The 288,358-nt window shown below is 38.4% G+C and overlaps 1 protein-coding gene across 5 annotated transcripts; it reads right to left on the reverse strand.

Annotated features, from left to right (window-relative positions):
* Positions 1-24,317: 24,317 nt before the first annotated feature.
* EPHA7 (EPH receptor A7) lies at positions 24,318-194,477 on the reverse strand. Of its 5 annotated transcripts, none has more exons than XM_054162591.1 (17): positions 194,171-194,477; positions 189,659-189,723; positions 184,604-185,273; positions 136,044-136,199; positions 134,831-135,166; positions 68,622-68,746; positions 65,053-65,221; positions 58,911-59,019; positions 58,163-58,218; positions 54,191-54,304; positions 50,151-50,336; positions 49,523-49,584; positions 47,883-48,092; positions 46,647-46,796; positions 41,998-42,191; positions 40,768-40,923; positions 24,318-27,096 (listed from the first exon to the last, which is right to left on the reverse strand). In XM_054162591.1, exons 1-17 carry the CDS (start codon positions 194,265-194,267, stop codon positions 26,901-26,903), a joined length of 3,051 nt encoding a protein of 1,016 aa, XP_054018566.1. In that variant the 5' UTR covers positions 194,268-194,477; the 3' UTR covers positions 24,318-26,900. The 5 variants fall into 5 exon arrangements, with proteins under 5 accessions (XP_054018566.1, XP_054018565.1, XP_009908157.1 ...); XM_054162590.1 differs by having other exon boundaries at positions 54,191-54,316; XM_054162592.1 differs by lacking the exon at positions 24,318-27,096 and adding an exon at positions 38,734-39,603.
* Positions 194,478-288,358: the final 93,881 nt, after the last annotated feature.

Here is a 288,358-nt window from a genome sequence, read left to right on the forward strand (position 1 = left end):
TGATGATGAAAAGTATTTTGATTTTTAAACAGGACTTGTTTATTTTTGTCTTATATATCTTGACTGTTTTTACTGGTGCTGGTGTAAACACAGTTGTGATGTCAGACATTCTTATTCAACAATCCTCCCACAGGAACTTTTAAATGTAATTCAAATTAACCAAATAGGATCAAGCATTGTCCTCTGAATATAATAATCTCTGCCTTGTAGAATTATGGAAAAGTAATTAAAAAGCTGGGTATAAGGATCCCACATCATGTTTCCTAGTTCGTTCTTGCATGTAACACTTCATGCAAATCAGATTATGTTGTCTGACTTAAAAATTAATGGGACAGATTCTCAGCTGAACTAAAATCAATGGAGTGGAGCTGATTTTCACAAGCTGTGGGTCTGATCCATGACATTTATTTAACTTACTGAGATTTAAAAGAAAAAAAAGAAAAGCAAAAGAAAGAAGGAAAAAAAAAAAAAAAGAAAGCAAAAATGAAAGGTTTCTTTTTTCCCCTTCGAAGATTATCGCTGTGGTTCATGGTAAACAACACTGAACTCATAAGATCCATGCAAAGAGCTCCAAAGAGCTGGAGTTTGACTTCAGGTGCAGCTCTGAGTGAAGTGTGCCCACTCCCATTACATCCACAGGAGACATTGTATCTCATAGACTTAATTCTTTCTTTTCCATCTTAGGGCTTAATAACTTATTACTGCTTGAGTTGAGTCAGTTATTTTGGCTAGGGAAAAGAGGAAGCAAAACATTGCAGTGGTTGTTCTTCCATTACACATAAAGCAACCTGGCCTCATACGAGGCCTATCAGGTCCAGCGGGAAAGAGTAATGATGCAATCTATATGGTTTGGAATTGAAGTAGCAGTAAATGAATAAGTAATGCATGGTAGTTTTCTCAACTTTGCTGTGTTATCATCACATATCACTAGAACCAGTGCCAGGAATGGTAAATAAAAATCAGTGGGAGAAAGAATGTCATTCTGACTGCACCTCAGTTTCTCTGGGTTTTCATCTTGACTTAGATACTAAAACTGAGGGATTGATATCACATAGAGATTTTGGAGGGAAATAGCAAATTAGTGTCAAATATCCTATGTGTTCCTAGAATTTTCATTCTTTTTCCACAATTTCTTTTATAACTACTTTAATTATCATAATTTAATGGAAGACACAAGGAGATACATGTTACAGTATCACAGTGTTACAGTATCACAGTATCACAGTATCACCAAGGTTGGAAGAGACCTCAAAGATCGAGTCCAACCTGTCACCACTGACCTCATGACTAGACCATGGCACCAAGTGCCACGTCCAATCCCCTCTTGAACACCTCCAGGGATGGTTACAAATGACTCTCTCAGGGAAGAACTTTCTCCTCACCTTGAGTGTAAACTTCCCCTGGTGCAGCTTGAGACTGTGTCCTCTTGTTCTGGTGCTGGTTGCTAGAGAGAAGAGACTGACCCCTTCCTGGCTACAATCACCTTTCAGGTAGTTGTAGAGGGCAATGAGGTCTCCCCTGAACCTCCTCTTCTCCAGGCTAAACAATCCCAGCTCCCTCAGCCTCTCCTCACAGGGCTGTGCCCAAGGCCTCTCACCAGCCTTGTTGCTCTTCTCTGGACACGTTCAAGTGTCTCGATGTCCTTCCTAAACTGAGGGGCCCAGAACTGGACACAGTACTCAAGGTGTCACCTAACCAATGCAGATAGACTACAAAAATAGCAAAAAAATTTAAAAAATCATAATTCAATTTCTGGGAAATTAATAAATGCTTCATTGGATACAGGCATTCTTATTTCATGCGCCTAACCCACCTCCAGAGGGATATCTTCATTATAAAAAGTAACTTCTTATAAAATGTTTGTCATTCAAACATTTCCTGGGTTTACTTTTTCTCTTACTTCATTTTCTTCTCTTTCAGACATCCCTGTGTTTGTGCTAGTCCATGTTGGAGTCAACAGATAGGGACAAGCTCAACAGCTGCTGTGAGCAAATTTTATTTTGTGGGACCTCATGTAGTATTGTTCTTGCTTTACTTCTACATTAGAGTTAGATGCAAATAATTATTGTATTAGAGCACCATGAGGAGCATGTACATTTGTTCATCAGATGGCAGTGAAAAGCAAGAGGGACCTCAAACCCATTAACCAAAGAACTGAATGAATAATATTTACTTATTTCACTGGGGTTCAATATTTACTTATTTCACTGGGGTTTTTGATCAGTTTGAAGGAACATTTTACAGAAGTAGATGCTTTAGCTCAAGGCTAGTGAAATCTAATGAAGCAAAAGTAAGACACAGAGATAGGAGTTAATAAATTCTAATTCATGTTTCCTTGAAAGAAATTGAAGAAAATTAGACAGGTGTCTGATCAGATCTCATTTTGGAAATACATTTTTGAAGATTGTGGGGTTACTTGTGTGTTCCACTTACTCTGTGGTATCTGAATTAAGACATCTAGAAAACCTGTTGCTCCAAATTAATCAGTGTGTCCACATGATTGCTCTACAAAATCTTAGCATTTATTCACTTTATTTTTGTGAGGAAACCCTGCTCATTGTTTTTACCCTGAAAAGAGGGATTGAACTGGACTAGTAAATCTATTGGAACAGAGAATAATTTGCATAGATATTTTCACTCTGAGAGCTATGGTTTAGTTGATTAGGTGGTGTTGGATGATAGGTTGGACACGATGATCTTGAAGGTCTCTTCCAACCTGGTCTATTCTATTCTATTCTATTCTATTCTATTCTATTCTATTCTATTCTATTCTATTCTATTCTATTCTATTCTATGGAGCTGAATGAAATGCTCTTGGAATATATTTGTAAACAAAACTAATATTCTTCTCACCTGCATGTCCAGCAGTACTTTGAATGTAGTTACACTGATTGATACTTCTGGAGTTTCATTTCCTTAAAATGGTATTTAATTTCTCTTATTCTGCTATACTGTAAATAAAACAGATGCAGCACCTGGCAAGCATGATATCTGGACCACCTCTGAACTGAAGGAGCCACAAATGCATCTGAGCTCATGATCTGGCCATGTCACACACTCACTTTCTATATCCTATCAGTTTCAAGAAAAAAATCTGGATAGAGAAGGCCTTCTATGTTCTAAGCAGGTCCTCCTGGAGACAGCTAGCCTGATCCATCAAGAAAGTTTCCATGATTGTTCCTGTAATTTGGAGATTAATACAAATCTCAAATCCAACAGACAGGAACACCAATTAAGAAATTGTAACTTCTTCACGTCTTACTCCTGAAGTTACTCCTGAAATAGGAGTAACAGTAAATACTTTATTTCAGTTTTGCATTTCTCCGTATTTAATGTTACCTTAGGGTTTTTGCATCTAGAGGACTCCGTGTGTGTGTGTGTCTCTGTCTCTCTGTGTGTGTGCACATCTGTGCATGCACAAGGCTAGGACAATAGTGCCAGGGCACAGATTTTTAGAAACAGAGATAGATGGAACTTTATATTAGTATAAGCAATAAATTATTTTTTTCCAGTTGTTAAAAGTGTTTAAATACTGACAGTTGCTACTCTGGTCATATTAGATAGATTCACGTTAGCAAGCTGAACATGGTACAGATGTACGGTGGTGCCCAATCATGCATATTGAAAGGCCTTGGAAAGACTCATTCCTGCACATTCGTGGTATCATATACTCTTCTAATGACACTATCTGTCTGGTTTAAGTATTTTTATTTTGTTTTTGAAAACAATTTTCTCTACAACAACCACACTTACAAAAATAGTAAATAACTGCATGACACCTAGAAGTGTCAAAAGTAATAGATACTATTGCATCCCAAGCCAAACTAAGAATGAGAATTTTGATCCATCTTGTCTAATATTTGCATACCTGCCCAGATATAATGTCAATGAAAAGACAAACATTAAGAAATCTACATTCAGCAAACAGTAAACAACTTATTTAACTTAAACATCGCTCTTGTTCTCCCCATTGACTCTAACAGGAGTAGGTTAGCCAAGCTGAAATACTTTTTCCCCAGAAATTTGTCATTATGATTCTTAACTGAAACACTACTGGAAAACTAAACATCAGCTATGACACCTTTGCTTCCTCTGTGAGGTGTTTTGTTTTTTAGTTTTGTTTGAACTTACTTCTCAATAATCTCCTTATGGCATGACTCCTATTAGCTGGCACACTGGCAAATACTCAGTTGGTGAGATGTAATCTTCCCAGGCAAATCACTGGTATGCACAAGAAGTAACAGTACATTAAAAAAAAAAATTTTAGTAAAGCAAAAACTTTATTCAATAGGGAATGACACAAGACCAAGTGCAGGGTCCTGCATCTGGGTCGAGGCAATCCCAGGCACAAATACAGGCTGGGCAGTGGCTGGCTGGAAAGCAGCTCTGAGGAGAGAGACTTGGGGGTGCTGGTGGATGAGAAGCTCAATGTGAGCTCTCAGTGTGCACTTGCAGCCCGGAAAGCCAATCAGATCCTGGGCTGCATCAAGAGAAGTGTGGCCAGAAGGTCAAGGGAGGTGATTCTCGCCCTCTACTCAGCTCTGGCGAGACCCCGCCTGGAGTACGGCATCCAGTTCTGGAGCCCCTATTACAAGAGGGATATGGACATGCTGGAAGGTGTCCAGAGAAGGGCCATGAGGATGATCAGAGGGTAGGAGCACCTCTCCTGTGAGGACAGACTGAAAGAGTTGGGGCTGTTCAGGCTGGAGAAAAGAAGGCTCTGAGGTGACCTAATTATGGCCTTCCAGTATCTGAAGGGGGCCTACAAGAAGGCTGGGGAGGGACTTGTCAGGATATCAGGTAGTGAAAGGACTCGGGGGAATGGAATGAAGCTGGAGGTGGGTAGATTCAGGCTGGATGTGAGGAGGAAGTTCTTCACCATGAGAGTGGTGAAGCCCTGGAATGGGTTGTCCAGGGAGGTGGTCGAGGCCCCATCCCTGGAGGTGTTTAAGACCAGGCTGGATGAGGCTCTGGCCAGCTTGATGTAGTGTGAGGTATCCCTGCTCATGGCAGGGGGGTTGGAACTAGATGATCCTTGTGGTCCCTTCCAATCCTGACTGATACTATGATTCTATGATTTACATTTAACTAAAAATGTTTTAAATGTGTAAATGCTACTGCCACCTCTCTTCTTAATTTTGATACTAAAATCCCGTCTTCAGGAGAATCATCGAGCTCTTTTGTCCCTGCTTTTGCAGAGTGCACAATATTGTTTGCTACTAAAAAAGAAAAGCTGGATTGTTGATCTGGCTGTTAAATCATGTCTACAACGTATCATAAACAGCCAAAAGATATAAAGCAAGAATCTAATTGACCAATGCTTGAGTAGTGTGTGACATTATGTAGCTGTTTTAGCTGGCTTTGTAACATCACAGAAATCTATAACTTCATACTTCATGAGTCAGAATCAATAAACTTGTCGTTACAGACTCCAAAATCAATCTTGCCTTACATGCTCCCCCTGCTTTGCTTCTTTCTATTTTCCTGCTACTTCCTAGCAAACCAAAACAAACTGCTGTGAGAATATATAATCTTTCGAGCTAAGTAAATCAGATGAATTAGGAACATGAACTATACAGGCAAAATCACTTACCATCGTTTTCAGGGCTGAATGTTGAAACAAGCCCTTCAGAGTTGGCATCTGCACCCAAGCTGGTATTCCACTATAGCCATAGTCTCTCATTTCTCCCTCACATATTTTTAGGTTATTGTGACTTAAATGTAACATTATCAGCCTTTGGCAAATGAAGACTCCAAACTAAATTGAGAAGCCAAACCTTAATTTCTCTTGTGATGTCTGCAATTCTTTTGTCTTTCATTCTGAGAACAATCCTGATCTCCAGTATTGTGATTATATCTTTACCATCCTACCTTTACCTGCTCACTTAAGGCACTCCAGCCTTGTAGGTGCCACACTTCATCTACTTACCTTCTTAAACATATATCCAGATGTCTTAATGCCTCTGCCATACAAATGTCATTGATCACCCCAAGGAATTTCATAAGCTCAGTCATTGAAAAGCCAATGTAGGGCACTACTGTCATTCTAAAAATGTTACTACAGCAATTGTGTCATGGGAATTATATGTGTAATATCTCTTTAACCTTGTAGCACATAATAAATTACTTGAAATCCTTACCCTTTCAGGAATGAGTAGTAAGGTCCTTCAGATATCCTACAGAGAAAGAGGACATTCATGGGAGGAGCATCCCCAGATCTTTGGAAGTCCAAGAAATCACTTACCTCCATATTCTTAAGGTTTGTCCTAGTTATTGAGGGGGAGAGGGAAGAAGAAGAAAAAAAAAAAGGTCAATAGCACTATTTAAATGACCAAAATTGTGGTAAAAACAGTCCCTATATTCCTTTCATAGGGGATTTTGTTGTTTGCTCAGGGCAAATCTAGTAATTTTGGTGCAGATGACATGTCCTGCCATTCTGCCATTTAAGCATCTGAAGGACTCATCTCCAAAGTATTCAAACCATATATGAAAACTGTTTTAACAAACAATGACCTGAGGCCAAAAATCTCAAAAGCAAACAAGAAAATTACTATTGTCTTTGATATAGTTTATTTATAAAGTATATCATTTCAGTATTCTCTGCCAACAGATCTCTGCTAATAGATCTGAGATTTTATCTCCAAAAGGATTGTACAAATAGTATGTTTTGTGCATCACATAGGTCCTGGCACTAACTGAACCCCAACAATCTGAATACTAATCTCCTCTGAGCACAGATTTCCTGTATTTCCCTCATTATTTATTTATATTTCCAAATAGCCCAGACACCGCTTAGGATGTGGTTTAATAATCTTGGCTCACAGCATTGAGCTATTAGTGCTTTTGTAAAGAGCATTTGTGGGTGTTTATTTTGCTATGTCAACCCACTGGAGCACTTAACAAAGGTTGGTAAATGAGAAGTTTGAGCAGAGAAGGAGAACAGTTAGCAGGTGCCATGCATTTGCAGAGATGCATTTGCTACACTGAACGTGTAATCTCAGAAAGATTTGGCTTAAAATGGCAGGGAAGAATGAAAAGATTATGATGTATGGCATAATTATTTTTTCTTCACTTTTTTATTTTTTTCACAGGTTCTGGCATCATTTTTGCCCATTTATAAGGAGGGCAGAGCAGTTCCTCCACACAAGATGCCATGTCATCCTTAATTGGCTTCTCTGATCCTTCTGAAAAGGGGATGTGGATTCTTTCCAAGATTAATAACTGTGCATCTGTTAGTATGACAGATTTGTGATCAATAGACCTCCACACGTGTCTGAAGATATCAGTGGCACTGAATGAGTCTAATCAAGTAATTATTAAAAAAATCAGCCATTCTCCAATCATCTGTGCCTCTTTATTTTGGTGATATTTAATTCTGCTATGATACTTTAAATGGTCAAAGTATCACTACCTGCTAACCCTCTCCTCTCCTCTCCTCTCCTCTCCTCTCCTCTCCTCTCCTCTCCTTGAGTCTCCTCTCCTTGAGTCTCCTCTCCTTGAGTCTCCTCTCCTTGAGTCTCCTCTCCTTGAGTCTCCTTGAGTCTCCTCTCCTCGAGTCTCCTCTCCTTGAGTCTCCTCTCCTCGAGTCTCCTCTCCTCTCCTCGACTCTCCCCTCCTCTCCTCTCCTCTCCTCTCCTCTCCTCTCCTCTCCTCTCCTCTCCTCTCCTCTCCTCTCCTCTCCTCTCCTTGAGTCTCCTCTCCTTGAGTCTCCTCTCCTTGAGTCTCCTCTCCTTGAGTCTCCTTGAGTCTCCTCTCCTCGAGTCTCCTCTCCTTGAGTCTCCTCTCCTCGAGTCTCCTCTCCTCTCCTCGACTCTCCCCTCCTCTCCTCTCCTCGAGTCTCCCCTCCCCTCCCCTCCCCTCCCCTCCCCTCCCCTCCCCTCCCCTCCCCTCCCCTCCTCTCCCCTCCCTTCCCCTTCTGTCTTCCCTCCTCATAATAAATATTTTGTTTCTTTCAGGAGACCTATAGGTTTAGGAGAAATTCATCACCTCACATTATAGTGACGGCAGAGGTAATTACGCTTTTCAGTCAATGAATGCAAGAGGGACTGCATATATGTATGAAAAGGGTAAACTTAGATCCAAGTGAACATGCTATACCACCACAGCAACTTACCTCCTTGCAAGGAACAATAATAATTCAAAGGAGGTGAAGAAAAGGTCTAGTTGAGCATTCCAAAGCTGTGCTCACTAATTAAATAACAGCATTAAGCTAGACATAGTTGTTAAATTAGAAAAAGGTAAACACGCTAACATAACACCTAGAAAAGGGTCAATGAGATAAGCAAAGCTGAATTATAAGGGAGTTGTTTGGGTTATTTTTAAACAGTGTTACACAGGGAGGCTTCTCAGTAAAGGCTAATCTTTATCATCTTTTCCCAACACAAGGAATCTTTTGTTTTTATGCCAGTTCTACTGTCACCTTGTACCAAGGTTTTATGAAGCCCTAACTACTTTCAAGAGCAGCAAGTATTTGACCTCTGTGCATTGGTTTTTTGACCCTTCGTGGTGGCCTGCTTTCAACTTATAACCACGGATCTTCAGAGCAGTGTCTCAGTTTTCTTGCTTTTTGGGAGAGAATCTTCATAAGAGTGAAGTTTCATCACTTCTCCCCGAGGATCTGGCTTTTTTTCAACATGTAAGTTATGATGCTTCACACGTTGTCCCTGGCAAGACATTTTCCAAGCAAAATGTCAAGATTTGCAATATGAAAACAGTTTCCCATGTATTGAAATTGTAGTGAAGACATGAAAAATATTTCAGTTGTCACAGAAATCATACAGAGAGATTCTTTTTGCAAGTGGTAGGTTCAGATTTACAACCACATGAGTTACTGTTGCTGCCCTTCCCCTAGTCTGGTCAGGAACTTAAAGGTCAGCATGGGTTTATGTGCTACACAGACTAGCTGACACCTATCAAGGCAGCTATAATGACTTATTTTTTCCTTAATACCTAAACTTGCACTTTCCTCCTCCTTTTTTTTTTTTTTCCTTCTCTTTTTTTTCAGAATGGGATCCCTGTACAACTTTATGAAAAGAGGAATAGTTTCTCTGATTCTCATCTGGGAGGAGTTAATATTTCTGTTCCCCTCCCTGCACCATTTTGTCAAATGAGCCATTAAAATGACATGCAAGAGCTTCAAGTTAGAATTACTCTAAATTATGTATTTCCTTTGATGCTACCCTGCTCAGCTGCCTGGGAGATATGAGCTTGATATCACGTCCCAATCTCATATTCCTTCCCATTTAAACAGAAAACCCATGAATAGTAACTAGTAATTAATAACCTTCTCCAACTTGTCATTTCCCTCAGTCCCTGAGAGAGATACTGCTTCCCCCATCAACACAATAGAAATTGTGGGGAAATGACAATACAGTTGTTGATGGTATTATCTTTTCTGTGGTGTTCCTTAATAGCAAGTTATTGCTTGAAGTCTAAGAAAAACCTCTGCCCACAAAGTGAGTTAATGTGTCCTCCCCACTGCCTTGTTAGGAACCCCACTGGGTCTGAAGACCTATTATAGGAGAATACTACCTATTTCTCCCAAAGGAAGCAGGTTTTGTGGGCCATTTATAAGAATGAGAGATGAGGTTTTGATCTGCTTCATTCTTAAGTTCCAATATTAGATATCGATCCTCAGTACCAATGACTGTGGTATCCTACAACTATGCAACTAGGTCATCATGGGAGAAACTGTATTTCAGAATATAAAACAGACCAGAATAGACCAAACACTTCCTGTCCCTCTGGAATGGTATCATAACTGCAAATATGCTACTGCCTGCCCTTCTTTTCTGTAGACCACCAAATCCAAAGGAAAGTTTGAATTTGTATTGCTACCTCACTGCCAAATACCTTGTGACATTGAATGACTATTCTCCACAAATGGATGCAAGCATATTTGAATGCTGAAAAACGATTATGGCTTTTTTAAAAGGAAAAAAAAAAAAAACCACTCTGTTCTACATATTTACAGAGATTGTTAAATAAATTAGATATATATGCAAATATTTATTGATGTGTATACAGATCATACAATGTTGATTTATGTTACCATCAAGCTCATTATTTTTGCATTGCCTGCCCCACAACTGATTTTTCAACAAATTTCTATGCTGATTGTTTTGAGCCATATACTACTGGGATTCCATATGTGTACAGCAGTCTGCCAATGCACAATCAATTGCAGATTTGGGAATTTAATAAGTGCATTGTGAAATTACAGGAAATATTTAGAGGAAAAAGAGCCACACGTTGATCTGAGTATGAAAATACATCACCTTGTGTCACACGTTTTGAACCGTTGTCTATGAATAGAGCATGAGATGAACAGTTAAGCTCAAATTTAGCAATTATGTATAGATCTTTGGCAAAAGAATGGGGCAAAGAAGACTGCACCTTTAAGACTTTTTATCACTTCTGTCTTATTTTTCATTGCAAAGTCTCAAAATGATCTATAAACATCAATTAAGTCACACTTTTCTCCTCACCTACTTCAAATGAGTAAACTGAAGTTCAGTGAGATTAAAGGGTTTCTCTACAATAAACCAGTAAATCACTGGAAAAGCTGAAACCAGAATTCAACAGTTTTGGGTGAGAGGACCACATTATGCAAAAATTTAATTATAAAATTAAAAATTCCTTAAGTATCAAAGACAGTGTCCACTATTAGATATACAACTGGATCCAATCTAGTGAAAACAACATTTGCATGCTAGAGGGAACAGAATTTATCTTTGTGATGGAAGTATTCAAAGTATTCAAATCACATTTGAGGCTGTTTTCCAGTAATAACATGCCTGTTTGTGAAAACAGACTCCTGAAAATTGTTTGTACATCAAAGAACAAGCAAGAATATATGAATTTATGTACCCATAGCTATGTGTGTGTATACCAATATATTTATATTTTTACATGTACACATAACCAATAAAATCAGGTTATTAAAGCTACAAATACAGGAAGAACAATGAGGCTGAAAAGGTTACCAGACAATGACATTTTTAATTCAAAACTGCACAAAATCAACAGGGCAAATTTAATCCATCTGTAATCCTGACCGTGAACCAGAGACAGAAAACAATAAATTGCATTATTTCATCTGAAAACTTATTTCAGTTTTCAGACATATGAGCAGTTGTTTTGTAATATCTGTAATTCCTTTTTAGAAAGAGAATTAGTTCTGCAAGTGAGGGCAAGTAATGGGATATATTTAAGATGTTTATTTGTTTTTGTACTGACAACAGCAAGATCCACTGGAACCTTTGATGAACTTCAAACTAAGATTTCAGCATTTCACAAAGCTCGTGATGTTTTTGTTCTTGGAGATTTATTTGGCTATATTGTATCTGGCACTAGCTGGCAAACAACTAACAACATAGCACAGTGCTGACTGCATGATGCTGTCTCTGTTCTCACTGTGAGCCGATCAAAGATTCCTATTTTAAGTATCGTTAACAAATTGCTCTACTGGTGGAAAAATCTACTAAACTTGTCACACACTGACAACAATGGAAATAATATTCATCAAGAAATGTTTCAGTCTATTTGTTTTGGAATGTTATCTGAGAAGATGTGTAAAGCAGACGTCTTGGTAATTGTATGGACTTATCTCATCAAGGCCTCCGAGTCAGCTCAGCACCCAATTGTCGACGGACTTAGCTACAGATACTGAGTAAGGATTTCAATGTGTGTTATACCGCAATTTCCCTTACACCTTGTCATTTCTGTCTTTCACACATTTTGCTTGTTTCATATCTCAGTAAAATTTTAGCTTCCCAGGCAACTGCCAGCAACTGCTGCAATATGGCTGGCACCTTCGCCCTGATCACAGCACAGTCAATGAAAAGTGTCTCACTGATTTCATCAAGACCTGGATCAGGGGTTTTTCTGTGGAACAAAGTGCATTCAAGACTGTCTTCTGTAACACTCCCAGTAAATTCCTCTGTCATATTCTTGGTCACATCGGAAGCTTAAGATTCAATTCCTTCTTGCTGGACCCAAACAGCTGAACATGAGCCATTTATGATCCGCCTTCAAAACTCACCAAAAGTCAGTAATCTTACATTATCAGATAGGAGAATGAACAGCTATGTTGGGGCTTTTTTTAGTTTTGCTTTACTTTGCTGCTGCCTGCAAGAATTTGTCTATTTAATAACCTACTTAGTAGTTCTTAGCATTATTAGTTATCCAGAGAGAAAGGTTGGTATGTTCAGGGGTCTCCAGTGACCCTTTTACTACATGAAGCAGGAAATATATTTATATATACACACAAATAAATGATATTTCTGTGACAGCCCTTCCATTTGCAAAGAACAGGGTGGTAACATTCTTTATAAAAAAGTATTGTGAATTCTCATGCCAAAATTTACTGTTTCTTTTGTTCATGCAGGCAGAATTCAACTCATCGAACCTTCAGTCATCTACAGCTTAGTCACATCACCTAGGTTTTATCTATGGCCATGAAAAGAAAAGCAATGCATTCAATTCTAAAACAAGCAATTCAAGTAAATGGAATGACTCACCCTCTAATGAACCTTGTCTTTCTGCATTAATTATAGTACCTAAATAATTAATTTGGGCTAGACACATAGTTTCTCTGTCCCACTATTAATTTTTAATTCAAAAGATAAATAAGACAGACTTCAGTAAATGTGTGAATGCATTAATTTATGTCTATGAATAAAATATACACAAACATAAAATACATAATGCATACACACATGCATAGATGTGAAAGTACACATAAATGCACACACATATATATAAAGATGTGCCCTCATCTTTACTTTCAAATCTATATTAGTTCTGTACCAGAAAATTATTTCATGCAGAGATGTTTTGATTTTCGGATTTGTATGTGAGATGGATTTGAAGCCAATAAACCAAACAGTTGCTGAGACACTGCAGTTAAAATCTCTCCCAAATATATTTAAATTCAAAGAGCCTTGCATCTTTTTTCTTTTTTTTTTTGGGCTTGTATTTTTCCTCTAGATAAATGCTAACCTTTTACAAGATTATTATCATTACCAGTAATTGTTAACAATAATATTGTTAATACTAATTAGCAAGAATGCTCCTACACCCAGAGTAAAAATAAGCACAGCTGAAAAATACAAGCAAGGTGCTTGTTAGGAAACTGATCAAACAAGCTTAATTATGACCCCCAGATAAAGGGACTGCCATTAAGCCATTAAATTATCACAGATAAGACAGACTCTTAGTCACTGTCTGAGGATAAATCACAGCTAACAACAGCAAGGAAATCAGATTTCAACTGCTAATCCTTTTGAGGTTAGTGACAAGCACCATTTCCCCTACTGTTTTGCATCTATTTATATTGCACTCCGAACCCCCCAAATGGCCTCTGCTTATCTGCAGCTCTAGATAATTTATGCCTATTGGTGTGTCACCTCACAGCAAAGGCTGTTATCGGCAAAGACGACTTTTAGGAAATCTGATTCCTTGAAATGCTAATCCTCTGGAGATTACTGCACATAAACAGGTTTTCAGCCATGATTTACTTTTGTTTATTGGTATCAGAGATTAGCACTTTACAACTGCCATTTCAGACATCTGCTCAGTTTGAGAAAAAGGTGATCATTTTAACATATGAAGCTGTCCTGAGTCTAGCAGTCAAAAGGCAAGATAATTTTTTATTTATATACCATCTCTTAAAAAGATTTGTAAATATTTTTACTACATGAAAGCCTGATCTTAAATGCCTCATTTCTTAAAGTCTGATCCAGAGAAGCACGTACATTTCCATGTAATTTGAATCCTGTGGGTGATCATAGTAACTTTGATGGGATATTCTTGTACTAAGATTCCAGGTGTGCCTAAGAGCTTTGCTGGATCAGGCCTCAGCAGTGTGATGCTCTGTGGTTTCATTCAGCTGTAATTGGTACTTTCTGTGCTGAAATGGTCACTGATGAGAACGAACATATGATCAGGAATTTTATTAAAAAGCTTTTTTCCTATCTTAATGCCTGTGAACTGCTAAGAAGTCTTTTAGCATTTGGCTGGCAGTTAGATGTCGTGCTTCTTAGTGGTACAGACTATTCCTAAATGAAAACCTACAAAAAACCAAATCCAAACATGCCTATTAGTAGCATAATGAAATCTTGAACAGTAGGCACATAATGCTGCTGAAAATAAGTGGACTAAACACATAGTTCAGTATCCAATTTCTTTTTTTCTTGTACTCAGGTTCAATAGTCACACTGGATGAGATCACACCGAGTGACATGACTGATTGCTAATTATCCAAACATTCTGATGGTAGCTGTTGGTGGCAGCTACTGAGATACAGTACTATGTGTCAGAGAGATAAGGAGAGGAAAGAAATTAAGTTGACCTTGAGATTTCATTACATTTAATGTCATCTAATAGCACCTGATATTTTTAATCCTGGTTAGATTGTCCTTACCAAATCCATTCCCACTGGCAATCATGATGAAAAAAAGAGAAAGAAAAACAGAAACAAAAAAGGAGAAATTAAAAAGAAGAAAAAGAGAAAGAGAACAAAACAACAAGGGGGGGGGGGGGGGGGGAAAAAAAATAAAAAGGAAAAAAAAGAAAAAGACAAAGAAAAAAAAGGAAAAAGAAAGAAGGGGGAAAAAAACAAAGAATAGCAAAAGATGAGTTTTGTAACTTCTGTACTGCTGTCTCTCTCTCTTACATATAAGAATGTATATGAAGGCAGCCTGGAGGGAAGGAAATGGGGAAAGTAATGCTCCCTGTTTTTAAAGGGATACTTCCATTACTTTAAAGTACACATTATATAATTTTGAGGCTTTTTCCTGGATCCCTTGGGGGAATGCTGTTAGCCAGCAATTCTGTTAATCTTCTCCAAAAGCACAGGAGTGAGTGAGTGGAAAATAAATATGTTCTCTAAATAAAAGCAAAAGATGGACATCACCATCTGAACATGAGGAGGAACTTCCTCACTTTGAGAGTGTTGGAGCACTGCCCAGAAAGGTGGTGGAGTCTTCATCTTTGATGTCCCACCTGGATGCTGTTCTGTGCAGTCTGCTCTAGGTAAACCTACTCTGGCAAGTGGGTTAGACTAGATGATCTCCAGAGGTCCCTTCCAACCTCTATCATTCTATGATTCTGTAACACACAGATAGGCAAGCAAGAAGACAGATTACACCTCTGAGTGAGTTTCTTTGTGTTGGATTTCAGAAAGTTACATCTTTAGACACATGAAGGTTTCTGTGCAATTTCAATTCAGCTATCATGTAGAGGCAACAATAAATCATGCCCTAAGAGACAGGTCCACACACCGCTTGAACACCTCCAAGGATGGTGACTCCACCACTGCACTGGGCAGACCATTCCAGCGTTTGATAACTCTTTCTGTGAAGAAATATTTCCTAATATCCAGCCTAAAACTCTCCTGGTGCAGCTTGTAACCATTTCTTCTAGTCATGTCACTTGTCACTAAAGAGAAAAGGCTGCGCACTCCTTGCTCCAACCTCCCTTCAGGTAGTTGTAGAGAGTAATAAGGTCTCCCTTCAGCCTCCTCTTCTCTAGGCTGAGCAACTCCAGCTCCCTCAGACACTCCTTGTAGGTCATATGGTTCAGGACTTTCACAAGCCTTGTTGCCCTTCTCTGGACATGCTGCAGCACCTCAATATCCTTCCTATAGTGAGGCACCCAGAACTGAACACAATACTCAAGATGTGGCCTCAGCAGGGCTGAGTACAGTGGGATCGTCACCTCCCTGTTCATGCTGGCCACAGTGTTTCTAATACAAGCCAGGACACCACTGGCTTTCTTGGCCACCTGGGCGCACTGCTGACTCATACTCAGTCAACTGTCAACCAATACCCCCAGGTCCCTCTCTAAGTCACAGATTTCCAACCACACATCCCCCAGTCTGTAGCTTACCATGGAGGTGGTGTGACCCAGATTCAGGACCTGGCACTTTGCCTTGTTGAACTTTACACAATTAGCCTTGGCTAACCTGTCCAGATCCCACTGCAAAGATTCCCTGCCCTCTAGCAGATTGACTTAGCCACCCAGTTTGGCATTGTCTGCAGCCTTACTGAGGGCACACTCAATCTCCTCATCCATATCATCAATAAAGATATTCAAGAAGACAGGCCCCGGTATCGAACCCTGGGGGACATCACTAGTGACAGGGCACCAACCAGGCTTAACTCCATTCACCACCACTCTTTGGGCCTGGCCATTCAGCCAGGTTTTATCCAGTGCAGAGTGCTTTTCATTGACCCATGCTGACTGGGCTTGATGGTATAGTCATCTTGTAAATGCCCTGTGATGACACTCAGGATGACCTACTCCATCCCTCTCACGGAGGTCAGGCTGGTAGGCTTGTAGTTCCCTGGATCATCCTTTTGGCCCTTCTTGTAGATGGGCATGACATTTTGTAGCCTCCAGTCATCTAGGACCTCCCCAGTTAGCCAGGACTGTTGACAAATAATGGTGAGTAGCTTGGTGAAGAATAGCAAATGGTTTGAGTGAATATTAGTGTACTGTACTAGCTTTTGACTTAAACTGATTCATCTACAAAAGTATGTTCTTTCCATTTGCTGTGAGCTTTGCATATTGTTTCTATGTTATGCTTCAACTGTTTTCAACAGATGTTGGAGAAAACTGCAGCATGAAGATTTAGGAAGGCATGTGTTTCACATATTTTTACAAATTGGCAAATTCTTGATATTATAAATACCAGTAACACATTGTGGATCTTAAATTACATTTAAAAAAAAATTCTGCTGGTTCTAGTTACTGAGATATAATCTTGAATTGGTGTTATTGTTCTGGATTGTCAAGTATTAGGGTGTAGAAAGGGTTTGAAATAATGTGTTACAGTGAGGTTTGAAGTACTCTTGTCCAAACTAGTATCAGTTATTGCTGACAACAGTGAATTTCCTTTTAGGTTTCACTTAGCTGAAATATTTAATGAAGCATATAACCAACTACTTGAATTTATTAGAAAACCTGCCTTCAGACTGACCATCTCAATTTGCTTTACTTGATACTTCAACTTCAATAAGAATTTCTGTCCACTGGTTAAAATTTCATTTACAATATTAGAGTGGAGAGACTTCCTATTGGCATCTACACCAATTCACACATCATGGATATCAGACAGGAAGAGCTGGAAGCTGTTGTGCAGCAGGAAAATGATGATATAGTCACCATCATGGAAACATGGTGGAATGCCTCACACAACTGTGTGCTGCAATGGTTGGCTATAAACTCTCTAGAAGGGATAAACAAGGAAGTTGAGGTGGTGGGGTGGCCCTGTATGTCAAGGAGTGGGTTTGACTGTCTAGAGCTTAAAGATTGTGACAAAAGGGTTGAGTGTTTATGGGTAAGAATCAGGAAGGCATAGAAGGCAGATATCACAGTATCACAATATCACAGTATAACTAAGGTTGGAAGAGACCTCGAGGATCATCAAGTCCAACCTGTCACCACAGACCTCATGACTAGACCGTGGCATCAAGTGCCATGTCCAATCTCCTCTTGGACACCTCCAGGCACGGTGACTCCACCACCTACCTGGGCAGCCCATTCCAATGACGAATGACTCACGCGGTGAAGAACTTTCTCCTCACCTCGAGTCTAAACCTCCCCTGGCACAGAGGGACTCTGGTAAGAGTCCATTATAGACCACCTAACCAGGAATAAGAGGCAGAGGAATTATTCTATAAGCAGCTAATCCCTACCATCACTACTCCCTGGTCTCATGGCAGATTTCAACTTGTGTCTGCTGGAAATACAATGTTGTGCAGCAGGAAAACAAAGTAGAGAAAAAAGAGCCTAAGATGTTCCTGGAATGTGTGGAAGATAACTTTGTGGCACAGCTGTTGAGTGAGTGGGAGTGAGCTGATGAGGTGAGCCACTGGACCTGTTGTTTGTGAATAGAGGAGGAATTGTGGGTGGTGTAACAGCTGGAGGCCATCTTGGGCATAATAATCATTAAATGATAGAGTCTTCAATTATCAGAGAAGACTTCTGGAAGGCAGCCTTTGACCTGTTTAAGATACTGTTGACAGAGTGCATTGGGAAGCAGTTCTGAAGTACAAAGGAGCCCAGGAAGGCAGAGCATTTTTCAATAAAAAAATCTTAACGGTGCAGGCTGTCACCACAAGCTGAAAGTTGAGCAGTAGGGAAGAAGACAGACCTGACTGAACAGAGAGCTTTGGCTGGAACTCAGGATAAAAAACCAAGTCTATGGCCTATGGAAGGTGAGGCAGGCTAAACAGGGAGAAAATTAGGAGGGCCAAAGCCCAAGTAGAACTTAATCTGGATACTGCTGCAAGAAAACAATAAAGAAGTGTTTCTATAAATACATTTGCATCAGAAGGGGGGCTAAGGTGAATCTCCATCCTTTATCGGGTAACACAGTGACAAAAGATGAGGAAACAGCTGATGCTTAATGCCATCTCTACTCAGTCTTTAACAGTAAAACCAGTTGTTCTCTGAGTATCTAGCCCCCTGAGCTGAAAGACAGGGACAGGAAGAATAATGAAGCTCTCATAATCCAAGAGGGAAGGGTCAGTGAACTTCCGCATCACGTAGATAAACACAAGTCTATGGGGCCAAATGAAATCTACCTGAGGATACTGAGGAAGCTGGCAGAAGTGCTCACCACACCACTTGCAATTGTTTATCAGCAGTCTTACCTAAATAGATTGGTCCCAGATGAATGGAGATTGACATACTTGATATCCATCTACCAGGAGAGGATCTGGGGAGCTACAGACATGGCAGTCTGACCTTAATGCCAGGAAAGGTCATGGAGCAGACCATCTTGAGTGACATCCTGTAGCATGTTGAGAATAACCAAGTGATCAGGCCCAGTCAGCCTGGGGGATCGCCTTTTAAGACAAGATGACCTGCTTAGTAGACAAGGGAAAGGCTGTGCATGTTATCTGCTTGAACTTAGGTACAGTATTTGACACCATTTTACCCAGCATTCTCCTGGAGAAACTGGCTGCTCAGGGTTTGGATTGGCATACTCTCACTGGGTGAAAAACTGGCTGGCCAGACTCAGAGTTGTGCTAAACAGAGCTGTATGCAGTTGGTGGCTGGGCCCAAGTAGTATTCCCCAGGGCTCAATATTGGGACCTATTCTGTTTAGCATCTTTATCAGTGATCTGGACAAGGGGATTAAGTATGCCCTCAGTAAGTTTGGAGCAGATGACATTAAGTTGGGAAGGAGAGCTGGTCTGCTGGAGGGTTAGGAGGCTCTACAGAGGGTTCTGGACAGGCTGGATTGATGAGGTTCAGCAACTACAAGTGTCAAGTCCTGCATTTGAAACATAACAATCCCATGCAATGGTACAAGCTTCAAGAAGAGTGGCTGGAAAGCTACCAGCCAGAGAAAGACCTGAGGGTGTTGATTGACAGCTGGCTGAACTTGAGCCAGCAGTGTACTCAGGTGGTCGAGAAAGCCAGTAGTATCCTGGTTTGTACCAGAAATAATGTGGCCAGCAGGAACAGAGAAGTGATTGTCCCCCTGTACCTGGCACTGATGAGATTGTGTCTCTAATATCATGTGCAGTTTTGAGCCCCTCACTACAAGACATTGAGGTGCTGGAGTGTGTCCAAAGAAGGGCAATGAAGCTGGCAAAGCATCTGGAGAACAGGCCTTATGAGGAGCAGCTAAGGGAACTGGGATTGTTTAACTTGGAGAAAAGGATGCTCAAGGAAGACCTTATCACTCACTACAACTACTTGAAAGGAGGTTGTATCAAGGTGGGTGTTGATCTGTCTTTTCAGGTGAAAAATACATAGAATACATAGAATAAATCAGGTTGGAAGAGACCTTCAAGATCATCATATCCAACCCATCAACCAATCTAACCCACCTAAACAACTAACCCATGGCACCAAGCACCCCATCAAGTCTTCTCCTGAACACCTTCAATGATGGCAACTCCACCACCTCCCCTGGCAGCCCATTCCAATGGGCAATCTCTCTCTCTGTATAGAACTTCTTCCTAACATCCAACCTAAACCTCCCCTGGTGCAGCCTGAGACTGGGTCCTCTTGTTCTGGTACTGGCTGCCTGGGAGAAGAGACCAACATCCGTCTGTCTACAACCTCCCTTCAAGTAGTTGTAGAGAGTAATGAGGTCACCTGTGAGTCTCCTCTTCTCCAGGCTAAGCAACCCCAGCTCCCTCAGCCTCTCCTCATAGGGCTTGTGTTCCAAACTCCTCACCAACTTCATTGCTGTTCTCTGGACTCATTCCAGCAAGTCAACCTCCTTCCTAAACTGAGGGGCCCAGAACTGGACACAGTACTCAAGGTGCAGCCTAACTAGTGCAGTGTACAGGGGAAGAATGACCTCCCTGCTCCTGCTGGCCACACTGTTCCTGATGCAGGCCAGGATGCCATTGGCCCTCTTGGCTGCCTGGGCACACTGCAGGCTCATGTTTGGACATGATTGGACGAGAGGGAATAGTCTCAGCTTGCTCTTGAGTAGGTTTAGATTGGACATTAGGAAAAATTTCTTCACTGAAAGGGTTATCAAGCATTGGAGCAGGCTACCCAGGGAACTCATTGAGTCACCATCCCTGGAATTATTTAAAAGATGTAGATGTGGTGCTGAGACACATGGCTGAGTGGTGGATTTGGCAGTGTGAGGTCAATGGTTGGATGTGATGATCTGAGACACCTCTTCCAACCTAAACAATTCTGTGATTCTATAATTGTATTCTGTGAAAGTGCAGACATCTGTGTGTACATTTATAAGAGCGAGCTTGAGCATAAAATAAATCAAGGCTCTATATAAAAGTCACCAACTTAGGCAGTTCCTCTTATTTTAAAACATGTTTTTATATTTCTGAGGATTGTAATAAACTGAGAATTCCTGTGATTTAGAGATTTGGACATCATTACTTAAAAAGTCAGATACCCCAAAGTGGTTTCAAGTTGAGTTTCCAAACTTTTATGAACCTTAATGCAAAGTTATGTTACAGAAAAAAAATTGCTTTTATATAACTTGAAAAGATGATTTTATTTATTTTATATTTTTATTCCCCCTAAAGAATCAATAAATTTTCACATCCTAAATTCTGAGGGTTTGGATAAGAACAAAAGATTGAACCACATCCATCTTTCAAGAATATTAAATATAGTTTACATTCAAAACACAACTAAAAAAACCCCATAAAAGTCTTGAATAAACTTGAGGCAAACAAATTAAATGATGCAAGAACAAGTCCAAGTGAATGTAAAAGAAGAATGCACTGAATAAAAAGAGTGTGTACACCCAGACTTTGATCCCAGAGAAAGAAAATACCTAGAAAGGTCTAGTAAAATGGGCTGTGAACAAGGAGTGAGACTTTTTAAAGGACCTGGTGTGAATAGACAGCTGCAGAACCGGCAAAAAAGTTCATCAACTTAAAGTTATTACTTTGTATTTTTTAAGCAGGTTTAAAGCCTTTTTACCAGTTCCTTTCTTTGTGTCCCTAAGTATACTACATCTCCTAGAAAGAGCTTTACTGTTATTTGGCATTGGTGTGTAAAAATTCACCTTCTTTGCCATTTTGGCATTGTGTATAGAAAGAGCCCGTTACATACCAGAAAATACCACCTGACCTGGGATTTGTTTTGAATTTTCCTCTAATCCCAGATTTCTGTTCAGACTTCTTTATTTTATTGCTGCCTGCCATTGTTGCTCAATAAATATCTGTCAATTAAATAATAGAACCCATCAAAGTTAAGACCAGCGATACCAAGAAAATACTGTAGCAGGGGAGAGACTGGTCCAGCATATATGTTGAATAAACTGAGAAAGTAAGAATTTAATTATAAATGTGGGAAATAGCCTATATCAGTATAGCTATTTAGATACAGAAATAGAGAAAAAAAGTCATTCAGGGCTTACTCATTTTTAAAACATTGCATAGTGCTTTGATTTGGTAGTTTGTGGAGTCTTAATTTTTTGCTTATTAGCTCCCAAGGTTCAGAGAAAGATTTACAAGCATCTGCACTGTAATGAAACATATGGAAATTCATAACACTTTCTCTAGGAACATCACAAATCTCCTCTGACAGCTACTTCTCTTTTGTGGCTGGCCAGCCCAGTATAGCTATAGTTTTTGAAAGAATTACTTTAATGACTATAGAAAAATAACCACAGCACAATGTATTTCTGAGTGTTTGATTATTTTGGGTGGGTTTTTTGTGTTGGTGTTGGTTTTGGTTGGTTGTTTTTTTATATAGGCAATTAGAGATTGTTAAAAAAACCAAACAAATAAAATAGCCTTTCATTCCTCCTCTCAAACATCCAAGACGTAACTCAAATTGAAAAACTCTAAATGTCAGTCATCACCCACTTATATCCCCCACTTAGTAAAATTTCCTAATATCTAAGGGTATCCTAATAACTCATCTACTGTCTACAACTGCGTACTCTCAGCATACACATAAAGTAACATGGGTCATGGCATAATCCTAATGTAGACAGAGAACAGGTTTTGGAGTATTACTAAAATGCCATTTCAATGAAGTGAAGATATGGGACAAACAGAAGTGAGTCCTTTTCACAAAAGCAAGTTTAACAGATTTGCTAAAGCAGAGTTTGAATTATTCTCACTGCTTTCACTGATACTGTAACAGATCCCAGCTTAGACCTGCAATGAAACATAAGTGGCTCTATGAAGCTCTGGGTTATCACACTGATGGGATAGTTCCCCAAAGTCCACTTAGTTATTGCCTAACCCTGGGAATTCAATATTTACTGGGACTGAAAGAAAGATTTTGTTTGGCACCTCAGTATTGTAGTTTAAGGCTAGAACTCACTGTGGGAAATAGTTGGATAAACAAGAGGTCCAGCTACTGTGGGAGAGATGCTGCAAGTCTCACCTCTCAACACCCTGTAGTCCCGTGTGTAGGGCAGTGTTGAAAAATATACCAATATCGGTACACCATTCACTTGCTTTATTTCCCCCATCTGGCTCTTTCTACAGTTCACTCAGACTGTTCCCTGCTCAGTATGCTGCAGTCGGTGGAGGCTGCTGTTAAATACCCAGCTGTCCTCTTTCAGTGTAGAGGGATGTGTCTAATCTGGATTTATAGCTTCTGCAAGGAGGCAGGATATCTAAGGGGCTAAAGGCTATTCCTAAATGCACTTTATGGATCTAGCCCTTAGCAATTTTTCACTCTGAAGATTGTATAACCACTCTGTCAGAACGAGTAGGCAATAAGAAGGCCTAAATTCTACTTTTAAGGTTTCCAATTAATAAAACACAAATGACAATAGCTTGAAGCCTCCCTCCCCCATCCTGAAAAAACACAGAAGTGAATTATAGCATCTAGGCATTTAAGTGTGTGCAAAGATTCCTGGACTGAGGCATGAACTAAAACAAAGGATTTAAGCAAAAGTACTTTTATTTTTAATAAAGGGAAACGTGATATCTAAGAACTGTCAGATGAGAAAGTTTGGTACAAAATGATTTTTAAAAGTTAAACCAGAAGCTGCCTGTAAGGAGCTGCAAAATAACTTCACAATTTTGAATGCCATTGGCCATAAAGTGGTGATAAAATTTGATAAAGCAAAAAGAAATGCACAAGGGAAAAATAAGCCCAACTGTACATACACAGGCAGGTACTACAAATTAACTATTACTTGAGAAGAAAATAATAGTGTCTTAATATCAGACAGCTCTCTGAATACATCAAGTCAAGCACTCAGTATCAAGTGAAAACGTGAAACAGGGTATTTAGATGATTAAGAAGGAAACTGTAAACAAAAAAGAAAACATATATATATATATCACTGTATAAATACACTGTATCGCTATATCACTGTATAAATACATCGTACACTCTTATGTTGAATAATTCATGCAGCCCTGGTCATTCTACTTCAGAAGAAAGAAGGACAAGACAGAAAGAGAAAGAGAGACAGAAGGAGGAAGTAAATTCACAGGATCTAGGACAAATTCAGACTATTAAACATAGTGCACCCTCTGATTTAGGAAGCATTTGAACTGTACATATTGGACACAGAGCCCTGAAGATGTCTGGCTATCAGTCAGGTGTCTCTAATCTGCAGGGTACAGTGGAGGCCCCATGACAAGACTGTACCCCTCCCAAAGCAGGACACCTGCCAGGTACACAGGGCTACATGGACTTGTGTTAGTGCAGCTCTTATAATTTTGTGCACAACCAAGTGTCTTCTTGGAAAAGCCGATAGATAACAATAGGAAAGGATTGGAGGACAAATGTAGGCAAGGTTAAAAAAAAAAAAAAAAAGATAAAAAGTAAAACCATGCTGTCCTTTAATCTCAGAACACATTATAATACTCATTTCCCCCCCACCCCCAGCTTTTTAACTTTAGCATCACAAGGCTACTGAGGTAGCTGGTATTAAATCCTTTCCAAAATCATACATCCAGTTCGGTGTCTGAACTCAGAAGGTAGGTCAGACTGTAGCATTCAGAGGTTATGCCACCTTTTCCAATAGAATTTGTCTGGGTTTTTTGGTAGCAGAGGATATGAAGGTAGGACCTTCCTCAGGGCCAAAAGATAGTTACACACATCTTCCATATCTGCTACCACATCAGAAGCAGAGGCAAAATTTTGCAAGATCAGTTTTGATATTGCTTTATACTGACTTATTGCAAAAAGTTTTACTCAACTGAGTTAATGAGCTTCTTTCAAATATGTAAGAATGTTATGCAAAAAAAATCTGCATGATGTTGACATACTATGACATTTCTTTGCAATCTCTTTTTTTTAATAAGATGTGTACTATTATAAAACTTTGAGCTACATTTGATTGTAAGAGGAATTTAAGCAGCGTAGAGTTTATAAGGGTGATACCATGGCTCCATGATTTAAATGCACTGTTATTTCAATAATAGTGGAGAAAAGTTCCTAAAGTGGGCCTGATTCTTCAGTTGCTGCTGAGCATTGGGTTAAGTCTCCATACTAGGTATGTTCTTTAGTAACTACGTTTCTACATTGACAGATTTGGTCCTGTAAACCTCATTGCTAAAATGGTACCCTGAGGTGACATTCATTAACTTAAGTAAAGTTCAAATTGAATAGTAACAAAATATAACAACAACAAAAAAACCCAGCTTGACCATTGCTGCCAATTGAGAATCCATTAAGCCACCATTCACTAAAATCTTAAAGCAAATGACAGACAAACCCAACCAGTTAAGGATTTCTGGTAATACTTCGGCTACGACTTTCAATTGTCTCCTTCTCACCTAGACGAATTATTTGAACCCTATCCAGAGTCATCAAGATATTCTTAGACGAGGTCATTGTCTCCACCAGACAACACAAATCATTCCACTCCTAGAAGAGACTAAAAATGGGCATCATATTGATAAGGTGTCACAACAACCAACTTGATATCACTCTGGTGTACATTCAAGATGAATGACTCATGCAAAGCTGTGTTATCCTGAAGGAGAAGAAAAAAAATTATCCATCGCTTTCCTCTACAACTTAGAAGAAAAAAGTACAACAGGTAAGCACCTATAGTACCCTAAACATCAATACTTTGCAGTCAGAAGTATCAAGCAAAAAGTGTCTATATAAGCCAGAATAATAGAATGCTCCATAACCACCAGCAGTCTCTCAACTGTCATACCAGTACATCTGCCAAGCTACAACTACATCTAAAAACAGTTTCACTGAAGACAGAAAGATTTGAGCCTTTCCAGTGTGCTTTCTGATAAACTTTCCCAGGCAAAATGGAAGAGCTGAGAGGAAGATTTAAATGGACACATAGTCTGCAGCAAAAAAGTGGCTTCCTGTAAGCAGATCTAGTTAATAATTCTTCAAGAAGTTGGCAAAATGCCTTTTCTCAGGGAGACACAGAAACTTGTTTTGCTCTTTGTGGCCTAATCATTAGACATGGTTGATCACCAAAGCAGAGGAGAAGGAAGTGAGGAAGAGATTAGACTGGCCACTTTGCAGCTTTCTTAGTCCTGAAGAATTCTTACCTTGGAAATCAGGAGATTTTAAAATGTCTGACATTGAAAATGGCAATTTTTCAGTTTTATTCTTAAAACACCACCGATTTCTAGGACACCACCCCCCACAACAAAAGAAAACAAAATGCCAATCCAACAGAACTAAAATACCTCTCAATTTTATCAGAAAATTTAATGAAACATTTTTTTTCCAATGAGCAAAATTTGACTTGTATTTCTCTTTAATATCAAAATTATTACTTTCAGCTTTAAAAGAAATTGATCAACTATTTTTCTTTCCTATTCATTCACTGTAAATGTCATAATTTCTGCTTCTTTCTGATCTAGAATAAAAGGACATTTTAAAATGTCCTGGATTGGCTGGAGTATTATAATTTTGCTGAGTAATTCTCAGCAAGACCTATTTGTAAATAGTGGCAAAGACTCCCATTGATTGGTCTGCATGAAAAAGGCTAACAGGATGCTTTCTGCCATTTGCTACCAGCAGCAGCATCAGTAGGAGTAAATCTGTATTATCCCAATTTAAACTTCTTCCCCAGCAGGTTCTTTGGAAATATTTGATTTAGGTGCTTCTCCTTCTCCTTTGCTCTTCTGTATACATATTTTGTGTTTAAGAGGAGAGCTAGAAAGAAGATGGGGAAGCAGGGTTATATTAGTGTGAGGAGCTTCCAGGGCAGGCTTCCAGGGCAGCTTTGCTGGCTCTTCTCTCCCTAGCAGCATCACCATGTCCTGCTTCGCCATCCTCCTGAAATCATCATGCTCTTCAGATGTGGTCTTTCACTCTTGGCATTAGTTATAATCCTCAGTTTGTCAGGTGTGTGTTCTGGCCTCTCCCATACACCTCTGTTTACTCTTCCTCCTGTTGCCAGTCTGTTCCTCCCTTCTTCTCCATTCCTTTCCACGCTTCTTTTCTACATTTCCATTCTCTAATCCCAACTACAGTCCTTATGAGCGTTAAAAAAATGCCTCATAGCGTTCACTGTGCCTCCAAACCAATCTCATGATCTTATGGTTATAACTCTTGTTTTGCTTCCCCTTTCTGCTTCCTTTTTCTCCTGCCATTATGCCATTTTTATTCAGGCTGTCATCTCTTCTGGAAAGGGATTTTTCTTGTTCTCTGTTTTGCAAAGCACCTGGCATGTTTTTGATTCTGTCAAACAAATAATAACAACAGATATGAAATTTGCAGTGCAGCAGAATCCTGATATCAGGAAGTAATAGAGGCAAATTACACTATCATTGTCATTGCCATGTATACACCACTACTTTAAAAAAATTCTCATTGACTAGCTAGTTAAACATCAATAAGCCCAAAGATACCCAGGTAAACACCTCTAACATGAAGGCAACGTTGTGTCTCACACTGGATCTCAATGAGCCACAGGGTTGTATTTAACAATTTCAGTACTGGAAATAAAGGAAATTAATGAACGAGGTGCAGTTTTCCAGCTGGGTGTTTGGGTGCAAAATTGAGGGCTAGGAGAAGATATAGGTAACTTTAAAACAGAAAAGCAGGGAAAAGGGTGGAATGGGTGTGTTCAGTTTAAACTATGCTTAATTAAAGAAGCATACACATGGCAGTTATATTCTAGGATGTAAACTAATGTAGTAAACTCTCCTTTATCCTAACTGATATTACCAGAAGCTGTCAGTATTTCTAAAGAATCTTATAAAACATTTTAACTGACTTGTCTCAGTCATTATGTTAAGCACCCCAAGACAGTCTTTATTTTACTCATGTTGCCAAAAAAGCTCCAGAAAGAAAAGGAAATAAAAAGATGTGGATTTTGCTGTGCATTTAGTGACAGGCTAGTCACATGAAATCACTAAAATAATATAACTTTAGGACTAATGGATCCAGGCCAGGAGTGAATAGAAATTGTTTCACATGTGATTAGCAATATCTTAACTAAATTTTTTGAAAATCATGAGAGAAATGCAATTTATTACAGACATTGAGACAAGTCAATGTAACACTAGCACTAAAGAAAAATAAACCAGCAGAGGAATACCCCCCTGCCATACCAACCAATATTCTTGCAGCTGATTCCAAAGTAGTATCTGTCATTCCAGCACATGGATTAGATTATTTAACAGTGTGAATCAAAGGGAAGATAGCAATTCAAGAGAAGAGCATTATTAATACATTGTAACATGCCATACATCTCTGTCACCGAACTGGACAAAATGGGAGCAGATGTTTTATGATAAAGTAGAGAAGAGGATCTGACAATATTAATAGCCATAAAATCAGAGGCTTATTAAAAAAAAACAAACAAAAACAAAAACAAAGCACTAAAAACCTGGAAAGCTAAAGGAAGCAATCTGGAGGGACAGAATGATATTTTCCTGTCTCTTGTGTAGTGTCTTAGGGACTTATTTTACATTAAGAGAAGGTATTAATTAAGCTAAATCTTGCTTCTATTAGTGGTTGGGGTTTTTTTATATATATCTGCTCTTTGGAACCCTAGTAATGCAAGGAATGCATGAGAAAAAAAATGCAGCAAAAACTACCTTTGAGGAGAAACCCTTTCCAAAAGGAAGACTTTTATTGACCCTGATAGTGTCTTCTTGCTGTTTTGAAGACAAGTAAGTCTTTGAATTAGTAAAAATGATTGACATGGATTTATTCAGAGCTAAAGGTAAATGGTAGTTCACAAACAGCACTTAGATGCATAGGTATTGAGAACATCAGGTTACATTTATATTGGTTCTGTCTCTACTAAGATTTTTGGTCAGCACCAGGACAAAAGGTCTCCAGATCAAGAGATTCACGAGATAGTGTACATATACTCTGGACTGTGGCATGGCTTGACTCTGAACTGCACCTGGTTCTCACGGCCGAGTACTGGTTTCACCAGAGCAAAGATTAAGTGCAGGCTAAAAAGTATGAAACATCAATAAATGGGAGATGAAGATCTCTGTGTGACATATAGCAAACTGACTTAATAATTTCCTTGCATCTGTATGACCTAGCTATTGATTATCATAAGATTCATTACTAGCAGCCCTGCTATCCAATGCCATTCCAGGCCTGAATTAGGTACTCTGTCTCTCTGGAATAAGATTGAAAAAATAAAATCATTTGGAGAAACTGAAGACCAGTTCAAGAGAGTGGATAAATTAGATGACAAGCCCTGCTGAGTTGAGGATAGGGCTTCAGTTCTCAAGGGATCCTGGGTATGCCATCATGCATCCCAGAAGTATATCTGGAGGTGTCCTGAGTAAATTACATTCAGGAATTCACAGCCCAAAATATTCTCTGAAAGTAGATGCCTAAATTCATCTTATCAACAGGAAATGTAAAAGAAGGATCAGAGGGATCATGACCATTTTATCTAACAGCTGAGTAATGACAGAATGATGTCGCAAAGTGTGGTGCCTGCAGACCAAGATACTAGCTCTTCTGGGTTGTGACAGGCCAGTCAACCCTTTCCATGAAAGAAACTCCATTTCATTCAGAGCAGCAGTCTCTTCATTCCTAGAGAAGTGGCTAAACAGGAATATCAGAGTAAGAGGGTGGGGATTTATTGAAGGGAAAGGTATTTCATGAAGGGAAGACATTGCACTGTGTAGGAAGGAATTTTAAAGGAAATTTGGGATTAGGTTTAGCCTGAGCAACTTTTTTTCCTGGAAAGCAGCTGCAGCTCAGTGTGTGGCAATATATGAATACCTAGAGAGTCTCTCTTTTCCAGCACAGAGGCTGAAAGTATCATGTTGGTTTTGATATAATACCTTCCTGCCACCCAAAATTTTAGAGTCACTCTTGCTCTTTCTACCCATTTCTAACCCATGAGAATAAGTAGGCCACCCATCAGAACACAAAAAAATAAGGTAAGCCTTCCTGGAACTAGAGTTAAAAGGATGCCAGACAGGTGTTACATTCTTGTCAGCTGTGTATCCTGAACTCTGAGTCTCCATGATTCAGCTGTCAATATGCATGACGGGAGTCAGTCTGTGGGCTTGTTCTGGCCTTTACAATAAACAAGGAGAGAGTCAGCTCAGTACCAGCTGGACATCACCTCTGTAGGGTATCCCCATAATTTCAGCAAACAACCTCTACTAATTTACTTCATATTCATGTACTTAAAATGGTTACTGACTTTAGATAATGTAAGTTTTGATCACCAAAAGGCCTTAAACCCAAACCAAATAATGATGACACAATAGCACTGCCAACAATGATATTCTGTTTTGCAGAAGTGTGCTATGACATCTCAGGGACAGACATGTATACCAAGCTATGTAGTTTCTGTTTCTCTGGTATCTAAAGTGAAATTAATTTAAACCTTAAAATTTAAACCTTAAACCATTAATTTAAACCTTAAAATTTAATCTTAAATATCAGGCAACCACTTCTAAAATCATTATGGAATATATAATATCCATTCCTCTAAGATTTTAAATTTAATTCATGTTAAAAAAGAAAAAAAAAAAAAAAAGGAGGAAAAAATAAATTCAACTTCACACAATCCTGTTTCAAAGTACAAGCCTAAAAATGGTATGAGCTGCTTTCAAGACATAATTTACATTGATTTTTTTTTTGTTTGTTTATTTTCTGTATTAGATACTTTGCTATACTGACAGCAGGTAGTATTTCAGGGAATACCCTCCCTCTTTTTCAGCAAATAATTCAGAAACAGATAACACAGGTAAAGCATTTGTTTCCATATGATTTTTATTAATCCAGGTAAATTAATTTCATAGTGTCCTTGAGAAATGGTTTAATTTTGATTATGGAAAGTATAAAAATCACAGAAGGTAGCTCTTTCTTCTTGCTGCCCTAAGATTGTCCCCTTAACCAGGTCTTTTGATTTCTGCCATTCAGGTACCTCTTAGATTGCACTGCCAATAGATATTATTTAAACCGTACTCCTATCAGGCTGTACCATTGGAGCTATCAGGCAGTTCAGATGTTAAGCCTGACTTAATCAGTCTTCCATATTCAATGCCTCAACAACCCCAATATATACAGTTGTAGGTTGTTGGGTTTTTGGTTTGTTTGTTTATTTTGACCATCACTAATGATCTCTGCGCTTCAATATTTGGAGTGATCTCTCTGACCCATAGTTTGTTGGCCCTAGATAGACATTGCATTTGTTGATGCCGCTAGGAAGGATGTTCCCTCCCTGCCATCATTTTACACCCTGCCCCTAGTGAAGCATGGGCAATGCCAGCTGTGAAGAAACAGAAAAGTAGAGCACAGTGCAAAAATTATTTTCTCTTCTTATGGCTGGCAACATATGTTTCAAACACCAATGGCACTTTTGCATAAGGAAATAAAGATAGACACCTGCAGAGGGTCTTTGGTGTTGTGATACTCAGTTAACTGTAGCAAGGAAGGTACCGTTTGGGAGACCACCCAGTCTCAGCCAAGAAGTTTCATGGGACGGGAGGCAGCTTGTAGATGAGATTTGCAGCAGACAGCACACAATCTATTTGGGATGCTTTTGCCAGCATCAAAAAGGATTTGTTCTTGCACAAGTTCAGGTAATGTAGGCACTGAAACTATTTTTTGTCTTGAAAAAAGTACTACAAAGAAATGCCTGAAAGTGTTGGGTTATTTTTCCCTCTTCCTTGTCCCACTTCCTCCTCCTGGCAGTGGATGAACTGGTGATGTGTAGGGAAGCTACGTAGCAAGGTGAAACCTTTCTCTCCACAACAGTAATTCATCACTTGTTCATAGTACTGACACCCAGTAATAACCAAAAAATCCTCATTAACAATCCTTCTCAGTGTCTTGCTGGCCCAATTCTTCCTATAGGCACACTGGCATGGATTTCAACCTAACCCTGCCTTGTTATCCAGCAGCCTATGAGGGTACAAATGTTGGCTACTGGGAAAGGAGACACCACTATTTTGTATAGAGTAGTATAAAGGAAGACTTAAGGGCCTAATGAAGTAGAAGAACCATGAGAAAGACTTGGGGTGAAATGGACAGAGAGTAAGGGCTCTGCAGTGCAAAAAGCCTGCAAGAGAAACACAAAGGCTGCTCAAAGTGACCCACAGATCCAGCATATCTTCTCAGCCCCTCTTTTCCTCCAGAAAGTCCCCTCACTCCACCTTATCTCATTCTTCTGTTATCTTAACCCACCTTACTCTTCCACTGATTCCATATGGAAGTACCAGTGCTGCCAAGACTAAGCAATAAATGGTGAAGACTTGGTCTAATTCTGTTACAATTTTTTTTCTTTCTTTGTTCTTATGGACTCATAGATTTTCCATTTGTAGCCTAGCTTAAACAACAATGGCAGAGGATATTGTTTACCCAGAAAGCTTCATACTTCGGGAGGCGGAGCGATTAACACTGTGAAAGCTGTACACACAGACTTCCCATAAACCCAGCTCTTTCACTTTATGAACACAATCCTAACCACCACTTAAAATCTGTCATTTCTGAGTGGCCTTCTAGAGATATCTGGATGATTTTACTTAGTTTATTTTGGGCAAATCAGATTTCTCATTCTGTTCGCTATATGCAGCCTCAGTGGGAGAAGATATTTAATTTACGATTATGACTGAAAAGAACACCCTAGAGAGAACTAATCCGAGATTCTTGCACCTGCTTGCTCTTAAACCACACATTCATTCTTGGCATAGGCTAGTTGGTCCCTGAGGAAAGGAAATTGAAACATATTTTCCAGCAGAAATCTTAAAAATGGGCATTCAGCCCTTCAGGAAGGCAGTGGAAGCTGGCATAGTTAAACAGCTTGAATGATAGTCAAGAAATTGCCTGAGTAATGTTTCAACACATATGAAACATGAGGGATCAACATGGATACATTCTACCTATCATTCTTGAGTCTTGCCTCTTCAAGCCAGATTTGGTTGTTCTAGTAAAACTAACGGATAACTTTTATTCTCACGGCATCTTTGGAACAGGAAGTATGTTTCCTAATATAAAAGGTAAACTCATGTTTTCCTGGTAAGTCTGAGGAAATAATCAGAAAATATTTCCATTGCACTTGGTAGACCTTACAGACTTCTCAGCATTCCTTCTTGTTACAGATAAGGGGTTATAATGTCTCCAGTTTATAAATGATTTGAAATACCCAGAGTCATAGAACTCTTAATACCAGTAGCACACGTAAGTCTTTGGGTATAGCTATGAGCTTAAGCACTGAGTGTGCTTTTTGGTGTCGGCCATATGATTCATCAGGTGATCTCCAAGTTGTAGTTTTTTATTAGTAGTATTAATTATTATTAGCAGCACAGTTCTACAATTGGTTATCTGGTTCAATTAAATACAGAAGCTTTGGTCCGTGGCTGAATAGATGTTCTGTTCCTGATTTAGCTCTTCTGGCACTAGTCATTATATCTTGTTTTGTCCAAGATTCATTTGGCTGGCTACACAAGCTTTGCATGGCTGTACCACATCTTTTCTTTTTTTTTTCACAGGCTATCAAGACATCAACTATTTATTGACTTGTGGATCTTTTTTTCTGTGTCTAATTAGACTTTAATTTCACTCAATTTGTATAGTACCAGTGCTAAAACCTGCAATCATTACCCTAGACTTAAAGAAAACTACTCCAAAACCTTCTGAGAGTAAATATCATCAGAGTTCATGATTTATTTTCAGGCTTTTAATGTAAAATTCTCCTTTCATGTCTCTTTCAAGTCTGCTTGAATGAGCTGTGTATTACCAGTTGCTTTCCCATCTGTCTCAATTTAGTCTCTTTGACAAATTCCAATCTGGCCTGAGGAAAAATCAGAGTACTGAAACAACTCCACATTAGATTATTAGGTATAGTTTGTTAATAGCGTCTCTTTACTTAAACAAAAAAAACTCTTGACACTTAAGTCCCCTGCCAGCAATGTCTTGCAGAGCCCTATGACTTAGAGCCCTATATTCTAAATGGCTTCACACCCCTTTCTTTCCAATTCCCTCCCATCTTCTGCCTTTTCACCGAGTACAAAAGTCAGTGGTTTCCTCTTTTAACATTTAACCTTTCATGATCTCACTGGACATAACCTGTGTTTGTACAACATATAAACTCCACATGACTCCTTTCACTTTCTAACTGCCAAACCCTTATCCACCCTGAAAGGGCACGAAGAACTGCATGGAAATTACAGACACACTAATTTTGTCCCTTAGCTTGTTTCAAGAGATTTTACTCCAAACGCATGTCTTCGTCATCCTAAGCTACGAAAACCTCACAAAACTAAATTCAGAGAAGATAAAGTCCCATAAATGTAGCTTGCATTCTGCCACTACTCGTTTGTCAGGATATTTTAGATTTTATGCCTATGACTTAATCACTTGCATTTTTCAAATTCCTGTGTGGAATGTCTTACCAAAATGGTCAACCCAGTCACACATTGGGGTTCACAGGTAATTTACTGGTCTGGGTTTTCCTTTCTTTGCTTTCATGTGGGTTTTTTCCCAAGTTATTGCGTCCCCTTCTCCCTCCCCCATAATTTCTTTGCAAGAAAATTAAATTACAGAATTGCTTATTCACAACTAAATAGAAGGCTACACTATGCAAACTAAGAAGACTTCTGTTCAACTATAACTGTTGTCTACATTTGACAACCCTCAAGGGAACAGGAGAGAAAAATAAAGGTTGCTGCCCAGAATTTCTTATTTTCCTGGAAATTTGTTGGAGGTTAAGATTTTGAGTAGTCTTTCAAATCCCAAATCTATTGTCTGCAAGTTCTTTCCAAGTTAGTGGAGGAAAAAATTTACCTGCTCCTACACATAAGTGAATTCATCAGAAGTACAATCCTAACAGGTCCTGAACACGAAGAAATCCTGCTGTGCTAGTTGCTCAGCAAATCATTGCACCAACTGCCTGAATACCCCTGCAGCACATGCTGTCAGAATTAGTTAGGCAAGAATTTGTATTGCAATCTCTTAAACTGTTTCCTTCCACAAGCACCCCAAATGTCACTTGTTTAAAATGAAACAAAGAAACCAACAAACAAAGCCCACCAAACCCCAAATGCATATCATGAGCATATCAGTTTGTAACTGCACGCCGGGAAGTAACGCACTAAGGATGTCTTAGCTCTAACACGGCACATACATATTTTTAAAAGGTATAATGACCCTCTATTGGCTGAGCTGGCTGTGACTCCTCTCACAAAACCAGTGGACAGCTTCATGCCTTTACTGGGCAAGAGTGCCAGCTGAATCTGCCCTTGTGGCAGGATGTCTCAGCATCATTTGCTATTATGGCTGTAGTGACATGATCACTGTCCCAGTAATAACTTGAAGGTTGTGGGATTTAAATTGCTCTCAAAATGGTTATATGTGAATTATTTAGGAAGTTAAGGACAAATTATTATTAATATTTTTTTTTTTTATTTCAACTACTAACCAATAAATGTAAAAAAATACCAACAACAAAATAAAAATAAACCCCTTTATCCCCCACATTAAAGCAATAGTTTTCGTAACATTCAAAACAGTGGAAACTATTTACCGTATATTACTATTACTGGAGAAAAGCAAATTGAATTTAAAATCTTATTTTTTTTTCAACCTCCCTCAGTGGATGCCAGATAACCCCAGCTTAAACAAATATAAAAACCTCATTTTAAATGGAGAATAATACAGACAGAGCTCAATTATTGAGATATTAAGGGCAACATTCAATTTGAGATACATTTAAGCATCTTTGCCTCCTGGAGATTTTTTACATGACAAGGCTTTAGATAAACATGGTTCTGCAAACAGCAACTATCATATCTGATCACATAACCTCTGGACTGAAGCAGTATGTCAGCAAATACTTCTGATTATTTAAAATATTAAAGAACTGTAATTTACTAGGCAGGTCTTCCTCAGAACAATCATAATTTCCCCCCCTCCCACCCCCCAAGAATTAATACCCATATACAAATAGCATTTAGATGAGCTGTTACAAACCTCTGAGTAAAAATAATAATAAAAAAAACCCCAAAACACACCTCTCTGTGATACAGCCCAATTTAAACACATCCTGGAAAACACTAGTAAGGAAGGAGCTGCCTTTCTATAACACTCAGTTTGTGGGGGAAACTGTAGCAGCCAGGGACCTACAGGGTAGGAATCACCTCCCCTAACTTTAACTGTCTAGATATTAGATGCCTAATTTAAGCTAATCATCTGGGTTCCCTCTACAGGCAATGGAGATAAGCATTCCCAGAGGGAGATTCATCCTGCTTGTCTTAGGCATCTCTCTTTTAGATGCATATAGATGGATAAAGTCAAGAAAGATCAGTGTCACTAACAGCCTGACAATCTGTCTTTAATGGTGCACAATTTCCAAATTCAATGAAATCAATCCAGAACTGAGATAATTTCTTTGTTTCATCATTTAGTCTTTAATTCTCCCTCTGACCCAGCTTTTTCTTCAGTTCCTCCCATCGGCTTTTTCTGGCACTTTATTTTTCTTACACTAGACTATGTTTTCCTGGAACCTGGGGAATGGCACCAACATCAATATGTTGCTGCTCTACCAGTTACAAATCCATTTACATGCATGTGCTCTAAATTGCAGTAATGTTCTGAACAGATAGATAAGATAGGGTATTGATAGCGATTGTGCTTTCTGGGTCTACTCTACCACTTTCAAACGTGTAAAAATCTGTGGCAACATTAAGGCAATCAAGGTATATAGATGAATGCTAAAATATATTTGCTATTCAAAAAAGATGGCTTAAATCAAACAAGGAAAATAAGGAAGAAATATTATTAGGGCTCTCACTTTTACACGTGTGAGCCCAGGTCAACACACATGCTTTGAGGCCTCTGTGCTTCAGAGTACTGAGCAAGTCCTAAAAGTGAAGTCTGGCCTCAGCTCTCTTGCATTTTGGGTTTGTGGGTTCTCAGCAATACCAGCATTGGTGCATCGCACCTTTAATCGCCAAGCCCTTAGAAACAATAGCCGAGATTTATAAGGAAGAAGGTGTCTGAACTTAAGACTCCTAAATTCATAGCTGGGTGCCTAAGCAGCAGCGAAACTGACAAGCACCCTGTGCAATTGTCCACAGATGCTCACTCCAGCAGTGAGGCACTTAGCGTTTGTTATAACACAAAATGGATGTTTATTAAGAGTGTTCCAATGGCTACTCGAAGTGCCTTGGCTAAGTACTCGTGTGCACAAATTTCAATGTTGGGCACCCACCCAGTCTACTCTGCACCTTACTTCTGCACCACTACTAGAAAATTAATTTTAATAGTTAAAAAGCCATCTCGAGCTGCATACATGAAAATAACTCCATTTCTATTGAATGACAATCTAGTATGAAACAAGAATATTCACCTTTTTTTTTTTTCTTACTCTGCCCAAATCCAGGCAATAAATTAGGCTTCTCAGCATGACTGTAAAGTGCTGTGAATTGTATAAACAATCATATATGGACACTGAAAAATAACCCTTATGCACATTGCATTATAGTTCCAAAAATATATTTACAGTCTATTACAAAGATTACAAATGGAAGTGTCTACGTAACGGGATTATGCTAGTTAAAAGCTTTTTACAGATTTTTTTTTCTTCAACAAAGGCAGGGAGGACAAAAAAAAAAAAAATTAGCATAACCAAACTTGATTTTTCTAACGAAACAAATAAATAAAATGACAAATATAATACTGTACAGTGATCTAAAAAGAGGGAGGAGAAAAAAAAAAAAAAAGGCGGGGAGAAATGATGCATTTAAGTTTTTGATAACTATCTTTGGTCCTAAATGTGGGAAAACACATTATGTAGCACTGAATATACATGTTTGTTTGTGATGCTCTGCAAGTAAAATAGAAAAATATAGTGCATTTTCAATGTCTTCAGAGCTCACTACACATAAATGTGTGTACAAAACAAGAGAGTATAAATAAAATTTACAAGGTTTACAAAGGAACATTTACAGGGTTTTGCTTTTTCTTTTTATTTTTTTTGTGTGGATGCCCACATTATCAAACAAGACCAATTTATGACTGATCCCTGGGATCTTTCGCTATCAAAATCAATAGAAGCAGCCCAAGACTCTTTGGAAGTACAGCATTTCATTTCTGGGGTAGTTCATGATTTTCAGATTTTGTTTTGCTTTGTTTTGTTCTGGTTTCGTTAAAGCATTTCTCTGGTTCACATACATTCCTGCAATATCTGTAAAGACACTGTTCATTATTGCTTATGATAGTTAAATATTTTAATTCTTTAAAAAAAATTGTCATCTGAGGAAACGATGTAAAAAGATACTCCATTGAGCAGCTCCTCTTTTAGCTGTGTTCCTGATGAATGGCTGTTGTGTCTCTTTAAGCACGCAAACGCATGTCTGTTCAGAGCAGCAAAAGCTTGCACTGAAAAGAAAAAAAACCTGAAAATTTTGAACTGCCCCTTGCCTCTTGCTCTACAGCTCTCATATAAAAGCTCTGTCCCTATTCCGACAGCTGGACTGCATACAGCTTTAACTCATATAAAATATATGCCAGCTACGTCTCTCAGATTTGCTGATGCAGAGTACTGGACAAAAAAAAAAAAAAAAGAAAAGAAAAGAAAAGAAAAAAAAAGAAAGGAAAAAAAAAGTGATGTGCTCAGATTAAATGGTTTACATAACACTGGAGCACTGCACCCACGTTCTGAGACACTCCTACAATCACTTAGCCATTCAACGCAGTGTCTCAGCAGGTTTACAGCTGCAGATCTACATCTTCGAATATATCTCACTTTAACTCTAGTCCATTAAAATCATCTTGCAAACAATTTGCTAAAAGTGCCTAGAACTACTTAGGGGTCATTATTGCTTTTCTTTTTTTTTTTTTCTTTTTCTTTTATTTTCTTATTTTTTTTCCTTATATTTTTTTTCTCCTTTTTTTTTTTCTTTGAAAAGATAGTATATGTCTAACCTTAAAAAATTCTTTAAAAAATATCAGAGCTCTTGGCAACTTGCATTTTCCTGACTCTCTGCCAATTAGCTAGCCATGTCAATATGCTGCTGATTTAACAAAAGTAAATGGCACAAAAGGATACCAAAGCTTGGACAGATATACATTGCTTGGTCATGCTTCTCAAATCTCTAGGAACTCAAATAATCCTTCAGAGGTACCCAGTGTAGTAATGTGTCATAGAATTAGCACTAAAAAGGTCCAAATATATAAACATCATACTAAAAGAAAGTCTTTATGAAGAATAAACACAAATGATTAAAAAAAGATTCAGAAATCACAGATTTAAGGAAAATATTTTGTTGAATTCAACAATAATATCATGATTTTATCTGACAAATATATTCTTTCTTTTAAATTTTTATGTACATTTAAAAAGTCTATTAGATAAAAAGGAGGTTAGAGAGCTCAAGGTGTTTGTATGTTTATTCAGGTAGTACTTTGTTTATTGTCACTGCTGTTTTCCTTGCCACCACTGGTGGATCCTAATTCCCTTTTCATAAATTCTGGTGGCACTTAGGAGTTCAAGTCTGTAGGTGCTTCTTGTAGCTCTTCTATTCACTGCAGGAAGGACCCAGGAAATCAAGTGTCTTCTAGCAGCACTTCATATATACTGAAGGCCAGTGCTGTTCTCTCAGTCTGTCACCTCCCTCATAAGGGAGAAATGTCTATCACACTTGGATGCCAGTGCCGTGTAAATGTAGCATTTGTGCTCTCATAGTCTGAATGCTGCTCATGATTTTCTTTTGATGACCAACCAACGTGATCCCTAAACTCATCACATCCCTGGGGAAGATAAATGCGTACATTGTTAATTTTTCAGGTTAGACCGCTACTGTGAGTCAAAGCTACATAGTGGTCTGGGATACAGGTTTCTAACACAGAAGCTACACTGGAACCTCAGCTCAGTCCTGTGAAGGTCATACAGGCACTGTTCAGCTTCTCAGTGAAGAGTGCAATTACATGGCAAGCACCATGCAATTGCACTGCATGTATCTCCACATCTGAGAATAACATCGGCATGTTTTGCACTAGGATAATACTTCATTGTGGCGTTTAAGGACACCCAAAGAAAAAGATGCCTCTTGTAAAATACTTCGGGTGGTTTTCAGGACAAAGTTATGTATAAATACAAGATTTGTGGATCATATTTGGCTTCCTAAAGAGATGCCTAAAGAAACTCTTTGTATATTAACCCATATCCATCATGCAAATCGAAGACAAGGAGCTGTTTCAGTTCCACCATTAGTAGTGCTTCTGACCTAGTAGAAGTGGGTGCTGATGACAATTCCCAAGCTATAGGCTGAGATCCCTAGTGATAACAGGCAGATAAGAGTAGGGTTTCAAACTCCAGAATATTGTTTAGAAACTTATTTAGAAAACCACAGCTCTCTGAAAGAGGAATTACATGTGTTTGACAACCACCATAACAAGAACATTGATTGCAGGGTGCCAAGAAGACCTGTTTAAGATGGCAGTACCATTACAGGCCATGCTAGCCTTTGGAAAATTGTATTGCCTCTCTAGACTTTTACCCTGATGCAAAGTCTTTTCCTGCAGGACACAGACAGCCCTTGGCCAATTAGAAGGAAATTCCACATCTTCCTAGAACATGTCTGAAAAAAGGTACCAATTAAGTAGTGGAGGCAAACTGACTATTTTCCTATACATACATACTCTGAAATGGCCACATTCTTGCTCACATTCTATCCCCTTGGTGTTATTTCAGTTGGTCTAAAAAGCAGGGGAAAAAGCGATGCCACACATAGGTAGCAGGGAATTTGTCCTTTCGTGAGATACTGTAATATAACATCATCAGCTGCTAAACCAGCTCATTTAACCCCAAGTGCCATGTTTGTACTCAGGGTAAAGTTTTGAGGTTGAACATTGTGTATTATTTTACCTATAAATTCCCTAAATGCAAGTTAAACATGCCCAGTGCTAACTTACTCAATAGTCATCCTGGCAACTGATTCAAGAGAGTTGTAGCCTGCTGCTGTGAAATTATCCTTATATCTTTCCATCTTAATAGCTTGTAACCATTCGCCTACGGAGCAGAAAGTGGTAAAATCGGGAGTGTTCTGGTCCAGAAGAGGGCTAATTGGTCTACGAAGAAGGAAAAAGGAAAGTAAGTTGTTTCCAAAGAGAGTAAAACATCAGGATGTATTCAGCAAGGTGAGAGTCAAGTAAGTTTGGGGTATTAAAAATGTTCAGAGTAGAAGCATTCTGGGTATAGCTCTTGACTACTCTGTAGCTCACAATATGCACTTCCTAAGTTTATTCACGTAAAAGATGAAAGGTCAGAGCAAGCAAAATCAGCCTAATGGACTATCGTTACCAACAGAAAATCAACATTATAACCTAGTGTCACAGCAGCTGCAACTAAAGTTGCTGAGTAACGTAAAGATGCTATTCTTTCAAGCATCTCAGAAAATATAGTTGTAGCTATTCCTGTTATTCAATTGGATGGGACAAAACAAAGACAAAGAAAGAGCAGAGACACAAAGTAAGTTGCTCAAGGTCACAGCAAATCAGTCAATAGAAGAACCAGGAGTGGAACATAGCCCAGTAGATACCCTAGTGCATTGATCTAGCTAGCAGATCAAAAGATCACCATAATTATATAATCCACCTGAAATTTATGAAGAAGCCATTAAAAGCTACACCATAAATAAAATGAGATGCAATCACTGAAAGTAGGTAAAGCCAGAAAATGAAAGGTAAAAAACTAGAGTGTAGCATGTCAAAGTACATTGGACAAGTATGAGCATTATTAATTACTATTTCTACTGCATTAGTTCCTAGGGCAAGGGATGCATCATACAAAGCTACAATAGATGATCCTTGCTCACCAGACTTGATTTTAAGAAGCAAGGAATATAAAGACTGCTAAAGGCAAGAGTGCTGAAAGAGTGATGAGCAGGCAGAAGTTTGACTGAGAAATGTGTTAATTTTGTGATATTTACTTTTGTTATTTTGATTATATTGTTAAGACAGTCCTTTTTGGCTTTGTTCAGCATGATGAAAAGAGAAAGGTAAATGAGGGAAGGGAAGAACAGGGAACAGTAGGAAGGAGGAACCGAGACACATGAATTGTGAACTGGAACCAGCCACCAAGGAGAAAATCCAGAACCCAGCCACATTCAGCATCATAAGAACACAGACTAAAGCTTTTCTTACCTGCTACAGGTTCCCAGTGGTGTTTTCAAGCTGTTTGGGTTTCGAATCATTTTGTCCAGAATACCAACTATCTGCTCAAACTTTGGCCTTTCACCACGTTCCTTCTGCCAGCAATCTAGCATCAGCTGGTGCAGTCCTGCTGGGCAATCCATGGGTGCTGGCAAACGATAGCCTTCTTCAATTGCTTTTATAACCTAGTAGCCAACATAGTTAATCATTTTTCATCAAGGAACATCTAAGGCATATATATTACTACCCAGTTCAAGAAATAAAAGGGGGAAAAAAATAGAAAAAAAACCCACAACAAATCTTAATTTATCATCAGTGCTTTGAAAATATGAGTCTGTTGTTTTGACACTAGTATTCATGTTTTCAAACAATTCCCCTGACTTTATCTGTGGGCTTATTAAGCATATTGTTCTGTGTGTGCAGAACATAGCTATATTACCTAGTCAAGTGAGCAGTGGGGAAACAACAATTAAATTCACCAAGACAGCAACAGATAGATTGATAAATGGAGTCATTTCAAAAAGCATTATGAGTTGCCCCCAGGCTTTTATGGAAGAGTGTGTGGTAGAAGTAACTGATTTGTAAATGGATAGGGATCTGTGCATGCACATATGAAATACAGAAAGCCTGAAGACACTATAAAAGGGTCCAAGAAAAATGTTTAACAGACATAAAATGTTAAGAAATAAAGTTATATTCTATGTCTAACCATGTTATATTAATGATAAAGCAGCAGAAATGCGCCATGTGAGAGAGGAAGCCCTGGCTGAATGTATTTGAATATATCACCTAAACAGAAAGCTAGATTTAATAAAAGATGCTGCTAGATTATGATATGATTGTAGGAGAGCATAAATGTCTGAACCAAGAATTACACCCACCTGTTGACTTCCTTAGCCAAATCCATTTGGATTGAAGTAAAAAATAAAAACGGGTAAAGTAAAATCACAGGAAACTGTTGTAAACCTTGAGGGCAGGATAAGAAAGCACATCAGGAAGCAAGGCAGATAAGAAAGGCTTGTGAGAAAGGGCTAAAACACCATTCATGGGGGATTTCAAGTATACTGACATTGACTGACATAGCAGTATTAGAATTGCTAAGGAAGGGTGCTTGTTCCTGAAAGGTAGAGCATAGGACCGTCTTCTCCCTTGGTTTGCACAGAAAGCAAGATCAGAAGCTATTCTGGATGTAGCCCTAGGAAGTAGATATGATATGATAAATAAAGTTGGTGAATATCCAGGGTTTAGTGAAAATAATAACCTCAGATAGAAAATATTGCATAGGTTGTGTGAGGGAATGTAAAAGCAATGGACTGCAAAGCAGTCAGACCTGCAAAGAATACAAAATGATCTTCAAAAAGCTGGCTGAAATCCATGATTGTAGCAAAACCTTTTGCAGGAAAGTTTTGTGAAAAGAGGAGGCATAGCCCAGTGGTAGGGCACTTACTGCAGGTTTGTGTGACAGAATGTCCTTCTGACCTCAGGGAAGCTGCCTCATCTCCCTGGTTCTCAGCTTTCTGTCTGAATATTTAGAATGACAGTACTGCCCTATAACTCAAAAAAAGACTGAGAAAATATTCAATTCCTGCAGTAATACCCACACCTTGAAGAATGCGTGTGGTGACCTTTTACAGACAGTGAAGTTATCTGTCAGGCAGGGTGGGGAGAGAGGATTTCTGCAGAACAGAAAAATTGGGAGAACAGAATTATACAGGAAAGAAAATGAACATGTAAGATCTTTTAAAGCATTATTAAGAGGAAAAACAAAAGAACAGCTCCTTATGCTTAGAAGTAGGAGTGGAATGAAAGTGAAAAATAATCTGCAGTTGTGTAGGACAATTGGTGTGCCATGAAAAGTAATGCATAAATTTCTGGCTTCTAAAAGGTGAAAGGTATGCTTTATGCATACTACATATGATTCACTACAAAGCAGTTGCAGAGAAAACCAACGAAGAATGAAAACGCAGGTAACAGTAACACAACCACCAAAGTTGTCCAAGTCCCTTAGAACTGGTAAGCTATTTAGAGAAGACTGTATCCAAGAAGGTAAGTGATACTGCAGAATCAGTTTCTTTGATGTGTATTCTGAGCAACAAGAATGAAACTAGGAAATATAAAATAATGACTTAGCTAGGGATGGATGGAATTGCTGACAATACACAAAGCACTGGGGAAAAAACCAAAACCAAACAAATAATTCTAAAATACTAATAAGTCAAGTTTATTATTTGGAGAGAAAAAAAAGAAAGAGTTGATACAAAATTGATGCACTACTAGCATCTACTCTACTAAGAAAGGTGGGATTACAAAAGTCACTGTCTGGAGATAATGGAATAGAGGTAGGAAATTATTTTTTTCTTCACATAAGCAAAGCTACAAAGAGAACACAGCTGGAGTGTTTACTGAGTTTCTATTTCCTTTTTTTCTATTGTAAAATTGATTTGAGTTGTTTTAGTTTGTTTTTCAAATTCTGCAAATAGTTTTGTCTTTCAAATTCAAAGACAAAAAGAGAAAACTGTGAAGAGTCAAGTATGTTTCCATCAAAATCAGGCTATCTTACGATGCAAAGCAGATTAGAAGGCGGCCAGGTCTGTTCACTGCACACACTGGTTGCCAACAAAATAATAAATATGGGTAACTGGACAAAGTAATGTTATCATTCTGCTTCTGGGTATATAATAATAACAATATTAATTAATAATCACAATAAAGGTAATAAATTCGGGAACACAGCAAAAGAAAAAAAAATGTAAGGCTAAGCTGATAGTGTACCCTAAGTTCTTTCACAAAGATCTAATCTCCACTAGGCTCAATAATCAAATGAGAGCAAAAACTAGCAAGCACCAGCAGTCTACAAAGGGAATATAGTGCAGCAGTTTGACGGCTACTGTCAAGGATTAAACTGAGGGGAACCCACTGCTCAGAGAAGCTGTGAATCATCTGTGCTGAGCCTGCTGTGCCTCTGTGGGGAGCTTGCAGAATAAGTGTTCTTCTGGTGCACCCTAGCTCCAGGTCACTGCTAAAAAGAGGATTTTTGCTTAAAAAGAGATTACAACACAAAATTGTATCCTCCGTCAGGTTAAAACAATGACTTAAAGGAAGAGGAGTAGAATTAAAGCAACACAGGCTAAAGATCCAAAATCAGGAAAATTTATTTTTTAAGGAAATCTGGTCTGGTATCCATCTGGGACCATACCCACATCTACTTTTAGGCAAAATTAAACATTTGAGAGAGATAAACTGCCTGAGTATATATGCAAATTTAGAAGAGACTTATTAGCACTTTTATTCGAGCTAAATACTCCCATTGGTATATGTGAAGGAAAATAAATAACTAATCATAAGATGATTCAAAATTGTTGCATCGTAGGTTTATCTATGGTTTGGCAGGGTATGTAAATTTTTTGGGAGGATACAAAGACCACACAATGACTTGGGAAGATCACAGCATCCAAGTATATTTGACATTATTTTACCGAGCAATCGATGCATCTTTTAACTATGTGCTATTGAAGATTATTATGTAAGATGCTAAAAAGAGATGAAACAGCAAGAAGTGGTAATTAGTTGTTTTATGCAAGAGGTTCATTCATGCACTTTACTTTCAGGTTTCAATAGAGGGAATACTTTTCAAAATCTGACAAGAAGCATGAAGATACCAAAATTTCTCCCCTATTTAAAAGTTTTCCTTGAAAGATAGGTAAGGTTTGCCTTTGAGGCATCTTATATTCCTGTCAGACTTTTTTTATGTTTGAATCTACTACAGAAGGAAGGTGTCAAAAGAAATGAAACTCTACTGGGTGTCTAGGGAATGTAAATATTTCTCTTTCTCTGCCCCAAGGACTTGTTTGCCCATATTTTGACAGTCCATGAAATCTTTGACACTGAGACCTGTCAAGTATTAACAACTTTTCACTGTGCCAAACGGACTCATCATTTACACTTTTATCTTTTTTTCCAGCTTTGATGTCGATCATTCAATCAAAAAAATAAAATAACAATAAAAAAAAGACCCAAACACTCAAGATCTTTATCTGAAGAACTTTAAATGGGACTCTTTCTGACATCTTTCTTACTTGCATGGTTTTTCTTCGGTGTTCATTCCGTATTAATAAATTTGTCAGCAATCAAGATTAACACCCATCTGTTCTATTACTGCATACCTGTTGCTCTGGGTCACATATTATGCAAACAAGGGTATTGTTAAATCAGCATAATTAACTTGAAAATGCCAAAGTAGGTCATTAACTGCTGCTCAGATTTTTAGCAACTTTTTTTCAGTTATTGCTCTGAAGTCAGAAACCTCTGAATTTTTTTTTTTTACAGGAAATAAAACCCAATTCTTTCTATGCTTAAGTGTAATACAGTGAGGAGCACTTTGTTACTATTTTTGATCTTCCAATTTTACTTGAAACTTGAGACAGAAACCTACAGTATCCACATGACAGAAGAACAATTTAGAGATTTAGGTGAAGAGTGAGAGCTCTGTAACTTTTGTGAGACATCTACAGCATTTTGATAAATCTGATTTATAACCCAACACTTTATGCATATATAGTGAAACAACATTTATGTTTCTGTGATATATAGCAGGTTTTTTCCTAACACACACACATGCTCCTAGACAAAGTATAACCTACATCTTGATTTGACATGTCCCAGTAAGGTCGTTCGCCGTAAGACATTACTTCCCACATAACTATTCCATAACTCCACACATCACTGGCTGATGTAAATTTGCGGTACTGGATGGCCTCTGGAGCTGTCCATCTCACTGGAATTTTCCCACCCTATTAAAAACAACAAAACAAAACAAACCAACCAAACAAAAAAATTTAAAATCGGGTTTTTTTCTCCACAAAATTAACACATCATCCTCTGTAGACTACATTTATATCTACTTTCTTCAGGATCAGAACCAGCATTTATATCATCTACTATAGCGGACTGTAGACTTTTCAAAGGAGTCTAAGGAAGTTTAGGCTTTTAAAACACTTGGACCACAGAAACATAGATACCTATGTAAGCTAAGCTGGGTGCATTTCACTGGTAGTGCTTCTCTCCTTATTGATCTTAAGGGGCTGCTTAGATATCCGATTTACACTACTCATTAAACTCCTGGATGGCTGACAATAGATGAAGGGAATCATCCTGTTCATATAAACCCACTGACTTGTCATATGGCTCTTCTGAAATCTTGGACTGATGTTTTTAAAATAGGATACCACTTAGAGCCCAGCAGCAGGAGTGACAGCCATGAACACCGATGTGGTTTCCTGGATCCCTGCGCCTGTTGGAGCAGATTCCAGGGGCCTCTCCTTCCCTCAGCATGAGAAAATAGGTACAAGGAGGCCCCATGGGTGGGAAAGTGGAGCTGGCTCAGCAAAAGAATAAAGAGCATAGTGTGCTTGATGAATGCTTATTTAAGGAAAGTGTCCCACCCAAAAGCAAGGGAAAGTACAGGAGTCGAGCTTTGTCGCTGTCTAGCCTCAAGCCAGTCAGCCTTTTGGAGAGATACAATCTAGTCTGAAAAAAACAAAGTAATAGCTTACAAATATTTTAATTGACTCCGCGTAAATGCGACGATTAAAATATTTATGGGTAAAACTTTCCCATTTGTTAAAACACAAAATCAGGAGGAAAGGAATAACAAAAATACTGTGCAAAATTTTTAGAACTTCACCGAATAAAAAGATATGTTTTCAGAAAAATATCAGTCCCTAATTAGAGCCAGATTTCTGCATACATTTCTTTCCTTTTTAGTGGTTAACATTTCCCGAGCCAAGTAACGTATTCTCTTATCCATATTATCTGGAAGATACATTTTTCTTAGCAAACACATCTCAAAACTACTAAACACCACAGATTTCTCTTACGGTAGTAGTGTAGACAGCCTCTGGATCATCTTCTATAACTCTGGAAAGGCCAAAGTCTGACACTTTACAAACAAGGTTGCTGTTGACAAGGATATTGCGTGCTGCAAGATCCCTGTGTACATATCCCATATCAGCCAAATATCTCATTCCAGCAGCAATTCCTCTCAACATTCCCACTAGCTGAATGACTGTAAATTGCCCATCATGTTTCTGGAGGGGAAAAAAGGAGCAGCAATTCCTGTTAGTATAGCTGAGGAGAGAAATAAGAATTAGTTCTATAACTTAAGTACTCTGCATATTTACTACTTCTGTGGCAATGCATCCTGAGGCAAAGAAACTTGCTTCAAACACAAGTTTTATTTTCTTCAAAGAGAAATGTGTGCGTAGTTAATGTACTAGAAGTAACAAAACTTGCCAATCACTATAAATTTCTGGCTAAGACATGGAAAGTCTCTTCTAAGAGAGATTACCTGGTGCACAGCTTTTTATAGTTTGCCTCTATGTTTTTCATCTCTCAGCATTAATTATACAAGAAAACAAGAACTACCTCCTTTTGGAGCCCTAGCTACTGATAATTTTATTCATAGCTTGTAGTTCATCAAACAAACAATCTTTCTGTTCTCTATAAAGTGTTTATACACCATCACATACTATCTTGTACACCTAGTAAAGAGTCAGCTCTAAGCACACTCAGAAACTGAAATTGTGGTGAACTTGCACTTCTTTTTACCTTCGTTCTTCTCCTAAACACTACCATGGTTCATTTAGGGATTCTTGCATGCTGATTTCTACCATGCTGACACAATAAAATTCCCCTCCCAAAAGGCAGAAAATTGGCTTCAGGTATCAGTGGTTTTAACTTCAGCTGATGGCAATAATCAAACACACCATGTCTATGTCACATTAAATCACTTAAATTCCTGGAATGTTCCCATGTGATCCTGTCTGATCCTCTCATTTCTGGTCTGGTTTTGCGGATGTAACGTAGGGGACTGGTAGTATTTGTCAAGTTCCATTTAAGCCTAAAAATAATTTTAATTATATGCATATCATGCAAGTATACATTTTACAAGAAAGACATGGATGTGCTGGAAGGGACACAAGCATAATCAAAGGGCTGGAGCACCTCTCTTAAAAGGACAGGCTGAGACAGTTAGGGTTGTTCAGTTTGGAGAAGAGACGGCTCCAAGCAGACCTTATTGTGTCCTTCCAGTATCTGAAGGGGACCAACCAGAAAGCTGGTGAGGGACTTTCTAGGATGTTGGGTAGTGATAGGACTAGGGGGAATGGATCCAAGCTAGAGGAGGGAAGATTTACATGAGACTTTAGGAAGAAGTTCTTCACCATAAGGTTGGTGAGACACTGGAACAGGTTGCCCAAAGAGTTGGTGGAAGTCCCATCCCTGGAAATTTTTAAGCCCAGGTTAGATGTAGCTCTGAGCAACCTGATCTGGTGGAAAGTGTCCCTGACCATGGCAGGGGGGTTGGAACTTTATGATCTTTGAGGTCCTTTCCAACCCTGACAATTCTATAATTCTATATGCACATATATAAACCCCTGTTTTTTTAAAGTGACAATATATAATATTATATATCTGTCACTTAAAATATGTTTCTATATATTTTCATTTTGGTACTCACTCTAAGAAATGCATCTAAGGCCCCATTCTCCATGTATTCTATTACAATCATGACTGGCTTCCCTGAAAGAAAAGAAGACAGATTTTGTTTGAGAAACTATAACACAAACGGAGTGCCTTTTTTTGATAAAACACATGTTACTCCTTTGGAAGACTGAACTGTTGAGACAATGAACATTTCTGAAGGCCTCCAGCACTGTTACTGAGCTCTAATAAGTTCTTAAATGTCTGCATGGAATGTGGTCATGATTCACAAAATTAAACCATACAAATCAAAATGTCAGTGTGTTCTCCTAACTCCTGCTGTGTGAACAGGACTCTGGAATAATGACACTTTAGATAATATGAAAGGACACAAGAAACCTTATCTCTCTTCATGGTCTTTGAAGCTAAATGAAACTAGAAAAATAATATATTTCAAAGTATTTCATCCTTTAATCATGCATGCATCTTATTTTTTTTCCTTAGGTTGTAGCATAAAGTAAGTATTGTTTTAGTTAGTTACGCATCAGGAGAAAATCCATTAAGAGTGTGCAGCCTGTTTATAATTTGAATCTTTGACCACAAATAAGCTAATGTAATTTCTGCCACTTTGTTGTTATTGACTGACAGATCAGGTTGCTGCTTACCTCTGGTAACGACCCCTTCTAAGTGAACAACATTGGGGTGGTCAAACTGTCCCATAATGCTTGCTTCACACAAGAAATCTCTCCTTTGCTTCTCGGTGTAACCAACTTTGAGAGTTTTTATGGCTACTGCAACATCTCTCTTGCCAGGAAGCTTTAAACGTCCACTGCACACTTCACCAAACTCTCCTAAAATGAAGGAGATCAACACTGATTTACTCTGACTACAATATCAATATTCTTTTTAGGCCTTGATACAACTGGCTCTTAAACCAAGCATGTGGAATGTTCATATTTTAAAGGCATTACCTAAGAACACAAAGATAGGCAGATGCTTTACGAATTGCTACCTAAGTACCTCATGGAGTAAACACTTCACATTAAGTCAATCTACAGGAATCTAATCTTTTTAAAACACTTGTTAGTAACTTGTAGCATGTTTTTTGACGAATAGGAAATAAATATGAAGTAACTATTTTCATAGGAAAATATTTTCTCATAAATAGTAATACCATTTCTAGGTGAAAATGTGATTTTGTTCTACATGGTTTCCTTGCTTTAGATCCAGTAGATTTTAAATTATATTTTGCTTTTTCAAAAGGCAACTCTTTCAGAGCTGCTTTTAATTTAACATTGTTATGGTGTTAAATGAAGCACTACATTATTACCTTCAAGCAGGATAATTTACTTTGCAGATTATAAAATTAAAGGTGTGACTTATAATGATTTTGTTACATTAAACAAAACCAAACAAATAACACAAGTTTGAAAAGGCTTCTAAGCTAACAGAAAATTGGATCTTGAAGAAGTATGTGAAAAAAAAAATAAAAGGTGCATCAACCAGCAAGCACATATATATAAAAAAAAATATATTTTAAAAGCCTCAGCAAGCATTATTTGGGAGAGAAGTAATTTGACTTCATCAGACAGGAGAGAAAATGGAAGCATGTATGTGAGATGTGGAGCTGAATGGTAAGACATCTACCTCACTACTACTTCACAGCCATGTCAGCAGGGAGAGAGAGAGAGAGACTCCCTAACCTGCAGCCAGGATGAAAAATTTCTTGGGCTAAACAGGAGAAAAGGCTAGGAGCAAAGGGAAATACCTCTCAAAAAAAAAAAAATCACAAAAATATTTAATAATCTGGTACTCTGCAGATTTCTCTGGAGTTTGAAGGATATAAACCCAAGTCCCTCCTCCAAATCACACCAAGTTTAAAATTCATCTTCTGCTTACTTGTGGAGCGCCTTAACTTTAAGCAACTAAGTATACACAGGTATGCAGACACATGTATTTCCATGGTTTAGGCTGAGGGCTGGAAAAATGATTGATCTATGAAAGACTAAAACAGAGACTAGGAAAGCCTAAAACAGAGACTTTGTATTAGAGAATCCATGTGGGACATAGACCAGGGTCCTGAGAAACTTACATGTGATCAGAACTTAAGTGCATATACATACTAGCAAGGTGTCTGGCTGGCAGTGAACAGAGGACTGCTTGGAAATGAATGCCTGAAGAGATAGATGTTGAGGTCTATTTTGGACACCATCACTGATCCAACAATATCTCCAATAAACTCCATATACCTCTGTTAACACCATGCTGTACTTGAGCTAACTGGACAGACAGTGCAACTGTTCTTGAAGCACAGGTAAGGCATTAGCCTCAGCTGTCCTTGTATACTGCAGTCATGGTTTGAATATCTGTTGTCATAGCTATGAATACCATGAAGAATGACTGTAACATGCACAACAACTAGCTTCTCACACACTTAGTTTGTTGCCTTAACATCCCTTCTGCACTTCATTAGCAATACGGATGACTATTAATGAGTTCACCACTCACCTCATTCACAGTTCCTACCTGCAAGAGTTTCCTAAAGGATAACAATTTTCTCTAGCCGTACCTTCCAAAATTTGTTTCCACAACAAAAACAAGACACAAGTGCATATGTGTGTGTGTGATATTTCAGAGCCAGGTAATTAGGGTACTTGGCAAAGAAGACATTAAGGATTAACTCCTTTCCAGCTGTCTGTGATCTGATTTTGATTGATTTCCAAAAGCAGATCACTCACACTCTGTCAAACCAGAAACTTGAACTTCGATATTATCCATTTCAGGCCAGGATGCTAGCCAATGAACTACTTTTATTCCCAAGAAAATAGTATATTCATCTGAAATTATGCCCAAAAATGATCCAGAAAATATGACAAGGGTGGGAATACTAAACAGCCACACGGCCACTAGCTCAGCATGTCAACAAGGAAGAGGCTAAAACCAAAAAATGTGTGGTATGAACAAGGACTCCATATAGTGGACACCATATTCTGTATCTGACAGGTGGCCTCAGCAGGATGGTAATGAAAATGTTGGCAAGAAAAGCACATATCCCTCATGCAAATTGAGCACAAAGCATACTTGCACCCTGTTTCTCTGAGAGACATGGCACTACGCAACAGTTGATGTGGCCAGCACTGAAGATGGATAGTGAGACTGCTAAATTGCTCTTCTGGTAGTGTCTATAGTAGAAACTGTATTCTTCTTTGATGTATGAGTTTCAGCTGCTTCTTTTGGTCTTTACTATTCTGTTGTTCCTGGACTGCATCACATTTGCCTCTGATTTTTATCTACATCAATAGGTTACTGCCATAGCTAAACTCCATACACATTGTGCTTTCACCATATCACTTCTAATTAACTTTCTTCACAAAAACTACTGACACACATGAAGGTTTTTTTTGCTATCAGTTACACTCATTAAAGTCAAATGAAAATTTGTATTTGCAACCGAAGCATTTTCAGCATTTTGCTCAGAAGGCATTGCTGAAGTCCAACTGAATTCATCTTTGTGCTGTGAACTGTTGCTGTGCTGATAGGTTTTTCACTCAAAACACAAGATAAATCTCAATAATTTTTTTTCCCTAGATTCTACCATTCTAGATTCACAAAAATGACTAGTTAGCAAGGTAGGATTCTTATGCTCTTACTCATCTGAAGGAATAATTTTCTCAAGCAGTGTTGTTAATTTCAATGTTACTAATCCCTGTTTAAGACATGATACAACATGCGTGAGTTTACTTTAAAGAAGTATTGTGAATTCTAAGTGCAAAGATTTTCTTAGAGGTAAACCAGCTGCAAAACAGAGGTATTTCTTTTTCTCATTTTAAATAATACCACAGTATATAATTTACAGTGCTAAACTATAAGGTGATTTTAACAGTATTCTACTAATACTTTTATAAAACAGCAAGAAAGCGAGAGAACATTTCCTTCAGGAATCCAAAGTATTTGATATTTTTCTTACCCATGGAAACTTAATTTCACTGCATGGAGTAGTGCAATAAAAATGACACATATCTTATTAATGCAAACAAATGAAACTGCTTTTTTAGAGCATGAACACCATGGCTTAAGTAGGTGGTAGACAGTTCAAGAGGAAGAAAAGCAATGTAATGCCGGTGTAATTACAATCAATCATGAGAAGTTAAACAATAACTTTTTGTATTCATAAAATAGCAAAAAGAAAAATGGTAGAACAAAAAAAAAACCAACAGCCTTAGGGAAGATTTTGTTATACAGAAACAAGACCTTCATAGTCTCTATTTAAGATTTTGTGCTGCAGCCAGTTTTTCTTACTCACAAGAACAAAATTCACAGGTCAAAAAGCCCTTTTTCACAAAGGAAAGGGAGTAGAATTTCCACTCATGCTTAACGCCTTTGCTCTGACAGGAAATAATAGGTAGCAAAACTGACCCCTTTCCCAATTACATTTTTAACAGCAGATACAGAATTATAAACCCACCAGCTTTCAATGTCAAGCAAAACTCTTCATTTACTTATTTATATGTTGGTTCTTACTTTTCCCCCTGTTGTTTGTTTTTACATTTTAGAAGCGAGTGCAGCTTCATTGCTCTTAACCACTCCAGCAAATGAAAAAAGTTCTTCTGTACTTGAGGAATAATTATTTGCCTGTCATTATGATGTATGAGTTTCGATCCCAGCTAAATGGAACAGTTGAATCAGGAAGCCATGGCAGCCTTACCTGCACCAATCACACGCTCAATTTTAATACAAGAGGCATCTAGCTCCTTGGCGAATTGATGGACAGCTCTATTTGGGTCCTCGTAGGTTTCAGGGTCAATGTAGGTTTTGGTGCCTGGAAATTTAACTGTAATGATGTAAGAAAGCATGACTGTGATGAAGCAAAGGCACTTATTGTGCAGTCAGCCCCGGAATTTCATTATTCAGAGTGCTCCTCGGAAGAGTGAAGCTACTTCCACACTCCCTGAGTCAGAGCTGCTCTAAGAAGCGACATTAGTTTTAGGCATCATCTACAAGCACATCAACAGAAATAAACAATCCCATCTCTAAAAATGACTAACAGTAGCATCTGCATATCCTCCTTAAAGTGAAAGAAGTTATAAATATTAAATATAGCTCAATGGAATGAAACACAAGGCTTTAGTGGGAGCAAAAATTAATTGGGAGAAGGAGTATAAGAGCAGCAGAGGATGTGAAACTTTCTTTTCTTCTCTATGTAAGGATGGGTTATCCTGTTGTGCAAACAGCATCTCTTTGTTATCTTTATCTTCTAGTGGAATTTGAAAGGCTCCTCCACCTACTTCAATTTGGTTAAATTATTGGATGTAATAGTATTTGCAGACTGTGGAAACAGCCAAGCTAAACTACTCCCAGCACACAGAATTTATACCCTTAAGTATGTTTCTTTCACTAGAATATAAATATGTGTAACACTTGTAGTCAGCTTGTGAAGGTATACGAAGGGGAAGTGGGCTTTGTGGCACAATTACTCCCTTTCTCAAGAACCTAAGGGAATAATTTGCCACAACTTAGTCTTTGCTTCCTCTTTTTCCAGCATAGCATGTGGTGCAACTCAGGCAGCAATAGCACTCTGGACATGTAGTTTTATCCCCCAGTTTGCTGCTGATTCAGGAATATTATTCTTTGCTCTTCTAGTGAAAGTAGAAACTTCTGGTGAAAGTAGAGCAACTCAGGAATCTATTAATCAAGCAATTATTATGAAACAGATTTGGCTCACAAGGATTAAAATCTTGAACTTTAATTAAATCAGTGAATTAAAACTCAATATGAAAATGAAGGAATGTTCCTCTGATACACTGATGTACAAGAATGGGACCAAAAGTTAATACAAAACAAATAATTTATGGTTGCTTTGTAACCTTTTAATTGAAGAGAAAATATTTAAAATTCAAAAATATATTGGGGAAAAAAATCTTAGCAATTATGTAGTTGTGTTTCAGGTGATATTAGTGGAAAAAACAATCCAAACCATACCTAAAAAAAACCCCACAATCTCTAACAAGAAGAAAAAAACTTAGGTAAATTGTTTGACTAATCTAACAAATTTCCAGCTGGAGAATTTATTCTGCATGCTGCCCAGACACTGTTATCTGCCATATTATGTATTTAAACAGATGTTCGTCTTCCAATTGCATTGATGGTGAAAAAAAAAAATTAAAAATTAGAAATCTTCATTTCTGAAAATCAAAATAGACTAAAGAAAGTGAGAAAAAAATCAGTAGGGTAACTTCCTACATAATAGTGCTTTCAGGAAGGGAAATGGAGAAAGAAGCATCCTTTTCTATTTGTGGTAATGGGCCTGGATTGGAAGTAAACTTGTAAATCTCATGTAGGCCTCTAATGGTTCTTTATTCAAGCTATCATAAAACGTTTTGACTTGTCCAGGTTATCCTGGCATACCATTGTGAAATAATACTGGCCTGTATTTGAAGACATTGTTAGAAGAATACTGTAGGAGGAAAGCAAATATAAATCTGAACTGCTTGACTAAACTCTTCCATTGTACTTGTATCTTCAAGTGTATCACTTCAGGTCATAGAGAGCTGAGGGGGACCGAAAGGAACCATGTGATATTCTACTGAATACAGCGCTTTAGAATTTGCTTTAAAGAAAAGGTTATTTGTAAGTTTTTGTGTGAAATCATTGTCTGTTGTAAGCTATGTTTTTGATAATCCAATCTAGCCCCTCAGCACAGCAGAAAGTTAGTTGTCTACATGCTGTGGAACAAACATACACCAAACTGGTTTTCACAGCTCTGTGTCCAAGCTCATGACCACAGACAACACTGGGTTCCATCTCCTTCTGTACATAGGTATCAAATAAAATGAAATACTACACTTTCAATTGACAGATGATTTAAAATAGCTTAGCAAAAGGTGACTTGTATTCGGTGCTATAATTTTTAAAAGACTGTATTCTATCTGAGCTGACCAATTTGCTGGATAACCAGATTTCATGAGAGTAAATTGGGAGAACTGAATACTTAAAAAGTATCACTATGTCTGGACCAACTATTAGTATTTTCTTATTAATTTTCACATTAATTTATTTACACCTTAACTGAAACAAAAAAGCGCCACCAATAATGGCAATTATTTAGGCAGCATATTCCTTTTGTACATGTATTGACTACATAGATGATCTTTTCTTTCAAGGGCAGAAAGAGGATTTCAAAAATGAAAGCAGTAGCTCTTCTGAAGATGTGAAAAGCTTCTGCATCCATGAGAGGTAAATTTGAAATTCATCACTCCCAGAATAGCAGTATTTAAGTAACATAAGACTTTTTGATGAATTCTTTAAAATCAGCTGCACTGCAAAGTGATGGTAAAAAAATTCTTAGCCAATTACTATTTTCCACCTTTTTTATTTCCCCACAAATTATGAATTGATTGACTGAAGTTCAATACTTATTGCATTTAAGCGATTTTAGGTAGCAACACAACCAAACTCAGGAAGCATGAACAAATTCCAGCTGATTTCATTTTCAGGGCAGAAAGGTGAAACAGAAACCTTGATCTGATTTTGAGGAATTTTGGCTAGAAATGCTCATTTAAATGAGGCGTGCATGGAGAAGCTGCTATGATTTGGTGACTAATGGCTACTTTATTCTCCACGTGACTTTACATTCTGAAAACAGCTCATGCTTTTAACAGATGTAAAATCAGATAAACCATATTGCTTCCATTAGAAAAAATGAAACAAACCAAAACAAAACTCATGTATTTAAGATACAGCTGCAATTACTGGCATACAGCAAAGGCTACATACAGCACAGCATGATTAAATGGCAAGTTCTACTGATATGAGAGTTATGAGAAAAGAGAGAAGACTGGAAACCCAGGCATTGTTCTGTGTCAAATTACATATTTGGTATAATTCTACTCTGTTGTTTTGCAATTTCAGAAACTCAAAATAATTTTCAACTTAGTTTTACCATACTTCATGCGTTTGTGACTGATTCTAAATGATATATTTTTTTTTCTCAAAATTATATTACAGCTGAAAGGGCTAAAATAAGAAAATTTTAAACCACTATTTTGATAAAACTTAAACTATTCTTGTGTAAGCCTTCCTCTCCTTTTCCATTTTCAATTGAATTTTCCCAGGGTTCTAGCGTTAGTTCAGATGGTAGCCGTGATTTAAATTCTTAGCTAGGCAGCTGATTTTAGAATAGGGAACAGTAATGAAGTAGCTAACCTTTATTTTAATATTCAATATTATGGTTTTTAAGGGCATTATATTTTGTAACTATTGAGGCTACCATATTCATAGTAGCAGAAAACAACTTTTGAATAGAACAGCTTCATTGTGACCCACATTTTCTTAATCTGAGGTAAAACTTAGCCAAAGGTCTCTCAGATACTGCACCTTAGAGAGATCATTAGGACAGTGTGAAACACATATTCAAAGGAACCCAAAGAAAAAAAAAAGGCAAAATGAAAACAGCAGTATATCATACACATGCACGGAAATAAAACTGTCTGTGTGAGCAATGTTGACTTTAATCTACATTCTTTTTGTGTTTTTACAATGTTGAACTTCCCACTTGCTATTTACACAGCATTTTTGAATTTTTTATGGCTTTGTCTTTTCTAACAGTGTTGTTTTAGTGTTGTCTACATTATTGCAGCTGGGAACTTTTGAAAGAAGGGAAATAAAACAAAACACTTACAATGAAAGTAAAGTTCTTCGTCCCCTTCTTGATCAGCTTTGCTATAGCCACAATGCCTGAAAAGAAAGAGACCAGTTTGACTGGTAAATAATGATTTACTTTACATTTAAAGTCCTGACAATATCAGTTCTGCAGGCTGGGATTTTCAGGCACTGGACACCTAACTCCTGTAGGCCCTTTGAAAGTTTCAGCTATAATTCTCTTGACAGTAAAGTTTTAAATAAATCATGAACACTTGCAATCAAAAGGCTTTTGTATCAAATACCAGTTGGGACAGGTTCTAAAGAGAAAATTCTAGTTCTAATGAAAAGCTTCTATGGATAAAACAGAGGATTAAAGAACTTGAAAGCAGAACACTGTTTTACATGAGGATATTCTTAAACCTACTGCTGTGCCTCTTTTTCTTGAATGTAAAGTCATTTCAAGGCTGATCAGATAAAGTGTCAGACTTCTCCACATGAAAAAAAAATGAACAGAAAAAGGGACTTTGAGGAGTATAGGTAAAGAACCTGCTAGGGGTTCCTTTACAGCACATTTACATAGGACAAAAAAAGAACATCTTGATTTAAGCGTGTCTTGCTAAAGTAAGGAGACAAACTGTATAATTGATAATGGGATTTAAATTAAAATAGCCCCTACTAAAAACGACTTCCATTTCAGTTTGGCAAATTACTATCACAGATTAGACTACGTCTGAAGAGTTCACAAGACAGGTCAGATATGGTTATGCCTTTGTAAGTTGCAATACCTTCGCCCAATGATGAATCCAAACACCATGAATACCAGAATGATGGTTCCTGCCACAGCAACCACAGCTATGATAATAACAGGATTCTGTTCACTGGAAACAGCTGTGGCTACAAACAAAGCACAGAGCAGAGATTAATGAAAAATTATTCCCTAAAAAAGAATTGCAAAAAAAATGAAGTCAACCATCATGAATTGCAGACTGTTCACCTTTGCCTGAAACAATTACATTGATAAAGTTAATCTGAATAAGGGCTTCAACTGGAAATTCATCCAAATGTTGGAAGAGTTAGTAATGGTCTGCAGGGAATAAAAAGGAGGTACACTGGAATTGACTTGGCTATGTGGTATAGCTATTAACCAAAAGCCAGCGACACCGCCAGACACTTCCAATCCCTCTGACTGCTGTGCTGCCTTCTGTTTTGCTCTGGAGTTGACTCCTATGTAAAAGGGAAGGCCTGGATATCCCTCCAGAACTGGTTGACAGGACTTTGATGGTTCCCATGAAATAGTGTCTAACTGTAAGAAAAATGTTTGAGATGAAACACTGCCTATTAACACAGATCTCCTAGTTACTGTATTTCTATCTCTAACTGCTATTAATCATTGCAAATTGTTATTATTATCACTTGTTTCTGCTAGCAACTAAAAGGTGCTTCTGCATGTACAAAGTGGAATTATCCATGCTTCAGAGAATTTACATGCTAAAATATCCACACATTATTGCACTTTTTTATTCAGATATGCCAATGCTATTAATATATGCAAATGTATGCATGTCACATTAATGTAAACTGAGGATGTAAATACTTAGCCTGAGAAACCTCAAGGTTTGTTAAATGTCTAATGAGGGTGGCCATGTACTCAGTCACATTAAATGAGTACAGCTGTACTGAACTCTATAGAGCTCTGCTGGTTTATAACAGTGAGGACTGAGCCCAAGAGACTGAGAATAAAGGAGGAAATATCAGGCAGTGATGATTAGCAAGGGACTACGAAAATGTGACTCCTCTGTAAGCAGCAGAGAGATAGAAAAGGAAAAGGAAACCCAAACAATAGCTGCTAAACTAAATTGTAGATGGTATGCCAATATGGTGAACTGGTGGTAGTAGTAACAGAACAGGAATGTCTACATGAAGATTGTATGAATTCCATAGGATCAGGTTCCTGTTGCAGACTTAAGAAATTCCCACAGAAACAAATAGAAGAGTCTTCTCTTTGCTCTCTCTGGGGAGAAGTGAGCCAATCAACATGAATTTTTTCACTGACATTGGCCTATACCAACTGCTTCCCCTCCAAAATAACAAACCTCCTGATTCCCCACCACTTCCTCGCATCAATTTTATTTTCTAAATAAACTTTGTAACTTTTCTATGTTCTAACCAGTGCAAGTGAGGATGATCTCGTTATTCGTATGGGGTTTTTAACTGAAAAGAAAAAATACTTATTTTTGAGTAACTCAATAGTAGGATGTTACTGCAGGCCTGCACATACATACATGCCACTACTGGAACTTGAATAGAATAGAATAGAATAGAATAGAATTAACCAGGTTGGAAGAGACCTTTGAGATCATTGAGTCCAACCTATCACCCAACACTATCTAATCAACTAGACCATACCACCAAGTGCCCCATCCAGTCTCTTCTTAAACACCTCCAGTGATGGTGACTCCACCACCTCCCTGGGCAGCCCATTCCAATGGCCAATCACTCTTTCTGTGAATAACTTCTTCCTAACATCCAGCCTAAACCTCCCCTGGTGCAGCTTGAGACTGTGTCCTCTTGTTCTGTCGCTGGTTGCCTCGGAGAAGAGACCAACCTCCATCTGCCTACAAGCTCCCTTCAGGTAGTCGCAGACGGCAATAAGGTCTGCCCTGAGCCTCCTCTTCTCCAGGCTAAGCAACCCCAGCTCCCTCAGCCTCTCCTCATAGGGTTTGTGCTCCAAACCCTGCACAAATTACTGGTCACTTCTCATGAGAGAGTATAGGGGCATAAGTTATTACGACTCAGTTCCTGTAACATCACCAGGACATCCAAGCAGACAACCCCAAACAATACCAAATTTATGTGAAATAGAACATTTCCTAAAACTCTTCCCTCCTCTCTTTGAACTTCAGCGCAAACCTCACTTGAAAGTAAAAAAGTCATCCTGTCGCAATGATAGAGGTGGAAAACTGCATCCATCCAACAGGGTTTGGAAAAATACCCAGCACAGCATGACACTTAATCTGGGAGACAAGTTCAGTGCATAGAGGTTGACATATGTGTGTGGGTTGAACTGTATAACTGTCTTACAGACTTTGGGTACTGGTACACCCTGGAAGTAAGCTGAGGATGTTATTTGGGCTATGGAACACTTTGGGGACATGGCAGACAGGCCAACTGGGGGTAGGTGGGATGCAATGTCTGATATACTTTTATGTCAAAATAAAGTAACTCCGATTGTGGGCATGATCTGATGTGAATTCAGTGACAGCAGTCTGAGACATCTGCTTCTGTTCAGGTACAATGTGTTGATTCCCAATTCTGTGTGATCAACTCAGCCTGTTACTGTAAGGGTGAATTAGAACCCAGCCTCTGGGATGATCAGTGTGGTTTGTCAGAAATGTTAGATGCTAGTGTGTTCTTAAAGGAATGCTTTTGGGGTACAGGTGATTCTTTCAGGAGGTGCATGGCACGGTTACTTGCCCCTGATGATGCCAGAATGGTGATGTCAGGGAAGTATGTCTTTACCTCTGCTTAAACTGTGCTCAGACTTAGGGGATGACACCTGTATGTGTCAATGTAAAAGAGTTAAACACATCTTTTAAATATGTGAGTGTAACAATGGGGAATATTCAAACACTCAGGAGGATTAAGAAAAAACCAACCAACCAGGATTAAAACAAACAAACACCCCCCAATCCCTTGCAAAAAAACCCAACAGGATGAAGAAAAAACAGAAGCACAGCTGTAAAAGCTGTGCTGCTCCTCCAGCGACATTTTCACTTGCAGGCAACCTGAAAAGTATTATTTGCAGAAAGGAATTCTTGATGAATTCCACCATGAAAGCTTTAATGATAATCTGGATTCATTTCAGGCCAAATACTACTTTCTTAAATATTATGCCCTATGTCTTCTATAAAAATTTGTAGTAGTGTTATTTCAGACATTAGGAATAAATTTTATGTCTGCATATTACTTCAGTCTTGCTTGATTTGATTTGATTCATAGCAAGAGGAAAAAGCAAAGTTTTATTCATGCTAGGTTGTGCTGAGTCTTTCTACCATGATGCTGATTGCTGTAACAAGTGGCAAAATCCCCTTTGGTTACAAAAAGCACAGGCTCATCTTCATATCCACTGTCGAAAAGTCATTTAACATAACTCTTAAAGACTGCAGTGAATCAAAAGCCAAAATTACCACTTGAGTGATACCAATGATCCCTGGTGAGATGGGAAGGACAGTTGGGAGAAAAAGATAAAACCCCATGGGCTGAGATAAGAAGAGTTTAACAGAACAACACAAAGAGAGAAGAAACAACGGCCATAACAATAATACTAATGAAATAGTACATAAAACAAGGGGTGTATAAGGCAACTGTTCACCACCCAGAACTCACTGCCTCTGCCCGACCTGACCTGACCTTCAACTCCAATATCACATGCTATTCCCAACCAGTTCCCTACTTTTATAATGGGCATATCATCATGGTATCAAATATCCCATAGGCTGGTTGGGTTTGGCTACCCTGGCTGCAGCTCTTCTCAGCTTCTTGTGAAAATTAACTGCAACAATTACCCCAGGAGAAATTCAGGTGGGGAATGTGACTATGTGATGGTCACTATATATATTCTTGCATATATATGTGTGTGTGTGTGTATACTTTCACTGAATACATTTTTTGACATATTTAAAAGGCGCAATCAGAAGTCCACTGAAATAATGAGAAGCCAAGACCATTAAACTGCAGCATAGCAGGGGATTACTGCTCAACTGCACAGTACTTCACTTGTGTTGCATTTGCCAAAAATGATCCAATAAAGTTGTTCCTTAAACGTTAACAAAGACTAATTTGATTAGCCTGCAAGTTCTGATAAAGCTTTAAATAAAATATGAGAAACAAACATTGTTGTGTAAAGCAATTCCAGTAGAATGTAATGGAATTCACTATCTTTTTACCAACATTTTAGGCATTTCTGAAAGCTGTTTGTGGAAAACTGCAGATGATTATCCTTAGGAATTACATTCCATAACGTCACAGAATTACAGAATTGCAGAATGATAGGGGTTGGAAGGAAATTCCAGAGATCATCTAGTCCAACCTCCCTGTGTACACCCAGATCAGGTTTCAAAGGGACACGTCCAGGTGGGTTTTTAAATCCTCCAGTGAAGGAGATTCCACAACCTCTCTGGGCAGTTTGTTCCAGTGTTTCATCAACTTCACAGTAAAGAAGTTTCTCCTTCTGTTTAAGTGAAACCTTCTGTGTTCTAGTTTATACCCATTGCCCCTCTTGTTTGGTGAAAGCACAGGACATTTTAATTGGCATGTGCACATTGGCTGAGTACATCAACAGATTATAAGCAGTTTTTCATCCCCTGAGTTATAAAAAGAATACATGAGTGTTGTGATACATTAATTCTTGGCTTTCCTTATCTTCCACATATTGATCAAACTCAGTCAAGACTGTTTACCCTTTAAATTATTTTTGTTAATTTTAATGGCTACCAGTAAGCTTACAGTATGCTTCAGTGTACAAAATTGCTCAAGTAATTAAGGAAGTGTTGGGAAAATATTTTGGTCTAATAAGTTTAAACCACTATGGACAATAAATTAGCTAATTAGAAGAAATTTATGACAGATTATGGAAAGACTTTTAATTTGTTTTCCAGAAATCTACTGAAAATAAGAAACTGATTCTGCTTGTGCCTCAGGTTCTCATTCTGCAAAATGGAGATTCTGCTACTGAATCTTTGAAAAGCAGAGCTCTACAGATGGAAGGCATGCTACAAAACACAGAGCTAATAGTATTTGGATTAACAGTTTATTGCTGCTATTATGACAATTACTATTTCATTTTTTTTCCTGTTAGATAGGTGGCACTAATTATTATTGATAATTTTCATATTCTATGTGGAATCAAGACCTAACTGCTGTGGTTTAACAATACCTATAAATTGTTCAACCTACACCTGGCTGCAGTTAAGAAGCTGCAATAGTGTGCATCCACACTTGAAGTACGCTGCATGGAGTGCAGAAAGCAGAGTTGGCATCCATACTGTGTGAACATGTAGGCTATGTACTCTCAATTCCAAATACGACCTGCTGTCAGGCAGGTCAGCTTGAATCTAACAACCCAAACACTGTAACTTTGCACAGGTCTACAAGAGAGCGGTGAAGCTGCCAGAGACACAGGCAGTTCCCATGAATGGGCTCATGGCTGCCAGGTCTGAGTGATGGAAGTGTTTCCTTCAGAAGGCCCAAAATATGGAAAATTTTCTCTAAGCATGCATGTACATATCTGCACTGCTTATGAAAAAAGGTGTCTGTGTGATTTTTAGACTTGTTTCATTATCATAGAAAGAACAAGCTCACCCAAAACTTTATCCCTCTGCTGAGATGCCATAGTCAGAATCTCTGGTATCTTGTAGTGAGAAAGTTTGTACTTCAGCTTCACACTTCCTATTATGAGGGTTTCTGAGAAGTTGATTTTTCTTTACATAGATAACAACATATTACATGAGCTTTAAAGAAGCCTAGTATCTTTATGTCTTTACTAAAACAAGTTGAAATTAGCCAATGAACTCAAAAAAACACTAAGGGTGGACATACATAAATAAAAGTATAGAGAGCTTTTCATGAAATCAAACAGGGGAAAAGTGACTTGGAGAAGCTTCTGTGGGATGAAATCTCCTCTCCTCAGTTAGAGAAGAATCTATCAGACTTATCCAGCTCACCACTGCTAACTTCTTTGTGGGGGGAAAGAGTCGTGTATTTGAATGAAAAAAAAAAAAAAAAATTCTGTTAGAAGGACATCAGACAAGAAGAACCTAATTACAAAACCCAATTCTTTTCAGTTTTGATAAAATTGCCTATGAGTCTTTCCTTTCTTGCTCTATTTTCTACTTCGACTTTGACCAGCCTATAAATCTAATAGTTTACCTGTAGCTTCTTCTAGTGTGGCAACATCAAGTCTGGGGCTATAATTTCCATAACCAGCAGCAGTAAAAGCACGAATCTGGAAAACATACACTGTTCCTGGCTTTAGGTTATTAATAGAAGCTGAGGTGGACTTGGTCTTCACTGTTGAGTAGGTCCTCTCCCTTTGATCCTGGAAACAATAAGACAAAAGATTAAATGACATTTACAGGTCAGATTTTTATCATGGCTGTACATCAGCAACTGACAGCAAGTCTGGGTAGTTTATTTCAATTTGTTGAATGCTTTTTTTCCCCAACATTAAAAATAAAGTATACTCTGTGGAGTATTACAGAACACTGTCAGTACAATGAGGAGTTCTAAGTGTAACATAAAATTCAAATGGGATGCTCATGTTGTTACCCATAAAGCAGCCAGACATAAAATGATTGCTTCTTTGGCTCTGATTACATTTTCTGAAATTCAATGTAAAATAATTTGACCACTGCTTTCCAGGGGTCAAAACAGTTCAAAGACAGAGAAATCTGTTATTTCATGGTCAGAACACCTTCCCTCTTACCTTCTAATACCTTTAAAACATACTATACTGCCAATGTGTAACTGGCTGGATTTTGCAACAAATTCTGAGGTCTTTAACTCAGTTTTCACTTACTTCTGTTTCTCTGACTTTTAGTCTTTTCTCAGGTTTTTGCTCTATGAACTCAAGAAAACCCCTGTGTAAGATTACAAACCCTGAGAGTAATAACTCAGTTTCAAACACTACAAAAGCTGTATCACAGATCATTACAGTATTCAGAAAGCTCTATTTATTCATCACATTTACTGATCCAGATTATCTTTCAGCATAGATATTTGCAGCTCTGTTGATTTTTGGCGGCAGATGCAACCCTGATTTGAAGGGCAGAAGAGATGAATTAACCAACCATATGAATGCACCACATGACCAGAGAAGCATGAGCCGTACGAGGCAGTGCTAATGAGAAAGACACAAAGGGAAGGAATAAATCTGTAACTCATTTCAGTAGCACTTTGCTAGCTAAAAATTATGGAGAACCTTTCCCTTTGCAGTCAGTAAAGCAGCAAAGACTTTTGCTGAAATACAGGGTTAAACACAACATACAAGATCTCTTCTCTGGGATGCAGTAATGGCTTCCTTCTCCTGGGTCTTGCCCAGTCTGTCATTTGAGCAAACTCAACAGCTCAGCTATCAACAATTTTTCATACCTTCTCCAAGAGGGTTTAAATCATCTGCAAGTGAGGACCATGGTGGAATGTGTGTTGGTATGTGAGAAAAAATAAGAATGTTTGAGAGATGAGAAACAAGTGTAAGCAAACCATAAGCAGTCAGATTTGGGACTATAAGCCACAGTGGAATTTCAGATTTTGGGGTTTGATGCATAAATGAGGCTTATTTGAATTGCCAACAGTTCTTGCATTCAAAATAAATAAGTAACAACAAAATCAAAATAACCTGAATGAGAAATCTCATAGGACAGGCTTACTTGGGAGATTTCATGCAGCTTTCATTTCAGCCTGAGCCAGAAGTGAGAGGGGAAAGCAACACTTATCAGAATATTTCAGAACCACAGAAATGTTTGCTTTAATTGGGATCTAAAAGGAGCTGAAAGTTCAGATAGTGGGTTTTGCTGGCTTTTTTTTAATTCTTCTTTTCTTTTAAACTAATGGAACAAAACTTAAACTGGTGCTTTTGCTGTGAGCGAGAACCTTATGAAGTACTTTTCAAGCCAAACTGCAGTATATTGGAAGGAAAACGATTATTTAAGTATTTGTGTTGAAATTGTATCACCAAATTTAATGTATATAGTTATAGTTTATCTCTTACTGTTCATAGGATGAGCTGCTTATTATATTAATTTCACTGTAGTAAGTATAACATTGGTAGCTTTCCTTCCATTACAAAAGAACTTTAACATCAGTTCTTGTCTTTGTAAACATAGGAAACTGGCAAGGAAATTCTGCTTATTTAAAGTAAGATGAATATGTAAGGAAAATAACAAAAGCCACATTCTAAAAGCTGTCATAAGAAAAGTCTAGTATCTTTCTTTTTCCACTACCTACTTAAATTATTTATTTTATTTTAACAGACTAGGAACTACTTTGCATATCAGAAACTCTACATATTTTGGTTTGTAGGGTGTTGTTTTTTTTAATCATTTATTTTTGTGTATGTGTGCAGCCAACAGTTTTACCTTTGGTAAATACACAGACATTTTTTGCTGTTTACATGTATGGACTTTATTTCTGTGTATGCCCACATACATGCTTGAGGAACCAAAATTATCTCCTAAAATTGGTAAAATTTCTCTTAAAAAATTGTTTCACTATCTATACATATCTGCTACATTTTGTTATAAGAGTGATTAAAGCAAACAAATCCAACTAGGAATTAGCATCAACAAATAAACACTTTATTCCCTTACCAGATCATATAAAGACCTTTCGATAAGTATATTTGTGTAATTCAGCACTGGAAATTGGATGTGACACCTGATGTTAGATCCAATCTGGTCTGAATTTACTTAATTCTATGATACCTCATAAACTGACAGGTTCTTTTTGATACAGATACTATTACATTGTTTGCAGAGATGAAATGTTTTCACTAGTGATCACAAAAGAGCTCCTTTGTTTGTTTCTCTGCATTCCAACTCTTTCATTTTTCTCCCAGAGTGTTTTATAAATAATAGGTATATGTCATGTGCTGCAGTAAATTTTCCAGGGAATCTGGAGGAGCTACACTTAGTCTGGGTCCCATGACAAACATATTGCTTCACAGCCTGCCTTCACTCGGCTTTCATCCAGCTTATGGGTGCATGTGGCCCAACTTACATGCTTGTCAGAATTTTTTTTATTCTGGAGTACTTCACAGTTATCATGAATGAAGACCTAGACACACTGAAATGGATGGTAAAACTCTGACTGACATAAAAATGATTGCAATTTCACCCTACTGGAAACAGAGATCACTGAATCTAATATTGAAAAGCAGCTCTCAGTTCATTATTGTGTTGAGACATAAATTTTCTAATGCTGGGACTTTTAAAAAAGGGCAAATAAGGAATATTTATCATCTGAAACTGTAGGAAGTGCTTTGGAAATTTTCAGACACCAGCTCAAAGCTGTCCAGCTCATAAGGAAATACCAAATGCAGCCGAGAGTTGTATTTGATAGATCATCTCAAGAATGGAATTACGATGACACAGAAGGAAATGAAGCAAACTTTACACAGAATGTAGAAGAGGCAGGAAAATTGCATGTATCATTGTAAAATATCCAAGTCAAATTCATTAAAAAAAAGAAAAAGAAAAAGAAAAAGGGGCAGATTTCAGGTGTATATTTCATTTTCAGGGTATCAAAACACAACACAGAAGACACATGACAGCAAGGATAATTACAGAAATTTGCCAGTTATGAAAAACAAGCAAAATCACCAAGACTTTAAAGAGACAGGATAGTTGATAGCTGATGGCTTTAACATTGCTCCACACACAGCAAGCCAACACGAAGCAAATAGCACATGGTGGTATATTACAGATAATCTTAGTACTTACTTTCTCATAATACTTGATTTCATATTCAGTAATGACTCCATTGGGATGTTCTGGTTCCTGCCAGGAAAGCTCCACGCTCCTCTGCAGCACTCTCTCTTTCATTACTCCACTAACTTGTGAGGGAGCTGTTTGGACAAGATGTGTCAATAAATAAAAAGCAAATTTGTTGGATGCCTAAAATCAAATGTCATTACTGATCTGCCCCATGCTGAGCCACTTTCATTACAGTAAAAAATAAAGCACCTTTTCATAGCTCACAATTCAAAGCTAATGAATATTCAAGAAGAACCATATTACTGTTCATAAACTTAGAAAAGAAATAGAATTAAAGTCCAAACAGCAAAAGGTGTCATTGCTCAAGTTAGTGCAAAACTGATGATGGGATAAGAACAACAATTAAGAAAATTAATTCTGATTCAGACAGCAAAGCAGATTTTTAGACTGATGTGTAGTAAATTAAAAATCTATATATTTATTCAGTATGTTTCTGAAAAGTGCATACAAAGAAAACTACTATTTTAGAAATAAAATCACATTTTTAGGCTGATTTCATATAGCTGAGTCCAATTCTGCATAATAGTCTGTTACGCTATCTGAATACAACATAAATATGACATGGAAACAACTTTGTTAAGAAGCTAAACCTCTTCTTTCACACTAGTTCAAGCTTTTCCAGGCAGTTTCTCTCTTGGCATTTTTTGAAAGTGTGAGGAAATTTTAAAAGCAGATCTTTTGACATAAAGTGGATACTGTCTTCCTCTACCTGACTCTACAGAGTCATATATGCACATTTGCACGCATACACATGCACGCAGCTTCCTAATAAACATCATCCATGAACAAGTGCCTTTTGAAAATACCCAAGCAACTCACAACGTACAAGCATTATAGATCCACTGATTCTCATCTAAACATATGTGAGAGATAAAGTAATAAAATGTGAAGGACTGAAGATTTATCAGCTTATCCCATGCTTAACAAAAGGAAAAAGACAGATTTTCAGCTGATGTGCAATTCCAAAGGTACAACATCACATCTCTTCAAACATACATAATGGCTGTATTAATGTAGCACAGAAGTCCTTTTAAACCATAGCTCTTAAAAAAAAAAACCAAACCAAAACAGAACACAAACCCCCAAAATAAAAAACAAAACCAAAACAACTGTAGCATTGGTACAGGACTTCATCTTGTTCTCTTTCAATTCAATGGAAATAATTCAAGGGGGTGACACTGCTCATGCAAAGGACAAATAGGGTGGAGGATCTCAGCCTCCGCAGTTAAAAGCGAAAAAACACTTATGTGCAAAGGAACTGGGTCATATGTAGAAAGCAAATACAGACACAGGAAAGGCAATTTAAATGAGAGATCAATTTATTAATAAATTTTTCAGGTATAGAATCTAATACTGATTCTATACTAGAATGTGGGGGGTTTTTAAACAAAAATTCGGAAAATTCTAAATATTTTTCTAGGCAAAAAAAAAATAAATAAAAGAAGAAGCATATTTCAGAAGTGTAGATAAAACTTTCACTATCCAAAATAATGCCACCTTCAGATGAAAGAAAACCATTCTTATGCCATGCAACAAGCAGGTGAATTTCACTTCTATTTAACTTAAAGAACATAGAATAAAACCACCCAGAATGCACACTTCTGTACCATTAAGATAAATATGTAATGGTAAAAAAAATCTAGAGTACAATCAGGACAATAATCTTCTCAAAAAATTTAAAATTTGATTGCTGATTCTTATTTTAATTGTAAAGATTCTAGTTATTATTATTATTATTATTATTATTATTATTATTATTATTATTACATGTATATTCATGTAGGTTTTAAAAAATCAGTTCATTTACAGTCCATGAAAATGAAGGACTGAAGCCAGGCATGATAATTTTCATTATGCATTATTATGTTGTATATAATCAATATAATCAAAGTTGAAGACCCTTTAAGGCAGGCTGCCTAATTGATAAAATCATTAAATTGTATCAAGCAAACACCATGGGTTGATACATCATCCCAAAGCCAGGATCGCTTTCCTTGGCTTGTCATGCATTCTCTTTCTAAAAGCTTAGAGTATTTTCACTCTCCAATTAGTGAAATCTATTCCTTTTTGTAGCTATGAGTCTGGAATGTAGCAAACTAATTTATTCTGTCTAGTTTTCTTTGCCATGATTAACTAGTTGTCTTCTTTGTCTAAATGCGTACCACAGCATCCCGGCTGAATTTCAGAGAGGTCATTATGCTTCATGTAGAATGTTCTGTCTTACCCACACAAATGTTTTCAAATTGCTAACTTTATATTTTCAGATGTCCAAAATTGTTACTATTCCTACTTATTAGGAAACAGTTTTATATTACCTAGGTCACTGGAGTTAATTCTCAACATTTGCTGCCTTTTGTTTTAGCTTATCAAATTTTTTCGATCTGTGGGTTGTAGCATTCATTTTTTTCAAGCAGTGAAGCAAAATGAACTCGTTTCCTCTGGTACTAGTTAACTCTGTGTTTGTTGGGAAGGAACCACAATACACAGAAGGAGGAACAGAACTGGTGGCAGATTTTAATCAGGGAAATTAAATAGATTGCATAAGATTCCTACTTAAGATCTGTACAAAATACACCACAAATAGGCATATTCCATTCTTAGGGTACTTCCACTCAAAACAAAATTTCAGCGACTTAACAGCATTGCAAGACAGCATTCAGGACTCTAAAATAAACACACTCCTAAATATATTTCCTGCCTGTTAGTATTCTTTTCTTTCAGGAACACTCGGCTGGTTTGGGGTTTTTAGCTAAAAACATTGTGATAGTTTTCATTGGTAGAAGAACTACATGAGGAAGAAGAGGAACTTCAACCCTCCAGACTGTATATCCTGATAGCTCTGAAGACAATTGTATTATATATAATTCCCATAGCACATAATATTCCTGAAATGCAGTAAGTTATGCTTTTGCCAGGAAAAGAAGAGGATCATCAAATCAGTTGAAGCCAGAGCATCCTCCTCTGGCAAGGTACACCAGGCTGTTGTTACTGCAATGAAATCTCTGTAAAATAGAGCACCATATAAACCAATCTATGGATGCAAGAGTTTAGCTATATATGCTATCTTCATCCCACTTCTTTAGTTGCATTTCTTGATCTGTGCTTAATGAGAGTGTACAGGTCAGAAGCATTTTGTCCTTCAGTATAATAATTTCTTCTGTATTCTCCGTTCCTTTCTCACAGACTGATTTACATTCATGTTTCAGTTCTTTTGGTTTCCTGACACTTCTTTTTAAATCTTTAGCTCACTTCTCATTGCCTATCCATGTTAATTAATTAACAACCTAGTTATAGTTTTGAAGAAAAACACCCTGTTTGAACAAGCTTGAATATAAGCTGAAGTATAAACCTTACCTCTGAATACAAGATAAAATATAGCATTAGCATGTAAAAAAAACAAACCAAACAAAAATCTCCAAACAAAAAGTCCTCTATAATAACAGAATTTAAAGTAACACTCTTTTCCCATTGCTAAAGTATATAATGATGCTGATGATGACAACAACAATAATAATGATAACAACTATTTCAGGTTTGTTTTCCTTGTTTCTTTCAGTAATCTAGTTCTTGACACTGCACCTATAACAAAGTTGTTTGTGATAAAGACACTTCTTACAGAATTTTTTAGACAAGTACCCAGTCCTGAATGACTTGAGCATGCATAATCCCTACTGTATCACTTCAGGTTACAAAGAAGTATCACTTGTCAGAATCATTATTTCCATAATATATTACACTGGGGGATACAGGCTGTTCACCATTTGCTATCAACTTTCTTTCTGATATACCTCATCTCTTCTTTTTCTCCTTCCTGCTGACACAATATCTAATGCATCAAACACACACAGCCTCTCAGGGCTAACAGGCAGATGTACCTACACATGCTGCATAAGAAAGTACTTAGAGAATGACAGGCCTTCAGCACACTCATTCACCTTTTTAAAATGCTTCAAATATACCATTCAGCAAAAGGAAAATTGATTTTCACCAGGTTTCAACATCACAGCCACAGAGAAATATAAGTCTGCTGGGCTTTACTGATAAAGCCTTCAAGTTATATAGATTTCAAGCTGGTCATCATTTTCAGATCAAGTCATAGAAAAAAAGTTAAAACTGAGGTGTCAAAAAGAGCAGAATATTCCAAGGAAATATGCTGTTCCAGAGAGAATATTGCATCTGGTAGACTGATGTGTTACATCCATGTTGCTAAGCCAAGCATATGGTGTATTATTAATATGTGCAAATATATAGAGAATATATATATAGAACTGTGGTAATTGTTTTGGAAGGCACTGCTTTTAGTCCAGAGTCCCCTGAAAATCTTATACTGTATTTCTGCTCAGGCCTTTAATCTCCATCCTTAGCTCTTCTCTGGTTTTCATGCCTAATCATTTCCCCTGATCCACAATGTACTTTCCAAAAGACAAAAGGAGCTGCAAAATTAAATCTTTTGCAGTTTGTATCAGAAAACAATGAAATAACCCCAAACCAACAGCCACAAAACAAACCCCAAACCAGGAAAAAGTACAGAATACTTAAACAAAACAATAAAACCTGAATAATTAAAACATCCAAAGCTGAAGTTTCACATAAAAGAGGAACTAGGCATAATGCACTAATTGCTAGCACAAAATCATCTGTAATACCTTTTTATTGAAAAAAGGTAACTCAGCAAAAGATGCATAGCCATTTCTCTGAGATTTCCTGAAGAACTACATCTTGAATGCATCTCACTTCCATAAACAGCATCAGTCATGGAGACTTTTAATTTGACACTTAAAGTATCTCCAGAATCAGCATCCCTTGTGTATAGTAGTTCATGTGTATAAAAAAAAAAAGTCCAAAAACTATTAAAAATTCTCAGAAATAAGAGTTTCAGTCCTGCAGTCCCACTTCATGCAGAAAGTTTCACAAAATGTACAAGAGTAAATGCTGCTGGTGCAGGACCAAACCCTGTACTAATGAATGGTATGAAACCTACCTTTGCAACTCCAGCTTCATGATTTGTGAGTAATGAATAAATGGCTATCACCCTTCCCTAGCCACATTTCTATATTTCTCTATCCTACAATAGCAACAGAGTATTTAAGTCAATCCAAGCTTTGTCAAGTACTTGCTGAAACCAATAGTAACACTCTCACTTTCACAGCATGGGATCCTTACAGAACTTCCCTAAGGAGGAAAGAATCTTGGCTTTTGGCCTCTTTGCTTTTCATGTCATGGAGATATGAGGCAATCACTCAAAAACACCAGCTTTTCACACAAAAGCAAAAAGATCAATTTTTACATCCCTGCAAAACTGTATCTTAGGGCCCAATGTAAGTTTTACATTATATGAAGCATTAAAACCATTTTTCTGCAACAGTGCTCTGCAGCAGTTGGGGGGTATTTTGAGCACTCAGCCTGAAAAGTACATTGCTAACAAAGGCAAATCATGGAAAACTAGAGATAGCATCATCCCAATGGTTATAACCTACTCTGTTATTTCTCTTTTAAATGTCTTCGCTGTCTCCTTTCTTGGCAGAAAACTTTAGATAAAAAAGTTGTTTTGACTCTACATCTATTTTAAGTGTGACTGGAATCTGGCATGTTTCCAACAAGAAATGAGAAATGAACCCACTTTTATATATATATATGAAAATAGTAACAGAAAATTATACTGTTGTTAGCTCCTAAATGGTTGTTCAGTAAGAGAATACAGAACTCCCTATACTCTGTTAATAGTCCCGCACCAAGATTACCCAAAAGGCACCCTTCTGCTCTGGCTTGTGTGCTAATTTGCTCCCAAGAGAAAGTGTGTAAATGAAGTCATAACCTGGCCTCTCACCATGCTCCAACTTGCTCTGAAGGGAAACAGGCATCAGAATTGCTGAAATTACTAAATATGAGTGGTAGGCAAACAGATTATACACCTTGAGGAATTGCAGCTACCACTGTCAGGGGCCTGGGGTCAGTATGTGGCACCACAGCAGTTTTTACACCGGTCTGAAGCAGTATGCCTCTTGCTCTTGCACTTGTCACCTAAAACAAAACCTTGACAAGGGTTTGCAGGTACTGGGTAAATTTTAAAACTTTATTGTGTAGAGATCTTCCTTGTTTATTCTGTTTCTTATAAAGATACAAAGGCTTTGTGTGGAAAAAAAACCCAAGCAAACAAACAAAACAGCAACAACACCCTTCGCCCCTACCCCCACTATATCTATAGAATTTGTTTTTCATATTTATCATAGTATTAAAATCAGTAAAGCTTTCAGAGCACCATAATATGCCAGTGCTACTCAAGCCGTGACGGAGAGCTGCCACAGCTTGTCCTTTCAATGCTTGGGGGAAAAAAAATTCCCTTCATGTTTATATTAATATTTACAATAGTTTTCATTTTATAGCATATCATAGTTCAGGAAAAAAAAGGCAGAAAACAATACAATAGCTATTAAAATGTACATTATTAAATGGATAGCTGGAAACTAGTAAGATTTTCTTTTTTACACTGTATTTCTCTCCCCTCAGTTAAATCTCCACATGACAAAGCAGCCCATGATAAAGGGTTATTGAGTACCACTGTATTATGCCATTAGTACCCATTGCTTTGGATCAATGACAGAGAAATTCCCTACTGTGTTTACAAGCTGTAGCATTCAAAAAGAGACTTAAATAAATCAGATATTTTACACTAACAATATCCTACAGAGAAGCCATTTTAACTTCCTCTCTGACACACTTTACTTTCCAGCTCATAAATATAGTACAGGGTACATACAATGCTCTTTAAGCCATGAGCAGAGGCACACACAGCTCTCTGGGCCACTTGGGAATGTCCTATACACGGTAACAGGAAATGTCGTCTTGACTGCATTACTTCTTTACATTTTTTGCCATTGTTTTTGTGGTTGAGAAACTCTCCAATTGCCTGCTAATCTACAGAAGCAGTAGTTACCTGAATACTCTTGCAAATCAAAGCATAAATGTAAGTTTAAAAATGAGATAAAATAATACAATTTGACCACCCCTAGTATTATTAGCATAAAGTTCTAAGAAAACTTATGCTCAAATGGCATTCTTACCAAGTATGTAGTAATTTACTAATTGTCCATATATTTTATTTGTCAGATGAATTTGAAATAATTAAAGCTTTGCTAATTACTCCATCAAAAAACAAATCACCACTTGGATAGTTATATATGCTGTGTACTCTGGCAAAACTCTGGGGAGGGAAACCAGTAAAAAGAATGAAAAAGAACTTACCACAAAGAAAATGAGACAGTTTAGAAAGATCAGGGCTGACAGTTTGTCTATCATGTTCTGGTGTGGGTTTTTGGTGTGGTTTTTTTTCTGGTTAGAGTCTATATCTAGATCCATTCTATGAACTCCCTTGTTTCTCCTGCCTGACATTTGGTACAGATATTATTGTCATATCTGTATTCCATTTCTTCCAAAACTGGAGACCTGGGCATCAATCAGCGCTGAACGGATGCTGAGATGCGTAGCAAGTGACAACATCGACTCCCAAGGTATCCACAGCTCTTGCTTTGTGAATAAGTTTTGACATGTCAGGCACAAAGTTGATTCTTACAAATGCGTTAGAGCAACAAACACCAGCCTTACAAATAACAGAAAAGGGCTTTTGTTCTACTGCAGCATTTGTTTTCTTTTGCAGAAGAAGCATTTCTATATTAATTAGAGCTATTTTTTTTTGTCCTGTCTTCTTTTGGAATTCATATTTCACAACTCTCTTTTTTTACTTTTTTTATATATATATATATATATTTAGCAGAAACATCTGCCACCATCCTTGCAGTAAATCCTTGGCACACAGGTATTATTCTTCATCAAAGAAAACAAAACACCACAAAGACTCCTCAAAGATGAGGATACTCTTTTCCCTGGTGGGCTACTCAGACACATTATGTTCTCTTTCTGTCTCCAGTCATCTCTGCTGGCAAGTGTCAATTACAGGCACAAGCATTCGGGAGCGGAAGGATAAAGCACAATTTACAAATTCTTTCCTCTGGAAGTAGACAGGTGTAATGACTGAGACTGTTTGCTGTAATTGAATTTCATGCTGTCATCTATTCAGTCACAAAAAGATGTCAACTTCAAGGATGCTACTCATGGGAAAACAAAACAAAACAAAACAAAACAAAAACCAAAAACAAAACCACAACAAAATAACAACCAAACCTCCCTTAATACATTTTCATTGCTAGTCTATAAATCATATTACCACCCGAGTTTGACTTCCCTAAAAGTAAAAGTTGCTTTTACTGGAGAGTATGAGGTGATTAGAACTGCAGCATAGGAAGCCTACAGACTAGCAAGATTATGTTTATTTAGTGGAGTATATCCAAGAGACAATTGAATGAATTTCAGCCCCGTAATGAAATACTTTGTTTTGGAGATAGCCAACCAAAACAGAAAGGGACCTGGGGGTACTGATTGACAGCTGGCTGAACATGAGCCAGCAGTGTGCCCAGGTGGCAAAGAAGGCCAGTGGCATTCTGGCCTGTATCAGGAATAGTGTGGCCAGCAGGAGCAGGGAAGTCATTGTGCCCCTGTACTCAGCACTGGTTAGGCCACACCTTGAGTACTGTGTCCAGTTCTGGGCCCCTCGGTTTAAGAAGGACATTGAAACATTTGATCGTGTCCAGAGAAGGGCAACGAGGCTGCGGAGGGGTCTGGAGCACAGTCCTGTGAGGAGAGGCTGAGGGAGCTGGGGTTGCTTAGACTGGAGATGAGGAGGCTGAGGGGAGACCTTATTGCTGTCTACAACTACCTGAAGAGAGGTTGTAGTCAGGAGGGGGTTGGTCTCTTCTCCCAGGCAACCAGCACCAGAACAAGAGGACACAGCCTCTTGCTGTGCCTCAAGCTGTGCCAGGGGAAGTTTAGACTTGAGGTGAAGAGAAAGTTCTTCACAGAGAGAGTTGTTAGCCATTGGAATGGGCTGCCCAGGGAGGTGGTGTGAGACACCGTCCCTGGAGGTGTTCAAGAGGGGATTGGACATGGCACTTGGTGCCATGGTCTAGTAGTCATGAGGTCTTGGGTGACAGGTTGGACTTGATGATCTTTGAGGTCTTTTCCAATCTTACTGATTCTATAAAAACCTTGTAATGAAGTGCCATGCCAAGAAAATAAAAACAATTAACAGGAAAACATGTAAACATTCTAAAAAAGATGTCAGCACAAAACAGGAATTATCACTGTGTCAAAGGTTTGGTAAAACTTGTGTTTTAAAAGATATAATTGTTCAGTAGGGGAAAAAAAAAATTACTCTACTAATGTTCCCAAAATGCATGTAACTTCTGTTTCAGCCTTGCAAATCCCTGTGAAGTGCATTATAACAGTACTGCTAATGACATCTCTGAAAGCAGCATGGGTGGCATTTGTGGGGAACTTAGGAAGAATTCCTTGCAAAAATGACTTTTTTTCCCCCAGGTTATAAGCCTGTCCTTATTCTCCCAAAGAGCATTAAATCTCTAGAATTTAAGGAGAGAGAGAATTATCCATCCAGGAATCTCTGTTAGAGAGGTAAATAGCAGAAGTAAGAAGCCTGGAGTTAGTGACTATGCACAGGAGAGAAAGCCCAAGAGCAGAAGTGGAGGCACAGCAGCTCTCAGACTACAACTCTCTCAGTCAGGGCTCACAGAAGCAGTTTTGCTGATCAGAGTGAGGTCACCACTGTGGACAACTGTCACTGACATAAATACAACATTCAGCATTTCCTTGAAGTACAACAATTTGTGTATATGCCAACAGCTAAGAAAAAAATCCATTTGATACAATATTGTTTGTCTCAAATGAAATTATTTTGGAAGTATGGACAAGCTGTTGAAAAAAATATTGTCATGCATAAGCAGAAGGAAAATACGTTCTTAGGGGAATGTCTCTTAGGGGGATATATTTTAAATCTTAAATTTTAAATCTTAGGGGGAAACATGTTTTGTGAAGTGAGGCTGGCTGACTGATATGAATATGCAACATAAACTAATACCTATTAAACAACAGTAAATTACTTTAGAGATAGAATACCTAGAATACATAGAATAAACCAGGTTGGAAGAGACCTTCAAGATCATCACGTCCAACCCATCAACCAATCCAACCCACCTAAAGAACTAACCCACGGCACCAAGCACCCCATCAAGTCTTCTCCTGAAAACCTCCAATGACGGCGACAATAATAAAGATAATACACATACTTAATAAAATAAACAAAATGTGTATGAAAATATCTTCAGTTTGCTTATATTTTCTCTCTTTTTTTTTTTTGCAAATAGTAATGCTACGACTTGCAACAAGAATAACACATTTCTAGGAGTTATGTAACTAAAAATTGGCATGTTTTTTGGAAAAGGTATCCCTGAAATAATTCATCACTCTAAACATAACTTCCAAAAGTTCTTAAATATTTTTGATGTTGGTTCCTCAGCCTCCTTATTGCTTAAAATAATCTTTTATTTGGGGGGGGAGTTTGCTTATTCTATGAGAACAGGCTATGGTTCAGTGTTTCTCCAGCTTCTGCTTGCTGGCAAACTTTGCACAAAGACTTGTCTGATGCAGAAACTTATTAAACTGGAAAGACATCAATCATTTAATGAAAGCGTTTACTATGTGGTTTTAAAAGCCATACAGAATCATCATCTTTTCACAGACTTTCTAGTGGCTTCACCTCCCTTAACGTTATGAGGCTCTAAGGGAAACCCAAGTTCTGTACTGAAAGGTTAACTTCTTGGAGATTTAGATTACGAAAATGTCAATTGCACAAATTATAAACCCATTTAGCTTTCTGATTAGTTCCACTTTTAGCATACCATTTAGGGCGCAGCTCTGACCTCTCATCAATTATATTTTAGTTTAGTTGCATTGATTTTATCTACATTATCCTTGCGTTATACCAATGGAAATAAGATCAGAATCAGGTCCTAAGGGTAAAGTAATTAAAAATGTAATTACCACAACTGATCATGCAACGTAGCTACATCATTAGTTGGTTACAACTTTTTTTTCTTTTTTTTTTTCCTTTTTTTTTTTTTTTAGCAAAAAAAAAGATTGCAAAATTTCTTTGCCAGTTTCACAGCAATAGGTTTTTACTCTTTTACTTCAGAAATAGCTCTGGATGGGATCCAGATTATTTAACTCAGGTAGCTGGATGCACCCAACTTTTAGATGACTTCAGTTCTCCTTTTGTTTTCTGTGACAGAGAGGTTAAGTTCATTGGAAATACCCAGAAAGAGATCCTGCCTGTTTAAACTGAGACTCATAAAACTGGAAACATCTTCATTTTAAGGCCTTTGTAAAAAAAAAAAAAAAAAAAAAAAAAAAAAAAAAAGGAACAAAAAAACCCACAATAAAACAAACAACAAAGCACACACAAAAAACCCAACCAAAAAACCCCAACCAAACCAACAAAATCAGAACAGCCTCTGGGTCTTATTCTGTTTCAGGTTTTAATGGTGTGAATAAGTAGCAACTACTCTGACTCCATTCATCCTGGATGTTGAACTTTAATCAATATCCAGGATGAAGGAGATGAAAATGGAGCTCTTTGCAGTAACAGAAAATGATGCAACATTTAGTCAGAAAGGTTAAGCTTTAAAAACAACAAAAAAATGTTGTTCTATTTTATTGCAGAATTATTCAATACATTGGAAAAGTGAGGAACACTGAACAGGGATCCTTGAGTGGCCTATTGTATATTTTTTTTTTATCCTAAATAATAAACTTCAGATCTGATTCTCCATTTCCTCACTCATAATGAAGGTATTGGGAGCGTGTAGTGTTGGTCTCTCTTTCAGATTGCATACAACATAGACTGCCTTGTTAAATGAAAGTATGGAAAAATGGTGTTTGCACAAGTCTTTCTAGGTTGCAAAGGATACAGCAAAAAGGCAGAAAAATTGGGATATGAGACAAAAAAAAACCCAAAACTTGAGTCATAACCACAGCATCATCCTGTATTTTAAAGAAAAGCAGTACTTTCTTGCACAGACTGTGCAGATCATTTTTCCATTACTAATTTCCTGAATCAACAAGGTTGGAAAAGACCTCAAAGATCATCAAGTCCAACCTGTCACCCAAGACCTCATGACTACTACAGCAGATATTATTGCTACGTACATATATATGTCTATAGCACTAAAGTTTTCATCACCAACATTGGAAGACTTAAATTTAGTGTTTAGTGGAACCTTAGACCTAGGATTCCAAGGTACACCACCAGAAGAGCAACTCAGTTTACATGAGTTAGCACAGTATACAATGTGCTTCATAATTAGATTAGGCAAACAATTGGGACATAATTTTGACCAAGAGTCCATTAAATATGAGAATGTTCAACATTGTGCAGTTTAGAAACAGAAAGAGAAATAGGATTATATCCTGAGTAACAGTTTATTACCTTATTCATTTGAAACAAAAGCTCCAGCATAACTATTTATACTCATGAATGTATTCTAATACACACATTAAGATGGACATACATCAGAATCATGAATACCTATAGCTTCATTCCTTAATGAATGTGGTCTCACCAATGCTTAGTATGTGAAATGAAAAAAAAATATTATTGCTACTGGAATTTCCCATGATAATAAATCTACTGGATGGTCATTATTCTTCCTTAAATGTGTATGTAAAAGCCCTCTCCTGGAAAATAGCTATGCTAATACATTTAGAAACTCCTCTTGTAATCATTCAATGATAAAAACACTCCTTCTACTCATTACCTAGATATGAGTTTCTGTAGCTCTTTGTATGACCCCTACTGAAGGAGGTGGAGCAGTGGAGGGGTTACTCAACTAATTAAAGCTGTACTGAACAAATGCTCAGGGATAATTAAAAAGAATGGGGGGCAGGGGGAGGAATCCCCTTTGTTCTGATTAGCCAACGGTGGTTGAATTAGTCATAAAATAAAGCTGACAATGATAAGGGCATGTCTTATTTTAAATCTCTACTTGAAGGGGTATTCTTTTTTAAACCTTGTAATTTCTCTAATCCAAACTAAATTAAAGGTTTATGAAATACTCATGCAAAGTCAGAGAATATAAAGACTCATGGCACTTTTATAATAACATCTGCATCCCATGGGAACCAATCAGAGCTTCATAGATGCAGTATGTGTGCAGATAAAATAGGACAGATACCTTTAAGCAGACAGGACTGTGAACTGATTTTGGAAGTGAAGCACCCAATAGGTTTATCTTTGTTAAAAGAGCATTTACTATACACAGGCTGCATACGGTTGCAATGTTTAAAGTGGATTGGACTGGTTCCATCTAAATTTGAACCTGAGATATTAAACTAAGATTGCAGCCTCCTTAAAGTCCTTTCAGTTATTGGAGAAAAGCATTCTGCAGGTCATTTAGACCTTATGGTAAGCAGTCTTACGTGGGCCTTTAAAATGGATTTTGTTGCTTCAGATATGTCCACAGACAGAACCTACAACTTTACTGCTAGGTCTGTTGTTCCATCATACTTTTTTTTTGGTAGGGTTTGAGTTTTTAAAATAATTTTATTGTTATTATTAAGTTTTAAATGGTTAGTCTGTTTTCAGTGATAAAAATACAGAGATGCTAATTTATTTGTATGAATTTACTATCCATAGCTTGGAACTAGCATCCCTAATTTAAACTCTTAAATCTATGCAGTAGATGCCTAATGAAAGACTCTTCCAAAAAGAAATCTAATCAATGAAAAGACCTTCACTAAAAGGGCTTGAAAGAGATATTCTATCTGGTACACCTTAGGCACCCATGTAAGGAGGTAGGACTTCCCTCTGAGAGAAACTGGAAGCATCTGCTAGTCTACAAGAAGTAAAGAAGGCATGTCCTTTTAGGAGTCTGATTTACTCAGAGCTCAAAATTTGTATCAGCACAAGACACAAAGCAAAGTTTTACAGATGGAGTCTACCATCTTCCCACCTTTTTGCTGCAGTCATTAGCTTTTCTTCCAGGATGCCTAGAAACCACTCACATCTCCTAGATACAGACATCTGAGTTTCTCCAATTAATTCACAAGACTGCATTTGCCAAAACACACCAATGTAGATATAAATGAAAAATTGGGATGGTGACTAATGGGGCTTTGTGAGGTGCAAAATGCAAACAGCTAACCGGCTGACCTGTAGCAGCCTGGTACAACAGCCATACAGAATCATAGAATTGTTAGGGTTGGAAGGGACCTCAACATCATCTAGTTCAAATCCCCCTGCCATGGGTAGGGACACCTCATACTAGATCAGGTTGTTCAGAGCCACATCCAGCCTGGCCTTAAAAACATCCAGGGATGAGGCTTCTACCACCTCCCTGGGCAACCTGTTCCAGGGTCTCACCACCCTCATGGTGATGAACTTCTTCCTAACATCCAATCTGAATCTACCCATTTCTATTTTTTCTCATTCCCCCTAGTCCTATCATTACCTGACATCCTAAAAAGTCCCTCCCCAGCTTTCCTGCAGGCCCCCTTAAGATACTGGAAGGCCACAATAAGGTCTCCTCAGAGCCTTCTCTTCTCTAGACTGAACAGCCCCAACTCCCTCAGCCTATCTTCATAGGAGCCCTCTGCTCATCCTTGTGACCCTTCTCTGAACATACCCCAGCATGTCCAGATCCTTCCTGTAATAGGAGCTCCAGAACTGGATGCAGTACTCCAGGTGGGGTCTCACCAGAGTGGAGCAGAGGAGGAGAATCACCTCCCTCGACCTGCTGGCTATGCTTCTCTTGATGCAGCCCAGGATCTGATTGGCTTTCTGGGCTGCAAATGCACACTGGTGGCTCATGTTGAGCTTCTCATCCACAGTCATATACATGATTGAAGTCACTGAGCATGGATTGAAACTAGAGGATTACTCAAAAATGTACTTTAACCATACATTTTACAGTACAGCCAGTCTGTTCAGATTACACAGTTCAGTATTAAGAATGTATTTCTCTTCCTCTTTTCAACTCTGTGATAGACTACTGACAAAAGGACTAAAAAAAAACCCAACCCAAACCAAAACAATCACCAATATGGTATTCCAAGAATATTATTTTAATATCTGCATATATTTAGCATATACATTTAATAAAAACCTAGGTCTTAAGTTCTCGGGAAGGGAAGGGAAGGGAAGGGAAGGGAAAGAAAATATATGTTTTTTCAGTAATTCATGCTTGCTTTCTGAGAAATAAGATAGCTGCATCTGCCTCATTGACTTTAAGATGATGAAGGCAAAATCTAGAATAATTCCATTCCAGTCCTGACTATGTAACAGCAAGTGAAATGCTATGACTGGTCTTCAGTAATGGCTCAGCACTTCCAGAAGGTCAGGAATGCAAGTAGTTGGCTAGAGTTTAAAGGAAGCTTAACTGTTGAAAGCGAAAAGCCATTTTAATGACATACCTGAGTCTCAAAGCAGGTTAAACTGCCTGCATAGATACAAACAATGACAATAATAATGTTAGACTAAAGAAATTCTCTTCACTGGTAGAATACCAATGTTTATCAGAGGAACTCTACCTTGTTCTTAACAAGTTCAATCATGCAAAAACAAGATCAATAAGGGAGGATGTCTTTAAAACTCCCCTGTTGCATAATTGAAATTACTTTGAAGATCTGACTGTATTCATGGAGAGTTAGCAAACTGTCCCTGCAGGCACTGGTGACATGAGGCTGCTCAAAATACAGTATTTCACTTGAAGCATATCTGACTCATTCTATTGGCATAAATGTCACATGTTTAGCATTAACCGCTTTTACAACCTGCTTTATAAATACACTTTGCTTCCCCTTCCAACAGCTGTCTTCTCCTTTCTTTTGTTGGAAAGGTTTTTGCTGCCCACTTTCGCCTCTGACGGTTTGACGGTTATTACCTTAAGACACTGCAGGTGTTCCATAGCCTTCAGCATATTAGCAAGTGACTAATTTTTAATGCCACGCCTAAAAGAGTAAGGCTCAAAGGCAGAAAATATAAATAAAAATAAAATGGCAACAGAAGCAATTTTTTTTTCCTTTGAAAGAATCCAGTGGTATCATTTTTTAAGCAGAAATGAAAAATTTTCTAATAACTGGCACTTTATAACATGGCACTGCAACACTCAGGTTATAATAAATGGAACACAGAGCACTCTTAATTAGGCTATTAATCAGCAGAGTGAAAGGTGGATCAACAGTGTTACCATTTGCTCCAGAAACAGGTTTCCAGATTGTTGCTGGTTATCCAGACAGTGGCAGTTTTGCAACAATGCAGCATAAATGGCACCCTTTGCCTCAGTCATTCAGGGACTTGGAGGAAATCTGCCTTCTCTGCAGCAAATTCCTTTTGCCAGAAATCAGGAGTTTGGAAGAGAATTGTTTGATATGAGAAGTAAATTTCAAGAGTTTGGAAGAAAATCATTTGATGTGAAAAGTAAATTTATTAATTTGAGTTCCAGAAATGTCCCCTGGCCTGCATCAGTATTTCTTGGATAGAGCCACGGTCTTTTCTGAATGGAAGTTGCTATGTGCAAGGCTCTCTTTCCAGAATAAAGCAGACATGAAAAGAAGAAAGGTCAGCCTTCCTTCTAAATTATTGTTTTCCTATTATCTTTTTGCTGTGAATGCCTGATGACACTGTGACTTTTTTTCTCTTGTTTTCTCTTGTTACTCTTGTCTTACTGTCATCACTCCATCTTCTCTTGTTTTGTCTGTACTGAAAAGTATAAAACAAATGTTTCTAGCATTGACTCAGCTATAATTTCTGTTGTGTTTCATGCAAGCAAATGCACTCAAAGTTTTAAACTAAAGTTGTGGAGGTCTGAATAGCAAAATGGTAGAGCTTAATGAAACCACAGAGTTTGCTGTGTGGGGATGCAGACTTTTAAGTTTCTCTACTGCAGAACCAAAGAGCATGGAAAAGACAGCTTAATATATAAAAAGAAAATATGTAAAGACAATATATAGAGACAAGCTTAAATATAGCAAAATAGAGTCATTGTAAGGGAGGATACATCAAACCACTAGACAGATGGGTATGAGAGGCAACCAAATTTCTACATAGTTGAGAGTAATCTTGAGAAATTATACTCCAGGGTCTCCTTTAACATTACCACAGAAAACTACTACTTAACTGACTTAACTGAAACTTACCTAACTTAAGCTGTTACTTATTACAGAAAATCTTAGTACAGATAATTTTTCTCTGTGATGTTTTCCCATGGCAGATGAAGAGGATTAAAAGTTACTGAAGTAAAATAGGGATGCACTGATATTGAGAGGTTTAAGAGACAACTGTGTTTGAATGGAGCATCCAAACTTGGCTCTCATTTTTTTTCATCCTATGAGTATCTGTCATCCTTTTCATTGCAAATGGTAATTACACATTAAAATAATAAATAAGACTTGGTGCCCCCTCCATCCCTCTCAGTTTTCGAACAATGACCTAAATCGAGTCACTAGAAAGCATGTCTAGGCTGTATTCCGCAAGGAACTGGGAGGTAGGTGGTATGTACCACTTGAGAGATAGGCCCCAAAAGTAGAATGATGCCAGGGGCCGGAAAACCAAATTATTTCTTTTAATCACCGGAATCATCCAGCCTTGTGTTAAATCACAGATCCAAGGGGGCAAAAAAAATTGAAAATTACAAGACTAGAATAAAACAGAGATCTTAATGAAATTAGTTTTTACCCCCATTCCCTTTCTTCCTGACTCTTTTATCAGAATAGTCACGCAGTTTTACTCTAAACAAAACTTCGGTGTCTTTCAAAATTTTGGGGTTTTCCCAAGTTCTCAAAAGATTTGTTCTTTCCAGATAGTTCTTTTGAAACTGCCAGCATTATAATGGCTTATTTAATGCACTCTGTAAAATTATTTCTTAGACATATACCTTTATTTACTGACTTAGTGTTTCCATTTTTAACTTTCTATGTTCATTTTACTATTTTAATTCTTTAACAGCCCTGAGGTAAAGCAACAACCTCACCTACGAATATCAGGATGCAGCTTTTAAACTCAAACCGCCTGCACACGAAAGGCTTTGCTGTGGGCTTTCATTCAAGATGTATCACCTGGCAGATTTTTTTGTTTGGTGGGTTTATTTATTTTCCGGTCTGATTCATTGGAACATCAGCCATGAATAGAAGCTAATACACCTCCTTTGTTTTAACTGCTCACCAGTTAAGTAATTCTGCCCACCAGAAACAATTTATACAACAAGTGATTTGTGCATTCATGACATGAAAGAAACAAAAGAGTGTGAAACTGATGACCCTCTAATTAGCACATCTTTATTGAGGCAATGACAGCGTATTTATAAATGCTGTTGGAATTTTATATTGCCAGGACATGGATTTTTGAAAATTAATGAATCTTTGTATCTTGAGAGAATACCGCTCTTTCTTGAGCTACATAAAGACCTCTGACTACAGAGATGTTCTTGGGAAAACACTGTAATTTTTCAGTTTAATGTTCTTTTATTCATGAGAAATAGTGAACTGAAGTGGCTGAGACAATTATCGTCCTGAAAGCTAACAAATATATAAATACCACAAAAAAACCCAACCAATGGAAGTCTGCTAAAGTGGACTACATTATGCTTCCCTGCCAAAAAAAAATAGTGACCCCCCACCCCAAAATCTAATATGCATATGTGAAGGCAAGCCTGAATTTTGCAATGCAGTTTTTATAGTAACCAGGTCCTACCACAGATTAATGTATTTTTAGAAAGCTCTGTCATATAATGATCTGAATTTTCTTAGTCGCAATTCAACTGGAACTATGTATAATTAACATTCATTAAAATATTCAGTGAAATATTACTTTTGAAGGACATTAATTAAAAAAAAATGTACAAGAAGAGAGAAACTTGAGCACTAACAGTCCTGGAGCCATCTTAGGCATTACAGATTTCCATCTAAAAGGAAGCTGAAGACCTGAAATACCTTACACACCAGCGACTGGAAGGTGCCTGGGTGTGCCATTCTCGAACAGTGACTTTAGAATAGAATAGAATAGAACGGAATGGAATGGAATGGAATGGAATGGAATGGAATAAACCAGGTTGGAAGAGACCTTCAAGATCATCATGTCCAACCTATTATCCAACCCACCGAATCAACTAAACCATGCAACCAAGCACCCTACCATTCTCCTCCTAAACGCCTCCAATGATGGTGACTCTACCACCTCCTCGGGCAGCCCATTCCAATGGACAATCACTCTTTCTGTGAAGAACTTCTTCCTAACCTCCAGCCTAAACCTCCCCTGGCACACCTTGAGACTGTGTCCTCTTGTTCTGGTGCTGGTTGCCTGGGAGAAGAGACCAGCCCCCGCCTGTCTGCAACCTCCCTTCAGGTAGTTGTAGAGAGCAATAAGGTCTCCCCCGAGCTTCCTCCTCTCCAGGCTAAGCAACCCCAGCTCCCTCAGTCTCTCCTCATAGGGCTTGTGTTCCAAACCCCTCACCAACTTTGTTGCCCTTCTCTGGACATGTTCCAGCAAGTCAACATCCTTCCTAAATTAAGGGGCCCAGAACTGGACACAGTACTCAAGGTGTGGCCTAACCAGTGCAGTGTACAGGGGCAGAATGACCTTCCTACTTTGGATCAGAAAACCCAAGTTCATCATTCAGCTTTAGACACTAAATGGCACAATGAAGCCTAAATCAAAGTCTCCAAGACTCCTTAAAGTAAAGACATATTCTGATCTAACATCCCTATATCTTTCTGTTTGATCTAGCAGAGTTTAAAAAAAAAAAAACCCAATGCTTTATCACTAGCATGCAGACTTCTGGTTAGGTGCTAAACTGAAAAGGATTAAAACTAGGCCGGAATCCTTATCTAGAAAATGTATGTGACTGAACTTACACAGATATGTTGTCCCGGGGGAGTCCAGAAAGAGCAGGGTTTTGATCAACTGTGCTATTCTAATCTCAGTTGACCAAAGTTTGCCACACAAGTGAAAAAAACAGCTAGCATATCAGATAAAACAAAGGAAACCAAAACACTGGACAACAGTTTAACAAAGATATTTCAGACTGGAATTAACAATGTTTACTTGCTCAGTTATTTCATTTCTTTAGTCTTTCATTCTTAACTGTGGAAATGGTGGCATCCCTGTCTAAAACAGTATGTGAGGAGAATTCAGGACACTTGATTCACAGTGCTGTTCCTGCTAAAAGCTAGGTCTGTTCAAGTGTAAATATCAGTCTAGTTATATATGCTAACAAAATGCAGAAAACCAAGATTGTGAGCTCATTGTATATCTTCCAAATAGGTTTCTCATCTGTATATCTAGGGCTTCACCACAGCTCAAGGAGAAAATGCTCCTGCCACTCAAAGGAAGCTGTCTCAGAAATGTCAGTCTAGCATTTACTGCTTGTATGATTTTAGCTTGCAGAATGTTGAATATTAAATGCTGGGTTTTTACTTATTAATTACATCCATTTATTCTTGCTATTTCCTTTTACAGGTTGAAGGCAATTCATAGTAAAATCACTACAACTTCCTGCATTGAAGAGAAACCTTAAGACATGTTTTAGTAATTACCAGTACTGCCTGTGAGAATTACTCTGTAATAAAAAGAACAAGCGGACACTAAGCACGAGGAGCTGGAGTATCTGAGGAATCACTGAGTGGGTGTGTGAGATGCCCTGACACTTCCATATCACAACTGTGTATGAAAAACATTCCCTCAGTTACAGTCATTACAAGTCTCTTTATTCACAAGAAATGAATCTTGCTCTTGAAATGCAGCCATCTGATAGAGACTTTACAGGCAGAAGAAAAAGCGGCTGCTATTTTATTTTAGAGGTGATGATACAAGGTAGACTTTATCAGCTCTAATTTTGTTTTTTAATAATGACTTTGCATGGGGATAAAAGGCTAGGTTTCTCTCTGGCACCAACCAGTGGAGTGCCAAGGAATACCATAAATTAATTGCTGCTTATGTAATAAATCTGTAGATTGTTTTGTTTTTCTGTACAGTGAACCCAAAATTAAACCCACTATTATACAGATTCTTTGAATGAAGTTCATGTGTTCTGATGTTACAGATATGGTTTGTTTTTCTTCAGTACAATGTAATTATTTTTTTCTCAAATACACCTTTATAACTTAAACCTCCTTAAAAGTTACTCAATGTGTTTGCCTTATAAGGCACACATCTGTTACATATGTATGCATTAAAACAGTAGGGTATTCTTTGAAAAGAAAATCCTGCACAAATAGCAGTCAAATGATCAATAATGTCAACCAAAAAGCTGTCACTATAGAAAAAATCATGTAGCAATGAATATCCATTCTAATATGTATTAGATTATTTTATCCATATATTATGACTTTGAATATATAACTAATAATATATCTTTAAAATACAAGAATGAACAACCTAGTTACAAATACATTGACAAAAGTCTTAATAATTTGCTTATGTACTTGTTCCCCTCCCCCCCAAACCAACAAAAAACAATGACAACAACTACAAAACAACAAAAAAAAAAAATCACCAATGAGCCAACATAACAAACCAAAAAATCTAGCTGTTTTCAGCCAAGTTCTCATTGCCATAAGAATATTTTCCTGGTAATTATTTCTCTTCTTTTAATATTGGAAACAATTCTCATATTAGTAATGATTTTTTAAAATAGCATAACAATAAAAAAATTACTATCATAAGTACTTTTTTAAACTGGTTTTACTGTTAACCTGAAGTCTGGTTGAAATTTCACACTGTGTTTCATCAGTCTTCCAGGGGAACTAATATTTTAACAATTTAAGATTGCAAAAAATGTGGTTTAAACTTGTCCAAGTCCCAGAAATTGTGCATAAGAAATCCATCAGATCGACATCAAATAAACCTGCAGACACTCAACTAACTGACTGCTTCCCCTAATTTAAAGTTCAAAAGCTGTGCAACGTCTCCTCTGCCATGCCTAATTAAAAAAATTGTCTACTGCAGAAGTTTAGGAAAGAAGACATGGGAAATGTGTGTTGAACCAGAAGATAAAGATTTTCACTTAAAACGGTGGAAAGAAATGTGAAGAATCTGTATTGTTTTCCAGACAGAACCATTGTAAATTGGCATAATAAATGAGCATGACCTAATTACTCAGGAAATTCCAGAAATTAGAATCATAAAGCTGTCCTTCAGAGTAAAGACATTTGTCTACTTCACCATGCAGTACCCTGGAACAAGCAGTAAACAGGACATTAGCATTTCACCTTGTCCTTGGCAAAGCGTGCCATTGTTACTTAGAGTAAAAGCTTTTTGCGTTAGAGAACACATTTTTATATGTGTATCTAATGACTAGCGTAGTTGGTCTGAAGTCTGATGGGAGCCTTTCAACACTATTCTAAAAGGAAAAGAAAAAAAACAGTATGCAATAAACTCCCCAAAAAAACCCACAAAAAACCCCTGATAATGACAGTATCTTTCAGCCAGTTTGGTAGCAAAGTCTTATATGGCCCTGCAGATGAGAGATAATTTTAAGTATACTGCCAAAGAAGAAGATGAAAAAGCCAGTGATTCCATGGATTTAATAAGGCATATTGATAGCAGAAAAATAATAGAATTATATCTACTTTCCCGTCACTCCTTGCCATTTTCTTCCTTTATCAGAAATAGCTGTATGAAACAAGATAGGCTACCTCTATTTCCACCTCAGTTAGTAGGACTCAGTCCTGCAGAAAAATCACCAAGTTGACTTGTGACATCACAAGTAACGCTCAGTGTTGCAGGTCTTATCACAATTTTCAGAGTAAAGATCCTCTGAACAGCAACACCGGGAAAAGATGGGTCGCAAGCAGAAAAAAAGTATGCAAATATCTAGAACAATATGAAACGGAACAACGAATGGGATAAAGAATCTTTTAAATCTAGTGCCAATAAAGGCACACTTTCCAAAACTCTGTACCACAAGAATGCTATAAAGATTCATATTCCATTTCTCTGAATATTTATGATGTACTGGCAGAATTCCCTTTCTTATTCTCCCATTAATAACCAGTAATGTCAGTGGTATAGCCAGACAGTGATACTACCAGTAGTTCATGGGAATGGCAATAGCAATGGAATAAATATTTTAGTATTACAGTAATGATTGCTTCCAGTAGCTCCTGAAGTATGTTTAATATTACATAAACAATATAAAGGGCCTGGTAACATATGTAAAATATTTAAATTTTTCCATTATCCTCTGTTTGCCAGAATTCATCAATAAGAATGTTCATGAACATTTATATAACACTCAGTAAGGAATCTCTCCATAAAAGGTGCATGCAAAACGTCCACTGTCCAAACACTTGTGACTGTGCCAATTTCAAACAGAATATTCAATAAAAAAACCAAACCAGAATATTTCAACAGAATATTAATAATTAAAAATAATAATGAATAATAATTATTTCCTTGCTAAAATTCCAATTTACTATTCTTGGTTATTTTGCTGCAAGTGTGGTTAGGTGGGTTGGATTGGTTGATGGGTTGGACGCAATGATCTTGAAGGTCTCTTCCAACCTGTTCTGTTCTATTCTATTCTATTCTATTCTATTCTATTCTATTCTATTCTATTCTATTCTATTCTATTGTAAATCATGAAAAAAAATAAAATTATACCCTTTCACTTCATACAAAAGATTAACATTTTATTTCAAAAGTCTAATAGTTTTCTTTTTCCACAGACTGCTAAGCAAACAAGCAAACGAAAACAACAACAAAAACCCCAACCCAACCAAACAGAAACCCCACCAGTTTGAAAAAATTTAGCCAAAAATTAAAAGCTGGAATGGAAATGCTTAAGCAGCTATAAGCCTAATTGACACTTCTCTGTATGCACCCACATCTAGGCTAGGATTATAATGAAACTAAATATGTTCAAGGAAGCCTTGGCTTCATAAAGCCAGTTTTACATGGAGAACTTGGCATCGACCCTACAGCAACAAGTGATTTAAACTTTTGTCATTTCTGGAGTATACATGTCCATGGTCACAGTGAATCATAATCACAGCAGTTAGGTGCAGAAAGAAACCCTTCCTTCTTTGTACAGAGGAACAAACCACCATAATTTATTTTAAAAGAAAAATTTAAAAATAAACGCAAATTTTCATTAACTGGATCTAGTTACACTTGACAATGAGTCAAGTGTCTGTGAAATTATATCAAACAATGTAAATTGCAAGTAGAAATGATAGGGTTTGTCAGCTAATGAGCTTTACTTTCTAATCTGCAGAGCTGTGGAAAGGAGAGGTATTTTAGAGCAAACAAAAGTCCACCATATGGTGCAAGGAAAGACGCATAATAATTAACCCTTAACAAGGGAAGCACTGCATGCTATTAGTTTATAAATTCTCTTCACATTAGCTAGATTTCAAATGCTGACATAGTTTATAACAAAAAGAAACCTGGAAATGCCCCAGCAGTCCTAAAGAGCACTGTGCTTTTGACACCTGCTTGTGGATCAACGTCTCCCTCTCGCCTTCCAGGCTGGGATGAAAGATTTGGATTTTTTACGTCTGCCAAAACTTCTGCACAAATGCTTTGTTTAGTCTTTGCAGTATAGACGGGTGGAAAAGAGGAGCACAATGAAGAAGGGGAATGCTTAATCAAGCCTTTTGAGCATGCTGAAGTTCAGTGGTGTAGCTGCCTCCTCATGCAAACAGCGGGGCAGAAACAGGAGCCTCAGATCCTGGGCTGCCAAGACAGCCATGCTCCTGTTTCCTGTCTTCTGGTAATACACTTATTGAATGTATGCGCACTCTTAGACCAGAATAGAGTTGTTTGGATAGGAACACAAAGGGGATTAAGTAATCACTACTACTCCTTAACTCAGGACAACATCTAGTGCTCAGCACAAATGCAAATGTTTTTACAACACACATGCAAGTCGAAATGCATTATTGCATCTTCACTTCAAACATGATAAATGTTCAGGATTTCTCAGAGCTTCCAACATTACAAGCAAGATTCTAAGAGAAGGAAATCTGGATGTGTCAAAGTATCAAAATTAAAATATCTGCAGCAACATGAAATGTGTAAACTGTATTAAGGTTTGCTAGGCATGTCCAGATTATAAGTGCAAATGAAATGTCATGCTAGTTAACTCCAGCAAACACTGTACTTCTGTACTGCTATAAAAAGGTTCACATAGTTTTTCACTAGTTTCTGGTGTCTACCATCAGGGATATGCTTTCTGGAAAGCAAGTTTATGCCCTTTGACAGATGGGAAGGAAAACATTTCTTTTTTTAACAGGATGAAGATTCTTTGTATTCATATGAAAATGTTGGAAAGCTTTTGTAGCTCTTAAATTACAGCACTTTTCCTTATGAAAATTGAAGAGGATTTTGTTTTTTTGGGGGGGGCATAGGATCTCATTTCAGACAGCATAAATGGACAAAGTGAGAAAGTTTTCTAAAGATACTGTTTAAAAAGAGAGACAAGAAAGCAGAATTGAAGGCACAAAGAAAGTTGAAGGGTGAAAGTATACAATAAATTCTTTATCTTTCATGAAAAAGTCACTCTTTTGAATACTTTGAGGTTTAATCACTAATGAGTGATGTGCCATATGATAACTCAAAGCTCCATCTCAGGATCTACCCATACCAAACCTTTATTGCTCCTGAAAACTACAACCTATTTTTTAATGGCTCGCTGAACTGAATTCACATACACTCTTCATCACCTGCTTGGCCAGTGTCCATTAATAGCAGGAAGCTTTAGAAAGAAAAATATGGCTTACATTACCACTATAAACTAAACAAAAATTAATTCACTTTGTTTTGAGCCTGCAGAGAAAAAAAATATTGGAGGACAGGGAAGGAGGACAACGAATGGGGAAAGGGCAATGGAAGAGAGGGAAGAGAAGAGGGTAATCAGCAAAGCTCATAGCTGGGAAATGCTGACCTGCAGATTAATCTGGTCCAATCTGCAATAAATTCAGGATGTGATCTGTGCCAGCCTCCACAATGAAATCAATTTGAATGCTACTTTATAAATCATTCAGTCATTCTTTAACAAGATGAATGTCTGGCAAGATTCTTTCCCTCTCTGCCTCCTGGAAAAGATTACATTTTGAAAATCTTTAATTCTGAGAGTCTTCAATGTGCCAAAGAAATTAGAGTGAATACACAAACAGAAAGATTATTTAGACTCACCATCACGCCCAGATTAGTGCGGGCAAAAAAAAGAAATGAATAAATAGATACATAAACTCCAAACCATTCTTTTTTCTGCATAAACCTTGTTACTTTGCAGAAATGCTAACAGTAATACAGACTATCATGGAGACTGTTTGTTGAATCAGTGCTTTGCTACTCATGCTTCCAGGAATGAGAAATAGTTTATAGCCAAATTCACCCTGATACAATTCTGAGTGATATTAGATTTGATTCTAAGCTACAGTGAATGAATCATTTACCTGAAATGAGTCACCAAACCAGAGAAAGAGTTTTCTGGGTTTGAATTTATTTTTTTCTTTGTTGCCATTTTCTTTCTGAAGGACAGCAGTGAGAAAAAATAAATAATATATTTAGAAGTTATCCCATTCTAAAGAAGTATTTTTCTGATTCTGATTATTTTTTAATCTGATGCAAGAAATAGGCACAAGAGGTAAGTATATTTTTAACCAGGCTATCTGGCAGTGAATACCTTGACAAGCTTTAGTTCTGTAAATTCTGAAAGCCTGTGCTTAAACATTGAATTAAAGTCAGGGAGATTTAAGAATATGTTGACTTTTACATACCTTTGTTGTTAAAAGTCAAACCTGCAGGAACCAACCTCTGTGCCATGGTGTTATCAATAGATTCTGGCAGCATGACATACTATGCCCCTGACAAGAAATGCAACTAAGTCCTGAGATCGTAATAAGGCTCCATGATTGTTACTGTGAGTTATGTTTCAAGTTTAATTCCATAGCAAAAACATTGTACCCAGATAGTTTTAGTAAAACAACACTACAAATGCCTATAATGTAAAATTTCCCTTCCACCTTATGGGTTATCCTGAGTAACCTGAAGAAACCAAAAGTCATCACTGACATTCAGAATCTGAAGATAATAAGCACAGACACAGGAACCTCCTAAAGTATAATTTTGTTAATTCAGTACACATAGCATGTGAGAAGAATCTGTCGAGAGATAACAGGGCTACCACCCCTGAGAAGTGCTTGACTGAGTTAATTTAAAGATGCTGAACAATCTTTACATTCTCTCGTCTTTCTTCTTGAGGAGAATAAAAGATATTCAAGAAGAAATTCCGTTTCAAAATCCTTTGTTCTGTGCCTCTACAGGAAAAAACAAACAAACAAACCAACCAAAACCAACTCAACTATTAAAATACCAAGTTGCTTCTTCCAAGATGAGTCTTCAGCAGACATGAGTCAAAAGCTGAACTAACCAAACATAAAGATCTAGTTATTCACTTCTGATTAACTGTTCTTCACCCTCTCTAACCCTGTCTCCTCAATGTCTCAATAATGTTATCAGGAATGAAATAAAAATTTGTCAAACTTCTCTTGTCTCTGACTATCATTCCCTCTTCAGTGTCAGGAAACGAGGATTGGTTAAAGCTGCAATATCCCAAACTCCAATATTCCAAACAAGGTTTTTGTATTACAAGAAATGTGAATAGGACAAAGAACCAGAGACATTTTAAAAGCTTAGGTTACTGAACAGAGAAAGTGACATCTGCATGTCAGGTCTCTGTGGCACTCCATGAAATGCAGAGAGCAGAAAGTGCATTCTCCTTGTCTTCTTTCACTAAGCTCTTCCACAAATGAAGACCATTCAGCCTCTCTTCTCATAATGCAGGTTCAGATACTGTATCAACTAAAAACTGTTAAAAATTTCTGCACTTTTAGTTCAAAAAGCTGCACATAATAGAAAGATTTGAAGTAGCAATCATGTTGTTCCATCCTTTAAATTGCTCCATTTGTATAGGAAAGATGGATGGCTGCATAGCAGAAAAAAAAACCCAAAACTTTCTTATTATGACAGGAACTTTCTGATGTCTGGACATAATGCTCTCAGGGTAGTGCTGGGAATAAAGTTGTTTTGCTGTGATGGCCAATAAAAATTATCTATGGAGTAAACAGACTTTTAAAGAAGAAAACAATTAGATCACAGTAAAAGACTATTAAATGCACTACTCTGATGCTGGAAAGAGGGGGAAAATGCTAAGGAACATTTAGGATCCTTGTTATAAGAATACAGATATATATTGAGTTTATTTTAGTCTGGGGTTAGAGGAAATAAAACTCTCTAACAGAAGTATTCCTTGAACTTGTCTTTTCTACTATGTCATACCAAATGTAAATTGATGGTGTTATCTGAAGTTTAAATCTATGTGAAAGTGACCCTTGAGGCATATGTACTATTTTCCCTCTGTGAATCCATCTTCTGTGGCAAGCCCTGGTTTCCTCTGCCAGCTAAAGACCATCCATTCTGCTCAGACCATCCTTCTTTATTCTCTTGCAAACCAGCTGGTAAAAAGACTTATTTGACACTCATTCCAGGGCTTTGCTTATTTTTCATTATTATTACTAATGTGGTTCTACCTTTTTTAAGCCACCTTCTCTCTTAAACTGACAGTTTTTCTCTCTCTATTGTAAAACAGAATAGGAATAAAGGGAGGGAATAAAAAGCAACAACAACAAAACAAAACAAACAAGCAAACACAAAAACCAGAGGAAGCTCATATCTGTTGGAACTTGCCTATTACTTTACTAGGAGAGAGTATTCCAGCTGGAGAACTTAGAGTGAGGAGTACCTCAAATCACACTTCAGGGCCCCAAAACAATGGCAACGCATACACAGCTAAAATTAACAGGAACAGAAGAATGCAACTGAAATTATGGTTACTTATGGTTTGTATGTTCACATAGCTTGACCAGTAACGAGCTTAACAATTTTTAGTCAGTTCTGCACCATAAACTATGTCTTTTGAAACACTGCACATCTGAATTAAAATTAGATTAATTTTACTCTTTCCCCCCCCCCCCCAAAAAAAAAGTCCTCTAAAATCCAGGCAATATTGACATTTTTGATCACAATGGATAAACATTTTAAGGAACGTCAACTTCCATTGAGAGTCACAGCTTGATTTACATATTCTGATTTGCAAAGTTCTCCACCTCTAATGGAACAGACTAAAATAATCTGCGGATATGTCTGTTTGCCTGACACACTTCTTAGGTATTTTCTGTCCTTCCTCTACTTGGTAATGTATTGTTCAAGTTTTGGAATTTCTTGAGTCAGTAAATAAATACTCTGTGACACATCGTAGTGTTTCTGTGATCGGAAAGAGACCTCCTGGTCACAAAACTTAATGATTTGTTGACTACATTGCAGGCAATATTATATGGTTGGGAAATTAAGATGCAAAATATCAGGGAGGTTCCTGGAAGATTGTTCTAGAACGAGATGCATAAATTGTTACCTTACAAGAATCTCCTATCTACCTTTCTCTTGCTAAACAAGATAGGTATTCTCATAGGTGAAACAAAATACATATATCTTAACAACCTTAACATGTTTAGTGAGGAGTCACTAACCAATCTTTTTGGTAGGAGAGAAATTTGTGGGGAAGAGGACTTTTGTCTAGGAAGATTGATGCTACAATGTCGTGATGAAGAGGGTAGAAGCTAGAAGTGACAATGGGAGGGGAAGGAAGTGAAAGAGGTTGTAAAATGCAAAATCTGAACACCATCTCCTTTATGAAGCCCACCTCCCTGTGGTATGTGATATAGCTCAAACTGAAGTATTTTTACAAAGATGCTTTCTGGACAACACACTGAGAGATATAGTTCTGCTGAAGGCAACTTTAATGTAACACAACCCAAAGAAGTGAATGCAGTCTCACTTGTTTTCTCTTCTTACTGCCTTGGGTTATTCCAACACAGGCTTTTCCAACAGTGCAGAGTAGTGGAAAATATCCTGGTAAATTACAATTTCCTTTTTCTGCACAGCATGCCAGCTGCAGAGCAGAAGTGTCCAGGATGCTCCTGAAGTCTGTTCAAGCTCTGAGAGTTTCCCTTGGAGAATCTGTCCTATGTGTAGAATAAACATCTGCCAACACCAGTGCAGTGATAGACAGGACAATACTGCTTTGGCTGTGCATGTAACTTTTTCCTTTCCTGATCCTGGCCTGGTCTTGGCTGCCAGGTGGCTTTTGATGTAGTATCTTAAGGATAAAATAGAATGTTCAGAGCAAGTGAGGGAAAAAAAAAAAAAGGTAATAGAAAATAAAATTAAGAAAAGGAAACAGCAATAGAGATTAAGGGATTTTTGCCAAAAGAAAATGTACGGAATTCCCAGGTGTCTACTCAAAATATGAATCATACATCAGTCAGATTGCCCTCCCATTTGTAAAAGTTTAAGTGAATGCTGTCTATGAGTGTAGTTTAACCAGACAATGACATAAGAGATAGTAATTAGATAAAAAAATTACTCACAAAGCTGACATTAAGTAATCAGCATGATTAAACAATTAAGGAAGAAAATTTGGAGTTGAGATGCTTGAATACTTTACTACACTCTGCTTAATATTTCCTTCCGTATCTTCAGCAACACTTGATATCTCTCCATCAGAAATTTCGACTGAAACACTGGATAATAGTTCTTACCCTTGTATGTGATGCCTATGAAGATTAGAAAACAATTAGTACATCACACTTTCCTAGAGATTTTCTTATACCTAGGATAAGAACCCTACGGGGCAAATCTCTGTGAAAACATAATGTAATCATTGCATTAAACAAAAAGGTGATTCACTGACCCCACTGTGTCTAATTAATAAGAGCATTTCTGCAAAGATAGGACTATTACTGCTATTTGTATTTAGCAACAGTGTGAGGCAGTGAGTTTACCCTTGCCTCTCTAACCATCAGCAATCTTTCTTCTCCCAGAGACGACAACCATGAAAAAGAACTGCTTTGTAATACATGGCAGCCTTCTGATTTATTTATTATTATTATTTAGCTTTGGGGAAAAAAATAACCAACTGTATTAGCCATAGGTTTTACTATGACTAGTAGAGAATAAATACATAAATCTGAGAGCATGAGATTTATTAAACTCATTATATCTTAACAGACTGGTTTTCTAATTGCAGCAGCAGTAGACAGGAGCAGCTGGTTCCAGAATCTGAAAATGAATGAATCCATCATGCCACGATTGGAAGGTTGTGGGAAGGCTGCTTACTATTATAAAAATATTAGTTAATCAAAATAAAGCAAACTATTCTAACCAAGGTGCAGAAGAAGCTTGCTTCAATTTTGTTCCAACTTACTCAAAACAGTCATTAACTTTTACTTTTTGTGTAGACAGAGGTATTTTATGTTACAATTGAGTTTGCTCAGTTGTACAACAGCAAGAGATACTGTGTTTGAAATTCATTCCAATTACTATGAGAAAATCAGCTTTCATTAACCTCTAGTAAATGACCATGACCAAGAATGAAGAAACAAGACACAGGAAGACTAACATGAAATATCTTTTAAATGACTTATTGGTTTTGTACAAGAAAAATAAACACAGCAAAGACTTTCAATTTTTATCTAGTTGATGTCTATTTCATCTTCACATGAGGAGATATATAAAAGGAGATAAAGAAGTTGCTTTCATTTGGCAATGATGAAGAATGAAAAAAAAACAAACCCCAAACCATAACAAACAAACAAAATGATAACACAAAAAGATAAATTTAGCAAAACTAGTAAAACACAAGCAAAGACACTGCAAACTAGCTACAGTCTTGCCTTTAAAAGTGAATCAAAATGTGAAGGTAGTTGTACACAGCAACTCCAATCTGCACTTGCCTGTATCTCCTTCATTCAAAAGTACACTCAAACTGGTTGTTTTGAGGACAGCAAAGGACATGGAAACAATAGTGTCTCAGGGTTACAACAACAGGAGAAAAATGTTTTATTGTCAACATGTTCGGATATGCATTAAGGCTTTTCATTAACAAACTGCTTTCCACTGACTTCAACTGCTTTTTTTTTTCCAATTATAGTCCACTGTTGTATCATCACTGTCCCCACAGAAATGGTAAGTCAGGTGTGTCATACATGTTTGTAAGGTTATAATAAATGGCTATGTCTTCACAAGGACTGCAGCATGTCTTGCAATTATATTTTTATGTAGAGCATTTTTTTCCTCAGAACATATTCATATCAATTTCTTTATGCTTTGCTATATTACATTTTATTTTTCAGCTTCTAATTATAAGGGATCATGCAAGGGGGGGGGGGGCGGTGAGAATCGAATCGAATCGAATCAAATCGAATCGAATAGAATAGAATAGAATTAACCAGGTTGGAAAAGACCTTTGTGATCATTGAGTCCAACCCATCACCCAACACCCTCTAATTAACTAAACCATGGCACCAAGCACCCCATCCAGTCTCTTCTTAAACACCTCCAGTGATGGTGACTCCACCACCTCCCTGGGCAGCCCATTCCAATGGCCAATCGCTCTTTCTGTGAAGAACTTCTCCATAAACCTCCCCTGGCGCAGCTTGAGACTGGGTCCTCTTGTTCTGGTGCTGGTTGCCTGGGAGAAGACACCAACCCCCACCTGGCTACAGCCTCCCTTCAGGTAGTTGTAGACAGCAATAAGGTCTCCCCTGAGCCTCCTCTTCTTCAGGCTAAGCAACCCCAGCTCCCTCAGCCTCTCCTCATAGGGCTTGTGCTCCAAACCCCTCACAAGCTTTGTTGCCCTTCTTTGGACATGTTCCAGCAACTCAACATCTTTCTTAAACTGAGGGGTCCAGAACTGGACACAGTACACAAGGTGTGGCCTAACCAGTGCTTCCACCACTCTAGTCAGTTCTTCTCGCTAGCAAACAAATATTTCTGATTATTTATATAACAAAAATAAAATATGACCATTTTCCTAATTTAGATAAATTTTACTGTCTCTTTTATTTACTATTTTGGACTACACTTCTGAATTTGATGCTTTACTGAAAAGGCTAAGTACTGTTGGCATACTTATATAAAAACTTGCATGAAGTAAGATATGGTTCTACCTCTCATTTATATGTTGGTGAAAGCTGCCTATGAATTTAGCACAAAGCCCATCTAATAAATTCCAGTTCGATATATACCATGACCTGCCATGAAAGTAAAGAGATGAAGGTGAGATTAGAAAGTGCCTTTTACTCACACCTGCTCTTAAAAAATATTGGTTTGTTAAAAGGTGGGCTTTACTAGGAATTAAGAGTAAGTGTGTTCTTAATAAAGCAAGATGTTAGTAAAAGTCTATACTCATTTTGGTGAAAATACATGCATATTATAATTTTATCCATTGGAAAAGAAGTTCCAAATGATGAGCTTTATATTTCTGTGCTCTAACCTGGGGATAAAGAGTAATTATATTAGCTTTTTTAAAAGGAGTGAAGCCATTAGAGTACAAACCACTTTTGTCCAAGTTCCTTACACAAGAACAACCCTCCCATCCCCCCAAATTTTCACTATAATTAGAAATAATCTAACATAATTTTCATAATTAGGTGCTATGATGGCTATACGTCCTTGAAAAATCCACATAAAGCTCAAATTAATAAAATAATAAAAGGAAACAAAATTTGTCACCTCCTTTCCAGTTATCAGATTTATCTCTAATATACTAAGCCTCATAAATGCCAGTTGAAAAATATTTTTTGATCAAAGCTTGCATATTTGTGGTAATGCTTCGTGCTCTGGAAACAGTATGGTACAAAACACAATAAATAATACCCTGAGACAGCATTAAGGTGAAGTAAGAATAAGCTTACTGAATCACAGCCCCAAAAGAATCTGGACAAATCTAGACTATAAACCCACATGTAAGAGGTTTGTGGTGGGTTGAAATTTCCCCCCAACATTAACTTTGCCAGCCCAGCCCATTTGGAAGCAAATGAAAGCTGTGTTTACAAGCAAAACTACAACCTACAACGGAATGCAATGAACATGTACAAAACATACAGAATTTACAATATTTACAGATATTTACAATTAATAAATAGCACAAGAGCCCCCCTGGTCAGGGACCAGGGGAAACTACTAGCTTCTCCTTTTCTGCCTCCCCCTAGCCCCCTGTACAAAGAGAAGGGTGAAAGGAGAGAAGCAGAAGGATGTTAATACCAAAACAATGAAGCCAAGGTTAAGCAGAAGCAGGTTAGTATCACACCTGATTGAAGAAGCGAGGAGAATTGTTTTGGTACAACCAATATCATGGTAGATATCTCCCCAATGGGATTGTTTAGAATTATCTTTATTTTCCTTTTTACACCCAATAGTGATTTGTTTACATTTTTCTACTCTTTTGCTCAAGATCTGTGAAAAATTTTAAAGGCATAGCCTAAACCTACCACAAGGCTCCACATGTCTCCAGACAGTGTATCACAGAAACTATATTTTCCATCATGGGGAATTAGAATGAATCAAATATGTGTAACAAACCCGTCACTTTATGAAACACCACAGCTGTTTATCTTGTAAAGTTCTATTGTTTCACCATCATTAAGCATGCATAATTATAACTTAATTTTATGTTATTGCCCTGATGTTGGGTGAGTGCATGACTACATATGTGCTTCAAAAATGGATGACTCTTTGCTATAAAAAGGGACACCACCAATTTTTATGTTTAATTTTTTTTCATCAGGTATAGTCTATGACTGAAGCATCTTTAAATGCTGTTGCATAGTTATTTTATTATGCAGCTTTCCAACAAGGAAGAAAAATGGCACTTGAATTCCGGACAAGCTTGTATTTTTAAGAAGCCTAGTTCAATGAAATACAGGACCAGGATGACTTTTTGGCACTTTTTTTATGTTTCCCAGGCTGGGCTATGATGGAAATTGGAATGGGCCCCAGGAGATGACAGCTGAGGGGGGCTTTCTGTATTATAGCATACTCCAAGGATACCCTAAGGTAAGCAGAATTGCTCAGGATTTGCACAATGCCACATGCTGTTATTTTGTTATTGAAGGCACCGCTACATTCTAGTACACTGTGCATTCTTAGCCCACTGGCAAAGAGGTGATAGGCATCACTGGTCATCTAGTAAAGCAGTTTGGTTCCCCTTGGACCATCATTTATAATGCAGCCATTTTTTTTATGCCTGGAGAGATGCTTTTCTCTGCAACCTGTGCAATGACAACAATGGAGTCAGCTTCACGCTATTACATGCCAAAAATGAGACAAAAATTCTTTACCACCTACAGGACAGAAATGCACAAGACTAAATCTCACTTGCCATTGTTAACCTATCTGCATGGGAATGCCACTGCAACAGATCTCTACCAGTGCTATCAGGTGGCATGTGTTATGGAGGTGTGAGAAATACACTCCATTTTGATTCAGAGTCCAAGATGCACCCACAATATCTGGGAAAAAAATTGCATACAAAGAACATCTCTATTGGGAAAAAATAATCATATGAGGAAGAAAAAAAAATATTTACAAGGTTGCTTATTCTTTAAAAAAAACCAAACCAACCAACCAAACAAACAAAAAAACCCCAAAAATCCAGAACCAACAACCAACAATCAAAAACCCCAAAACAAACACCACCAAAATCAACCAACCAACCAATTCCAGGAATCCCTGTTGAAATCAGGGGTACAATTTAATTGCTGATATCAATGCATGCAGTATTTCACATTGTCATAAGACTGCTGCATGGCTTAGGTCACAGAAAGAACACAGTTCTCTCACTTGCTCACATTAAGACTGCCCTAAGGACCTTTAAGCTGAAATCCTTGTCTGAAACGAAGTTTTCAGCGTCTGAATCTCTTTTCTTCCTTTGGATTCCCTGGCAGAGGGACTCTCCCCCACTGTTTGCACAGTGCCCAGCACAATGGGACATTGAACCTCATTGTGTGCATTAGACACAACAGTAAAATCATTATTGTCTACACATATCTGCTCTGTTTCTTTGGTTTCTCACTATTATTCATGTGTTCTCTCCTCTCTCAAACTTCCAGCTGAATGGTCTCATGTGTGAAACAAGAGACTGCATTGGTAAACATGAACTATGCAGATACTGAAATCAGCAAGCAAAGCATACATGATAATTAAACACCAGCAGATGCTTGCTATTTGCTAACTAGGTCTTAAACATCAATACGTTCTGGATTATATTCTGCACTCCTCAGGCTATTTATTAAGGCATAGTAATAGGAAATGTTGATCTATTTTTTAATTTTAGTTTTCACTGTTTCACTTCCTGTTGGAATAAAATTATTTTTACAAGGCCTAAAAACACTACCATTTGAAGAAATGTGCTCCTTACTGATCTGATGAAGTACCATATCAGCTTCCAGTCATTCCTGCTTTTTAGCATCTTTGAGCCTGACATCAGTTTTGGATGCAGCTAAATGCCAACTATCCCGATAAACATGTACACTACCAGCTGTGGCTCCATCTGCTCAACTAAACATTTTCACACCAAATCTGCTGGGGAAAAAAAATATTGTTTTTGGAGATGGTTTGTAACAACTGAAATATTAAAATCTTAACTCCAGGTGGCCCTTCACTTTTCTATTCCTCTGATGAATATATTTAGAAGAAACAAAACCATCTATTTATAGTCTGCCTCAAACCCATAAAAGTCAATGGAAGGAATTTGGTGAAAAAAAAGAATAGATAAATAAAACTGAAATCCAGAGCTGCAAAACCTTCACTTTGTTTCTTGTAGAGCCCTTGAAAATGCCTACGTGACTGCATGATGTGACCAATGTGCCGTGGTAGCTATAAATAGCTCCTGGTCCCTCTACCCCACCCCTGAGGCAGGGAAGACTGGTGTATTTGTCAGCCTGCTCCCAAAGCCCTGCAGCTGTAAACCCAGAGTTGCAATTGGTACTTCAGTTAACTGTTATGATAGCTGTAGTGTTTCAGAGCCTTTTATGAAAACAAAAGATGCACCTTTTCTGTGAGCAGTGAAGTCAACATCCTACTGGAAACTTAGATGTGCTATTACCAGTCTGAACAGACTTCCTCATGTACAGCACACTCTGAAGTGAAAGCTGTGCACGTGCCTTTGTAGCAGAGAGATGTCTAGACCGCTACTGTTAATCTCCTCTTTTTGTATTTGAACATTTGGATCTCCTTGAACAAAGAAAGTAAGTCCCCAAGAAAAGGCAAAGCAGCACTGTGAAAGTCAGTCTTGTGTGAACTGTTAAAATCATGTTAGAAAGTACAGCATGATAAATGAGAGGGCACTATGAACAATACCTGCCACAGTGCTAGGGTAACAACCCTAACACACCAAGGACTGAGGTTCAAATTGCACTAAGGAAGGGCTTTTCACTTTCCACTCCCCTGTTGGGATCCTGATAGAAGGTGTCGGGCAGCCCTAATTTTGTCACTGTGAAAGCCAGAGAGGCTGTTGTGCAACAGGGATAGTACAGTGGCTGAGCAGGAGAAGATTAATCCTAGCCACAAGAAGTTCAAGTGCATTTTTCCTGCTGCACCTGCTAGGGCCTGTAAATTTCTCTTTCTGAAAGTCCTTGACTACACAGGCCAGACTCCTGAGATAATCCTTCAATTTCATGAACACTGCATGTGTTTGAAAACAATGGATGCAAGTCTATTTAACTCAAAAGACCACCTGATCTAGACCATCATTTCTTTTGTACAGTGTCATCTTAAAGGCAAACCAGAACAACTCCTTGCTCTGGTTAGGGCTTCCAAACAGTTGCTGTAACATAAGTAGTAAGAAAACAACAAAATAATGGTTTAATAGACTATACTGTGGTTTAAAATTCAAAGACATCCTAGTGGGAATTCAAGGGGAATGAAGAGGTGTCATACTTTGGTAAATGCTTCTGAGTGATGGAAGCCAAGAGTAATTTTATTGATGTAAATGGAGTAACACTAAGACTTTTGTACTAGAGACATCATACCCATTTAGCTCTGAAGTACCCCTTGACAACTAAATACCTTTCTGTTTCAGAATGTTAAATTGCATTTTTGATATTACACCTTCTTCTGTTACACATGTTCCTTATAAAAATGAAAGAAAAAACCTCGCTGCTTCTAATAAAAAGAGTCACTGAGGAATGAGCTTTAAGTAGATGTGCCAAGCAATTAACGGTTTAGACTGCATCAGAGGCTTGTGAGCCTTTTTGATAACTACTTTCTCATGAATTCATTCTGAATTTCTTCTTACTACCTAAGTCTAGTACATAGAAATCCAGAAAGTTTTTTTCCAATTCTTTCAATTAAATAACAGAAATTAAAAGAGTTGAGAAAGATATCCAAATTCTGATAAAGAGTTACATTTATGTGCTTTATCCTTTCTGCCTCACTTAGAAACATCTTGTTTATCTGGATAAATGAAAATCTTTCACTGGAATCACAGAATTGTTAGGGTTGGAAGGGACCTCAAGGATCATCCAGTTCCAACCCCCCTGCCATGGGCAGGGACACCTCACACTACAGCAGGTTGCTCACAGCCACATCCAGCCTGGACTTAAAACCATCCAGGGATGAGGCTTCTACCACCTCCCTGGACAACCTGTTCCAGTGTCTTACCACCCTCATGGTGATGAACTTCTTCCTAACATCCAATCTGAATCTACCCATTTCTAGTTTTAATTCCATACCCCCTAGTCCTATCACTACCTGACACTCTAAAAAGTCCCTCAACAGCTTTCTTGCAGGCCCCCTTAAGATACTGGAAGGCCAAAATTAGGTCTCCTCAGAGCCTTCTCTTCTCCAGACTGAACAGCCCCAACTCCCTCAGTCTGTCCTCATAGGAGAGGAGCTTCAGCCCTCTGATCATCCTCGTGGCCCTTCTCTGGACACGCTCCAGCATGCTTTTGGACTAGGAAAATGCATTATCTCATATCAAATATATTTATCACATTACAGTTCTTACTAATGAAGACACTGCAATCTAGCATGTGCCAATGTACTTAATAAGATAAAACAATTAAACTGTGAAAATTAAATCCCTTTCTTTCCCTTCATATTTTTGACTCAAGATTCTCTACAAAGAATCTCAGTAATAACAAAACTGTGAATGACACGAGTTCCAGAAATGAGCCAAATATTACGAAGATACGTGCAGAGGTACGTGTACCTAACTCACTTTACTACCTTCTGTATTTTGAAGATCTCCAACAGTGGAGCATGCTTTTGTAAAATCAAAATTTTTTAAAAATTAAATAAAAAATGGAGGCCAATATCCAGCACTGCATAAAAATGGGTTTTCTATTGTTCAGTAGCCAGTATGTCTGGCTAACACTAGGAAATAACATTTTGTTAAAAATCATGTCATAACATTTATTGAACTATCTCAATATTTAACATCAGTGTAGATACTGCATTATTATCCATGCCTGTGATTTACAATAGAACTAAAAATAGTCTGCAGCTTCTTCTTCAGAAGCCATATAATCCACCAAGTTCTTGTAATAATGCTTTTCCATCTACATATTCCTGTTATAATTTGGCATATTTTCACCGTAGTCCTCTGAGCCATATTATTTTATAAAGCTATGGCTCTTTACAAGCACCAGCCTATAAACAGAATATGTATTTCCCATCCTTTCTCTGGGAGCAGAGGAACGAATAACTGAACTTCTAAGCTGGAAAGTGCCTTTTTGTTCTGCTACGGCTGTTTTTGGTGTAGCTATCAAGATAGAAGCAAGTCCAAGAAATTTGCATCACACAGAGAAATAAGGCAATATTTCGATAGTCATCAGATTCTTTGGGAATTAACTGAGAGACTTTGATGCAAACTGTACTTCTGGATGCTCTCTCCTACAGATAAGCCTTATATTTACTGTGAAGAAATCTACTGGAGGACTTCCAGCAGTGAAGCTATCAAGCACTGGGGCTTGAGATAGCCTTTTAGATATCTGGGCCTAGGCCAGAGAGTCTTGAAGATAAGAGTGGAGACTGAAGTTAAGCCTAATTCTCTGAAAAGCCAGTGTAAGGCAGTCTCACATGCTCATGGTAGTCTTCTGTATTAGGTTTCCCTGACTTTCCCTGCCCAGTAAGAGCTTTATGCTCAGGTATACAGTGTTGCTAAAGTCCAGGAGCGAAGCAGTAAATGCATGAATAACTGCAGCTACTTCAACATCCAGCAGGATGGGGCAGAGTCTCTTACTCAAAAAAGAAAGTTTTACATACCAGATGTCATTCTGTGGTGGCTTTAGTGTTGAAACAGAATAGGCAAGTATTCCTACACTGTGGAACACACTGATTGAAACATACTGTGTATGTTTGGCCAGAAAATCCTATACTGGGCCTGGAATCACAGATTCTGTTCTTGCTAGTTTCATCTCTGCTTCATTAGAATAACAGAATCATAGAATCAATAAGGTTGGAAAGGACCTCAAAGATCATCAAGTCCAACCTGTCACCCAAGACCTCATGACTACTAAACCATGGCACCAAGTGCCACGTCCTATCCCCTCTTGAACACCTCCAGGGATGGTGACTCTACCACCTCCCTGGGCAGTTTCAACCAGCTATTCTTCATTTCTGTTTTCTTGCAATCAGGTGTCACTGCAGTGAAACTGAAATGGTTACAGGTCTCAAAGCACAAAAGGAAATTTATATGATCTGCATATTTCTTGAGCATAACATTGGACTTGTTCACACAGTGGCTGAGTACAGATGCCAAAAAGAGTTAGCAATAAAACTGATTCTTGAAGGACACCAGAATGAAGAACAGAAAGGCAGTCTGCCCTGACTACTTGTTGGATATGTTTGCCTGGGAAGAATGCCAACCATTTTTGTGTATTACTTTGGATCCTGCTACCTCTCTCAAGCAAGAAAGTACTGTCTCATGATCAACTGTGTTAAATGATTCAGATATGTCTGAAGTGAAGAGAATAGATGTCTGTCCTCTCTCCTCTGACAGGAGCAGATTAGCTATTACACATGCCACTAAAGCCATTTCATGCCCTGCTTTAAATTCAGATTGTACTGGATCTAGAATTTTATCTTAATTTATTTAATGCAATTGGCCTTTGGCTAGCTTCTCTATGAGCCTGCAAAAGGTTTCACAATTATTCTGTGTCTGTATGGGGAGACAGACAAAGAAAGATGATTACGCTTAGCTCTAGGGTGAAATGTGGAAACTCTTATAGAGCATATGGAAATGCTACACAAAGGTTTGGGACAGGAAATGAATAGCTAATCCAACTGAAGCTACAGGGGGAATGATAGGGATGTGAGATACAATTATTCAAACTGGAATTTGCTCAGGACGCGAGGTTAACACCTCTCCTCTTGCAAAGTGTGCCAAGGGTACAGCTGCAGGACTTCAGTTTTTTTATTTCATTTGAAAAGCAATAAATCCAATTGCAAAATTATTGTTTTTTCCCACAAGGGACAATGAGCTTGGCATAATACTAGTAGGAAGAACTGCCTTTTGAATGATCCTTAGCACTTCTTTCAACGTTTGTATTCTCAGTGCAGGTATCCCATTCAAGTAATAACTCTCCCCAGTATACCTCTACTTAGTCTGATAGGTGAAGAGCTTAAACAAATACAGCTACAGTGACCTTGAATTCACACAATTCAATCTTGACAACTAACTAAGAAACTAAATAACATAGCAAACTGAACAGTGGATACAGCATCCTTGAAAAATTTGGTGTTGTTACTTTTAGGTTGAAGAAGACTGGTAAGTAGAGGAATGCAGGTTATTAACCCCATATAAATGTACACACTCTCACCCATATAAAGGAATCAATTTTATGATGTCCAAAAGCTGTACAAAACTACTATGTCTTTGCAGGATTTCGCTGATCTCTCAAGAATGACAGATCAATTTGTTAAAGGAAGAAAAATGGATTGAAAACCCACAATGTCTTATAAAGTAATTCCTTTCAGAGCTCTACTTTTTTGACAAATTAACTGTGATCAGCAATCAATTTTCTCTTCTATCTAAGCTTCCAATAATTATATATAATAATAATTAAAAATATGTATGCAACCAATTCATCCCAATGCCAAGATTTTTCAGAAGTAGCCTCTCCTTTTCAGTTCCTTTGTTTTTGTAACTCACAACGTAACTTCCAAAGATGCTAATTGCCTAGAAGTCCAGTGGCCCTTAGGTCATGCAGGAAATATTCCTGCCAAGGAGTCTGCCAGGTGTCTGCTTTGATGTGTCCCTGAAGCCTGACCAAACAACTCAGTGCAAGGTGAACTTGTGTCCTATCACCACATCTTCCTTCCTAAATCTTTGAAAGGAACAGTTCCCCACAGTAATCACTGCTGAGAATCAGGGCATGGCCATCAGTTATTGGGCATCCAGCACCTGAAGCATTCAGAGAAACCACACTTTAAAACCTCAATCATATTTCTCCACCATGAGGCAATTATATCATTACTTATAATCTGTAATCTTAAAGACCCTCCTCTAGGGGTTTCATGCCATCCAGTAAGTTAATGACCCATTGCAAAGTACCTCCTCATAATGGGATTCAAAACTCTATTTTAGCACCTTGATTATGAATGACATGCTTCTTGTTTCACCATCAGTAAGGTGCTGAGTCATTAGTAGCACAACATATGAAAGCAGAAGTTTTAACATTAACAAAGCTAGAACAACTACAATATTCCAAAGAGTCCCTTAAACTCACAGCGTATTATTGCTATTGTTATCTGCGTGCTATTGTTATCTGTAGAAGAAAAGTCTTTACGCATCTTGTTTTTGTGCCAGACAAATTGAGGCAACATTTGTTTAACATGTAAATCAGTTATTTTAAGGGTCAGCAATTTGTCTTCTAGGTTTGAACCACTGATGGTATAATATATATTAAAACATTTAAAATCTGATTTAGTCTCATTTAACTCTAGGAACAATGTAAAGTAATATTTAGGAGTACTCCTTTGACTTATTACAACAGGATTTTGCCTCCCACAAATTACAAAAAAAAAAGTGTTTTGGTTAAGAAATGGTGAAGTCAGAATACAGTCAAATGTATTTTTAATATCAATGTTGAAGAAAGTCCTAGTAAGTCTTAAAAGGATCTTCAAAGGTTAACAAATGCAACATCCATTTAAAAGTAAACAAACTGGGGATAAGTCTTTGCTCGCCTTCTAAATTTATGCTATCCAATGAAACAACACTTACTCTATGTTTTATCAGTCTTGACATCAGTATTAGAACAGCTATACAAACTGCCATAGTTGTTTATACATCCCTTCCAGCCATTTCAATGTGAACAGTGTCCTCCTTGTTTCTTACCCTAGACACAGCGATTTCATCATCTCCAGTTCACGTATCAATTACCAGGCTTCTACGATCTCAACAAAGATTTTTATTTTCTATGTCCAAACTTTCTTAAGCAATAAAATATACCACCATCAAATTACAGATGAAATGTTTCTGAGAAACTGGAGAACACTTTAAAAAAAAAAAAAAAAAAGGGAAAAAAAAAAAGGCATTTTCCTAATTAAGAAAGCAGGAGTAGAAGGGTACTTTGAGATCTCCGTGTCCAGTCACCTGCCATCTCAGGCAACCAGATAAGGCCATTCCTTCCAAAAGAATGACCAAGATTCATCTTAAAATCAGATTATGTCTCCCACTACTCCGATGGAAAAAAAAAATGCTTCAGAACCTCAGTGGTCTGATTGCTAGAAAACTTAGAATTTCCATCCTAAATACCTCATGTTACATCACTACTAGTTGTTCAATTACATATAACTTATGATTTTTTTTCCCCACATTCCGTCCCAGTGTATTTCTGAATAGGGAAGTCTGCAGCAGTAAGGTCTCTCTCTCTATTTTTCCTTTTGAATCCCTGTCACTTAAAGAAAGGCAACACAAGAAGAAGAAAATTAGGTACTACACATAAAGATGACTCTCTGGCGTAAAAACAGGGATGTTCCTAGAGCAATGGAAGAGGGACAGTTAAACTTACCAGTTAAAGGAGGGAACTAAACCTGACTCTCCCATTTCACAGGGTACAGCATAGCATTTTAACAGAAGGCTGAGCCTGTTCTTCTATCAAAAAAATCATGAATACTGGCACACTCACCTCTGAACAGGTTTTCTGGCTCTCAACCCCACAAACTCTAGTGCCAAACTACAGACAGAAGGAAAGGAGCTATGTTTTCACTTTTCTTCCAGCACATTTCTCCTGTACTCTTCTGAGGCTTTTGATTTTCTACTAGTAGAGGCTGAAATTTCATACTATTCTTGATCCCTTCTAATAACAGGCTACTGATAAAATATTCCTGTTCTCATCTGTGGTCAAAACCACACTATTCCATCATTCTCTTCACATGAGATCTGTGGAACCACAGCTGAGAGTAAGAGGCAATGGTTCTGTTGCCTTTTTAATGCTGGAGTCTGGATTATGCATTCACCATTCAGGTCCTTTCAAGTACTTTATATCTTTTCTTTTCTGACTGACTTCTTAATGTAGAAATAAAATTACATGTCTGAGGTTTCTTCAAGCTCATATGATCATGGTGTTCAAGCAATACAATGAGGGTCATCTTTGAAGGATTCTACATTGTACTCATACTGAAGACTAAGTTTTATTTTCCAAATGGCCACTCTTGGACTTTTCAGAAGCAAATATTTTTGTTAAACTCTAAAATATAAATTACTTCATACTTATTAAATAGAAACCAAATATCTTTTTTTTTTTTTAAACTAAATCTAAAGTATAAATGGTTTTGTGCCTATTTTAACAAACTGATCCGCAGTTCATTGTCATCAATCATACAGCCATTGCCAAGCTTCTAGTTTCAAACTGTCTTTTTTTTTCTAAGATCAGTTGAAGACAATAAAGCAGTAACATAGCACCTTCTGCCACAAAAGTGAAAAATTTGCTTTCAAGTCTTGTAAGAGCCTGAGCCTCTTCTGTATCATTTTTATCACAGTTAATCTCTGCAGTTATTACACTATATTAAATCTGTACCACAGCCATATTTATCTTGAGCTTTTCTGTTATTGGTATGTTCATGAAAACAACAAACAAAACAAACCCAAGTATAAATTCCCCAAGATGTTTCATACAATGAGACATCAGTGGATTTCACCTAACTCACAACCAGTTACTAAAATCTAACTACTTTCATATTTTGCGGTACAGTATCTATCACATTTATGAACTCCAACAAAAAAGTAAGTATTTTTATCCACTTATAATCACCCTACCTTACCAGATTTTTTTCTTCTTCACACCCCTCCCTCAAAATGGATTTAATAATACAATTAGTACCAGTCGCCTAAGAGGATCATTTTTCTGAAAGGCTAAAATATATTTCAGAATGGTAATTTCAGGTGTTCCTACTATGAAAGAAATTACATCTGAGACAGCTCAATGCAATAATCCATAAATCTGTATAACAGATCTACGACCAGATTTTCCAGCGCTAACCTACATTTCAGTGCACTGTGGAACACAGACACTGTAAGCAGTTTTATGTCCAGACTTAATAGAGTCCAATAAAATAATTAGTATTGTAACTCAAAATGGATAAAAAGTACAAGGGGGAAAAAAAAATCACCAAACCTCCCAGAGAACTCCCCTAGAAAAAAAGATTAAAAAGGTGTTACAAAAATGCCCTGAGTTTGAGTATTTTCCATATGTGCAAATAATAATTACTAATGTCTACGAAGTCATTAATAATATTGTCAAATGAAAAAGATTGTTTGTGGTTGAATAGATTTTTCTTTAAAGGTACAAAATTTATATCACCTCTTCACTTCAAGGTTAAAAGAAAATTGCAAATTCACAGGGGTCCCTGATGATCGAGGTAGGATTAACATATTTTCACCTCTTCTAATAGAACCACTTTGGTACAAAATACATTGTTCTGCACTGTCATGATGTATGGCTCATATTTAGAAATTTGACAGTTTTGGAATGCATTATGGAATTCCATTAAACTGAATACATTTTTGTGATGCACAGGAAAAGATAAAGAGGCCCCAAGCCCTGTCTTCTTTTTTAAAAAATAATGGCTTTTCTCACTACAGTAGTAAGAATTTTAGATAATGTGCTATTTACGGGAATGCTAAGTTCTATTCTCCATGTTTCAAAAACCAGGAGGAAGATAAAACTATTTCATATAAATGCTAACTGCTTTACAAGAACATAAACTATATTAATTGATAGAGGTGTCAGTTAAAACCCTCATTTACAACTGCAATAACAATAATTTTGAAATCCTTTATAATTAGACCTGTAAGTGGACTGTGATGTTTCAGCTTCTGAGTGATATTAATTACTTAAGTAATTGTAAAATACCAGAAACACTGATGATGAACTGTTATTTCACAGGGCAACACTGTCACTGAGATGGGAAAGAAGGGAAACGGGCAAGAAAAGGGGTTTTAGAAGGGAAAAACCATCAGTGAAACTTCAGGTTAGGACATATAAGTGCCAGGACTCCTTATATCCATGGTGACAGGACAGTGCAAAGTTGTCTATAAACACCTGGAATGTAGACGAGGCATTTTATTCTTAATACACATCTGGGGTTGTACCATTACAAAATCAGTTGCATCACAAATGCTATTAGTCCATTGCCCAAAAGCATTAACATTTTCTTCCCTTCAAGAAGAATCTTTTGAAATAGTTTATTAGTTGTTGGTGGTGTTTGTTTTTTTTTTTTTTCTTTAGTAAACCATGTTTTACCCTCCCTTCAGTTTTTCAGCCCCAGTTTTCAAAATCAAGATAAATAAAGAAACATCTTTCAGAAGATCTCTGCTCCCTCTGTTGAGAATCATTTAATTTACTCTGTGAAGAAAAGTAAAACAGTAGGGTGTGTCCAGAACAGGGAAATGTATCACTGAGAGGCAGGGAGTCCTTTCATACAGACTCAAAAAGATTACACTCTCAAAGCATCAACTGAACATTTGAGCTTTTGCCTTCCCTTATTGACAGGTCAGAAAAATGTAACATGGAGCAAAAAGGTGGCAAAGCAATCAGAACATCACGCTGCAAATGTATGAGGCTGGACGGGGCTTTGGGAAAGTGTCAAAGAGGAACTAGGAGGCCACAGCTAGATGGTTCTGCCTCTGCTTACCATCATCTGGAGCTGTGGGAAATTGTCCTCACTGTTTGTACCTAGAATTTACTCTGTGATTACCTCTGTAATAGTGGTTTGGCTACAAATGACTTTAACTGTGTTTTAAATCAAAATAAAAATAGCAAAATTGGTGGCCAATATTCGGTATCCTCTGTTGTTCTCTACATCTGCTTTTGTGTGATCTTACAAGGCCATCAGATTTAAAATTGCCTGCCCTGGAGCCATTAGAACAGAAGCTAAAAAACACTTCTGCCCGTATGTCTGAACAACCTCTTGAGCTTTAAAGATGTTGTAATGCAGCAGAAAGGTGACACCTACATTTTAGAACACTTCCAATGTAAACAAACCAAAGATCTTTCCACAAAAAAAAAGATAAGGAGTAGTGGTGCTGTCTCCATAAAATTATTCCTCTCATTTGGAGTACTGGAGTGAGAAAAACCATGATCCATGAAAAAGCACTTTAAAGTGACCAGTCTTGTTATTGTAGAGTACTGGGTGAACAGCTTATTAACTGCAACAAGAAGCAGATCTTCCCAGGTGCAATTAGGGAATGGAGGAATGCATCACTGTTACTGTTTAAAAAACTGCTGTTTTAAAAAACCTGCTTTTGTCCCATGGGGGAAACTCACCTAGAACACTGAAGAAAGATTCACAAGGTTTACTTTGCCAAAAAAATGTTGCAATGATTAGTGATTAAAAGCAAAGTTCCAGCAAGAACAAACTATTCCAGAAAGGTCACAAGCTTGGGATTTTTTTTAATAAGCAAATGTATTATTAAAACACCCTTAAGGACTAACCCTGCTACCTACTGGCTGAAAACTTTGAGATTACTGGTGGGATTTGTTTCTCTTTCATATGCAACACTGGCAGTTACCCAGTGCATCCAGCAGTGCCACAGGGGACCCAGGCTTGCAGGTGATATACTGGACTAGTCCTGTGTCCAATCTCTTTTGCATTACAGTTTGCAGGAAAAATACAGAGAGATAAAAAACGTGGGCCAAGCAGAGTTTACAGGAATTCCAGTCAAGAAGAATTTGACTGTTACTGAATAAAGAGGACCAACAGCTCTAGATTAACATCAAAACAAGGGATTTATTCTATATTTTTAACATGTGGAAAAAAACACACACACACAAGAAAAAAGGGAAAAAAAACCAAACCACCACATACACACACAAAAACCAAACCCACACAAGAACAAACCAAACACAAAATGAGGAAGATGGATAACTTTAACCTACCTTAGTACTTCTATAGCCACTAGCAAAATAGTATCAAAACACCTCACACACACTAATGGACTTTTCTTCACAATGCTCCTTTGATGCAAAGAAGTCCTATTATCCTCATTCTTCTCATGAAGAACAGCGTCATAGAGAGATTAAGTCATTTATCCAATGTAACACAAGATGCCTATGGGACTGACTATGTAATTTATCATGGATCTCCAGAGCCCCAGTCCAGTGCCTGAACCAGTAGACCATTCTCTCCTTCTAGACAAGAACTGCTCTACAGTACCTTAAATGACCTTTCAGAATGGCTACTTTTTAAACACTTTTTGTTCTATAATTGTTCTAAAAAAAGTTGCTAAAGTAATAGACTTTGAGAACGCTTAATTAAGCACTCAGTATCTTGTCTCAACATCAGCTGTGAAACTTGGGAACACAAACACTTTTCAGATCAAATATTGCATTTCTCTACAAAGTCAGCAGCAAAGCCAAAGCTCAGCAGCTTGGCAGCTGGCAAAGATCCTTTGTGCTCTGCAAATGACCATACTTTATATTTAAAATACCTTATAGGGTTTGTTTTTAGTTTGTTTGTTTTTGGGGTGTTTGAGGCTTTTTATATCCCTGCAACTGAAAACATCTACTATATTTGCAATATATGTCTGAATATATATATACACACACATATATAAGGAGCCATTCATTAAGTACCAAAATAAGTTCTTTCCTGGCAAACTGCAAACAAAAGTGCAGAGATGAGTTTATCAATTGTTAAAGCTGCCTAAAACCAAAAGGAAGCCAATCATTTTCTTTTTGTGTTCAATGAATGTTTCAGTTTGAGTGTTAATTCAAGCTGCAGGAGCACCCATGAGACTGGCAGTCTAACATGCTTGGTCAGCATCTGCCTCTAAAGAACAAAATTAATTAAAATATGCTATTTAAGGAAAAGGAAAAAAGAAAGAGAAAAAGAAAAAAGAAAGAGAAAAAGAAAAAAAACCCAACCTGCTAAAGTTCTTTCTTTATTCAGAAAATAAGTACAATTCACATCAGCAATCTAAAATTCTCTAGCCACTACCTGAAGGGAGTATGACCATGAGTGAAAAGTTTATTAGGTCATGCTCTTTTAATCTTACCTTTAATCTCTCTTCTGGGTGACTGCCAAAAGCACTGCTTATGATGAGGTTTATGAAAAAGAGAATGAACTGAGATCATCATTTAAATTCCGCACAGATCACAAACAAGTTTCATATGGTAACAATTTTTGGTCACTGCTTGGGTTGACTGAATTTGAATTGGTGACCCAAAGGTGAAAGATTCTGCATGCTAGGATCAATCTCCATGCAGTTCATTGTTCTCATATTCTGAAGTTCAAAGGTGTAGAAGTGAGAGTTACATAGTTAAACAGAGTTGCCCACACTTTTCATCCAGTTAAGATTTTCAGATTCTTTAATTTCTAAGCATAATCCATGATCAAACTTTACTGTGATGAAAAAAAAAAATACATTCTGATTAAAAGAAAAACCAACATGGTACCTCCTTTAAGTATGAAAATAAACTTCTGGATGATAATTAAATTTTTATATTAAAGAAGCCCTGCAAACAGTAAAGAAAAATACAGTGTTACAGGTTCACTTGTGTCTTTCTAAAAGTGTCAGCTTATTTCAAGGGGTTTTAGTTAGGAGTATCAAACAGACTGCTTTGGCTAACTTAAAAATTATGACAACAAAGAAAAAGCCTGCAATCTTAAGATTTTGTACTTACCTTCACAAATCTGCATACTTTCCCATTTCCCTTAAAAAAAAGATTTTTCTAATCTAACACTGCTGTTTTCTACTCAAAACATGAAACTTAACTGAAGCACAAATTCTGAGTCAATTTATTTCCAGGAAATGGACTTGTGAAAATTCTCACGGAAGTACAACATTTCTGTCAAAACCTTTCCAGAATTTAAGCTTCTAAAATTTGTCTCCAGGGAATGGAATTTACAGGAAATGGAGAAAACATTTAAAAAAAAAAAATTGAAAAGGAGTTTCCAAAATAGACATAGTGTGTCCAAAGTGTAGGCAACTACTACAACTCTCACACCGAGACAGCATTTTTGTTCAGCTTTCCAAATACCTTAACTCTTCACCATTTTTAATGATGTAAGGATAAGAAAAAAAAGAATAACCTGTCCTACAAATTTATTACCATATTATTTAATCTGCTGGTTCAACAGCATGTTTTTAAGGGGCTATCTTTCAACAGAGCAGTGAAACATAAAACTGAATACAATTGCAAATCCTTGATCTGGTATTGGGAAGAGGACTTCTGATTCATCCTCTGAATGCACCAGCTCTGTGAAGTAACTCTTCATCATAGAGAACTGATATTGTAAAAGTAATACATGATTCAAGACAAAAAAATACTTTCAGCACATAGTTTCACAATCGGGTAACTATTTCTTCAAAGACTGATTGGCTTTTATGATCTGTGCTATTTTAATTATTTTTCTATGAGACATCATTTTCTACCATTCCTGTTTCACGCTGTGCAAGTCTCAGCTTTGTCAACCAGAGCAACCAGAACACAACACGCTTAGAGACATACTAAGAAAAAAACAAATATAAAAGAAAAGGAAAAAAGGCAAAAAAGAGGGACTTAAACTTTGTTTCAAGGCCTGTTTGGTTTAACAACAGACCCAATGCCCATTCAAGCACATATAATTCAGAAGGCCTGCCTGCCAGCAATAAAGACTGAAATTAGATACTTCATGAGATTAATTACCTAGATAGGACACAATAATGCTAGTCAAATGGGAAGGTAATTAAAGTGCACCTTCCATGAAAATTATTCATTGTTGATGGATCCGGTGACAGATAAATCAAAAGACACTTAAAAAAGCTACAGGTTAACTTGTGGAAGGCTGTTCCTCCCTGGAAGTTGTGACAATCATGGGTGCTCATTCCTATCATAAGACATAAGGCTCCAGGAGGGTAACACAGCCTCCAAGAAAGAGAAACTCTGAAAAGTTATCAGCATTGTGCCTGCAGACAAAGGGTCAGCTAGAGTGGAACCAGTCGGCTGACAGCCTTCGGATTACTAGATCTCTTTCCTTGTATGCCATAAAGGGGTACTGCAAGCGTAAAAGGCGGCAAGTGATGAATTAATAAGTTGAGTAGTCCCCTGGGTGCAATCCTTATAGGCAGAGGACATGCTGCGGTAATCAAACGGGGTTATAAATTGTGTACATTGAATGGCACGAAATGTGTCTCACTTCATCACTGTTAAGTCAAGACTTCCTGAATTTGTCATTAACTCTTTAGCTTCAATTTATTTATTTATTTAAACAGTAAAAGTAAGAGAAAGAGCTTACAATAACAAAAGGACAACTGATACTACCCAGCGGGATATACAGTCTAATGGAGAACACTGACTCTTACTTTCTACAGCTACAGGGGTCAAACTGCACTCCTTTTACACCAAAGATCCCCTTGAGATGCACTGATTAAGTTCAAAACATTCGACTAAATGCATTTCTGAACACAGAAAAGAAACCCAGGATCAAGGAATTTTCTCGGCTACTTCTTAAGTATTCATTCCCTACTTGGAAAAAAAAAAAAGAAGTAGTTATTTCCCTGATCCCAGATTGTTATAGAAAATTTCAAAACAATCTTACTCTGGGTGCAACATTTGATTATTAGAAGGTATTACAATAGCTGAATCATTAACACCTTCTCTCAATGGATTTTCTTTATGTATGCTCTCTACATTGTGATATTGGGATAATTCTCACTGTTCGGTGGAAACTAAATGGAAAGCAGCTGTGTGTCACCCTTTTTGTCTATAAAGCCATTTTCAAGGGCTTAGATATCTCCCAGGGATAGAGGAAAACTTACCACTAACTTTGAGGTCACACATACATAAGTGAGAAGGTAAGTTTAAAAAATTCTTTACTTAATTTCTTCTCCTAAAAATGCACTTGAAGTTTTCCTATATTGTAAAACATCAGTTCTGCATGTTTTAGAAATAATTTCATAACTGTTTCCCCTCCTCTGAATATTTTTCCCTTCCTTAGGCTTCATTGTCAGTAAAGGAAATTAAAATTTTAGCTATGAAAAGTGATACAAACTTGAAAAATGAGAACTACAAACTGGAGCTTCTTCTGTGTGCCCACTAGAAACATAACTCTCTTTCAAAATAGAATTTATCATACCAGTCAACACTGTTCCCAGGCCAGGGTACTATTCTTTATATTCACAGAATTTTATACAATCATATAATAAAAAGAGGCATGGTACTAGTTTACCAACTTCACCACAATTTTGAGCAGTATGATTTCTGTCAGAAAAGTTGAGCTGATTTCATGCACTATTACAATATTTTTCAAGAAGCCACATTTACTGACTTCCTAATCTATCAACACAGCCCAGTAAACTTAGTAAACATAATCTAGTAAACTGTGGCAGAGTTAAGGATGGAGTACTGACACATGCTTGCCCATACCAGTAATTAATTAGTGCAGTTAGCTAGGTGAGCATAGTTGTGGGAATCTCAGTGAGGGCATGCTCTTCTGTGAGATAAAGAAGTTTAAGTTTGCAGGTGCAAGTCCTGACATGCTAGGACATGCTGATCCCTTTGGTGTATGCACAGCTTTGGTAAACGTGGAACATACGTTCGCTTCTTTATAATGTCAATGCCTGTCTGTCAGTATCCAAGTGGAGTTGTAGTTATTGATGCACATCTATAGACTGCTAAATGAGATGAGACTTGTCTGCCTCAGAGATCACCACCATCCTTTGCCCCTGCTGTAGTAAGCAGATGTATGAAAGATAGTTTCCTCTCTGGCATCTAGAAATTACTCTCCAAAGCATCATGAATGTGATAATATTCTGAGAGCCTGGTGTAAATCTGAGGCAAGGGTTGAAAAACGGCTCCCAGAAGGATGGTGATAGAGTTCACCTGATCTGTTTAGTGTTCATTGAAGGTTATTGGTTTGCAATTGTTCTATGCCACTGCATGGCCGAGTTAATTTATTGCTTACACAAAACTACATAGCATTGATGAGTGGCCATCATTGCATTACCGTAAGCAAGATCAGCTGTACAGCAACTGCAGCCCTCCTAGTAGAGACTCTTAATTAGCATTAAAAGAAAGCATAGAATAAGGTAATTTACATTTTTGAAACATTTTTAACATTAATGTTATAAACTGCAGTCAAGTGAAATATCCCTATTTTTAAGACACACCTACATACACATATCCACACTAAAGAGCTTAGTTAATTCAATCAGTGGTGAAAGCCTTCAAAGAGAGTAAGAGAAAATAAAATAACATGAAATAAAATAACATTAACTACTAATAAGACCAGTAGTTTATTTTTAAGGAGTTTTAAATTCTTGAAAACAAGAAATTATTTTTGAATTTGCATGCTTGTGTAGTATTTTCTTGAAAATAAACAGAAGCATGTAAATAAATAATGGTCACATTGTGGCAGAAATTACCATTTGCATATGTGGGGGTTGAAAGAAAAGGGCATTCATGTCATCAACTTTTGGCAGTTAATTTAGATGGCTAAATAGGGAAGGTAATCTAAAGCTTCCTCTGTAATTAAGGATGAGTCAATGCAAAATTCCTAAATTTGGCTCCTGTTCCAAATCACTCCCTAAAGAAACCTATCAATCTCCACTGACTACAATAATGTAAATATCTACTGAAGACTTAAATGCTAATGTTTAATGCCAACATCAAAGAGGAGAACATGTAGCCCTAAAATGCTTTATGAGATTAACTCCACATAATTTAAAGAGCAACGACACTTTTCCCTCTTCATTACCAGTTAGGCTGCAATACAAAAAACCAAACAAACAAAAAAATAGAACTGAAAGTGAAATTTTGATCTCAGCCACACAAGGGAATATTTGGAATAATTCCACAGGAGGTCCACAGAGACAGAGCATTAGAGTATTGGCTCTGAAATATTAACATCCAATTTCTCATTTTGCAGCCATGATAGAGGCTCTATGAACTTAAATAGACACTTTAGTGAAGTAAATGGCATTTCTCCACACAAGCATTGGTGCTTACTAGCTCTGAATCTGGCCTGCTGACTCAGCCACAACTGCTTGATAGGGGACTGGGTGCTGTGTAAAAAGAAAAATAAAAAAAAAAAAAAAAATAAAAAGAGCACTTCAGGAAGCATTAGGGAATGGGGTACTTAAAAAAGAGAAATGCTTAGATGACAGTCGGACAGAAAGGGTCAAAAGGATCTACAGTAAATAGATCCATTAGGAAGTACGAGTTGGGGGATTGCAAACTGAGAAATTGAAGAGTCTCCTTCTGCAAATGCACACATGTGAGAGGTAATGCCAGAATCAACGGATAATTGTGTATTACAAGTTGCTGAAATGTAGCTAAAAGTTTAGGAGGCTCATCCTCAAAAAGAAAAGCTAAAAATCACAGTGAAGAGACCTCATTCCTAGCATCTGAAGTTTACTTCAGAGGAAGTAAGATCTGGCCTTAAAATTCTGAAAAATGAACTAACATGCTAGATGAAAGCAAGATTTAAAAGAGATGAAGCTACATGTGTGCATGGGTGTGTATGCACACATGTGCACATCTGTCCCTCCCTTTTCCTTTCTCTCTGCCTGTATATGGAATAAAAAGGATAGAAGTAAGATATCAAACACCCCATTCTTTATTTCTAAGATTTCTTTCATTAACATTAGAAAAATGCCAACACTTCTGTGAATAATTTTTCCTTAACTTCTCTGTATTTCTGCATGTGTGGATTCTCTTGTGTCTGACACATGATTTACCTCATTCAGTATGGACAGGTTTTCACTGGTCTATTGCTGTAATATAGGAGTTTGATTTCTACCTCCCTGTCAAACACAGCTAACACTGGTCAAAAAATGCTGACAGAAGAGAAAGGAGCTGAAAATAAAAAAGTCCAATGAGAATATTAATCACACTCACATAGCCCTGTATATTTAGAAAATTAAGCTAAAAATAACCTTTTCTTAATTAGCATTAATACTGAAATAGCCTGAATCATTTGATGTAGGCTACTTGCTGTGAAAATTTAAAATGTGCAGATGAAAAACCAGAAAGTCGGGAAGCTTAAACTTCACCTGTCATTAAAATCTACTTTGTTTTCAATGTTGCTGTCACAAACTATCTTATGGGGGAAAAAATGCACATTTAGGGCATTTATATTGGTTATACAATAAGATTTCTCTGCCATTATTGTGAGTGTGATTTAGCTGACTTATGTTCACATGCAGACATTGTTATGTAACACTTAGCTCAGACAAATGGCTCTGTTCTTGATCTTCCCTATTCTACCGTAGTTAATGACCAAATATTGTTAAAAATTGGGACACTAATTATCTGATGTCTACATGTTATGGATAATTAAGAATTGCTCACTCAGAAGCCATGTTAATTGTTTTTCACAGGTCTCCTTCTCTCGTCCTTGTGTCCTCAACAAGGCAAGCAGCTACAGGTTTATGCGTACATCTCTGTCACGTACTTTGTCACAGAACATACATCATCCTTTCTGGCTCATCCCCGATTAATTTTGCTGGCTTGCAGCAATTATCTCTCCCTTTGTGACTGACCTCCTGGTAAATGGAGTGCATGATAGCTGGGCAATTTTTTCCTGCGTATTTTACCACTTAATTGATCCCTGTTGGCTGCCCACAATAGAATATACTAAACTTAAGTCTTAACATGATTGAAATTGAGAGGAAGTGGTAACTATGTTTTAGCAATTGTAGTTGACAGCTGTAAAAATCAGATCTTGATAATGTTCTCTCATTTACCCTATTACTTGGATCAGTTGGTTAAAGCTGTTAATGATCCTCTTGGATCAATGTCTTTTGCTTGTAGCTATAATTTACTGCATTGGTGGATTAGTACAGATGTTTTCATAGATAGCTCTGCATCATTCCACCAGATTGCTGTCTGCATCAAATTTGCTTCCATTCATCACTAACGAAGCAAAGAAAAAGATAATCAGCATCTCCTATCTTAGCATTAACTATTGAACCCAGGATAACACTTCTATTGTTGTCAATTCTAGCCTTCAACCATGGCTTCCTCAGTAAATTGCCCTGAGAATTTCCTCTAGGAAAAGATTCAATGATATTTTTTTACTACAAGGGGGAAGGACTACAGAGATGTCAAACTGTACAAAGCAATTCATATACTAAAAAGTAGTAAATATATCTGTTCAATTAGGAATATGCCCCATGAAGTCAGGGCTGGTTCTATCACATGCAAAACAGGAGAAACCCTATAGGGCAGCAGTGTGTCAGAACAAACAAACAAACAAAAATGATACTTACTTAAATACCCAGACTATTCCTGAATCTGACAAATCTGATGATGTTCATGGAGATATCATAGTAGGTAAGCCACCAATGGCTACTGCTATTACAGAAGAGGTCTCCCCTTCATATTATTGCCATAGCATCAGAGAGATCAAGCTCAGCTCATCACAGGCCTTTACTTCACCCTGACTTTCCAACCTATCTTGGTTATCTTCACACTTACCTGCCACTCACTCTTGGGCCATTAATAGTTCCTAAACTGCCAGAGGTACATGGGCCAGAAGGGAAAGATGTGTATTTTTCACCTGAGGGCCCATTTAGTCAAAACCCTGTTTTTCCTTCTAAAAAAAAATCAAGCTTGCTGTCACATAGAGTAAATAAAAAATAAGTAACTGAATAAAATATGATCTGTTCCAAGAGCAGCAGGAGAATCTCCAACTCTGCTTCTAATGAGACTACGTATACAAAGCAAGGGTGAAATACACTGACTTAAAATGCTGTACAAATCAACATGGCATTATCTTTCTAGACAACAAATTATGAGACTGAACTTCATCCCTAAGTAGCAGACTTAAAAATTGCTTCAAGAAAGCTCTTGATTCATTACATTCTCCATCCCTTCCTGCAGTGTATTTTTGGCATACTAACCACACTATCTCTGATATTCTTACCAAGAAGGCCTTCCAGCCATTAGAGAGGCACCAGTGTGAGCAATCTCTCCCATGTAGAAGGTGCACATTTAGCTAGTCTATCATTTAAGCTTAATGGAGAAACTTCTTTAGGTCTCCTTGCATATGATATCTTCTCTCTGTTAAAGGAATCATTATAGTAGACTGGCTTCCTGCCATGCTGTCATCAAATGCTTCACTCTATTGAGAAGTTACAGTTAAATAATTTTTTAATTTACTATGTACAAACTCAATTAGGATTTCACATTTGGTGCCAAATATGCTCGCTATAGTGTCTTTCAGTAGCAACGTTCATTTCTCACCCAAAAAGTATCTGTGCACTTACAGGGTTTGCTTTGTTCTAATGAAAATGGTACTTGAATTCTTCAGAAGGTCTGAAACAGACCAGGAAATATGAGGAAATTCAATCACAAAACTTCTGATGTCTTATTTACCTACAGATATGATCATACTTATTTTCTCTGAATGTTTTTCTTTCTAGGAAAAATAACAAATAAATACAACACTTTATTAACAAATTACACTACAGAGCCCAGATCTTACAGTAAGATCTCAGAACTCATGGGCACAGTGGGTTTTGGCTAGATTGATTCAAACACTATTATTCTGTCCTCCTGATATCCCTGTATTTGTGAAATATCACTAATGTAACTATTTGTTCACTGAAGAAATTCAAATCTGTTTTGTAAATGCTAAAAACCAAATCTCACTTGTGCTTTTATGAGGCCAGCAATGTGGTGTTTCTAGCTACAGTCAGGAAACTGGAAGCTCAACCAAATAAATGAAAAACATCCTTGAGAAATGTTACAGCAGAATCAGTAGAAGTGCTATTTTTGCCAGTTTCTCCACTGCATTTCCCTTTTACTCTTAGGTATCAATTATAGTCATGACAGTGTTTTACCTAAACTGATTTCCTATGGAAATTCTAACATTTTCAGACAAATATTTGCCTGCATTTCATAATCATCACCATGGCATTACATTGGTAAGAAAATGATGACAAATAACAATGTGTTCATGAGGTCCTGTTAATGGTATCCACCACTTATCTAGACCCTGCACCCAGTTATCATACTGTAGTTCACAGCAAGCAGAAAAAAAGAAAAAGAAAAATAAATCTGGAGATACAGTTCTCCTGCCAAAATGAATGAACTATGGAACTAGGTTTTGGGGGTTTTTTGCACATAGCTACACTGGGCTGTGTATCACAATTTATGAATATATCAAGTAATTTCTTGTCTTTGTACTGCAGATATCTTGAAAGTCTTTGATGCTGGCCCAGTCTTTGCAGAACCATGTCCTTTTACATTACAAACTTTTCTGGGACTGGTGACAAAAAATATGATGTTAACACACATTGTCACTACTTTTGCAAAGACAATTAGTGTAACTCATAAGCATTGAAGAAATGTCAGTCAAAGGTTGTAATAAGGGAAGAAAAAGTGCCACCAAGACCTTTGTGTCATATTAGCAAACCACTCTCTCCTTTCTTTTCCTACACTGTACTTTGTATCACTCATTTTCTTCCTTGAGTACACAGTTATTTATTGTATAGCTGGTGAAATGATGCTTTAGTAGGGTACACTTGACTGTGGTGACATAATTTACTATTTCAATAGTTCAGGGCATGGGAAAGTTAACAGTCCTGTGGCTATCCGGCTTCTCCTAGCAGGTTGCTACCAAACATTTGACATACATAAAAGCTTAATGTGGCCATCTCTAATTCAGAGCTTTGTGCTGTGAAGCTGAAGCTTTACTTTGTCTTTGTGTAGCTACACTATAGTGTAGCTACACAACGTACTCTAGAGTGTAGCTTCCTGCTATTTTTACTTTTAAATATTGTAAAATTCACATAGTCTCTACTTGAAAAAGTTACTTAGTTTCTTAGCAAAAATGATTGCATCTATTTCCAAAATGCTTTTATGGTAAAGCTGGATAGGCAAAAGTTCTGATACCCATTCTGGGAAAGGAAAAGAAAAAAAAAAAGGTAATTTTAATATACTAAAAAAAAGTCCAAATGACATTCAGCCATAAACTGACATGCAAAAACCTGCTACAGTCAGACTCAAACTGCGATATGAAGTTAAGTATCCTTTGAGGATGGCAGACTGCCCAATGCTATGGCTCCTGTGTGTTCTGATAGAGCATGAGGTTCAAATCCTGCTCCTATTGAAGTCAATGACAAAACTTCCACTGACTTCAGCGGTGCAGGATCAGACCCTAAGCAACACAACTAACATCTGCTTTCTTGCTTTCTCTCTTATCTTTCAGTAAAAATATATCAGAATATATTAGAACTAAATATTAAAAAAAAAATTACTATCCATTGTGTCCTCTGATAATTTCTCTTATAAAAAATATTGCTTGTAATTTCAAATAAATATATGTATATTATCAAAACAGTCAAATATTATATATGCCATACCATCTTATACCCTATACAGATGACTCCTTCTTTGTGAAAAACCTAAAAAAAATAAAGTAACATTTAGCAATCTTACAATATTCTTCCAACCTAGCAATTCTACTGTATCTCTATAACCTTGTGAATTTCACTACATTAAATATAACCTGATGTAATCAGTGAATGAACAAACTGCTTTCCTTGATGTGATGGTATTTGATATACAGAGACTGGAATTCTTATCAAGTTCTTATCCATCAGTTTAATTCAGGCATAAAGTCAGTTACCACTTCCTGTCAAAATATCTGTCACATTAGTCCAGGGTAATGGGATTGCAGATCAATAGGCAGTCTTAGCTCCACAGAAATAGCCCAATCCATTTTTTAAATGTATTGAAAAGACATGCAAAAAACCTAGAAGAATAATAACTACCACATATAATTAAATTCTACTCTGCTTTTCCCCTTTTCAGTTGGTGGCCATGGAGTCCAGACTATGTACAGAACCATACTGTTTACCAACTTGTCTAGGAAAAACAAGTTCAAAGAGACTAAAATATATCTTAAATATTATTAAGACTGAGCACTAATAACTTTGTAGCTCCCATTACAATAAACTAAGCAAAATGTTAACCAAGAATACAATCATCATAACATACATGTTTCTAAAAACCACAATTTGATGGAAGATGCATAAGGATGTGACTTCTGAAAAGTGGCATTTTAAATAAAACAGTTATCCCAGATCAACAGGTAAAATATATTTGGTGAAAATAAAAACATTATTCTTAGAATTATTTTTACAGGAAGCATTGTTCTCAAATACATATACAGATGATGTAGCTATATCAGTGTGGGACCTACAGCTGATGGCTAGAAGATGAAGCATAGCTCAAAAAGTAAAGTCACTAGGAGGAAATACCAAAGAAGCCTGAAGGTAAAAGAAGTCTACTGAAATGGGAAAACAGAAGCTGTATTAAAAGGAACATTGAAGCTATTTGTAATAAGCTGTCATGTATCACCAGAAGTGAACACTGGATGGAAGGCATAGATGAAGCTAGATTAAAACGACTTGGCAACAGAAGGGGAAGACACCAAAATGGTCTGGGGAAAGGAGAGAAGTGAGAATAGGACTAGAACAATGAGGTCAAAGTGAGCGGGAAAGACGTGGGCATAAATCTTCTTGATTGCTACCTCTGCTGGGGGACAGCTCATTGCTGAAGAAAACTCAGGCTTAAGTGAGACTGACAGGGAACAGGAAACAAATAGATGGTCAACAGTGCAGAGACTATGAAAGAGGAGACTTTTAAAAATGAGTAGACATAATTGAAAGCTGGGGCAAATGAGAAGAGAAACAGAGAAAAATGATGAGCAGCAACAATGAATGGAGAATGTAGAAAAAAGGAGAACGTAAAGTGTCTCACCTGTTTAGAAAGACCAATGAAAGGCAGGACAGCTTTACATGCATAGTGCTGCTTCTAATAGTCATGAATTTATAGCATGTAGTATTTTACTTTTTTCCATTTAAGTTGCTGAGATAATACAACTTTGAAAAAATCAGCTTCTTTTTATTTAAATTTTTATTAACTATGAATGTTGGAATTTTTTTCAGGAACAGGTCTGGAAATTGGACTCAACAAAAAGAAAAAAGGAAAGCAAATCAACATATACAAAACAAACTGCTACTAAAAATGGTTTTTGAGAGTAAGCTTTGCTTATGGAACTGATTAAAGATTTTTTTAACTACTTCAGGTTCTCAGCATTAAGTGTATCTAAAGGCACAATGTGACTTGGCATGCTGGGGGGGGCACCTTCCTCTCGCTGTGAAGCAGCAGCAAGTACCAGCAAGCACTCCCTGAAGAAGCAGAGTATATTTAGGAACAAGCACTGGCATTACATTTTAACTTTTGTTTGTCATGTTTGGTTACAGTAATAAGACATGATGAGCATTCCCTTGGACATGATTTTTTCTTTCCAATGACTATAAAGACAACTCAAACTGGCTTAGTACATATACTTCAATTTGCTAAAAACCTGATAAATGTTGGGATTCATGTGATTTATCTCAAGTTTTCTAAGTCAGGCTAAGTAGTCCGTCCATTCAGACATATTCCAGAGGAAAGGATGTAGAAAGATAACTTGAAAAACACACTATCTTTGCAAAAGTGTCAACATAAAGAATATAAAATCTTTACTGAAAACCAGGGTTTTTTTAAAGGATTGAAAGTGCACAAATGCTCAAACCTGACAAATACGCATCTGCTGTGAACACTCCCTGATTCCATTAGCCTTTTAAGTGTTGTATGGGAAGAAAGGAAAAAAAAAAAAAAAAGAAAAAAGAAAGAGATAAATTTGGAAAGGAATTTGATGAATTCAAGGAGACTACCAGTACCACCAAAAGGTGAATGTCTTAACAGGGAAGTGGTAAATCTCATCTTTGGTAAACAACAATTCAATAAGCTTGTAAAGGTAGTGTTTGTCAGCTGTCTGCCAGCTGCAGCTCTTCAGTACATTCACCTATTGTAACTGGGGCTCAGTCACATTTAAATCTGAATTCTACAAGGATGCAGGGGTTCACATAGATCAGCTTGCAATACTGGGATGACATCCTGTATTCTTTATATGATGCTGGATAGGCAAGATATGAAACAAGACGGTTTACTCCTGAGGGACTTAGTGCACTTAATCTTTTACTTCTGATTCCAGCTCAGTTCTTTCATGCTTTTGTCAAAAAACAAAACAAAGCAAAACAAAAAGCCTCATGGTTCTTGGCTGCACCATAAAAAATATGGCATACGACAACTGATATCCTAGTCACTAAGTCTTTTTACACAAAGCATGAATAGTAATGTGTCATATGTATTATATGTGAGCAATGCAAAATGCTACCTACCCACCTGCAGTTGTTTTATTGTATTATTTCCACAAATATAAATAGCTTTTTATCAACCATCTGGTTCTTTTCTGTAACATGCTCTCTTTGTCTCATCAGAAGCTTGTTATATGTGGGTGAAGAAACACTGAATAAATTCCATTACCCCATTCTTTTATCAATAATTTCCTGTTATCATTACACAATAATTTGAATTTTGTGAATATGGCCACAAAGGATCAATTCAATTAAGCCAAACTAAAAAAGGGAAATCTCACTGCAAGCCTCTGTGCAACTGGTGAACCCAGTAATTATATATAGATACCTATTGTGTTAGCATAATAACATGTGAAGGAGGTTTAGTTAGACACATTTACGCACACAAAGAGTAATACGGACATAGAAAAAGTCATTTTAGTCAAAAGTATAGAACAGTCACACAGTAACAAATGAGAGCTGCGTGAATCCTAGTTTACTTGGCTATAAATAAATCCAACATTTTCTTTCATGGTAAAATAAAATAGGAGCACAGAAGCATAACAGTCGCCTTTGAGCAGTCAGTCTCTTTCTGTTCAATTATAGTCATCAATCTGTTCCACCTAAAATATTTTCCTCCTTGAGAAACCAAAGAAACCAGTACTAGGATCCAAAACATGCTGTTGAAAAAATAAAGTAAAAGAGGTCTTTCCTTTTGGCAAATGTATTTGTTCTAAAAGACTGTTTGTTTTTTTTTCAACATTCATTTTGTAATTTGAGTTTAAAAAAAAATAAAAATGTGTTTCACATGGTATTTTCAATCAGAGTATCTTTGAAGAGCTTGGTAAGGAAAGCTAAGAGTTACCTTCGTTTTACAGAGAGAGAAAACTATAACAAAGAGCTTAAAGCAATTTCCTACCCCCTCTAAAAAAAAAAAAAAAATCTGTTTCCTATGTATATTCCTTTCAGTTGCTCAACTTCAAGCCTTTAAATTCTGATATTCAGGACTGCTGAAAAGACAAAGCTTCAGTTGTATGAGTACCCTTTTCTCTCAACAGTAACAAGAGTCAGATTCTGAAACACTGGGAAAGGTTTGCCTGTGCATAATCCCACAGCAAACTGCAGAGCAGGGAAAAAAACAGTCAGGTCACCCGCTTCCTGCTGCATACTCTTACAAAACTTATCTAGGTGGGTGAAGGTTTTTCATTACTTGAAATCACTAAGTAAAGTCTAGATGCTGTCCCTAATATGCTTGCAAGCTATAGTTTCAGAAACATCTCTGGGCTTGATGTGAGAATTATTCAATAAAATCATATAGCCTGTGTTACTTACAAGATAACCAAGGACAAGTATGGCTTCTGGCCAGAAAAAGTCTATAAATCTATGACTATGAGAACACAAGAGAATTAACTATAATGAATCCTGGAGGTAACACAACAAACATCTGATAAAGCTTCTTCGTGTTCCTGAGATGTGATACTACCCACCAAATTGCACTGTTTCTGCCTTTACTCTGTGTGCCACTGAATCATCAAAGCAGATAAAATAAAGCCAATCTGATTTAGCTAAATAGGCAAAAGTCCAAATCCTCTTCTTCATCTGCTAGTTCTGTACAGACATCTACAGAGAGCAGAACACTGTCCACCTGTGCATGTTTGAAGAATTATAGAGAATAATCAAGATGCCAAAAGAATACAGACTGTGTACAAAAATGGTTTCAGGGCAGGTTCTGTGTGGTGAAAATGTCATCATGAACTCCATAAACTGAATGAGCACACAGACCAATCCTTTCAGTCAGAGGGATGGTTCCAAAATAATATGAAATGTCCATTTAGTATCCAGGAAAGCCCTACGGTGAAATTAAACAACCCATAAATATCCCAGTCTAACAACTATGTAAACCATCCTAGGTTTAAGGGAAGGAAGGGAAGACTTTGAAGCACTTGTTTTGTGGTGTTTTTTTTCAGTTGGTTGTTTTTTTTATTCCTTTTTGAGATGACCATCTTTAAAGCACAAAATAACTAATGTTTTTCCTATTTGTTCGTTGTCCCTGTATGGCCCCTCAGCTCAAGGCATCACTGTAGGCAATCATTTCTACCGCACTAAAAAAAGAATAGCTTGATCACAGTCATTAAAATTCCTTCTATGATATAAGTATGAAGTATCCTTTAAAACACTGGTTAGTTGTTCTTGCAGCAAGCATCAGTTATCCTCTTCATAATCATTTCTTTAAAGGCTTTTCTTCAGAAGCCAGATTTTGCAATTAATGCTCAGTTTAAGATGTTTTGTTCAGTGTTTAAAAGGTTAGTTTTACTTTCCACTCTTAAAAGTCCACAGTGCACTACTGTAAATTCAGAGGCCTATAATTTTTATCAACAAGTAACTCATTATTTCATAAACCTAAAGCTGAAAATTCTTTTTTTTTTTTTCCCACTCAGCATGCAGACAACTAAAGCCCTTTTTTCCCCTGGGGTGATAAGCTAGTTTGATTTTATTTTCCCTGACATTTCACCTGTCAGATTATGATAAGTAGTAGAAACAAAGAATAATCATCACATTCTCACTGAATCTCATAATCAAATATCTGAAAATATAAGATAAATTAGAAGCATTATCCTAAGGGAAAATATTAGCAGTAAAAACACCATCAGATATCCAAATCATCTTCCAGTGACCTAGAACTCCCATACAGGTTTAAAAAGTTTGGAAAAGAAGCCTCCATAGGACTGTCACATGTACTTTTTTTATCTTCATAGACTAGGGACTGACCTACAATGAGAGGACTTGGGGGTGCTGGCTGATGAGAAGCACAATATGAGCTGGCAACTTGTGCTTCCAAAAAGCCAACAGAATCCTGGGCTGCATCAAGAGTGGCCAGCAGGTCAAGGGAGGTGACTCTCCCCCTCTACTCCGATCTCATGAGAACCCACCTGGAGTACTGCGTTCAGCTCTGGGCCCCCCAGGATAAGACAGACATGGAACTGCTAGAGTAGGTCCAGAGGAGGGCCACAAAGATGATCAGAAGCCTGGAGCATCTCTCCTATGAAAACAGGCTGAGAGACTTAGGGCTGCTCAGCCTGGAAAAGAGAAGGCTCTGGGGAGACCTTATAGCAGCCTTACAGTAATTGAAAGGGACCTACAGGATAGCTAGAAAGGGACATTTTACAAAGGCAGGTAGCAATAGGCTTTAAACTGGAAGCCAATTTCATATTAGACATTAGGAAGAAATTATTCACAGGGTGAATGAAACACAGGAACAGGTCGCCCAGAGACACTGCGGAGGCTCAAAGCCTGCAAGTGGTCAAAATGGTCAAAGCCAGGTTGGATAGGGTCTTCAGCAACCTGTTCTAGGAGAAAACTGTCCCTGCCCATGGCAGGGGGATGGAACTAGGTGATCTTCAATGTCCCTTCCAACCCAAACCATTCTATGATTCTATAGAATAAGAAGAAAAAGCAAAACAAAACAAAAAACCAAAACTGTGGAGTTAAGACAATCTGTTTATCAATAAAGGTGTATGCCTTCTTTATGCTTTTCATTAATGCTTTCTGGAAGCAATACTGAGGAAAAGAAACAGGGCAGGTTATCATGAAATAGTAGGCTCAAATTAACTAGTTTTATGATTAATGAGCCAGAACACACAAAACATGGTCCTGATTTACTGCATCTGTAGTTTGCATGTTCCCAGTTTCCCTGTCTCACAGTGCTGAGATTCATAAGTGATGAAAACTTACCTGCTTGACCGGTGGTAACACTGACAGCTGCAAAAAGCCTCTGGGAACGACTCAAGTCAGAAACCCCATTCACAGCTTCAACTTCAAACGTGTAGTTAGCATGAGCTAGCAGGTCCATGACAGTGACATAGTTATCTACTAATCCAGTTTGCTGAGGCATATATCCAATATTACTCCCACAGGGAACACATTCACCCTGATCCCAGCTGCACCTCTTGCACAATATGCGGTAGGTCACGTCATTTCTTCCTCCATTGTCAGCAGGAGGACTCCACTCCAAACTCACAGTTGTCTGGTTGATATTGAAAATGAGGTTCTGTGGTGCAGATGGAGGTCCTATGGAACACACAAAAAAGTCCAGGGTAATTGCACAGAACTACAGTGGGACATGTAGCTAGCATTTTAATTACTGAGACAGAAAATAGTTGAAGCATATTTCTTCACATAAACATTCCATTACTTTTAGTACAAGCTGCATGAAAGCTTCCTTGAACTCAGTTGGCAAGAACTTTATTTATTTTCCATTAAGGCATCAGAATAACAATTGTCTGTATATTTACTGCAACTGCCTTTAGCTGTTTCTCTTCTGTGCAATTAAAAGGATTGGTTAATGTACCTTAAAGGTTGTCTTTTATAGTATTCCCAAGTACAGGATTTGTTTGTCTCTTGTAAAACATATTGCATCAATTGCATCTACTCCTTTGTTATCAGCTCTGATATGATTTAGAGAGGTATTTGTTGCTGCTTTGGGTGTAGGAGACTTCTGCTATTTGAATTACCAATTTGTGTAGGCTAGTCTATTTGCAGTTAGAAGGTTAAGCCAGATTCAATTACAGTTCAGTCAAAGCTCAGATCTGCACAGGTACTTCTCATTTTTCATGTTACTCATTTTGGTATTATATCACATAAAGCACATTGTCTACAATTTTACAGCCATGGGAAAACTATGCCTGTATTCTATCTATCACAGTAAGTTATGCACTTGCCCCACATGCAATGTTTTCCAACATCAGATCAAGCAAACATGAAAATTATATTTATGCTGATTCTATATTCACTGTCAACTTTTTTTCCGCTCTGCCTTTCAATTTCATTTACTGTTATAAATGTACTTCTCAAATACAGGAAAAGCCAACCGAAACTGCTATCTACAAGTGGCTGCACCTGGTTGGTTAAGCAACGTCCTTTGCTATTAAATTCATGGCTGACTCACTTGTGCATGCGACATATGGTGGATCAGAAGGTGCTCTATAATAGCTATCTTCACAATCGCATCTTGAAGATCCTTCCTTGTCAGAGAAGCTGTGAGAAGGGCAGCGGGAGCACTGCAGATCTTGTGAGGAGGATTTGTAGAACCCACGGCCACAAGCTAAGGCAGAACAAAACAAAGTGAGAATTAGATTTGCATAGATTACTATTCAGATCTTCTCTGTCACGTGAAGAAAATATTCCTGTAAATGACTAAACCATTCATTCTGTTATGTTGGTGCAAGGAAGATACCATGCTCTGATTTCTTCAGTTGATGCAGTTAACAATTTTGTAATATTTTCATGAGTTCAAGTTTGTAACAACAGAACAAGAGGACACAGTCTCAAGCTGCACCAGGGGAGGTTTAGGCTGGATGTTAGGAAGAAGTTCTTCATAGAAAGAGTGATTGGCCATTGGAATGGGCTGCCCAGGGAGGTGGTGGAGTCACCATCACTGGAGGTGTTTAGGAAGAGAGTGGACAGGGTGCGTGGTGCCATGGTTTAGTTGATTAGATAGTGTTGGATGATAGGTTGGACTCGATGATCTCAAAGGTCTTTTTCAACCTGGTTAATTCTATTCTATTCTATTCTATTCTATTCTATTCTATTCTATTCTATTCTATTCTACTCTACTCTACTCTACTCTATTCTATTCTATTCTACAAATACCTGAGCAAGTACCTTACTCAGCAAGTTAGCTGACAATACCAAATTGAGAGGCTTGGCTGATACACCAGAAGGCTGTGCGGCCATTCAGCAAGACCTGGACAGACTGGAGAGCTGGGCAGAGAGGAACCTCACCTGGAATATTGCATCCAGTTTTGGCCTCCCCAGTACAAGATGAGGCACTTAGTGCCATGGTCTGGTTGATTAGTTAGGGTTGGGTGATTAGTTGGACTTGATGATCTTGGAGGTCTCTTCCAACCTGGTTGATTCTGTGAAGAGGGACAGGGATCTACTCGAGAGAGTTCAACAGAGGGCTAGGAAGATGATGAAGGGACTGGAGCACTGCCTTATGAGGAGCCCTGGGGCTTTTTAGGCTGGAGAAGAGACTACTGAGAGGGGATTTAATAGATGTTTATAAATATCTGAGGGCTGGCTGTCAAGAGGGTGGACAAGGGGCAATGGATATAAACTACAGCACAGAAGGTTCCACCTCAACATGAGGAGGAACTTCTTTGCTGTGAGGGTTGCAGAGCACTGAAAGGGGCTCCCCAGAGAGGTTGTGGAGTCTGCTTCTCTGGAGACTTTTAAGATCCATCTGGATGCATTCCTGTGTGTGTCCTGCACTAGATTCTATGGTCCTGCTCTGGCAGAGTGGTTGGACTAGGTGATCTCCAAAGGTCCCTTCCAACCCCTAACATCCTGTGATCCTGTGTGAACCTGTGAACTGGCAGCATAATATTTTAACACAGAGGGCCATGGAAATATGACAACCATCTGTATTTCACCAAAGAAGAGTACAATAATGGTGTGAAATAGCTGGATGCCTGCAATGGGCCTAAATACGGCAAAAACAATCTGGAGAAGTACTGCTTTAAAACCACTGAATTGTTCCTGGTATCTGAACAAGCTGATTGGGAATGAATGGAGCAACATTTACTCTTCCCTGATCTGTGAAACCCAAAGAAACTGCAACTTATCAGTGAAGACTGATGCTGGGGATCACAGTTTTTCCAGTTTCACAGAGACACAAACTAGGCTGAAATGAATTTACTAAAACTTTCAAGGGTAAGTTAAAAGTTAGGTATATGGAAATATGCATGTAAGATCAGTTCATACATTGGTTTGCCTAGTGTGAACCCATGGAAGAAAAAATGTGTTGTGTTCCAAAATTGATGTTTAGAAATAATTCTTTCAGCTACTCTGATGGTTTCCAAAGGAGAAACATCCATAAAACACACCTATAATGACACTTACAAGCAGAGAACTGCAACCTAGACAGCCAGCTTAAGAACAGATAAACTATGAGAGCTGTAAGGGATGAGGAAGAGAGAAGCAGGGACTAGACAATGCTAAAACTGGAAAGAGATTGAGAGTCTACTTCAGCACTGAGGTTATGGGCAAACTTACAAACGCTGTCAACATGAAAAACAGAACAGGAAAGTCCTCCAGAACTTTCTAATAAAGCAGAAGCTTTTTCTACCACACTATTTTATTCTTTTTTCCCAACCCTAACAGACAGTTTAACCTTCTTAAGCCATCACCTGTAAGCAAAGAAAAGTGACAGTGCGTGAAACGTTCTATTTGGTATCAAAATATTAAAGCTAGTTAAATAGTCATTCTGAACTCAGAGAGAGAGAATTTACTTTGGTTATATTCATATTTGCTTGGATATTTTCTCAGGACAGAAATGCAAAGTACCCAAAGACACTGATATTTGGAACAGTTATTTAAGTTGCGTGGTACTTCACCGATGGAAAGTGCATGAAAACAATGAGCTTTATCTAAATCTCACTGAGGTCAATGAGGAACGTCTCTGACATTAATAGCCTTTGGACTGGACCCACAGTATAGCCACAGCAACTCAACTTATTAATCTGATTAATTTTATGCAACTGAAAGAAAAAAATAAAAGGTGTCAATACTTCAGGTAACAGTAGATTAAAGTTGATGAATTAAGTAAATCAAAAGTGGATTAGAGCAGTATAAAATGATAGGAAATTCTGGCCCTCTACTGCTATAAATACAACAACTTTAGAAAGAAAAATATTACTAAAGAAGAGAAATTGCCATATTGTTTAATGTTTGTTATGCTGAAAGAAACAGTGGATGGAAGCAAAATTACCTGGCAGAGAAAATTAGTATGCAAAGCATGTATCCTCTGACATTGAGAAAGCAGTGCGAGTTTGCATTAGGAGAAAATCTAGCCTTGCTTGTAAAACATGCTATGGTCTTATTCTATCACAGTAGCTATTATGCATACTATTTATAAAAGAAGATAAAAATAATTTTGGGGAAATAATTGAGATAAACATGACCTGCGAGTTCATATTTATGACGAATTTAACTCAGAATTATCCTTCTTTCAAGACTGTTTCAGAATTTCCTGACCAAAGACAAGAAGCACAAAAGCTTAACTGATTTGTATGCCTGTATCTTAAGATATGTATTTGAACTTCTGTCTGCTTTTTCAGTACTTGCAATTGAAATGCAGGGAAAATTACCAAAGAATAGTTTCCTGCCTTCCTTAGATAGTCATGTTCCTTTCATACTGAGGAAAACACTGGACATTGGGTCTTCCATAACATAGACCTCTGCAAAGCGAAGAATAACTTAAAAGGCAAAGATCCCTACTGTGTTTCCAGTCTGTCCCTCTCAGCAGGGAACATTACAAAGCAAAGATTCAGAGTAAAATAGAGATTTCAAACAAATGTAAACAGAAAACCTCTTTTCATTTTTTTCCTGATGACTTGATCAAGACATTTATATGCTTAGTCACTTACTATTTAAAGTAAGTGTGCATTTCTTACTAGAGTTCAAAGGATCTGAAGGCCTGTGACTAGTTTACATGCCTGAAAGCCATTTATTCTCCCACACAGCATACCACAGGCAGCAGGTTCAGGCACTTCTACTGTGCTACCATCCTAATAGCTTTTTTTTTTTTTCCAGTAAGAGGTTTATGACAACATTTAGAAACCACTTCTTTCTTTTTTTTTTTTTTTTCAATTTATACATTCCAGAAACATAAGAGGAAGAATATTCCAGCCCTGAAATCTTGAACAGTATGGTAAGAGTGCTTTTAGAAAGGATTTTTTAAAACTTTTAAGAGTTCTTTAGAACAGAGTGGAGACAGGAGTACACTTGTAATTTGAAATAATGATTGGAGGGATATAACTAAATTATTTCTTGTCTTCATATATTTTAACTTGTCACAAAAATTTGTTGTTTTTTTTTTTTTTTAGCCAAGCAGTGGAATAATTCTATTGCTTATATAATTTATACATATTATTGTCCTCGAGAAGGAACCTACAACAGAAAACTCCACCAAGACAGGGTGCTGCATGGACCACTTATGAAGGTGTGATAACTTGCCAGCGAGCTATTACAGATCACAGATGGAGAAAAAAACCAAACCTCCACTCTTCCTTTTTTAAACTCATTTTTTTCCTACCTTGCCAAATTGCTGAGGGAAAATGCTTTGTATTACAAGTTCTACACTGTTTTAAATCAATCTATTTTGATCAAATTCAGTTCTTTTATGTAATATTTTTAAGATCATGGAGACAGGTGCTATAAAATCTTCACTTCCACTACCTCTGTAAGTGGCATTAACAAAATTATAACTGTAAAAAAACAACAAAACATTAACCAAACATTACTTGGAGCTCTGTACATGCAATCTAAAAGTGATAAATACAGTTACTGTTCCACAGAAGTATCTCATAGCAAAGCTTGAGACAACTCAAATTGCATTTGATCCCATCCATTTTAATATTTCAATTCACCAGTGCGCAAGAGCACTCAGCAGCAGAGCTACTTCCCTATAAAGGGAGCCTATTTTACAAACCAATATATGGAACTCAAGCAATGATGGGCGATACGGGAGGGAGCACATCTAGTGAGGCAGAATTCTGATGATGTAGCCATAACCCTCGTTATTGTTGATCTGAGTAAAATGTGAACTCATTTGATTTTCTCAAGCAGGTTAAGAACCAGGACTAGTTTTGCTACTGAAGTACTGCAAAAGAAGGGAAGGAAAGGGAAGAAAGCCAACACAAAATAAATTTACTTCCATTCACTGTGATGTGTTATTTACAGCTGCTAATTTAATAGAACAGCTCTTCCCAGATGAAGCTCCCATTTTGTTCAAACAGCTGCTGCAAAGCCTTATATGTTCCAGGAAAGAATTTTGAACCAAGAGCAGTCAACATTACTGATAGCACAAAGACACAGAATAACACATATCGGCATACGCATAGAATCACTGAATCAACAAGGTTGGAAAAGACCTCAAAGATCATCAAGTCCAACCTGTCACCCAACACCTCATGCCTACCAGACCATGGCATCAAGTGCCACGTCCAATCCCCTCTTGAACATCTCCAGGGATGGCGACTCCACCACCTCCCTGGGCAGCACTTTCCAATGGCTAACAACTCTCTCTGTGAAGAACTTTCTCCTCACCTCAAGTCTAAACTTCCCTTGGTGCAGCTTGAGACTGTGTCCTCTCATTCTGGTGCTGGTTGCCTGGGAGAAGAGACCGACCCCCTCCTGGCTACAACCACCCTTCAGATAAAATCAACACTAAATACATAAGAAAGCTACACTTCAGCCCAGGCACAATTCTCTGCATAATATCTTAGCCTCACAACCATTAGGGACTGACAACAGTGACCCTCAAAGCACTGTCCAGCATCTTAGATTTGTTTACTTGTCTATTATAGCTACGGCTGCTCCTCAGAGCAAATCTTTCCACCTCCTCTGCAAAGCAAAGAGGTTTTTCTTGTTGGAAACCTGGCAGAGTTCCACCATGAAATAAAAAGACAATGCTAACAGCCCTCAGATGAGAGAGCTTCCTTACACCGTGGAGCTGCAGGGTGAAATTGAGCAGGGCATTGTCGTTTCCTGATTTAACTTCCTTGCCTGGAAGCCCCAAATAAAGCAGTATACTATTCTGTCTATATACAATGAAGATGACACTACCAGTTTTTCTTGGCTTGGACTAAGTTGCTCTCTTCTTGTACATCCAGTAGCATTCAGCCTTACCAAGGACAGATCTTGACAGCAGAGTCTGGTACACGGCTGGGCAGTGACAGTGCACAGTACTCACACGAATATATGTTTAGCACATGCCACTGCAGTCAATCACAAACATTTTGAGCCAATGTGTTTGGCATCATTTAAGGACCTATAGAGATACTGTAAACAATGGAATACTGCAAAGCCACAAGTAAATACTGAGGAATTAATACACACTGCTAGGAACTGTGATGCCACATCTGTGGCACAAGGAATTAGATGTTTCAACTAGAGAGGATGATTCCAGCTTATGTAGAAAGCTCTCTTCTCACAGCTCTCTGCCTGTGAGCTCATCACATGCCTTAGTGGCCTGGTAAAGATCAAATATTGTATATTCTTCTTTTTATATTTATGAAAAAAAAAAAATCCCAAGAAACTCTGAAGGAGGGAATGAATGCAGATGTACAGAGCAGCAAACAGCAGTCTGGAGTCCCACTTCTGGGACAGGAAAAAGGAAAAAAAGGACATGTTAAGTGCTGTTCATTTTTATGTAACCTTTTCACTCTAAATACTATGGAGATTCACTTTGCTTCTAATAGAGCAAGGGAACTTAAACTGAGAGGGATGATGGAAATACGGTGAGAGCTATGAGTGACATGTGCAACAACTGATGTTTATATAAGCAAAGGAGAAAGAGGAAACAGTTGTAGGGCAGTGACAAATTAACCAAGAATTTTTTTTTTTTGCTGCTACAATACCACAAACAAATTTTAAAAAGCAATCTCCATCTGTAGAAGTGCAAGGCTTCCTGGTGGCATATCAGCTTATGACTTAAAGGGCACACAATTGCTTCAGCATGTTATACACTTCACTGAACACGGCTTTTTACAAGATTTTTCAAGTTTATATGAAAATAATGAAACATAATTGCTTTCAAGGAGGTGACTGCACTAATTACATTTTGATCCTACTATAAAAAGTAGACTGGTGTGAGGGCAAAAAAATAAAGATGACATACTGTGCTAGCAGAGCAAGAATGCTTCTCTGTTTATTCCAGTTTGCCATCACAAGTATGTTTTAGCGCAATTTGTGCACACAGAAGAAGGTTAAATGGATGTTTAAAAAGCAATACTTTTTGAAAGCCAGCATCAAAGGATGACAAAGGACTAATTACAGAGTTTCAGCAATCCTATTACTACTTACAAACTTGGAGCAACAGCCTGATCCCTATGAGAACTCTGGCAAAATGACTGCTCACTTCAAGAGAGTTCAGGCTTTCTCCTAGGTTCCTCCCTCCTCTTCTCTCGAATATAGTAAGTTGACTATATGTTAAACCGATCCAACATGTAATTTTTTTTCTCCTACAGGTAATGGCTAGAATTTGTTTTATACCTTTGTGGACATAAGCCACATAATGCTTTGCATTACCTTATCAATGCTACCTTTCTATCCTTCCCAGGCCTGCGAACATTAAAGACAATTCAGCTAAACTCCTTTTCATAGAGATGATGTATACATAAGGAGCTTGTGCAGATGTTTCCTGGATGAAGTTATGCAGCTGCAAAGACTTTATTAATTATAAAATGCAAAATGGATTGTTCTGTAATTGAAACTCTCTCGGGCTCTGATACATTTGAAAATTAACATACATATATGTATGGCCAGGACATAGATGGATGCTGCTAGATTATTTGTTACAGATGGGTATTTTAGCTAATTCAGAAGAAAAGGCTGGTCTTTCTCCACTGAAGCTTTCAAGTATTTGCTTCATATTAATGTCTATGGTTCCATAACTCAGGACTGAAAGCACAGCTTGCAGAAACAGTACTCCCACTGCTAGTGTTGCTGACCTCATCTACAATGGACAGGTCCAGAATCTTTATTTTAATCCTATTGACAGTGCCTCAGTGGGAGTAATTATAACAGTCGGCCACAAATCCAGACCTCCTGTCACTGATATATTAGGATTTTTCACAACAAAAATGAGCAGCAGACAAGGAGGGTGAAAACAACATGGGGTAGTGATTATAGCAAGATTTGTCAAACCCCTTCTATATTAACCTGCTACAAACATATGACAGTTTGGCACAGGCGACACAAGAAAACACAGAATGTTTCATCTTCCACAGTATCAAAAAGAACAATTTTGAAAAGAATTTGTGGGGCACTATTCTCTTACGAGGTACATGGCTGGTAGATCAAAACATCAGATACAGGCATGGTTTAGCCAACATATCTGAAAAGTTTAGGTAAACTGAAAGCAAACCATTATAAAATAATTTTCAAATGTGGGTTTCAATGTGAAACACTAGACATAAAAAATCCAGTAACAAAAGGAGACTTTATAACCTCTAATCTCCTTTTCCAATAATTTGTGTATATTCAAGTCATGGCTATGTTTGAAACTGTAAATTACTTTTATAGTGAGAGATGGCATCTGTTACGCCTTCTCTGGCACCTAATATATATTGTTTTATAAGGAGCTTAGACCATAGTATTTTGTCTAACAACTATGCAATGATAAATGCCTAGTTAAAAAAGATGTTTATTTAAGCTTGATTTTTAAACTGCAATAGCGTCTAAAGATTATTCAAGTTTCAACCAAGGAATTATATTGTATGGTTTAGCCAGAGTAAACTCAAGACTCTTAATGGTGCCTCAACTATAGTGTGAATGACAGATCTAAATAGGGCCATTCCATGGCTGCATACCATCATCCACCAAATGTTTGCTGTTGCCTGTCAGGAATCTCTCAGACTTTGTATTCATTTCCCAAGCCTAATATGTCCTTGTTGTCCAAAGTCCTGCTATTGTCTTTTGAGAGATGGTCACATACTGCTGTTAATACAAATGGAGATCCAGAAAAAGAATGCTTGCTAAGTAATGGTAATTCATTCCAATTCTTCCACTGAATGAAGTGAAACATCTACCTATTTACAAATCTGCTTAAAAGATGAGAAACAAACAAAACACAACAACAAAAAAACACAACCACCAACACTAAACAAACAAAAAAAACCCATATACGTAAAAAAAGTATGTCATCATGTGTGCTTTTCTAACCTATCCATTTGCAAAGAAACACAGCACAAGGAAATACCCTGGCTCTGGCTAAGAAAAGCTAATTTATACACAAGGACAAGGTAATCAGGTTGAAGAACATATCCCACAAATCAAAGAATAGCCAATGTCACTACATTCTAACAGCAAAATTACTTTGAATCTAATGATTCTGATTAAGTACATAAAAGATTACATTTAAATAGCAATTAAAGAATCTCTTGTGCACTCTAAGTGGAATTAATTAACTGCATAAGTTAAAAGTCGGTCATTGAGGCTATGACATAATGGTTCTCTGCATTCTCAGAGTTTGCAAGAACTTGGGCATGTGCTTCTCGTTAACTTTCTTGGGAACCACAAATATAAAGACACAATGAAAAGATTCAAAGACACAAAAATGCAGACAGATGCAAATCTATTGCTGATTAGAGTGTGTTAGAGTATGAAACAAAACATATTATCGCCTTCCTGTTCATTCATTTCCTTTTTTATTCTTTTCTCTGTTGCATCCCCTATGCCCTTCCTTCAAAATTAAGTTTGCAAGGTGCTCAACTGTTGAGTAACAGCTCAAATTATTAGACAGACTGGGAGCAAATGTTTCACACTTTGCAGGACATGGTATAGATTTGTCACCAAAAACTTGAATCCATGCCTGAAGTTTTGCTAACAGCTGAAATTCTCTCTGTATTCCTCAGCAGGTTCTCAACCAGCCAGGGAATTAATGGAAAAATGTATTTGATTTGTTCATACTTTCTACTTTGTTGGGGGTTTTGAGGGTTATTTTCCCTCTTTTACTAAGCTGGTAATATGCAGTTATTAACTTTAAGTATTTACTAAAAACCCTGTTAAGACTACAGTGACTAAATTCAGCAAATATAAGAACACCAACTGTTGTGGAAGTTTTGATGCTGTGACAGGAAACTGTATGAATATCTATGCTATAACACACACCTTAGATCCATCAGCAGACAAGAGACATCACTGCAACAAGAAGAAACTGACTACACAAACTACAGTGTAAGTGGGGCTTTCTTCTAAGCAGATGTATGAAAACTACACACTACATTTGTCACATTCCTATATCAATGTCTTTTTGTTTGTTTGACTGTTTCTTCTTGTATTTTGGGGTTTGTCATTGAGAGGTTTTATTTGGTTTGTTTTGTTTTAATTTGTACAAAATTCAATTCAGTCACAGTAAAAGCAATCAAAAACCCTTGACCTACTGGTGATGAAACTAATAAAATAGATTTTCCCCCTGAGCATTTTTCTTAAACTTTTTTGCTACTTTATTCTTGGGGTGTAGCCCAAAAAAATGAAGCACCAAAAAGCTTGCCTTATACAGTGGTGCCACTTAAATAATAAACTGAGCTTACTGTGTTCAGCAGAGGCTTTGACATTGGCTGTACTACAACTCACCTCCTCCAGTGTCATATGGGTTCTGTACAACCATACCTTATCTTTCCAAACAGAAATTAATCTTTTGAGGTGTTTAAAGAACATTTTGGCTTTGTGATTGCCAACATCTCTTAGTGAAGGCTTTCTTTATTTTCTACAACAAAATATACCAAGAAGCTCCAAGCAGTAATGAATATAATATAATTTGAGTGGGTGATGTATTTGAGTTAGCTTGTTTTTACTGTATTTTCAGTTAAAAATCTCACCAGTCATAAATCATTCAGAAAATATAAAAACAATTTGAAAAACTGTTGTTCAATTTAAAGGCAACAATTGCCATAGTCCCCGACCTTGAAATCAGCAAAGGCCTTTTGTTTTCATGAAAAACAAACAAACAAACAAACCAAAAAAACCTTTAACCTCAAATACTGTGATCACTTTTGGGCGTCTCAAGAATTTCATTGAGGTTCTGGAGCATGTCCAAAGAAGAGTGACAAAGCTGATTAAGGGTCTGGAGCAAAAGTTTTATGAGGAGTGGTCAAGAAAACTGTTTTGGTTGTGGTTTGTTTTTTGGTTTTTTTTCCACCCTGGAGAAAAGGAGGATGAAGGAGGACCTTATAACTCTCTCCAACTACCTGAAAGGAGACTGTAGAGAGGAGGGAGTCAATCTCTTCTCCTAGGTAACAACTGACAAGATGAGAGAAAACGGTTTTAAGCTGTATCAGGGGAGGTTTATATTGGACATTAAGAAAAAATTCTTCACCAGAAGAATTCTCAAGCACTGGAACACGCTGCCCAAGGAACTGATTGAATCACGATCTCTGGAGGTATTTAAAAGACATGGTGCTTAATAACATGCTTTCGTGGTGGACTTGGCAGTGTTAAGTTTACGGTTGGACTTGATAAAGGTCTTTTCCAACCTAAGTGATTCTATGATGTTAAAGGTAGAAAATGTGCAGTGGAATCTGAAAGCACTGGTTACTGAGTAGTACCTATTATTTTTTTCTCTTTCATTATCTTTTAAACTTCAGTATTTTAGACTCTTTTAGCCTCATTACCAAACAAACAAAAAAACCCAGGTTGTCTTACTCTAAAGAGCAACCATGCTCTGCAGGACCACTGCAGCATAACTACGATGTGATGGCCTTTTATATAGAGCGGTGAATGTGTCCTTTGACATGAACATCTGTAATGCCTATTAATCCGCACAAAGGCTCTCATCTCCCTTGCCAAATGAACAGTTAGAATCTTGCCAGTTTGGCAACCAGTGTCCTCTAATCAGGAAGTCATTGTGTGTTTCACCAAAGTCCACACAACCATATCTGCAAAATATCAAATATCTGCAAAAGCCCTTTCACTCCCTAGCTACCCCTGCTCTCCCTTCCTAGTAGCAACACCAAGAAACTTAAGAGGAGAAGAAACATGATGGTATCTATTATGGTGGAGTTGCTTCTAAATTAGCATCATAGGAATAGTGGAAACAGTGACACATTTTGCTCTGTCATAGACATGCCATACAGGTCTGCCAGACAAAGAGAGCTACGTATGCAGGGGTCAGAGTTTCAAACTTGCCTCTCATCATGCATATTCTTCAATGGACAAGTCCTGTGGCCATGGGAAACTGCTTATGTTGTCTCAGGAATAAGAGATGCCTGCATTTAGTACTTTTCAGGTTGCTCCTCTGCAACTTTCCAGCAGAGTCTGTGCACTGACTTGCCTTCCTGACCTCAAACATAGGCAGGCATGGGTGGTACAATATTGGCTTAGGCTAGCTGGAGGATACAAGGGCAAGTTTTCCTTCCCAGGTGGCCAGGAAGTTCACCTAACATTGTCTCTAAAAGCATGGATACTCAGCCAGTCTGGTTTTGCTTAATACGGATTCCAAAACCCAATGCAGATGCGCTTATGCTGACAAAGGAATTCCCTAACAGCAATCTACCTCTGCAAGACCAAAAAAATACTTTATTATACAGGCACAATCATTGACATGTCACTGAAGCTTTATTTAGAAAAACTTCTGACATACTACTGTCAAACTAACATTGTGCTGCTTGTTTTATTGATTCCTCAGTCCAGTTAATTCTACAACCAGTCTATGAAGGCACAGAACAGGATCATGGGGCTGAGAAATGTTGGAAACACCTCTTTCAGCAGCAACTCTTATTTGATGCATTAATAAAAAGTACAGTTAGCAAAAATACAATGTGGGTAGCTTCTTGTACTTCTCCAGAGAATAGTACTAAGTCTCCTCATTCAGTCTGTCATTACATCATAGGTACCCTCTTCACACAGATGACTCTGTCCTAATGCCCCAAAATCCTGCTTTACAACAACTGTCCAGATACAAATATTACAAAAGTTTCCTATGAAGTCCTCAAGATAACCTGAACTATTTTCATGAAATAATTTTGTCCCTTATGAAACAGCAGAGGTCTTTTGAGTGAGACTTAGATCATATGGCTCAAGGATAAAATTCTCTACAAAGCAAGTGTTGCAAATAGATCTGTTGCTGTAGACTTCACGAAGTTTTGAGACAATTAACTTGATGTGGATGTTTAATTTGATTTAACTGTAATGGTGCTTAATAACTGGCTGGCAAGAAATAGATCTGAAGGGCTTACTCATAAAATAGAACAGAAGCAAGTATCTCTATAAGCTTTCCAACTGAAATGAAATTAAAATAACTTAATAACACATTTTTCTTTCCTTTAGACAATGACCTACCATTACCATTCCAGGCCTCTATCCAGAAGAAATTTTTTCACAGGTTTCTGAAACACGTTCCTCAAGGCCATCATTATACAGCAGGCAAATCCACTCAAACAAAGAACCAGCTACTAAGCACCCACATGAGAGAAATTAGACCAGTTCTGCATAACAGTGCTACAGAACCTAAAAATAACTTTAGCTGCATATCCTGGTCTCAGATATTCCTACACCTAATGTTGATTGTCCAACTTACTCAAAAAAATATACTCATGACTATCGACTCAGTGTGATTTTGGAGGAACTTCAATGCAAAAAAAAAACCCCAAAAAACCCAACTGTTCTCCACAGTTACATTTGGGTTGAAATGGGAAGGAACAGAAGTAATTCTTGAAATGAAACAAAACCCACACTCATTTCTTTAACAAGGGATTCCCTTTCAGGTTCACTGAAGCCAACAATATTTTTATCAGTGCATAGACTAGAAATTTAAACTAAGTGTTTAACTATAATTCAAAATAAAAATGAATTTAACCTCTTTATCTAAAGATTAAAGTACCAGAAGCATCAGTTTATGAAGAGATTACAAACACACAACCCCCCTTTAATAGAAAAATATTGAGGAAAGGCACTACCATAGTAATTCACTGATATGAAACTGAACTGGAACAAAACATGAAGAAACTTCTCGTTTGTTTCAGTAAATTTACAGTAACAGAAAACATGGCTAACTCTGACAGATTTATCTGCTACAAGCTTTGATGAGAAAACTTCCCAGATTTACACAAGGCTTTAATTTCAAATAGTACAGCATGAGTTGTGATACTGTGAAATGAAGTTGTCTTTACTAATTGCATACTCTGAGCAGAAGTGTGTTTTACAGCAGACAGCGTATCAAATCTGCCTGGCTGATCCTTATGATTTGGAACTGTCACTTTCTACTAAGCACAGAGAAAATAGGGAGGGGCACTAAAGCCGCTCAAAGATAGCAGCCATCCAAGAAGATAAAGAACATGCTGAGGAAAAGCAGACAACAGATTGCAGAGACAGAACAATCACAGATGGAGGCCAGGTGGGTGGGTCAAACAGTTTTTTTAAAAAAGGTTTATTTTCATATTTAAACAGTACCCCGTTGTGTAAATGTTCAGCAAAGAACTGATAAGAAAATGGATTTGTAAATGCGTTTGAACAAACAACAAGTCTTATAGTCAAGAGGGGCTTAGTTGTATATAATTAAGGGATAATATGCATGGTTGTAGAGTGTATGATACTGCAAGTGATTAAGCACCACTGCAAAACAAAGAAGGTAGATATTCAAGGAAGCTTTATGAAGCCAGCATGGGGTAATCTTAAAACATGAACTTTCCTTTAGGGGAGACAAGAGGATATTCATCTAACCATACAAAAGATTTTTTTTCACTGAAAACACTATGAACTTCCATGCTGCTTCTGCCACCTAATCAAACTCTTTAACTAAGATTATCACATTTCCTTTTTCACTGTACACTACTATTGCATTTAATCCTTTAAAACCCTTAAGTGGACAGCTCTGTGCACATATAATGCCCAGGTTCACTGGAACTGTGTGCAATCATAGTCCACTGCAAATTTCTGAAAACATAGTGGCATTAGTCAGCTGAGCCATTACAGCACTGAGGGCTTGATCCAAACCCACTCAAGTAAGGTGTCTTGAGCAATGGATGACCTTAATCATGTAAATGAGGAAGATCAAAAGTCCAGATAGACTGCTGGCTTGTTTCTGGCGATGACCTATGCCAGATGCTTATAAAAAGAAAAAAGAGCAGGTCAGTGGCAGAGGGAACCTGCATCCAACAACCAAGCACTAGTAATCATGAACTACCATCTCAATCTCTTTGATTAATATCCACTGACAAATTTTTACCTCATTAATTTCTCAAATTACTTTTATAAACTGACAGAGTTTGTCCAAGTGACTATTTACCTGAATGTTAAAGCACATTTATTTATTATAAGAATACACAGTGAATGTTTCCACACAACTCCTTCCAGAGCTGTACATTGCACAGATACAGCCACACCACCACTAAATCCAGGTAATGCTGACAGTAATGCCACAGCAGCAGACAACTCTGTGTGGCTCTCAAAAGCCCATGAAGCTGAGTAAAGAGCACATTCCAAACACCAACTATTACATGGGCTACACACAGGTGGCACTGAATGCATAGCCAGATCAGGTATGTCACAGCGGAGACTGCAGTATAAACACATCAAAAATTTCCTTTTCATCCTTCTAGCTGTCAGGTAAATTTCCAAGATACCTGATATTTCAAGGCATTTAGAAAACTTGTAAGGATTTAGAAACTTACCATTCCCATTCCTGTTTTATATTATCATTATTTATTTGTGTCTTGGGTCACAACTTTTAAAAACTGAAAAGGAATTGTAAGAATGCTAATACAACATGAATGTATTCATATTAGCACTTTTGCTTGGATCTAGATTGCACTTTTGAAGTGCTTACTATGTTTTGGTCCACATCAGAGTAATCTCAGGACATGAACTGGTTGTCTTTCTGAAGAAAATAACCAGGAGATGTGCTCAAAGAGTGTAACTAATTCATCCTGACCACAACTGGATTATATTAGACCTACCACAAGTAAATACTCCAGAAATTTATTTACTGTGGATATCAAGGCCCCAGGACTAACCACTTTGATTAATAGATTCACTTGTATTACTCCGTGCTCCTTGCTAGTGACACCATCATGCTGGGAAAAAAAAGAATTCTTTATTTAAAGAAAATTTAATGGTTGGCTTTGATTGACAAATCAGTAGACAAATTATCTAACAGACACAGAACTGACTCAGTGTCCGAATTGTGAACAATCTGTAACTCAAATGATATTTTTCTGTGCAAGGAATTCTTCAAACAGCTCTATGTAGCTTGTTAGAAAGACAAATTTATAGATGTTGTTTCCTCGGTGGTCAAGAAACTGCATAATTCTTTGAAAAAGAATAAGATATTTAAAGGGAAGCAATGAAGAAAGAAAGTTGTTATAGTCACAAACAAAAGAAAGAAAACAGAAGAAAAAAGAAAATTAGAGCTGGTTTACAGAAGTGGAGGGAGAAAAAGCACATTTCTGTAAAGTTCAGTAACAGGCAATGGGGCCCAGTTTGTCCTTGCATAACACATATGCAGCTTCCAGAAGTTAGAGAAATGCCCTCACTGCCCATGGCAGGACTCAGTTTTCCACTTAGAGTGGATTTTAAGGCTTTCAATTAGGCTATTCAAAAATCCATTCATTCATTCATTCATTCTCAAAAAGATGGACTGCCTCAGAAGAAATAAAACATATCTCAAAAAGTCATGGCAGTGGCCCAGGGGACAGGAGATATTATCACAGACAGAAAGCATTCCCTGATATCTCCTTGGCCTCTAATACAATTCCATCTCCAGTTCGGCTCCATTACCCGAAGGCATAGTGGTCCTCCAGTACCACTGTTCTTCCCTATTTTTGTGATTTCTGCTATAAATACTGATGTTTTATTCTAAATTATAAAAGCACAAAAAGTAATTAAACTTTAATTAAAGTTAATTTTATATTAAAAGCAAAACACCAAACAAAAAAACAAAACCAAAGATGGAACAAATTCAGAGCCTTGATAGGCTATGGAGGTCCACTAGGAGTCAAGGAATGGGCCTGAGCAGCAGGAAACAAAACAGGCATTCAGTCTTCAGTCCTCACTCAGGGCTCAGTTCAGCTCCTTCTCCTACCAACTTTTTCTCAGCCAGAGGAATTTCCATTACACAACCCAGCTCCTTATTACCAGCAAGCACTCTAATCAAACAGACCTACTGATCTCAAATGAATCTCCTCTGAGACAGTGACAGGAAAGCTACACAAAAGCATACAGGTTGGGCAGCTCTGACACTAGATTTAAATGCAAAGCCAGACCTGGGCATCCTGAATCTGCCTTGAAGAAGACTTCATCAGGAAAAAAGGGACTGCTGGGAGGGAAATATCAACAGAAAATGCACCAGTGTAACAGAGAGCAGGAATATCTTTCAGAAGTCATCCAAACTAATCCCTTGATCTCCACTACCTAGCTGGCAATAAGCCACTAATTGAATGTTCAGGATGTGATTTCTCCCAAGATTGCAACACCTAAATTTCAGCCTCAGTATGTTAGTGCTTACATGCGTTATGAGTAGTTCTCATTGCAGTCTATGAAGACACTCAGCTCAATTCTGAGCTGCCTAAACACAATTCCCTACTCCAGTATATTAAAGACTATGCTGCCAGATCCCCAGCTAATGGTCCAAAAGACTATGGATCTTCTGTGACTCTTGTATCACATCCACCAGCCACAGACATCTTGTATACTATGAATCAAACCCCATCCTCTTGCAAATGGTCACTGGAATGGCTCTCCAGGTGACACCTTCAAAATAAATCCTGCTCTCAGTCAGTTGTCCTGGCATGCCAACATATAAAGCATCCAGTCATAAGAAAGGCACCCAACTGCACAGCCTCATAAAATATCTCCTGATTTTATGTGCAAGCACTTTATCTAGCATCCTATGATAGGTGGGTAGTGATGAGAAATGAGAACAGTAGATTATTCATAATTGTCTATCAGATCTGCCTCTGTCAAGTACCAAATAGATCCATACACATAGCACTGTAGAACTTTTTATAGCTTGTCACACAAAATCTCAGTGACTGAACTGAAATGAGTAATGTATGCCTAGAGGGAACGAGACATCAAGCTGAGGTTGGCATATCTGAGCTTTTGAGTAGAGAACTGGTGTACTGTAAATAGTTATCTAAATTCAAAATAAAACAGTGGTGAAGATGTTTATGATTAAGTTAGGCTATCATGACATTTATGTGGAAGATGATGAAAATTAATTTGATATGAATGCAAATTTTACCTGGCAATTTCCTGTATTACAGCAGCAGTATAGATAGAATACAAATTTGAAGAATCTTGATTCTGCATGACCAATGTGAGAATATCTATGTTTGTGGCCATGTATGTACACATGCATTTTTCACAAGCATTCATGTTTCAATGATATAATACTTTCTACTGGACTATTGTGTATCCAAAAATTAATAGTAGGAAAAGCAAACAGTTTGAGTGAAGTTAAGAGCAAGTAAAGATTCTCTTACTAATATCTGTGGAAAGCTGAGTTAAAGACTATCAAAAGAAGGAAAAAACCCTCTACTCAACTTTTCATAACATCTTTCTTCAACCTTTGGTACAAACACACACATGACATCACTGAAATAGCAGATACAAAAGCTATACACTGGGCTTTTTGCCAATAGAATGAATGCATGAAGCTACAAGAAGTGTTAATTGTGGGATCTGGGAATCCCTAATTAACATTATAGTCCATACACCTCCAAGGATGTCAACCCCACCCAGTCACTAATTCTCATTAATATGGCACTTTCATGCATTTTTGTGCCCTTTTAGTTTCTATGTCCCATATAGCCCATAAGTGGTCAAAACTCTATCCTGTATTCAGCCTGACACTTCTAAAATATTTGGCATTACAGATAGCTTTGTCAAAGTAGAACAGAACACCACTCAGGGGAAAGAACTCTAAGATGTAAAAGGAATGCAGATAAATCATAGAATCATAGAATCAATAAGGTTGGAAAAGACCTCAAGAATCATCAAGTCCAACCTGTCACCCAATACCTCATGACTACTAAACCATGGCACCAAGTGCCACGTCCAATCTCCTCTTCACAGTATCACAGTATCACAAAGGTTGGAAGAGACCTCAAAGATCATCAAGTCCAACCTGTCACCACAGACCTCATGACTAGAAAGCTCACTGCAATATTTCTCAAATACAGGGAGAGGTTTTGACTGTGTGAACTCACACATTTACCATCAGTGACACACATAGTGACTTTATTGTACATACTTGCAAGAATGAGCCTAAATCTGTATCATCACTGTAGACATACTGGTTTTCAACAAGTACCTCTGGATGGGCTTAAACTGATACTGCCTCCCATCTGTTCTCTGCATTTATGCCTTTCATAGAATCATAGAATCAACAAGGTTGGAAAAGACCTCAAAGATCATCAAGCCCAGCCTTTACAGTAGTACCAGAGGTTTCAAACAGCTCACACTTAGTGGTGGATTTTCACTCATTATTCTTAGTCCTAAACATAAAATGTATTGTAGATCACCAATCAAAAAACCTGTTTAATCAAAGTCTGAAAATGGGAGTTAGCAGGAAAAAAAAAAAAAGGAATTTAATGTGAAAATAGGTAATTTTAGGGTTGCTGTACTGATTGTTCTTTGTTTTGTTCTTTCTTTTCTTTATTCTTTATTCTTTTTTTAATATTGAATTCACTTACAGCCTCTCCTTTTTATTTGCAGTGAAGCTGCAGTAAGATTTTTCCACCGGCCGTAGCTAGTTTGCAGAATTAAGGGCTACTGCTGTACGATTTAGAAACACAGATTCTTGACCTTTTTCATGATGATGTTTCTACAACATCCTCTGGCAGCAAAGCCTGTAGTCTAATCGATTGTACAGTAATTGTCCTAAAACTTAATATAAATTGTTTCTGACAGTGCTTAAGCACATAGCATTTTTATTTATGTCCACTGACATATGAAAATAAAAAACTCCTTTTCTCTTTGTAACATCTTGGCAGACTTTAGAGTCTGCATAGAAATAAAAGAGTTCATGTGTTCAGCCCTGCTTTAATAAAGCCAAAACAGCCCTCAAAAAAACCCCACCAAAATCTCTCAGCCTTAAGAATGAAGACGACAAATGCCAAATCATGCTAGCAGATGAACAGCTCCCATGAATATAAAAATTGAAGCACCTCTTTCAGATGAGAAAATCAGAAGAGCACAGGAGACAAAGGAAAACCTCAGACACACTAAGTATGCAAGAAGATTAAGTATGGCTTATGTGGTTTTACTAATAAATCAAATCCAGTAAAGCAAAACTTGAGGAAGAGATTGACTTTTTAGTATTATCTCTGACTATATTGTTCAGCTAAAGATTCAACAGATATACAGGCCTTTTATATGCAGCTCTTTGCATATGCAGCAAAATTTATGTCATCTGCTCAAGTTTTATACTAATCCTGTTAAACTTAGAAGATTGACGGCCCTGTTGTTTTCATGAAGGTCAAACAAGTGATGCAAATTTCTGCTGATTTTAGTTCCTACATTTCTGGAGAGTTACTTTAGTTCTGTGGGGTTTATATGTACTCTATTAAGGCAGCAGCCATGTTTAAATACTTCAACGAGATGTGAAAAGGCAATTCGTCAGTAATAACATAACATTTGGCAATCCATACACCTGCCTTATCTCCTTTGCATAAGAAGCAGATTAAAACTGTTGTTATTTTCTTTATTCTCCTTCTCTTTAAACAAAAATTATTTTTAATTTTCAATGGACTCTTCCTTGCAAGAAGATGACCACAGTAACTCATCATCTTGAAATACATCTTGGTAACTCTTTTAGCTTCTCATTTTTGTATCAGAGATTTTGTGTATCATTCTTCCAGATATTCCAGCATCTTACTGTCCCATCTTCTTCAGCCTGATTTCTTGGCACTAAGTACACCAAGCTTGTCTTCATTTCTCTTGTTTCCTCTATTTTCTCTGATTAAACAATGAACAAGTGAAGCAAAGGGTGATAACAATCCCATTCTGTGTAGAGACAGGAGCACCTCAGAATCAACTAATTCCTTTTCTTGAATCTGGTTGAAAAATGTAGGCATTAATACATTAAACAGCAACAACAGCCTTCAGCAAAACCTATGTAATTTCAGAAGAATTCAAGCTGTTCAAAGGAAACTATCACTTAGCTAGAGAATACTTTCTATCAGACAACAGAATTAAATGGAAGAACTGGCTTCTCTTTTTTTCTCTTTTTCTTTTTCTACACCTCCACCAAAACAACCATGAAATGATAAAGTGGAAAAGAGCCTTGCTGTCAGCCATAGGCTATACCTAACAGACAGGCACACTGAAGACAAATGCTTTGTTCCCGTGTCTTTCTTCTTGTGGATTTCAGAAGAGGGTTGTGGAGGTTGGAGGGTAGATAGACAAGGGGCTTCTATTGATTTTGTGTTCTATACTTGCTCTTGCTACTTATTAAGAGCTGTGGAAATTGCCCATAGCAATCTTTTTCCATGTTTATTTCAGGCTGCAATACTGTCACTCCTGTCTTTGTTTATGTCCTGGAAAAGCAGTTCCTCCAAGGGCCACTGCTACAATAGCAGCAGACACCCAAGTCATATAAATGAAGATGGTAAGTGATGTGTAAACACTTTATGATATTCCAAAGTCTCCTATGAATCGTTACATTCACTTAGAGAGATGAAGACCTTCAACCCATAATAACTACACTTAAGGCCACCCAAAAGCACGTGATGGTAAGACAGATCCCATAGGATCAGGCTGTAAAAGACTTATTTTTAACTATGTGTCTTTTTTTCAACCAGCGCAAGACTCATTGCATCCGTCCTTCAAGAATTTGCAATGGTGTCAACAATAGCGGTAACAGAGATAGCAGCTTTCCCAGCATCTGTCGTGTCAGCGCTAGGGCCATCAGCATAAACAGACTGTGCAAGAGACAGTTGTCCCATGTGAATCTGTAAGACTCAGCCAATTCTCCCCATTCTGCACTGATCACTGATGAAAAGGATCTTCTTTGAAAGGAAGGAACAATGTTAAACATAATGGGACATACATAAAGGAAGAAAAAATTATAAACTTTAATGTTCCTTGTATGCACAAAATAACCTCAGGATGTTTATGGCTTGCTTTCCCTGAATTTCTCCTGATAAAAGCACACCTCAATCTGATAAATATTCCCTGACAAGCACCATGCATTCTACCTGTCCAGACACATAGAAGAAAAACAAACAAACAAAAAAAACCCCATCAACCTATGGATGACTAAATATTGATGAATATGATGTGAATTCTAAGGCAAGTTCTACCCTCCTCTGTCTTCCACTTTCTAATTTACAGAGTCTGCAGTATTTACAGTTACAATGTCAACCAAAGTCAGAAGAAATAGAATTCTGGAAAGCATTACTACCATCATTAGCACTCTTTATCTCAACTGCTTATCAGACATATATAAATCTTGATGTCTTTGTGACTCACTATGATGAAATTAAATGAGAACAAACAGAGCAAATGCAGGTCTACCTCTTTTATATCTAACCTAGTCAGACAGTCATCAATATATTTGATCTACAGCAATATATTCTGCAATATTTCAGAATATTCTTATTTTATCCAACTAAATATCTTAAGTATTTATTCCTTGTATATGTCCAGTTTCCTAGTAGATAACCATTCTCCAGCATTGACTGAATCACAGAATCACCAAGGTTGGAAGAGACCAAGACGACCAAGTCCAACCCATCACCACAGACCTCATGACTAAACCACGGCACCAACAGCCCCTCTTGAACACCTCCACGGATGATGACTCCACCCTCTCCCTGGGCAGAAGGATCAAACATTTCATACAAAAGCCTTACATATTCTCTTTCCTAAAGAAAAACAGAACTTTTATTTTCAAATATATATTTAATTTGTGTGCAATATGGTGCAAAAGGAACCGAAGTCACCATACACAAAGGCAGGAAATCAAAGCAGTTAAGAGTCAGTAAGAATGCTAAAGCATGTGATATCCCTGTTCAAACTGCAAGTACTGTAAAAGCACAGAAGCTGTACATTCACACCAAATCAATCCCCTATTTAGCCTCAGATATTTTAATCTGTTTCCTTAAAAGGACAGGTGCTGATGAAGATTTGAAACAGAGACCAAATTAAGAAAATGACAGGAAAAAAGAATCCCTGCTGCTACAAAACAGCACTCACCAGGACTGCATTTCTTAAATATTCTCCTTCAAGGAGAGTAGCATACAATTTTTTATATTTAGCCAGGGAAAGTGACAGACTGAAGTCAGAGTTGCTAAAAACAAGGCAGGTAGTGTGAAATCTAAGGAAGTACAGACTGAGAACTTAAAAAGAGGAAAGGGGTTAAAATTCCTTTTCATCTTTAGAAAATCAGCACATTATTCCAACTGAGCTAACATGCTCAACTGTACTGCAGGATTACAAGGAAACTGAAGACAAAGGTTTCATTCACAACTCTGCCCTTTTACAAGAGATAACCTCCTGCACAGATGTAAAGTCAAGTCACGTCTGATTAAGTTCACTTCTCCTGTGACAGTGGCCAACACTTTTGGAATTAAAATAGAGGAACTTTGATCCTGTATCTGTCATTGTCCTGCACATTGTTCAGATCAAAATTTAGTATGGCAAAGTGGTGCATGTAGATATTCATTATATTTATGCAAAAAAATCATAATGAAGTTTATATCCTTTCCTTTCCATTTTCACCACTAACAAAAATGTCAACTCTTTCTAATAGTAACTTGTGAAATAATTTTAAAGATCACTGATTTCCCACCATATATTTTCTCCTATGACAGAACATGTTTAAAATGAATCAGTACCTATGTTGCTTGGATATGTGCCCTTTCTTGATGACCATCTTACCTGTCTTGTTTCTGCTTTATGACATCACAAATAGCTCTTATGTTGTATAAGATGAGATAATAAGCAGAATACTTTGCATCAACTCCTATTCTAATGAAACAAAGATTCAGGCCATTCACTTCAGCAAGGCTGAAATTTACCTTTTAACAATGAAAATTTGCCAAATGCTGCTGGAGTTGCAGCATGGTCACTGGACCCCAGACAGCCTCCAACCACCACATCTCCCACCAGCACTTCTCTATGGGTAAAAAGAAGGTCAAGCAAAGCCTTACCCCTGGTAGGCTCACACAGCAGCTAGGATAGGAAGCTATCCTCCATACACTCTAAAAACCTGCTATACTGCCTCCTCTCTGCTGTGTTAAGTTCCCAGCAGATATCAGGCAGGTTAAAATCACCCATAAGAACAAAGTCTGGTGATCTTGAGACAGCCTCTAGCTGCCTATAGAATAATTCATCAGGCAGAATAATTCATCAATCTCTTCATCCTAGTTGGGTGGTCTGTAACAGATTCCAACCAGGATGTCTGCCTTCTTGGCCTTTCCTCTAATTCTCATCCACAGATGGTGTTGGATGATAGGTTGGACTCAATGATCTCAAAGGTCTTTTCCAACCTGGTTAATTCCATTCTATTCTATTCTACTCTATTCTATTCTACTCTATTCTAAAATCCACTGGGAACAGCTGAACAGAACATGGCATCCTTTTATTTGTTTTTTTGTGGGTTTTTTTTGCAACATTTGATAAATAAATAGAGCAGGAGGTTTCATGAAAACATGGTGTAATAAAATATGCATATTGATATATTTCACTATTTAATATTTTGGGCATGATATCTTCAGACACTGCCAGAACTTATTTACAAAGTATATTTACAGGTTCTGTCATTCAGTTGTGAGTAATGCATTCCAAGTACGGAGACAGTTAAGTGATTTAAGCATGAATTTTGAGAATTTCCAATATAGCCATTTAAACTGGAAATTCTGGTGCCATGACTTATGGTTTCCCACAAGTGGGATTCTGCAGCAAATTAGCTGGGTACTCATGGCTTGCTCCTTTGTCTGGTATCTTCTCAGATACTGTAACTGTAATTCAAGTGGCTCTCGGCTCAGAAAGAGCAAAGGGGTCCCTCTCTCGTGCACTCCATCACTGGGCTGCAGCCTTTCCTTGGCTCTTCTGGGGCTTTTCCCCTTCCTGCCTCCAGGCTGGGCTCTTAGCCTGTAAGTTGCTTTGGTCCAGGTGCAAGGCCCAGGTGTAGTTTGCCTGTTAGGACAAGCTCTCCAGCAGCATGTGGCTCTTGAATCTTCCTCAGTGAGAACAAGGCCCAGGTGCAGTTCGCCTGCTAGGGCAGGTTTTTCAGCTGCAACTCTGGCAGTATTTGGCTCTTGCTGCTTTCTGGGTGAGAACAAGGCCCAGGTGTAGTTTGCTTGCTAGGGTAAGCTCCTGAGCTGCATCTCCAGCAGGATTTGGCAAATTGCCTACCTTCTTGGCTGGTTTAAATACTCTCCGAAGGCAATTAATGCCCTTTGGTAACAGAAACCTGATAACTGAACCTATAGGATGGGTCATATCCAAACATGACCAGGGGTACCCACAGTTCACAGGTGTGTTACAAAGTTGATTACATGTGCTACATATTTATCTGGACCACCTAGACCCCAGGAAGTGTCCAGGTTTGCACATTCACGGATGCTTAACCCATTGTCTGGGTTAGGTCATGTTTTTGGGTTTCTCCCTTCAGAACACAAGGGCATATCCATCTTATGGAAATAAGCTCCAGGGGCAGAAAAAACACATACCCATTGGAATGGTTTATAGAAAGTGATGTTTTCCTCACAAAGCTGATGTTTCTGGGAATTTGCTTGCTGTCCCACGGCTAAATTAACAGGGGTCATTCTATGAACAGCCGGAAAAATTTATTGTCCCTGAATTACACATCATTTTGGTTTGTTCTGAATTTACAGCAATGTGCTGCAAGATTATATTAACTCTTTTATGATGTTAGAAGGTTATATTTTACTACATCATTTCATTTTGTAAGTTTGTCAACCTATATTTAATCACTATTTCAAACTGAAAACAATAATGTAAAATTACTATACCCATATGATACACTAACTAGCACCTACCTCAGAACTGTAGAAAGAAGGGGAGGGGGGGAAGTAAAATGCAAAACAGAAAGCTGATCCTATAAATATTTCTAATCTGTTTCTGGCCTGGTATGTTAATATTGCTCATTTATCACAAAAAAGTAGCATGTGTGCTGACTTAGCTCTGCAACTTTTTGCAAATGCACAATAGCCAGGCACTAATGGCTTTGAATGCTATTAGTGCATTGTGGTGAGAATAAATGTATCAATGAGTTTTTAATGACTTTAAATGGGATGCCTCTGTGCAACAGCAAGAACAGGCACACTGTGTTTTATTAATAAAAGAACAGCCATTTTTTCCTCCATCAAGATGATCCCCTTCAGGCCTGAAGTGCACTGTAGGTGATAGCTTTGCGACAAAAATAGAAAGACATTCTCTTAGTCCTAAAAGAATACTCTCTAGAAGGCATTACTTTGGACTCCTACACAGCCCCAGTCAAATAGCCCACATCAGAAGAACACATCTCAACAAAAATCTTTAAACTCCCTGCCTAATGAACAGTAGGCGCACATAAGGGTTAACAACTTGATGTCTACCGCTACTTATTTGCACTTCAGACTAAAATATAACCATTTCCATCTTCCTCCTCTGATGATCCCTTATTACCTTCTTTTACTATCCTCAACTAGACAGCATTTGTCAAGCATCAAAAGTATTTGACAGCTTACCTTTCAAAAATTCAAGAAAAGAAAACTGAAACATATTTCTGCAGGAGCTCATACTGTACAACAGCAAGTAGGCATAAAGCTCATGATAATACCACAAGAGCTGGCAAGAGGCACTTCACAGAAAGAGAGAAATTCAGACTTATTTTACTGTGCAGTATAATTTTATTGAATCCCTGAACTTTATTTTTGGCACAGAATTAGAAATTACCCTGTTTATTTCTCCCCAGTGGTGAAAAGAAACTCAGTGAATGATGGAGTATGACCAAGATAGATCATTTCAGTTAATACAGCAGAACAGGAGCTGATCATTCCAGGAATGTTAGATGTCATAACATAAATGAGCAACAGCAAGGCTGTAAACTTCTAGGGCTGTATACTGAGCCACTTAAGTGGAAGTAAAAAATTACATGCAAAGTAGAAAATGCAGTTCTGAACTAATGAGATTGGTATTGCATATCAAACAATTTATTCCCATTTAGCAGTCAGTGGTAAAGAGACCAGAGACTGCGAATCATAGCTAAACATCTGATTTGCAAGCTGAGGGTCACTGTGGTTTTCACATGTAGTTGTTCCTGACTGAATTCACACAAACAGAAGTAAGACTTGTTCCTGTTTAGTTTAAATAGCTTCTAAACCTAGACTCCCCTTGATTTGCTTGTTCTCCACCAACAATTCCTGTTTTATCCTGCACTCTTCAGCATAGAAGAGCAGGTGTGTCCTGACTAGAAACCTTCTGCTGCTCAGTGCAGAAGGATATTTCCTTGCTCATAACCTGATTTTTGCCCACAGGGAGACTCCAGTTACACAGACATTGGAATGCAGGTCCTGTGCTCCCTCATGTGCTGCATGCTAGAAGCTGTGGAAGAGCCAGATCTCACGTGTTCCATGTTCTCTGCAGTTTGAACATTTAAAGGTATTTTATACATGCAAGCTGTAGCAACATTTCATTCCGAAAGGGGCTCTACAGTCATGTGGAAGTCAATTGTCTATGCTTGTGATCTTCTTGGTAAATTCTGTAGCAAATGTGCCTAGTTTGCAAGGAAATGCATGTTTTCACCATTCACTAGTCATACAAACTCAGTCTTTAAAAGGACTTTCAAAGCCCCAAGAGGTTTCTCTCCTCTCCATTCCTCATCAGTGGGAATAGTGTTCCCACAGATTAAATTAAGTCTTCCATTGCACCTATGCAACAAACATACCTTGTCCCACTTTTTACTTTGCCTGTGATGGTTTTATATGGGTAATAGCTACTCAAAGTTGTTATGATTATGCCATCAGTCATGATGATTATTCTTAACTTCCCAGAGTAGTCCTGTTGCTGGTATACGAAATGAAACAGGATGCTTGACTTACTCTTTTGAGATGCAATGATTGATGAGGATTAAAAGCATGTTTTAAAAACACAGTAGAAGAATCCTGAAGTTAAAATAAAAACAAAAAAACCCAAACTTTGCAGTTGTTTTAACATGGGCTTCAGAATCAAAGTACGCTTGAGCACATAAAGTTGTCAAATCCTTGTGTTAAAAAAATTCTTAATCCTAAAGCAATTGATAATCTGTTTTAAAATGCAGTTCAAAGCATTGCATGGTTTAGTTGTTACTGTTTGTTCCAACAGCCATCTAAACCGTAGCCTGAGGAAAAAATGGATTCTAGTATTTGCAGTTGTGGAAAACGGCTTGAAAAGATGCCCCAACTACATTTCAAGAGACTGAACAGATGCATACACAGAGATTAAGGAAAAACTATTTCAGACTTCCCTGATTTTGTGGGAGCCCAATTAATTTCAGATACATGAGGTATTCAAGCCTGTCTAAAGGTTAAGTTAAAAAAAAATTCTTAAAAAAATTAATTCTTAAATTCAGAACCATTCTTCTTCTACTGAACTCATCATTTAATTTCCAGTTTTGCAGGCGCTTAGGGATGGCGAAGAGAGAAAAGAGTCTTTCCAACTTGCTTAATGAGAAGCACAGAGCTCAATCGCCTTAGGTCCAGATCATAAATTTAAATGGTATCTTTTTTTTTTCCTTTTTTTTTCCTCTGTGTGTGTGATATTACACAGTTCCTGCCTCTCTTGCCATGTGGATAAAGCACAGAAAAGCCTTTTGTAGGGGTAAGACAAAAATCACACTCTCTGCCATTTGACAAGAAAGAAAAGCAAGAGAAGCAGCATTCAGTAAGAAAGAGGAAGAACACACCTTATTCTCCTCCATTAAATAAGAATTCAGTTGCACTTAAAAATAAGCAGCTCTTTTTATATTATTTATTAAAGTTATTTCCACAACATTTGTCATTGATGTATGAGAAGTTATTGTTTTGTGTATGAAAGGCACTTTGAAAAGGGTTATGGAAAAAACAAAAACAACAAAACACCAGGAAGTAGTCCTTACCTCTTAGGAAAGACAATCTCCCAGATACTTCAAGGGGACAATATGAAGTCTCACCATTATCCTCACACATTTGCATTATTGACTTTATGAAACAAAGGTGAAGTCCTGAGTAAAGAACTTGTTGTGCAAACTAAGAATGACTGCATGATCCTGTGTCATTACCCAGCTACATACTACATGCTGGCTGAGAGAGTGGCTATTTGCACAGCATTCAGATACTGCTTTGCGGTGGTATGTGAACTATTAAGTGATATGCCTACCACAGTGATCAAAACTCCTGCTTTACCCTTGTGTTCACTTATTTACATATTCACTGCCTGGCAGTCTGAAGTATAGGGCAGAGGCTGAGAAACATCTCAGTATCAAGATCAGGCCCTTCCCAAAATCAAGCCCTCAAATTGCATCGCCTCGTTTGTCCAGAGTCTCTCCTCATCAACATACTCTTTTCTTCCATTTTCGAGGGTGAATTTCAGGCTTTAGTTTGACAGCAGTTCTTTTAAGCAGTTCTATGCTTTGTGTGGGTGCAGTAAGTTATATTATTAACTTAAAAATAGAACAGAAAAAATAAAAAGAAAAACAAAAAACATGAGTAGCCTTGTTAGTACACAAAAGATTTAAATGGTATACTTAATTAAGATCTTTGTTTTTTTTCCCCATATGGCAAATTTTGCTTTTGCAAAATCACATATTACATTACTGGTAGGTTATTTACAGAATTTCCTATCTGTCCAACAAATTGTTACATGGTTTAACTGCTCTCTTTGAGGTGATCCTTTATTAGTCATATAATCCATTTTTCGACTGATTAGGGAAGATGACTCAGTACTAAACATTCTGTCTGCTCATACAATTGATTTTTAGGGCTTTTTTCTTCCAATATTATTTTCTCTAACAGTTTTGCTGGCTAGTCTTTATTAGTATAAATCATCTGCAGATGTGCAAGAGAGTTCACACTAGAGCTTCAAAGATCCTTTCTAGAAACTCCGGAGAACAAAGCAATTTTTCATACCTAATTCTATTCTTCTCTTCCCCACTGATCTAACTGTCAAAGAAAATCACAGCTACACTGACAACACAATACAGCATGAACTTGGATCCATACAGACTCTTTCAAGAGTCCAGAGGTGAAAATTATCTATCATTCTAAACAAAATCAGACAAAAAAAAAATCTGCTGTTGAAGACCTCACATCTTATTGATGAGATTAATCAGGACCACAATCAACCTAGCTCCAAGCATGAACATCAGAGTCCCAGTTTCTGCCAGGTTTCCTGCATGAGAGCAGCCAAACATTGCAACAATGTCACCAGCTGTTGGCACTGCCAGGCTTATTCCTCCCTTCTGGACAGCAGAAGAGACATCACCAGCCACCTCCCCACAACCCTGCAGCTCCCAGCTAGCTGTGTCACTACAGCCCTAATGAATATTTTGCTAACATTTAGTTTCAAGGCATCTTTCATTTTGTTCCATTAAAAAAAAAAAAAAAGGCAAAACAAACAACAAAGCAAAACCAGACAAGCAACCTACAAACAAACAGGAAAATACATTAAACCAAACACTTTCAATTTACATTATCTTTGGATCACTTCCTCAGCGGCCTGCCTGTGCACAGCTAGCATTTTATAAACTTTCAACTACAACAGGAAAAATATTCAATACCAACAGGATGAAATGAATCAATCTGCCCATGGCTTAATTCACAAAGACAAATTTCTCTTTCATAGTCTTGTCTCAGAAATGAGAAATAAGCTTCTGTACTTCAGTATCCATTTCTGCTGGAGGAGAGGGCAGAATTAGGTCAAATTGGTGTTCTTTTTTTGGCATTCTACACCTTTCATAGGATAAAGCCTGACAAAGGGGCAAACTATCAAAACCTAACCAGAAATGAACTGATTTACAGCAGTGTGGTAAAATCAAATTGTGACTCAGTCTGGTTATTACTCAATGTAACTTACAGAAAAAAATGGGTCTTTGTAAAGACTTAAACAAATGAATTTGCTTGCTCAGTAAACTTAGGGCTTGTTAAAGCCCCACTATGGTGCCTTACTGCTTTCAATGCTCTCTGGCTCATTTCTCTTTCCACACTGTTCAGTAGCTGGCTGCAATTCTGTATGTCAGAAATTTTGTAACTTCAGATAATTTCAGAATGATTGTAGAATGGCTTGAACATGGTGGGGGGAGGATAGGAGAGGGGGAATCTATCTGAATAAATCAGAACTATCAGATAATGCATTAAAATCAGTCCAAACTAAATATAGCCTTTAAATCATCTGAGCTACAAGACTGAACCATCGTATGTCACAGCCAGCACACAAATAACCAGAAGCAAATGAAAAGTGGTGCTGTACTTCAAGCAAGATCAATCACTAATTTCTTAAAATTTCATCCAGACATGTAGTGAATGTATATCCCACCCCCACTGTTTTTTTCCTCAACCCCATCTGATGGGAGTCAGTATCAAGCAAAGGCACGTACAGAAAATTCCAGATGACAAGTTGCTAAGTCAATCTGTTACTACAGGAAACATGTTCACATCTTTAACAGGTGCAAACAAACAAAGGATGGGAAGAACACAACCAATAAAATAGTTTCCAAAAATCCTAGGACTGTTTATCTTAAGATCAGATCTGAGTGATTTCAACTAGATGCAGATCTGTTCTGGTATTTGTCATCTTTGCCAGCTTGTCAGATAATTGCTTCCCAAGCAACACCAGTTTTCAGTTCCATCATTAATTCACTCTTGCACAAACACCACCCCACCCCCACAAAAAAAAAGCCATGGTACTTTGGGTTCTTTTTTAAGAAGACAGGTATGGACTGCAGCCTGAAAGGTAGTAACTATACAACAATCATCATTCAAACATATTTTTTAAACCAGTAAGGCAGCATATTATAGTTTTCTAGCTCTTTGTTACCTGCTGCTGTGTTCTACACACAGCAGGGAAAAGCATGGTTGTGGGAAGTTCATTGCTGGATATAGCTGAAATTTTTGATTAATAAAGACTACTCATCCTGCATCTGTACTTTATTATCATAAATCATTATGCTCATCTTTCAGAAGGTAAGCACACATGAGCCAAAATTACAGCTAATTTACAAGAAAAAAAAACAACACACAAAATCAAAGTACTTTTCACCTCCCAGGCCTGCTACATGCCTGTGTGCTTCCTCAAATCAGAACCACAGGCTGCTGAGAAACACCACTGTGTCTGAAAGAGAGCCATAGTGTGTCACCCCAGAGTTACAACAGATGTCTGACACGGGGTTTTACACCAGAGGAGTGCGGATGTGCTCTGTTCATAGAAGTCTGTAGAAGGTTTGGGAATCCATCTGGACAAAAGGCATTGTATAAATATGCAGTTATTATCAGTATACTTTCTGTCTTAGATGAACTTCTAGCAAAGTGGAACCTATGAAAACTGTTTTATGTTTCTGTAATTAAAACAGTATTAGAATAATTGTTTCACCATGACAAAATATTACTGGAGACAAAGGAAGACCTTGACCAATGCTTGGAATAGGCCTTTCAAAATAAAAACCATACCCATGACAGCAATATTATTTTTTTTTCACTTCTGTGATATATTTCCTTTCACAAAGGTATGTTGCAAAATAAACACTATTCTTCATTGTGTTCTAAAAATGTCTGCTTTGAACTATTTAAATTATTTTAATTACTCACTGTTTTACCAGCATAAGTAAAATTTGCTCGCTGACCCATATATTTCTTATCTAAGTGAATAGAGCTACTTCTCCCAGATCATTTAGTGCAGGTTAGCCAGGCTTTGTGAGCAGCATATAATGATATGCAAACTAAAACCATAACTATGTCAGTTTAAGGTCAAAAAGGCCTATTTGTGGTTATTATGGAAATCAGTTTAAATGTGAGGTGGCTAAACAATGCGTCTTTGCATACTGGCTCAGCAAAAAAAAACCACAAACAACCTGCCAACATCTGCTTTTTGAAGTGTCAGATAACATTATTTCCAGGATGACATCAAGGGCCTTCATTGGCTATGCATAAGGTCAGTGAATATTAACTTCATTTACACTTGGCTGAGAATTGGCTGGTGCCAACAATAGAGGTTTAGATCCTCTGCTGAGCAGGGTTAAAAACTGACAGAAAGCTGCCATTGAGGAAGATGGATGATCGTACTAGCTGACCCTATTCCTCCCCAAGTGTCACAGCTTCAGCCTCCTTTCTATCTCCGCAACAAAAGACCCTCTCCGAGCTTCCCAGTGGCCTTCAGCTTTATTGGTGCTAACAGGCCCAGACATTTTCATCGATTGGATTCTCTACCTCTTAAACACAAGAGCTTGCCCTCTCTGGCTAGCCAAACCTTGGCACAGATGTCTTTTTTTGTAATTGCTTCTCTGCTGTCTGTTGGGAAGGATGCAATCGGACAGGCGAACATCATGTCAACACAGAAAATGCTTCACCATTTATCTCAGTTTCCCAATGGCATTTTAAGGAAAGTGATATGTCGTTTGCCTGGGGGTGGGAGGTTAACCCTTCAGAGGCTCAAAGTGTCTATAAATGAAGAAATAGAAGTAGCTTTATTACATTGCTGTAATAAAATTCTAGTGAATTTGTCCAACACAGTTCACAAACAATGAATCTGTCTTTCCAATCAAACTATTGGAAACGCACATCTCCAAATGCACAGAAATCATTATGTTGTTACTGTGTATGCTTCTGTGTCAGCTCCTCAAGGGGCTTTTCAGTCAAGTTCAAAGCACACATTTGTGGGACAGCTGCCACCTGTGAGGTGACAACATTTTATAAATAATAATACGGCTTGAATGGTTAATAACATCAACATCTGTAGATTTTTCAGCCTCCTTAAAACCAAGGCCACAAACTTAATAAAAACCACAAAAATATATTAGGAGCTTAAATGGATTAGAACATATCAATTACATGGAATGAAAACAATCAGACAGCTTTTAATATTTGAATGACAGAATGACTGGAGAAAGGATATAAAGGAAATATAACAGGGCTGTATGGAATTCTTTGGGGTTGAAAGAAAACAAAACTGATGTTCTTTTCTTACTTTTTTTTTTAACATCTGCCACTGGACATTGCTGGCAAAAGAGTAATGGATTTGACAAGCCACTTGTTTGATCCCACACAGCAATTCCTGTCTTTCTGCATAAACCATGGAAACACCCAGCCTCCTATCATAATTTGTATATTTTCCCAGATTCTGGGCTGCACTGCATGTGCACTGTGCCAGACTGATTGTATAAAGCCACTCCTAAAGACATTATAGCTAGCCAGAGGACTGGTCTCCCACTGAGGTGCAATCAAAAGGATTATAACAACCCTTGCCCTGCCTAACATAGGTTTATAGCCAGAAGCAGAGGAGCACAGATTAAATGCCCCTTTTAAAACCCATAGCTCAAGTTATCTAGCAGGGCCTGGCACCACTCTCAGAACTGAACATAATCTAAAAAACATGCATATAAAAACTGCTGAAAGAAATAACAGGCAGGGAAGCATCAAAACTGGTTTGTTTGGTTATTTTCCTTTCTGGAGCTATGGGGCTTGTAGTAAATATTATGAAGTAATTCTCTCAAATATTGCAGTAGAAATGCCAAATACAGGGGAGGCCACAAAGGTGGAGGGAAAAAAACATAACCCAACTTGGCAGTCTGGCCTATAAAGGTGAATTAGAGGTATCAACCACTAAAGCTCCCTCTCCACCGTGATACAGTATGACAGGATGGATCCAATTACTTCAGTTTTTCAATAATACTTACAGTTATAATTGTGGGACGGAGTTGGAGGACACAGGGGGTCATCAAATAAAAAGGCACATATTTTCTACTGAAGGAGTGGTAAAAACGTCACCATTTTCAAACTAGCCACACTCAAAAAGGAAGTTTACCTCAGTCATAAAAGCACTAGAAAAGAAAACCCTATCAAAATTCATCCATAAACCAAAATGATGTCCAATGACAAAATATGCATGAAAGTAGTTGAAGTGATTCTTGCAAATACAGTAATACATATATTTCTTGGAATGAGATGTTTATTTCATATAGCCTACTGCAATATAAAATAATGCAATTGTGCTATTGTACATCAATGCTCATGATGGCTTTTTTTTTTTCCTTTCTTTTTTTCTTTAAACTGCTGGTAGGGAACATTGCCACACACAATGAGGGAAATGCACATTTTTCATATTTGTAGTAATGACTATTAAACAAACTGCTTTTAGCAAGGACTGCAATACCGGGCCCTTGCTCTTTGTGTTAATAACAGATGGTTATGACACAGGGCCAGTTCCTGTTTTCCTTACTCTCACACGTAATCCCAAGGGACTAATTATTTTATTTTATTTTTTTATGAATAAAGCAAACAGGATTTTACCCAAGGGAAAACAACCAGTTTTCCAACAAAACTGTTTGTGGTCCCCTTGTCCACTGGGTAAAAGGAGCTCTGCCTCTTCTGTGCACCCTGCCGGCCACAAAGGAAGCATTAAAAAGCCCCAGTTGCTGGTTCTTGGAAGGAATGAGGAGAGGGAGTACTGGCACACAAGTATGAAACAATGACAGCTCTCAATAAATTTCCCCAGTATGCTGCAGAACCACTATCCGGGATGGAGACTGGCAAGGAATCTTCAGCAGCACACTACTTCCATCTGGACTAGATGGAGCTCTAGTGTTTCCCAAAGCAGACAGCTATGGGGATTTTAAAGACTAGACAGACCCATTTCTTTATCTACAGAAGCATGTAAGACAACAGAGGAGTTTTTCCCCATGGATAACCACAGGAAAAAAAAGGCTCCAATCAGAAGATATTCTCCTTTTCCATTACCTTAACGAACAGCCCTCCATCTCTGAGCTAGCATTTAGAAACGTATTCTGAAAATTCAAATGAAGAAAAACTATAATAAGTAAGTACTTGTGAAGCAGATGCTTGTCATACACTGAAGGTGACCAGACTGTTCAGTACAGGAATATGTCATTTTTCTATATGGGCTATACCATCCATCAATCATGCCGTGCTTCTTTAGGTAACTGCTACCACTGTTTTATGATCAGGTGCCCACTATAAGAAACAGAAAAAGCTGAACCACTCTTCCCATGGGGCACAGGCACAGTCTAGGGCAACTGTAATTCGTATGGGGCACACAAAGGGCTTATTATATCCTTCTTTAAAAGAAGGTGTGAAGCAACCACAAGCTGAGTCTTCATTTCATTGAATACAAATTCTCTACTAACTGAAAGAAATAGAGAAAACTGGTATGACCAGATATTTTAAATTCACTTCTGAAGAGATTATAGAGATTGCAAGACTGAAAATCTTCTTCTATCTCTGCATTTCAATGCAATATAAATTAAGAGTTTGGGGATTTTCTTCTACCTGAAGAATAAATTGCATTAGTATATATCCATATAGCACTTTATAAAGCAACATCAAAAATACTATTTCAACCTGAACACTTAAGCACCTCTAGCCTCTCAAAGCTAGAAACAGCGCAATGACACATTACCTCAAACTACACTCTCCCTAACTGGCAACCATGGTGCTAGAAAGCTATGGTTTAACTTGCAAATCAAGTATGGAGATCTAGGCTACATGGAAGGATATCCTCCTTTTAGAATGAAGGACAGCCCAAGCAAAAGATCTTTTTGTGTACGTGGAGCTGACCTGTAATGTTTTCATGTGTTCAGATGACCTGAGCAGCCTGTTTCTGCTTAGTCCCAGAACACGTCCATCAATCAATGTCAACATTCTTCTAAGCTCTGCTTTGACTGGCAACTGACACTCAGTTATCTCCTGAATGTTAATTAATAATGAATAGCCTTGTCACCGCTTAAATACACAAAATGTCTTTAAATGCTGGAATTCAAAAAATGGGGTTTGTTTTCATAAAGTCCTTGTATTAAGGAGAGAAATACAATTCCTCCTTTAAAGATTGTGCTAACAACACATGCTTTATTTCCTGAAAACTGCTCATCTCTACTTGTGCTATGCAATTTTGAATTTTATATTCCTGGAAACAAGAGTAATACACCACACAGTGACTGTGTAACTCTACATACGAGAGAAAATCTTTAAGACAAAAGATCAAAAGTAGGCATGTCATTGTCTCTTCCTCTGATGCACTTACCCAGGGAAAAGAAAAAGCATGTTTTAAAAAGATGTTATTTCTCTCCCTTGTTTACTGGCATTACTCACTAGTAATTCTACTGACAAGAATTTTGGGGTTTTTTTAATAGGCCAAATAGAGACTTAATTCAAGTGACAAAACTAAAGCAGACAAACAAGCATACACAATGTAAAGCCAAAGACTTGCCCCTTTTAATCAGAAAATTAAGTGATACACACCTAATGATAAATGAAAGTGAACAGAAGAGACAGTCACAGATCACAGATGGAAAATTCTATTCAGTCTGCACCAGGGAACGCGATTTTCAATGCTGCTTATGATTTGAAGCACATAATATTTTCACACTTTCCAGCAGCAGGCTGCAGATTAAATCTGGCTGAGACTTCCATAGGTGAGATAATGAGGTGACAATGTGGAGCCTTGGAATTTCCTAACAGTTAAAATGATGTCCATTTCCTTTGGGAATCATTTGAGGGGACTTGATCAATACTGTTTTTTGGTTGGTTGTTTTTTTTAGTGTCAGTAAAACTGCCTACGTTTTGGAAGTTGTACGTTTGTCTGTATAAATACATTGCCCTTACACAATCAGCAAAAAAAAAAACCCAACACAATAATAACATAATACACACAAGAAAGAAAATGATGATTGATTGTTAGTTTTTACCGGAAGCTACTGGTAAGGAACAAAACTTTTCAATAACTTGGGACAAAAATGAAAATGGAGAGTTAGCTAATTTATTTACTGTGCACATAAACTGATCGCTCCAAAAACTATGTTGACATTTTGAAATATGAGAAATCAAACCTCCAAGATTCAATGTTTGATTTCAGCTAAGGGACTGCACCATGGGCCTGATCCAACAAACAAGGGAAAAAAAATAATAATCAAGTAAAATACTCCTTTCTTCCATAAAAGTCCCATCACAGTCCAAAAGAATCTTAGAAAAGAAATACCAAAGATGATCTTAAAAAATATAAATGTGTTTCATGTCATCTTTTTTCTAAATACATTTTCTTACTTGACATTTTAAGACTTCAAACCAAACCATACATTCTAACAGAAACAAGAAAAAAAAGATCAATATGTCTCCATTTGCTTGGCCATACAAAAACATCACTCATAAAAAAAAAAAAATTGAAAAATGAGTAGAACCTTCTCTGCAGTTCTATCATTCACCTCAGAAATATATACATCCATATATAGTGCAAATAAATTTATCAGGACAAAAATATATCCTGAAGCAAAAAGCTCAAACATCCAGGATTAAAAGTTTTATACTTTATATATGTATGTGTTTCATATATTAAATATGTAAGAAAGCCCCAAATCTATGAGATTGGAACCCATCACTCCATGTGACTGGTTCTAACTGAAGGGCTATGGGAAGACCAATTTTCAGCAGGGGCTAATAAAAGCTAACAGCGACTGCATGTTGGTTAATATCCGTGCCCCATTTGAAGCAAGAGATTCAAGTTCAAATTCTCCTCAGAAAGAAAAATAATTGACCTAAGCCCAGAAAACTCAAGTTGAATGAGATCATGTAAATATGATCAGTGATCACAGCCACATGTTGCCCACTCTGACCATGTTCCACAGATTTTTGAACATGTAATTTGTTCCAGCATCAACAGAGCTGAACTGCATGGCACACAAATGGTCAAAACTTTTAGGAATATAATAAACTTTTCTTACAGAACATCAACAACCAACATTCTTCAAGCATTTTCATGCTAGCTGAGCAAGAGTTCCGAGATTTTAAATGAGAGATTTAGTAAGATTCCCAACACCAACTATGTCCCTCTGTGGAGACAAATTAATTCAAATAGGGACCACGTAGGCATTCGTGAAATGTACCATTTGTTCTCAAAACTTACCCATGCAAAAAAAGATGGTATGTTCAGGAAGTTCAAAGAATACTATGTTTATTACTCATAAATGAAGATTAACCAGTAAGCTGAGAAACTGAGGGATTTAGAGTCAGAGGCCACAGGCAGTTGTGATTTTTCAGGTGGAGTGAGTCAGGTCATTAATCCAACATCCAGACAGTTCCTGTGTTTCTCCTTGGTGGTCCACCAGAAGTGAATGGAAAAGTCTGACATCCTGTCCCTCTCCTATGCAGGGGGTTAGACCTTCTTACAGAGAAATATATACATGCACTCTATGTCATAAAATTAGAACAAAATCAAATGATCATTGGTCATTGGAGAAAAATAAGCTTTTTTTTAAGCGTCAGAGAACACTGTAATTTAGTCACATCTTGAGGACCTATCTAGTAAGGTGAAGGTAATATACAATAAGCCACATGCATATGGCTACATGAGGCCACCATAGTAGTCACCTGCCAGAAGATCTCCAAGTATTACTTTCTAGGGCCACTCCAGTTCAATCTACTGGAAAAAATGAACACCACTCATCTAGGCTGGGTGATATTTCACAGTCACTAAATGTAATAATAATAAGCTATAACCACTAATTATGCTAGAGTTTATACACCTCATGAACCATCAGTGAAATTTTTGAGTCCTGTTTACATTTGCTTCTCTGTACACATTTATACCAGCACAATATCTACTATCCAGAAAAACATATCTAATCAAATATGCATTTAAATATCTTTCATCAATGTAAAAGTTTTAGGTTTATTTATATGCTTACAGTTACCTAAAACTTCAGCACTTTCCTCAGTAGGGAAATACATACATATGATGTTATTCTCCTTGAATCAACAAAATTCTTGCCATTAAATTCTAGGGATGATTCCTCAGCCCACAGTCCACAATCTGTTTTCAGCATTAGGCATTGCTTCCTTAAAATTAGTCATAACTTGATTACTGAAATGCAGAAGCCCCATTTTTGCACTTTCCATAGCATGCTTATTTATGGTAATACATACTATCAACATTTTTTGTTACTAAAAAGAAATAATGAAGATAATCAGTACCCAAGCAGAACACTAGGACTCCAGACTTGCACTAGCTTCTAAAAATCAAAAGCCTTAATTTAGATCACAATTACAGCAAGAAATAATCTTTGTGTTTATGTAAATTAAGTAGTTTGCAAAATAACAACTGCTCATATTTTTTTAATCATGTACTTTCTTTTTATCCATCAATCACACACAGGTGTCAGAAAATCCTAATAATTACAGTCAATTAAACTTTTATTAGAAAAATTATTAATAATATTATTGTAGGAGAGCCATGTCTTGCTGAGCCTCACATGTAACTAATCTAAACCATAAAATTCAGAAATTAAAGTATCAATTTACCTTGGGTAAAGCATCCTGATGTTTCTTACAGATGTAAGAAACTTTATCCTCCTTAGGCTAGGCAGCAGGGCCACCCAGCTAAATAAAGCTATACAGGTACATACATTGAAGGGATCAGGACTTTGTACGTATATTCAGTTCTATTCTTAATTCACAGAAGTTTTATATTTGGCCACCATTGCTACTCTGAAGGATATTTATCAATTAGCTTAATATTAAGCACAATTTCTTGAAATGAATAGAGCTTCACAGATGTTTCCTAAACCACAAATCTCTTCTTAATGGAGAAAAACAGAAGTATGGAAAAAAGCATTAAGCACTGAACAGTCACTCTCCAGTATGTTGGCATGTTGTGTTCATCAGGGAAACCTAAGTCAGAAACAGTAATTAATGGCAAAATACACAGGAATATTCCTTCACCAGAGATACTGGGCATACTGCTGATATGACTGAGAAAAAGAAATTATATGTGAGAGTCTCACAGAAAAGAAAGTTTCTGCTGTGAACTATTAACTAGAATACTATTCACTTTCACATATAATGTATTTTTTATTAGTATCCGGGGCAAGAGAACTCACTGTGACAGACACAGACAAGAGAAAGATTAGGAAGCGTGCAGGGATAAAAGCTTCTCTAAGTAAAAGGAAGACTGTTCATAAAAATGTCTGAACCACATTTGTTATTGCTGCTGTTTTCTCATTAACACAAGGCTATAGAAAAAAAGATGAGATATATTCTCCCATAAATAGAGGTTACTTTTTATGAAACTAAAGATGAGAAAAGTTGAATTAAACCACTAAACTGCCTTGTTTTGGTTCGGGTTTTTTTGGTTAGTTTGGGGTTTTTTTCCTCCTGCTTGATGCCACAACATTCTGTGGCTTACAGTAGGAAACATCTACTTTTTTCTTCTTTACCATGTGAACCATGTTTGGTTTCTAATAGGCTCCCTGAACATACTTGTCCTAACTCTTTTAAAGGAAATCTTTTACATATTGTTTTATTCTTAACTTGGGTCCAGCCTTAAGTAGTATTTGTAGTATTTATGAGGGGTAAAAACCCAACACAATCATGACAGAAACAAAGCACATGTATTGAGTACATTTTGTCTTTGCAGATACTATTTTGAAAAGGTTTTACTTGTTTTCAATTTAAAAAGTGTTAATCCACAAGCTGTGTACAGCTTATCATTCTTAATAACTAAATTAGCATTGCAGACAGAGCTTGACAGTACAAGGAAAACATCAAGATTGAATGCTGAAAAGTCAAGAAGAAACAATTAATTTTTACACTGCAGTTCAAGTGGTAATAAGCATACTAACTGAAAACCACAGAAGGAGAAAAATAACTCCACAATTTCCCAAGTAAAAGCAGAAGGATACTTTTTAAGATTTAGTACTGCTTAATATATATGAACTGCTGAGGCAGGAAGGGGAGCACATATTTTCTTGATAACAGAGGAAGTTTGGGATCTAGCAAAATTTAAAAAGTAATCTAGTTAAACATTTTGCTTTTGTAATTTTTATTTTCTTTCAACTTCAGCACCAAATACAGATCTCTTTGCATGACTGCCCCACATCTAGAATAAGAACCTCCACTTTACTCAAGGCTCCTTGTTTTCAAAGAAAACTTAATACTCTGAACTGAAGTTTGCTTGAATAATTTTGAGCAGCATTTCATCTTCTACATAATAGAAGTATTAGAGACACACAAAGTAAACATCGACCAACCTGTTCCTCTGTTTCTGTGATCAGTTCTTCCATTAAATAAACTCTACATTTAGTTTCTCTGTAACCTGCTAACTCTTCTTTTTTTCAGTTCTTGGAACCTTTTCTCCCGGCTAGAGGGGTTGGTTTCTGTTTTGTATAACTCTTTAAAAGCTAATAGTGGTATTTAATGGAATTCGTGTACACTTCTGATTTCTCTAACAACGACAATGTGTCAGTTCTCCCATTTGTACTCAGAAATTAAATTATATATAAATTTATTTTTAGTGGCGTACTTCTCAGAGGTTAACAGAAAGCCAGTTGCCTTTTCATCTAGGAAAATCTTTTATACTTGGAAAATTGCAGCAAAGCTTACTGCAGCTTTCACAAAGACTTCTGAGCAGAAGAGTGTGTTTCAGAAGAAAGATACATGTTTTTGGGCAACAGGCTTGACACAATGAGATTCCATTTCTAAATACCAACTAAAGCTTCATTTAGAAGAAACAGAAGAGAGGCTTTATGGCTAAGCAGTTAATGGCCCAGCTGTTGAGCAACCATAGCTAATTCAGCAGTGGCATCCCAGACCCGTAAAAAAGACAGCATTAGTGCTTCCTCTGTAACTAAAGGAGAAATTACTAAGATTCTGTTCGATGTCATTGCTGGCTTTGTTTTCATTTCAAAATCTGTGCACAGCAGTAAATCTGACACACACCACACACACACACACACACACACACACACACAAAAGGTACAGCAACTTAGCTTTAAGAAATTGCTACTCAGCAAAATCTCTAGCAAAATTCCAAAAAATTAATTTTTAGAGTGAGCAGAATCTGGGAAGAAGAACATAGGGGCAGGGGGATGAGGCGTGGCAGGGAGGGCACTGGGGAGAACAGGAGCTGGAGAATGGAAAGAGCTCCACATTTGAACACATTATCCAACAATTTCACTTCCACTATCTAGGCTCCTGACTGCCCACCTGCATGTGCTATTTCATTGCTGTCAGCTTTTCTGGAGCAAAACAACTAGTTCACTGGAAACTAAACCTGACAGTAGCTCTGCAGTTAATTCATTGTAGGGATCACTTAGATGGCATTATAGATGCAAACTAGCTTTGCTCAACTGCCTCCACTACTTCATCACTCCACTTTAACATCACCTTACTTCTCACATACCTTCCTGTTACACTTAAGAGAGGATGCTGTATCACCAAAACTGTCATACTAATCAAACTCATTAAGTCACCTCAAGCAAAGGAGTCCTATAAAAAAATCCTGTGTCACAAGATCAAAAGGCAACCCAGAGAAGACCTGGAACAAATACTATAAAGCATCAAGGCCCCAGTTTCTTCAGGTGATGGGTAGCCCTGATCACTGAAAAGACAAGCCATTTTGTACTATTTAATCTTGAAATCACATTTCAAAGAGGATGTGTTTAACAGTAGACATAGCTCCTTATCCCTTCTCTTCTGTATCGACACATCCAAAAAACTGAAGGACATGAACAAAGTAGGTCAAACAAACTACTTAGTGAGACAGACAGATTTGTGAACACCAGACTGTTCTGTGAGAAAGGTAGAACAGTCAGAAAACTCTTAAGGTGAAAGAGAGCTATGACATTCAAGTTTCCAGAAGCTCCAAAGGGGGCTAGAAGCAGAAATTATAGCTCTGCATTTCACATTAGAAATACCTTCAGTGTTCTTGACCATCTAGTTAGGTCTTGATTTTACCTTGAAAGCATCTGATGTATTTTTCTAAAACCTGCAATGATTCTTTGGAAAGGTATTTATAGGATTTCTTTTTAATCAAATATTTCCTGTGCAGCTCTATCTGGGAGCTGATTATCAGATCACATTTAACCTTCCTTAAAAAAGAAAAGAGACAGAAAATTATTTAATATGTTAGGACATAAAAAGGGAAGGAGGTAGGCACCCTCCTGCTAAACTTTCACTTGCTTCAGAGAAAATGACAAGACTCAGAGATATCCTCATTCTCTGCTCTGGTTCAATTTGCTGAGAATAATTAAATTCTCTTCCCTAGAGTAATTTTGGAGGCAAATGGAAGAAAGGTAACTCTTCCTCAAAAAAGGAAACATTTAGAGTCCTGATGATATAAATGCCACTGAAAATGTTTCCTACCATTTTTCCCCATCTCCACAAAGCACATTTTCAAATTGAAAATGCAGGAATGTCAACATAGGTTACTCAAGCTGCAGGTCATCCAGAGGTTTTGGGACACTACCTGGGGTTAAACTCTACACCCAATTCACAGTACATCCAACTTGGGCTTTTTAGGAACAGGTAACATTTTTTTAAGGACAATTTATTCACATTCCTCCCTTAATTCATTGCTCTCTACTAATAAAAATGTGGCGCATTAGCACATTAGCTCCTAAGTGGAATGATGTTTAAAAATAAATAAATAAATAGATAGATAGATAGATAAATAAATAAATAAACACACAAACTACAGCCACACATACTTCACCACAAATATGCCAAGCATAAGGCAAATTTGGTTTCTGGATCTGTTATCAAGTAGTATTTCAGAAAACCAAGAGATAACAATTTGTCCCAGTAAAAAATAAAAAAGGAACAGATGCAGCTTGCAGTCTGGCACAGCATACAGCACATGACAGTTTGGAAAGAAAAACCTGTAGCTCCCTTTTTACCTCAACAAGACAAAAATGTACAAATAGTTATAATCCTTCCCCCATTTTGAGGTGTCACAGTTCAGACCCAATCAGCCGCTGAGCCCCACAGAGCCCCATACACAACTGCCCCACCAGCAGCCCCAGTGAGATGGGAAGGAGAATCATGAGAAAAAGGAAAAGTGCCACGGGCTGAGATAAGGAGAGTTTTAGTAGAACAGCACAAAGAGATAACAGCAATCAGGGAGACTAACACTAATGAAATAGTATAGACAGTGAGTGATACAAAATGCAGCACTGACCACAATGACCTAGACACTCGATCCTGCTGCCGCCCATGTCACAATCACCTGCTCAAACCACCTGAGCTTGCCCAGCCAGCCTTTCCCTTATACAGCAGACATTATATAGGTATGCTATCAAATAGCCCATTTGCTGATTCAGCTGCTGGTTCATCTTGGCTGGGGCCCCTCCCAGCTTCTTGTGGAGGGGAAAAAAACCCAAAACAAATCCAACCACAAATTTACTCCTATCATAGCCAAATCTAGAATGTGAGGCCAATAGAAAACTGTTAATGCTAACATCAATATGGCATTATAAAATGTTTAACAATAAAATGCATCCACTTGGAGTCCAATAATCTATCTAGTTTCTCAGTTCAGTCATATGGCGAGATGCCTCCTACCTTCTGAAATATCACTCTACTGCTCCAGTTGAATAAATTTCTCTCCTTTCTCACCCTCAACTAACATGAAAGAAATGGGAAATACACTACAATAGTTCTCAAATAATTATTTTCTTCTTCAAATACCAACCACTGATCACAGTGTGCCATTCAGCTGCACAACATATTGATTGAACTCCACTATGACAATAAAAATGGAAGTTAGGCATATTGGGAGTCTACTACAGCTACTGAGAATGTCATTGGGTTTTTTTGTTTGTTTGGGGTTTTTTTCTGTCAGAACAGATGCAATGCATGATGTTGAAGAACAGAATATTTCTAAGTACCTTTCCGGTACCTGCCAGGTATCTTTCAAGATAATGCTTGAAAATTTACAACTCCCACACCTAAGCATAATGCTACATACAAGCAGACATCAAAACTGAGGCAATAATGTCCTTGCACACAGCAAAATCATCTACAATTCAAAGCTCATCTAGTTTCCTCATGTTTTTTTTTTTTTTTTCCACCTTGTTTTAAGATTTGCTTTAAGAGACAGCTGTGATCTCTGTGGAATTTGGATTTCTTATGTATGTATATTATCACAATAGATGACTGAGGTGGCACGGGCTCCTTGGCACACCTGCAGTAAGAAGTAGTCAGTGTACATTTGAAAACAAACAAACATTAATTCAATTTGAAAGATCAAGCGCTGAAGGAGAGCACATGGGAACTCCTTTTTCAGGTTATACATTTCACCGTTCACAGTTCTTTTCTTCCTTATCCTTCCCAGCATTACCAGTTACTTACATTCATGTAACAACAACAAAAAAATCTCCTGGCAACACATCCAGTGCAGAGTTGTGTATAAATCAAAATTCAATTGTTTTAGTACCCAAACTCATAAATTTCACACACACAAGAGAATCTCAAAAAAGGTACACATTCTTCAATCACAGCCAGCCAATCAAGCTAGCATAACAAATAAAAATCCCCACTGAGTTACAGGATGAAGAGCTATTTGGAACCACAGCATGGCCACCTACTCCTACCTTTGCTACAATGCAGCCAGATAAGGTATTATTCTGTAAGTTTAAAAGACCTTCCTATTGTGTCTGTTCAGCTGAGCTTTAGGAAGTGTGAAAGAGGAACCACAGACTTCTGCCCATCCTGACAGCGCACAATGCTTTCTGCCATGAGCAGTCCCAAAGAAGTCATGCAGCATGCCAGGTACAAAGTATTTGCAGAAGTGAGCCCTCAGACAGGGCTATGAAAGCTCTGGGTTAAGGAAACACACGCCAACTTGCTTCTGCTTGATCTGCTGCACAGCTTGACAGTAACAGATAGCCAGTTGCATTAGTGTCAACGTTCAGATAAGTTTCTCTCAATATCTGTCACAAAAAACAGACGCTGAATCAGTGTGCCAGCTGTATTATCGGCCACTACATAGTTGATCATACTTAATAACATCCTCAAGCACAGACATGGCTAACAAGTATTACAGACGGCAATTACTATTGTGCGCTGCAGTCACTCAGATCCCTCTGACTTGGAGCTGCCAACAGCACACATTCGGCAAGTGCCTGCCTCCCACTTTCTCCCTCTCAAGCACATTAACTTGCCTCAATACGGAGCCAGAGTTTGTTTTGAAACTCTTAACAGGATCACTGAAAGAAAAGAGGAAAAATACAATAAATGATCCCCTGGACTGTTTCCAGAGCCACATATTCTCCTAGTGATTGCTTTGGAAGCAAGCCAAAAATGGGAAGTGTTCTTGCAAATGAGCATGCTACTGTACTCAAGTACAAGTTGTCATTTCATTCTTTTGTCAACGCCAGTGCAGTTTGAAACTAAGAAGTCTGTTTAATAAACAGGTTACTTGAATTCCAGTTACCAAACACCAATTTCCTCTATATCCACCACCCCTCAAGCTCACTCAGCTCATGTCCTCCACCCACTTCCCAATGTACGCTGCTTTCTTCTTTGAATACTTTTCTGGAAATCAAATAAAATTAGTGTATTAATTACATCAACCATGACTAGGTCTGTAATCAAGAGCAGGTTTACTAAGAAAAGGTAACAAGTCAGGTCCCTTCAAAAGAAACATTCAAAACACTCGAAACAGGTTTCTAAGGGACACGACACTTAATATTTTTAACAGAGCTTTAATACAGTTGAATGGTTTAGTGGGGAAAGATTTCTGCATTGCAATTACTCCTAATGAACTCAACCTCCACAGTGTACAAACCCTCATCCCTACCCAACAGAGCAATGAACGATTTGTGCAAGGCTACAAAGACCTCAGAGCAGCTCTGCTTATTTCACCTTGTACTGAATTTCCTTGTAAAAAACTTGTCAAGAACAGAATTGTGGGTTTTACTGAGGGAAAATTATTAATAAGGGGACTCACTCACTATATTTCAGGCTGTCCCTAATCCTTTATGGATTTTGAAATCTTCACACAGACATCTCAGACTCAGTGACTGCTGCCAGCTTTGCTTTTGAGATTCTGTAGGTTTCTTGTCTTCACAGATTTGTGGGGGTGTTTTCCAGTTTTCAACTTACATTTCTCACTAACAAATACTGCCTATCTTTCAATAAAAATACAGTGATATATAACTCTTTGTGTTATGATAATAATGATAGACCTTGTGCTAAATGTCCATGAACAGACCTGTCTTCAAACCAACTGCCTATTTTCTCTTGATTTTACTGTAAGCAAAGTCAATGAAAATATCCTTTCTTACACTGAGCTGAAATGTCTTAAACATGTAGCCCCAGACACAGCAATGCTAACAGTAGGTATCATTCTAAGAATACAAGCAACTGAATCAGTCTGAATTAGAAAGTACATCTCATTAGTCTCTGATTTGCTAATATTTTAAACTACTCACTATGATCCCCATAGAAAGCCAAAAGGTTTGAGTTACTTTTGTGCAAAAAGATATTGTAGAAAGTAAAATAGTCTTTATTCTGAAAACTTGATATTCTGTTTGAAATGTCTATCTTGTGTTTGAATTTTTAGACACTTGATACAAACCTCAGAGCTTTTTTGTTTGTATATTCTTCCCATTCCTAATCACACTTCAATCTAAGTTTATTTCCTCGGGTTTAATTTCCTTCTAATCCTGTCACAGATGATGTGAAAAAACAAACAATTTAACTGCTCATATCTGAGATTATTGATAAAATGTTCTGTGGTAGGTATGGCTTGCTCAGCATCACCAGACGTACAAGGAACATCACCTTAACCAGTTTAGACTATTAATCCTGAATCTATATTTATACTTCATACAACCCAAACATTTCTTGGTTAAATTTAGTAATTACATATGCAACTGCTGATTTCCATATCCAGAAGGGCTGGTGTGAAGTTTACAGATTGAAGATCCAAAAACTGCAGTAGTCTGATGATATATTTCTCTTGCAAAAAAAATAATAATAAAAACAAGCTGGTAGAACAGGACCTACTAACACACATAGTACAGCAAGATGTATATTTACTTACGTTCGCACGTGTCTCCTTTTTGCTGGTATCCTGCTTTGCAGATACATTTTCCAATAGGCACTAACCATTCTCCTTCTGCACTACAGTGCATCTTCGGCGAGTTCTCTGCCTCCTCCTCCGCACTGCTGACACAAGTTCCTCGTACTTCAACTAAAGAGGAAAATTCTGAGCCAGTCACTGTGTCAGGAAAAATAGCTAAGTTCTCAATGATGGACCAGCACTTCTTGTAGTAGACTTTGACAGAGACCAAAGCAATGCAGGCCCCTACATCCTGAAATGCAAGATAGAATCCTTTTTTGGACAAAGGCCCAATTTCTCTCACCTCTGTGTTAAGTTTCATTTTCCTCTCCCCAAGATCACCCTGGGTAAAACTTTCATCTGCTGCAATAGTGTCTATTTTTACATACTGGTTTTCTCGGATGTTCCTGCCAATGTCGTAGTCTGTTTCATAATAATACAAGTTAAAAGTTTCTTTACAAGTCCCCAGAACTCCAGGAAGACTGTTACAATCCCTCAGAGTGAACTTCAGTTCTACAAAAATCCTTTGTGCATTGCTTTTTGCAATCCAGTTAGTCCGCAGCCAGTTGTTTTGGTTTGATTCCATCACCTGGCATACCTGGTATGTTCGTATAGGAGTGTAGTTTTCATCCAGTCCACTAATTTCTTCCCACTAAAACAATAACAAACAGTTAGTAATAGAAAATAAACACACCACCAGATGTAACTACTGTGTATTTTAAAAGACTTCACACAATTCAAGTCTCCCTCTTTAACAGTATGGTTTCATAAAAAGTAGGCTATTAAAATACTCTTAAGTACTCAACTGAAGAAAAGACCTATCAAAGCAGAAGCAGGCTCTCTCTCCCTCCATGTGTTTCCAACATATAAACAACTTCTAAAAATCATTATTATATTAAGGGTAGAGCTGTAAAGGGGAAGTTTCAGAGAAGGGTGTTCAGCATACTAAATTCTGATTAGACACTGGGATCCCAAACATTTCATTAAGGTCATGACTGGTTTGGGTAAGATGAGACCAGAAGAAGGGAGGTAGCTTTGCTTCCAGGGACACCAAAAATCAGTAAAGTCTTAGAAACTGAAATTGTTTGGTGTTACAGTACATGAAACTTGTGTAGACAAAACTTCCAGTACAACTTTCAGTTGCACAGAAAGCATGGGACCAGGTCCTGAAGCTTGCATGTCAGAAAATTTTCTCTCCCTTCTGTATGATGAAAATGACATCGAGAAAGAAGGCAAGAGAAAATGGACAGAATTAAAAGTCTGAAAGCAATAAAGTTTGGTTGTCCCCTCTTCCTTCAATCTTCTTTCTGATTTGCTTACAAATCAAAGAAAGTAAGCAGGAGCTCCTCACCTCACATTTTGTTCAGGGCTGCATCCACATTAAAAGGAGCAGGCCTCATGTAGCTGGGAATTCAAATGAACCATGAGATTACATATGTTATTAAGAACAACCCACATGACTGAAAGTTCAGTGGTTCAAAGTCTGGGTTTTGTTACTGCTTCTTCTCTTTAGGTTACCAACTGTGTAACAAACTGGTAAGCCTGCAACAGCCTTCAGTGGCATGGGAATTTGTGCTGGCAAAGGCAAACCTTCCACTGGAATCAGCCAGGCAGATCTGCCCAGGTGCAACCAAAATAATATATGGCACCTTTTTGTCACATTTCTTGTAACATTTAATTCACTGCAGGAACCACAGCTGTAATAAATTAGGGGGGAGGTTGAGCTATCTTCACCCCTTGATACAGACAACTGTGACTTCTCCCTATGGCACTTAGCCCTCTGGCCCCGTGTCAATAATGCACTTAAGATCATGCTTAAGATCAATGACAGTACTTATGAGATTAATGGTAAGCATATGCTTAAGTGCTTTGTGGGACTAGCATATTCTGCACCTCTGCAGGATGGAGCACCCGCTGACATTCCTTACACCGGTAACCAACCATGGAAAGTACTGGTTTCCCAGACTAGGAGCTATGCAGTATACAGTACTTTGCAAACCTATGTAACAGCAAATGAGATCATTTCAGTGTTGGTGTACTGCTCCAGGAAAAAGCAGATGTGGCTGAATTGATGCTAGAAGTTATCACCACAAAATATATCACAGCAGCAGATGCTGAAATGCACAGAAGTGGCAAATATCAAAGCACATTTCAAAGACCTACAATTAATATAGATGTGGTGTGCATGGTATTATATCTCCATATGGTATTAAATAATTTAAATGTATTATTAAATGCCCATGGAGTTAGCTGAACTGATTGCATATGGAATTGTATTACTCTTACAAGAGAAGAAAGTCTAGCTTCATAATAGATTTATTAGATCTGAATGAGTTAAGACTTTTACTCTTCTATAAGAACTAGTACAAACAAAGGAAAGAAGGGGATGTGGGCCAAGGCTTTCACCTCTGCCATACTGAAAAACAAAACAAGGGGGAAAAAACACACCCCCCCAAAAAAAAAAAGTTTTAAAAAAAACAGAAGCACAAAAACAACAAAAAGGGCATGAAGCCTACAATTGTACTGATGCTTATATTCTCCATTTCACATCAGGGAGTGTTGGGGGGAGTGTTTTTTGGGGGGGGTTGGGTTTTTTTGTTTGTGTGTTTGTTTTTATTTATTTTGAGTGTTTTGATTGTTTTGGTTTTTTTATCTTGTGTAAACTGTTCTCCCTCAAAACACCAAGCCAGATTCTGCAACAAGATATTCCAGTATCTTTGAAGTCCAACTAACTCTAAGGCACCATGCAACTCCTTCAGGTTTTGATGTGGGTTGCTCCACCAAAACAAATCCCCACCCCACAAAAGGGGAAAATAAACAAAGTAAAACAAAATAAACAAACAAAATGCAGTTAACAAAATCAAACAAATTTTGTAATACAACACAAGTGAGTCCTCTTAAAGTCCACTACATGAGGCTAGCTAGTACCAGAGATTCTTACGCTACACTCAAGTAGAACAATACAAAACACTACATTCAGATAAGAAGTCCTGCTGCAGGTCATATATAGCATTAAACACTGAAGTCTATTCATATTTTCCCAAAGCCATGAAGTATGATTTTCCTTTAAAAAAAAATAAGGAAATATGATTTGTGTAATCACAGAGCTATTCTGTTGAATAGTCCATTGGAGGCATTCCTGATTCTTTACTGGGAAAAAAAAATAAATATATGAATACTTCAGAATATGTTCTCACCTATGCCATCTGAGGTCATGTTTCATTGAAATCTTTTTAAAGGGAACAACTCCATGATAGCTTTTACAGCAAGAAAATTCAACTTTTCTTTGTCTTGCTGCACCATATGGTGATATACATGCAATTCTACTTGAATGTGTCCTCTTTACTGGTTTCAGTACTGGTATTTTAACTTATTAGTTATCTCAACAATGTTTGAAATAATTGCTAGATGTAACATTTGCAGCTGATCAAAGTATTTAATGAGTATGTGGCCGATATATTTCATAGTGTGATGATGCACTCAAAAAGATTTTCATTGTTTTTTTTCTCATGAAGTCTTAACTGAATAGCAGAAAATTCAGTAAATAAAACTAGAAAAATATTTATTTTCATAATTACATTATTAAAATGGTATTTTTACATTAACTTACAGGCAACTGTTTCTAAACATTTTCACACATATGAATCCAGCCATTAGTTTTGATTCATTTTTAATTCCTCGTTGAAACTAGCTTCTACTTCTGGAAGTCATCTTTTACTATTCGTTGAAATTGACTCTACTTTCATCTTTTAGTATGCTGACATCTGTAACATGTGTTGACATGTCTTTCATTATCTACAGGTTAGCCTACTATAATTGCCATCAAGCTAATCTTTCAAACACCTCTGGTAAAGGCAAAACGCTAATGCCAAGGTTATTAGCCATCATACGCATTGAGCTCGCGTTACATTCTTTCTGAAGTCCTTAGACTCATTTCCAGTTTATGCTCGTATTGATTTTATGATCTTGCTCTTAAAGAAAGACACTTTCAGATTTTCATTCTTCTTATTTAAAGGATTTGTTACACTTTTTATATCCCCCCCTCACACTTCACGCTCTCCTGGCTCCAGATTTCTTAATGCACTGAAGATTAAGGGCCTGATTCCCCAAGCCCTTGCTCATGCAAAGAGCCACAATGGATTCAGCAAGACTGCTTCCATCAGTAAGAACTGTCTGTATAATTTATGGTTTGTCAGACACTAAAGTGGGACTGGGCCAAGGTAGGACAATGTATTCACTATACCCTTCTGAAAGTGTTCTTTCTCAAGGTGTGAGGTAGAACTTTTTCACCACTTTGAATTCAGACTCAAAGCAGCATTTCGAAACTTTACATATATGATAACTACAACAATAGCACTGAGGTCTAAACTTCTCTCTCTGGTGTTTTGGGGTTTTTTTTATGATGTCCTTTACAACAGTACATTTCATGGAGTACCATGAGATTAATTTGTAAGCAAGCTGGAGGTGACCTTAACCACATAATTTGTGCCTAGTTCCAGATACCAAGCACCACAAGACTTGGGGATGTTTCAAGTCTGGAATGTCATTTCAAGCACATCTGCAGTATAAATGTTTTTATTTCAGAGCACTTCAATCTGTGCTATTCAATTACAAAGAAAACATTGTAAACAAATTTATGATCACCCATTATACAGAAAATGAAAAACATATTTTTAGAAAGTTTCCACACAGAAGTAAATCTGTTTCTAAAGGAAGAAAGAAAAAGTGATTTTAAAATACTGTGCTATAAATATACAGAGCTTTCTGATACAGCATGAAGGATTACACTACAAACCATAAAGCTACTGACAACATTTAGGTGAATTTCTAAGATTTTTTCCCTTTAATTAGCTTGTACATTTGTGCACTGTAACATGAGGTATACTTCCTTCCATTCTAAAAATGAAAAAGCTGTAAACATTTGGCATGGTTACTGAGAGAAATATGAGGGGGAGCTAGTTTATAGCAAGTCTTTCCGTTTCTTAGGTAAAATACCTACTTATCTTTAGGAACTTAATTTTCACCTGGAGTACATACCCCATTGGGAGGAGAGGAAATCCATTCCAACTCTGTCTGTTGTGCTTTAGAGTCCAGCAATATTACTAAAAAGGAAAAAAAAAAAAAAAAAAGAATTTCCACTGTTTCTTAAATATAGTGAGAAAATAAAGCCAATGAACAAAGTCTGAATTTAAAGTGTGATAAAAAGAATTTTTGTACAAATTATTTTTCTTCATGTTATTACTAAAAAAAAATTAATTACCTGCAACCACAACTATGCATTTACTAGTAAACAGATGATTATATGACTATGTACCATACACATACACGCAGATACACATTAACCTTAATCATTTCATTGCTTAACTCAGAGTGTACTGTTTTTCTTAGTGCTCTAAAGTGTTACCAATGGGTCATTAAGATGCATGCTCCCTTCATGTCTTTTGTTATAAGAAGGACATTTCCCACATGCTGGTTAATATAGTGACCTTAAACCAACCTGAATTCACACCAACATTTCAAGAGTTTTACAAACTGATTTAGGCATGACTAGTCTATACCTTACCAGGAACTGCACTGCAAAAGCAATAGTCTTTTGAGTTGGAAAAAAAAGAAAAAAAATTTAAAATGTCCCCTAGGTGATAAAGCAGTAATGTTATAAATAGACGACCAGGAATATAGAAAATAAGGGATGTTGCCATTTCCTCACACTTTACATATACAAAATACTGTACAGATAGAATCATATGAATTTACTTTATGGTAATGGCTTACTGAAATCTTTATGTCATTCTACTCCAGTGACACTCCTATATAAAAAGACATCAGTTCCTAGTAGCACTGTAATAATTTTCAGCTAAATGTAACTCTGTCTCCAAAAGTGGTTAACCACAGCCTAATAAACCAACTCTTACATATTTTACACTACACACTGAAAGCTATATTACTGATGTTCTGTTACCTCCAAAAGTACATTCCTATACACGTCTTACATTTCAGCTACAGCTATAAGCTTCTTTCTCAGCATATTATTGTAAGTTTCTGTAAGACTTTCAAATGGTACACATAACAATCTGTGATGTCAAAAAAAAAAGTGAAAAAAATGAAATAGTTTGCTGTACGTAATACCTTCTTTCAAACAGCCAAAGCTGCAGAGTAATCAAACATATAGCTATGTTTGGTGCACTCTGAAGATTACTTCTTCAAAGCTTCACATTTTAACTTCCTATTTCTATTTGATTAAATGAAAAATAACATTTCTAATTTAAATTCATTCTGTATATTTTTAACTATAAAGCTATTTATAACTTTATACACAGCACTTACATACTGCTATTCTAATGAATAATTTAAGTCTGTAACTTGAAGCAACTTCTGCCAGCTCTTTTGAAATGGTTGCAATTCTTGCTTCAGCCCTTTCTCCTAGCAGAATTTAACAAAATTCCCGTGAATCACTGGAAAGATGACTGAATAAAAACAACAACAAAGAAAGTTATTTAAAGGCTTACACAGTGATATCTGGAATGTTAGCTTCCAGACCTGTATTTCAGTAATAAAGCAGAATTACTCATTAAGGAAGTTTGATAGTCTTGCTCTAGAAAGATTATCTGCTTATTTCTTTAAGCTTGGATTCAAGGGGCTTAACTTTGTAACACTTTCTATAGAAAAGCAGGTGGTGTATGGGGCGGTTTGTTAAACAAGAACATTTATAATGGGCCTGGAAAAAAAAGGTACCAGGAAAAAAATTAACCATTTCGGCACCCGCACAATATCCCATATCTGCAATTACTTATACTTTTTATTTGGCCGTAATTCATCACACAGCCATGGGTGGGCCCATCCCAGAAAGAAAAGAGAAGGTAAAAACGACCAAACAGACACAGACCCTAGCTGGGCAAACAGCCCTTGCAGAGAAAACGTGGCGTTTCCTTGTATCACTGAAAGTTACAGGAATAGCTTTACAGGCCAGCAGCTGGTGCGCTCCTCCTTGCCCGGACTGGGCAGCGCCGAGAAAGGATGCGGGAGGACGGCAGCCGCGCACAGATGCGCACCGAGAGCCCAAGCACGGAGCACATCGAGAGCCCCGGCGCAGTCCCTCCGCGAGGGCGTAGAGGGACGAGCTCAGCGCAGGGTGAAGGACGCCCCTCGAAGGGGTCTCGGCGACGGGACAGAGCGCGAAAGGAGGCGTAAAGCCGGCGGGAGAAGCGCGGGGGCGCGGCTGCAGAGAAAGGAGCGCCACGGCGCAGGCGGAGAACTGCGGCCTCTCGCCTCCGCGGGGAGCCGCAGCCGCGCGCCCTCCCCGCGCGCTGCGCGGCGCGCAGGCGGCCGCGCCTCCGCGCTGAGGCGCGGGGCTCGGCTGCTAGGCAGCAGCGGGTTACCGGTACCGCGGTCAACCCCGCCACGCACACCCAGCCCGGCAGCCGCCGACTTGGGGAGGGAGCGCCCAGGACACCAGCCCCGGAAGAGAGCTCCGAGGTCTCGTTAGCCGTGGAGCTGAGGGGTAGGACCTCCCCCCGGGGGGGAAGCAGACCGCAGCGCCCCCGCGTCTGCGTTCATCCCGAGGGTCCCGGCCGCGGCGCTAGCAGAAGACTCCGCCGGTAACGGCGGTTACCCCTCGCTTGGAGAGCCGGTCGGACCCTGAGTCGCTCCTCTCCAGCATCTCACCGCGGCTTTTATTTCGCTACAGAAGGGAAACTAGGAAAACTTTTCAGCCTCTCATCCCCTCATCCCTCTTCCGTAGCCAGAGAGGATCGGTGGGAAACCACGCGGAGTTGCTACCCGCCACTGCCCTTTCGGTGAGGCTAGGAGTGAAGCTACAAAGTTACTTTTTGGATTTGTATTGGTTTGGGGGGGGGGTTGTGTGGTTTTGTTTGTTTGTTTTGTTTCTCCTCGCTCTTCCGCGGGAGTTTTCTGTTGTTGAAGCAGGTAGCCACTATCAAGCCCTGACTGCCGCTCCCCGTTCCAGACCCTCCTTTGGCTAGGTTGATTTTCCCTAAACATATATTCACTATGCATACACACTTCTATGTTTGGATACATACATATATATATATATATATATATACACACACGCACGCATCTATACGCACAAACATAAGGCAGACTACCGCTGGGAGACACTGGCGCAGCCCTAATCGGAGCGCAATCCATAGGGGAGAGTGGGGCAGGCAGCCCGCACCCTCCCTTTTTGCCTGCCTGCTTGCCCAGCCCTTCTCCGCTCCCCATCATATACAACCACGCGTTAGTACTCCCCTTGTGGGGGTCTCTGTGCTTTACAACCCCTCCAAATAAACTTTAGAAATGCTGCTAAGGAAAGGCTCTCTCCTTCCTTCTTCGACCTCGCCATCGCCTTCTTCAGTTAAGGGCAGAGGACATTTTAATTGAGATTTTTATTTTTTTAAACTCCCATTACAGGTTTGAAATGGTATTTTACTACATACAAACGGTTTGATGGAAAATATTGACGTATCCAGCTGAGGAAGGAAATCCCTCAAATGCATACATATGCAGACAGCAGAAAAAAAACACCTAACTCCCCCTTCCCTGTCGTGTGTCTACTGTGTCATCCCCTCCCGAAGATGGAGACGGACCTTCGCCTTTGGCTGTCAAACGCGAGCAGGGCGCTCCTTTAAATAATTTCGGATTTTCTCAGCGTGAGAAAAGAGATTTCCAGATGCACTTTGTGAACTGATTTCATACACCTCCAGCACTATCTGATAAAAAAAACTACCCGTTTCATCTCTGTGCGCGGGGGAAACAAATGTCCGGGGTTTGCTTCACAGAGATACAAATGTTAGATTGATGGGAACCGGGAAGCACCGTTGTGATATGCCGACGGTGTAAAGCATCCATCCCTAGACCTCTCCCTCCCACCGACTCTCCAGTGATGCCGCGGGAAGCACACACGTTGCAGGCACTCGCACCAGCCTGTATGTACCCTCTAAATGCATGTCCACCCTGAATGGCCGGGAGGTGCAAAACTGCACCCCGATGCTCCTTCTCACGGTCCGGGTACGGCCCCAAGGGACCAGAGTGCTGCAGGCCCCCTGTGGGCAGTGGTGCGGAGCTGCCCCTCAGCCTCAGCCCCGCGCCGAGCCGTGCCTCCCCCGAAACGTCCCGAGCCCTAAAACTTGGCCCTCAGGCCCTGCAGACCCCGCCGGGGGAGCAGCGAGGTAACCTGCCCTCCCCGCATTTCGCCGGGAGGATTAACGCTGCCACAAGAGAGTGGGGCTCCCCTGCAGGGATGCCCGGGCTGAGGTCTGCCTTCTTAGCCCCAGCCTCATCATCACGTGCAAATGCCTCGCAAACCTCATTCCTAAGAGCAAAGGCAGTTGTCCCGGTCTCTCACACATACACTCGCACACCCTCAGTGAATGCCTTGCTCTTTCCTCCCTCTCACCCCAAGTTAAAAAGAAAATGTCTTTATTTCTGTTAATAGGAAGCTGACAAGCAGCTCGCATCGGAAGGCAGGTCCTCCGCTGAGCCACCACGGAGACTTCGTGTTCAAAAGCAATAAATAAGCTCAAACTTTTGTTTTCCGCATCACCTTACCTTCTTTTGCAGCCTGTGCCTCCCCCGTGTGTGCAAAGTGGAACAGCCAGACGGAGCACAAAATAATCCAAGAAGGGAGCCTACTTTGGAAAATCATGGTGCAGGAGCGGGGTGATCTTATATTTCTAGCTATATATTTCTAGACACTGCCGCTGCTCGGTGAGTGCTAGAGGACGGTGGAGAATCTGCTAGTCTCTGGCTCGGCGCTCCCTCCCTCCCGGCTGCCTTTCTCTTTCTCTTTCTCCTCCTCCTTCTCCTCCGCCTCCTCCTCCGTGCCGCTGCCCGGCTCACGCACCGGGCCGGCCGCGCGCTAGCCCCGACTGCAGCCCAGCCGCCCGCGCCTCGCTCCGATAATATCAATTAGGGCGAGGGGGCGGGACCACAGCGGCGGGGCGGCCCGTCCCTCAAATTGACTGACAGGAATATTCAGCCATACAGCAGTAGCTCTCGGCGCCCGGCGGGCCGAGCCGGCGCCTGAGTCGTCGCGGGCGGGGGGGCGGGGTCGGCGGTGCCGCCCAATGAGCGTGCGGCAGTATCGGGTTGCCGCCGGTGCCGGGGAGCTGCGGGTTGTGTGCGGGGCGACGGCGGTGGGACGAAGGGTCCGAGCGGGGAGTGGATGCGGGCGGCACACGGAGGGGCTCCGCACGCCTAGAGGTGGCCCACCGGCTTGTCTTGCCCGTGAGCCGTGTAGCCGTCCTCCAATGCTCCGCCTGTTCGCCCCGTGTCGCGGCTGCCGGGTTAGGGAGTGACAAGGTGTCCCGGCCGGGCCCTTGCCTTGCCCTAGCCGTCACTGGTGGGCCCCCGGTGCTGTGCCTGCCCGTGGCCTGGCCGAGCGCGCAGCTAGTGTAGTGCCACAAAAAGGGAAACTTAGGCAAGAGATGCGGGATGGTGCCCTGATCCAGCCCTCTGCCAAAAGTCAAGTTCCTCAGGGCTGAGATCACTTGGGCTCCATTCCCTTTGTTTTATCTGAGTTTTCCGTCCCGCGTCTCCGATTTTCCCCAAGTAGAAGAAGAGGTTATTGACAATACGGATGTTATACGGAGGGGAAGGGGCAGCTGCTTTACCCCCTTTCTCCCCGTCGGGCGTAACCTGAAGCGAGTGTAATCCGTTCACAATGAGACAATTAAATAGGAGGGGGAGGAAAAAGGGGAAAAGGGAAAAAAAAAAAAAAAAAAAAAAAGAGGAACTTGCCAAATCCCTTTTGTCAGCGCTCAGCCTCTGGGCTGGGAGTGCTTTTTCCTGGGGATCCATTATGCCCCTACCCCTCTGTTCTCCCTTCCTCAACCCCACCCTTGCTCCCTCGACGCGAGAAACAACAGCGCGACACAAAAACTTACCGTTCCCTGAATGAAGCTGCGGGGCGAAGGGTGGTGCGACAGGCACGGTGGCCTCGGTGGGAGCGTTCCTCTTCACGGTCGCGGCGGGGCAGCGGCCGGGGCCAGGCCCCGCGGCGGGAATCGGCGATATCCACAGCACACCCCTAGCTGCTCACCCCTTGCCCGGCCCCTGCCCCTAACTCTGCCCAGCGCACCTTCCTGGGGCTGATGCTGTGCTGCGCGGAGCGCGTTTTGTGCAGCTCCGTTAAAAGTGCATCGCCCTGTCCCTTCGGAGGGCAGAAACGCGATGTAAACGGAATCAGTGATCATTATCTAGGAAGCAGGCGAAGACAGCGAAGCGCAGGGGGTGTAATTGCAGTTCGGTGGAAACATGCGAGAAGTTGAAACAATCCTTGCGCAAATGGGGACACTGATACAGAAAATGTTATGCTATAAATGGAAAATTAAGTTGTCGGGCGTTTGTTTATGGGGCCTTTAGGTAGCTAAAGCAAAATTAGAATTAATAATAACAGTAATGTGCTCAGCATGGTCAGATAAACAGCCACCATAAACCAGGCTTTGAGCACTTTCCCTGTGGTCTCATCGTTACTTCTGAGAATGGTGTGGAGGTAGCCTCAAAAACGGACTGTATTCCTTTCTCTTGTTGAATAATTAATACGGCTTAGAATATGACAGGTTTTGCGTTTCAGTGAGAATGCTCTTTTCATACTCTGGATACCATCATGAGTGTAGGCGAAGTACATGCTCTTGATTCTCTCGTCCTCTCTCATCTGTCATTTCTGTCCTCATACGTGTGTACTAAGAAAGGGGATCTGTACAGAACAGTGAGTTTACTTACCTTCTTTAAAACGACTATTATGTTTTAAATACTTAAATGCAGCTGTTTTGTAACTTCCTTGCAAACTCTTATAAGTAAAGTTAGTTTTCATGTTGCATGTTTTGTAATAGTGATTAAAGCAGATGTAGGAAGTCCTTAACCTAGTCTTCTACAATTTCCTAGCAGGAGGTGCAGGCATTTCACTATAATGGTATTAACTCCCCCCCAAAAGAGTTTTTAACCTACAGAATGCATTTTAAAAGAGGAAAAAATAAAAAACCACAGCCAAATGACACTTACTCACTTATTTGTACTGAGACTTTAGATGACTATGTTGATAAAAATGCAAGAAGTTACTAAATGAGCAAATTGACTGAAGAAAGGCTCAAATGGTAATGTGGTAGGTCCATGTCCTATAGTCCTAGGCCAGAAACTTATTTTCATCATTATCTTCATTTATTCAGACTATATTGTACTGTATTGTACAGTCTAATATTGTGTAGGTATGTGTGTAGAGTCTGTACTTAAAATTATGTAAATATATTAGCCGTGCAAAGGATATATGTGCACAAGACTGAGTGTATAAAGAAAATGAACAGAAGGTTTTGTTTCTTTGTTTTAAAAGGTATGTATTTCTCTTCCTGGTGAATTAATTTTAGGCACTGTGTCTTCTTGATAATTGTAAATTGTGCTAAAGAAGACATATTATACATACTGCTTCCTTAAAGCAGTTGTGGATGTATTCCCAATTATATCAAAACAATCCATATACATTGAGAGCATATTACAATGTAGGGTTTTTTAAATTATGCTCCTTACACATTAAATCTTTGTGAAACTGATTCAGAATTGGACATAATTTTTAGTAAACTTGATTTCATTTGTGGTTTTTTTTCCCCCCTCTGCTTCTTTGTAGTGTTTTCTAATACTTCATTGTATTTTGTAGGATGTGCAGCCTGTATTCCATCTCATGCAGCTGTGCATTGGATGTTCTGGAAACAAAAACCCAGGAAATACAAATATTACAACTGAACCAAAACAATCAAATTAAATGAACTACAATCCTAAAATGTGGTATCAAAATCTCTGAGAGGAGAAAAAAAAGAAGAAAAGAAAGGAAGGAACTAGGAACTTAATTGAACTTCATTGAACTCAGTGCATTACGATTCAGACACCATCAAAGTAAATGATTAACTGAAACAGACAGGTACAGAGCAACATAATCAGAGATACTAGTGTTGTTGGGGTTTTTTTTGTTGTTGATTCTGTTTTGTCCTTTTTGTCCATAACCTGTAGGTCAGATTCTGCCCTTTTTTAAACTTGTGTGTAGAATTTATTTCTAGCTTCCCTATAGTGATGCTTTCTTGATACTAGCCGAGCTTCCCTATATTGAATTGCAAAGGTCTAAGCAGAATTAGGAGAAATATCTGAACAGTTTTCTCCTTAATACTGGCTAGCTCTATCTTTTCCACATAACTCAATATGAAATTGTGATACAAGAAATATGGAATGAATTCTAAGGCGGTACAAGTGTATGTAAGAAATGAGCATGGTTTGGGAGTGGTTGTAAAATTCTTTCTTCAGAAATTCCCCTTTTGCAGGATTCTTTTGTGGCTACTATGCACAGGGCTGAAGCCAAATTTCAATAGCTTCAAAAAGGCATTGAAGGTCAGCCTCAGATATAGGTTGTGAAAATCGTATTGAGTCTTGAATCTGGCCAAACAAGCATGACCCTTAAAACTGGTTTTGACCAAAACCATTTGATCTGTGTTTTGTAGCAGTCAAAGTGGAAATTTGGCTTATGTAATAGATCTCTTTTTTTTTTCTTTTTATACCCTGAATTTGGTTATTCATGATCATATTCTAAGCAATCTCTAAGTAATCCTTTTCCTGTGCACAAGCTGTTCCTTGAAATGCACTTTTTTGTACAATTTTTGTCAAATATTTGTAGAATTTTTAATATAAAAATGGAGTAGGTTCATGACATTTGACTTTCAAGTAATATGTGTATAATAAATCATTATAGGAGACTGCATTTAGTCTTCCAGATGTAATGGCACTTGCATTCCAAATCTGGGCCAGAAATGAATTTTCCATATGGCGTCAATTTTAGATCTTCTGGTGGATTTATAAGTCAGAGTGGCTCCCTTAGAGTAACAAAGGCAATATATTAAATAAATATTACTGGTTCATAAAGAAATTGTAGAGAATTGGGACTGGCTTGCTTATAAACTATGCTCATATGAAAAGTCGTTTCTTTGGTTGAAATTTCAGTTTGGGTTTTGCCGTGTTTTTAAAACTCATTTAGTTAGCACAAATCAAAAAACAGTTCTATAAAGCTTCACACTTTAAAGTCTTCACATACATGGGAATGGTAATAACAATTCACTGTCACATTTTCTCTCGGAGTATTTAATGGTTTACCCTGTGCTAAATAGTCACATTCTGTTTTCAAAATCTGTGAATTTTCAGTACACTTGAAAAACATTGTTCAGAAATAGAGGTAGGATGGTGTGTCATCTTGATGATGCTTAATGAAAATGCAATACATTCTACTGAACAATACAAATTAAATTCCTGTTACAAGGAGCAGCAGCAAAGAGTTGTATGGGGTCCAAAACCCTGCTGCATCTAGGTCCTGCAAGACTGCTTCCCCTGATAGATCTGAAATTTGTAAACTGTTTTGCTGAGGAACAGGGGCCTTTGGAGGATATGTTGTCTCTGTGTTGATCACTCTTCTCAGTCTGTTAGCACATCTCATTGTGCTGTGGACATTTCCCTTGGAAGCCTGAGCACGGCAAGGCAGTGCCATCATCCTGCAATAGCATCTGGAGGTATTCTGAAAGGAGATACTTTCCGTTGCTCACCCCTGAATTAAAGGAATGCCTTAATAAAACAAGAAGTAACTGCAAAATTTTGCTAGGATGTTTCTCATACTAAAACTTGCACACAGAAGAGCCTGGTCATAGGGATAGCTAATTTTTGTTCTGGTTAATTACTTTTAAGTAGTAAATTCTAGCAATATGCTCTAATGGGGTTAGTATCTTCCTGTTCTTCCTCAGTACAAGTGACATCTGATCACTTCCATCTGTGACAGTCCTAGATTTTTCTTTCAGCCCAGCTGAGGTGAAAAATCAGACTGACTATATTTCCTGTCTCCATATATTGCCTTCTCTTACAGTCAGTTTCAATGTCTTGATTTCTTTATGGCTCTGTGAAAGAGCATGGAAGCATCTCTCCTCTAAATCTCTCTTCTGTGTTAGGAAGTAGGAGGGGAAAGGATGAAAGAACAGATGCAATAACCTTTATTTAGTTCTGAAAGACAAACTACAGATTGCAATGGCAGGAATTCCAGTGCTTTCACCTCTAGATCCAGGAAGTGTAGTGATGTGGAGCATCACTACCAACAGGAAGGCTGCCAAAGTATATGGGAGAAGGTGTTCCTGGAAGTAGAATAATTTAAGAATTACATCCCTCAGGAATGCAACCTTCTGCAGATTTCTGTCTTTGACATCTTTCACATATTCTCATGATCTGTCAAGTTTCCATGTACATATACTGCCTCTTCTATCATAGTCTTTAGTTTTATCTCTTTCCAAAAGTGATGTCTCATTATCCACTGCAAGCAAACCATATTTCTGACAATATACATACTAATTCATGGAAGTTTTTTTAATCCTAAAATCATTGATGCAGGTATGCTAAATCACAAAACCTTTCATACTTCATTGTTTCTTCTTCAAATATGGAAGTTCAGTTCTGGGTGTCACAGTATAGGAAAGACATTGAGGTCCTAGAGTGGGTTCAGGTAAAAGCAGCAACCCTGGTGAGGGATTTGGAGGACATGTCATATGAGGAGCAGCTGAGGGAGCTGGGGTTGTTTAGTCTGGAGAGGAGAACGCTAAGGGGAGATCTTATTGCTCTCTACAACTTCCTGAAGGAGGTTGTAGTAAGGCTGGTGTTGGTCTTTTCTCCCAAGTAACTAGTGATAGGATGAGAGGAAATGAATCTACGTCGTGCCAGGGGATGTTTAGATTGGACATTAGGAAAAAATTCTTTACTGAGAGAGTGGTGAAGCATTGGAACAGGCTGACCAGGGAGGTGGTAGTGTGTAGATATGGTGCTTCATCAAATGGTTTAGTGGCCATGGCAGTTGTTTATTGTTGGACTTGACAACCTTAAAGGTCTTTTCTAGCCTAAATGATTCTATGATTCTATATGATAGTGAGTTTCACAGGTAAGTAATGCTTTATTTAGAACATGTTTACTTTTGGCTTGAATTTACCAACTGTAGTTTCAGGATGTGATTTCTTTAGTATTTACTGTAGTGTAACAAAGGTTAATAGAAGCACCTAATAAACTGTCTCTATACAGTCAACTCTGGTTTATCTAGAGTAATAATCTTGTAATACAAATGAAAGGATGATGCAAATTCTCTGTAAAATGAAGCTACATGACTGTATAATGAAGAAAAATGGTTTTGTTGTATTAGATCCTAAAGGGCAAGCTAACACCTGCCTGGATCAGTAAATACAGACTGAGAAATAAACAACAGTACTGCAGCACTGCCTCTGGACAAACTCTGTCCTTCATGAAACCATATTAGCTATCTCTGTCCCCATGATAATGTGCACCACAAAATGGTTAATTTCAGCCTAGTCACCAGTGACTAGGTTTTTCTTTCCATTATTATCTCATGTGCATTTACCAAGTAATTTCTTAGTTGTCTCCTGTCTAAAGCCTCTGTTCAGATGATGTTTTCTTCTCATAAGAGGACATGGAGAGACTTTGTTGCATATCACATTTTTTTCAACACTATAGCTGATTTTTTTTTTTCCCAGATTTTTTGTCAGTGTAGGTTTTGCTGTGTTTTGTTTTCTGTTTGAGGTTGTTTAGTTTCAATTTTAGATTTTTCTTGGTGTTTGTTTTGTTGTTTTCTTTTCTAATAAGCAGTTGTCACTGAGTTGTAGTCTTGCCAGTGATGTCTATGTCTTTCCCTTAAGTGGCTGCAGTAAATGTAAAGCCCATCAATATGATTGAATAGTTATTTTTCTTCTTTTTTCTTTCCTCTTCTTCTTTCTAATGAGTACATGGCAGCTGTCTACAGTAATTCATCTGTCATTGCATTACCCAGTTGCTTAGAAGTAGGGTTTCTAATCCACTGCATAACCTTTCTTAGTCCTGACCAACCTGAATAATCTTTTGCCATGTTGCTGCCTACAACTTCTGCAATAGGAAATAAATTCATTAACTCTGGCATTCATAATACATATCTGGGAGCATGCTATCATTTGCTTGTTTTTGTGATGAAATCAACCATGTATTTGTTAGTGCACTTTGTTTTCCATCTCATAGCCAGACTGTAATTCTTGTCAGATGTCTACCTCACACTCTAATTATCTGGGTCTTAGCAGTCATCTATGAGGAGACTCAACAACAATTTTGTATCTCCTCTTTAATTTTTTAGTTTATTGTTTCCCTTTTTAATAGTATGATCTACAACATTAATATAAAAGGCAACTTTAATGCATGTATCAACATCTTCTATTTCCCATGGCTTTGTGGTTTTAATCTGTATCCCATTTTCTGATATAACCAAATATTCATATAGCATTACATGAAAGGAAATTAATTACTATAGCTGGCAAACTGAACCTTAAAAACAATTAATTCAGTTTTATGCTGTCTGTGAGGTAATATGATTTGGGGGTTTGTTTGTTTGTTTGCTTGCTTGTGGGTTTTTATTTTTGTTATTTTATTTTATATATTTCCCCACATATTTTATTAGTACACAAATTACCAGGCACATGTCTGTAATTACTGTATTGTAGTAGTAAGCCCAACAGTAAGAAATTAATTTACTTAACTGAACTTCCAGTGTTAAGAAAAACAAGAAAACGTAGTCTCCCAGAGCAGGGCATTTGCAAGGACATTTCAGCAGAAATCAGCTTCCTGAATTCTAGGAGGAAAACTCTGCACTACTTTTTCCTTCTTTCAGTGTTAGCATGTATCTTCCTAATCACCCCATATGGGCAGTGGGAGTTTGTTTTTCTCCAAAATGGGCACAGAGTTCTCAATGAATGCTGCTACACCAAAGGAAAAAGAAAAAAGAAAAATAGCCCAAGCCCCAAAACATCATAACAAAAAAACAAACTCAACCAAACAAAAAACACAAACAAAACCAAACCCAGCAATCAAAGCTGACAGGAAATCCATAGTATTCCTCTTACAATTTACAATCAAGGGTCATGGTAGGCTGAAAAAGCATTAAGTCAACCCTCATGTCCTTCTGGTTTGTTAGGCTAAAAACATCCTCAGTGTATGCAAAAGTGGGAGCCTGTAAAATCATGGCACACACCTAAGGCTGAATGTTGCACTCCAGGATCAGTTGCAGTCTGCCTTCTGCAGCCCTGTCCCAGCCTACTCTTCCTTCCCCCAGTTTGCCCCTAACTTTACCCCTTGCTATGATTTGCAAGACAGTGCTTTGAAGGCTGACTTGCAGCATGCCTCTGCAAAGGCTTTCCTCCCTCAGACAGAGGCAGTGATTGTAGGGCTTTAATGCTATTCCAGCCTCTTTGTCCTGCCATATAGTGTGCCTTGCATATACCCAGCTGTAGCATAATTAAGCTAGATTTTAGGTGCTTCATCAGTCTCAGCAAAATAACAGTTTTTCATATTCCTTCCAGCTGAAATCAGTACATAGTTTTAAGTCTGCACTGCCTCTACTGTACCTGTGAGTAACTGCTGTCAGCTGGCAAGAGCTTCATCTGAATTCAGATTCACTAGGAGATTAATTTAAGATACTTTTCTTTCAAAACAAGTACTGTAACTGTATCTGTTCAGACAGAGACTTTTCAGTACATTTATTTGTCAAATATGCATATGTATGTGTCTACATACATAATTTCCTCATAAATTCAATAGTCATAGATAAATGGAATGTAGAGATAGTATAGTTTCATGCACGCAATACTGTGTACATAAGGCCAGTCCCTTATCTCCTGTGAATTGACATAATTGCAACAACATTATGCTAGTTGGGGCTTTTTGGCAAGAATTCATGCCAGTTACATAATTCATTACAGCATATTCTAACCTACTGAAATCTATGCATATTTTTAGGCATAGCTTGTACAGTCCCAGTGATTTCTGCTTGCAAATTCTCTTTCGACATGCCCTCAGGTTCCCCTGGATATGCTTCTGACACTTTGTCGCTTTGAGAGTCACTTCTGCAATTCTTCTATCTATGCAGTTCTCATACCAGTCAGTGCAGGATTTTAGATGCCTATGCGTAATAGGGCAGGATATTGGACAAAGCTCAGTAGGTTCTGAGCTAATAGTCCTCTGCACATGCTTCCAAGTACTAAGAGCTGTAAACCTGAGCTTTACCTAAAGTGAGCCCCTGGAGTAAGTGTCTTCATGCACCTGCTAAGACTTCTACCTTATGATCAGTTAAATACCTCTTTCAAATGTGTTTACATATAGATAAATCAACAATCAAAAACAACCCAAACCCCCACAGTATTGAATACCTGGATTATACTAGATCTTGGGGGGAACAAAAATTCTGCAGGTTTTTTGTGGAAATGGAGAGACCTTTCTCCACCTCTTCTTCCATCAGCTTCCCACCAGTCTGGTTTTGCTAGGAGGCTGACAGTTGTTCCTGAGAAAATTTGCTCTGCACTTGTAACCTAGTAACCTTGAGCAGGATTGGAGATACCATAATTGCTGCCTTCTGCACATTGATACTGCCTGTGACTGGGAAACACCTTTGCTCACCTAAGGACACATCTACGTATTCTCACTTGCTCACTGTGCTGGGAAAACAAGAGCAATGAGGGAAGATGGAGAATACAACTTGCCTCCCTCTGCTCCCTGCTGAACTGAGGACAGGGACAACTCAGGGAAGGAGAGCAGTGGAAGTAAAGCCACTAAAAGGAAGGCTGCTGTCCTGCTTTGTGCTGTTCACAGGGATGTATGGGGTTATCACTCTGGGTGCTGTGATAGTCACCTAAACAGTGTTGCTACTGTTTGATATAATTTCTGATGATGCCACCAGGTATGGAGTATTATCTGTGCCTTATCTTTTCTTTCTTTTTTTTTTTTTTTTCAACCTTCAATTTTGTTATTACTAGGGAATTACCCAGAAACATGTAACTGATTTCAAAAGATGTCTGTCTATATCTAAATGATGAAAAGCCAGAAGTGTCCATAAGGAGGATAAATAACAAGATTGGTTTAAAATGATTCAGCCTGTGATTTTAACTGTTATGTCTCTATAGCATGCAGATATGTGTGATAACCCCAGCTGACAGGCTACTTCTCTAACTGCTTCTTTCTATCTGCAACTGCATTCCATTCTCCAAAGGAATTCCGTACAGTTACGGCCAGTGTAGAGACAGGGCTAATTCAGCAGTGCTGTGCTCAGCTGCATTAAGTTGTTTTGCTATATGGAAAGAATTTACTTAGTTCACATCAAACTTACACCTCCTTCAGTGACAAGTAAAATTGCTGTGCAGCAGTAAGAACTGAAACAGTGTGAACTGATGTAAAACTCTGGAAGCCTAGCTTTCAATGGACTGCGCAGTGCAGCTCAGAAAAGCAAATCCCAATACAGTGTAGAATGCAAAGTGAAATAAACAAATGCAAACTGTGTGATTAAATGCTTTCATCTGGAAATTCCATTGCAATATTCAGAAACTCTATAAATTCTTCGAATTCATCATACTCTTTGTTTATTGCTAATAAATTAATGTGCTGATGGAAGGAATTCATTACCCTTTCTACACACTTCACTAGTTGCAGGTCACTTATTAATCTGTGTTATCTGGTAAGTCTAAAACTAGCTGTAAGTACATTGTTAAACTTTGATTAATAAGCACCCCACATTATTAATATACACAAGAAGCAAGATAAAAAAAAAATCTTTTTAAAGATTTAGAGTAAAATTTAACATTCCATTGAGAATAAGGAAATCTGGATCTTCATCAATATTCATTTTTTTTCTTAAGATTCCATTTGCTTGTACAGCTGTATCTCTAAACACCTTTTGGAAGCAGATTAACAAGCAAATTCAATTACACTGGAGTAAACGAACTGCATTACAAAGTGGTATTAATGCACTAAGTGAAACATTTAGAATGAAACATTTTTTTTTAAATAGTCTTTAGCTAACCATTCCTTCTGTTTTGTGTTCTTAGTTCAATCATGTAATTAGGCACACATCTAGTTTAAAACCATTTGTACTTCTCAGATCTTAAAACAATATAGCAATTTGAAATACATTATTAAAAGCAGTGCACATTCCTGGACCCTGCTTTTGTAGGTTTTCAATAAAATCAGTTTGACTGAAGTGACACACAGCAAATTATTACATGTCAGAAGCTCGGATTATCATTAAGGGTAAATAAGCAGAATGTCTCTGGTACTCGACAAAATTGGGGAACTTATTTTTATGATACAGCTCTATGGGAAATAAAACAGATGGAAAGAAGATGCTTTTAGAAAAAGATTTTTTTAAGACTGTCCTCAATTAATCATAAATGACAAATCTTATTATAGCAGCACTATTGCTAAGGGTCTGTCAGTATTTCCATTACAAACCTATATTTCCGAGATTTATAAATGGGCTGTAAAAATTAAGTCTGAGATGAAATTCGGTGTTCACGCTGTTCACTATAGAATCACATTTTCCTTAGAAAACTTTAGAAAATACATTTTGCTTCTTGAGTTGCGCAGCTGCAAAGGCAACAGAAGTGAGAAGTTTTGGATGACTTGTTTGTTTGTGTAACTTCAAAAAAGGACGCAGTTTTATAGATCGGGAACACTGGGATTCAATGGCGAAAAGGGTCTGACTCACTTCTGGCTTTCTTCTGTCCCTGAAAGGATTACCCATTCTAGTGTAAGTTCAGCTTTTAATAAGGCTGCTAAAATTCTCTACTCAGCCTTCTAACTTTCTTGGCTTATTTCTTCCAATTTCATTACTAATCAGGGATTTGACACCTGTTTTCCAGCTCCCCCAAATTTATGCTAGCCCAGAACATTTTCTATCAGTGGGATTGCATAGGACTTCGAAACAAATCTACTTTTTCCGCAGAGCTGAGCGAACTAGGGTTCATAGAATCATAGAATCAATAAGGTTGGAAAAGACCTCAGAGATCATCAAGTCCAACCTGTCACCCAACACCTCCTGACTAACTAAACCATGGCTTCAAGTGCCATATCCAATCCCCTCTTGAACACCTCCAGGGATGGTGTCCCAGCAGCAACATCCCTAAATATCTGTTTCTTATTGTCCACTATATGAAACTTGAGGGCTTTGGAAGAAGCAAGCAAAACAAAACATCCACCATAGCAAACAGCACATGGGTGGAGATCTCTTACAACCATCAGCATCCTCCTAAGGTGTGGAGAGCACCTTCTCCACCACTCAGTTCTTGGCTTTTGCATCTTATTGCTGATGTGGCAGTGGCCCACACGAGGTCCTACACAGCTCAGCACCAGGACAGTGCTGAGGAAGCAGATCCTGATGCCCCCCCATTTATCACATCACCTGTGCAAGTTAGGCCAGTCTGCAGCCCCTGGTTAAATTAACTTCTTCTTTTTTTTTTTTTTTTTTTTCCCCATTTATGCCTTCTTTGAAAGTTGAAGCTATTCTGTAGAGTGCAAAACATTGCAAGAAAGTCCAATCAGTATAAAACTCAGAAGTGTTGTGATTCCTCAGTGTTAAGGCTCAGGAAGGTAGATATTCTGTTAGGCTTTAAGTCTCTGAGAGAGATGGTGAGAAGTCCTTAAAGGCATTTTGAGGAGGATCAGAACTATGTTCTGAGACCCATGAGTATATACTTGCTGCTCAAGAATGCTAGAAGTGATGCAAGTAGTTCTCTGCTGCTATTCCATATCTGTGAGACAGCACTATCCACAACATATATTCTTTGATAGGACAAGGGGTAATGATTTTGAACTGAAAGGAAGTAGATTCAGAAAAGACATAAGGAAGAAAATTTTTACGGTAAGGATGGTGAAACACTGGAACAGATTTCCCAGAGAGACAGTAAATGCCCCATCCATGGAAGCAGTCAAAGTCAGGCTGGATAGTGCTCTGAGCAATCTGACCTAGTTAGAGATGTCATAGTTCATTGCAGGGGCAGTTGGGCCAGATGACTTTTAAAGATCTATTCCAACCCAAACTATTCTATCTCCCTCTCTAGAGATATTCAAGACCTGCCTGGATGCGTTCCGGTGTGATCTGGTATAGGTGATCCTGCTCTGGCAGCGGGGTTGGACTAGATGATCTTTTGAGGTCCCTTCCAGCCTGTGACATAATAAGAAAATGGCAGTTTCCTGTGATGTTGCAGTGTATTTTAACCAATTTGGCCAGATCTGTCTTGGTAAGCTGTGTCAGTAACTGCTGTCTGGCACTAGTAGTCTGGTAGAAGAATTTCTGTGTCCCACTCCTCAGCTGGCTGAACTATTAAATCAGGCAGCCACATCCATGCTGACCATGGGGAATCACACCTGCCCATTCCCAGGAATCCTAAATAAAAGGTGCTAAGTGACCTAGCCAGATTCTGCTCTAACAGCATCAGTGCTTGGTGTCTGGCAATATTCACCAATGCTATTTTATTTACTAATACAGATACAGACTACAAGACCATTCAAACTGACAAGGTAGCTACAGGCTAGTTTGAACTGAACTGAAATCTGCAACCAAGGTGAAGTTTGTCAGTGCCAAATAGGGGAATCCAGCTTCAGGAGGCCACACCTTCAAGTTGACAAAGGTCACTTTACCTCTAGAGTTGGTAGCCTTGACTGACATACATATATACTAATATCTGCACATCATATATCTAACAAATTTCTGGTACATTAGCAGGCAACAGCGCTGTACCAGGAAAGACATGGTATTTGTCTGGCGGTCCTGGGTGTGCCTTCATAAAATAAGACATGCTTTCATTCACTGCTTCTGGAAAATTATGTTCTTTTTGTTACTTAGTAGCCTTGAAATAGGCACACCCTAAACATCACTGCCTATTACGTAGCAAATCAACCTGCAAATGAACCTGCTGACTACCACAAGTGAACCTAGCCATCCTTGCAGTGATTGAGTAGCAGGCTGGCCCATGTGATTCGTGCGTACAAGGATACAACATGTGGTTTAACTAAACACACCCTTTGCTTCCTCTTGTATGGCAAGCTTGGCTGACTGATGACAAATAGGAACCCTAGAGCCACAATTCGACCTGACTTACCAAGAGACTAGATTTGAATATACAGTAAAAAAAGCAAAGAATGCTTACAGAAGGAAGATACTAAAAATACAGTAACATTAATATTGATGGCATTATCATGGGTGTGCTGAAAATTATAAACCTGGTATATTTGTAGAAGATATAAGGGGTGAGGAAAAAAAAATGTATAATCTTGTGTTTTTCTTAATTTAGGAAACAGCATTTGTGATTCATTAGGACAGCTGATGATTAAGGTAGTATTAGAAATAGAAAAACATCTTTCTCTTTTATTCAGAAATAAGTTACTTAATATTTTGGTCTCTCTGCAGATGGAGAGTAATTAATTATACTGTGTTATTTTATTCTTATTTACTCTATATAGCATCAGCCATGTTGAGGACAATAGTAACTATCTAAAGTATAATGTTGTCATCTGAGAATATAAAAACTAAATTGAAAAGAGATGAAAGCAAATAAAATGGTAAGAAGGGGAAGTGAACAGACCAGTAAGCATTCAATAGGATTTTCTTTAGCAAACATTGTCTTATTTTTTGGGGCATTTCAAAAGCGGCATTTTATCATGAAAATTAAGTTGCTAAACATTTGTAGAAGTTATGGGGCACAGCTGGTGAGGAGGCTGGAGGGAAAGTCATATGAGGAAAGGCTGAGGCAGCTGGGAGTGTTCAGCCTGGAGAAGAGGAGACTTAGAGGGGACCTTATCACTCCCTACAACTACCTAAACGGAAGCTGTAGTCAGGTGGGGGTTGGGCTCTTCTCCCAGGCAACTAGTGACAGAACAAGAGAACATGGCCTAAAGCTGTGCCAGGAGAGGTTTCAGTTAGCTATTAGGAAGCACTTCCTCACAGGAAGGCTGATTAGGCACTGGAATGGACTGCCCAGGGAGGTGGTGGAGTCACCATCACTGGAAGTTTTTAAGAAAAGATTGGATGTGGCATTTGGTGGCATGGTTTAGCTGATTTTGTGGTGTTAGGTCATAGGCTGGACTTGATGATCTCAGAGGTCTTTTCCAGTCCCAGTAATTCTTTGATTCTGTATAGTGGCCAAACATCTGTATTTTGTAGTGTAACAAGAAGTAGAGTGGTCAAACAATAAATTTTCATAAACTTTTGTGGGTAAATGTATGCAAACTTATGATTATTGATGATTTCTGAGACTGGAAAATGTGATACATGAAAAATGTAAATGTTATTTGTGCAGATCTCTACTTATTTCAAAGTTAAATATATTTCGACACATAAAAGTATTCCTAAATAGAGGATTATTGCCTTTTGTTCTGTCACTTCAACTGTGTCTGTCATCCACTAAAATCAATACTGTGCAACTTAAGTGACCAGCCACTGACTGACAATATTGACTGACAGAAGTCACTTCCTAACGTGGGTGAGGTTCACACACATCAGTTCTGGCCTGAAAATTATTGACCCATCCAAACTTTAACAAAAGCAGCCAGTGATTCATTAGTCAAAACATACCTAGATGTTTGTAGACTATTGTTAACCAATAGCCTAATCAGCGGAAATGAAGAAGAATTGCTGAGCAATGTTCCACCTAGGTATTGCAGCTGCTAATGATTCACATGCAAATGTTATCAAAAAGGTCACTTAGCTCATTCTTCCACTGTGGAGTTCATTTGAATATGCTACTTTTGAATTACTCTTTTTTGATTAGCCTAGCTTGACTAATGGTATATGTTACATAGCAGTAATGTGAGTTGCCACAGATGACGCAGTACTTGGTGTCTGTGATAGTAAGTCTTTGGGGATGAAAATACAAGCACACTGTGGTGGTTTGGTCCTGGCCTAGGGGCCAAATGCCCACCAAACCCACTGTATTACTCCCCTTCTTAAATGGACAGGGAAGAGGGGGAAAATATAACAAAAGCCAGTAATAAGATAGAAGCAATTTAATAACAATAATAAGAAAAAAGCAATAAACTGCACAGAAGCGAAATCAGAGAGAGATGTTAGTCTCTCCTTCCCATCAGCAGGATGATGGTCAGTCTTGGGAAGCAGAACTCTCTAAGCTTGGTGGTTTCTTAGGAGAGAGACACCTTGGATGAATGCCTCCCCACTTCCTTCTTTCACTTCAGTCATGTATCTGAGCTGACATCATACGGCATAGAGCATGCCTTCAGCCAGCCTGGGTCAGCTGGCTCAGCCATGTCTCCTCCCAAGATCTTGCCCACCCCTCAGTGTACTCTTGGGGTGAGGAAATGTTGCAAGGACACAGCCTAGATACTTATTCAACAGTAGCCAAAACACTGCTGTGTTACGAACTACTGCTGCAAAACACAGCACTAGAAGGATGTTTTGAGGAGAATTAACTCCAGCTCAGCCAAACCCAATACACACACCCAACATACTGACAGTAAAATTCTTTCTTTCCTGTAAACATGCAGTGAAAAATTACACTACCTGACCAGCCTGTATGAGCAGCTGCTGAGTTGAGTTCTTTTAATATTTAGCTGTATTATTTCTCAGGCTTCCTCAAACTGGAATTGCAAATGAGCACATGTTAAAGGATTACTTGCCCGTGGATAGGACTGAAGTTAGGACCAAAACTGAAATGAAAACAGCCCTATAGAGCAGTTTGGGATGATAGGAAAGCATGATGTTTACTTGCATAAGTGTCTGATTTCATCTGATTTTGATGCATACCTAGCAGGCTGTGCTCGATTTGCCACTCCTTGCCTGTATGTATCTGTGGATACGGAGCTGTACGATGCAGGCTGAAGGCAGTTTAGAGAAGACAAGCCCTGATGTGCCTTTGGAAAAAATACAGAAGACTCTCTGATTGTGCCTTCTGTTGCACGTTTTGAACAAAAAATGTTTAAATTGCCACAGCTTTTACATGAGTCTCACCATCCATGCAACATAACTGAAAATGCTATGGTATAAACTCTGCTGGTTTGATTATCTTATATTGTCTGATTTTCTGCTAGTGTCATAACATGCTTGTGTAACAGACCATAGGACCCAAGCACAAACGTAACTTCTGTATCTTATGGTGGCATATTTGTAGGGAACCTGGTGTTCTGGAGGATTTTCTGTCTCCTGAGGTGCTTGGCTGATGGTCGTGCATAAAAATGAAGCATTAGTTTGTGACGAAAATTCCACATTTATTATTTTATCATATTTTCTGAATAAGAACTCAAAAGAAAAAGCTGAAAATATTTTCAATTTTGAAGTGTTTTGATATTGATGGAATTATATTTTCTTTTAGAGGGAAATGAGAAAAATAAAATCAGTTTGGTTGTTTTGTTTTGTTTTGTTTTCCCAGAGAAATACCTTAGACAGAAACTGTTTATCTGCTTATTTATTAATTTTAATGAAGTAAGTTTGTTTCAAAACAAACAAACAAACAAATAAACCCCCCAACAATAACAACAAATCCCCAACCCAAAACCTTCTAACAAACTCTCATTATACATTGACCATTATTAAGGGAAAATGCTGCAACAGTAATCACTAAAATAGGCAGAAAGGTGATTTAGAAAGTGAGGCAACATGACCAAATATATATATAGCTTTCAGGTATGGCAAAAAATAAACCAAAGCTACATGCACACTGACAAATAAAACAGGCTGTGGTCTATTCTTTACTCTTGAAATTAAGTGGCACAACTTGGTCTGTGTTTCCTGCCTCCTAAACCAGGATGGACTTACTCAATCTTGCAACCAGTCCTGGCTGTCTTATCACCCAGCTGAGCTAGTGGCGGCCACCCTGGGAATCCCCATCTTTGAGCTTTGGGTGCGGATAAGATAAAAAAATAGATGATCACAACTTCCTGCTTAAAGGCATGTCATGGCCCTGCTTAGTTTCATAGTAAAGATGTTGCAAAGGGTCTAGCTTTCTGCTAAAATTTTGGTAGGAGCTTAATTTACCTGCTGGTTTCACTCCTCTGTGATTAGAGAGCTTATTTCACATTGAGAAGCCTTACTGCTGTTGAGCAGAGCACAGGCAAGAGCTTTTGGCTTGGAATAGGAGGGGTCTGTTTTGAATGATCATTTTTAATAGAGTGTGAATCACCACCATGTCATCAAGAATATAGCAGAAACGCATGAGAAAATTCTGTCAATATGATGCTATTTCCATGGACTATTTTGTTTCATTACAAATTGCATTTGCTGTAATAAGTTACAAATGTAATTTATTACAAGTTAACATCAGGACTGAGACAAGTCATTAAAAATGTATAATACACACAATTTTGTTTCCCCTGATAAATGTAAAGTTTGCTAGGCTCAGCTCCCCTCATTAGTATGTGGCAGTGCCAGGAGACACTTTGATCCAAAAGGCTAGATATACATGCTGTATGCCATGAATGCATTTTAGTTTTAATAACAATCCAAGAGGTTCAGTGTATTGCTTAATGAAAGATCAATGCGGTAATATGATTAACCGCCCTGTGTTGCTTCTTTCCGCTTGTGAGAAAAGATAGTTCAGGAGATGCACAGCAGTGAATAGCAAAATGACTAATTGACAGGCAAAATGAAGGTTTCCCTGAGGGTTTTCCCCCTGCTCCCGGCCCTCAGGGCTTTCTTTGTTGGTAGAATGCTGTTACCTCTTTTGTTTAGGGTCTCTCACCTTTTAGCGGGCTTGTGGAAGAGCTTTTCATATTTTTTAGCAGTAGACTTACTTGCTGAGTAAATATAGCTGATGAAAGAAAAGCTGGTGATCCATAAAAGACCAGGCTCCAGGGATCCTCATTAATCTTCCAATAGTTTTTGCTGTCATTCCTCTTTAAAGTTCCTTGCCTTGTAAAGTGTTCCTGGAAAAAGTAGAAACACTTTTGCCTTCCACTAAGCAATGACTTCCAGCCAGATCCCAACAAAAGCTGGCACTCTCTTTCAACTAACTTTATCTCCAGCCATATCATTGGGCAGTTCTCAGCTCAGAAAGGGAAAACACTGTTTAACAGAGTTTTACAAACAGAGGACAAAGAAAAAGCCGGGGAAAAGTATTTTCCCTGTTATCTGATGGTAATATGACTATATCATTAAATGGATAAGCTAATTGGGATATAATGGTAGGGTAAAAATAAAGTAATTTGAGGACATTAAACCCTAAATAAGAGATTGTCCTTTGGAAATACTGACTTTTCTTGCAGAAATAATGAAGCATATGGCATGAAACTGGTAAAGTTAATGTAATTAACTATGATGGATTATGGTTATGGATTATGAGAACATTAGGAGAGAGGCCTATAGTTTCGAAGGTACTCCAAAATTGGGATTGCTCAGCTAATGGTCACTGAGCATGGCTCAAAGCATAGTCTGCTTCTCCTGAGAATGATTAAACTGTGTGCATATTGCACTTTCTATGAGCACTGTCCAGCAATTTCAGCCTCTCTGTCAGATGTTGCACCAGGAAGACTTTTGCCCAAAGGAGAAATCATAAGGAATAATTTGAACTCTTTCATGACAAGAGACAAGGGAATCAAAGGGTTTTACAAGCTGCTAGGATTCCAAAGTCAAGAAAGAAAATAAGCCACCAAAATACTACCAGTTTGCAGCAGACTGAGATCATATTTTTGGTCCTCTTTCAGCTATATTTGGCACAACTATTTTCAGAGCTAGGTGAAAGTATTTCAGTGGGTCATTTTTCTAGAAAAAAAAAAGTAAACCTTAGGGTATTTGAAAATATTTTCACTGGGCTTAAGTTTAACAAATAGTTTCTGCTGAAGGGAAAAAAAAAAGAGAGAGAGAGAAAGCAAAAGGAAGAAGAGAAAAGAGGAGAAACTGTACTATAATAGTACAGTTCAGCATTCCTGACACAACATTTTTTGGTGAGCACAACATTTTTTGGTGGTGAGCATTCAGAAAACCAAATTAGTTCCCTTATGGCAGAAGCAGTGATATTTGTTTCTGGTACCACTACCGATAAAGCCTTCTCTGGGACGTGAGAGGCCAAAGTTTTGATATATTTCTTTGAATTGAAGCAAATGCACAAACTGTGTGGATACTGAGAGTCCATTACTCTCCCTTCTATTATGGCTTCTCAGTGTTTTGTGTGTAGAACTGAAATTATCATCAAAGCACAAGCTAAAACTGAAGAGAATGTTTATGGCTTGATTTTAGACAGCTAAACAGTAGTGATTTTGTTTAAATTGTTTTCTAGGATCCTTCTGTAGAATAGAATAGAATAGAATTAACCAGGTTGGAAGTGACCTTTGAGATCATTGAGTCCAACATATCATCCAACACTATCTAATCAACTAAACAATGGCACCAAGCACCCCATCAAGTCTCTTTCTAAACACCTCCAGTAATGGCAACTCCACCTCCCTGGGCAGCCCATTCCAATGGCCAATCACTCTTTCTATGAAGAACTTCTTCCTAACCACCAGCCTAATCCTCCCCTGGTGCAGCTTGAGACTGTGTCCTCTTGTTCTGGTGCTGGTTGTCTGGGAGAAGAGACCAATCCCCACCTGTCTACAACCTTCCTTTAGGTAGTTGTAGAGAGCAATAAGGTCTCCTCTGAGCCTTCTCTTCTCCAGGCTAAGCAACCCCAGCTCCCTCAGCCTCTCCTCATAGGGCTTGTGCTGTGGTCACCATCAGGTCAGATAAACAGTCCTATGACCTGTCTTTGAATTAGTTTTAGCTGTGAATCTTTCTCTGTTGATAGTAAAGGAAGCTTTAGATTACTACCCAAAACTAGTCTTTATGGAAGTAGCTCAATGTTGGGTGTGAAGAATTCCTGCTGGGATGTCTCCAATTCTAGCAGGTCTCAGACTTTCATTTTTTCTTGGTGGCCTAGTGAATAGTTAATTATTTATACACAATGGGCAACAATTAAATTTAAAAGAAAGGGAAAAAAACCCACCATAGAAAAACACAGCTTTGAGTGACTGGGGAACTTGCTTACTTCTAGGACAATGAAGACTGTAAGAGGAAAAGACTACCAAGTGCCCTAGAGGAAAGATTTGTGCTTGTAGAACAAACTAATGTTAATTTGTCTCTGAAATTTGATTGTACAATCATTGAATTAACTATACAAACTAACATCATCCCCAAAGTTAGGTAATGAACTTTGCAACATAATCACTGGAACAAGAGTTGCTTAAGAGATTTATCTGCCTTTGGCAACATATTATTTGACCTCAAAGTGATCTGGAAACTAAAATTTCACCTTTTCTGTGGAACAGGAATCAAATGAGTCAGATGCAGCAATATATTTCAGGTTGTACATGCAAGCCCTCGATGGCTACAAACCATGGCTCTGTGGCAGACTGACTTATTCAGTGTATAGGTCAGCCTTAGACAGATGGCTAGTCCCCGAGAAAGTCTTCAGTGCTGAGTTATAGGACTGCCTGGGGCAAACTCTCTTCATGGAAATGAGCTCACCTCTTCCTCCATTCCCAAATTCCTAGTTCCTGGAAACACCTGTTCCTAAACCTGGGGCTGTTTACCTCAAGAGAGTTATTTCAGCTCATTCCTTTGTAACCTTGGCTTTGTATATATGTCTTTGCCTGTTGGGGAGAGATGGAGGGACCTTTCCATCAGGGAAGAAAGTGCTGGCTCTCTGTGGTGAGGTTTGGAGCTGTTTGTAAAGAATAAAACACACAGGCTCTGACTGTAATTGAAAGTTGTTCCCACAATGCCAATAAGATTAATTCTGTAGCAGAACACACAAGCCTGGATACTATCATTAGCCACTATTTGTAATAATTATTTCTGTTGCAGAGCAGAACCTCAGTGGTACAACACTGCACCATCGTAAGTGAAAGTCTGTGCCTCAAACACCTATAGTTCCTAGCTTAAGACCAAGGAACAGTAAGTAACACCTGCTGGTTTCATTTTAAAGAAAAGAATGGGATCAGAAAGTCAAGCATATTCGTATAATCCAGTCGCTAACAAGCAGTTAATGTTTAGGAAAGACATAGCCTTGATTTATCTAATGAAAATCTCTAGCACAAGAAGATATTTAGATTATTTAAAGCTCTTTGAACCAGGGGGAGAAAAAACCTCCACAAAACCCCAAAACCAAAGCAAACAAACACCACTTGAAAGAGCAAGAAATAATCCAAAACCACACTAAAAAAACCACCCCAAACCAAAACCAAACCCCCCCCCCCCAAAGCTAATGGCCTTTTTCACTGTTCAAGCTCAGATATACCAAATAGGACCCAGTCTACTCTAGAGAAAGGTAGCTTTGAACTGGGTGGACGTAAGGCACACTTCACAATACATCTTGCAGAGCACTGCGCTCTGGATTACCTTCATCAACTTAGATGTACCTTCATTCTCTCATGGTGGAAAACATAATAGTACTAACTCTGATCGTGAATTTTGAATTAGTCAATGTGATAATTCTGATTTTCCTGTTTTAAAAAGACACAAAACCAGAGATGGAACAGTAAAAGCTGAATATAATAGATCCTTTAGAAGTCTGTCTTCACAAGATATTTTCTGCTCAAGACTCTCATTAGTTACTCCAGGAAGTTGTGTGATGGCCAGGTCCATCTTCTTCATTGCTCTGGCTGAAGCTAGGCTGAAACGTCTGGGCCATTCCACTTCTGCAAATCTGGCAGCACTCAAGACTAAGAAGTAGAAAGGAAGAGAGTGAGAGAAGGGAGAGCAATGAGAAGAATCTAAGCAAAACACAGAAATATACTGAAGGAATGGAAAAAGGATTAATACCATTTTTTCCTGTTTGTAACTGTGTGGACCACTGGTCAGTTGTCCTTAGTGTGGACATATAGATGATCATGATTGCTTAATGGAAGAGTCTTTAGGACAATAATGATAGCGATAACAAAAGTAAGAGTATCTTTAGCCCCCCCCCCCCCCCCCCCCGCCACACTACTGAGTCCATTTGAGAGGAAAAGATATCCTTTGTGAAGCTTTGAGAAATGAGGTTAAAGATGGACTATACTATCCCAGACTATTTAGTTTGATATTTAGATATATTTTTGTAATAATAATATCTTTGCTCATTGATTTTTCAGCCATATATATGTGTGTGTGTGTGTATATATATATGCACATTTTGGTATTTTATAAGCCAAATCTTCACATAGGTGCTGAGCTTTATTAAAATTCCTTGTCATTTGAATATATTTTCCCCCCCATTTTCATACCATTTCCCTCAAACAATAAGCATGTTGTTTTATGATTTTTTTGAAGACTTTGAACAACTGAACTCACCAGTAGGGGAAATGTTCAAGCTCAGATTTTACAACAGGAAAACAAGAAAAAATAAGGCATTGCAGTTGGCTCAGAGCTAGAAGGTGGGCAATTGGGAATTGTTTTGAAGGCATCAGGGAAAAAGAGAGTTTTAGGATTTAAAGGAAGATAGTGAATTAGGATTGCAGATGTTCACAAGGATACCTTTCCAAATGTGAATTAAAAAAAAAAGGAAACCCCATAAAGGACCTGAGAGAAAAATTAAAAAACTGCATTTACTAGAATGAAAATGGCTAAGTTAAACCATGAAAGTCTTTTCTTGAATGTGAAAGCAGGTAGACAGAGCAAGAAAGAAGAGAAAGCCGGGAGAATGGCATAAAGGGATGGGTCGAGTTGGTCAAAGTGCCAAGCAAAAAAATCATTGCAGAACCCTTTTGAATGTATTGAAAGAGAAAGATTACACATCTTAGGGCCTGAGAAAAAGATGTTATGCTAATTGAAATACCAAATGACAGGAGTCAGCTGAAATAGGTAGGATAGAAAAGGCTGCAACCAAGAGATATTTCAAAAGATTTAGACAGTCTAGAAACAAAGATATAGAAAAAACTCTAAGTTGGCTTAGATGTATCTATTAATCTTCATTAAGTATTAAGGAACTCTAAATGACTGTTCAGATTTATTGTTCACACCATTGTCTGTGATGGCTAGGTGATAGATCTGATTGACAGATAGGTCTTTGGTTGCTTTATTTCAACAGAAAGAAAAAAAATGGAGGGAGTCTTTAAGAGAAAGAAAAAGATCCTATTCTAACCATACGAAGTCTGAGCTGATGACCTGATATATTCAAGAATGCATGAGATATGAAACAATATTATTTGTACAGGCAAATACAAATTTGGCTAGAGTAGAACTGTGATTTGTCTTAGTAGAGAAGGAATAAAATCAGTCTACATCTGAAAATAAAATTACCTGTAGAGGGAGAATGAAAGAGAAAGAGAAGGTAATCTAGAACATAGTGTGTAGGTCCACCACACTGAGGTTTCTCCTTTGACAGAGGAACTGAAAGGGCTGTTAGAAGCAGGAGGGGATCCACGATTGCATCACAGAATTTAAGTGAGATGAGATTTAAAGAACAGTCAGTACTAACAAACACAGCTGACAGATTAAGATAGAACAGGGTCTGGCAAAAAAAAAGAGTAGTTAGAAACTGCAGGAAGAATTGTTTTATGGTACATAAGAGGAAAACCCAGAAACTAGTTTAGGTTAGTGAAAAAAAAAAAAAAAAGAATAATTAAGAAGCAAACAGTGACCAATTAACTCAAAAGCAGAAGAAAATGAGATTGATTTTTTAATTTATATTTTTGTGTGTGTGGAAAGATTAAGAATAAAAAAATTCAACAAAATTTACTTGAGAGCTTGTAACAGGAAAGAATAAATATGAATGATAGACTTATAGGATTGGAGAGTACCTATGGTGCAAAGGTGAATAGAACAAAGGGACTTCTACTGAGACAGAGTAGTGGAAAAAAATATGTACAAAGTAATGTATTTCATCAGATTGTGCTCTTTATGGGTACTGGTTCAAAGTTATGTATATCTGTTTATCTTTTTCTTGAAACATAGTTTGCTTCAAAACATTCTCTTGTGTTGGAACAATTTTCTTGTATGATACCATGAAGTATTTTGGAGAGAATCTACAAAATACCCCAAAACAAAACCAACAACCAAAACAAACACAACAAAACCAAACCAACCAACAAAAAAAACCCACCAAAAAACCCAACCCCAGGTAATCCTTAAGAAAGAAAATGTGTGTGTGTGCTTGTGTGTGTGTTTTCATAACAATGTGCTAAAACATTTCTGAGTGGGCTGTGGCTGCACTGAGAATGTATGTTACTGACACAGAAGCAGCTAGAAATATTGGAGTGAGCAACATTTCTTTAAATCATCTCCTTGTTTTAACCTATTACTTTACTGAGCTTAGATTTACATATTAGAAAACAGTGAGGCACAGCAACAGTTAAGGGGATTCTGCTCAAACTTGAATTTCCCCATGAGAAGCAATCTGCACACCTGTATTTCTGGTCTGCATTCTCAATCACTTCTGGAGCAAAGAAAGTATAGCAAAGATCTCCTCAGGACTGGGAACGAATCCTGCCTCACCATCTGTTACTAATTTTGGAGCTGAAGACCCCATACATTTCTAAATCATAAAGTTAAAAAAAGTTGTGTTAAGCTGGTGTTAACTTAACATACTAGAGTCAGGAATGGTAAAAGTTCAGACTAGATTTGGGACAGGGTGTCAGTGGTGAATAGATGTCTAACTTTATATATAAGCTGACCTATAATTCTTTGGGGCAGAAGGTGTTATATTTTGGAAAGAACTGTCTCACACTGTTGTGACTGACTACTGAAGTGATCTTGAACAGCAGTGCATTATATGCAATCTTTGCTGTAACACCTTAGCACAGTGAAGCAGCTATAGTGAATTACTGGTTAAAGCTATCCTCTCAGCTGTCTATGATATATGGTACTGTCTGAGCCATGTCCTCTTGATGTGATGGCTTTAAAAAGCATTCCATTGCTTTACACAGGTCAACATTATTTGGCCCTGCACTACACTTCATCTTTTTGTAAGTACCTCAACAGGGCTGCAGAGACAAACACTCCAGGAAGCAGGTGACAATTGCAGCTTTATTTGGTGAAGGGCTTCACAGTATGGCAACAGCCCAGAGCATTGCCTGGGACTGAGTCCTTCATTCTGAAGTTCTCTAACTTAGTCTAAATAGACATATGCTTTCAGCCTGAGTAAATGATATATTTACCTGGTTTTTCTGCAGGATGTCTCAGAAGAAATACATTTAGGAGAATACTGGGTTTGCTGCTGCACCTGAGCTATACAGATGGTCTGCATGTGCATGCAAAATCAGATGCATTGACCTGCCCATATGTAGCCGATATGTTTGTGTTGCTTCTTCAGCCGAGCTGCCAGGCATCTGGAATTCTAAAAAAAAAACACCCAAAAAAGGTCCAAAATATTTGAATTCCACCTGGATACCATTTCTGGAAGAGAAAAGAGGATATGTTGGGAGAAACTTGGACATATGGCAGATGTAGTGCAATCAGAGTAGTTAACTATGAAAGCAGCCCTTTGGAATAAAATGTGCATTTTGGACTCTCTGCCTTGTGCTGGAAATGTAGCATACCTGTCAATGTGACTTTAGAGCAATTCTTTATTGTTTGTTTTATCTCATTTATCATGAGTTGTTTTTTTTTAAGACATGAGGATGTTCTGTTAATGGTCATTGATTTATATGCTTCTTCAGTGTCAATATCTTCTATAATATGAAGTTATATTTTTCATGCTCCTCCCAAGGGTCATTTTCACATATAATATGAATGTGCAATAATTTAAAATAGATATACAGGATACAGAATTAACAAGGTTGGAAAAGACCTTCTAGATCATCAAGACCAATCTATCACCCAACACCATCTAATCAACTAAACCATAGCACTAAGTGCTCATCCAGTCTCTTTTTAAACACTTCCAGTGGTGGTGACTCCAACACCTCTCTGGGCAGCACATTCCAATGGCCAATCTGTCTTTCTGTGAAAAATTTCTTCCTAACATCCAGCCTAAACCTCCCGTGGCACAGCTTGAGACTGTGTCCTCTTGTTCTGGTACTGGTTGCCTGGGAGAAGAGACCAACCCCCACCTGGCTACAACCACCGTTCAGGTAGTTGTAGACATCAATAAGGTCTCCCCTGAGCCTCCTCTTCTCCAGGCTGAACAACCCCAGCTGCCTTAGCCTCTCCTCATAGGGCTTGTGCTCCAAACCCCTCACCATCTTTGTTGCCCTTCCTGGGACAGATTCAAGCAACTCAACATATAGGGGACCTGCAGCTTCTACTACAGTTACAAAAGAGAATCACTGAAGAGTTTTCCAATATCAGTATCTTTTATGTTCTACACGTACACAAAAAGAAATCACTACATTTCTTATTTTGCAACATTAAAGTAATGACTCCTTTGAACATGGACACACTGTGTTGTAATAATGGTATGGACTGCATACTATGAACCTGCAGTACTCAATGCAAAGTGAATATTCCAATGGCAAGTAGCTTCTGAGAATGAACAGTGATTGCTTTAAAGCCACATCTTGCCCAATTTAAATTACTCTGACTGATTATTCCACATTCCTAGCTAATTGCCTGCAAAATTTCATTACAAAAATCACAGCTGTTTTCTGCTGCATTTGTGTATGGGGTTTTGTTTGTTTGCTTTTTATTGTTGTTGTTGTTACATTATTGTTCATTTAAGAAAAGAGAAATATGTGTCCGAAAAAACATTTTTGTTCGGTTTTCAGGGCCACATTTATTATAAAATGGTTAACAAGGAATCAGCTTAAGCCTATGAAGCCCTTTAAACCAGCCTTCCATCCACACCACCTCTCTTACAGACCCTTACCAACCTATTGCTGTGGAATATGTGCCTGTACATCAATGCTTGAGGACACACATGGCTTCAAAGCATACCGACTCAATCTGGGCGTAATTTATATTAAAAATGGACAATGTCTATTCTTATTTGCATATAAAGAGACACAGACATCTTTAGATAGGAATCAGAAAATCCATTTGACATCAGCGAAACTACATGTGCTAAAACTAGCATATGGTCCACAGTTTGAGGAAAACAAGTGTTGTGCCTAAAGTTTCCTGAGAAGTCACACGCACACAAAGCCTGTGCTTTGTACTTCTGCCAGCTGCAAAATATAATACTTTAAATTAGCAAATATATTTTATTTAACTGGGCTTTAACTGGGTTTTAACTGGGCACTCATAGAAACTAACATCTAACATTTTGCATAGAATAAACCGCTGATAAAGAACTAAATTTAGCAGAGCAAAATATGACTGATGCCTTAAAAGTCCAGTTCTGTTTCCTGTGCAGACAAAGGTAAAAGTTGCTGCTTAAATGAATACCATAAGCTGCAATAGTACTAATAGTGATCATGGTATGTGAGCAAGATAAGCCTGGAAGTTGTGCCTTATATAGTAATTGCATCTAATCAATGAATCACTTATTTCTGTGCCATCTCTCCAACTGCAGGCAGTGTCAGCTCCCTCCATAAAAGGCTAAGACTATTCACGCTGCAGTTGTAGTTACCACTCACTCAGTGACTGGAGAGGGTGTTCTGGTAGACACTATTTAGTGACTTTTCAAAACCACCTGCGTGACTCAGAAGTTTGAAAGTGGCTTAGACACTTAGGAAAGTCAATAGAAATTATGCACCTCAGGGCCAGATTTTTAAAGGCTACTATCTTCCATTGATTACAGGAATTAGGAACCTAAATACCTTTACAAATCTGGCACAAGAGGCTAAATCACATTTGAAAGTCAATAGGAATTAGACTCCTAAGTGCCTAAATCAAATGAAAAAAAGACGTGTTTTAGGAGTGAGAATCTTTATAATTGTATTCCCGCTAGTGTAACTGCAAATTATGGGTTCTATTATTCCATTTAGGCACAGCTCAGAGGAAGAAAGTGGTATGAAGTTGCAATGCCCCAGAGGAAAGCAACTGTTCCTAAACTCTTTCAGGAGATGCAGCATACTGCTTCATGAATTTTAGGCTTGTGAGAGAAAGAAACTAGGGGGATTTTTCAAGCTGTTTTCTTTAGACGATCAGGATAAGGACTAAAGATAATATTGGTCCTTGTTTCTGTTCATAAAGAGATGCAATTAAAAAAAAATACATTGCTTATAATCTCTTACATTTCTGAAAGCTAATAAAACAATTAATAAAACCAGAGAAAGGTATTTTCTTTGAGTTGAACAACTTAGAACGTAGGGGCTGAATCATATAATGATGTGAATGCTTGTGTGTGTGCTCCAGTGGGGTAATATTTCACTCAGTGCAAGTACTAACTAAGATAATATATAAGAATATATAGAAGTGAATGGAAGAAGATAAAATATCAACACAAAGATAAGAAAAATTATTGGTAATGCCTTGAAAGGTAAATAAATATATCTCACTGGCATAGAATTAATTTATATATGATTTTATCATAATTAGCCTGCCACTACCAATAGTACAGTGATTTCATGCAAAGGTCATCTCTCTTCACGTTAATCAGGGAGTTAACAGTGATTGAGATGATTTAGAAAATTCCTGAAATGCAAAGGGGGTAATTATGCAGAGGAGGGAAAAAAATAAACAGGAAACATACTGTATGAAAAGATGAATAACAAGACTCCAAAATGAATACCATGTTCACTTCTAGTGGTATTCCATATGGGAAAACAAAAAACCAAACACCCCACCCCCACCCCCAAAATCACAAACCAAACCAAACAACAACAGCAAAACCCCAAACCACCAGAAGTTACGAGTGCCACATGCAATAAACTAAAATATCTTTTAACTCCTCATTTAGAAAAAACACACACTATATAATAAACATAAACTGCAGAATCACATAACAGGAGGGGTTGGAAGGGAGCTCTAAGAATCATCTAGTCCTGATAAAGCAGATTTGCTTAAATGAGGTTGCACAGAAGTGCAAGTCACCCTTGAAGTAAAGAAGTTTTCTTTATATTTAGGTGGAACTTCCTGTGTTCTAGTCTGTGTCCACTGCCCCTTGCCCTATCATTGGGGACCACTGAAAAGGGACTGGCCCCATTCTCTTGACACTCAGACTCTATTTACAAGCATTGAAAAGATCCCCTCTTCAGTCGTCTCTTTTAAAGGCTAAAGAACCTCAGGTGTCTCAGCCTTGCCTCTTAAGAGAGATGCTCCTGTTCCCTACTCATCTTTGTAGTCCTCAATTACCAGCTGGTACTCTTAGTTCTTTTTCTTATGGACAGATTCATGCCTGGCCAAAAGGTCTTCTGAAACCCATATCCTGTTCCCAAAGAGAAGACAGAGAGAGGGCAAAATCCCTCTAGAGTGAGCAAAATGGGTGTGTGGGAAATAATAATAAATAGAAAAGGCAGGACAGCAACAAATAAAAGCTCAAAAACGTAAGGTCAGGGAAACAACAGGAGACACTAAGCAGAGTCCCACAAAAGAACTCATCATTCCTTGCAAGCATCATCCAAGGATGACAAGTGACAAGGCAACAGAAATAGTCTGCAGTTGTCCCCCTTTCTCTGTGCATTTTCCTGGTGCCAGGAATGGCCAGGGCCCAACAGGAAGGTGATTAGGAAATCCCAGGGCATAATGCTGCCTCAAGTCTCACAGATAAAGAAAGAAAATGAGAAAGAGATAACATCAAAAAGGGGGTTTTGTGAAGGAGGAAGAACTGCAACTGGTGTATACAGTGTACATTTGCACCAAGGTTTTTCTCTCACTTTGGGAAATGCAGAGGACAACATGCCCACGTGGGGACAATTTTCCATTCATTCACAATGAAATGTGAAGCATGCTGCCCCACAGGCAGCAACTTGATATTTAAAGAGCCTATTAAATAGTGTCCAAATGGGGCACAAAAGCCAGGAAACAAAGTGAAAGAATTATATGTGAGGAAGTGTTTTGACAGTGAAGTCTAGAGACTGAGCAGCTACTTCTCCCGAGGCCTGCTGCTGTGAGGTTGTAGTCTGTTCATGCTGTCTGGAAAGGTATATAAGGGCAGAAATCCCCTAAGACCTATGTAACCAAGAGTCACTTGTGCCTGGAGGCCACCTTCCTAGAAGACTTGCCTGAGGGAGGCAGGGATCAAGGGAACAGTAATGGGAAATGCTATGTGCCAAACATCAAGCAGTATGGGCCTACACATACGCATCATCTGTGGTCCAAGGAGGTCTTCATAGAATCATAGAATCACTAAGGTTGGGAGAGACCTCAAGGATCATCAAGTCCAACCTGTCACCCAAGACCTCATGACTACTAAACCATGGCACCAAGTGCCACATCCAGTCCCCTCTTGGACACCTCCAGGGATGGTGACTCAGTCTTGCTGAAACTATTCTTTCATATGCCAAGGGGATTTCTACCACCTACACCTAAGGGTAAGGGTAGTGCTGAAGAACTTTAGCAACAATCTCCTTTTTGATGGCAATAGGGAATAGAATTACTCCAAAGAGTTTATAGGTCCTGCTGGCATATGCTATCAGTTAGATAAAGCTTCAGTCTAAGCCTGGAAGCCCTCATGTTTTTTCTTGAAGTCCTCTCACTGTATCCTTTTATCATGTAAGTCCAGGCTCCCTTTATAGCCAGAATAGGGGGAGGCACATTCAAAGAGTGATTTATTTAATTCTGGAAATGGCTTTTTTTTTTTTTTTTTCTCTGATGCTAGAGTGGATTAACCTAGGCTCCTGTGAGAAGGCTGTGTAGGAGGAAGCAGTTCTTGGCATATTGAGCACTGAAGGGAAAAAGTTATTACTGCCTGACTTGGTGCTGACCTGCTATAAGGGTAACTTTCATAATGCAGAATTTATCTGTCAGATTGCAGTCATAAAAACAAGCTTCCTTCCGTGTTTGGTATAAAGAAACATTTAGCACCCTTTCAGGTACCAATTTTGCAGGTTATGGAACAATAGACAATTTGTATTGCTCTATTAATATAATAAAGCCATCCTCTGAGAATTTCCAGTGTAGCAATACTTCCACAGTGAGTACTTCATTTCCCATACAAAATAAATCAGAAGTCAAGTAATGCTGCAACAGAGTCCTGTCAATACCAGTTAATAATACAAAGGAATTTATGAGGTGCTAGTCTTCTGATTCCACAACAGAAGGCAGCACAAATAACCCTGAGGTTTGATTTAAAAGCAGTGATGCTTGAAGTTTACCACTTAAATATTACAAAAATAAAAATAAAACAAAACAAAACTGAAACCAAAACCAACCCCACAACCACACACAGAAAAACCCCAAACCCAAAAAAATACCCCAACCACCCAAAACCAACTTGCTGGTAATTATCAGGGCCATTACTGTCAACAAATCATGGCATAGAACACTGAACCTGAGACTGTCTACTATCCTATTCATATATAGAAGATTTATATGTGCAATTCACATCCTGGCAAATCCTTTCATCTGTAAAATGACAGGTGTGATTTAACCATGTCACTTATCTATTAAGCTCAGTAAAATTCCAGGGCTAAATTCCTTCATATATATTTTAACAGGAGAAAGACATTTAATTATTTTTTTTTTCTCCCACTGTAATGAGCTATCCACATTGAGAAAATATTGCATGTGGATTCCACAGTTGTAAATGGAAAAGTAATTAGCGCTTGAAAAAATCATATGGCTTCAGTCCTTGTAGTTTTAAATACCTAATTGAGTGTTGATCTTGCAAATATTTGTGTGAGTACTGTGCTTAAAGTTAACAATTAGTCTACAACTTAGTAGATTGGTTCTTTTTATGATCTATCCAAGCATTTGCTTTTGTAGACTATGGATTTCATACAAAAATGCTATTCTGTAAAATCAGCTGCTTTAAGTAGCTGCTCATTAAGAGAGCTCAAGGTATAATCAGTCATGAAAGGACTTGTTTTCTTTCAGAAACTTTTAAGAGGAGATTTGTAAGTTTTATTCCTAAATCATGTACTTTCCAGTATTCAGATTGCTCTTGGGGGTCCTGTTAAGCATCTGAATTTACCAGTTATTAAGGATACTTATATTTCTGGTTAATATTTAATTTCTAACTTAACAACAAGCAACAGCAATAAAAGACATGATAATTCTTTTTCCTGTGTGAATTGTTGCATTTCCCTCCACATTTATGATCCTATATCACTGGAGAACTAAATTGTTCCCTGTCATTCTTCACATGCACTGCTTACAAGTGCATTTTTCTATCTATTATTGTTTTGCTTTTCAGTGTAGAGCAAACAAGATTTCACATGTTACAGTACAATAATCAATCCTTTCTGTTAATCTACGGTGCGTAAGACTGCGATTGTTTTTGGAATGCATTGGTGCTTCTGTCACCTTCACATTATCTTCTTTGCTGTACTGGCACCTCCAAATACTGTAAGCAATAAATTACATTTCTGATTGCAATAAATAAGAAACATAAAAATTCTGAGGGAGCACAGGGATTTTTCAAGTAGACTAGACTAGACTAGACTAGACTAGACTAGACCAGGTTGGAAGAGACCATCACATCCAACCTATCATCCAACACCACTTAATCAACTAAACCATGCAACCAAGCACCCTGTCAAGTCTCCACCTAAACACCTTCAATGATGGTGACTCCACCACCTCCCTGGGCAGCCCATTCCAATGGGCAATCACTCTCTCTGTATAGAATTTCTTCCTAACCACCAGCCTAATCCTCCCCTGGTGCAGCTTGAGACTGTGTCCTCTTGTTTTGGTGCTGGTTGCCTGGGAGAAGAGACATGTATATGTCTACTCACTTAGACAATCAGACTTTTCCATGGTTTTTTAAATGGATATAAAGAAATAATTTATAATATCATAAGAAATGCAAAAATATAGACTGTTTTTGACAGAAGCTGAGTCCTTTTCTTCCTCATAGAATCATTATTTTAGTACAGTGTATTGGATTAGGGACCGTAACAAGAGGTAAAAGTTGTTAACATTAAAGGAAACATCTCCTCCTTTGGTTCTTGAAATAGTTAATTTGTTTTAATACAGGATAAGTTCAGTAATCTTCCAGCTCTGCATTAAACAGAGTTCCAAATATATGTGATATTTATATATGTAATTCCCTCTAGTACTAATTAAAATATATAATTATGTGTGCAAGATTTTCCCATGTGCCACCTAGTGAACTGTCTATGATAGCAAGTTTCCAGTCGAGGGAGAATGCTATATACAGAGGACATCATGGAAAAGACAAGAAAAGAAAAGAGAAAAGAAAAGAAAAGAAAAGAAAAGAAAAGAAAAGAAAAGAAAAGAAAAGAAAAGAAAAGAAAAGAAAAGAAAAGAAAAGAAAAGAAAAGAAAAGAAAAGAAAAGAAAAGAAAAGAAAAGAAAAGAAAAGAAAGAAGAAAAGAAAAGAAAAGAAGAGAAAAGAAAAGAAAAGGAAAAGAAAAGAAAAGAAAAGAAAAGAAAAGAAAAGAAAAGAAAACAAAAGACCAGAAAAGAAAACACAAGACAACAAAAGAAAAGAAAAGAAGAGAAAAAAGAAAAGAAAAAAGAAGAAAAGAAAACATAATGAAGTTAATAGGGAAGAAAAATCAGGGGGGAAAAAAGAAAGAATGAGGTTTTCTGGTTGATGAGGAGAGAGTATGGTGGGGTATATTGTGGTTTTGGAAAGTATTCAGGAAATATTTAAGGAAAAAACAGTGGCATTTACGCAGTGGTGTTATTAGTTTCTGTTTAGTAGCTATCAGTGGACTCATGACAACGCCATGCCGCTGACATACATATCTATTTTTCTTCACTTCTCACTCAGCAGTTGCAGCCAGCTATGGTGTTCATCAGATACCCCTGGAGACAGTTCAATACACAAAGTTTGCAGAAAACTATCCCAAATGTGAAAGACAGAAAGGAAGAAGGGAGAGAAAAGCAGTGACAAAGAGAGAAAAAAATGAAAGACAAAAACAGAATGAGAAAGCAAAAGCCTTCTGAGAATATGTTTTCCTTTGCTGACTGGAGAGGGATCCAATAATAGACTGCGAATAGGTGACTAATTGGCAGACAGATAAAAATCCATGAGATAAATTTCAGTCTTATTGGAATAGTGCTCAAAACAGATACAAGATAAAAGAAGTGAGCTTACATCCATTACCTGCACTGCAGTAGATCACATGGTCATTTGTTCTGGAGCTCTTTGCTCTATATAGGGAGGTAAAAAGATTTGCAATTGCAACAGGCTGCATGGTCCTAGAAAGATAATACACAGGCACATTATTTGAATCCTTCCATATATCCTGACTTAAGTATCTTTGCCAAATGACATTACACTCAGCTTTCTTCTGTAAAAATCTTTTCCCTGTCTCAGCTCCTGCACTGCTACACTGTCTCTTCCATTCTTCATATCTCCTACTCCTGAAATTCACCTCTGTGGAACTTCTCATGTGACCTAGTGCACTTGTTCACCACTCAAACTGCCTCTTGTCCTCATTTTTCATCTACCTTTCTTCCTAGTCTACTTTTTTTTTTTTTTTTTTTTTTTTTACACACCCCCTCCCCCTGTTTGCTGTCCTCTGGATTTCTCTGCCTCTGTTTCACCTCCTCCTGCCAATGTAAAGCTTTGGTCCATGTATTTTGGATGGAAGCCTCTTTCCCTGTATCAGTTAATGCATTTCCTCCAGGGACATTCCCATCAGCAGTGAGATTCATATATTTATTCCCTTTTTGCTGGGAACAGCTGTGGCTTCTTCACAAAAGACACATGGGCTTATGGTCCCAGGATTCCCAAACTGTAGCAAAGGAATGATTTTCCCATTAACCCCACATAATGTGCCTATTTTCACATACTGTTTGGTATTTTCACTGACTCAACTGGCAGTTGTATTCATTGCCAAAGCCAAAGATTTACAAAATATTTATGCTCACATTCTATCATAATCCTTAAATTTAAACCTATAACATTATGCCTAGTCCTGGTTAATATGCAAGGATAGTCGAGTCATGTAGTATTTACAAAAATCTATTTATTTAGCTTAACATTTACTAAATCTGCATATTTTACTGGTTTTTCAAACTCTTGAGACTTTCTTCCAAATTTGATTAAATTATTGCTTAAGAAAACTGCTCCAAATTTCATCTTTTTTTTTTTTTTTTCCCCCCTGCACTTTTCTGAGGAATAACTGGAACTGAAAATAGTGCTCCAAAGTGCACTGATGTACTGCTAAGCAATGCAGCATAATTGCCTAGCTTGTTTAACATGACACTCCTAATAATACAACCCAGATAGCATTTACGGTATTTGAAATATGTCATGTTGTTGACTCATTTAATTCATCATCTGCTGAAGTACCTACATTCTTTAACTGCAAAGTTGGTGATTCTCATGTTGTATATGTGTGCATGTGGTTGTTTCTTTGAATCAGGAATACTTCATGTAATCTCATTTGATCCTGTATGCTTTTTCAGGAATTGTGTCCTATTTATTATCATTACAGTGATTTTTTTATTATTGGTAGGACAGTTATATCCAGAATCCCTGATTATAGAATGTGACCATACTTTATACTGGTGGGTTAAACACAGACTCTGCAATTACATCTGCCTTGTACCACCACAATATTTTGATTATTTTCAGCAATGTATTTAACTACAAATGCAATTAACATACTCCCAACTTGAGCCTCCAAGTCATTAATGAAAATATTGAATGATATGGAAGCCAGAATAGATCCCTGAGACACCCAGCTTCATATCTTCTGCCAAACTCACGCTGAGTCATTAATACCAGTGGAGGAATAATTTATGCTGAATAATTTACTGGATGAATATATTTTTTTTTCCATGTTTACTGATTCATAATGAGAAAATAGTTTTTAAATTAATATTTCAGTTTTCAATAAAAAGACTACCGTGGAAATCCTTGTCTGCCACGTTTCTCTTGAAATGCAAGAAATTGCATGGCAGTGTACAATTTAAATTCTGTACACTGACATCTCTATTTAGGACCTGTATACTCAGAAGTGTCACACAACAAGAATCAAGCATAAGAACAAAATATGCTCTCATTTGTTTTTGGGTACAGAGGCCAACTGGCACGATGCTGCCCACATCTCTGGTAGCAATCTCTCTGAGCTCCAGAACAGGGTGTATCATGTAAACTGTTTATTGGAAATAAGCTAACCTGAACAAGCTCCTGAACTATTTCTGGGCATGGTCAGGACTGTGCTAGTTGGTGTGAGCCAAATTAGCACCAAGGAACCTTTAAGCATTTACTCATATAGACAATTGTGTTTCAGCATCTGGAAACAGTCCCAAATGACTGAATTTAATGTGATAGGTATATTTTAAAGATCTACACTGAATATTTGTGTGGCATGTTGCTTGTCGAGGTTTGGGCTAGGTGCCCTCTGCTACAGGGGTGTTTCCTGTGTCCAGAAGTCCATCCCCGTGGGTGGACACAGGAAATTAGGTATTTCTACCATAATCCCTTGCACCACTATAAATTTTGCGGTGGGGTCTGGCACTTCCTCTTTCCTTCCCTCTCCGAGACTTGGTAACTGGGGGAGAGATCTCCCGGCCATGGGCCTGATTGGGCCCAAGGCCACGGGGGGATGGGCAGGCTCAGGTCTGGCCAGCTGAGACCAGCCTAATAGCAGGAGGGGGGGGAAGGAGGAGCCCTGGGGGTTTTGGATGCACCCTCAGGTGGGGTTTGGGGTCTTTCTGGGTTTACTTTGGTTTCTTCCTTGTCACTATGTTTCCTTTTGTGCACACTCACTGTTCTCTATTTAAACTTTCTTCACTTTTGCAATCCATTTGTCTGAGTTTTTATTCCTGCCCGTGGTGGGGAGAGGGGGCTGCCTCAACCCAGCACATTGCTGTGTTTTAAATTCATGTCCTACTATAGTGTTAATTATTTCTCTTAATTTCCCTGTCTATGTACACATGGTAACTATTTGTTCTCCAGCACAGCTCCCAGCATTAGATTTTCCTTTGACCATACATAGTCCTTGAGGAAAATTAGGTCATTTGGTGGCCAGTGATTCACTTCTTGCTTTTGAGCCCATGTCAGCCTTTTCTGTTGAGGTCTTTTACCATCACTGGAAGTCTAAGATGGTTGCTTTTAATAGCTTGTAAATGCAAACTTCTTCTTACTGAAAAAGAGAAAAAGAAAAAGGAAAAGGAAAAGGAAAAGGAAAAGGAAAAGGAAAAGGAAAAGAAAAAGAAAAAGAAAAAGAAAAAGAAAAAGAAAAAGAAAAAGAAAAAGAAAAAAAAGAAAAAGAAAAAAAGAAAAATAAAAAGAAAAAAGAAAAAAAAGAAAAAAAAAAGAGAGAAAAAAAGAAAAAAAGATAAAAAGAAAAAGATGCTGGTGGGCTTTAAGAGAAAAAAGTTTTTGGGAAAAAAAATGGTTATTCAGATAGAGAAAGCAGCAAAGCAAACCCTTCTTTCCTTTGAATTTTGTCCTATGAATTTTATCCTTTCTTCTTGCCACAGACAGTATTTCTCTCCTCAAATTCACTTAGATGTTTTTTTATTGCTTGCTATAGGTGGTTTGATGTTAGGTTTGTGATGATTGCTTGCCAACATACAGATGCTAAATGCCCAGATGTCTGATTCCTCTCAAAGGAGGCAAAGGAATAAATTGTGTTTGCTTTCCCCTCAGGGGAGACAACAATTTAGGGCTCTTTCCTCTATCCAGATTCCAATTATCATCTGAACTTTGAAAAGTTAAATTCTTTATTAAATTGTTTGAAATTGCTGAGTGCCTTCAGTGCTGTAGGACAGACAGCATAGTAGCATAAGTCTTACTACACCAAAAAACCATCTGGAATAGATATCAGACCTTCTGCTTATACATCCATGTTGCATCTTTTTTTTATAGATTTCAGTAACATTCAGTTCATACAGTACATAATTTCCAACTAATCAACCTTAAGTTTCTCAGTTTTATGAGATCTGACATACAAATCTTGCTATACAATTATTTTCATGTTTTTTGGGATGTTTTACATTATTAGATCTTGACCAAGAAATATTTATGTGAAACAGCTTTAAGCCAATAATATGCCTTTGTTTAATAAAAAGGCACTGTGAACATTTTAAGAGGCGTCTGCATTTAATGGTGAATAAAACACTGACTGTTGGTTTCTGTGGCCAAGTTGCTGTCTAGCTTGAGGTGCTAAATAACAAAGAGCAAATTTTGTGGTCTCTCCTAAGCCTGAAAGTGGAAACACCAGAGAAATTGTGTGCAAGTGGTTTCAGAGAAGGACAAGGAAAATGGCTTAGTGTGCAAATGAAGTAATAAGAACAAGGCCAAAGGATATTCTGGTGATAGAGAGTGTTGACGCACAGGATGATTGAAATCAGGTGCCTGAAGTATCCTGGAGCACTCCACCTTTTTTTCCTGTGGGTGCTTTCTCCATGACTAAGACAACTGCCTTTGTGTGAGGCTGATCTTGAATGTTTTATAGGTGGCTTTTTGCCTTTCTAGGCCAATGGTAAGCTGTTCAAGAAATAACATGAGAGCTGGACCAGACTTCCCAGATGCAGTGGCCACCTATATAAAAAGAAAGACGAATAATATCGGGACGTTATTGCTTCAGCCAGACAAGTTGAATCTACTCATTCTCCTATGTCAACCCTGAGATAGAGTGAGGTAAGAATCAAGGTAGAATTTAAGGTGAGATGTTGAGTAGCCTTCCTTCTAGATTTTACTTTGCTTGAATCTTGGAAATTTAACGCACTTACCAGTAACAGGAAGATATTTTGTTTAATGTTCCCTGTTTATCTTTTGCAGTTAAAAAATAGTGAAATGCTAAGTCCTGCTATCCACAGGGAGTAGCCCCTTCGTGAGCTGGGGCTATGCTATTGCAGATGTAATTTTTGAGGCAGTGGGACTTCTTCAGCAAGTATTGACTGTTCATTTACACAGTCCTTTCTGAGATAATATCTTTACATGTATATATATATTTGTCTAGCAGCATTACTACAATCCAAGGAGTGATCTTCTAAAACAATATGTAGTGAGCTAAGTAAGCATAGTATTTCTGCTCTGGTAACATGATCTAAATACAATTCAAATTGTTGACCAGCTCTGTAATGTTAATGTCAGGCCTTGATTCAGATTCTTAGTAAAGAGCTTGTGGTGGGTTGAAAATTCCCCTCCCAACATTAAATTTGCCAGACCACCTCAGTATGGAAGCAAATAAAAGCTGCATCTACAAGCAAAACTACAATCTATAATGAAATGCAATGAATATGTACAAATATAAAATATTTACAATATTTACAGATATTTGCAATTAATAAACAGCACAAGAACCCCCCTGGCCAAAGACCAGGGGAAGCTAAAAGCTTCTCCCTCCCTGCCCCCTCCCTTACCCTCTGTACACAAAAAGAGTCAAGAGACAGAGCAGAGAAGTTAATACCAGTCACAACAAAAGTATCACAGTATCACAGTATAACTAAGGTTGGAAGAGACCCCAAAGATCATCATGTCCAACCTGTCTCAATAGACCTCACGACTAGACCATGGCACCAAGTGCCACGTCCAATCTCCTCTTGGACACCTCCAGGGACGGTGACTCCACCACCTCCCTGGGCAGCACATTCCAATGGCGAACAACTCGCTCAGTGAAGAACGTTCTCCTCACTTTGAGTCTAAGCCTCCCCTGGCGCAGCTTGAGACTGTGTCCCCTTGTTCTGGTGCTGGTTGCCTGGGAGAAGAGACCAACCCCTTCCTGTCTACAACCACCTTTCAGGTAGTTGTGGAGAGCAATGAGGTCATCCCTGATCCTTCTCTTCTCCAGGCTAAACAATCCCAGCTCCCTCAGCCTCTCCTCACAGGGCTTGTGCTCAAGGCATCAAGTGTTGCAGCCAAGGTCAGTATAGCCAGTTAGTATCTCCCAGCCCGAGGAATCATAGAATCATAGAATTGTTAGGGTTGGAAGGGACCTCAAGGATCATCTAGTTCCAATCCCCCTGCCATGGCCAGGGACCCCTCACACTAGATCAGGTTGCTCAGAGCCAGGAGAGAGAGAAATTGTTTACATTACTAGCTTAAGTCCGTTATCTTTCCAATGGGATTGTTTAGAAGTACCATTATTTTGCTTTTTATGCCCAATAGTGATTTATTTACATTTTACTACTTTCTGTTCAAGATCTGTGAAAAAATTTTAAAGGCATAGCCTAAAACTACCACACATAGTGCCTCCTTCCCAGCCAGAAATTCCATTTATAGATTTCAGACTGATATAATGTTTTTAAAATGGTAAGATTCCAAACATTCAAGCTCATGTTTCCTATATATGCATTGTGTATGCTTTCTATATTGTGCAGGTAGTTGTGGCAACATTTAGCCTCTGAAATAGATTACCTATTTTACTTATTTTTTTTTAACTATTACAAGAAATGTTACTATATGACCACTTTTCTGACTGAGGTTTTTTCATAATTCACTGGGGGAAAAAAAAGTGATTTTAAAATTTATATTATATTATTTTTGTTCTTATTACACACTGAGACCTTAAACAACTGGTTTTTGGTTTTGGTATTTTTTCCCCATTTGCTCACACAGAAAATGATACATTTTTGAACACAAGATCCAATCAGATCCACAATTATAAGGTTCCAACAACTGTAGCTCTTTAAGTTTGGGTTAGATACAGAATAAAGCACCACTTACACAACTGACCAGTATTCTCAGCTGGGAAATGTCTAGGGGGTATGGGACAGGCATTCAGCCAGCAGGAGAAGGCTGGGGATAGAAAGAATGAAACCAACTTAATTCCTTTTACTTTTTAAGCATGCTTCCTCCACAAAGCCTGCTTCAGCTGGGGAGCAGAGAAAAATGTTGGGTGGTAAGGCAGGGTGTAGCTGGGAAAACCATCTCTCCATACCTTTCACTAGGTGAGAGAGAAAAGAAAGGTATTTTAGAGTGGGTCAAAATAAATAAGGGATATACAGTGTCTCAGACATGAGATGGATGGGTGATTATTTGCAGATCAGGAAATACAGAGAGATTTGAAAGGAGAAAGCTGATAGAAGAGAAGAGAAACTAAGGAGAACCTGTGCTTTAACCAAGTTTGTTACAGATAGTAGCCCTTTTTATCATAGCATTATGGTCCTTAGTGTCTGCCTCACTTTTCTGTTGAGAAATTTTCACAGCTTTCCAAGTCTCCTTGGAGTTTTGCTTTCTCACCAGATTTCTTTGTAACTAATTGTAATTAAGGTGTCCTGACAAAAGCCTGCCTGTTGTTTCTGTGGGACTTGTAGTTTGGCCAACTGTCTGCTATTTCATGCCAGAGAAGAACTGATCTCCTCAAATCCTTCCAGGCTTCATTTCCAAAGCTGTAGTTGTAGTGTTTGAAGAGGACCTAGGATGAGGTTTGGTGCCCTTGAATATCTTTTCAGATAATATATAAACTTGAAAAGCCATTTTCCATCAAAAACTGGGATAAAGCAGATCCCATGATCTGCATGCCTACTAAACACTCCAGTGTTATCTTTTTGAACACTTATTTATTACAAGAACAGTAGGAGCTCTAGCTCAAAGCAAGGTTTTATAGCACTTGAAAGTACACTTAATCAGTGACTCATTTGTACTTTAATTTTATTATACTTAAAGATACTATAAATACAAATTTAGGGACCGAGGCTGCAAGTCTTTATTCATGCAAATAGCCCCACTGCACTCAGAAAGACTATTTCTGTGATTACAGAATGAGCTCTTAGGTTTTTGGGAAGCTGTGCAGCTGTTAATCAGACAATATCATTTTCATAATAGTTGTTCAGAATAGGGATGTATAGCTATGCCAGGAGAGGGAAAAAAAACAACAAACCCAACAAAGATTCAACAGCAGACATGCATGAGAAAAAAATACAATACAGAATAAAAACATTTATTTTATTAGAATATATACACAATCTTTGCTGTGTCATGATTACCCTTTACATGCAAATCTATCTTAGAATTTATTTTTATTATTCAAATAAGAATCCCTGCGCAGATTCAAACAATTTGCTTCTGTTCAATCACCTGTATGAACTTGCTCAGTTTTGTCCAGGATATAGAATTTTACTTTTTGTGCTTGCCTGTAAGTAAAGCCAGGTCTACGTTGAAGACTTACTGTAACACAAGCCCTGTGAAGAGAGGCTGAGGGAGCTGGGGTTGATTAGCCTGGAGAAGAGGAGGATCAGGGAAGACCTTATTGCTCTCTACAACTACCTGAAGGGAGGCTGTAGCCAGGCAGGGGCTGGTCTCTTCTTGCAGGCAACCAGCACTGGAACAAGAGGACACAGTCTCAAGCTGCACCGGGGGAGGTTCAGACTGGATGTTAGGAAGAAATTCTTCACAGAGAGTGATTGCCCATTGGAATGGGCTGCCTGGGGAGGTGGTGGAGTCACCATCATTGAAGGTGTTTAGGAGGAGACTTGATAGGGTGCTTGGTTGCATGGTTTAGTTGATTAGGTGGTGTTGGATGATGGGTTGGATGTGATGATCTTGACAGTCTCTTCCAACCTGCTCTATTCTATTCTATTCTATTCTATTCTATTCTATTCTATTCTATTCTGTTCTGTTCTATTTTATTCTATTCTATTCTACCAGTGCCAGTCTTGATATCTGACTGCAATGGCAGAGGCTCTTCTGGTGTGGATAATACTCTGATACATAGCATTTGGCTAAATCCATCATCAGTAAATTTGCTGACGACACCAAGCTGGGGGCAGGAGTTGATCTGCTGGAGGGTAGAGAGGCTCTGCAGAGGGACCTCGACAGGCTGGGCAGATGGGCAGAGTCCAACGGCATGAGATTGAACACATCCAAGTGCCGGGTTCTGCACATTGGCCACAGCAACCCCATGCAGAGCTACAGGCTGGGGTCAGAGTGGCTGGAGAGCAGTCAGGCTGAGAGGGACCTGGGGGTGCTAGTCGACGGTAGACTGAACATGAGCCTGCAGTGTGCCCAGGCAGCTAAGAGGGCCAATGGCATCCTGGCCTGCATCAGGAACAGTGTGGCCAGCAGGAGCAGGGAGGTCATTCTGCCCCTGTACACTGCACTGGTTAGGCCGCACCTCGAGTACTGTGTCCAGTTCTGGGCCCCTCAGTTTAGGAAGGATGTTGACTTGCTGGAACGAGTCCAGAGAAGAGCAACAAAGTTGGTGAGGGGTTTGGAACATAAGCCCTACGAGGAGAGGCTGAGGGAGCTGGGGTTGCTTAGCCTGGAGAAGAGGAGACTCAGGGGTGACCTTATTACTCTCTACAACTACCTGAAGGGAGGTTGTAGACAGACGGATGTTGGTCTCTTCTCCCAGGCAAGCAGTACCAGAACAAGAGGACACAGTCTCAGGCTGCGCCAGGGGAGGTTCAGGCTGGATGTTAGAAAAAAGTTCTATACAGAAAGAGCGATTGCACATTGGAATGGGCTGCCTGGGGAGGTGGTGGCGTCGCCATCACTGGAGGTTTTCAGGAGGAGACTTGATGGGGTGCTTGGTGCCGTGGGTTAGTTGCTTGGGCGGTGTTGGATTGGTTGATGGGTTGGACGCGATGATCTTGAAGGTCTCTTCCAACCTGGTTTATTCTATGTATTCTATGTATTCTAAATGCTTTGTATATGATGTCTTTAGTACAATGGGTGAATTGGTTACTGAGGTTTCTATAATTATTTTTCTTACATGTAAAAAAAAAAAAAAGTCCTTTATCATAATTAATGTTTTTGAAACATAATATATTCAAGAGCAATATTGTGTATTTGTGTGATTAATTTCTAGCTGTGTGGAAGTTAGATAATTACATCTCCTTTGGTTAAACCTATACTGGTAAACCACAGAAGAACAGAATGTGGCCCTCACTACTAACATGCAATCATCCATAGTGTCCAGCCATAAAGACAGATCCTGAAACAGCTTTGTCCCATGCCAATGGTTTCTTTGCCAGACAATCTCCAGGCACTACCCTAGGTCAGGTACTATTCCAGTAGTAGTTCAGGTACAGCGCAGAGGTTGTGTGTAATTCAATGGGGGACTCAAAACTGTACCACACCACTTGAGCTCTTGCCAGAAAACAGCCCATTTTCCCTATTTTACTGATCTACATATAGTCTTAGCCTCTTCATCCAGTATCTCCTTCTCTCAATAGAGAGATAGGCCTTGCCAGTAGGTGGTTCAAGCTGATTTAGTATCACTGTCTTAATTAGAAAGATTACATGACCCATTAACTTTAGAAGGATCGCTATTGATTAAGTTAGAGTAGATGTTACTTTAGTCAAAGTTTGGTGAACTAAATCTTAGGCTGAGTCTCTCATGGAGGCAGACCATGAAGGAAGAGTGTTTTCCAGCTTAAATCTCAGTAGCAGGAGGCTAGGAACTGTGAAACGAAGATGAAGAAAGTGCCAAAGGAGACATTCATGCTGCAATGTGCTATAGAGAGACTGTAAGGTTTCGTTTGTGGGAAGCTGTGAGGCACTTGAAATATGAGAGGTAATTAAAAGGCTTGGGGAAAAACAAAATGAGTTACTATATATGTCTAGATAATTGTATATTATTAGGGCTCCAATTTATAGATTAAGCAGGCATTTAAAAAGTACTATTTGTATATATTTTCATGAGATTTTTAACTGCAACTCACTGGCACTGTCCTTATATGTGACTAAGACTATGAGCTATGTGAGGTATGGCCTTTGAAAAAAAGAAAATGTAATGTGTCATTTCAGTTTCTTGCAATTTTGTAGTGGAAGAAGGTTTTGTGACTGTAAAAAGTGGAAGTGCTCATTTTTCCAATGGGATGTGGAACTTGCTTCTTACTTTTAAAAGCCTAGAACATCAGGCTATCAAGGAGCTGAATCTGACACATTGCATCTCACCTACACTACCTTGTGTCTAAGATAAACATAGTATCATAGAATAGAATCACAGAATCAATAAGGTTGGAAGAGACTTCAAAGATCATCAAGTCCAACCTGTCACCCAAGACCTCATGACTACTAAACCATGGCACCAAGTGCCACATCCAGTCCCCTCTCATGGTGGTTTAGGCTGGGTGCTGGCCCTGATGCCACTGCACAGACCACACCTGGGAGGTCCAGCCCACTGGGTGGTCACAGGAAACCAGGTATTTCACCCATAATTCTCTGCTCCTCTATAAAACATCCACGCAGGGTCCTTACTTCCTCTTTCCTCCCACACTGCTGCCTAGGTAAAATGGCATGAGCTGCCTCCCTTGGGCCTGCCCAGGCCCCAAGGCTGGGTTGGGGGGGAAGAAAGAGCCCGGGGGGGGGGGGGGTGTGGTTTGGGTGTACCTCCAGGTGGGGATGGGACGTTCTTGGGTATGTTTTGGGATCTCTCTCTTTTTGTCACAATGCTTGTGATTTTCTGTAAAAACTTCCATTGTTTTTCCATTTAAACTTTCCACCATTTTTTTGCAATCTGTTTGTCTGAGTCTTTCTTTGCCTGTGGTGGGAGAATTGGTCTCCCAAACCACGACACCTCTTGAACACCTCCAGGGATGGTGACTCCACCACCTTCCTGGGCAGCCCATTCCAATGCCTAACAACTCTCTCTGTGAAGGACTTTCTCCTCACCTTGAGCCTAAGCTTCCCCTGGCGCAGCTTGAGACTGTGTCCTCTTGTTGTGCCACTGGTTGCCTGGGAGAAGAGACCAAGTCCCCCCGGCTACAACCTCCTTTCAGGTAGTTGTAGAGAGCAATGAGATCTCCCCTGAACCTCTTCTCCAGGCTAAACAATCCCAGTTCCCTCAGCCTCTCCTTGTAGGGCTTGCGCTCAAGGCCTCTCGCCATCCTTGTTGCCCTTCTCTGGACACGTTCAAGTATCTCAATGTCCTTCTTAAACTGAGGGGCCCAGAACTGTACACAGTACTCAAGGTGAGGCCTCACCAGTGCTGAGTACAGGGGCAGAATGACTTCCCTGCTCCTGCTGGCCACACTATTCTTGATCAAGCATTTGTGCAGAGGACTCACAGCATGTGAGATCCATGTTATTTGTACACACTCTCTAGGGCTATTCATTTCTGATTTCATATTTCACATGTCAGCCTTAAAGAACAGACTTCTCAAATCACCTGACAACAATGAGTGACTGGTATGTAAGCATATAGCTCATCATTCATGCGGAAGTGTTTTTATGGTGACAGCAAATCTTTACATGTTCTTTTTGAAGGAGCATTGTTGACATGGAACCATCAAGATTTGTGGATGACTCTGTGTGCTGTGATTGACAGAGTGCTTGTGCTGCTATTAGTAAATGTAGCTCCTCAATGGTTGCACGGGTATTATCAGAAATGCATTAATATTATGACATATTGCTGTCCACTCTTAAAACTATGATGTGCCTGGCAGTTGCAGAGTTGTTTCCTTCCTAAGTAGTATAGTTAAGAGTTGTTTCTCACAGATGTCACTCAACCTCAGTCTAGCTGTAGTAACAGAACTTCTTGTACAATGTGGAGAGCATTCATAATGGCTTGGATTCCCCCTAGAACTAACACACATTAGACAAGAGGGCAAAGATACACAGTGTTTGCCATGCATATTTTCAACTGAGCAATGGAGCCTCCAACCTACTGTGAAGGCTGTGAACCCACGGTGCACGTTATTTATCCAGATGACAACAACTTCTACAATATGCTGTTATGAAGCAATTTGTAGCAGTCACAATTCTGTATCTTCATAGCAGCTGGAAATAATCTGGAGTCTCTTAAAAATGGTTTATAGTAAGAAAAAATAATGAGATAGCTATAAGAGTTCTACACAAGCTATCCATGTACTCAGAAAAAATGAAGATGGCATGTACTCCTTTACAGCACCTGAATTAACTCATTTGAGATATAAGAACATGCTCATAACTGATTGATATGTTTAACATACTTAGAAATCACTAGGATTTTTTTGCCTATGGCTGGAAATTTAAACTATGGATTTACACTAGGAATAGGACAAAATTTCATAATATTTGTGGTGGAATAACCAATGGAATAACTGTCTAGTGCACTATTGCAGACATACTGGCCTGCATCAGAAATAGCATGGCCAGCAGGAGCAGGGAAGTCATTCTGCCCCTGTACTCAGCACTGGTTAGGCCACACCTTGAGTGCTGTGTCCAGCTCTCGGACCTTCAATTTAAGAAGGACAATGAGATACTTGAATGTGTCCAGAAGGGCAATGAGGCTGGTGAGAGGTCTCGACCACAAGTCCTATAAGGAGAGGTTGAGGGAGCTGGGGGTGCTTAGCCTGGAGAAGAGGAAGCTCAGGGGAGACCTTATTGCTCTCTACAGCTTCCTGAAAGGAGGTTGTAGCCCGGTGGGGGTTGGTCTCTTCTCCCAGGCAACCAGTGGCACAACAAGAGGACACAGTCTCAAGCAGCATCGGGGAAGTTTAGGCTGGAGGTGAGGAGAAAGTTCTTCACAGAGAGAGTTGTTAGGCATTGGAATGGGCTGCCCAGGGAGGTGGTGGAGTCCTCATCACTGGAAGTGTTCAAAAAATGTGGCACTTGAAACCATGCTTTAGTTGTCATTAGGTGTTACGTATTAGGTAACAGGTTGGACCTGAGGATCTCTGAGGTCTTTTTCAACCTGGCTGATTCTGTGATCCTGTGTGATTCTGTGATCTTTCTCAGTTTTAGTGTAGATCCTGCATGACCCTGAGTTTTCCAGGCAACTGCAGTTGAGAAGTTACTGGCCTGTTACAGCCAAGTAACAGGTCTTGTCTATTGCAGTATGTTCCTATGTAAAATTTTGGGTTTTCTGCAAAAATAATTTCTGAAAATCATCTTTAAATGGCCTGATTCAGCCTTGTTGATCATTAGCACTTTTCAGACCAGGTACTATCTGTTGTCCTACTTAAAAAAATAATTCAAGGAAAAATCCTACCTTAAGGCTAGACTGGATTCAATGGTTCTTTATGGTATCATAATCTCTGAATATCAATGTTGAGGACAGAAAGGCTAGGATAAAGGTCAAGAGAATAATTAAGGGGCAGTTGTCAAAGCAGCCTTCTTTCTAAGAAAACTCTGTCTTAATTAACGATCCCTTTGTGTAAATGTTAACAAAATTTCCTACCCTTGAGCTAATGGATTCGATCCACTTGAAAGATAGATGAACAGCTATGAACAAGATGTCTGAACATACAGAATATAAAAGGTTCTCCAGAGACTTAGAAAATGGATCAGTTGGAAAGCAAATTAATTTGGACAAATGAACAAAGGATCCTAATAGTTACCGTGTACAGAAGATGGACACTCTCTAGGATGTAGCAGCTATGTCCATTGAAAAGGTAGCATGCAGAAGCAGTGTAAATGAGGAACCATGCTGTATACAGGCATAAAATTTATCTGCATCCTTTCAGTCTCCAATTGAAAAGGAAGTTTACTCAGTTTACTTACTAAGGAATACTTTAAGCATAATTACTTTTTCTTAGAAATTTTGGTTTTCTTAAGAATGCTATTGCAGGAAAAAAAATGATATAAACATTCTTGAAAAAGAGCAGAGGCAAATAAATCCTAAGGAGAAATAATGAAAAAAAATTATATGTTAATTTCATATTATTCTTGGCTTTAGGTCAAGGCTATAAGTGAAGGTGTGAATTACATCATTGACAGGTGAGAACCTATAAGACAAATGTGGGTGGTTAAAAGACCAAGCTTCTGATGGCAAAAATAGTTTCATGACTAGTGTCTTCAGTGCCTGTACAATAGTGGGTGGACAGACATGTACCATTTCAGATCCACCATTGCAGCATGAGGACCAGTTAGCTGTGTTTTCTGTTTGTTTGGGTTTGGTATCTCAACATTTCTTTCTGAAACATGAAGCCTCCTTCTTAAAATCTGTACATATGTTTATCAGCTTCAGTCTGAAGAGTCTAAATTCTGCCATCATTTGATGTTCTGAACACCCACTATAGTTTATATTTTTAAAAGTTTATTATATTTGTTCTGGCTTTTTCTACATATTTTGTGTCAGGACTGTAAGAATTTAGCCCAAACATAAAATTCACTGAGATAATAACATGCAGTGAAATGCATATGGATTTTTATTTAAACCATAGTATCTCAAAGCATTTTGCAAACTCCAACTGAGCCTTGTAGAACATATCAGAAACTTTGAAGTTTTATCATCTCATTTTACAGAGTTGGAAATGGAAAGGTTTGCCTCATGAATCATAGAATCATAGAATCAATAAGGTTGGAAGAGACCTCAAAGATCATCAAGTCCAACCTGTCACCCAAGACTTCATGACTACTAAACCATGGCACCAAGTGCCACATCCAATCCCTTCTTGAACACCTCCAGGGACAGTGACTCCACCTCCACAGGGCAGCTCATTCCAATGGCTAACAACTCTGTCAGTGAAGAACTTTCTCCTCACCTTGAGCCTGAACTTCCCCTGGCTCAGCTTGAGAACTTGAGTTCTAGTACATTTATGTGCATCAGTTTAGGGATATTCACTAGTGATTTGTGCTAACAGAGAAGTAAATGCCATTGGGTGTGTCTGCTTCTGCATGATGCCTTCATGAAATGGCAGTAATAAAAATCATAGAATGTGGGCAAGGGGCAGGGGAAGCTAGAATAAGATCATAAAGGTCCCCTTCTGTGGATAATTAAAAGGTTAGGATTGTTCTGTACACCATGAAAGATACCTACCCCACTAAATTGTGCCCCAAGCTGACATTATGAAGAATTCTATGACTTTCTCCAGAGGATAAAGCCAAAGATGTCATATGAACAGCATTGTCCTCTTCGTGAGGACAATATAGTTTTCAGTGGACTTAATCTGTGTTTAGATTGAGCTGAGTCACTATTCATAATGCCTCTCTTTTTCTAAGACATCCTACAGCCAGAGTTGTACTCTCAGAATAACTGATGCTTACCCTACCTTTCCACCAGCTGTCCTTGGACTCAGGTATCTGGGGGAGAAGAAGGAATTTGAACATGTTTGGAATACATTAACAGAGGTCTTTTCAGTGAATTATTTTGAACAGGTTATAGGATATATATGTACATGTCTTTCTATTGTAAATAGCCAGTTCCTGAGCATGAACTCTTCAGAATCACAGAATGTTAGGGGCTGGAAGGGACCTTGAAAGATCATCTAGTCCAACCGCCCTGCCAGTGCAGGATCACCTACACCAGATCACACAAGAGCACATCCAGGCGGGTTTTGAATATCTCCAGAGAAGGAGACTCCACAACCCCCACCCCGAGCAACCTGCTCCAGTGTTCTGTCACCCTCAGGGGGAAAAAAATCTCTCCTCATGCTTACTTGGAACTTCCTGTGCCTCAGCTTCCACCCATTGCCCCTAGTCCTGTCACTATGCACCACTGAGAAGACCCTGGCTCCATCCTCACCCTTTACATATTTATAAACACCTAATGAGGTCACCCCTTAGTCTCCTCAAAGCTAAACAGCCCCAGCTTCCTCATTCTCTCCTTATAAGGAAGATGTTCCACTCCCTTAATAAGTTTTGTGACTCTGTGCTAGGCTTTCTCAAGAATTCCTTGACCTTCTTGAACTGAGGAGCCCAGAACTGGACACAATACTCCAGATGTGACCTCTCAACCTACTAACCACACTGCTAATGCACCCCAGAATGGCATTGGCCTTTTTGGCCACAAGAGCACATTGCTGGCTCGTGGTCAGCCTTCCATCCTCTAGGACCCCGAGGTCCTTTTCCTCTTCACTGCTTTCCAACAGGTTAGTCTCCAACCTACCCTGATCCATGGAGTTCTTCTTTCCCAGGTGCAAGACTCTACATTCATCCTTGTTGAATTTTATTCAATTTATCCCTGCCCAACTCTCAGCCTGTCTAAGTCTTGCTGAATGGCAGCAGGAACTTCCAGTATATCAGCCACTCCACACAATTTTGTGTCATCACCAAACCTGCAGACAGTGCACTCTGTTCTCTCATCCAGGTTGTTGACAGATATATTGAATAGTACTGGCCCCAGTACTGACCCCTGAGTGAATCCTCTATATACAGGCCTCCAACTGGACTCTTTCCCATTGATGACAACTCTCTGAATTCTTTCCTTCAACCAATTCACAATCCACCTCACTACCTGATCATCTAGACCACACTTCCTCAGTTTAGCTGCAAGCATTATTAACCAACAGAACAGCTGAAAATAGTATATTCTAATAAAACCTTAGCTTAGATAAGACAGCTATGTCAACAATAACTTTATCCTCATATCAGGAGTTTCATCATAATGCTCAACAGCAAATGCATTGTCCTACACTTGGAAATAATTGATCTTGCAGTTTATCTGACACACTGCAATTTATCTATGTGCCATGTTTCCATACTAGCAAGCATTCAGAAATGGTGGCAACAGACATAATCTTTTGCTTTTCTGTTTCCTTGTTTCTGAAAAGTAAAATGTGATGTCTGAACTGTGAAGGTTCTGTAAAGATCATTCTGGTATGAAAAAAAATTATAGTGGTGGCATGTCTTCCCATATCTGCATGAACCAAGAGTACAGGTTCAACAAAGCAGTTTGTTTATTCATGGTGACATGGACTAACTAGGAAAACAGGCACTAAACCAAAAATGCTTTTAAATAATGATACCAAGTGCTTGACAATGCTAGAACTGCCTAGCTGAATAAGCAGCAGAAAAACCAAAATCACAAAAGTAGTTTTCTGTTAGAAATAACAGATTACATTCTTTAGAACACAGTAGTTGAAGTTCAAATCAGAGTTATGTTTTATTTTAGGCCTTTCTCATTTTATTTCAGGCCATTTTCTGCCCATCTCTCTTAGTTCTGTATTCTGTTTATATACTGAGGTAGGTGCAAAATATTTCTTGTCCTAAAGTGCTGAGTAGCATTGGTTTATGATGGAGAACAGATGGGTTCTTCAGTCTTTATTTCCTCCCTTCACAGAGATATTGTGACCTAAGTTAACTAATATTTGTAAGGCAGTTTTAGAGAATTTCAGGAGAATGATACAGTTAATGAAGATATAAAACACTGGGTCTGGATGCCTCACATTTGCTGAAGTTCAGAACCATGCCATGAATGTGATGAGCATAGTTTGTGAGCAGCAACAGCAATAAGCTGCTGCTAGTCAAAAAGGACTATCAGTCTTCCCTACCTCAGAGACCAAATCTAGGTCTGGATATGTCATGAGATTGCCTTCTTGTTTCAATTTACTTCTCATCATTTACTATAGGAAGAATATAGGGAACTGTCCTAGAGTAGCCTCACTTTCTTAATAGCTAATATTAGGTGGGATGAACATGGTATTATAAACAAAATCTGTGTCTGTTCACTGATTTTAATGGCATAACACAGAACTGTGGAATCCAGTGTTTTTACCCAGGAGGAAAAGGAAATGCACCTGGAAATTGCAAGTTCTATAAGAATTTTAAAGAAAGATATATATGCTTTAAGTTAGTACATTAAGACACTGGAAAGATAATAAGGGGAAAAAAGACACTGAGAACACCAACACTAGAAGGGCCATTGTCTTTTGTACATTTTTATCCCATACAAGGTTCAGCTGTTGCATGTGACTAACAACTGGCACCAAGCATATAAAGGTGAAAATGTAAGTTAAAATAGAGCACAAATTATGTTAAAATCTTCTTAGGTAAACTACAGTTTGAATCAACTTTGCCTTTAAGAAACTGGTGGAAATAATTTCAGACTAGTTAAAAGTCATATTAGGGAAAAGAAGAAAAACTGAAACATCAGAAAATAGGAAAAAAAGATGTGGTGCTTAACCTGAGGTGGTAAGATGAAATGTGCATTTTGAATTTCAGGCTTTGGAATAAAAATCAAATAGTCTATTTGTAATCATTTAGAAGATAACAAGGCAGTAAGTAGCAGCCAACATAGATTTGTTAAGAACAATCATGTTAAATCAATGCAATTTTCAAGGATTACTTGTGGAAGAGAGAAAAGTGAAATATGTAGATTTTTTTCCTTGGGTTTTCTGAGGTTTCCTGTATAGTTTTAGCTGACATCACAATCAAAGCAGGTTAAATATGATGTGGATGAAACTATTGTATAGCGAGTGGATGAACACTAGAAAAGAAAGTATAGCTGTGTGCTGTGTAATATCAAAGCCTTTATGAAGCTGGATTGTGCAGGTGTCTGTTCTGGGTCTGATACCATTTCTCCTTTTTTTTAAACAATAATTGGCAGTACGTTTATTTAATGACACCAAGCTGGAAAACTTACAAGTACTTTGGAAGGCAGGAATATAATTCAAAATGACCTTGAAAAGCTGCATAAATGCTTAAAAAATAGTAAAAAATTAGTAACAAAGACAGTAAGGCTCTACATTGAGTAAAAATAACATGTGGAACAATTGTCTGGATAGTTCTGCTGAATGTAATCCAGGAGACGATTTAATTCTTACATTGACCAACAGTCAAAAATGTCACACAGTGGTGAAAAGCAGCATTTTCTGGTGATGCATAAGAAGTTACATGTAAGAAATATAATAATCCCCCCACTGCTCACAAATAGTCTTAATAAGACACAACCCAGAGGACTGTGAGGATGATCACAAGTTCAGAAAAGACTAGACACAGGAAAAAAGTTCTGAAAGGAGTGAATCACTATGTCTTGCCATGAGGGGAGGAACGACTATAAAAAAGTATGTAATAAAAATGCTTAGGGCAATAGTCTGCTGCCTGTGCCTACAGGGGTTACAAAATGAGGATGTAATTCGAGTAGCAAGGGGTATTTAGCTTAAATATTTTCAAAGATGGAGAGTCTAGAACCTCATCTCTGAGCAGGCTGTTTTTCAGTTCTCAAATATTTCCTGTATTTCAATTTGTGCTCCTCAATCTTTCATTAGGTGTTTTAATTCCTTTCACTAGACATTTAAGTCTGTATTTTGCTCCATAAATTAGAACTTGTTTGGAGGAAATGCAAAATCTCTAGCTTCTGGGCCACTGCAAGTAAGCAACAAAAGACAGAAGACTGACAGAAGTTTATGACTTCATAATAAAAAATCTATCAGAAATCCTATTCCAGAAAGTAAATTGAAAAGCATTATGTGAGGTTGAGTGCCATCTTTCCCTTTAAAGTCATTGGGAGTCCAATACTTAATACAGTTTCTACTGGCTAACAAATTTATGCTTTAATATTCCTTTGATTTGTGTGTATGAAAACTCTGTAATTCCTCAAATTTAATGTGTAATAAGGGAAGATACTGCTTTTGTACACGATGAAACAAAGTTTATCTTATTGCCAATAAGGTATTAAACTGCAAAGACTCTTGAAATGTGCATTATCTTCCCCTTGAAACTAAAGTTTGTATTTTCTTCTTGAACAGAGTTCAACCAAAAAGTCCAGTAGGAATAGCTGCTGTATAGAATGAAGCAAAAGGTGAGCATCTACACAGCTGATCATTTCTGATTACATTCTCATTCCTCCTTAAAAGTGAACCAAAATTTTAAAAGCTCAAAGCTTCAAATGTGCAATGTTTTAAATCTGATTCAAAATCACATAAATATTAAAAGTTGTTTGTGATGAATTAATGGTCTTTAGGTTGCAAACATGTTGAATAATAGCAATCTAGTGAATAATGGTAATCTATTGCTGGCATGCTTGCAATGTGATTTTCCTATAGAGATGGTAGAATAAGAAAGTATTCAATTTATGCATTTTCATTCCCCAAAGGTATCTGATTTGAATCAATCTGAAATTTGAATACATAAGATGTTCTCAAGCTAAGAGAAAAAATAATATAACAGAAAATTTTCAAGACCACTTCATCGAGTTATCTTACTTGTAAACTGAAAATAACCCAAAAGCCCTTTTAACAACTCTTCTATTAGTTGTTCCTCAACATGCAGGACTTCAATCACTCTCTTTTCATTAAAGTCTGGATTTCCCTCTTTTTCTTTTTAAAAACCTTTTCATCTATAAGAATATACTTTGATTCTTAGAGGGAAGAAGGCGTTAAATTCCTTGTTAGGTTGCTTATAGCTTGCTCTTCTAATTAAACCTTGAGAAAATGGCAAGCATACTCTTAGCACAGGGTATTAATTCAGAGTCTAAACTATACTTGTGCCTCCTTCAGAAAAAATTCAACTAATTTCTGTATGTTTATCTTCTTATAATGTTTAGGCAGAATGACTGTCCCTCCTGTTCACAGCCAGGGTAACACCTTGCCTATTTGAACTCAATTTACTTCATCTGATGAAGAGGGGACAGTTAGGAACATCTGGTAGGTCAGTCTTTTGCTGGATCTTACCCCATATTAATGCTAATGATTGATAAAATAATATCTTATCTGGCATACAGAAGGCCTGCATACAGAGGGATGTTTAATCAGTTAAATATTTAGACAAGTTTAGATGTTTTATTGACTGTTTTGTTGTGTTTTTTTTCTCTCTCCTCGCTCGGTATCTTCTCATGCATTTTAAATTATGATGTTTAAGGTGTGAACAAAAGATTTACTCTTATCTTTCAAGTATGGAGTTATTAGACTGCAAGCTTCTCTGAATGGGGAAAAGAATAAAATTTATAGAACACTTGCACCTGAAATTAGATCTGTTCATCTAATGCATCCTTGAATAATTTATTTTGCAAGAAATGGTGAAATTCACCAGATAATCTGATCTGCAATGAATAACTCAATTACCTTGACATGACATACTATTACATGCAATTTCAGTTGCTATAGTAAGGCCACAGAAAGAAAAAAAATAAATCATAACTACCCACCAGCCATTTCTGCAGGAAGGGAATGAATTTTGAAGTTTGCCTTCAGGAAAGGTGGTTACATGTCAAGAACAATCAAGGTAAAAAAAGGTTTTTAGATTATTTCATCCCATTTTACTTCTGCATGCTACTGTGGTAAGGACAACTTCTCTGATGAGAAATCTGACACCTCTTATCACTAGTGGGCGTCTAACTCAGCAGCAGAAACAGATGGCATCAGGGAAATCGCAGCATCTGTCACATAGACAGCTATGAAATGCATAAACATTTTTTGTGAAGATGAAAACTGGCAGATTAGTCTTCTGGTTGTAATACAAACTCATGAGGTCTAGGCTACAAATCCAGCTCCTGGATGAATCATTCTCACAGGTAAAAGTCAACAATTTCCACACCTACACATACATTCATCCTGTTCTACATGGGGACTAAGTACAAGACAGCCATTTAGCTGTGGCTGAGATTTGATAGCTGTTGTGAAGGTCAGTGATTGATGTTGGTGAATCTAAAGAATAGCAGAGTGAGATGATCTGGTGTGTTGGAAGATGGAGACTGTCCAGAAGATTCAATTTTTTTGGGTATTACCAATTTTGAGGGCTTCTAATTGTGCTACTATTAATGAAATTTCCAGGCTTTTCCAGAAGCAAGAGAAGTTGGGTAGGGAACAGAGCCTACATACTACATATCACAGAGGATCACATGGCTGGGATAAAAAAGATGCTTACATCTGTCATGAAGTCCATACATACTTTGCCAAGATTTGTGAATGTCAAACAAGATATGGGATATGGTTTGTAAAATTATGGTCCTGATATCTATTATTTTGGAAGCCAGCTCAGCTCATAATTTTCAGTCCTGTGATACGCTAGGATATAATGCTAATTGACAAGGGCAACAAAAATTAATTCAAAGACCACAGAATGAAGGTAATTGACCAAATGAAGTAAGACTGAGATAGGACAGAAAATAAAAACTAAACCAAACCCAAAACACACACATATGTGAAAAGAGAAGAAAGGGAAAGGGAAAGGGAAAGGGAAAGGGAAAGGGAAAGGGAAAGGGAAAGGGAAAGGGAAAGGGAAAGGGAAAGGGAAAGGGAAAGGAAAGGAAAGGAAAGGAAAGGAAAGGAAAGGAAAGGAAAGGAGAAAAGAAAATAGAAAAGAAAATAGAAAAGAAAAAAAAAGAAAAAAGAAAAAAGAAAAGAAAGAAAAGAAAAGGGGCAAGGCAAGGCAAGGCAAGGCAAGGCAAGGAAAAGTGCACTGAGGAATGCTTGAAATCAGAACCACTTGGGGTCCTTGCTTGCAAATACACAAGGCAGTGTCAGAAAAAGTCACTTAATTTGGCTGTGGTGAGTGAATGAACTGCCACGAGTCCATGCCAGTAAGTCAGATACAAGAATCTGACAATGGCTAGGGATTCAGCTGATAAATTATTTTACTTAGGAAATGAGTAACCTATTTGCTTTAGAAGTCAATTAAAGCTGGGAACTTGATTAATGTAACATTAATTGTCAAGTGTTGTATATAATTGAAAATATAAAAACTGCTTTATAGTTTTAGAAATTTGCACATCATTCACTGTCACTGAAAAATTGTCCTTCTTGTGGAGAGCTAGCATACTGAAACCAGTATGGTTTTTTGTCATGACAGAATGTGCAATGTCCATTTCTACAGCCAACTGTCACACTGTGAGGTGATCATTGTGGTGCCATAAAACCCATAATTGTTTAATTGTCCTTCGTCACTCCATCTCACAAGTTCAAAACGGTGTTCAGCTGTTTGTACAGCAGCATAAACATGGCACTCAGTCAGTTTTCCAGCTAATTGGTATACTGTAAGGAGAATCTGGAAGTAAGATATTTCAAAATGAGAAATCATGAGGAGCTTGGTGAGTTTTCTGTCCTCTCCTTTAAGCCTTTGGAATGATTTGAACTGTAATGCTTTACTAAAATTCGGTGTAATAACATGAGGAAAACTGATGTCTGGCAGTCACTTACTACTAAACACTCCAGTTATTCTTCATGGAATTATATGAGGCATTAGTTCCATGTAAAAAGGGAAAACTGAAGTGCTGGACTTCTCCTAAGACTTACACAATGTCGTATCTTACAGCTTGTTGGCATCCAGTCTATCAAGACTCTCACTTTAAGAAATATTTCATCTTTTGTTATTTCTATAAATCAAGACTGAAGGTAGAAATACACCAATGAAGTAACTTAAAATAGGAAATCTCAGTCCAAAAAACTGAAGATAAATGCCTCAGGGCAAGAGCATGCAAATGTAGGACTATTCTGGGAAGAGATTACCTTGCCTCAGAATTTTAATTCCTTTGGACTGGAAATGAAGTAAAGTTTCTTGGTTTAAGGCAGATTTACCTCAGCTCAGTAGTTTTCATTATGTAGCTGGAACTGTTTCCTTAAATTAGCTGGGATTTCTCCATACTATCCTAGTTATATGCTTAGGCCTTTACATTACAAATTATATTTCTCACTTTCCAAATAGGTCCTGTAATTTAATTAGTAATTTTTTTATCCACTTCTTAAATGTCGGTCTGAAGTTACATAAACCATAATCCTTAGTATTTACTTAGTATTTAATTGTTTCTTAAAAAGAAAAAAAAAATTGTCAATATTAATGATGAATGTTATTTCTGTAATAATGTCTGTGAATATTGTGCCTTTTTGAGTTTAACAATTTAGCCTTTTATGCAAAATGTGTATTTTCTGGTCCTTCATTCTGCAAACTCGACTGTAACGGGATATCAAGGTGAAGCCTACATTATATGAAATCAGGATTATGCTTTGTTTCAATGACCTTTCTAAAATGAAGAAAAAAAAATAATATCCAACAAATTAAGTAGTGCTTGTTGTCCTTTACTGTATTTTGCTAATTAACAGTTGACTGAAAAATTGTGCAAAACATGAACCCTCTGAAATTATTGACTGCTGAAAGTGCTGCTATAGTCTTCTTGGAACAAGAATCCTCTGCTTGTAAGTCTGCCAGAATATGAAGTAATTAAGCAGCAATGTAGTGCCTTCACTAAAAGATGAACTATAATTGAATAAAGTTCAATTAGTAGATGCTAAAAATATTGATATAGCTTTACATTCAAACTTGGCATTCTTTCTCTGATATTTGAAAATTATGAAATCTGTTTAAGACTGCTAAGAGCATTTGCTGCCGTTTCAGAACAGTTTCTGAGCTTTGTGGTAGTCTTTCAGTAAGACTTAACCAATGAAGTTTGTGTTTTACTTGTGAGAATCAGGTCGTGCACCTTGCAGTGTCCTAGGTGGGGATATGAGAAGTTAAATCCAGCAAACAGATAGTTAAGTAGGAGCTTTTTTCTGGACTCTATGGCCTTTATCAATATCTAAAGATTCTGGTACTTTCATATTCATCTTTAGAACTTCTGAATTGGTTTTTAAGTCTATTTCTCTTTTTGTCACATCATAGCATATTCAAGAGTGTGGCAGAACATGAAAAAGATGTCCAGGATAGGAAAGCAAAAGATATGTAGGAGATGACAGAAACAGAATTTGACTTTACAAGTTCTTTGACACATTTCAAACAAATTAAAATTCCAAAATATCCCAAAGTCCATAATTGTTACTCAGAGTTATAGAATGGTTGAGGTTGAAAGGGACATCTGGAGGTTCCTGGAGCTCATCTCTTTTCCTGGGCCAGGGGATCTTTTTCTGGTCCATTCAATTAGCTGTCTAAATTCATGGCACTTCCCCATTTGATCTGAAATTTCTGTGACATCTTTTTTTTTGAATGCTTTGTTCCTGTAGACATGCACTTATCATTGCCTATGCCTCACTGGGACCAGAGACTGAAAAGTGGTGAAGATGTCTTATCAGAGTATATCTGACAAGACCAGGTCCTCTGGAATAATACTTCTTTTATGGAAATGATTGACATCTTTTATATCATACCCTGGAAATAGAATTGGAACGTCTAAGCTTTGTGCTCACTTTTTTTTTCACTGCCAAGTTTAGAGTGGTTAAAAATTTAAATCAGAAGAAACAAAATTAAAATTATTGGCCATATTCTCATGTTTTCATCTGCTTAGTAAGACTATATTTATGTTAGAAATATCACTTCCTATTATTTCCCTGCTCTACCTTAATTTGAGATACTCTCCAAGTTGAACACCCTATCTGGGCTGCATACATTTTCCCAGCTGAATGACAGGAAGCAGAGCACAGTGAATAACACTCTCCCATTTCATTGTCAATATGTCTGTTTGTGTCAGAATGATTTGAAAATTAAGTAGAATTTCAGAAGATTAAAATTTCCACCTTTATCAGTGGGGAAGCAAATTTAGAACTTCTTTAATTAGTCAATTGTGTGTTCTGAAAATGCGCTTCGCTAAGAAAACACAAAACAAAACAACAGCCAAACCCAACCCCCCATAAAACAACCACAGGGGAAATCTCCTCTTCTTCTTTTTATTAATTAAGACTTCTAGTTTTGTAATTGAACAAACAAAAGAGACTATAATTGCATCTAGATGGAAGCTAAAATGCTATACCAGGAAATGGCCACTCAGGCTGGCTAATTCTCATGCTCCTTCCCAGAACACCGATTACTGGACGTTACTTGAGACAGCTTTTTGAGTTATATACCCTTTTCATCTGACCAGCTTAGCAATTACTGAATTCCTATTTATTTGCTCTTAAGAATATGGCATTTTGCACGTACCTAGAATGCAATGCAGCTTTCAGGCTGTTTGTTGAAGGGAATTATACTTACTGCAAATGTATTTAAGCTGACACTAAAAGCATTTTAAGCTGATGTTACTTTGCACACATAGCTCTTGCTAACAGATCAGAAATTAACATAGAGGAGCTGGTTTGTAAACCTCACCCTCACTCAAGTGAGCCACTACTCACATGAATGGCCTCTGAGTTTTCATTCTTGATGCATCAGAGAATTTCTTGTGAAAACTCATTATTTTGTTATCAGAAGACAGGGGCACAGGGTACATTTATACTATAAGCACACCCTCAATGTGAGATTTGTCATATGCCAATATACGAAAATGTCCTACTCGTACAGTTATACCTTGGTTCAGATTTGTTTTCATATGGCATTTAGGCACAACGAACATCACTTGAGGTACATAGAATTACATTCTAATTCCAGCTGAGTATTTCTCTGAATCTTTAAACATATGGTTCAGTGGTTGTGTTGGAAATTTTCAAGACATGGTGGTGTGTGTTTGAACTTGGAAGCTGACCCATGACACTATGTAATACTGTAAAATGGGTCTCTGTACTTTTTATTCTTCCATTTTTTTCTCTCTAAAGTTGCATGCAGATGAATGGTTTTATCTTTTTGCACTACTCTTTAGTGCAGATTAGAAAATGTAGTTCAGAAAAATGATCTCAGCCAGATGGCTCTTAACCCCTTCTTCCTTTAGATAGTCTTTTATTTTACACAAGAATATTTGTAGAACATGAAGCAACACACATATTTTAGTTTTCTAAGGTGAAATACAGTCCATTGCAACCAATGTTGGTTTTTTTTCTCCTCAGGCAGTGTGATCTTGCATGTGTCTGGAAGAGATGTGCACAAGAGAAGGGCCACAAGGATGATTAGAAGGCTGGAGCACCTCTCCTATGAGGACAGACTGAGGGACTTGGGGCTTTTCAGTCTTCAGAAGAGAAGGCTCTGAGAAGACCTTATTGTGGCCTTCCAGTATCTTACAGGGGCCTACAAGAAAGCTGGTGGGGGACTTTTTAGGGTGTCAGGTAATGATAAGACTAGGGGGAATAGAACAAAACTAGAAATGGGTAGATTCAGATTGTATGTTAGGAAGAAGTTGTTCCCCATGAGGGTGGTGAGACATTGGGACAGATTGTCCAGGAAGGTGGTGGAAGCCCCATCTGTGGATGTTTTTAAGGCCAGGCTGGATGTGGCTCACAGCAACCTGATGTAGTGTGAGGTGTCCCTGCCCATGGCAGGGGGATTGGAAATAGAATCATAGAATTGTTAGGGCTGGAAGGGTCCTTAAGGATCATCTATGATTTTGTGTTGGGATGAACATCAAGAGAACAATGCAAGCGAGAAAGGAGAATTAAAAATGGAGAGGATAGTTATGGGTAAGTCAAGGACGGTTTGCCTGCAAAGCAAAAAGTATCTATGGGAAATCAAATTCTTTGTAAGGATTAGTTCCCATCCTTTTACTCTTGGCAGCATAAGCTCAAGTGCTTCGCTGCTAATGGATTCTCCAACACTTGACATAAGTGACTGTCCCTAGGCTTACTTCTTCAAGCTGACAGCTTCTCAGCCTGCTTAATACTAGCTATACTGCAGTCAAGAGGAATGTCAAAAAGAATATATAATTTTCTTTATTAGAAAGGATACAGCAATAGTAATCAAAATATGAATAACCTTTATTAATATGAAAAATTGCCAAATGTATCAAAAAAGTTTGGTGTAGCATATATTTACAATGGGAACGTACAGTATTTGGGCAACTATAACAATTTAACTATTTTAAGGAAACTGGGAGGAATATAACAAAAAGAAATTACCTTGGGAGGAAAATGGTGCTTGACCACGCTGGGGGAGATGCAATAAGAACCCTTATGCCAAAGAGGAAATGAATTAATTGCTCACAGCTGGTTGTACCCAGGTAGGCAGTGCTGCTGCTGTGAATTAGAGGCTTTGGGGCGCTCTCACGCACCAGGTACGGCTGTTTGCCGGCAGGAATGCTACGCGGTAGTTGATGGCTGGTTTGGCTTCAGAGGGTGGACTGTTAACAATGCTATTGTGACAGGTGCTTGCTTTGTCCTGAGTGAATCAAGGCATGGCAAAATCCTGGATACAAGGGGAAGCAGGCTTGGCTCTGATGTCTAAGCTCATGGCTTCTCTTGTAGCTTGCAGTGTGTATGCTTCTCGCTTTATCCCAGGTGCCAAACTGGGCAACTTGAGGCTATGCAACTCAAGGCAGTTTCAAGCCAGACAAGGTCCAAGCAGGTTCAAGCATGCAAGGCTTGAGCAAAGCAAAGACAAGGTAAAGGCGAGGCGATAGTAAGGCACAGGCAACTAGAAATTAACCTGTATATAAATCTTGCCCAAGACTGATTGGATCAATAGGGCATGAAACAGCACACAGTTACCTAATGGGAAGGGGTTCTGCCAGGCTGTGGCCAGAAACCATGCTCATACCATAGGTACAGGGTTGTTTACCAGACATGCATGGTCCTGTCCCCTTTATTCCTTTTCCCGTGCTACCCTGGCTTTCTGTAGGAAGGAGGGGAGAGAGTGGGACCATGTCTAGACACCTTAGTGTCTGTCTGGGTTTGTGCTGGGGCCGTTTGGCCCTACCATGACAAGGAGGCACTCCTGGGGCCTTGTAACCTGCTATGTAAGCTCTGTTCCTGAGGTTCTTAGTGCCTCCCTCTGTATTCCTACATTTCACTGCAGGCTATGCAGCAGAAAAAGCTTTTGACTAATTCTATTAAAGCTATTGAAATAACACACAGAAATGCAAATAAATGTAGATAAATCACAGTAAAGTGGTCTTTTCCCTTAAAGAGAATATGATGGGTTTATTAACAGACTTGCCATAAATTTTTTTTTAGAAAAAAATGATGACATTAATTAGAGAAAAAGAATGAGTTTACCTGATGCATGGAAGAGAACATACATTTAATAGTGAGCAACCACCTGTGGGGTGGTTTAAATTAGTCCAGGCTCAAAGGAGGCCATCTTACAGTCACATGACAGCTATGTTAGTCTCTGGTTTAAGCTGAAAAGTACCCCTCACGTTTCATTATTCCAACTCTTCTTTTCTCCCTATACAGTAAAAAAGGGTCTTTTAAGTCCACGAGTCCTTCACATTACAGAGTAATAATTCATGTAAGTCAGTTCATAATCTTCTGTGCTTACACTAATTCAGAAAAGTATATTTAATTTTTCCAAGTATATTTAATTTTTCCTGAGACCTCTTCAGTTCCACTCTTGCAGAGTTCAGCCTTACAGAACTCCCTACTCATTTGGACGCTTTTGCTGTTTCTTGGCTTATAACATTCAAATAGTCTTCTCTTAAGCTTGCTGCCTTTCTCTTTATCCCTGCGTTTTAGGAACGGCTTGACTTTCAATTCTAAACTCACTTAACATGCTGATTACAGCTGTTGTCTCAAATTTCTTTTTGCAAAGTTAGTCTGGACTACTTTCAAACCAGTTCATGTCATTTTCATGCACTGAAGCTGCTGTCTGAAATGTCTCTAGCATCATCTTCCCTGCTGATTTTCAACATTCTTGCTCAATCCATCTCTAAACTGGATGCTGTTGTGATATCTTAAACTCATTTATCTTTTAGCTGACTGTCTCCAAGTATTTCTTTCTGCAGACTACTTTCTTCAAACATCCTACACATTGACACTTTGTTTCCTTACCTCCCTTTTTCTTTTTGGGCAGGGAGCAGGGTGATTTCAGGTAGTGATAGTATTAAGAAAATATCTTATATTTTCATCCCTAAAGTTTGCAGTTCACATTTTAGACATCTTGTGTTCTCTGTTGCTCAAGACTGCATGTATTTAATCGTATGGATTTCATTTCTAAATCTATTCTGCTTTAGCAGTTTCCTGTTCTTACTGACACCAACACTATCACCCTCTAGCTGGTACTACAACAGAAGGCCTCTTTGGTCTCTCATCTACTTCTTAACCATGATCCATGCTTGCAAATGTTGCAAGCTCAACTATCTTAGTTTAAAATGTGGAAAGAATTGTACACCTTACAAAACCATACAGTCTAGACCAAAATAAGGCAAATATAAAAGCCAAAAATAATTGTACCCGAGTAATGCATTTTATTCAGGAAGTGACTGTATTTGTTTGGAAAGAACATTTATTGTGTGTGTTGGCCAGAATAGTGCCGGTGTTACATGTTCCTTCAAAAATTCTATACTAGCATTCTGCGTTAATATTTCTAAATCTGTTATTCTGCTTTAAATTCACTCAGTCTAAAAATTCTTGTTCAGGCTACCATCTCCCATGTAGATCTTTTCAGCTGGTCCCTGAAAAATTATAATTGTGCATGGTGGCTCTTTTTATTCAGTTTCATTATCTGAGTTTTGCTTCTGTTGAAACAAATTTGATAATGCTAAAGAACATATTTATTTAGTGGATCAATATAACTGAAAGCTATGATTGATAAGAGTTGATTCAACCAAACCCAGAAATCTACTGTAACATTCCGATTCTTTCATCTCCCCCATGCTTTATTTCATCTCTGTACCTCTCAAGACCATTTTTCCTTACAAAAGTCTATGTATAAAATTAGTCTGAGATAAAATACAAAGTCATCATCACACCAAGGCAAAACTGAAACACATGCCAAGACAGAAGAACTGCAAGCAAGGGATTAATGGGGGAAACGCTGTGGAGGAGAAAAAGCTGGCTTTATGTTTTCTTTAACCAAGTATCAAGTTCAAAGGTGGATGCTTCTGTGACATCATCACAGAAACCCTATAGTAGGATCACTTTGGTGGAAGTATCAGTGGGCAATGTGAAGAACAGTTAATCTGTTCAAGAGGTGGAACATTCTTCTCACATAGACAAATTTGCTTAAATGGTTAAGCTGATTTAAAGGGTTTTAGAAGATGTGCTTCAAAATCTGATCTTTGGGATCTTTTATCCTATTCCTTCTACAATTGATTCAGCAGTAAAATGAAATAAAAATCAGTGCACCAGATTTACTATATGTTCAACCCAAAACCTGGCATAAGGCTGCCACTGTGTTGTGATTTTATCTGTTAGTTTCTTTTACCAGGAGTAATACAAAACATTGCCTCCACCATTAGAAAACAGCAACAAAAAAAACCCCAACAAAACAAACATATAAACAAAAAGCCAACCAACTAAACAAACACCCAGTGCAAACCATCAAAATAATACCCCCCCCAAAACCCCACCCCCCCAAAAATAAAAACCAAAACAAACCCAACAAAATGAAACCAAACAAACCCCCCACCAACTAACCAAAAAAAATAAATAAAGGAAAATATTATCCTTGCTATATCTTTTGATTAGTGAGAATAGAATGTATATGTCACATAAGAAATTCTCAGTGAAATGTCTATAACATTATGTCCAACATAACTGTCAGGTGCAGGAAGCTTTCTCAAGCTGGGGAAACATCTGAATTCAAGTAATGCTTCTATATCTGACAATTCTGGCTACAGACCAAAACTCTGGTTTATGAACTGGACATTTGTATTAATTAATGGGATTATTTTTAAGGCAAAGTAACATAATACCAATGCTTTGCACTGGGCCACAATAGTTATGACTACACCAACCACTTAACAGACCCAGGCACTTCAGCACTGTCATGTGATCATCAGTTCCGTTTAAAGGCATTCCATGCTCCTCAGCTCAGTTTCTGCTACACATCAGCAAGCACTGATAATGCTTGAGCAATGTCCAGGAAATAGCATGGTCCATGCATCTTTCCCAAAACACCATACAGATTGGCTGATGCAACAGTTTAACTGTGAAGATGTGCTCTGTTCCATGCCACCCACATGTAGGGACAGGTAATGGACCTAGGGACATTTTATTAACTAATACATGTACAACTAAATTTCTCATTTTGATGTTCTCATTTGGCCTCTTAGGTGACTTTGCACCAAAGAGTTCATTTATTTAACCCTCTCTTCGGTTCCCTAAGATGGGTAAGTAACAGTGGCATGTTGAAATCTCTTGATTTTAGTCACAAAGGCAGTAAGTGGATTCACTTAAACTCATGTCTTACAAGCTTAGGAAAATCTGTATTCCCTACTTATTTTCACTTTAAAATTGTATTTCAAACTTGTTTTAAAAGTTGTATGCTCTCCGATTATTATTTTGTATATTTTAGTCTGTGAGAGATGACAACTGTGGGTTTTAGTGGGGAAGAGGAGCCTTAGATAAATAATAAATCTCTGGCTTCCATTATTGTATTTAAGTTTTCCTTATCAACATTTCTGTGACTAAAGAAATGCATTTCATAATAGTGAAATAAAAATTGTGCAAATGCTTTCATTGTGATTTATATGTTAAAAGTTTTTCAGCTTCATCTGGTAATGATGTTGGTGACAAGAACATTTCTCCAAAATAAATGGCAAAACACTTTGCTTCTAGAGTGAGGTAATCTTCTTAAGATCTCTACCACCACTGAGAATTCAAAGGAGTCACAAATGAAGCATTCTGGTGGCACAAAAATTCCCTAATTAGAGAAGCAAAAGTTAGATGCTTGTACTCAGTCTTTGCTTTACTCTCTTTTGGAGGTGATCTAGAAAAGAAAATGCCTAATCTCTACTAACTCATGTGTATCTGTCCATGGAAAAAATGCAAACCCTTGCTAAGCCTCATCGGATGACTGAGACACCAGACTACATAGGGAAGAAAAGTATCCTCTTAATCAGTGTAAAGAATTGCATGAAAAACAATGTGGTATGTACAAATATCCTTTGCTGAAAAGGTTCATTGAACTTGATATACACAAAATCAATGTATTTTATGCTCATCCTTTAAATAAATACAAGTAATTGCAATCTAATTTTCCAATTCTGAATTTCTTGGTATTAACTGTTACTGCAGGTGGGCCATAAAAGAGCCCAGTAATGTTTCTAACTGGCTTTTCCAGTAGAAGGGCACTTCAGGAGCAAGCTCCATTGTGCATACATTTGTGTCTCTTTCCAGCAGCTTTTTACTGAAAAGCCAAGCTGTCAGTTGACTATTGTAATAACAGTTGCAATGTCAAGTGAATTTGACAGAGGACCAGCAATCTCGGTAACACTAAATTTACAGCCAGAAGTGAGAAGCAGAAAGGAGGAAAAAATATGTTGGAGAGGGAGTGAAAGGGGAAAGAATTCAGGTACTGATGAAAATGAAAAAAAAAAACCAAAAAAACCCAAAAAACCAAAAACACTTCATCTGATTTTATTGGCACTGCTAGAGTAGCAGATGACAGCCATAATTCTGCAACCTTCCAGCTTCTGCTATCTGAGCTTTAAATCTGCATAATCATACTTGTAGGAATTTAAGAACCCTGTATCTTGGTTTCACTCCCTCTTTTGTAGTGCTCAGCCTATTAATAAATTGTTAACATACTTAACTTTATAATTTGTATTGAGGCATATTTTAAACATCAAACCTTAGCTTTAGATGCTTTAAATCCACTTCTATTTTTGTTTTCTTTTAAATATGTTATTTTATTTCTGATTTTTAATGATTTTTCTAGTGCAAATAGGTTGATATCTTTAATAGAAAGAGATACAGGACACTAACTAAATGTTTGTTACATTGGTTTGGTTTTGTTAATTATCAAAACAAAATAGAAAACAGCAAACCATTCATATTTAATTCTAATAAGTGATTAATATTGCTGCAGACAAATGTCCCCAGGAATACATCTGGCAGGAATAGAAACATAGGTGTCACATCTAACTCCAGTGTTAAGGAGATTTCCATGCTCAACACAACTGGAAGTCTCAAGAAACTATTCCATTTCCTCCCCAAGACTGAAGTGATTAAGACCATGTCAGTTCTGGCATACATTTGCCCTGCATTTTTTTAAAGGTGGACATTAATGGATACTTAACAATTATCACTAGACAGTCTAGTTTGTTATTAATGACATGAGAATTTCTTTGTTGTTGGTTGTTTTTTTTACTAGTATATCACTTGATTTTTTCCCCCCTGCTGCATGACTTTTATTCCTATTAATTATGGAGGAAGAAAACTGATCTTTCCTTTCTCTTTGCATTTGCCTCTATCTGCACACACGTACACACATGTACTCATGTATAAATAAATATCTCTCTGCATATAAACATAGATATAAGCTTCCCTTGTCCCTCCTTTTATTTCATTTCCTAAGTCTTACTCTTGGCTTAAGGTAAGCTAGGTAATTCAATATTTCCTTCCAAAGCATTTATGATTTTTAGATTTATGATTGTTGGGGTTTTTTTTGTTTCCTCTGATCAACATTTTGCTTGAAATGCATGCCCAATACTCTGCTCAGTGTTCCAGATGGAGGCTTGCTAACTCCAAACAGGAAAGTTTTGTATTTCTACTTGTTTGTCATATTCACATATGATGTGCAACAGATTGATACTTTTGAAATATGTTTGGGTTAGGATTCCCTATAGCCTGCCTCTTTTTCATTTTATTTTTTTTCTTCTTTTGTTTTTTCTTTTTCTCTAACTATTATCTAATGTTATCTCACAGTATCACTAAGGTTGGAAGAGACCTCAAAGATCATTGAGTCCAACCTGTCACCACAGACCTCATGACTAGACTATGGCACCAAGTGCCACGTCCAATCCCCTCTTGAACACCTCCAGGGATAGTGACTCCACCACCTCCCTGGGCAGCACATTTCAAAGACAAATGACTCTCTCTGTGAAGAACTTTCTCCTCACCTCAAGCCTAAACTTCCCCTGGCGCAGCTTGAGACTGTGTCCCCTTGCTCTGGTGCTGGTTGCTAGAGAGAAGAGACCAACCCCTTCCTGGTTACAACTACCCTTCAGGTAGTTGTAGAGAGCAATGAGGTCACCCCGAGCATCCTTTTCTCATAAGATCATAGGATATTAGGGGTTGGAAGGGACCTTTGAAGATCACTGTAGCAGTTTGGGACGGGTGCCCCCCTGCTGTGGCCACATAAGAAATATCCCCGGTGTCCCAAGGGTCCATCCCTGTGGGTGGACACAGGAAACTACATATTTCATCCCATAATGTCCTGCACCCTATAAAACCACCAGCAAGGTCTTATACTCTCTTTCTTCCCTCACTGCCCTCGTGGGAGATGCTCCCTGTCTGGTAATGGAGGGAGAGTTATCTCAAGGCCCTTTTTAGGCCTGGCTAAGCTTAATGCCAAGAGGAAAAGGGGGAAGGGCAATCTCAGATCTGGCCAGCTGAGATTAGCCTAACAGTGGAGGGGGGTGGGAGGAAGAATGAGCCCTGGGGGTTTTGGGTGTACCCTCAGGTGGGGAAAAAGGGGAGTGTTTAGATGCTTGTGAGTATTCTTTGGGATCTCCTTTTGTCACTGTGCTTGTGGTTCTCTGTAAAACATTCACTGCTTTTCCATTTAAACTTTCCACCACTTCTGCAATCCTTTTGTCTGAGTCTTATTTTTTTCTACCCTGGTGGGAGGCAAGGAACGATTGGCCTTTCAACCTACCACAATCACCAAGTCCAACCCCCCTGCCAGAGCAAGACCATAGAATCTAGCACAGGTTGTACAGGAATGCATCTAGATGGGCCTTGAAAGTCTCCAGAGAAGGAGAATCCTCAAGTTGGTTTTACTTTGTGCAGCAGATCACCACTGCCTGGTTTGCTGTGTATTGCAACTGTCCATACATTTCCTCACTAATTGCTCCTTATCACAAAATCATAGAACCACAGAATCATAAAACCACAGAATGGCAGGTTGGAAGGCACCTCAACTATATACCTTTCTAGACTCTTTCTAGGCCCAGCACCCTGTCAAGCTGAGTCTTAAACTTGACCAACATGGGGGAATTCACTACTTCTCTTGGGAGATAATTCTAATTGTCTAACTATTCTCATTGTGAAAAGTTTTCTTCAAGAGTCCAATAAGAATCTCCCCTGCAGTAACATTACCCCTTGTCTTTACTATGGGACTCCTTGTAAAAAAATGGGAGTCTCTATCATGTTGATGTTCTAGCTCACTGTTTGGCTCAATAAACATTTTATTCAAGTTACAATAACTCCAGCAGAAGAGTGAGCCAGAAAGAAAAATATCCCCTGGAGTGCAGTGGTTAGAACACATAAGTGATGGGAAGATGTGAAAATTTGTCAGCCTGAATATGTTTCCTTGCAGCAAGAAGACACATACCTAAGAAACTCACATTAATTAAATGCCCTGGTACAAATTTTAGTTTTAGTCTATGAAGTGCATGTGCCCTTAGTTTGCCAATATCAAAGGCATGAAACCAAACCTCTCCTTTCTTGCTATGAAGGAACTTCTGGAAGCTCTTCAATTTCCTTCCAGTGGTCAGTGCAGGTTGTCTGACACACTTGCAGAAGTCTCACTTGCCTCATCAGTCTCTAATTTCCCCTTCCTATATCATAGGACATCATCCTACCTCCCATCTACTCAAATTAGCTGTCCCAGGTGCCAGCTCTTTGTTGGCCTTTTCTCACTCAGCACCTTGGTCTGTTGAGAGCTGTGCGTTGACACGAATACAGGAGATTGGAGGTAGAAAGTCATTGAACGGCAGTGAATGTTGCACAGCAAGGATGAAAACGCTTAATTGCTCCCTCTTTACGTTAGCAAAAGTCTGAAAGATCATAAAGCTGCATATTCACAGGCTAGGTGGCATGTTCATGTAGCTGAAATGGCGTAAGCAAATTCTTAAGAATACGAGGCTCTATTTAGAAAGTATTTTTAAATAGCAGTGGATGTAGTAACATTTGCCTGAGTGTGCGTGCATCTTGAAAGAATCAATCAGAGAAGTGAACTCTCCTGTTTCTCTTTAGCTGATTGGAATATCAGCTTTGAAGCCCAGTGATGGTATGCTGCTGTTGACATTTACTATTTAGTCACTGTTCATGGAATGAGGGCAAAAAACTACGATTTAAACCACTTTGGCTCGGAAACTAAGGATTCAAAGTGTGGAAAAGAGCAGAGGAAATTACAAGAAGATGGTAGAGAGAAAAAGAAGCAAAGAATTAAAGCAGCAGTGGGCAAAGGAGTGGCAAATGTTTTCAAAGAGTAACACATGTGACAAGAAAACATTGTACAATTAAATAAAAGCCTGTCTGGGATTTTTGTGCCAACTTCTTACTGGTGTCTTACTGGTGTTGTCCCTGTGTGGCTGTCAGTATATCATCCTGCACGGCCTCATATTGCATCAGGGGCAGTTTAGATTAGACATAAGGAAAAAATTCTTTACTGAAAAGGTCATTGGCACTGGAACAGGCTGCCCAGTGAAGTGGTGGAGTCATCATATGTGGAGGTGTTTAGAAGATGTTTGGATGTGGTGTTTAGGGACAGGGCCTAACAGCTGTGTACAGGCAGATGTTAGGTTATGGCTGGACTCCATGATATTAAGGTCTTTTCCGACCAGGCAATTCTACAGTTCTATGAATTTATACCTCCCACTACAAATAATTATGTTTTGATGTTGCCAGAGCCAATAAACATGTGAAACTTGTGAGCCAGTTACAGTTCTGTAACAGAGCAAGTGAAACTGACTTTGAAGCTAAGATGTTTAAAAACAAATGTCTTTTCTCCTTACTTGCCCCTTTTAGAACCTGTGGGGACAAGCTGGGCTGTGTTCTTAGGCTGTGCCTGGAATGAATTTAGCTGAAGCTGAAATTTCTGCGTGGACACTTGGCTCCAGAAGGGGGAGCTTCAGCAGGCAGCTACTGAGACTAACTTGCAATGACATAGTTGCTTTCTTAAACTTAGACTTGATACTTCTGGTCAAAGTGGAGGCAGAATTTTATCTGACCAGAGTATGGGGAAAGAGCCAGGGGCAAGACCCTCACCAGCCAAGGCACCACACAGAAGAGCACAGCCCCAGTAAGGAAGCCCAGCCAGCACCTATGGATGATACTGGAGTAGTCATCAATGCTCTTCCTACCTAACCGGGGGGCCACCAGGCCCCCCGGCCTTTGTTGTCACCACCACCATCACCCAGTGATGTGCACCACGGGCACTCACCAGTAATGAGAGGAGGATCCCTCAGCCCAGATGGGCTCAGCTTAGGGCTTCTGCCTTTCCTGGGGGGGGTTAAAAAGGGGAGTGGGTGGGGTGGGCAAAGTGGCCACACCTGGAGTGGGAGGAGACTCCAACAGAGCCCAGGTGCTCTGGGATTTGAGGAGGAAAAGGGGGAAAGTGGGGCAGGTGAGGGACATTTAGGATGTCAGCTAATGATAGGACTAGGGGGAATGGAAAAAAAAATAGAAATGGGTAGATTCAGATTGGATGTTAGAAAGAAATTCTTCCCCATGAGGGTGGTGAGTCACTGGAACAGGTTGCCCAGGGAGGTGGTGGAAGCCTCATCCCTGGGAATTTTTAAGGCTGTGCTGGATGTGGCTCTAGGCAACCTGATGTAGTGTGAGATGTCCCTGCCCATGGCAGGGGGTTGGAACTGGATGATCCTTGAGGCACCCTCCAACCCCAACAACTGATGATTCTAAAATGCCTTTGCAGTTTAGGCTGGATGTTAGGAAGAAATTCTTCACAGAAAGAGTGATTGGCCATTGGAATGGGCTACACAGAGAGGTGGTGGAGTCACCATCCCTGGAAGTGTTTGAAATAAGACTGGATGAGACACTTAGTGCCATGGTTTAGTTGATTAGATGGTATTGGGTGATAGGGTAGACTTGATGATCTTGAAGGTCTTTTCCAACCTGGTCAGTTCTGTGATTCTGTGATACGGGTAACGCGCTGACTCTGTCACCAAGCACTGTAACTAATAAATAGCATTTAAAAAAATAAACCCCAAAGACAACTAAATATAATCATGTCTTATTGTAAATGAATATTTAACCATATTTAAGTAAATTAGGCCTAAACCTGTAGCTTCTTGCATTGCTCTAGTAGCTTTCAGTGTAAGTTTCTGAAAACAAAGTGCAAAATGTCTGCTTTCCATTCAGGCTAGTTGAGGAAGAAGTTCATGCCTTCTTTTTTTACTGATAGTTTAAATAATGAATAAGGGCTACAAATGTAGATAGCTACCAGGGAATTTTATTAATTTGGGTTTCTCAGGAGGCCACTATAAATGCACAGTTGTTGGGAACAAACTAACCTGCAGGTGTATTTTTATGTTTTCACATGCACAAGTGCATTAAATCTGAAAGAAAACTGAAAAGAGCTTGAAGAGAGAGGAGGGCAAAGATACACTTCTAATTAAGCCCCTGGTGAAATTCAGTAACAGTTTTTTTTGGGGTAAAGTGTTGATTAAGAACATGGGAGTGAAGAAAATTGTGAATCGCATGTGCCAAGTCCTGTATCTCCACCTTAGGGTAGAGATTGTCCTATAGGTTTCAGAGTAATGAGACAACTGAAATACACAGAGCTTTACTCTGAAGGGGCTTTAACTAATCCTCTAACTTCCTTGAAGTGCTTGGAAAGCTGGCAGTCGGTACCTGCAGAACTATCTTGCTCTCAAGTGATGACAGAAATGAAGTGTGTTCTGCCCCTCAGTTTGGATGCTGGAATCCTTTAAATATTTACTACCTAAGTCAAGAGAATTCTGAAAACTATATCCTAGAGACATTTGGAAGACGAGAAGTCCGGATATTGATTTATCCCAGATTTTATCCTTCCTGGCTGCCAGTTCATTACAGTTTAATAGTGTTTTAGTTATCAAGTATAGTTCAGCATTTTCAAGGGTCAACCAGCAAGGCTCCCAGATCTTCTTCTTCTTCCCCCCCACCCCCCCACCCCCCAATCTCATAGAGAAATAGAGGCAAAAGAATATAAAAAATGTCTACAAAGTATATTCATAGAATCATAGAATCAATAAGGTTGGAAGAGACCTCAAGGATCATCAAACCAACCTGTCACCCAAGACCTTGCGACTACTAGACCACGGGACCAAGTGCCACATCCAATCCCCTCTTGAATACCTCCAGGGATGGTGACTCCACCACCTCCCTGGGCAGCCCATTCCAATGCCTAACAACTCTCTCTGTGAAGAACTTTCTCCTCACCTTGAGTCTAAACTTCCCCTGGCACAGCTTGAGACTGTTGCTCATTGCCTGGGAGAAGAGACCAACCCCCTCCTGGCTACAACCACCCTTCAGGTAGTTGTAAAAAGCAATAAAGTCTCCCCTGAGCCTCCTATTCTCCAGGCTAAACAATCCCAGCTCCCTCAGCTGCTCCTCATAGGGCTTGTGCTTGAGGCCTCTCACCAGCCTCTTTGCCCTTCTCTGGACATGTTCAAAAGTCTTAATATCCTTCTTAAATTGAGTGGCCCAGAACTGGACACAGTACTCAAGGTGTGGCCTAACCAGTGCTGAGTACAGGGGCAGAATGACTTCCCTGCTCCTGCTTGCCACGCTATTCTTTATGCAGGCCAGGATATTTAGAAGAAGGTTGTAGTATCAGACACACAGTGACACAGTTCAAGGATTTCTGTCTTAAAGTTGTCACAGACTGCAATATGCAGAAAGTATTCACCTACAAATCAGGCACTGATACAATTGATGATATATGTAATAGTTGAATTTACAACTCTTTCAAGTAATTCTGTTTTTCTAGGTATTAAAAATTGGCAATAAGTCTAAGAGTAGCACTTTCCATGGTATTACTTAAAATCACATCAGACCAGTTTTGGATATATTATGAAAAGTTAGAAAATTAATAATTAAGTAAAGAGGTATTAAACAAAGAAATCATGGCTTTAGGGACTTAAAAAGTCTTTTATAAACTATATAGGGTACAATAACTTCCTCTGGAAAGCACAGTACTAATGAAAGGCAAACAGAAAATTGTTCTCTTTTCCAATCTCTTTCTGTTCTCATTGTATCTACTCATTATGTGTCCAACAGAAAGCCCCTTGAAGCTGATGTTATTCTTTCTGTCAGTTTGAATGGACTTTAGAGCACAGCCTCCCTTCCACTTCCAGTGAACAACTACATCTGCATTTTATTTGCTGTTATGACACAAAATGTGTCCTTATCTTTTTGCTTCAGTTTCCAGATTCTTGATACTTTTTGCATAATAAATTTAAGCCTCTGGGCAATAAACTACTTTTTTCTTAAATATTTTTTCATGGACTACTTAAATATATTCATTATCCCTTAGGGTTCACAGTTTGCACATTTTATATTCACCTGCATATTAAAAGGACATTAATATTATCTCTTTTCTCCAAGTGAAACCAGCAACTTATGTTTGGCTTTCAGAGAGGCAGCCATTCAAAGACATTGGAGATGCAGGAGCTGTGACTTCCCCTGATAGTTTGTTCTCTTAGTGAAGCATAGGCACTGTTAAGGCATGCCTACCATCCATTCCTCTTACTATAACTCGGTAAAGTCACTAAAGAGACACTTGACATATTTTAGAACAAAAAAATAATAAATTGGAGAAGATTTTCAGGAATTTAATGAGTAATCCAAAGATTAACCTATGAAACATGGCTCCAGCACGTGTCACAATTTTAGAGTTCCTTCATAGTCTATGTAGTATATCCCCAGGTTTCAGTTGCTAACTCTCCCAGTGCTTAAAGCAATGTACCCCCACAACAACATTCTCAATAATCTCCTGTAAAATACATAAATTATGACAGAGTAGTGCCACTTTTAAAATGTGTGATAGATCTGAAAATCCAACTGAAACATTTTGTTTGTCTGAGCAAGTTCATGGGGCTGGTCTCTTCTCCCAGGCAACCAGCTCCAGAACAAGAGGACACAGTCTCAAGCTGAGCCAGAGGAGGTTTAGACTGGATGTTAGGAAGAAATTCCTCATAGAGAGAGTGATTGCCCATTGTAATGGGCTGCCCGAGGAGGTGGTGGAGTTGCCATCATTGGAGGTGTTTAGGAGGAGACTTGATGGGGTGCTTGGTGCCATGGTTTAGTTGATTAGGTGGTGTTGGATGATGGGTTGGAGGCGATGATCTTGAAGGTCTCTTCCAACCTGGTCTATTCTATTCTATTCTATTCTATTCTATTCTATTCTATTCTATTCTATTCTATTCTATTCTATTCTATTCTATTCCATTCCAATCTATTCCATTCCATTCCATTCCATTCCATTCCATTCCATTCCATTCCATTCCATTCCATTCTATTCTATTCTATTCTATTCTATTCTATTCTATTCTATTCTATTCTATTCTATTCTAAATACGGATTCAAACAGGGGGAAAGGATTAACAGTGATTAAAGCAGTTAAAATCTACCTAGTTCAGTGTGATTTGAAACTCAAACTTGCCCAGGACTGTGTAATGTTTTCCTAATATTCATATTACCACAAAATGTATTTACACTTACTGGCAATGTAAAGCCAATCTACCATTTAAAAATGATATTTAGTGTATTAATTTGGAGATTCACCCACGCAAATGGTGAAAAGAATACATTTCTACTTTCAATGCCACTGTATTTTCAAGTAACTGATGTATTCCATCAACCTCTGCCAGCTGTGAACCTGAAAAACAAAAATCAAAACAGAAAATGTAGCATTTGGAAGGAGGTAGGAAGAAGTGTTTATTAGACTTAGAATCTAAATTTGACTGCCCGTTACGTTAAAGAGTACAAAATTGTTCCATGATACATGTATCACAAACATGTGAAAGACACATAGCTGTATAACTTCAAATCTACAAAAAGAAAAAACACTAAGCATCACTTGTTCTTTCAAATTTATTTTTCAGAATTGAAATCCTGAAATTTTGAGCATGTCTCACACATACACATACTTGAGACTGTCACACATGAGAGAGAGAGGGGATAGAATAGAATAGAATAGAATAGAATAGAATAGAATAGAATAGAATAGACCAGGTTGGAAGAGGCCTTCAAGATCATCGTGTCCAACCTATCAACCAATCCAACCCACCTAAACAACTAAACCATGGCATCAAGCACCCCATCAAGTCTCCTCCTGAACACGTCCAATGATGGTGACTCCACCACCTCCCTGGGCAGCCCATTCCAATGGGCAATCACTCTCTCTGTATAGGACTTCTTTCTAACCTCCAGCCTAAACCTCCCCTGGCGCAGCCTGAGACTGTGTCCTCTTGTTCTGGTGCTGGTTGCCTGGGAGAAGAGACCAACCTCTGCCTGTCTACAACCTCCCTTCAGGTAGTTGTAGAGAGCAATAAGGTCTCCCCTGAGTCTCCTCTTCTCAAGGCTAAGCAACCCCAGCTCCCTCAGCCTCTCCTCATAGGGCTTGTGTTCCAAACGCCTTTCTTGCTCTCTGTCCCTGTCCTCCAGTGATTTTACTCTTATTTCTATTCTACTAAAGATTTTTGGTAACTTCTGTAGTAATTACTGACGAAAAATGAGGAAATCGAGACAAGATCTCTTTTTTCCACATTACTTTTTACCTGCTCCATTTTTGCATAGTGGTGAAATTAGATTAGGTATTTCAGAATTTGAATACACCTTTTCCTCACAATCCATATTCCTGGAAACAATATAAATTACATACTTCATGCAGCTTTCTTACTTTGCCCATGCTCTGGCCTGCCAAACACTCCCATCTTATAATAGTAAAACCCTGTTCAACACCTGAGTAACTTCAGCCGTAGGATCTTTGTACTCCATAAGCCCATGTGGGATCAGAAATCTTGACATGATACTGTGTCCAATTTGTGTTCCTGACTTTGGGCATATGGCAATGTTAGAGGAAACCATGATTTTTAATGTGTACACTTGTCCCATCTATACTACTAAGAGTAATAAGATTTGACCTGCACTAGGGGATACCCTGTACTCATAAACCTTATAGATTCAACATGCATCCATGAAGCATTGAGATGAATGTGATTTTTGTCCAAGGAGAAAGACTAATCCCTCCCTCAGATATGGGGGACCTGATGAAACATTAAAAAGCCAGAAGTCTTTGAGTAAGTTTTTGATGGTGACCAGCAGGCAAGCAATGAATCTATGCTTGTGAGCTCCTACTTTCCATAATTCATCTGAAATTGATCTATCAAAATCACTCTAATATCCTGAAAAGTATGGCAGTCCTGTGTCATCAGAATTTAGGCACAGATTTGTGCTGAGCAAGTCACTAGTATGAGTTTGCTAATGAAGAGCTCTCAGTATTTCATATCTAGTCCTTTGTATTCTCTACTCAAGATAGTTTAGGTAACCCTTTTTCAAAGCTTGCTTTTTTTTTTTGACAACCTGTTTTACAGAAAATACCTTGAAGCAAAAGCAACAGAAAATTTTCAAAATATGACATCATTTTCCCTTCCACAGTATCCTCTATCTCAAAACCTTGCATCAATTGCCTCAAATTGAACACAAATATCTCCGCTGCCTGAAAAGTGCTCATAAAGTCTTTGAAATGGAAATTATATTTTCTGGAAGGAGAGTTTAGGTTAAAAGGCACAAAACTGGGTAATAAATAACAAAGCTGGATAAAGGTGAAATATTGGGAGTCTTAGACCTCTGTGAAGACAGTCAAAAGTGGACATAAAAGCCTATCATATGAAAATATCAGCCTTTTACACACACTTTACATTTTCTTTGCACTGTTGCAAAAAGCTGATTTATTACAGGGCAACAGTGAGTTGAACTTATGTAACAATCTAGAAAATAGCTAAGAACACTGGTTGGACTTGATTTACCATTTCTAATTCTTCTTTTTTTTTTTTCTTTTTTTATTATTTCCCTAAACAGTTAAAAGTACATTAGATAAGGACTTCACTTCCAGTAGTTTAGAAACATGTCAGTACAAACAATATACACTTTAATATTCCTGAAGTAGGACATATTTATCTTTGTTTTGCAAAAGTTTTTTTAAGCTTATATCGAATCATAGAATTGGTAGGGTTGGAAGGGACCTCAAGGATCATCTAGTTCCAACACCCTCTGCAATGGGCAGGGACACCTCACACTACATCAGGTTGCCTAGAGCCACATCCAGCCTGGCCTTAAAAACATCCACGGATGGGGCTTCCACCACCTCCCTGGGCAACCTGTTCCAGTGTCTCAATACCCTCATGGTGAAGAACTTCTTCCTAACATCTAATCTCAGTCTACCCATTTCTATTTTTGTTCCACTCCCCCTAGTCCTATCATTACCTGACACCCTGAAAAGTCCCCCCCCAGCTTTCTTGTAGACCCCCCCTAAGATACTGGAAGGCCACAATAAGGTCTTCTCAGAGCCTTCTCTTCTGAAGACTGAACAGCCCCAAGTCCCTCAGTCTGTCCTCATAGGAGAGGTGCTCCAGCCCTCTGATCATCCTCATGGCCCTTCTCTGGACACATTCCAGCACCTCCAGATCCTTCCTGTAATAGGGGCTACAGAACTGGACACAGTACTCCAGGTGTGGTCTCACAGAGAAGAGTAGAGGGGAAGAATTACTTCCCTCAACCTTCCGGCCCCACTTCCCTTGATGCAGCCCAGGATGTGATTGGCTTTCTGGGCTGCAAGTGCACACTGGTGGCTCATGTTGAGCTTCTCATCCACCATCACCCCTCAGTCCTTTTCTTCAGGGCTTCTCTCAAACCAGTCACTGTCCAGCCTGTATCAGTGCTTGGGTTTGCCTTGACTCAGGTGCAGGACCTTGCATTTGGTCTTGTTGAACCTCATGAGGTTGTCATGGGCCCACCTCTCCAGTCTGTCAAGGTCCCTCCTTGTAAGCATAGGTTGATTTTAGGATATGAAAGTTTCAATTAATCTGAAACTAGTTCAAATCATATTATAAAAATGTGTTAAATGTTACTTGGTAATGCAGACTTACAAACCAAACAAAATGCAGCCATTTTCTTGTAAGATTTTTGCACTGTAATATTTGGCCTGATCTGACACTTTACCTGTAAATAAGCATGAACACATAGAGACACAGCTGGATATATCATTTATTTGGCTTCTTAAATTTGATGACAATGTATGGTACATGATTGATAAGTATACAATTACACTCTCAAGAAAGTTATATTGATAGTGGTGAGTGCAGAGGTTACTGAAGAAAGAGAGAAAGAAGAAATAAAAAGATAGGAAGGCATGAAGGCAAAGGAGAGAAAGAAAAGCAAAGAAGCAAAAAGAAGTGAGAAGTGAAGAAAGGGGAAGGGAAGGGAAGGGAAGGGAAGGGAAGGGAAGGGAAGGGAAGGGAAGGGAAGGGAAGGGAAGGGAAGGGAAGGGAAGGGAAGGGAAGGGAAGGGAAGGGAAGGGAAGGGAAGGGAAGGGAAGGGAAGGGAAGGGAAGGGAAGGGAAGGGAAGGGAAGGGAAGGGAAGGGAAGGGAAGGGAAGGGAAGGGAAGGGAAGGGAAGGGAAACAAAACCTTTTTAGCCCTTCTGGATAACAGGAAATTCTTATGACCACCCTTGCCTTGTTATTGCTGAGCACCACTGGAGGTACAACATTACAGCAATGTTACTCAATCTTACATGAGCTAAGTGGATCATTTTACTGTTTCCACAGCTGCAGGGTATCAAGTGCTGACTGCATCCAATTCTGTGACCATCTCACTGTGTTTAGCCGTACACCAAGTCAAGTGTTAGCTCTACTACTGCAAAGGATTTCTCACCTCTAGGCTGTTGGAAGCTGAGGAGTACACATCCTCTTGCTTTCCTCTCTGCCTACAAGTGCCTCTTATTGGCTATTACTAGCCTCTTTTAGACTTGTTTTCTCACATGTGCACACATGACGATTTCCTGTTTGGAAGCCCTGCTAAGCTTTCCCTTTGCTTTTTGCCTTTTTTTTTGGGGGGGGGGGGGGGGGGGGAGAGAAAGTTTTTTGTTTTGGTTTGGTTTGGTTTTGTTCGTTTGTTTGTTTGTTTGTTTTGTTTTGTTTTGTTTTATTGGGTGGGAGGTGGTGTTCTTTCATTATTTTCTTTGTTTTATTTCAAGGTTCTTTCCATTGACGCCTTCCAAATGTGATGAGCGGTGAGGGTAAAGGAAAATGCTTAGGCAGAGTTACTGCACTCTAAATACACATTAATGACTAACAGAGCAAGAGACTGATACACATTCTGAACTATGTTGTCTGACTGAAATTGCTGAAGAGTTATTCTGAGTTTTAGGTGTCTTTTCTCTTTATTACAAACTGCTAGAAGGGCCAAAAGGCATCCTTTCAGTTATTAGCAACAATTCAGGTTGTTCATTTGATACCCAATTACTTTGGCACTCAGGAAACCCTATTCATTCTGGTCAGTTCAGTGTGAAAAGCTGACAAGGAATGTAAAGAAAAGTTGGGATAGTTGTTATCCAGCTGTGTTCCAGGCTTTGTAATACCATGTGAAAATACCTGCAGCACTGGGATCAGGGCTGAATATCCCTAGCCTGTCTGCTCTACTTCTGTGTTCCTCAATACACTGATAATGGAATATACTGCAGATTGCATGAAGCTAATTTTTTTCAGTTGTTTGCCTTACATGATTTCACCCATTCCCAAGATCATTTCCTTAAAGAATTTCTGGGAAACCTCATGGACAATAGTGGGGCACTTCTGTGGCTTGCTGCTAGTGTACTGCTAGACTAGTGGAGCTACAGAATAAATTATCCATACTGAAATTGTTACAAAAACCTCACTTGGTGCAAGTTTACATTTACTCTTTAAAGACACGAGACTCTGGGTTGTTTTCCACTTGATTTTCTATATTAATCATGCTTTAATCTGTAAAAATAAGAGGACAATATTTAGAATGGAAGCAGAGGAAAAGTTACCCACAAAGGGAACTGCTGTAGCTCCCTTTATGTTTAGTGTTCTCATTCATGTTTTATATTCCTCACAGAAGGTATTTGTCTAAATGAAGAAATATGTTCTAGTACAAGAAGGGAATTGAAATGAGGGACATCTGTATTTTCTAGTTTGGGGAATCCACATAAAGTTCATAAGTTCTTGGGGGAGTATATCACAAAATCAACAGTGCATACAGAAACTGCTGCAACTGTTAACATTGGTGGCATCTGTATCACAGAGCAAGGATGATAAGGAGCAGTTAATCATAGCCATTATCCAACTGCATGAACAACATTTGCATAAGGAAAGAGAATAATTTGTTGGCAGAAAAGATTTTTTCTTAGGAAAAGCTGAGTGTAGAAGAATGCAGCTAAGTGAATCAATGTCAAGTTTTTGTCAGAAGTGAAGGAGATAGGACTGTACTCTGCAACAGTCTGAGGTAAAATACATCTGTCCTGTAAAGATTCAAAGCAGCTTTAGTGACATGTAATGCTGTGAAGAGGAGACAACATATGGAGAAGCAGAAATAATAAGTTATGGTTACCTGACTCTTTATACTAAACTGAGCAGCCCAAAACTTTGAGGAAAGGACTGGGGAAACTTATGTGGAAATTAGTATTTTAAATATTCAGTCTTTTTTTGGTATAGGTAAAAACATATTGTGTTAGATTCATCTGTGACACGCATGTATAAGGAATTTTGGCTGTTGTATGCCCATGGGTATTCAGATGGAGTAGTCATAAAGGTGTAGCTCTGGGAAAGGTTTGTTTAGCTTACTTGGAGGTCTGGGGAAAGGAGAATATGCTGGGTGAGTCAGTGGTGTCTTGAGAATTAAGATCATGTCTCCATTTCTATGCAGAATGCAGAATTAACCAGATTGAAAAAGATCATCAAGACCAACCTATCACCCAACACCATCTAATCAACTAAACCATGGCACTAAGTGCCTCATCCACTCTCTTTTTAAACACTTCCAGTGATGGTGAATCCAATACCTCCCTGGGCAGCCCATTCCAATAGCCAATCACTCTTTCTGTGAAGAATTTCTTCCTAACATCCAGCCTAAACCTCCCCTGGAACAGCTTGAGGCTGTGTCCTCTTGTTCTGGTGCTGGTTTTCCTGGGAGAAGTCTGACCCCCACCTTGCTACAACCACCCTTCAGATAGTTGTAGACAGCAATAAGGTCTCTCCTGAGCCTCCTCTTCTCCAGGCTAAACAACCCCAGCTCCCTCAGCCTCTCCTCATAGGGCTTGTGCTCCAAACCCCTCTCCAGCTTTGTTGCCCTTCTCTGGACACATTCCAGCAACTCAACATCGTTCTTAAACTGAGGAACTGGACACAGTACTCAAGGTAAAGCCTAACCAGTGCTGAGTACAGTGGCACAACGACTTCCCTACTTCTGCTGGCCACACTATTCCTGATCCAGGCCAGGATGCCATTGGCCTTCTGGCACACACCTGGGCACACTGCTGGCTCGTGTTCAGCCTACTCCAGCCACTCTGTCCCAGCCTGTAGTACTGCATGGGGTTGTTGTGGCCAATGTGTATATATATAAGCCTCAGAGACAAGGTCTTCATAGAATGGATGTCAAAGGGAGCAGGAAGAGAACCTGCACAGACCAGGGGAAATGCAGGAGCAGCTGAGACACAGTAAAAGGGAAACCATACATGCAACCTTGATGAACTCCAGATTTTGTTCTTGCTGTGTGTGGAAGAGTATGTGTTATTATTAGTTCTCTAGTTTAAAAAAAAAATCATAGAAATTTGACTGGGAAAAATAGGTGAGTAAAGATTTTAATGGTACTTGAGAGTCTGGTGTGATAAGCTGTGGAGTCAGACACAAATATTTCAGTGGCATGGAAGCTTTAGAAAAAAAATAAATCCCTTTTTAATGTACAGTATGCTTAACAGGGGCTTTTGGGGTGTGTTTTCCCCTGGATCTGTGGATACTGATGGCAGTCTCAATGGACTGATGTCCTACATAACAAATTCTATATTGTGATTTTCTCAGCTTCGTCAGTCAGGGCTTCATACACTGGTTGACAATGCAGGGCAGCCAGATTTTCCTCAGGCAGTATTTAAGAAATAATGCCTTGTAGAGACCTTTGAATAACTTGAAATAATGTCCATTCCTGAATGAAGAAGATCTCATGGGGAGTCCTATGCAGCTTTCTAGGAATCTCTGTTAAATGAGTCAGATTCAGCTGCCGGTGGGATTGCATTTCTGCTCACTCTAAACCCATTGCAGGGACAGGATCAGCTCTCAACAGCATTGGCTCAGATTTCCCTGAGGGAAGAAGGGAGCACTTGAATCAATTACTACATCTACATACTTGCTAGTGGAAGAGGCATTTATTGCTTAGTGTCAGGAAGCCGTACCTGCCACTCAGTTTTGATAGCTTATAGAAGTGGATAATCAGAATTGTCCTCTAGCATCCCTCTGACCCATGCCAGGTATTCTTCCAGGCAATGCTTTGACACACTATGCAAGATAGGATAGCCCACTGACTATTCCCCATAGGTAATTCAAAGTACCTACAGTATTTTGGAGGACAAGAGAGTTTAACAGTGTGGACACAGGACATTTCACATCAGCTTATATCTGTGCTAAAGTGTTCCTCACCATGTCTAACTCTCATGAAGAAACACTGCAGCCAAGGACCTTTCTTCTGTCACCTCCATGTCACATGGAGCCCCTATTACAAGAAGGATATGGACGTGCTAGAACGTGTCCAGAGAAGGGCCACAAGGATGATCAGAGGGCTGGAGCTCCTCTCCTATGGAGACAGACTGAAAGAGTTGGGGCTGTTCAGTCTGGAGAAAAGAAGGCTCCAAGCTGACCTTATTGTGGCCTTCCAGTATCTGAAGGGGACCTACAAGAAAGCTGGGGAGGGACTTGTCAGGATATCAGGTAGTGATAAGACTAGGGGGAATGGAATGAAGCTGGAGGTGGGGAGATTCAGATTGGACGTGAGGAAGAAGTTCTTCACCGTGAGAGTGGTGCAGCCCTGGAATGGGTTGAACAGGGAGGTGGTTGAGGCCCCGTCCCTGGAGGTGTTTAAGACCAGGCTGGATGAGACTGGCCAGCCTGATCTAGTGTGAGGTGTCCCTGCGCATGGCAGGGAGGTTGAAACTAGATGATCCTTGTGGTCCCTTCCAACACTGACCGATTCTATGATTCTATGATTCTGTGATTTCATCTACAGACAAACTTTAAATTCCCACCATTTAAAATTCCCAATTGTTCAAATCCTCCACTGTCTTAAAAAGGTGTTTTGGCATCCAGATGGGTTCCAGCAAGCAGGGCTCATCTCTCTCTTCCAGCTGACTTCATATTGTTGGTTACTTTGTACCAGCATTTTTTTTGCCAAAAAGTAATTGGCACTTTTCCCTCCATTGTCTTTATTTTTTTACACATCTGGCACATGCAGGCAGCAATAATACCTGCACAGTGACTGTGGATGCAGTAAAATGCTTAGGATGTTAGCACACAGCTGCCTCTGGAAATTTGGCCTTTATAACTGCCAGATCTAGACAACAGAAAAAATATTATATGTCACAGTTTGTAAAAATAAACTCACTTGTTCACTTCTCTTACAGAATTGGATCATATGCATACTCTGTGTTTATCTTTACACTTTTAAAATATAGAATCCTGATTTTTAGATTTCTTGAAACTTTTTAAATTTCATGACTGATATCCATTAGCTGTACATAGAAGAATAAAACTTACTTAGCATTATCATAGAATCATAGAATGGCCATGGGCAGGGGTGACTCTCAACTAGACTCAGCTGCTCAGCCTGGTCTTGAGCACCCCCTTGGAGAAGGCATCCACAACCTCCCTGGGCAACCTATTCCAGAGTCCCATCACCCTTGCACTGAAGAACTTCTTCCTAAGATCCAGTCTAAACTTACTCTCCCTCAGCTTAAAACTGTTCCACCTTGTCCTATCAGTAAACACCCTTATGACAAGTCCTGCTCCAACCTTCCTGTAGGATGCTTTCAGGTATTCTTCACTGTGAGAATGGTGAAACCCTGGAATGGGTTGTCCAGGGAGGTGGTTGAGGCCCCATCCCTGGAGGTGTTCAAGATTAGGCTGGATGTGGCTCTGGGCAACCTGATCTAGTGCGAGGTGTCCCTGCCCATGGCAGGGGGGTTGGAACTAGATGATCCTTGTGGTCCTTTTCCAACAATGACTGATACTATGATTCTATGATTGGAAGGCAGCTCTAAGATTCCCCCATAGTATTTTCTTCTCTGGGCTGAACATCCCAGCTCCCTCAACCTGTCCTTATAGCAGGGGTGTTCCAGGCTTTGGGTCATCTTTGTGTCCCTCCTCTGGACTTGGTTGAACAGCTCTGTGTACTTCTTATGATGGGAACACCAGAACACAATGTTATGTATTTTGGTTATGTATTTCAGAAAAAAAGAAAGAAAAGAGCATGAACAACAGCTTTGCCTTTATGAAAATAAATTTATAAATGGAACCACGCTTCTCTCTCTCTGATTCTTTCCAAAAAAACACAATTCTACAACATAAAAAAATAACAAAATATCTATTTAAAAGTGTAGTGGTTTAGATGGTTTAACCCACCCGCACCCACAATAAAGCACAGCTAACCCAGTCAGAGAAGTGAATGAAGGTTGTATTTTACAAGCAATAATGAAATGCAATGAATATATACAAAATACACAGTATTTACAATATCATGCAAGAATTTACAGGAAAGAACACAACACAAATCCTCCAGAGGAGGATCCCACCTTGGGTTCCCCCCCACCTCTCTCCCCCTTCCCTTTCCCCTCTAGTTAATTAGACCAAAAAGGAGAAAGACAGGGAAAAGGATATTAAGGGAAATTTGTTAGCTCAAAGCAGTTGTTAAGAAGTTAGTTTTGTTAAGAAGTTAGTTTTCTTATCTTATCAGTTTCAGTCCAGGGTCAGCTGCAGGCACTCTGGCCAAGAAACGAAAGTCAGAATAGACTGAAGCTGGAGTGAATGAGAGAAAATAATGTGAGAGATATTTGCTATGGTACATCTCACATCTGACCAATGAAATTCATTTGTTTTCCTTTTTACACCCAAACATTCAGCTAGAGAATTCTGCAGCTATCCTTTTCTTAAAGGCACAGCCTAAACTGTCACAAAAAGGTATAAGAGAGATCAGCCCACTGGGGTTCAGTAGACATGATTTTGAAAATCATGCACAACTTTTTAATGAATGGAATCCTTTATTTGGAAAAATACAGCACAGTGCACCATCCCCCTCCCCCAGCCACCACCCTGTCTCGGTCCGGAGAGGGAAGGAGACTAGTTCTTTTGAATATTCCCGTGCTGTGAAATTAATCGGCACAAACGAGGCCAAAATATCAACAGCTAGACTATTTATTACATAGAGAAAATGGAAATAAGAAGGGGAGAGGGAGAAGATAGAGAGGGAAAGAGAGAAGAGAGAGAGAGAAGAGGAAAGGAATCATATTACCACACCCCTCACCCACCCCAAGACAGTTTGAGTCTGTGGAGGAGAGGTGCTGCATGAGGTGCTGGGTTTGTGCTGAGGCTTTGGCTGGAGATGCGATGTGATCCCTCTGGGCAGCCTGGGTCTGTAGAGAAAGGGTGCTGAGGCTTTGGCCGGAGAACAGATGAGGTCCCTCTGGGCAGCATGGGTCAGCTCCATGAGTAGAGGACATGGAGAGAGGGTTCAGTCTGCTTCCTTCCTTCTCAGCGGCATGGTCCTCCTTCAGCGTTTTTCTCTCTGCGTTTTTCTTCCCTCCATTGCGGTTTTTCTTCCTCTGTGGTTTTCTTTCCCCTGAGCCAGTAGTGGTCAAGTCTTTTATACAGTTTTTAGTCCTTAGGTATGTGTCCGAGCATTGTCCCTCAGGAATTCAGGAGCCAGGAAATCATAAGTATCCAGGTATCATTCCCCAGGAAGTCTTTCAGTGTATTCATGTGAGTTTGGACAGTGGTCTGGATGGAGTGGGGGGGGGCCTCCGCCTCCTTCCTCTCCATCTCCCTGCCTACCCACTTATCACACATCAGGAAACAGGTGGAGAGTCCATTGACTCATCACCCTCCCTTCCTGGGGGTATCTGATAGCTGTCTTGAAGGCGTGATGGCTGGGTCCTTGGGTCATTGTTATAGGCCAGCTGCAGTCCAGTGTTATCACGAAGCAATCGCAAGGTGATTTGCATCCAGGATTGGTACTGTCTGGGCAAGCAGCAAGTGATTTTATCTTTGTTGAGTCACACCAGGAGTTTAGACTCTTACACCACCCCGTCAATCAAAGATAAAAGCAAGAAAGAAAGAAAGAAAAGAAAGGAAAGGAAAGAAGTTTTAAACAATTTTTTCAATAGACATAAGTTTTGGTTGGCTAATGGCACAAATCTGTTGTACACCATCATTAGACACAAATTGCATATTGGACACTACACAAGGTGAAAGATTAACAATACTAGCAAAATAGGACAAAACAGGTAATTACACAAGGTGAAAGCATCCTTGTTCCTCCTGGAAGCCAAGAGAACAAACCCATACCCCCCCCACCCCGTCAGTCCTTCAGTTTGGAATTGAAGTGAGAGCTTCCTTCCAGATCTGAATGTCTGCGGGGCTATGGAAAGTACAGTCCTTGAAGAGATGTCTTCTGCGATGCAAAACTTGAGAGGTCTTCTATATTGTAACAAGACAAGTCCTTCTGACAATACATCAGGTAGTCTTCAGCATTATAATTTAAATAACAGGTAATATTTAGCATTAGAACTTAAATAAGAAACACAACCTTAAAACATACAAAACTGGTATTTTCAGGTTCCCATACAGAGGTTCCCATACAGACACCCTCTCAGGTGATGTCCCTGAAAGAGTTCGCTTATTTACTTTGAATGGGCCTGTAAGTATCGTTGATTGTTTCAGGTTCTCTCAAAGCCAAGTTAAACACGAACAAAAGCTTTTCCCCGAACCAAGTACAATTTTTTTGGTGATCTTCTGACTCATGCTTCACCCCCGACTCACCACTGAGAAGTGAAGCCCTTAGTTGCCCTGGGGGGCATACCCCTCCCCTCACCAAATGGTTTCACAAAGAGAGGAGCAGTGGCCTCAGCCCTCTTTTTAGGCTCAGGCCAGCATTTCACAATGATTTCTAATTGCCTCGTGGGTACCCCATCAACCACTTCTTTTGGGATACCTTTCTTCTGACCCACCCCCCACCAATATTGCCGGGTATTCAAGTGTTCCCTGCCCCTAGCCAGGTGCCTACTAGGAATACGGCGCGACTGGCCCTGGGGGCTTGGTGGGTGAATCATTTTCACATGTCTCAAGCCTCTAGTTTGAGGTTTTTTACTTTCCTCAGGAATATCATACTGCCTGGCATAATCTAATAACTCCCTTCCCAAATCTTCCCATGTCCTGGAAGAAAGTGGGGTATTAGCTATTTCTTTTTGGAGCTCGATACCTCTTATTTTAAGCGAGTCAGGGAGACCCCTGATCAAAGGAGTCATTCTGTTTGCATCCACCAGAAGAGAAAGGGGGGATTCAAAATGATGTTTTAGTTCTCTTTCATAGATCATTTGCAGGCATGCAGCCTTTTGCACATTCTCCATTATCTGATTCATCCCTCCCTGCAGAACTACAGGTTCTCCTCTCTCCTTTGGATCAAACCCCCCTGCCCAATAGGCAGCTCGCTGGGTAAGGCTCCAGGGTCCACTCCTGTTTTTCGTGGTTAGAAAAACATTATCACCCCAATAGCCCATGGCTTCAGCTTCTGTTAACATAATCTGATCACCTCCAGTTTGTGAAACTCGCCACACATATTCCACCTCAGATTCCACAGCAGAGCGTGCAAATTCTTTACGAATTTTGGCCAGCACAGTGTAGGAGAAAGGTGCATCTTTAGTTGTGACAGTGGGGGTAGTTTCCCCATCCTCATATAAAACTTCAGTTTTAATGAGAGGTCTCACATGCACAGCAGCTTCCTTAGCTGTTGCCAATTCTGCCCGAGGGTACACAGGGGCAGACTCCAGGTAATTCACACCCTGTTTTGAGTCCAAATACGAATTTTGCCTCCTCTCCTTTTCCAATCGAATTTTAAGGTCTGCCACTACGTCTTTCAAAGTGGCAACATGGCTTTGTAGTGACGAAACTAAGTCCTGCAAAGAGGAAATAGTTGTATTGTCTCGCTCATGCCATTCCTCTTTCTCCTTCACTGAAGCAGCTAAACAGGCGCCTAAAACCGCACAAATAAAACCTTTGCCTTTTCCGGCTTTTGCTCTTGCATCTTTCTGCAGGGCCACAATTCTATCAGCCACACTCTGGAAATTATGCCAATTTTCACGGGCCCAGTCAAGTACCTGTACAGATGGGCGGGCACCGTGAGCTTCTAAAAGGTTAAAAAGCCTCTCACTCCGGGCCATCTCTTTTGTTTCACAAAGCATTTCTTAACAGGGCACTAAGTTTCACAGGGAGTCAGATCAAAAACACTGTTTGTACCAACAAAATCCTCCCTGGAAAACGTACACCTTTAAAAGCTTACTCCAAACTAATCTTCTCCAGGAAAAATGCACAATAGATTTTTCAGGAGAGGTCACACACAAGAAAAAACAACCAACCAACCTGGGCTTCTCAAGGAGGTAACACAATTTCCCTGAGAGAACCCACACTTGCAAAAGCTTCTCGGCTTTTGTACCTCAAATTTTCTGTTACACCGGGACAAGAAACCTGTGATTCTTAAGGAAGAATCTCTGTTTCTCGGAGAGAAGACACACCAGCAGAAGTTACTCAACTTTTGCTTCAATACCGGCCTTCTCGGGAAAGCCACACTATCCCCGAAAGAACACACACTTTACAAATATCACCAAAACTGGGTTTCCCAAAACAGGGTACTGAGAATCCTCGAGGAGGCCACACTATAAAATCAACGTTTGTACCCCAGTTAATCTTCCCCGGGAAAGCACACACATTTAAAGCAGGGTACAGAGGATTCTCAAGGAGGTCACACTATAAATTCAAAATTTGTACCCCAGATAATCTTCCTTGAGAAAGCACACACATAGAAAGCTTTTGAGAACTCCCACACAGTCTCTCTGAAAATTTCGCTTCGTCCTTCTCCGGCCACTTCCCTCGCGGGAGAGTGAAAACGCGAATCTGGACTCCGCACTCACTTCGTACTCAGAGTACGTCTCAGACACACACACATATCTCGGGGTTCTCAGAAATACAGGAGTTTTGCTGTGATACTTTCACTGCACGGGAATCCTGCCGACTACGCCAATTAAATGTCTCGGTCCGGAGAGGGAAGGAGACTAGTTCTTTTGAATATTCCTGTGCTGTGAAATTAATCGGCACAAACGAGGCCAAAATATCAACAGCTAGACTATTTATTACATAGAGAAAATGGAAATAAGAAGGGGAGAGGGAGAAGATAGAGAGGGAAAGAGAGAAGAGAGAGAGAGAAGAGGAAAGGAATCATATTACCACACCCCTCACCCACCCCAAGACAGTTTGAGTCTGTGGAGGAGAGGTGCTGCATGAGGTGCTGGGTTTGTGCTGAGGCTTTGGCTGGAGATGCGATGTGATCCCTCTGGGCAGCCTGGGTCTGTAGAGAAAGGGTGCTGAGGCTTTGGCCGGAGAACAGATGAGGTCCCTCTGGGCAGCATGGGTCAGCTCCATGAGTAGAGGACATGGAGAGAGGGTTCAGTCTGCTTCCTTCCTTCTCAGCGGCATGGTCCTCCTTCAGCGTTTTTCTCTCTGCGTTTTTCTTCCCTCCATTGCGGTTTTTCTTCCTCTGTGGTTTTCTTTCCCCTGAGCCAGTAGTGGTCAAGTCTTTTATACAGTTTTTAGTCCTTAGGTATGTGTCCGAGCATTGTCCCTCAGGAATTCAGGAGCCAGGAAATCATAAGTATCCAGGTATCATTCCCCAGGAAGTCTTTCAGTGTATTCATGTGAGTTTGGACAGTGGTCTGGATGGAGTGGGGGGGGGCCTCCGCCTCCTTCCTCTCCATCTCCCTGCCTACCCACTTATCACACATCAGGAAACAGGTGGAGAGTCCATTGACTCATCACCCTCCCTTCCTGGGGGTATCTGATAGCTGTCTTGAAGGCGTGATGGCTGGGTCCTTGGGTCATTGTTATAGGCCAGCTGCAGTCCAGTGTTATCACGAAGCAATCGCAAGGTGATTTGCATCCAGGATTGGTACTGTCTGGGCAAGCAGCAAGTGATTTTATCTTTGTTGAGTCACACCAGGAGTTTAGACTCTTACACACCCCCCGGTGTGTATTCACATCGTCTACATACACAGATTCCAAGTGTTCATAGAAATATATTTAGAATAGAACAGAACAGAACAGAACAGAACAGAATAGAATAGAATAGAATAGAATAGAATAGAATAGAATAGAATAGAATAGAATAGAATAGAATAGAATAGACCAGGTTGGAAGAGACCTTCAAGATCATCGTGTCCAACCTATTATCCAACACCACCTAATCAACTAAACCATGCAACCAAGCACCCTTTCAAGCCTCACCCTGAACACCCCCAGCAACGGCGACCCCACCACCTCCTCAGGCAGCCCATTCCAATGGGCAATCACTCTCTCTGTGTAAAACTTCCTCCTAACCTCCAGCCTAAACCTCCCCTGGTGCAGCCTGAGATCTGATCTAGTCTGATCTAGAATTCTGTTAGATAGCTACAGTCCCTTTTTGAATTCTGTAGGAGTATTGCAAATGGATTGATTGTGTGAATGCTATGTGTATATAAATGAATTAAAGCTATGAGTAGAAGTTTTAGATAGAACGTGTTCCCTGGTTTGATATCAGTGTAACTGAGAGCAGAATTTATCCCATCAATAAAAAGAAATTGATAGAAGTATGACAGCATTTAATTTTAAAATCTGAGTTCTGCATACTTGTCCTAGCTTGTAATTACCACAGAAGATTAGGAACACTATGTTCTCTGCATGAGCTACATTTGCATATTGTACTGCACATAATTTTTGCCACTACATGCTCTCTCTAAATTCAGGTGCTGTTTATTTAAAACAAATAAATAAATGGAAGTCCCCGACAAAAC

The sequence above is a fragment of the Dryobates pubescens genome, chromosome 6 (genome assembly GCF_014839835.1).
Source record: "Dryobates pubescens isolate bDryPub1 chromosome 6, bDryPub1.pri, whole genome shotgun sequence".
In the NCBI taxonomy this organism is placed as follows: Eukaryota; Metazoa; Chordata; class Aves; order Piciformes; family Picidae; genus Dryobates; species Dryobates pubescens.

Excerpts from the sequence above, each read along its gene's own strand:
- EPHA7 (XM_054162590.1), bottom strand. The coding sequence starts at position 194,267 with ATGATTTTCCAAAGTAGGCTCCCTTCTTGGATTATTTTGTGCTCCGTC. Across the intron at positions 68,747-134,830 it reads TGTTACCACCGGTCAAGCAG|CTCCCTCACAAGTTAGTGGA; the intron begins GTAAGTTTTCAT and ends TTGTCCAAACAG. Across the intron at positions 49,585-50,150 it reads AGAAGGGGTCGTTACCAGAG|GGAAGCCAGTCATGATTGTA; the intron begins GTAAGCAGCAAC and ends CTTTTCTTTCAG.